The following is a 288,358-nucleotide window of genomic DNA, read 5'->3' as shown; positions in this document are numbered from 1 at the left end:
ATATATTTTTTGATATCCAATTTAATTCTGTGTGGTTATAAAATATATTTCCTATGATTGTAATCTTTATCTTTTATGGCTCAGAATATAATATCTTAGTGAATATATGTGTGCATTTAAAAAGAATATATAGAGGGGTGCCTGGGTGGCTCAGTCGTTGGGCGTCTGCCTTCGGCTCAGGTCATGATCCCAGGGTCCTGGGATTGAGCCCCACATTGGGCTCCCTCTTCAGCGGGAAGCCTGCTTCTCCCTCTCCCACTCCCCCTGCTTGTGTTCCCTCTCTCGCTGTGTCTCTCTCTCTGTCAAATAAATAAATAAAATCTTAAAAAAAAAAAAGAATATATAGAATGGTGAAAAGGCTATAGTAGTATATTGGGAAATAAACTAATAAGAAAATAAAAAAATAAAAATAAAAAGTAAATAAATAAAAAGAATATATATTGTACTCTTATTGGCTGGAGGGTTCTAAATTTTAAAATTTGGCCAATTTGATTGATAGTGTTGTTCACTGATAGTGTTCAAGTTTCCTATACCCTTCCTGATTTGTTTTAATCTATTTGTTCTATCAGTTGCTCAGACAGCGGTTTAAAATCTGCAACTATAGGGGCGCCTGGGTGGCTCAGTCATTAAGTGTCTGCCTTCGCCTCAGGTCATGATCCCAGGGTCCTCAGATTGAGTCCCATGTTGAGCCTCAGGTCAAGCCTCACTTCGAGCCCCATGTCAGCCCCATGTCAGGCTCCCTGCTCCCCCTGCTTGTGTTCCCTCTCTGCCTCTCTTTGTCAAATAAATAAATAAAATCTAAAATCTACAACTCTAACTGTTAATTAATTTATTTCCTCCTTTCTTCCATCAGTTTTTATCTCATGTATTTTGAAATTCTATTGTTAGGTTCACACACATTTAAATTTGTTATGTCTTCTTCATGAATCGGTGCTTTATTATTAGGTTACGTCCCTTTTACCATTGATAGTATCTCTTATTCCACTTTCTTTGATTCTAATTTAGCCATTCTAGCTACCCTATAATTGGTGTTGTGTTGTATATCTTCCCTTTATTTGTACTTTTAAACTATCTGTTTCTTTATATTTAAAGTCAATTTCTTGTAGACAGCATGTATTTAGGATTTGCTTTTGTTTTAGTCTGTTCAGGCTGCTATAATCGAGTACCACAGACAGATGGCTTCTAAACAAATGAGATTTATTTCTCACAGTTCTGGAGGTTGGGAAGTCCAAGATCATGGGGCTGGTATGGTCAGGTGAGGGCCTTTTTCCAGATTGTAGACTTTTCTCTGTGTTCTCACACTGTGAAAGGGGCTAGGGAGTTCTGAGGGATCTCTCATAAGATCACTTCTCCCATTTATGAAGGCTCCATCCCCATGACCTAATCACATCCCAAAGCCCCCTACCCCCAACAAAACGCCAAAATCATCACATTAGGCATAGAATTTCAACATATGGATTTTGTGGGGGACACAAACATTCAGACCATAGCAGCTTTCTTATCCAGTCTGAAAAGATCAAATATTGAATGTCATTATCAACATGCTTCAGTTTATATCTATTATCTTGTTATTTGATTTCTATTCGTCCTACTTGTTTCTGTTCATTTCTTTGCTTTTCCTGCTTTCTTTTGGATTTATTGAGCATTTTTATGATTACATTTTATCTTCATGATTTATTTATTAACTTTATCTGGTTTTTTTGTTTGTTTGCTTTTTAGTGGTTTCTCTACGGTTTGCAATCTGCATTTTTTACTAAGCACAGTCTATATAAAATAATATTATACCACTTCATCTATAACATAAGCACCTTCTATTGTCTTCTCCCATAATTTGTGCTATTGCTGCCATGAATTTTTTCCTACACATGTTACATACCCCATGATATATTATTCTTTTTTACTTTAAACAAGTATTCTTTAAAGAATTTTAAAAGTGACAAGGTGTTTTTTTATATATTTCCAATATATTTACCACTTCCTACATTCTTCATTCTTTTTTGTAAATTCAAATTTTCATCTGCCATGTTCCCTTTGCTTGAAGAATCTCCTTTAATATTTCTTATAGTCTGCTAGCCACAAATTCCATTAGCTTTAGTGTGTCTAAAAAATCCTATTTCACTTTATTTTTGGAAGATACTTTTACTGGGTATAGAATTCTAGGATGATAGTGTTATTTTTCTTTCAACATTTTCAATATATTATTCCATTGCCTCTGGTTTATATAATTTCCATGAAGTCTGAGATGATCCTTACCTTTATTCTTCTATACCTATTTGACTTTTTTCCTTGACTACTTTTAAGATTATTCTATACCTGCTTTAGAGCAATTCAATTATAATAAATTTGGGGCTGTCTTTTTTTTTCTTTTTCCTATATACTGTTACTTGGTTTTCTTGGAGCTATAGATTTATGATTTTTCTCAAATTTAGAAATTTTTTGGCCATTATTTCTTTAGGTATAATTTCTGTTCTTCCCACAAACCCTTTTTCTTGGACTTTAATCATAGATCACTCATTTTCTTTGAGGTTCTTGGGTTTTTTGATTTGTTTCATATTTGTCTTTTTACTCTATGTGCTTAATTTTGGGGTGGTTTCTATTATCATGTTTTCAAGTAAGTTTATTGATATTTTTGTAAGGTCTAATTGTTATAAATCCTGTCCAGTAAAATTTCATTTCATATATTTTTTCATTTTTAATTTCATTTGGTTTCTTTTTAATATTATCTATTTATATTATTGTCACATTTTCTTTTTCCTTAAAAATTTTGAGCATAGTGAGCATATTTAACATCCTTGTCTGTCAATCCTATCATCTCTGTCATGAATGGATCTGTTTACATTGACTGATGATTTTTTTCCTGTACAAGCTCATTTTCCTGCTTTCTTACATGTCTAACAGAAAATTTTTATTGAAAAATGGACATTATAAATTCTATAATGTTGAGTGCTGCTTTTTATTTTTATTTATTATTATTATTATTATTTTGCTCTTCCTTGGAAAGAGCGTCAGTAGGCTGTTAAGTTACTTGTGGATCATTTTGGTCCTTGTGAGGCTTGATTTTAAGCTTTTTTTTTTTTTTACACAGTAAGCATAGGGCTAGTTTAGTCCCACTTGTAAGCTGTGAGTGTTTTGAAGTGTCTACTGAATGCCCTGTGTATTCAATACGGTCTCTCCATATTGGCTGGTGTCTGGAAACATAAAAAGTTCTAGCCTCCTGTGAGCTCTGGGAACTTTAACTTATAACTCCCCAGAATCCTTTCCTTGAAAATTATTCTTTGCTGGATTTCATAGTTTCACTTACCTCATGGCAGATTGGTATTCAGCCAAAGGCTCAACCTGACCCCCATGTAGATTTCAGGAGCTTTCACTTGTGCCTCCATTTTTTCTGATATTCCCCCTTGAAAATGTCAGCTCCCTCAGCCTGTCCAGTGTAAGATCTCTGTTGCCTTGACTCTGAGAGACTGCAGGGCTCTGTTTAGGCTTAACCTCTCTGTGCATTGATACAGAAATTCCCTTTAGGAGAAAAGCCAGGGCAATCTTAGAACTCACCGTTGATGTTTTCCTTTATTGGGGATCATAGTCTTGTGCTGCCTGTGGTCCAATGTCTGAAAACAGTTGTTTACATATTTTGTCCAGTTTTCTAGTTATTTATAGTGGGAGAATGAGTCTGGATCCTGTTACTCTCTTGCGTCCAGACACAGAAGTTGTCTAATTTATTTTTTCAAGGATGTGCAAAGTAATCGAATACAATGTTTAGGGCAACAATTTATAGGACTATAGAGTGGAATTTTTCTGCTTTTTAATAACAGCTATTCGTTCTTGAGAAGCTATCAGTATAAGGCACTGGGCTAGATGCTTTATATGTCTTTCTTATTTTGTTCTCATAATAGCCTTTAAAGAGATGTATTAATGCCACTTAACAAGTGAGGAAACAGTGGCTGTAAGCAGTAGGGACTAGGGTTAAGATTCAGACCCGGGACTGTCTTAATGTCTGTGCTGGTTCATTCCCCTGTGTTCCTCTCCTCCATTTGAGCGGCATGAGGAAGGATAGTGTGGTAGTTTTTGAGGGATTCTCACAGTGGAAAGATTTTAGGGTTAAAGAAGGAACTAGAGATGGAAAAGCATGGCCCAGCAAAGTCACTATATACTGGCAGCCTCTCCCCCGCCTCTGCGACTCATAGGCTTCTCAGTTGCAGCCCCTGTCCTAATCTAAAATGGAATTTATGTTCCTCACTTTGAAAAGTTCAGTTTAGATTCATCTGCCCTCATTTTTTACAGGCTCTCCGCACCATTCCTAACTTTCAGAAAGTTTGCAAGTTTTCCTCCTGCTACTTGGAGTCTTTGGTTGGCAAGGGCTGTGTCTGGCCTCTTATTAATTTCCTCTAACTTCTTGTCACTCGGCTATGCCCCTGCTGGTTTTCTCTTTGGGATTTTTCCATCTCTTTCTGATCCTATTATGAAATAGATCTTTGGTCTCTGGGGTTCTTCCCATAGGGTTTTAAACATATTTTTGTGATTCCTATTATTTAAAAAAATCCTTCCTCAATCATCAACTTCTGCCTAAGCATGAACCAATTTCTGCACTTATATTTTTGGCTATTTCCTTGAGAATGGAACTCAACCCTCTTTTTCTGCAGATGCATACAATTGCAGCACCAACCCCCTCCCCCCATTCCTGAGCTAGTCATAGCACGCAAATAACATTCAGAGATTTGCTTGAAAGCCTCTTACTACTCAAATCAAATAACTTTTCATCAGCCCTGATTTTGTTTAATTTCATACTTGATTTCGGGACTCAACTGGTCATTAACACCCTTTATCAACTTCAGTTATCCTCATTCTGTTTTCCTGCTTAAGGTTTACCATGCACCCTGGCTAGACTTCACACAACTGGATATTACTTTACATTCTTCTCCTCTCTGGATAGTGTTAAATTTAGTTTGGAAATCAAGATGTTTCTTGCATCCAAACTTGTTACCTATATAGTGCAACTGGTTCCAGAGGTTTTGATCTCCCTTCTTATTAGGATAAAAAGTAAATTCATGATGGCAGATAGGTTGTATCATGCATGCCAACTCTAATGCTGAGCTGATGAGGACTCTGAGGATTTGTTAAGCTTAAAAGGGAAAAGTGTGGCTATCAATTAGCAATGGCGACCATATTTATGGACAAGGAGAATGGTGACACAGATTTCATATGTTTGACGATCCTAGAAATGTTTCCTTCTCTGCTAACAATGGCTATGGGCTGACCTGCCAATGACTAATTTAAGAAAAATAAAATCTTAAACTTTCAGACCTGAAATAAATCTTATGGTATAATTAACCTTTTATGAGTGCTTATTCTAGGCCAGAAACTGCTAAATTATTTTATAATTCATTTACTTAAACTCTGTGATGTATATATTACTATTATCCAATGTAGAGGCAAAGAATGAGACTCAAAATTATATGGAGATTGCCCAAAGCCATATAGCTAATAAGTGGGGGAACCTGGCTATCAATCCAGTTCTGTCTGATTGGAGACCTGACCACTGATGAGAAAAGTGAGACAAAAAAGTTTCAAGTGGTAGAGGTAAACCCATTTCATTTTCTGCCTTGACACGTAGGACGACCACATTTCCCAGCTTCCCTTGCAAATAGATGGGACCATACAGTTGAGTTCTGGCCGGTGGGATGTGGGCGGAAATAATACACGCAACTTCCGGGTTCCAGACCCATAAAGCTTCCCCTGCAAGCCCTCATGCTCTTTCTTTCTTCCTCTCCTGGCGGGAGATGGCCCAGAAGACTGGGAGGCCCTAGGAGTTGTGGATCTAATAGAAGGAAGTGCCTCAGGCCCCTGAATGCCTTGGTGATGTGGGGCCCAAGGCTAACCATATTGGTCTGTGATACGTGTGAGAAATAAACTTTTGTTATGCTAATTCACTCAAATCTGAATCGGAGGGTTATTTCTTACAGGAGTTAACCTACCATGGACAGTTTTGTTCCACTATCCAGCACAATGAGTCAAAATGTGTTCTCCAAAACACGCTTCTCAAGTTCTGATCACTTGATTTCCCACCAGTTCTATATTTTACTACAGATGCAAATGCCTCTGTTTTCTATGTGTTGCTACCTTAATGAGATCACTTCTTCTCCATTTTCATTTATTCTGATGCCTCTCAAGGTCTACCATAGTGGCGGCAGCAGGACCCATGTCTTCTAATGGAGGCCTGCCATTTCAGATTGACCTGATTTGGGTTCTATCTCTCCCTGTCCTCTAAATAATCTCTACCAGAACTTCTTTTCCCATCGAGTGTGCTTCCTTCTTACACAAAATTTCACTTTTTTTCACCTAAATAATATTGTCATTCTGACTCCATGCTGAGGATAAAAAACTCAATCTGTTCCCTTAAAATTGGAATTCAAGTTCATATTTTGTAGGGTTTCTTTCTCCTGGTGTATTGTTCCTTGTTTGGTTGTTTATCTGATATGAATCTTATGTTCCAGACTTCCTGGCATCCTCTGAAAGGAAAGGCACTGCTTAAAGAAGTTTTGTGCTATGCTTTGTCAAACACAAAAACATTTGTGCTTGTTAGCATTCTGTTGTTATTATGGTGTCTATCGGACGCTATCACATATGTTTAATACATGGTAATAATGTTTATGGAATCACTTCATTATAATTACAGTAGGGGCTCATGATCACAGCAGCAGGAAGGAAGCTATAGGCTTGTCAAATCAGATCATGATAAACCAACTGCCCCTTTCTCTATAAGTACATATGGGCAGGCTGGAAGCCTGCTGCCAATACCACCTTGCTGTTAGGCTGTGTGTTCATCTGGGGCTCAATTTGCATCCCTGGGGCACATTTCCACACCCCCACTGAGTTATCTCTGCTTAAAAACCCCATGTGATGGGAACGGAGCCCATGGGACTGCCATAGGGGTGCCAGAGATGGGAACAGGAGAAAGGAATTGAGCCAGTAATAATAATAACAACAATAAGATGTATGAATCTATGTGCATGTGGTAGATATATTTCATTTTATTTCAGCTTTCAATGTGAGACTTAATTCATGGAAATGCCACTCTACATGTTTCCTAGAGAAAAGCAAAGAACAAAGCAAATACTAGAGAGGGCAAGAAAAACATTAGCAGAGATGAAGCAGGTTTTCTTCTAAGATTTGTGAGACAAAACTATGAGAAGTGGAATATTCCAGAGAAGGAATTGTCTGTCCATCCAGGTCAGCATTTCCAAATGTTTACTATCTGGAATTCCAGTCCTTGAGAGGCTAATAGGTGCTAACATAAACAGAGTGTTTTGTGTTCAAATGAGTTTTTTAAAAGCTGGGTTAACCAAGTTAAATTGGTTTCTTCTTAGGCCTTTTAATAGAGTAATGGACAATTAGACTCTAGGAGAGGGCAAGAGCAGAGGCAACACAAGCCTGGTTTTGCAGGAACAACTAAACAAGATCTTTAATTACAGAGACAGGCTTATCAAAATAAAAGTTGCATCATCACCACCATTAACAGTGAACAGCGGGGAGGTGGTTCTCTGCAAAACATTTTGGCCTGCCAATTGGGATGCACAGAAAATCTAAGGGCTTTTAAAAGACACTTGATTTCATGTTTGCAAGGTATAGGCATAGGCTTTATGCCTTCCTTTGAGGCTGTTTTGAAGATAAATAACTGCTCATTCTGCACATTGAGTTTATGAGAGAGAAAATATAAATCCTAGATAATATTGACTTGATTTATTTCCAATTGACTTTCCACATCCATGAGGTTGGCAGAGAGGACATGGAGCCCTGCCTTGTCACTTTCCTTCTTAAATGAGGAAAAAGAGGTCACTCTTTACTGGCACTCTTTTACAAGACTCTTATTTCCAGCTATATCCTTCTATGTCCTTGTACCCACTCCCTTCTCGGGAATTACCACCATCCCACCCCGTCAATGATCCTGTCTTTGAATCTGCCACTTCTTGTGGTCTCCTTTTCTACCTTCTTCTGTGCTTCACTATCCCTCAGCTTTATAAAATACATCTTCCCTAGTTCCCACCTTCTCTTTACTACCTCATTTCTCAAAGACAAGTCTGCTGTCTGCCTCCTGCACTTCTTTATTTTGCCTCACTCCTTAACCTTTACTCATATGGTTTTTATTACAATGATCTCTCCAAACAGAAAATATTTGCAAATCATATATTCTGATAAAGATTTAATATCCATGGGCGCCTGGGTGGCTCAGTTGGTTAAGCGACTGCCTTCGGCTCAGGTCATGATCCTGGAGTCCTGGGATCGAGTCCCGCATCGGGTTCCCTGCTCAGCAGGGAGTCTGCTTCTCCCTCTGACCCTCCTCCCTCTCATGCTCTCTGTCTCTCATTCTCTCTCTCTCAAATAAATAAATAAAATCTTTAAAGAAAAAAAAAAGATTTAATATCCAGGACATAAAAAAACTCCTCACACTCAACAATGAGACAAGTAACAACTTAAAAATGGGTAAAGGACTTAATAGACATTTCTTCAAAGACGATATACAACTGGCCAATAAGCGCATGAAAGATACTCAACATCATTAGTCATTAGGAAAATGCAAATCAATTCCACAATGAGATGCTTCTTCGTGCCTACTAGGACAGCTGTAATTGGGGGGAAAACCCACAAAAGCAAAACAAGTGTTGACAAGGATGTGGAGAAGTTAGAACCCTTATACATTGCCAGTGGGAATGTAGAAGGTGCAGCCACTGTGGAAAATAGTTTGGTGTCTTTCTCAAAACACTAAACATGGAAAATCATATTATCAAGCAATTCTACTCCTAGGTATAATCCCAAGAGAATTGAAAACAGCCACTTGAACAGATACTTGTAAGCCAATAATCATCACAACCTTATTCACAATCACCAAAAGGTAGAAATAACTCAAGTGTCCATCAAAAGATTAATGGATAACAAAACATGGTATATGCATACAATGGCATATTATTCAGCCATTAAAAAGCAAGGAAATTCCGACACATGATACAACATATATGAACCTGGAACACACATTAAGTGAATAAGCCAGACATAAAAGGAGTAATATTGTACAATTCACTTATATGAAATTATCTAGGATAGGCAAATTCATAGATACAGAAAATGACTTAGAGGTTACCAAGAGTTCAGCGGGGAGGAGAAATAAGGGGTTATCCTTAATGGCCTAGTGGTTACAGAGTTTCTGTTTGGGATAATAAAAAAGTTTTGGAAATAGTGGTGATGGTTGCCCAACATTGTGAATGTAATTAATGCCACTGAATTATACATTTCAAATTGGTCAAAATGGTAAATTTTATGTTATATATATTTTAGCATCAAAAAAAAAAAGAAAAAGAAGACTTTCCAAAGAAATGCTTCTCTTGAAGTGAAACAGGGCTCTGTGTATTCATTGGAAGTCTGTTCTTCAGGATCTTTGCCACTTGCTCAGGTGCCACTCTTGGTAAGACCTTTCCTGACCATTTTATTTTAAATTGCCACCCTCCCCTACTTTAGCATGCCATGTTCCTTCCTTGCTTTATTTCTCTTAGTCTTTATCCAGCTGACATATTGCATATTTTAATTAATTATCTGTTTTTAGTCCACCTCTCCCAGCTAGAATATAAGATCTATGAAGACAGGAATTTTTTACTTATTTTTTCCCCCACTCTACTCTCTCCACAGGTCCTGGGACCGTGGTGAGTATAGCGTAGGCTCTCAATAAATATTTTTAAAATGACAAATCAGTGCATACATTCCTAGAAGAAGCTCAAAGTGTTCCTGAGAGGGACAAGAACTCTTATTTCATCTTCCTTAATGGTCCTTCTAATGACACAAGGATTCATTTCCCTGTCTTTTAAGGAAGTTGAGCCAAGGACTAAGAAGAACAGAAATCCATGTGAGGTATAATAAAATGTATTAGAAGATGGGAGAGCAGTGGATGGGGTTCGGGACACACCATCCCAAAATACGGCACCTTGGAATATTGAATATTTTAAGCTGAAGGAATTTGAGAAACAGCAGGCACCGGGAAGACTCTCTGACCTTCCCCTGAAGCAGATCACAAACCCTCATGAGAGAAATGCCCTACCCCCTCATCCCCCAGGAAAGGGGCGTCCTTAACTCAGCAGACAGAGGAATGCCAAGATGAATCCAAACAAACAGGCCTTGCTATGTTTCCTCAGTTTATTACCCTCTCAGTTCATACCCTTTGTCCTGACACATCTTTCCATGACTCTCCGCTCTTCATCAACCCTCACATAAAAACACTCAGGTTTAACCACTTCTTAGGGTCTTCATTTCTCATGAAGGCTCATGTCACATAAAACTTAGGTTAAATAAATTTGTATGCTATTCTCTTGTTAATCTGTCTTTTGTTACAGAGCCCCAGCTGAGAACTTAGAAGGGAAGATGGAAAAGATTTTTTCCCTCCCCTACACACTGAAATTAGATTTTTTAAAAAATGTAAAACTACCACAGCTGCATTTTTTAAAAAGATTTTATTTATTTATTTATTTATTTATTTGAGAGAGAGAGCACAAGCAGGGGGAGGGGCAGAAGGAGAGGGAGAAGCAGACTCCCCACTGAGCAGGGAGCTCAATGTGATGTGCGGCTCAATCCCAGGACCCTGAACTGATCATGAACTGAGCTGAAGGCAGACGCTTAACCAACTGAGCCACCCAGGTGCCCCCACAGTTGCATTTTTAAAATATTTGCTATTTCCTCTGCTGACCTAACCAACAGTCTAGGCTCTAAGGATCTCTTATCCCAGATGAGCATACCTACCTTTTCCAGGGATTAAGCAAAAACAAGAACAAACGAAAATAACCATTTTTATTTACAAAATGATAGCACTGAGAAAATGGGAGGAAGAGGCAAAGAAGGAAATCCTCAGCACCTAAGTTAATGGAGGTCCTCACTGCTCGGAACTGAGCCAGGTGTACCCTTATCTGGGTTCAGTTGCCAGTTCCTGCCCCTGATGCTTTGAACCCAGAAGAGGCCTCCCTCTCCGGTTTGTGCTCACCAACAATGAAAACATGTCTTGTCCCCTACATTCTAAGTGCCTGCCGGATGCAGACCATGCATGCTGATGCTTCCTTGTCTCCTTCAGTCCCTGCCTCAGAACAGATGCCTTGCATGTATTTATTGAGTGATTCCAATTGAAATAGGAGTTATAAACAATGACATTAGTCATGCTGCCAGCACAAATCCACAGGCATTCAGGAGGTCTAAAAATATTTAAGCCCTCGTGGCCTGTGGAAATTATTGTTATACTTCAGGCCCAACTCAAATATCTGCTCTGCTTGGAAGCCTTTCCTGAATGACCCCAATGTCTTCTCTGAACGCTGTGCGCACCCCTCTTTAGAGCTAAATGTTTGTGAGTTTGCTCCCTTTCTGTTCTGTGAACCTCTTCTGGACAAAAATAACATTTATGTACATCTGTGTGGCCTGTCCCTAACGTCATGCCTGGTGTAGAGGAAGTCATCAATAAGTAGTATTTATTGAACTTTTCTGATTGCCTCTGCTACCTACCTCTCCCTCCTTCCTCTGTTCCTTCCGCCCAGTTTTCCTTCCTTCTTTCCCCCCTTCTAGGATCTAAACCTAGAACTTTCAATGGACTCTTCAAGAAGCTGAGTCATGCAAGTAAATGCCTACTAGGATTTGGTCAACTTCCCAGGAATCCTTTTTCTATCTCCCTAAACATATTATCCCTTAGTCTATTTCCATCCCTTTACCCAAATTGATGGTTCTTGGAATATGGATTCTTTAACATCAAATACAAAATTGTGTGTGTGTGTGTGTGTGTGCATGTGTGTGTGGAAAGAGTCCAAGGAGTCTGTGAGCCTTGCCTCCCCAAGGAAGTTAAGAACCACAGGTCTAGATACTTTATTTTATTAAAACATAAAAGATGAATTCATTTTAATAAAATAAATACAAGGATGTGAGAAAAGATAAAAATCATTTAAAATGCTTTCACAGTTTTCAAAGCACTCATCTACCCAGAGGCGAGGCATCAAGGGGACTCTTTTGTAGTCAAATGTGGAATAGTGACTGGAGCTACTGTTCATCATATCAGCATATCAAATCTACTCTTGAAAACTGCACAGAGTTGTGATAAGCTGTGTCCTACATTCCAGGGAATGTGCAATACTCTCAACAAGATGACAGAATCAGGGTTTTATCCAGAAACAAATTATCTTTGTTTGCTGCTGATCTGCCGAAGTTCAAGTTTCTTGGGTTATGTGGACTTGGAAGGCATTTCTCTTTTGAAAAAGGAAGTGCACCACTGCTGCCTCAGACAGATGTGGGTTTTTGGTGGGTGTGTGCCTGATACATATGTGCCAAGTCCAAGAAATCATTTTGAGCAATTATGAATAATGATCTTGGATGCCTTGTATTCAATAGTCTGTGCAACCACTGGCATCTTACTTCATATGAACTTCCTAATACCCTACACTCCACCCAACACTCCTGGCAGGTTGGTTATTAGCCATTCAGAGCTTTAATTAAAAGGAGCCCAAGACATAAGATCACAGACTCTCTTTAGTGGACAGCCCTACTTCAGAGATAAGCAGAGGAAAGAAATTGCCCATGCCAAATGAAGGTTCCTTTCTCTTAGTTAAAGTGTACAGTTAAGGAAGGTCATGTAGATGAGAGTGCATTCATTTTCAAGAAACACCAGAGAAATGCTTTCTCACCCAGCAAAACCAGAGGATGGCGCTCTAACCACAAGAGTGTTGATAAAGTAGAAGGATCTAGGTCTGAAGGGCCAGGGCACTTGGATTGGGACCCCGTCTTCCTTAACCAATTAAGTGGTCTTGGTAATCATTTGACCTCTAGCAATAATGGCCACCATGAACTGAGTAAAAGTTTATCTATTGTTATCACATTTTATCCTCAAAAGAGGCTGAAGAAAAAAAAGTGTTGACTTCCATTCTATAAAGAAGGAAACTAGGATGATATGAAGTTAGGTAATTTGTCCAACATCCTAGCTAATATGTGGGGAGCATGGTTTCTATCTAACCTCAAAGTTTATATTCTAAGCTACTACCTTCTACTGCTTCTTCCCAAAGAGTAATCAACAAATATTTATGCTTCTGGAGTTTTCTTCATGTTTTTCTTCTAAGCAGATGGTCATAATAATAAGACCTACCTTTTTGTACATGAGTATATACTTATATTTGGTCAGGTTCTGTGCTAAATAAGATGTTTTCTCAGAGATACTAATGAAGAAGGCATTATTATCCTTGTATTGGTCAGTGTTCTCTAGAGAAATAGAACCAATAGGGTGTGTGTGTGTGTGTGTGTGTGTGTGTGTATATATATATATATATATGGAACTGGCTCACGTGATTACAGAGGCTAAGAAGCCCCAAGGTCTACAGTCAGCAAGGAGGGTTAATGAATGGTATACTTTCCAGTCTGAATCCAAGCCTGAAGGCAGGAGAAGACCAATGTGTTAGTTTGAAGACAATCAGGTGGTGGGGTGGAGGGCAGCAAATTCTCCTTTATTCAGCCTTTTTGTTCTATATAAGCCTTCAACAAATTGAATGAAGCCCACCCACATGAGGGAGAGCAATCTGCTTTATTCAGTCTACCAATTCAAATGTTAATCTCATCCAGAAACACCCTCACAGACATACTCAGAATAGTGTTCAACTAAATGTTTGGGCACCTGAGGACACAGTCAAGTTGATACATAAAATCACAATCACAGTCCCCCCAATTATCTGTTAACAAAAGAGGAAGATGAGGTTCTAAGGAAGTTGTCTGATGCCATCTAGCTGGTGGGAGGGACATGCAATATGCAAACATTGGTTGCTAAAACCTAGTTTCCTGTTGGCTCTTCCTTCCTCCTATCCATACCCGTTTGAGAAGGTTTTATCCTTCTTGATAGTGGCAAGAAATGGGGAAAGTAATCAGGGGAGACAGTTATGTAATTCCTAGTAACCCAAGTAAATTTCCAAAGCCATGGGGTATGGATTATGAGCTCTGTCATCTACCTGTCCTACAGTTTCCTTCCTTGAAGTGATGGCTCCAAGTGGAACAGGTAAGGTATTAAGGAATCACCAACATACACCTACTTCAATAATATCAGAATGAGATGAAACAAGAGATTAACCATGAGAGTCTCTGGCTCCCATTTATTTATAACCCCAGTCCATATCCTCATGATCTCATCCTTTATCTACTGCACATATATCTCAACTTTGTAAACTGTATTCTAATACTTCCTCCAATATGGAGTTAATTAGGTCATGTGGTAGTCTGCACCTAATTATTGTTTACTTCACTTGCATTTGTTTTCATAATATCATTAACATGAGGAGGGTGCTCATACCTGGGGCAACTAGGAGCGATACCAGCATTGCTCAGTCTTTTCAACTCAGTTGGAGCTATTAGTGTCCAACAATGTTCTTGGCTTACACTTGGAGTCACAAAAATTTAAACACTCCGTAGTGCTTTTTGTTTTTTAAAGATTTATTTATTTATTTGAGAGAGAGAGAGAGAGAGATTGCGAGCAGGGGGAGGGACAGAGGCAGAGGGAGAGGGAGAGGGAGAGAATCTCAAGCAGACACCCCGCTGAGCATGGAGCCCAATGCGGGGCTCCATCCCAGGACCCTGACATCATGACCTGAGCCAAAATCAAGAGTCAGCCACTGGCCACTTAACTGACTGAGCCACCCAGGCACCCCCTCTGTAGTGGTTTTTGTATTTGTGAGTTTCTACCAATACCTCTAATTAATTTACTAACAATTCTTTCTACTTTGTCCAATTAAACCCAATGTATTTTTCTTCTCCAATGCAATACCTTTCCTTCTATGTTATTCAGCTCCAGAATTTAACCTTTCAGCCTCTTCAAGTGGAAAACCATGATAGTAATACCTGTCCTGCTGACTCCATGGGGTCATGAAACATGCATGCAATACCTGGACTTCTACGTTTATTTTTTTCATAATTTAATTTTAATTTTGTCTAAATAATACATAGCAATGTTTTTTTGTTCTGTTTTGTTGTGTTTTTTTTTAAAGATTTTATTTATTTAAGACAGAGAGAGAGAGAGAGAACGCACAAGCTGGGGGGAGGGGCAGAGGGAGAGGATGAAGCAGACTCCCCACTGAGCAGGAAGCCTGATGCAGGGCTCGATCCCAGGACCCTGGGATCATGACCTGAGCTAAAGGCAGATGCTTAACCAACTGAGCCACCCAGGGGCCCCAATACATAGCAATGTTTTTAAAGCTCAAATAATTACTATGATACCTATAAAGAGAAAGAAACACTCTACAACTGATTCTCATTCCCCTTAGGCAAACAACTTTTAATTTTCCTTTAGTGTTTTTCCTTGTTTGCTTGTTATTTACCTCCATTTTTGCAAACAACCATGCTTTTTAGGCATCTGGCCAGGTAAAGTCTCTACGGGTCTCATGACTCAGTTTGCAGGCTTGTATGTATTTCTTCTATTTTCTGTATGGTTCTTCACTCTATATCCACACCCCAGCTCTGTCATATACCCAACTATGAAGCCTCTTTGTTCCAACCTTTCCGGAGAGTAAACTTCTTATCTTAAACAGGAAGAAATATGCAAGATAATGAAAGGTTCTAATGATCCAAACAAGGCTCATCAAACTGTAGCCCACAGGCCAAATCTGACCTGCCACCTGTGCTTTGTAAATAAAGTTCTGTTGGAACAGTCATGTCCATCATTTAAGTATCATCTGTGGCTGCTTTTGCATTGCAAGTACAATAGTTGTGACAGATACATGATGTACAAAACCTAAAATATTAACTATCTGACCCTTTACAGAAAAAAGTTTTCCAGCCCCTAAACCATACTTAAACACACTTTTCAGTCAGTCCACCTATTTCTAACCCATCTTGCACTACTAACTTCAAAATTACCCTGTGACTTCTATTCCTGAAACTTTCCAGGAATCTGTGGGACAGTATGAATCAACTTACTTCTTATCAGCATTTCACCATGACATGTACCTGATTTTGGTTTTCTCTTCTCCGATTTTTCAGTTATCATTTTCTTCATCTTCCAAAGAAATTGTTGATATCTCTGCTGCTATTTTACCTCACATTCTCCTTGTTCCTAAAGGTTAATGTTTGGGTTTTTTTTTTCTTCTCTTACTGCCATTTTTGTGGGGTTCAGGAGTTTATCAGTTGGTACTTTTCAGAAAAGTATAAGCCACTCAGGTATTTCAAGCAGAAAGAATTTAATTTGGAAATATCTATGTTTAGAACGCTGTGGTAAGGGATAGCATTTCAAAGATCAAGTGAAGCCTCTGCTTGTTCTCAGGTTCATCATTAGCTTTCAGAGGCAGGAAGTTGCAGGAAGCACTGGAAGCCATCTGCGTGATCGCTGATTTTACGACCCTGAGTTAGGTGTGACACTGCAAACCACCTAGAGACTGGAGACCCACTGAGGCTCCATCTCTGCACGTTCTTGCTAAAGGACCTATAAAATCATGTCTGTCTCTTTTCTACCTTCCACCTAGGCTCACAACACTCTCGCAAGGGATTCTGTTAACTGTGTTTGAGGGGGTGGGGGTGTGGGGAGGCTCAGAAGGGGAATGGTGCTGCATTACTAGCAGACAGCTAGCGGAGATGAGCGAGTGATTTCAATTTGCCATATTTAATTTTTCCACCCACCCCCACCTTTTCCTCTCCACCATCAAGGTTTCTGTAAAGCCATTGCTGTCCACTAAATGAACACTGCATTCTAGGTCTGCAGACACAGGTGGGATTCTTACTGTGGTGTGACCTTGGGCAGATCATTCAGCCTTGGCTTCCCCTGGTCAGATGGGGAGAAAAAAAAAAAAAAAGAACTACTTTACGAATGCTGTGAAGAGAAATAAGATAGTGCATGTTAAATGTTTAATAAACTGTAAAATGCCACGCAAAATGAAAGTAGAACTATGTAGACAAATTAATTCTGGCTTATGTTTCTGACTCCAAAGAATAGCAATGTACGTCTCCTGGGAATATGTCTACTTGTCAATCTCGTCTTGGACTTCTTTTTATCTATTCTTTTTTTTTTGTAAAAAAAAAAAAAGCTATCTCAAACCCTAAATGTAGCAAAATGTCACCACTATACTACATTTATTTCATTCTTCATCAGCCTATGGCAGATGTTCTGACAGATAATGAGAACCCTGAACAGCTCTAAGACTTGAGCAAAAGTTGCTCAGATTCTACTTTTTATTACAAAGCCTTGTTTCTATGCAGAGGCCTCAAGGTTACAAGGTATCATTATTTTTATAATTCCAACTGAGGTTTCTTACTGGCAATATCAATCTCAAGTCTTAAGTATATGTTACAGCCCAAAATAAAATCTGTTAATAATCTGTAGTGAAATAATAAAAACCAGCACTTTCACTAATTTGAAAATAGTTCCATTCTTCTCTTTTTAAAGCTAATTTTCTGCCTTGGTTAGAACTTCTAAGAAACTAGAGTGTATTAAAATATGTAGCAGGATGATGACCCAATGGAGATTAAATTTGTTTTATGTTCACTCTTCTTTAGATGGATGGGCCAGAAAACTATGTTGGAGTCATGGAAGGTGGATTCTCTTAGAAAGATGAAGATAGAAGTCTTTTAAATCACTGAAAATAACTTTATTCAGAAGTGTGAGCATAGGGTCATTAGTCTATTATCAAAAAGAAGGAAAGAAGGCATATTCAAAATGTGTATGCTTTCAGAATTTAAAAGGAAAAAAGTCCCAAACCATGAGAAGATCCTTGGAGGGGAAGAAAATAGGGTGGTAATTCTGCGTTCACATGAAGGCAGATGCATGAACAACTTCTTAGATCCTCTGGCAAGGCTTATGCCCCAGGACAGAGCTTCCCAAAGTATGGTTCATTGACCCTTGGGGACAGGCAGTCCATGAGATCAAAACTATATTCAGTAAGACATTATTTGCCCCCTCCCCTTATTTTTACATTTGCCCACATGGTGCAAACATCATGGTGGGACAAACTGCTTACTCCTAAGCATGAATCAGGGCTGTGCACCAGACTAGTGGTACTTAGGATAGTCTTCATAGCTACATGCTTACGTTATGAAAATGCCAGTTTTATTTAGTAATGCCTTGAATGAGCTTATAAATTAATATCTTTATTAAACATTGACCCTCAGGTACATGTCTTTTTAACATTCTGTATGACAAAATGGGAAATACTCACAAAACATATCTACTGCCTACTGAAGAGTGATGAATATCTGAGAGAAAAGCACTTTGTGATTCTTTGATTTGCTAGTTGAACTAGTTGCTTTTGTTTTGGAATACCATCTTTGCTGGAAAGAATGACTGACAAACAATAGTTACTTTGACTTGAGCAGTTAATGGATATTTTCTCAAAAATTAATGAACCTAGGGGGTGCCTAGGTGTCTCGGTTAAACATCCAACTCTTGATCTCAACTTAGGTCTTGATCTCAGGTTGTGAGTTCTTAAAAAAAAAAAAGAATGAGCCTAGGGTGACTCGTCCAGGTTTGCCAGGGACTTCCCTTGTTTTAGTGCTGGAACTCTAGAACTTTCCTGGGAGCCCCTCAATCTTGAGCAAAGTGGAATGGTTGGTCACCCTAAAGGAACCTGCCATTTCAAGGAAAATACTGACAATATTTTTTGTTGATGATAAAATTTTGAGCTTTCAAGCAAAAATTGCAATTTTGGAAAACTTGTATTGACCATTGTGAACCTGACAACTTTCCCAAACTTAAAGACTTAAAAAAAAAAAAAGACTTTTTTGACAAGATGAAAGTGATATTAATAAATGTGATATTTTATACTGTATAATGAAATACTGTAAACATTTGGAAAATCTGCATATCTCCGTGAACCAACACTTTCCAAGTGGCCAATGCATGATGTTATAAAGTTTCGCATGGATAAAACACCCATTTAAAGTCCAAGAGAAATCAATGAATTTTAATATAACAGAGTATAGTTATTGCAAATAGTAGGTATAATGGTGGAGGTGTCTGAGCTCCAGTGCTTCAAAAGTCTTAGTCATAACTCTAATGGGAATGTGTAAGGGACACCAAATTAACTTAGGGAAAGAGCCATCTTTCCCTCAAAATTGATAAACACATGCTTCTCTGTCTTCTTTGTCAAGTTACTTCTGTGATGACATTACTGAAGACTGTAGGCTTGCTACTTTAAGGATTGCACAATGTGAAGGAAGCTTAAAAACATTTTGTCTTGTCCTTTGGAAATAGAAAGAGTAAATTCATTTCCTCCCTTATCTTCTACTTCAACTGCCTTGCCAGTCTTCAATCCTGGATCAACCCAAACTTCTACTTTCTCTGCCCCTACTCTACAACTGCTGAGTATAGCCACAGATGATCTCATAACTATGCCAATTGGCATGATGAGCAATGGACAGTTTGGAAGACCAGCTGTGCTCACAGGCTCTTCAGCAATTCCTTACTTTGCTCCTTGTTAGAAACCTTTCTCATTCACATTTGGCTGTTTTAAATCAGTATCCTTCTATTTTATGACAGATTTTTTTTAAAGGTAAGTTCTACACCAGTGTTTCAAGCAGATACTATATTCAGCAGAACTCAGTTAACTAGGTTGGTGAAAAAGAATCCTAAGGACACCTATTTTTGGGAAACACTGGACCAAACAAAAGGAGGTAGATTTCTTTCTGCGGGAACTCTAAGTGGGACTTCACCAGGCTAACATGCATGAAGGCACTAAGGAGGGCAAAATGGCTTCCAAATTTCTGACTACATAATTCTTTGTTTGCAGAGCATCTAAGTGACTTGCGTTCTATAGTACACACCTGGGGAAGTATTTATTCCCTCTGGCCAACCCTACTTTTATTTCTCCTAATTATTTGCTTTCTAAATCAGTAATGGCTTTCTAATCACTTCCGGTTAAGTGTTTGTAGCCCTAATATTCAGTATAGCATAATGGTGAAGCACATGGATGGTAGAATCAGACATCCTAGGTTGGAATCCTGGCTTAGGCACTTACTAGTTGTGCGAGCTTGAGAAAATTACTTAACCCCTTTTTGTGTTATAATTCTCATTTTAAAATGGGAACAATGATTGTACTTATTTATATTGTAAAGATTAAATGAAACATATATAGAGTTTTTAGAACATGGTAAATACCGTAAAAGTGTTAACTATCATAATTATCTATTTGATATAGTTAGCTTTTGGAGAGGAGAGACCAGTCTTATTCATTTTTATATCCCTTTTCCATCGCACAGTTCCTGGTACAAAATAAGAACCAAAAAAAGATTTTTTTTAAGATCTTATTTATTTATTTGACATAAAGAGAAAGAGAGCACATGCAGGGGGAGTGGCAGGCAGAGGGAGAGGAAGAAGCAGGCTCCCCGCTGAGCAGAGAGCCTGATGCGGGGCTCGATCCCAGGACTCTGGGATCATGACCTGAGCCGAAGGCAGACGCTTAACCAACTGAGCCACCCAGGTGCCCCAGAACCCCCCAAAAATCTTAATCAATAATAATACCTACCATTCTTACAGAGTTTTACAATTTACAGTATACTTTTGCATATATTAACCCATAGATTATTACAAAATCTTACTAGAGAGCCAGAGTAAGAATTAATATCTCTGTTTTGCTCTAAGGATGAAAAAGAGAAGCAACAAAATGAAATAAAACAAAATGAAATTAGACAATTTCCCCAAGATTACACAGGTTAATAAGTGGCAGAATTAGAACTAAGACTCTGATTTTGGACAATTATCTAACACTCCATCTAGCACTCCCTGAAAAAAATATTATAGAAAGTATTGAGACATCCCAATGTGACAAAACAATGTTCTGTTTTAGACAAAATTATTGCCATTGAAAAAATAATCTGACTTTTAATTTCTTAAATGTGTATCGTTTACTTGAGATAGAAGAGTCATCTAGCATAAAAATTATTTTAAACAATAAGAATAAACAATTTCAAGATGGCATTTGGTTCTGAACAAAGAATGGCAATTTGAGTTTTATTTGGCATGTGAGGCAGAAAGGCATAAAAGATGAATTACAGTCTCATTCTCTGAGTATAAATGGAATGTCCCAAATCAAACTGCTCTTTTGAATTCTATGAAGAAATTTAGAAACAAATTAACCATGTGGAATATCAATAAATGCACTTCTGGTGAAGGGGCTGAATTTCTGGGCTGAGGGACATAGAGACGTGAGAAATCACTGCTTGTTAGAACGGGCAGGATGCTCTAGTATGTTGCCATTTTGTTTGTGAAGCATTATCCAGCCAATATCATATCTGTCAGCCCCTATCTGTCCATAGAGAAGGGTACTTAACATTCTATAGAACACTTGGTTATATGCTGTTTTCCCTTTGAACCAAATTAGCCCTTTCTCCTCCACCAGCTTGTTAAGTATTCATCTTGAGATTTCCCCTGGTCTCCATCCTCACCATTTTCTCTTGGCCTTTCTGGACTCTGACCGAAAAGTACTACCAGATGTGAGACACAGCGGCTGTTTGGGCCATCCTGCCAATCCTGATGCCTACATCCTGATTCTGGACTCTTCACCTTACCTACTGGTCGTCTGGGATGTGCTGAACATGGGCTTGGTTACTTTTATCTATCTATCATCTATCTATCTATCATCTATCTATCTATCTATCTATCTATCTATCTATCATCTATCTATCATCTATCTATTTTTAATGTTATTTATTTATGCATACATAAATACATACATATATAGCAGTTAAGATACTTTGTTCTATGCCAGGGGTTGGCAAACTATGGCCTATAGGCAAAATCTGACTTATAACCTATTTTTGTAAGATGAGTATTAGAATACAAACATCTTCATTTTTGTGCTGTCTGTGGCTACTTTCACACTATAATAAAAGGAGTTTCTTATTTGCAACACAGACTGTATGGCCCACAAACCTTAAAATATTTAATATGTAGACCTTTAAAGAAAAACTTTGCTGACCACTCTACTATACTAACAGAAACCCCGATGTGGTATTTTGTTCATATTGCTTCTGTCTTTCTTGACCTTCCAGCCAGGCCCAATACCACCCACAGCTGTCCTGGCCTGCCCTATCCAGAGATGACAACCCATTTGTTGGCTATCACTGATGACTAGGTAGCAGGGATCAATTAACTTTCTAATCTACCTCTGCTCAGTCCCATCAATCTTGATGGAATCTCTTCCATCAAGAGGAAACAGATTTCCTCTTTATGGAATAAGCTCTCCTGAGGTACCCAACTCAGGATATCTCCCTTGGGCAATACCCATGACTTCTAATTTTTTTTTTTTCCTCAGTCCTCTCCTGGTTTCTGAAAACTCTTGACCTTGGAGGAATTCTCAGAAAAAAAGCATTATAGTATCTCAAGTGCCACTATGGGTGTGAATGATTGAAGGCCAGTTTGATATGTTAGCTTTTCTAAGGTAGTCGTGCTTTAAGAGAGTTTATTGTCTATGAAAAGTAATGGTCCATTTCAAAGAGGATGTTCTTAGTTCAAGAGGGAACCTCCTTAGCATCCTTTGGATTTCATTAAAAAGCAACCACTTGCTATTTTATGTGTAATGACCTACCTATCACCAAGACTTCTACCAACATCCTCAGTGTGGCCATTAAATCAGCCTTGATTCTTTCCAAACTTCATCTCCTACCAAGGGAATACACTGTTCACTTCTACATCCTTTCCACTTAACAATCCTCTTTTCCTAGCAGGAACAAGCTACCCATTTCTGTCCATGAACTGATGCACCTCATCTTAAAGTTGTTTAGAACTTGCTTCTCCCAGATGACATACACTAGATGTAAGATTCTTATGGTTAGGAACCCTTTATTATTAAGCTTCGAATCTTCATGGGCAAATACAATGTCCAGGAATGAAAACAAATAATCCTCACCAATTCAATGTACTCTTCCATGTCCTTGAACATGTTCAAGCATACCAGTACATTCATTCTCAGCTCTCCCTGCTTCACCATCTCCATTCAGTGCCGTTCTTCGCAATTCAAAATTGGCAATGGAAGAACCACATCTCTTGTACTTGTAAGGTGAATTATTTCAGAAGTGCTTTTCATTCATTTTGAACATCTTGGTATTTTCTTTATGATAAGGTTATATATAAGTCTTCTCGAAGGAGATTTCCAAGCATTCTGTTTCCTTTTTATCACACTTCTCTGTTTAATACAATGCTTTAAACACAGTTCATGTTCTTCTAGCCTAAGATCTATCTTAAAATCACAAGTTTGACTGAAATGTTTCAAAGATGTCTCTTCTATCAAAAAATGACTCATTTCATGACACTTCTGGTGATATCACACACTCTTTGTAGAGCATTATTCTTTGTATTGTGTAAGGTTTGTCCTAGAACCAGGACAACTGCCTCCTAATACCTCTAGTTGCTTCCAACTTTAATACATTATCCACATGGCCACCAGAGCTATCCTACTAAAGCTGAAACAGGTTGGAATGCCATGACCCTTCATATCTACTTAACCAAATACCAGTTCTTCAAGAATCATCTCAAATCTCCATGAAGTCTTCCTAAACTTTCTTATCAAAATGAATTTCCTTGTTCCCTAAACTCCACAGCACCGCACATCTTCATGACAGCAGATTTGAAATTCTGAAGGAATATACATACATACATACATAGGGACCAATAGCCAAATAAAAAAGAAGGTGTCAATCATTAATTGAGCCCTATGCTCTAATTCAGAACTATGGTAGTACTTGGTTGGAGCTTGTAGACTAGTCTCTGGGCCTACGGAGGGCCTCTCTCAAGTAAGTCTCAATAGAACTTCTAAGTAGGTAATGAGGAGAAAGCATACTGGCAAGACAGTGGGGATCCCTTGTGGCAGGTCTTGGCTCAAAACCCTCTTCAACCTAACCCCCGGTCACAGAGAGAAATGAGAAAGTGGAAAAGGGTCTGAGGTATATGCATGACAGTTTAACACAAAATAAACCTACCATCTAGCAAATGAGATCTAATCGATATCTTGGCATCTCGGCATGACATCTCGTGATCCTACCAATACTATCAGTATTTTCTATCTTAGGATTAAAGAAGGAGTGGGCATATGACCTGACCAGAGGGGACAGAAATTTAACCCTTGCTCTTCTATTTTCCATCTTTCTATCCTGTTAACCCGTGGGAATTTATAGCCAAAGCAATTTTCCATGACAGGCCTGACTGCCTCCTTGGAGAAGAAAACAAGGTAATATCAGGAAAGTTGGGCTCCCATGACATTTACCTCAGTTTCTTTGTGCTCCAGGAACTAGAGCCAATGACATTTTACTTGTTGCTCTCACAAGTTGCTAAAAGTGAGAGAAACAGGACATTAATTAAGTTAGCTCCAAGATCATACTATATCCTGGGCAATATTTAACTGCCATTCTACTTCCCATCTCAAGTTATACCCACTATATATTGGGATAATATCATTTAAAGTTTATGAACCTTCTCTTCTCTAATATTTATTGAGCTTAATCCCAGTTTATATTCAGAAGTCGTCCTGAGCTTTGGCATTTAATCAGGTGTTCTGGAGGTTACACAATGATCATTGCATGACAGCAAGGCTCAAGCCATACCCTGTGAGAGGTATACCAGTATCTTAAGTTTGAGTCCCCTCCTATTCAACTTCCCCAGAAAAATTAAATACCATTGATAAAAAACACCTGTTCTGGTTGTCCCAAAGTTATCAGAGTCCCATAGAAAATAATTTCCCCAAACTTTTCTTTCTCTTAGTCATTTAATTAGACATAGCCAGAGATTACTTCACTCAGATGTTTGCTCCACCTTCATATTAGAATTGTTTATGGATATGTCTCTCTCTCTAATTACACTAGACATTCATAGAGGGCAGGGACTATTTTATTTATTTTGGTACTCCTCAGAGACCTGGCATGGTACCTTCATTTGGTGGGCACAAGGTACACAGCTGTCAAGGAGATAATGCAGGAGGTTTTCTTTTCTTCTTTTTTTTTTTTTTTGCAGGAGGTTTTCAATTGTTAAGTTGAACTCCCTAGATTTGGTCTAATGCTTTTACCACTGTGGAACTGCAGTCAAATTCTTGAGAACTTTGGAAATGAGATGCTTTCCCATCTGAGGTAAGGTTTCTTCATCATCACGAACCATGTGATCATTGGCTCTATCGGCCATCAAAAAGATCCAGAAGGTTCCAGGGATCAGATACAGCACCACAGGGATCAGAACCAGACCCCAACCCAGTGACGTGCTGGAGAGTGGCTAGAAAAAGAGGGAAAAGGGGTGCCCAGCCATAAACAAGATTGTTATTGTGTGCTTTTATGCTTTGAAAAGAACAATAGCAAGGCTTGAGTCATTCCAGAAATGATGCCTGATTTGATGGAAATTTCAGCTCTCCAATTTATTCCTTGTAGATACCTGTGGAAAAAAATTACCCCAAGACTTAGTGGCTTAGAACAACATGTATTATGTCACAGTGTCTGTGAGTCAGGAATCCAGGTGCAGCTTAGCTGGGGCCACTGGCTCAGGATGTCTCACAGGCAGTAATCAAAGTGTCAGCCTGAGTTGTACTCATCTCAAGGCTCTACTGGTGAAAGAGCTGCTTCCAAGCTCAGTCACATGGTTATTGGCAGGATTCAGTTCCTTGCTGGTTGTTGGACTGAGGGCTTCTGTTCCTCTGGCTGTTGGCTGGAGGCCACCCTCAGATCCTTGCCACTTGAGCCTCTCCATAGATTAGCTCCCAAGGTGGCAGCTGGCTTCATCAGAGCAAACAAGCAGGCAGTACCAGAGAGAGTACAAGTGGGACAGAAGTCACCATCTCTTTGTAAACTAATATTGGAAGTAACATCCCGTCCTTTCTGCCATATACTATTCATTAGAATTGAGTCACTGCACTCAAGGGGAGGAGATTACACAAGGGCAGAAAACCAGGAGGCAGAGATAATTAGGGGCCATTTCAGAAGCTGCCTACCATATCCACATTCAAGTGTAAATATGTGCCTACAGCATTTAGCCTACTTCAAGTGCCCTATCCCTTTCTTGCTCGTCTTATGCTATCAGGACCAAGATCAAATACCAGGCACTTTTAATAGCCATGCTGGAACCTCTTCTGCTTCCACAGCCACAGTAAGGCTAACATTTCATTCCATCAGCCAAACCATCATGCCAAGGAGCTGTCGTGCATTATTTCTTTTTAGATTTTGGAGAACTTTAAATGTTTAAATGTTTTAGTCTCCGGTTCAAAGCACGTTCATGGTTTCCATTGGAGAACAGAGTTGCAAACACTGCTAAAATAGAGGCTTTAACATCAATATTATTTTCATTAAGTTTTTCTTCACGAGCAAGAGTAGGTAGCAGTGGTCGCCTATGAGTTTCTTTTTGCATTTTTTGATTACATATGTTGTATTCCTTCTTATGCAGGGCAAAAACCCAAAAATCTCTATATGTGGAAATCCGTCTCCACCAAAACGAAGATTTTATTCCAAAGTGTTATATAGAAAGTAATGCTTCTGATAGAGGCCTTTGTGTTTGCTTGCTCTCTTCAGCACAATGAAATGAAGATTAATTTTACTGCAACCTAAGCCCAAAATAATACTAATATTCCTTCCATTGCATTGCTTCCCACAGAGCCACACAATGAAAGCCCCTCATGCTCACATCCTCCGTGCTATCTCACAACTGACTGAAAGGGACTGTCTGAGCTCATATTAATGCCAGTTTCCAATTCCTAGGCCACCCCTAATAATCTTCTTATGATATATTATGATATATTAGTCCTTTAGCAACAGCCCCCCAAAGAGCAGAGAAGTAAAGGAAGTCAGCGCTGGGATATAAGGAAGGACTTCCAAAATGTCTTTGACTCACCTACTGAAAGATTATTTGGAAAGGATGAATAATCATCACAATAAGCCAGTTCACTTCTTCACAGATCAGTCCCTCCATTGTCCCAACCTAATTAGAGTAATTTGTATTTAAGGCAATATTGATTTTGCATAATGGTTTTCCCTTGTTATTACACACATGACAACATTCTCCTTACTTAACCTGGACAACAATCTTGTTGACTGATGTGCAGAAACTCTTGCTCAGAAGTCTACTGCTGGCACTGAAGTCTCAAGAAGAGAAGAGTTCAAGTTGCTGTTCATGGTGTTATCGAATATGTAAATAAACCAAGGAAATAGCTGAGGGCCAAGAAAGGAAGGGCTGCATTTCTCTGACCTTGTTGGAAATGTGCTGTGGGACTCCAATGCTCAATTAAAATAAGTTTTGTCGGTTTTCCTCTTGGCTGGGGACCTCCTGTGCTCACTGAATGGTAATGCTGGCCCATCCCGGGGACAGGTAAAATTGAAAAGTCTCTTTATTTCCATAGGCTTAGGCCAAACCCCTCAGAACAGGCTATTCCAGAGCTGAGCTGGAGCAGGGCTAATGCCCCGGTTGGCAGCTCATGCGCAGCCCCTCCTTGACGAGCCAGCCGCCGCTCTTACCCACTTCAGCTGTCTTTTAAAAGCCTCGTTCTCACAAAAGACAGAGCTGGTCTCAAGGGCCTGGGAAAATAGAAAATTCTCACACTGTGATGGGAAACACTGTCAAGACCTGAAACTCTGTAGTGAAGCATCAGACACCAGTGTGTACTCACAGATAAAGTGAGGGGATGGGTCTGTGTGGGAGACACAAGAACCACAAAATTAAAATAGACCAGGAAGCTGGAATTTAAAATGTTGGAGAAGCAACCTGGACCGATTCACTCTTCAGAGAGTGTCCAGCCGATATTCTAGTCATTTATGAACTAGGGTGAACTTTTTCTTCTCTTCTCCTTGGCCTCAAGTAGAGTCTCAGGATGTGTGCGTGATCTCTAAGCCTGATCCCCCCGACATTTTTGCTAGGGGTCAGAAAGGAGATTGACTCCTTCGCGGGGGAAAGGAATATTAAATGTGAAATGTTAGAGTTCTTGCTCATTTCTGGTGTTCAGTTTTCTGGTTTGAGTGGGCGCTCCATCCGATCAAATCCAGAGCCCTGAGAAAGCGTACCACTTGAAATGGTTGTATCAGATTGTTTTAGGTATTCATATTTATATCCATCTTGAGAGACTGACAGTTTGCATCAATCCGCCTATGTATTTATGTAGTTCTTATCAGCAAAGCACTCTGAAACTCCAAGGATAAAGACAATGTATTCTACCCACACCAGGCGATTAGGATGAGTTGTCCCTGCTGATTGATGGAAAAGTGAGAAACGTCATAGACAATGCCTTACTTTTGGACAAATGCCCTTTAAATAGATTTTAAATTATATAAAAAGCAGGTTTCAAAATCATATTAATATACATGACAATGCATCACACAGCAAAGAGAGTGTTTGAGCTTTCAAATGTTCTAGGACTGCATCTTCCAACAGAAATTGTGATTTCATTAGCATTTACGACTAGCCTTCCAGAGACGTTTGCCAAAGGGCTGAAAGCAGCAAAAAAACCACAGCAGCCCTTCCACAGGCCAGCACAAAGGTGCTAATTAGTGATAGTTTTCCTCTATGGGCAATGGCCCAGGATGCAGGACTCGGGACTATACACCTATTTCCATTATGCCTAGGAAAACAACAAACACATTGAACGAAATGAAAATTTTACTTTGTGGAGGCTTTATGTCAACTAATGGCCTCCAAAGCTATGAGGAGCTATTCTGCGGAGCATTATGAGAAGTTATTTTCTACAGAGGAAATTAGCCCCTGCCTGAGTAAGGTGAGCCTGAATTTGCCAGCAGTGAGACTGTTTTAAAACAGAATTGATGAGCTGCAGAGGGAGGTAGGACCAACATCCTTGTGATAAAAATAAAGTTTGGGTTCTCTCTCTTTCTCTCTCTCTCCCATGAATCTATGCTATCTATTCAAAACTCCTAATTTTCCAGAATAGATTCTTCAGTGGATCAGTCAATACCAGCAGGGCCCATTTATTGAATATTCACCATGTGCCATGCTTTCTTATTTCCTTCTCATTATAACTCTGTGAGGGAGGCGTTATTATCCCCACTTTTCAGATGGGCAAGATAAGAGTCTGGGAGGTTGGATCACTTCCCTAAAGTCACACAAGTATAACGTGATAGAGCCAGATCGAAACCAAAGCCTTTGACTTACCCAAATGCAAGTTCTTTATCCATCTGAAAGGGGTGTGAAGATAAGACCGGGTCGTTGCCCCAGATGTTGCCTGGAGCCTAGGCAGATCGCATTGTTTGAAGGAATAAAACTCTATGCAATACTGCTGAGCAATTTATAAGTAGGTTAATTAAATAACTTATCTCTTCACTCCACCTGATACTATGAGACACACGGTCCCAAGGAATCTTTGAAGAACTGTTCATTCCATAATGATATACTGGACACCTACTGTGTGTCAAATACTGTGCCAGTTGCTGAACCTTGGAAAGAGAAGCTTCTTGGCTGGTTTGCTCTCCCCCTTTTGCCTACGGCAGTGCTTCTGGGCAGAAGGTAGAATGGTAGAATCCATGTTTATAGGTGAAAAGTGAAGGGAGAAACAAACAGAATTTGGAGAAGGAGGAAGGGTTGTTCTATTGAAGAAGACAGGAGTGGGGCTGGCTAAACCTTTGAAAAATATATGCATGACTAACTATCCTTTGAATTTTGAAAAGGGCACATTTAGAAAAGGGCACAAGGCATGTTGTGCACTGGGAATACACTTCTTTCTAAGTGATGATTTAGGATGGAATAGTAAAACATAGTCCCAGAAGTTTAGGTTATGTTCAGGAAGGCAGCACTAGAAAGGGTTATCAGGGCAAACCCATGATGTTCATTTGAAACAGCCATCAAGTATGAGATCCATGTACTTTGTCAAGCCAACTCCAAGGGTCAGCTCAGATATAGATCCCCTGGCCAGCCAGCAGCAGTCTGATCCTGAGTGACAAGGGTTTCATGTTCTTATTTATATTCATTAGGAAAAATAAGAGAAGGTTCACAGCTGGGATACCCATCACCATTGTAGGTTTCCCATTCAAATTAGTCTAGAGGTAAATCCCAAGGTTGATTCAAGTGTGAGGAGTTAGAAGGAGGGATATGGATCAGAGGGTGTTGAAATATGGGAAAGAGTCCTCCAGAAGGGCCTGAAACAAGGCATGGAAGAAGCCCATTTATTTTGTTGACACATGTGGGAAGTTGCAGGAATGCTTTGGGCCCAGTCAATATGTTTGTGTCCTGACCTACTTGTAGAGCGCCAAGCTAAAAAAGGTGGTCTGAATAGAATTTCCAGCCATCCTCATGTCTCTGGAAAATCATAAAGCAGACTGCTGTACATAACTCACGGAAGCTGTTATAAGTGACCTTAGTCACCACTTTTCCAATATCTTACAATTTCTGGGAATTTCTAACTCATTTCCTCCTCACACCATTTCATCTCCCTTTGCACCTCCATCCTACCCTACAAGGCACATGTGAATGCATGAACGTGCTCCCTACTCATCATACTCTTTTCTCCTTCACTCAACTCCCAGCCTCTGAGGAGAGCACTTTGATCAGGCCTATTTTGCTACCATAAACCACCTCCCTGATTAGGTGTTTTCTACTCTACCCTACCTTTCATATTCTGCAACATAGAAGTCCAAAGAATCACTCTGGGAATTTTTAGAATAAAGGAAGGAATAAAACTGATTCACAAAACCAGAATTCTTTTGGGGAAAAGAGTGGTAAAGCAACAGGCAGGAAACATCCACAAGTTAATAACTTCGTCCCTCTATGCAAGATACGCAAGTATGCAAGATAAATCCCCAAACAGAAAATGCAACATTTGAGACTACTCTTCTAGGCATCACTGACCCCAGTGAATCCTTGGACAATGTCGTGTATTAACTATTTCAGGAACTGCCTCCGGGGCCAACAGAACCAAGTGATTTCCACCTACTGGCCCTGTGAGAATGTAACTGACATCATGGAGGGCCCAAACCTGGGACCATCACCATTAGAACGGTCAGCTTTAGGACTTCGGGATGACCAGCACTGACATCCACACAGAGGTCTTCTGACTTCAAATGCTCCAAAACAAAAGCCCAATGCACATGGGTTCCCAGGGATCAGCAGTTCTGGAGTCAACATGGAAGTTTCCCTGTGATTAAACACTAAGTGAGGTCATCACAGAAAAATATGGTGAATTACCAAGGAACTGTATTCTGTTTGCATAGAGAAATGCTTTCCAGTGAAATGTTCATGACTTCCTATCAACAATCTATAAGCATATTAATTGAGATGCAGCTTGCTCTCATCCCTGATGAGAAGAGAAGGAATCAGTGTTCAGAGCTGTAACCTAACAACATTCTATGCTAACCTTCCTTCTGCTTATTCTCTAGCAATAATCTAGCCAAATAAGAAGCACTCATAGTATGGTTTGCTCACGGTTCTATGGGCTCTCGAAAACTCATGTCTATTTAATGAGTCTGTTTCCTCACGCATGGCGCCAGAGTGTGGTTGAGTAATATCGACCAGGGCACATCTCCTCAAAATGAAAGCATGGTTCTATGCTACAGCTCCAAAGGCAGACACTGAAATTCATTCACTCATTTGGCAAATATTTGGTAATGGCTTCTATAAATACTATGCCCTGTTCTCAACACATGAGATACACTGATGAGCAGATACACATGCCACTGAGCCTCATCAGACTTAGAGTCCCCTAGGAAGACAACCATCAAGTAGTTATGAGTGCTCTGATTACCGTCATGTAAAAGCCAAAGGTCAGGGTATACAGAATTAGTCTGGGAGCTTAGGAAGCCTCCTGTCCCCCAAAGGAATGACCATGTAAACTGAATTTAAATCGAAACCATGAAGTGTGGGGTTCTAGGTGGAAGGTCTAGCATGTTGCCCTTCTGTGAGGATTTACTCCTTTGCGGTGTTTCGTTTTGAGCAACACAGAAGTTTTATCAGCAAGGGGTAGGGTACAGGGGAGATGGAGAGCTCTATCTCAAGGCGACTGGGATGCGTATGTCAAATGAAATCCTTGTCAATAACTTTCCCTTTGTACCTTAATTAATGTGTATTGAACACTTTTCTATCTTCTGCTCAGATCTGTCTCCATGTCAACATTTCTGGGCAGCTTCCAAAATGGTGATAGGCAGACTTCTGACAAAAATAGTTGTTTTTGTTTTCTTTTTTTTTTTCCTTTCCTCTTCCATTAGCCATGGCCTCTTGCCATGTTGAGTCTCACAAATAGACACAAACCAATCAATCACCCTTATAAAAATGTCAAAATTCATCCTTCCCTACTGTGAAATGAATACACTGACCTTAACACAAATGTAGAAATAAATTAAAAAAAAAAAAAAAATCTATCCCCACAATGGACCCCTGGCTGCCACACACAGATTCCCACACATTTCAGTTTGACAAGGCTGACATTGCTGAGAAGAATTTCTTGCTTCCTTTTTTTTTTTAAGCTAGAAGCAGATAAATATGCCCCCAAGTTTACTAATAAGAACTTATTTACATAGAGGCTGTGCCTGTCAAGAAGTATGGATAGGAAGAGCCATTATCTGTCCAGAAGGAAGAAATGAGAAAAGGATGAATCTCACATAGTGAAGGCAGAAGGGACGTTCATTTCATATTGTCTTTAAAAACAACAAAACAGTGAGTTTTCTCAATCTAGAGACCATCCGATATTTAACTGTTCCACTCAGTGTCAACCTCTAGTTTATGCAGCATAGCTCTGGGTAAAAGTAGAAGCCCTGAACTTGGCAGATGCCAGCTCCAGTCCTGGCTCCGACATTGGCCAGCTCTGTGACCTTGAGCAAGTCAGTTAATCTCTTTAACACTCAAGTTCTTCATCTGTAAAACAATCCTACTTCCTAGAGTGTTGTAGTGAACATCTCTTATCTTCACCAGCCTGGGCATCCATTTCTATTCTTTTGGTAAAAGACCTTTAATATCTTTGGAGGAGCACTCATTCCACCCTCAAGACCTGTGGTTTTAGGGGATGTCCCCATCTCAGGGTCTCGGGAGGGAGTGTGGGATCTGCACCTGGTCTTTCAGAACATAGTGCAACCCTTGGCCATGGGAGCTGTTTCAAGGTCATGCATGTGACACAGGCTGGGACAATGAAACTCCTACTAAGTATATTTTAGGGAATTATTGGGGAAAGTGATCTCTGGGTGCTAGATTAACTGAGCTGATAGGAATTAGACCTGAAGCTGCTGGAAGCCTTGGAGAAAGCCTGCCTAACTAAGCATGAACCTGACAAAGACAGAGGAGGGAGATGGAGAAAGAGATTTAAATCCCTGGGTCCTGCTGTAACTCTACATATTTTGGTTCTTTTTTGCACTGAGTTGTTTGAATTGGATTTCTGAAAATTTTCATTGAAATAAGCCTAATTTATACAGGATTTTTGAGAATTAAATAATATACATAAGTACCTGGTATATAGGAAGAGCTCAATCAGTGGTGTCATACATTGTGTTGCATGCACACGTATATATGTATGTGCTTGTGTGTGTGTGTGTGTATTTGTATATGTTTCTCCCTGTAGCACCTGAAAGTTGACCAAAGAGACAAGCATCAGAAAAACAAGCAAGGCTTCCAGCCATGGCCCTGCCCACAGCTACTGTATCCAGTCACCCAGGGGTACTTTAATCCTGTGTTCAGCAAACAGATCACTTTTCTCAACTTCTCACTCACTTCTTTGTACAATCTGACAACCGTGATTTGCAACATTGAACTTTAAGAAGAGAGAGAAAGAAACAAAGGAAGGAAGGAGGAAGAGAGGGAGGGAGGACAGAAGGGAAGGAGAGAGAAAGGACATACCAGGCATCGTTAAGATTTTAAAGGAAGTATGATTGTCTTGGGGCTTCCGGTCTCATGACTCTGTAATTCTTACACACCCCAGAGTTGTGTTCTCTCCAGGATCCCATGGTTTACTCTGGATCTATCACATTCTATCTGTGTTCCATTTCCTTTCTAAAAGCCTGTTTTCAGAAAATAAATGAGCAACCTGAAATCTATTCAGGAGCCAATAACTGGTCATTGCTTACAGAGTTACCCTTTTCATGGGGATTTGCATTTTAAAGGAGCTCCAACCAAAAACAAAAGTAACATCTTCAGGTGTCAAGGAGAAAGGATCTACTGATTGTGGAGCACCTACTATGTGCTGGGCAATTTACATATCTTATGCAATCCTCAGAACTCTGAGGTGAGGGAGAGGTTTAAACCCATTTTACAGATGGGGAAATATGCCCAGAGAAGGTCAAAAACTTGCCCAAAGCCACAGAACTCAAGAGGGATGAATCTGGAATGCAATCGATGTTTCACTGACCCAGAGCCTGTGTTTTTGGTTACGGTTCTCCCTGGTGACCCTGGGATCCTGACTGTCACTAACGGAACATCACAGTCATTCTGGCCACGGGGGTAAGAGACAGGATTCAGAGAGACTGATCCAGCATCGGGATGACTTGGAGGCAGGGCAGAGGGCAGCCGAGTGACAAAGTGGATTTCATCTGAGAAGATGAATTTTTAAATCCAATCACAGAAACCACCACAGCACTTCTTTTTCTTTTTCTTTTTAACTTCAGTTAGACTAGTTTTCTAAACTGCATACCACCACCTAAGCAGTTTGGTCCCTTTCTTTCTCCCTCCCTTTAATTTTATTTTAGCTTAGCGTCTTGTGTGGTTGGCTGTGGGGATTGGGGGGGGGAGCAAATTCTCTGTACTCTGTGGTTTCCTCTCTGCCATTCTCTGCTTTCTCACATTGTAGTCTTAATTTGATCAGCAGTTATGAAAAGGGAACATTAATCCGGGGGAAAGGGACATTGTTCGTGGCCAGACAGTTTCGGTATTGCTTCCACAGTGAAGTGTTTTGTGCTTGGATATGAGTTTCACCCCTTGGGATGCTGTAACTCCTTGATGTGAGAATAGAAAGAGGGACAAAGTTGCTAAGAAGTGGACAGATGACACCTGATCTGGGGAAGGCCTGTCAGAGATCATAGCAAGTTCTAGGTCCCAGCTGAGCCGCTGGGTGAGAGGGGCCCAGAAGATGATGCTGTAGGAGTATGTGGTCATGGAGGCACTGGTGGGGAGGGGCACCTGGAGAGGGATGAGAGAAAGGAAGGTGAGGAAGCATGAGCTTCCTCCCCTCCCCCCATCCATTGTGACAGGTCAGTCTCCTATGCCAGAGAGTATAAGCCTAAGGAATTTATTAATTATGATTGTGGCTATCATTTATAGAGCACTTACGAGATCCTAGGTATCTTTTTAAGTGTTTCACATGACTATGTCATTTTTATCCTTACAGGAATCATAGAGGTAGGTGTTATTATAACAGATGAGGAAAATGAGGCTTAAGGCTTAAGCAACATGTGCAGGACTTGCCGTGCTCTTAATCACCGCCTGTACCATCTCCTGAGTGTCTATTATGTACCAGGCCTTGGGCTAAGCTCCAAGGATGTAGCCATGAATAAAAAAGGGTCAGAGAAGTCTCAGCCTAATGGAGGAAATAGGGGAATGAACTAACTATATAATGACAGTATATAGCACAGTGCCCAGCCCATGAAAGACATGAAGTAGATATTTATTGAAGGATGGATGGATGGACAGATGGGTGGATGGATGGATGGATGGATGGATGGAGTAAATGTAGTGTGATAGCTGCACAGGCAGAGATGAACACGGAGTGCTGTGGGAACACAGAGAAGAAGGAACCAACCCATATAAAATAGGGGATGCTTGAGCTAACTTTTGAGTTGGGGTAGAAGTTCACCAGATATTGATAACCACCATATGAGAGTGATACTATATTGTGATCTCACCAACACCTTGCTCCAGCAAAGCAGTCGTGAGCTTTTCCTATTATCTGAGAACCAGAGACTACAGAGTGAAGACTAGGTCCGAACCTGCCAAGTCCCCATTCGCTCTCCTTCCCAGGGCACTGCTAAGCCTTTCTCTGACTTTGGTTTTCTCCTTTCTCCTCAATACAGGTGGGCTAGCTACCAGAAGGGACATACATTGCTGATGAACCTGATAGCTGCATTTTTTGACTAACAGTCATTAACATTTTAAAAGCAGAATTTTAAGTTTCAGGTCCCCATAAATAGTCATTTCAAGAATCATAACCACGATTAACAAAACAACAATAGCAACATAAAATCTTGCTTATGTTACACAGTACTTCATAACGTATAGTGGTCTCTCAATGTGCATTATTTAATTACAGATCTTAGCCCTGGGAGAGACAAAACAAATCATCCTTCTACCATTTGACATAGATGGAATTCATGCTCAGAAGACATGAGATAAAGTATCTGTTGATCACTTCTATGTGCTGGTTCAATACTGGCTATCTCATTGAACTCATGGTAGCCTGGTAAGTAGGGGTTTGTGTTCCCATGTTCGCCACTAAATAAATTGAGGCTCAAGGAGGTTAAGCAACTTATCTGTGGGCCCCGAGGTAGTAAATGGGAAAGCTAGGACTGCAAGCCAATTTTTCTCCTCCTCGGTGCAGTGCTCTTTGCATTTTAATATCTTGCTTCCTCATTTCTGAAGAGATTCAGAGAGAGAGGACTAGTGACCAAGAATCCTAACTCCTTAGAGGGTTTTTGCAGAGGCTATGACACATGGTAGGCATCTTTGAAGTCACTGATCCACAGGTCACCCAAACCCAAAGGACTCCGGCTATAGCATAGGTACACCTGGGCCCAGGGGCAGCTTTGGACAAAACTGCGAAGTATTCAAAGTTTCAGTGTTGGTCTTGGTCTCTTCAATTACCTTTCAGGACTATTCTCTTCCATCTTTGTCTTTTGACACTCCCCCATCCCATTTAATATTCTCTTGTTTTCTATTACTATCCTAGGTGTTTTAAATAATAGTTTGGTTCTTAGGATTTGTGTGTGTGTGTGTGTGTGTGTGTGTGTGTGTTGGGTCCACCCAACAGAGGAGGACTGATTAATGCTTATTAATAAACTTATTAATTCTTCTTAGATTTATACCACATATGAAAGTAACACCCACTGCCACTTGCTAGTTATATCTTAAGAACAATCCACAGACAATCTGACGTCTTGCCCTGGGCGTGGAAACACCCTGAATGGTGAGAAGCCAGTTACAAGTACGCTAGCAGCAACTGGACTCTGGCTGCACCCACCATGCAGAAATGCTGCTCCCCAAGAGCTGGGGCAAATGGAAGCAGAGAGGGAACTCTGGGCTCAGAAATGCCCTGAGGGGCTGGAGTGTCTCCCTCAGTCCCTGTAATAAAAATGGTGTCACCCACTCCCAAAGGCAAGGGGAAGCTATGCACCTGCCAATCTAGGGGAAGAACAATGAGGAATATGGCCAGGGGACTTACGGGAAGTTGCAGATCTGGCCCAGGCAAAAGGAAGGCATGGAAAGCGTGGAGCAGGAGAGAAGCCCAATCAGATTTGTGCTCTTAAAGGGTCTCTGGCTATGGTATGACGTTGGAGTGGAGGGGACAAAGGGAGGAGGAAAGACCAGGTAGAAGCCAGCGCCACAGTAGCTCAGATAAAAGATTACGGGGAATATGAACCAAGGCAGCAGCAAGAGAGACTGAATGAATAGTAGCCTCAGAGATGGTAAGGAGAGGGTCTTTATCCCAGACATTGTCTTAGGGGTAAGACTGAATGAGGGCACTGAATCCTGGAGCAATGAAGGTGGAAACCATCATCCATCGGGAAGATGGGCCCCACAGCACACTTGAGTGACTTCACCAATCGCCTGGTGTTTGCAAGCAGGTCTATGAATGACAGAGTGAGGCAGGAAGGAGATCTCTGGCACTCAAACCGGTTTTCTTTGCTATACCGTCCTGACCATGTTAACACCTCTGGTCTCATAGGACAACCTAGGGCATTTTCATTGTCATATCTGGTCAGAGCTTCTGATTTATGTCCTGTCAGGCAGATCTATTTCCCCAGTAATAATCAGGTTTCCACCAGTGATTTCCTTCCCCTAGGGACCTGAGTTCGCAGCCAGCTCTGCAGCCTCCTGAGGCACATCACCTAAATGTTCCCTTGGAAATTGCTCCTGCAAATATTCTCAATCAAAACCCAATAAAGTGTCTGAGAGCTTGTACTACCCTGAAGGCTGGGAACTGTACACTAAAATCATATTCCAGAATATCAAGCAAAAGGCCAACTCCAGCCCCGTTCCAACAGTGCAGATCCTGGGAATTATAGCTGGGCCTTAATCAACTAAAGACACACTTGGTTGTTGAATGAAAAATATTTACCTATAATGTTGAGATGTTTGGAAACACAGCACATGTTAGATACACTAAAACTGTATTGAGAATAAGGGGGTGGTTTGTGAAAAACTATCATTCAGAGAATTTGTTCCTTTACTAGGATTTTGTAAAAATCCCATCTTACACTTTCTACAACAGAACTTCACAAAAGCAGATGTTTATAAAAAGCCAATGCTTCCAAAAGTAGTGTTTTTTTTTTGTTTTTGTTTTTACCTTCTAGTGGTATATTAATTAGAGAACAGTCTACACGGCTGTAACAAAGAATATCAAACAATCACTCAAGCAAAATAAAAGCTTCATTTCTTTCTTGGGGTATAACAAGCCTGAGCTGGTGGGTGATCCATGTATCAGTCAGAGAAGGGATTTATTTTTCTGCTTTGCTGATCTCTCATTCCCTCAGATACTGTTGACCAATGTGGCTGAAGCATTAGTTTTGTGTTTCAGCTCATGGCAAGGAAGAAAGAAGCAGAGGCAAGTAGACTTCTTCATGAAGATGGGACCTACAAGTTGTTCACATCACTTTTATTCACAGCCCTGTGGGCCAGAACCTAGTGACATGGCAATCCCTGGTTGCCAGGGAGCTGAGGAATGCAGCTGCTCCCTGGATAGCCAAGTGCCCCCACTCGAAAAGTAAGGGATATTGGGTAACTTTGGTAGCAGTTCAACTAAGTGCTTTATTCCTTAACATTACTGGTGAGTCTTTTCCCCTGTGCTCTGGCCACACTACATTTCTTGAGATTCTGGACACCTCCATGCCGTCTCATGTCTCTGTGCCAGGGTATGCAGCTTTTGTTCCCAGGAATACATCTCTCGGCCAGTTTAAATTGATGGCAGTTGGTACTTCCTACAGGAGAACTTCTCCTGTATGCTGTCAGTTCTCTCAGGGAGTAGGTGTCTAAGAGATAGCACACTTCACAGAGCAATAATGTGCAGTTTGATGTAATTTCTGCATCCGCCTTTAGACCAGGAGTTTCTCAAACCAGACCGTCCTTTACAATGGAGTCCTCTTGCAAACCAATGTAATTAGAATGTCTAGGGCCAGGACCCAGGCATCAGGCTCATAAAATATTTCCCCAGTTGATCTGATGTGCAGTTAAGATTGGAAACCACAGAACTAGCCTACAGGCAGAAATTTTATTTCTGGACTAGTCATACTTGAAGCAGCAGCTGGAGTTCTACTGACGTTCAATAAATGTCTAGCGTGCCAACAAATGAATGAATGAAGAATGACTTTCTGCAAAGCGGTGAGACTAGACCCCAAACAAGAATTAACAATTCATATCATTTTCTTGAACACAGAATATTAGCACCAGAAGGGACCTTCACGATGATAGAGATTCATCATGTCTGACAGATGAGGAAACTACAATGCTAGAAGATCTCTGGGTAAGCTCACAGCAGAGACAGGCCTCCGGGCCTCTGGATGCCAAGTTCGCCGGATGTCACACTGTAAGACGACTTGGTTTTATGAATCTACCCACAATTTTAAACCCAGAAGAATTCCTCTTGCTTCTAGGGCTGAGCTCTAGCCATCAGACCCCACTGAATCGAAATAGAAACATTTCCCATTCTCCAGGTTTGTGATCATTTTAGGACAGCTATTCGTTGTTTGGAACCTGCTCATTATACCATTTTACTACATAATGAAGACAAATGTCCACAGTTTAGCTACAGATTTGGTTAATGACAAGATGTATAATAATACAAGATAATAGGGCCAGGCCATTGCTTTCTAATCAAATATTTTTGTCAGATTCTTTCCCTCATTAATCTTCTTTTATTCGCTATGCTTTATGGCTATTTTGCCTTCCACCTTGAGTATATGTACACATGTAATTTTAAGAACAGAAATAGGCTCCAGGTTTTTATGGGAATTGGGCTTTCTCCTCTCTGCATCTGTTTATGTGCAGACGTGTCATTGAGTTTAGGAGGGAAGACATCACACGTAACCCAGACAAGGCCTCTAATTGGTATGCTAGCCCACGCAAAGCTATCTGATCACATTCAGTGACTGGCAGGGACAGAGAGCATTTCCAAGGGAAATAATATCTCACTGTGAATCTGGGAATATCTCTACAAGAACTGAACAGTAAACACCAGCCTTAATTTTAATGTCTCACATTATGCAAAATTCTCAAAAGACGAGGTCTCTGCTAGTCAAGCCCACCCCACAGGACAGGGGAGTTACATAAGACTGCTGTGGGAGTCAGTGTCAAATCTCCAAGACTTTTAGAGCAGAGACATTTCCAGATCATCATTTTCTCCCATAAGCAAAAGTATTTACCTACTAAGAACTGTCGAAGGCTGCGACTCCACTGGCTATCCGGCTGCCAGCAACCACCCCTTTGAGGTCGAGCTTTGATGGGGCAGTATTTAGGTTCTAATGGCCCTTAAAAGCTGCAAGGTGCAAATGTGAAATGATGAAATCCAGACTGCAATGGCCATTTGCAGAATGATCCTTGCCAAGCCGCCGCTAAGAGATTTGGCGGTTGATGAGGCATCTCCATCAAAATGTGCTCCCAGAAATGCGTTCTCCGTGATACCTGTTTCATTTAATGGTGATCATTCTCGCCCTCCGCCCCCCTTCCCACAACTAAAGATGATTACTCTGACAGCAAGCTGTGTCTCACCCATCATTTTCTGTCAATTTTCTTGCCTCTGGAAAGGATTCTGTTTGGGTTCTTAGATTAATTCTCTAGGCAAAACACTCGCCTCCTATTCTTGCTATTTCTGTTCAAAATAGGTATCCTGGGAGAGTTCACTGCGCAAACAAAACTTAGGCTATGATTTAAAGACAACACACCAATTACAAGTTTGGGGAGGGGGCAGGAGAAAAGGGTTCAAGGGTAACTGTCCTTCTGAAGCCCACACGAGACATGGGGCGTTGCATGAATTCAGCCATACTCCTCCAGTGGCTGAGCAGGAGAACTGCTGTCGATTATGCTCCCATAATCTAGATCGATCGCCCTTCAATATCTGAGGCATTGGCTGTATGCATCTGATGGACATCTATGCCTAAGAGTAAAAAGAAAATAATAATCACACAGCAGTCACATAACCATTAGCGAGTGGGTCTTACTAACCAATTGGTCGTCAGCCCACTCTGATGCCACGGAAGGAGCCCCAGTACACCATTCAAACTGTTTCTTAGGATGAATTCCTGGGATTAGAGGATTACACATACTGTTCTTTGTGGCTTTTCTTCCTAACACTGAGCACACCCAACATCTATAAAGATGATGAATTCTCATGCCCAAGACTTCATCCCTCCTAGGCTGAGCTGGGGAAACATCTTGACCTATGCAAAAGATATTGAGTGATGAGGGCAGATGTGATATTTAAAAGGACGATGGAGAGGGCCAAAGGCAAAGGAGGTGGAATTCAGCCTTACTTGAAAAAGGAGACTGGTTTCATGGCAAAGCCCTCATCTCTTAATTGGTGGGGCTCCTAGGAGGGTGCCTCGCTTTTACTCCTCCTCCCACAAAGGCAATATATTCTTTGCAGAAAATCCAGCTCTGAGAAACTAGGTGGAAGATTCTTGTTGGTGGTGGTGTCAGACAATGGGTTTAGACCTGGATGTAGACACATTAGTTAAATTTATTAGTACATTAAGTGCTTGTTAGGGTACATGCTGGGATGTAGAGGGTTACAAATAAAAATACAAATGTACTGGCAAGGAAAAGACTCAATGTGGATGGTGTATGGAAATGGCGAGGCTTCACATGCCAAAGTGGGAAGCTGGAGGAATGCCGGGCAGTAAGAGCCACTTTCAAATCATGTTTCAGTGTTCACAGTATTCCTGAAATCCAGTCTGGGAGTTTCAGAAGGATGTAGGATCTATTCTGCAGTCCTATGGTAATGCTATGATCAATGGTGGGACATTTTTCCAAGGGCCGAAAAGTAGGCAGGGCAAAATTTCATCTCAATAGTGTGTTTGATTCCTAAGTCTTCGTGAAATGAGAAGAATTTTGATTAAAAAAAAAAAAATGTTATGAGTTCCTCTCCCTCTTCCTTCCATCCCCACACCATTCCCTGGGAAATTATTTTGGTAAAAGGCTATGTTCCTTATTCTTCTACTCCTCTTTTAGATATTCCCTCAACAACCATAAAAAGGCTCCAAAAAAGCCCTGAATGAAGAATCCTATGCAACCCACATTCACTTAATCTGATTGTAGACCCTTCTTTTTTGCAGAACACCTACAAATACCTGTTGATCTTGTGTCCCAAAAGAATCTGTGGGAAATCCTGGACTAACTCAGAGATACTTTCACCTGTCCTTACACCACGGCCTGCTTGTGAAAGCTTTGTTTCCTCCCCACTCGCTCCCATCTTACTCTCTGCCCCACTTCCCTTGATCTTTGGATTCTCTCCATCTTCACTCCACTGACTACTCCATACTTTACCTTGAGGTCTTAACGTTCTTATTTATGTGGCCTTTTCTTTTTCTTTATGACTTTGTCATCCTTCAAACCTGGATTTCTTTTTTTCATTCCATTTAACCTCTTCTCTAGGTCAGAGTATTTCCTCCCAAGCAAGTTCAAGGGCCCCAATAAGGCAACTTGGTTCTTAGCTACTTAATTACATTTTACTGCCTCCACCAACCACATTTTATTCTTTCTCTAAGGACCTTCCTGCCTTTAGAAATATTGCTCTGTCTGTATATCGTTTTGTATTTGTTTTTTTTTTAAATCGAAGTTAACATGCAGTATGTCCTCATATTTTTCTTAATATTTTTCTACCACAAACCTTTTGCCTTTTTAGCATGTTTTATCTTTATTTTTTCCATTCGAAATATTGTACAGTGACTATTTTTGTCTCCTTCTACATTATATGCCTGCCTTTTAAAAACTGTATAGTACAATGTCACATACTTGTAAATAAATTATTGTCATAAAGCCCTCCACATATTTGTTTACTTGTGATATTTGATTTAGCTGGTATCATATCAAGAAGTCCTACCCATATTTCTCTAATCCTTTTAAATGAAATCTGAAATGGCTTCCCATATTTCTTTGTATTCATGTAAATTATTTGATGCCTTATAAATCGTAAAATCTTTATTGTTCTGCCCAAGTGCTCTCAATTTAAAAAAAAAACCCTCAGGGTGTATTGTTTTCTTTTGGAAGTCCACATTACACAACAATATATGCCACAGCACCTCCAGTTTCTGAAGTTCTTAGTAATCACACAATCTGTTGTACGAGTCATTCTTTATGACAGTGTTTTCTTTCCATGTGCACTTGGCATCTGTTTTTTGCACAATAGTAATCAGCTTTGAGGGGGACCAGAGAGGATTTTTTTTTTTATAGGTTGCCCTTAAGACGTATAAAAAGAAAATAATGTAATAGCTACCGTTTACGGAGCATTTGCTATGTATTACCAAGATCTCCATGCTTTATATATCCCATCTAATTCCTTACAGTGTGGACATTTTTATCCCCATTTATAGTCAAGGGAGCAGAGTTTCATGGAGAAAAGGCAATTTGCCTAAGGTTATATAGCTTCTGAATAGTCAAAGTGGGATTTGAACCCAGTTTTACCTGAGTCCAAAGGTTCTTACCTTTTAAGCAAGACCATACTGTAGCTTTAACTGCAAACCTTTAGTTTTCTTCACTAACGTGTCAAAACAGCAATGTCAGGACTCTGTTAGTGATGGAACAGTCCCACACATGGGGAACAAAGACCTGGAGACTACATACAACCACCAGTGTGAGGCACACACTGGTTAGAAGAGCTGTCTATATCCTGTAATGGGAGCAAGTTAGGTTAGATCCTTAAAGCATAGTACCCAACAAACATGGGGATGGACTACATGGCGGTCCAAGCTGGTGGTCAAATCTCTCTCTCTCTCTCTCACACACACACACACTCAGGAGGGGCTAGGTTTATTGAATTACATAACCAGAAGTCAATAACAGACTTGGCTCCAAGCATGGATGAACTCTTATATAGTATGTGACTTGTGTTGTTAAGGATGCCTCTTTCTTTTCATCCCCTGACACAACTCTTCCTAATTTGGCTTCATTCTCAGGCAGGTTTATTCTCTTGCAGTAGCAAGATGGCCATTAGCAGCTACATGCTTACATTGAACTAGCTTAGCATCCCTAGTGGAAAAGAACTCTTTCCTTATTGACTCAACACAAATCCCATGATTCACTGGGGAGTGTGTGGGGAGTGTGAATGATGTATTTTTCTATTAAGTAAGCAGTTATCCTGGCCAGAGAGTGGAGTATACTGATTATTCATACCCAGACCTTGTGTTCACTCTTAGGGCTAGAGAGAAGAAAGGAGTGTTGTTAACCTAATCAGTATCACATGAACTGAGAGTAGGGAGCAGGTATTTCTGAAAGAAGGTAAAATGGATTCTGGGTACTCATGAGCAACAAACTACTCTGACAAGACAGCAGAGACCTACAACAGTTGAGACACATGAATACCAAGGTTGACTCGATAACTGAGCTGCTGAACTAAGTTTCTTAGACTCCAAGTGGCTAAGGACAAGATTAGTCATTTAGTTCTACCAGCAAGTCATTTATCTCTACTAGGAAAGAACAAAGAATTATAAGGGCAAGGAGCCAGACATCCATTCACTTATACATTCATTTATCCTGCAAACATATGTCCATTCATTCTGCCATTGAACGTTCTGACAAGCACTGTGATAGGTGCTGGGGATGGAGATGAGTTCCAGTACCTTCCATAAGGAATTCACAGTCTAGAAGGAGCAAGACAGAAGAGCCAATCAATATCTGTAACACAAGGAGTTAGTACAATATTCCATTTTCTCCCAAAATGCCCCTTCTGGTAGCAATGCTCTTAGTCTGAAAAGCATTTTCTAAAGAGAAAGCAAGCATAGCCCATGCATTAGAAAAATGTCATAATCAATCATATGTCTGCTTCACTTATTAGGAGTCTATTTGTTCTCTCTGGGATTCTAACAAGATTCTTCCTTCTTCTTTAGGAATTCTAAATCTAACCATAGTTAATTTTCCCTACAAGTGAAATAGAAACAAGGCATAAATGACCCCCAAATCATTTTTGAATGAATAGCAAAAGAGAATTTGGCTTAGATCCAAATGCTGGCTTCCGCACTTATTTGATATGAAACCAGAGGTAAAGTACCTAACATCTCTGGGCCTCTGTTTCTGCATCTGTATAATGGGGATCTAATAGCACGGAGGACTGTTGTGACAATTACATGAGCTATTGTATATAAAGCTCTTAGCCAAGCACATGGCTTGGAGTGAGTGGACATCAACTGATAATAGTTGTAACCATTTTTTATATGCTATTATTATTATTATTAAATTAAAATTGAAGACCAGAGAAGGCTAGTGGCTTGCCAAAGTTCCCCCACCTTGTTAATGGCAGGGTCAAGGGTTCAGAATCAGTTTTCCTGACTGTTTGATGAGGGGTCTTACCCTGACATCACCAGGTTTCACCATCACACAATCTACAGTGCCAATTATGCTTGGCTCAGACTAGTCCTGAAATCATTTCTATTCCCTCAGGACATACCTGCTGGGAGGGCGAATATGGCATTGACAAGAATAATCACATTTGACATTTGTAGGATATTTTATACCTTTCAAAGCCCTTTTGCATATGTTACCTCATGTGGGATTAAACATTTGCCATGGGTACTCCACTCATGGATAATCAGAGTCGGAGTTTTATGCTAGTTATTAGATTTGACTTCAGCTTGCTTTCCTGGGAGACCCACAAATCGGTTTACTTAGTGTAAGATGCATTCATCGCCACCAGTTTTCAGGGAACTTAGGTCAGCCAAAATTGGGAGCTTGGTTTGTATGTCTTAGGGGAAAAGTGGGTTTTTACAGGGATTTGCTTTGTCGAGGTGGGGGAAGGGGCGGTGGCAGAGAAGAGAATAGGGATGTGATGTAGAATTTAAGCTGCTGCCGGTGCCTTGACAGGCACTTCCAGGAGGTAAGGATGCCTCCCCAGAAATCTGAGAGCTCAGGCTGAGTGAGGTGCATACACGGACCATCTCAGAAGGATGGTAATTGGCACGGCACCCACTGTCTGCACTCTTTACATGAGGCAATGGGTACAAAGCTCTCAGAATTGTACCTGTCACTTAACAAAATGGCAGTTTGAGGATAAAATCAAGAGCTTCTGAGTCAGACAAATTCGAGTTCCAATACCTACTCTGCCACCTACCAACAGTAACCTTAAGCAAGTCATTTAGCTTCTCTGGTCCTCAGTTTCCTTATGTCTTAAATGGGCATTGGGGTATATACCTCATAATATTGTGACAAAGATAAAATGTATTAATATAGTGACTGAATGTAGGAAGTTCATAAAAATGGCAACCACTGTTAATATTAATTTATTATCATTAGTAGCAGTAGTAGTAGTAGTCACTACTCAAGCAGGTCTGAAGGCTGAGTTGGAACTCTTTAAGAGAGTATACCTCACCACTGCTAGGACAGGGCTCTGCAGAGGCCCAGCTGGAAGCTGGTTTGGGGATGATGCTCAGGGTGGGCTCTAAGACCCAATAAAACCTCTGTTTGGAGGTCAGTGCCGGTGCCAGGAGAATGTTTCATGGCCACTAGTACGTGCCATCACTGAAGGCAGCAGTCCCACACTAAATGGGAGCTACCCAGGGGTGGGAATGGTATCATCCCTGAGATAATCCCATGCACAGTAGGTCCATGAACAGGGAGTAGCTCTTGGAAGACCTTGCTGTGGGGAGCCGCCACCATCGTCCCTGGGAGACCCACTGGAGCTGGCCTCTTTAGCATTTCCTCTTTAAGAAGCCATTGTAGAAAATCCTAAAGTCATAGAGGCCAGGAGTGAGCAAATTCCAGATCTGAGTGCTGTACCAAATATTACTGTTTAGGAGCTCCAGCCCACTCCACCCTGCCAAAGACACTCTTAGCCCCTAGATACACGGTGTGTGCACGTGTCTCTGTGTGTCTGGAATGTGGTTTGGTAGGAAGCTAGTGTTTCAGTGCCCCCATTACAAGACCCAAATTTGGAAGTGACCTACGCCTGCTAAAGTGATCTTAAATTATAACCTGACTGCAGGTTCTTGGTGTGATGAGTGGCCTGAGAATGGGAAGGTTCCAGTAACAAAGGAAATGAGAGCCTTGTATTCTACTTGATGGGAAATAACATTAGCATTCTGCAAAGAGATTTCAGAGAAAACAGCTCTGAACTGAATTATCCTGCTTCAAGAGCAGCCAAACTTATTGACCAACTGAGTTGTGTAGAATAACCTTTGCCAGGTCTGAAATAATAAGCCTCCCACCAACTTTACAGAGTGTTTAAAAAAATTTTTAAGTTCATAAAGAGCCTTTTGCTTCTCACATCTTCACCTTCTGTGGCTGCTGGGGATTGAGGGAATAGATTTCAAAGCCAGTCCCTTCTATGGCCAAGGATAAGTTTATTATCTGAGTCTTGATTTTCCAACAGGGAATTAAAAATATATATATTAATACTTATTTCAAAGTGTATGTGAACACTCAGTGAAAAACTGTAGCTAAAGCACTTTGTATAATGCTTGGCGATGACAATCATAACAGTAATAATAATAATATTTATTAAGTGCTTAATATGTCCTACATAGTGAGCTTATTGATTCAACCTCATACCTATCCTCAGTTTAGGTAGTATTATTATTATTATTATTATCATCATCCTAAAATTGACAGATGAAGACACTGAGACCTTGAGGTCAAGACATTTGCCCATAGAGTCCCTGCATGTGGCAGCGCCACGGGTCAAACTCAGACATCCTGCTATTAAAGAACACGCACTTAAACCACTTGGCTATCCTTTCTTGTTCTATTAAATAATTCTTGCACTCAGTATTTCCTGTGCACCTATTAGGTGAAGGCACAGCCAGTGTCCAATCCTGAAGCTCCAGTAACAGCTTTTCTCAGATGATAGGTTATTAGTTCAGAGTGCAGCACAGATGCAAGAAGATGCTAAAGAAACATGGCTTAGCTATTGTCTCTGCTGAGAACTGAAAATGAGAACATGGCATCACGAGAGAGGAAGCAAATGAAACCTGATGGAGTAAAAGCGTGGGAAACACAATGAGAAGCAGGTTGTACGACAAGCTCTGTTTGGGGATTTTTTCTCTCTCTGATGTCGTATATTTATATCATATCCTTGAAGATATTTTGGAGAATGGAAATCAAGTCTAATCCCCCTCTGGGCCTAGCACACCGCCAGGTCTTCGGAAGGCCTACAGATATTTGTTGTAGCAAATTGAACCGCGGGCATGTTTGGCATCAACCAGCTGCAGCCCCACTGGGGTGGCAACTTCCAAGAAGCCAGGGAGGGAACTTGGCAGGGATCACCATTTCCTGAATTAGGTACTGTGCTTGGGTGATAACAAAATCTACGTACAACCCAGAGCCTTCCTCAGCAGGTAGCTATTTCTTTAGGTGAACCGGCATCCAGCTGTGGCCCGCAAGGCCCGTGCGCTGTGTTCTGAGGCGCCACACTCAAGGTTCTGGCCAGTGGGGAGGATGTCGGAGAGAGTGCCCAGGACACTCCTCAGTGGGACACAGGTTTAGTGAGGAAGCCTGTGTCCTCTAGAACCCAGGTTCAAGGACAAATTCCTCCCAGTGCAAGACCGCAGATGTGAGCTCAGCTTGTCAAGCAGACAACACCTCCTAACTGAACTAAAGATTAACAGCAGGGTCACTGAACCCGAGACTGTGGACTCATGTGCCATGGGACTGTGAAACTGGCTTCATCTTTCCTGCCATTCAAAACCAGAATCCAGATGCTCTGTCATTAAGAACTCCTTTCCATAACACCAGAACGTAATGTCTTTTGAGTTCCTCTCTTTTGAATAGGAAATCACTCACAAGTATGGGCAATTTTCCCACTTTCCTGATATGTGTGAGAGAATAATCCATAGCTTTCCAGACAAACAAACCAGGCCCTGGTAAAAGTTCAGGTAGAAGGAGAAAGGCTTGCCTGCACCTCCCAAGTGGCAAAGCCAAGCTTTCCCCCTCTTACTTCCCGATCTCTGCTGCCAACTTGCTCTGTAGTACTGGGGTGGAAGGGAAGCCGCCATATTGAAATCTGATCAATCAGGGCCAACCTCTTGGATGTCACAGAGTCAATCTTACAGACAAGCTAGGCTACACAAATAGGAATTCATTATGACTAGAAGGGTGGGGGGAACGTTATTAGTTTCCAATTAGCAGCAAACAGCAAGAAGCTTATCAACCTTTTATAGTGGTGAGCCACTGTCTGGCATTAATAGCTCATAAAATATTTCAGAACATTCTAGATTGGGCAAAGGAAATTGAAGAAACAAGTCCTGATATAGCCCAGTATTTCTAACCGGCTACCCCACTGAGTCTTCTAAGCAATTATCTTCTCTTCATTTGATTCCCTAACTCAGTACCAAGGTTCCCTTGGGCCAATAAGTATGGCCAAAGCTCTCACCATGCTCTAAGACATTGTTTTGGCAACTGCTGTGTGTCCCTACACAAGGAGTTGTGAAGGAGACCAAAGGGACATAGCGAAAGCCCACGTTTAATGCTATACCTGCTACCCGGGAGTTACAGGACCTTAGACCAATGACTTAGGTTATTGAGCCTCACTTGTTATCACCTATGAATTGCAAGTTATAACATTTACCAAATAGGGTAATTAAGGGGATGAAATGAGCTAATTTGTGATGGTCTGGCCTATGATGAGCATGCAGCAAGTAGATTCTATGATGACAATGGCAGAGGTGATGTCCTATACCAGGGCATCACAGGGGACAAAGCAATGAGAACCCAAGACCCTCTGGTGACTCCTGAAGGCTGGAAGCCAGGGCCATTCAGCATTCCAAGGAAGGACGAAATCATCCCTTCTAATCAGGATGTTTTGGAAAAGCATCATGAAAGAGGTAACATTCAAAATGGACTCTAACAGGGGAATACCCGGAAGACTTGGATTTGCCCTGCCAGGTCAGAGTCTGCCCTCCGGACTGGGGAGCCAGCCAAAATCGGCACGGGGGAACCTGGAATTCTGGAGAAGGCCAGGAACACATGGTGTAGCCTGTCTAAAAAAGGTGCAGGTGGAGGAGTCTGGACTGCTTGGCAAAGACTTTTGGGTCTGCAGGAAGAGCCTTCACTAAGATACACCTGGGAGCCTTCATTACTGGCAGAGCATCGGAATCTGGAAGCCTTACAAGGGCTGGTTTCAGCTTGCTGATCAAGGGATCCTCAATGAGAAACACCTGGGAGTCTTGTTTGCTGCAGAGGCTCAGGACTTCAAAGAATAGAAAGTAGGACGCCCATGGAAGGAGTAGGGGGCTCGGTTTTAGGACAGCCCCAGCAGCAGGATGGACAGAACTGGGACACCTTTGCGGTACCAGCACCTGTAACACGCCTTCGCCTGCGTCTTCACCTGGGGAGCATCAGGGTATGGAGCGCACTTCACCGGGTGCACAGGTCCCTCGCACAAATGTGCTGCCCGTCACTCCTCCCGGTCCCAAGAGCACTGCCCTGCCCCAGGTGCATGTCGACCTGCCCGCTAACTTTGCAGCCCTCTGGTACCTACTACCACCAGAATTAGCAGGTCCTTGGACCGCCAGGCTTGCTCCAAAGCCTCGTGCCCTTCACTGTCCCTGCATGCTCAGACACCCTGTGTGGGCAGGGCCTTCGCATGGGCAGCCCCCCAGCGCTCCGGGCCTCCCCGGGCGCCCAGTGCGCAGCAGCTGCCAAAACTTAATCTGAGAACTGACAGGCTGGCCGACTGGTACCTGCGTGCAGTGACGCTCTGTACCCGCTGAACTTCTAGCTCCCAAGGATGTCTGTGTTGAGGAAGAAATCTCCCACACTGGGTCTCCTTGATGAAATTGAAGAAACGCTGTAATTCAGTGATGGCTACACTTAAGGAAAACTTCATGATTATGCAAGGAGTTGAATGATGTATACTTGGAGTATAGATTTTAAAAGGAAAACAAATAAATACGTTATTTACTGACCCTCGGGGGGGAAAAATGCACTTTAACAGATATGTAGGATTTTATCACACAGAGATGAGGCAAAAAGCATTCCAAGTAGTGAAATAGGGTAAGAGGAAAGGCGAGGAGGGGGGGAAAGCATTGCAATTTGAGAAAAATAGAGTAATCCACAGAGTCCAGAAAACCGTGTTTTTCAGTGAAAGAAAATGGATATAAAGCTGACAGGGTAGGCTAAATCCATATTGTGAAGGGCCTTGAATGTTGGGGTGAGAAGCTTGAGTATTATTTGGAAGGCAATAAGGAGCTGTTCATAGTCTTTTAACAGACGACTGATACCATTGCAGACATAAATGTTCAGTCCTAAATCCTTATCTTCATTAATATCCTAACTAGGCATACAGAAAGGATTTCTTACTGTGGGGCAGAAGCTAGAAGAATGTCAAGAACCACCAGAACCAATAAGATGGGGTTTTAATCAATTAATATTTGTGGCATCATAAACCACCCTAAAAATTCAATGTTTTAAAATGATAACCATTTCTTTAGCTCTGTGGTCAGTCATTTGGCCTGGACTTAGCTGTGTCTGGGAATCAGCTGCCAGGTCAGCTGGGGACCCGCTTATTATAAGCCAGGGCACAGTGTCTCTCCTCCAAGTCTTCTCATCTTCCAGAAGCTAGTCCGGGCTTGCTCACCTGGGGGAAGCAGGCTTCAGAGAAAGCGAGTAGAAGCAGGCACAGCTCTTGAAGCCCAGGCTCGGGACTGGCACCCCAGGATTTCTACCACATGCTGTTGATCAAAGCAAGTCACAGGGCCAGTTCACACTTAAGATGTAAAGAAAGAGACCCACTTCTTGGTGAAGTGAGCTGCAAAGTTCATATTGCCAAGTGGCCTGGATAAAGAAGGAAAACTAATTTGTGGCCCTTTTTGCAATCCGTAAGACTACTGCGATTTAATCAACATAAGTACGTCCTGTGTACTTACACCCCTTCCCGATTACATATTCAAGCAAATAACACTAAATCCCAACAGACCTTTCCATAATAACAGGATATGGTACTGAATATGGAAAAGCACCATAAATATGGGGCATTCAGGAATCCGAATGTGAGTCTGGTGCAGTAAGTTCTAAACCATAGTAAAGGGCTTATGGCCCACTGGCCATTTGTAACCAAATATGTTTGTGACTTCTTACTCGGGACAAAAAAAGCAAAATTTAATGGGCTATGAGGGAAGAATTGATCCATGAAGCAATTTGATAGCAATTGCCAACAGCTTACAGAGAATTAAAGTAATAACAGAAAACTGTCTGAAAGGGTTCAAGAGAATAACCTCCAACCCTGAAAGTGAGATCATTTAGCAAGGAATAAAGAGAAACAGCCAGCATGACAGGGCTGAGACTGCGAATTTTAAAGGAAATTTCAGGGTGTCTTGATTCCTGTCCTTTTTCTTTCTACTTCTTTTATTTTTTTAATGCACGAGGAAAATCAGACACATCATCACCAAACCCAGCATACAATTAAAAGGGCAGACAGGCTCACCCATAATTTTGTTAAATAAATGTTTCTCAATGATGTGTGCAACCCCTCCGAGGCTGGAAAGCGAAGTCTGCTCTTAGCGTATCCATTTCTTTTTTCTCACAAGCATGTGCACATCGAGAATGGTATTATCAGACTGTTCATGAATGCCAAGTGCCAAACATTGATTTCCATTGGGGGAAGGGAGTGGGAGGCAGCATTTAGTCAATGAGTTGGTGGTCTTTATCCAGTTCCTAGCATACTGGTGCCCATAGCCCCACTGTGCCATGACAATGGGACCCTTTGTTGGCAGTCTTGGCATGAGCACTAAGGATTAACTAACTGGGCACCGTGCCTCGGTGACTCTCAGCTGTACTCTGCTCAGTTCAGAACACAACTAAGGTACGGGGGCGGCCTGAGAAGGCTTTCTTCATCACTGCCCATGGCTCACCACTGCTGGGGACAATCTGTTGTTTAAGAGTTGTACACTGGATCTTTTATTTCATACATAAGCTACACATGGCTCTTCTCCCTTATGATGACGGCAGCTAGTTCCATTATTTTCTTGCCAAGAGGTGTTTCCAGTCCAGAACATATACAGGAACGCATTTTATTGAGTGACCCATAGCCAAGAAGTTAGTTTCATAGTAAAGTGTGCAGGATGGAAACAAAACAAGTTTTTGGAGCATGAGAGAAAAAGCATAAATAATCACAGAGTAAAACTTAGTCAATCTAGAAATGTTCTTGGCCAGGTTCATCTTAAGATATCAAACTCAATAAAAATAGGCTTGAAAGAGACTTTAAAAGGCAGAACATCTGTGCGGGGTGGGGTGTGTGTGGGGGGGTGTTGTTGTTGTTTGTCCTGCCTGTCCAGCATGTACTAAAAAAACTCCAGTGTCATTTTGGGAATCACTCATCACCAGCACATCATCATACTCAGGCCCTTAATTTAGGTGAGGCTGACCCAATCTCCCTGGCTCCAAGGTTGAGCATATGACTCAAGAATGACAAGTTAGGCTATTCAGACTTCTTACTCTTAGTAATTGGTTCATGGGTAAGCCCTTGACTCAAACCAAGATAATCAGAGTCAATTTTAGAATTTTGCTAGGACACCTGGGAAAAAGGTCATTATCATTATTTCACTGAGGCTATTAAAGAAGTAGGACATAAATATGAAACTGCTGTGTGGGGCAACATGATCAACAAAAAAGAAAGCCGAGGGGAGGGATGGAGTAAAATAGATTCCAGATGACATTTTGAGTCTCTGGATCCAGCCATGCCTAAAGCTACATCAATTCCTGGACTTCTTAATTATGTAAATCAATAAATTCCTCCCTCTTATTTGAACTAGTTGGAGATGCATCCCTGTCACTTGAAACTGAAAGCTTCCTCTAATCCCCCAGGTTTTCTATCTTGTCATATCTAGGGCAAGGAGAAGAAAGAAGCCAATGGAGATGATATGCTTTCTTGTAGGTTTCCAGAGATAGACCAGCCACACATTAAACAGATTATTCCTATATCTACCTCTCCTAGGAGAGAGTGTCTTTTTAATATTCAGACAGTTTTTCTCCTGATATAAATTAAGTTCATTTCCTCTCATAAAGCCATAGAGAAATTCCATGTCCTTCTCCCCCCAGATTGTCATATAGGGGAAGATAAAACTTAAGTTATCCCTCTAATCTCTCCTTTAAGGACTGACTTCTTTCCTCTGGCCATTTTGTTCCTCTTTGCTCTACAGACTTAGGTATTGTCTTTGTTAGTTTTTTTGGAGTTGAGTGACACTAATTTGATCCGGTTACTTCCCCATTTAAACCCCTCCCACTGAGCTTCAAATAAAGGCCAATGTTCTTTCCTTGGGATACAAGGCACTTCATTTTCTACCATTGAAATTACTTGCCCCAGTCCCATTGCGCTCCCTTGCACCCAGCCTCTGAACTTTTTGTTTCACTAACAGAAAGTGTGCTCCTTCCCCAGGTTTGCCTTGAAGGTAGGTGGGGTCCCAGGCAAATTCCCAAGGATTGCTGTCTGTATAAACAATATAAATCAGCACCATCCTAGAAACTCATCTGATCCTGTAAGGAATATCACACTGGTCAGCAAGAGAGATTCGCTTGCCAGGTCTCCCTCCTGGAATCAGGTGACAGCTCTGAGGCCCAGGCGAGGTCACAGGTTTAAGTCCCAGCACTCCTAGGGGCATCTGAGCAACTCTGCTGTTGGTTTGCAGAGCACCCCCTGAAGCAGAGAAATGCGTACCTGAGAAATTTTGAGCAAGGTATTTCTAGTGACTGGGACTCACACAGTGCAGATCATAGGGGGGAGTTTGGCACCTCAAAGTGTGGGGATAAAATTTTTCCTCATTGTATCATCAATGCCCAGCATAGAGCCTGGGATAGATAGAAGATGCATAGTAAAAAATTATGAATGAAACTAGATACTTCTTTTTTGTAAAGGTCTGACGAAGATTGCTAAAAGTATAAAGTCAGATTTCTTCTGCCCCATACTTATTTAACATGACCCAGAATAATGGCAGCTTTTTCACAATTGCAAACCAAGTTGTGGCCAGTGGCAATCCTTATTAAATTTCCAACTAACAAAACAGTTCAAGTTTTTCTCTTGAACTTTTGTCTTCAGGGCAAAAAAAAAAAAAATGTCCAGATTTCAAAGATATTAGGATGCCAATTGTTTTCTTCTCTTTTCTTTTCAATTACATGTGAACCCAGTTTTGCCTTAGCTGCTCTGCTGTCTTCCAGTTACACTGCTGGACAGATCTAAGTTATTTTTTAGTACCAATTCCAACCCGGTATGTCCTGTATGAATCATACCATTTCTCAAGACATAAGTGTGTCTTACAAATACACCTTCCAGAGAAAAATTTAAAGATCTTGGGTGTATGTGGTATCCGATCATTTTACTCTACTTTCTCTCTTGAACTTCATTAAAATTGACAAAAACAACAACAGCACAAAAAAAGTGGAAAAAGTCATATTCAAGTCAGAAAAGAAAAGAACACGACCCCAAAGTGAAAAAAAAAAAATCATGGGGCACCTGGGTGGCTCAGTCATTAAGCATCTGCCTTTGGCTCAGGTCATGATCCCAGGGTCTTGGGATCGAGCCCCACATCGGAGCCTGTTTCTCCCTCTCCTACTCCCCCCTGCTTGTGTTCCTTCTCTCACTGTGTCTCTCTCTGTCAAATAAAAAAAAAAAATCTTAAAAAAAATCATGAAGTATATCTGGTAAATGCTGCAAAATACAAAGAACAGATATGAGAAGGGAAGAGAAAGGCCAAAAATATAACCTCAGACCTCTGGCAGCAAAGGAAGATTTCCCGAAAAGTGATAGTTTTCTGAAGATTTACTGAATGATTAAAGAGAAGACAAAAAGATGTCAAAATTCTGAGGGAAAGAGAGTAAGATTTTTTAAACACTGAGATGTTCATGTGCACACCCATAAACCACCAGAACAACCAAGACCATAACAGACCCATCACCCCTAACTCCTTGGGTCCTGTGTCATCCTTTCCTCTCATCCCTCCCCCTACCCCACAGCTCATTTCCAGGCAGACATTGATTTGCTTTCTATCACTATATATTATGTTGCAATTTCTAGAATTCTAGGTTATAAGTGGAATCGTGCAGAATGTAGTCATTTTTGGTCTGGCTTCTTTCACTTAGCATAATTACTTTGAGAATCATGTAATCTGTTATGTGTATCGATAGTTTATTCCTTATTATTATTCCATGTTTGGATATACTACACTTGGCTTATCTAGTCACCTATTAGTGGACATTCAGGTTGTTTCCAAATCCCACTGCTATAAAAAAAAAACTGCTGTAAATATTTGAACATAAATCTGGATATGAACATATGCCTTCATTTCCCTCAGCTAAGAACATAGGAGTTGAATAGCTAGCTCATATGGTAGGTGTATGTTTAACTCCTTAAACTGTTTTCTAAAATGATTATACTATCTTAGATTTCCATCAACAGTCTGGTCCACATCCTTGCCAACATTTGGTAGGGTTAGTCTTTTAACTTTTAGCCATTTTAATAGGTATGCAGTGACATTACACTGTGGTTTTACTTTGCATTTCCCTAATGACTGCTTAGGTTGAACATAGTTCCATGTACTTCTTTCTCATCCATATACCATCGTAGGTGAAATGTCTGTTCAAATCTTTGATTCATTTTTAAATTGGGTTGTTCAGTTGCTTATTATTGAGTTTTGAGTATTCTTTATGTATTGTGGATACAAGCCTTCTGGCAGGTATGTAACTTGTGACATTCTTTCCCAGTCAATGGTTTGTCTTTCCATTCTCTTATGAATGTCTCATGAGAAGAAGTTCTTAATTTTGATGATATTTTACTTATCAATTTTTCTCTTTTTTGGATCATGCTTTTGGTATCAGATCTAAGAAATCTTTGCCTAATACAAGGGCACAAAGATGTGCTTCTATACTTTCCTCTGGGAGTTTTATAATTTTATGTTTTCAATTTAGGTCTATAATTCATTTTGAGTTAGTTTTTGCATTTGGTGGGAGGAATGGATTTAGGTTCAATTTTTACATAAGCATATCCAATTTTTCCAGAACTGTTTGTTGAAAAGATTATCCTTTCTCCACTGAATTATCTTTAACTCTTCTTTCAAAAAACAATTGACCATGTATTTGTCTCTTTTTCTGGACTCTCTAATCTGTTCCATTGATATATTTGACTATATTTATGCCAATACCTCATTGTCTTGATTTCTTGATTTCTGTAGCTTTATAATAAGCTTGAAATCAGGAAATAAAGTTCTCTAGAATTTTATTCTACTTTTTCAAACTTGTTTTAGCATCTCTTGGCCTTTGCATTTTCATATGTATTTTATTTTTTTTAGAGAAATTCTGCTTTTTTTTTTTTTAAGATTTTATTTATTTATTTGACAGAGAGAGAGAGAGACAGCGAGAGAGGGAACACAGCAGGGGGAGTGGGAAAGGGAGAAGCAGGCTTCCCACCGAGCAGGGAGCCCGATGCGGGGCTCGATCCCAGGACCCTGGGATCATGACCTGAGCCGAAGGCAGACGCTTAACGGACTGAGCCACCCAGGCGCCCTTTCATATGTATTTTAGAATTAACTTACTAATTTTTGTTTTTAGAAAGACCTTCTGGGATCTTTATTAGTATTGTGCTGAATCTATAGAACAACTTGGGAAGAATTGTCAATGTGTTAAGTTTTCCAATCCATGAATACAGTCTATTTCTTAATTTATGTAGGTATTTTTTACTTTCTCTTAGCAATATGTCTAGTCTTTATTGCATATGCCTTGTACATCTTTTAAGATTTTTCCCGAAGTATTTCAGAGTTTTGACATGAAAACAGTATATTTTTAAATTTTTAATTTCTGATTAGTAATATTATAAAGGGATACAATTGATTTGGTGTGTTGATCTCCTAACTTGCTAAACTTACTTATTAGATTTAGTAGCTTTTTTTTTTTTTTTAGATTCCATAGGGATTATAGGATTCCATAGAATGATCATGTTGCCTGAGAATAAAGGAAATTTTGTTCTTTATTTCCAAATTGGAAGCATTTTATTTCTTTTGCTTGCACTGGTTAGAATCTCAAGTACAATGTTGAATGGAAATGGTGAGAGCAGACATCCTTGTCTTCTTTCTGATCTTACGGGGAAAGCACGTGGTCTTTCGCTCTAATGTTTGGTGTTAGCTATAGTTTTTTATTAGACGCCCTTTACCAGACTGAGGAAGTTCCCTTCTCATCCTAGTTTGCTAGTTTGAAATTTTTATTAGGAATGGATATGGGATTTTATGTAATGCTTTTTCTGTATTAATTGATATGTCATATGGCTTGAGTTTTTGACTACTTAAAAATTAATGTTACATAATTCAATAAATTAATAATGTTACTAAGTTGCATTTATTGTTTAATGTTAAACCAGTCTTAAAATCCTGGTATAAGCCCCACTGGTTGGAATCAATGTGCTCAACTTTTCTTAAGAATTTTTTGTATCTCTCATCAGTGATAATGGCCTTTGGTTTTCTTTTCTTATAATGTGTCTGGTTTGGTGTCAAAGTAATGCTAGTCTCATAAAATGGATTTGGAAATATGCTCTCCTCTTCAGTTTTCTGGTAGAGTTTCTGGAAGAGATGTAGTATTGATAGCATTTATTCCTTAAATGTTTGGTAGAAATCACTAGTAAAACCCTCTAGACCTGGAGTTTTCTTTGTGATAAGTTTTTTTTTTTTTCCTTCAAATGCAATTGCTTTGAATTGAGTAGAGCTACTGAGGTCACCTATTGCTTTACAGTCTACTTTCAAGTGATATTTACTACTTCATGTGTATTACAGGAACTTTACATTAGTATACTTACTCCATTAGTATATGTATATACTCCATTAGTATATATAGCATTTCTCCACTGCTAGTCTTTGTGTTATTGCCATCAAAATTTTCCTTCTACATATGTGCTAAACCCCATAACACCCAGATATTATTTGTGTGTTAAGCAGTCAATTAATTTTTTTATTTAAATAATAAAGAGTCTGTTTACCTTTTTTTAAGTCCTTTTTCTGTGTGTTTAATTTTGGATTGTTTCTATTGCTATGTTTTCAAGTTCTCCCACTTTTTCTTCTGCAATGCCTATTATGCCATTAATCATATTTGGTGTATTTTTCATCTCAGATAATGCAGTTTTCATTTCTAGAATGTTGATGTGGGTCTTTTAAAAATGTCTTTCATACTTCCATGTAACATAGTAGTATATCACTCCTCTATCTTTTTGAATAAACCAAATACTGTTAACTGTTGTAATATCCTTGTTTCTTCATTCTATTACCTGTGTCATTTCTGGGTGTGTCAGTCAATTGATTTTTCCCCAGTCTGAAGTGAGAGAATAATATACTCCAAAAAATATGATACCAGTGGAAATAACTGTAATCCAGGAAACGGAAAAAAATTGAAAGAAAGAAAGAGAAAGAGACAGAAAAAATAGAGACTGGAGGGAAAAAATGAAGAAAGGAAGAGAAAAAAATAAAGAATATTCTTAATTATTTTCAGAGAAAGTCGAGAAGATCTTTTATCAATAATACAAATACTTCTAGTCTATAGATAGACTTCTACTTTTCCTCCCTAAATCCATTCCATCCTTCTTCTTGATGGCATCCACCTAGGTGTTGTATTTTCTATTTTCCCTTACAGCTAGCTGTGACATGTGATGAAGTTCCAGTCCACTTAATACAAGAAGTCATGTGTGCAGCTACGTCCTGTAGTTTCGTTTTCCTTCCCTGTGTGGATATGGCCAGGACCCAGTTTTGACTGAGCACGCAGATGAGAACAACATCCTAAAGGCTGGCACAGTGACAGATGGAGGGACTTAGGTTCCTGGATGTCTTCAAGTAACACAATCACCCCATCCACATCACATCAGTGACATGAGAACGAGATCCTGTTCTGTACTATTCAAGTCACTATATTTGGAGACCTATTTGACAACAACTCAGATTTTCATCAATAGCTTTCATAAGGGACGCCTGGGTGGCTCAGTCGGTTAAATGTCTGCCTTCGACTCAGGTCATGATCCCAGGGTCCTGGGATCAAGTCCCGCATCGGGCTCCTTGCTCGGCAAAGGAGCCGGCTTCTCCCTCTGCCTGCCCCTCCCCCTGCTTGTGCTCTCTTGCTCTCTCTCTGACAAATAAATAAATAAATCTTTAAAAAAAATAGCTTCCATAATATGAAAAAGTAACAGAGAACAACAACAAAAAAATGGTCCTACAATAAAATATTAGAAAAAAAGTTAAAAATATGTCCCAGGACAAAAAAAGAGGGGGTCAATATAAGAGAACAGATAATAGATACAAAATACAAAATCCAGAAGGTCCACCATCTGACTACTAGGGGTTCCAGAGAAAGGATGAAAAATGTGCACAGAAAGAAATTAGAAAAGAACTAATATATTGATTCCATTTATATAAAAGACAAAAACAGACAAAATGAGTCTTCCTTTTAGCCATCAGGGTAGTGGTTATGTTGGCAGCATGATTGGAAGAACACATGAGAAAGGCTTCTGGGCTGTTGGAATCATTCCATTTCTTGGTTTTGGGGCTAGTTACAAGGATATTTGCAGCTTGTGAAAAAATACTAAGTGTCCTCAACTTGTACATTTTTCTCTAAGTAGATTATACATAAATAAAATCTTTAAAATAAAGATAATGAATAAATATGGATAAACATTTCCAGCATTGAAGAGAGAAGCTTCACTTTAAAGAATTTTTCAGATGGCAAAAAACATCTACAAGGAGCATTGTATAATTTCTAAAATTTCCTAACACCAAAGATAGAGATCTAAAAAGTTACCAAAGAGAAAAAAAAAACATTAATCTACAAAAGAATAAGAAGCAGGTAATCATCAAACATTTCACCATCAATAATAAATGCTAGAAAACAATAAAACAGAGCCTTCAAAATTCTTAGAAAATTATTTTGATTCTAGAATTCTATAAGTAATCAAATTCTCTGAGTTGACTTGTGAATTCCTCTTAAGAAAAAAAAAATAATTCAGTGAAACAAGATGGTGCCTCCTAATCCCATGTTTTTCTTCAGTCTGATCACTGAGTTAAGAGACATACACTATTGTACTTCTGAGTGGGTAGGCATTCAGTGTTTACCTAGTTTTCCTTCCAGACAAATCCATTTTTCTTGACATCATTTTTGATCCTCCTTCTATCATTTGTGGGCATAAATTTTGATTATCCAATAACAAATCCTAGTTTGTTTCCCCGTGTTCATCTAATATCCCAAAGCTTTTTGCTAATTTAGCATTTGCAATTTAATTTTTCTCAAACCTCAGAGAATGCTTTATGTACAACCCACAAAACATTTCTGAAAATATTAGAACAATATTCTCTACATAACATCATATCTCTAGGAAGACACTTCTCTCTTCATTTATGACAAGAGCTAACTATTTTTTCAGACTCTCATTACTGACCCCTTTTATTCCATATAATGGGCTCTTATCAACCTGATTCCCAAGGATAAATTCTGCCAAGACACAGCCATTTCTTTGAAATTTTATTTTTAAAAATGTAAAATAAGAGAGCAACTGGTTTAAAATAATTAAGGGGTTAGGTTTTCTTCACAGTGACAATGTTTATCAGTGACAGAATTAGCTGTTACTTCTTTGCCTTCAATTAGATACTGAACTGTTTTAGCCAGAAGCCCTGGGATTCTATTCCTATTAGCTGGTTGGGGCTGGAGGAACTGGTGTAGAGTCTCTTGCTGTGTAAATTCTTTGTATTTTATGGCTATTACCTTGGATAATATTCATTAATCAGAGAGAGTAGAGTTAAGTAGACATTTGTGTGCTCTTGTCTTTTCCCCATTTGGATCCTATGGTCCAGCCTTTGGCAAACTGCTCGAGTTGCCATTTTTCAGGGATTTGTTTGTGGAGTGGCCAATTTACCTCAGGGCATGTGTGGCCAACACTGAGGGAAATAAATGACAGGCATATCATAGCCTGTCAGCTGCTGCAATTAAGTAATGTTAACTGCCACGGCTGCAGAAAAGGGTGGTTCAGAATCATAAAACGTTAGAGGTGCATGGGACCATCCAATGTCCTCATTTTATAGGTGAGAAAATTGAGTGCAGAGATTAACAGGTTTGCTCAAGGTCACACAGGTACTTTCCCAGGGCTTTGTGGAGCTGTGATTTCTTTATCCTCCACCTGCTCAGTCCACTCAGCTGCTAGAATGATCCTCTGCCAAGCCAGTTTCGTGACATTAGTCCCCTGCTTGCAAACCTGTTGTAGCCCTCTATTGTTTCTAGTGTCAGAGCTGTGAGGTGGTAGCAGTTGGCGGAAGCCCAGCGCTCTATCAGCGACCAGGCGCCTGCACTGAGAAATAAACGGTCAGCTCTTGCAGCAGCTGTAGAGGTCACATGACAGAGAGGCAGAAGATGTGGGTTCAACTCCCAACCACATCCCTATCACAAACTGTCTCGACTTTGGAATGAGAACCTCCAATAATCCAAACCTTGATTTTCTCATCTGCAAAATGAGCAAGTCAGGCTAGACAGATGCCAAGGGCCCCCTCCAACCCGAAGATCCCATCCACGTGGCTTCCTTCGAAGCTTCAAAGTGGAGGCTTAACATGTCCACACAGGCTTTCCTCTGAGCACTTTCTGGTCTCCCCTTGCTTCTAGATCCAGCATGAAGTGGTTACATTTTTCTAATCAGAACCTTGTAATTTTCCACTTGTGAAGGACATTGAATCAGGAAGCATTGAAATGGTTCATTCATTCACTTAATGCAACATTATCGGCTTCTGGATGAGCTTATTTCCCACAGCACTTGTCCACTCTAGCTGGTACTGACTTGACTTTCCAGCTTGGGTTCTCCCAATCTCTTCCTCTCTTTTCCACAACTTCCCTCCTTCTCATAGATTGGAGTATTACTGCTTCCATCTTTCCATTTCTCGTTTCTTCTCCTTCCATCTTCTTACTCTCTCTTTCTGTCCTTTTCTTTCAGTTTTCCAATTCTGGTGACAAACATCACCTGCCTCCCCATCAAAGACAGGGATTAGTTTGCCTTCTGGGCGAGGAATCAGTCAGTCAGAAGAGTTCTCTTCCAAGTTTAACCCAATCTAGATTGTTATGGAGCAGAAGAGGGACTTTTGAAAGAAGAGGGAAAGGCAACTTTTCCCCAGGGTGGAGACCTAAGATTGCTGGTAGGAAATGACCCTGGCTTCTGCTCTCTGATTTAACAGAATCCTTAACCAGACTGGTTTATTCAACCAGAAGGACTGACCGGTATAACTTTGTAGCAAAATATCCGACTGAAATACTCTGCAAACTTGCAGGAAATCCCATTTCTCTGGTTCCTTATGAGTCGATGCCTAACAAAGGAAAGGGCGGGGGGGAAACGCAACCAGTCTTGTTCCGCATTAAGAAAAGTTATCAACCAAAGCTTCAGGCAGGTCCGAAGGCTCTCAGCTGTGCATAGATTATCAATCACCGAAGGCTACAGCTTCAGGTTCTCCAAGCCTCTCCTCCTGCGTCCCTTTGACCCTTACAAAGTAGCCTTTCTCTGCAGAGAGATAAGAAACGAAAGGGGGTGGAGGGACGGTACACAAAGGCATAAGGTGGGGGGGGCACAGAAAACATGCCAACAGAGTGGGAGATAATGGAAGGTGGCAAAAACTGAAAGACTTTCAAAAAGGGAGCTATTATTCTGCTGGCTTTACGAAAGGTGTTCTCACCGTCTGCGTGTTGCAAGCACAGGATTGGTTGCATTCCAGTCAGGGCAATTCCCAAGGCTCCTCTTTCATTGAACGCAATCTCTTTTCCTCAAGCCCCGCATTTGCAGTGGTGCTGGTTAGGGTTTAGGATACTTCATCCATTTGTGACCTTTCTTTCCTGACACCATGCTTACAGGCAAGTGTTCGTGCCAGTTAACCTTCGCGGTTTTCCCCCAGTGACCTTATGAATTTCCAACAGGAAAAATACAAAATCGCCAATTTGTTTTTTCATTACCCAGAGGATAAACACAAAGTGGGGAAGCCTTTTATCTTGCTGCACCGGCAAACCTCCTCATTACTCAGCATCGAACAAACATTTGCTAAGAGTTAATAAATCCAGCATGTGGCTTTCTTTGTGCAGGGAATGGCCTACCATCCAAGGCAATCTCTCATTAAGGAAAAAGAAATAGAACATACTCATATTTTATTCATGGCCTCAGAATCCCAGGGAAAAAAAAATCCAAAAATTTATAGACACAGAGAAATCCAAAACAAAAAGGCTCACACATTCTTATTTCCAATGACACCTCCTGACTCTCGGCGCCTCGGAGGAGCTACTGATCCACATACACGATAGTCCCAACACCACTGCCATTCCGGCCTGCCAGTCTGACTGCTCAAATTGAGTCCAATGACCTTTCACCACAGCCTACAGTTAAAAGGGAGCAGGGTTTATTAAAGCACAGCCCTTGAAGAAGTCCAATGGGTAATGCATTTTGTAGTCGTCAATCACGAATATCCTCTCAAGACTGTTTAGACTTCCTGTTCCCGCTCTCCTCTGCAGAGCTGTCCGGGCAGACTCTACATCCGAGACATCAGCATAGCCATTGCAGCAAGTTTTAATTTCCCAATGATTCCTAGTCCTGCTAGCTTAGAAGGGCTCTGGTGATTTATTGGACTTGAGCAGAACTCTCATCCATTATAGTTTGTCTCAACTTAATCAAAGGTATCTTCTCCCTTCGGAGCGGCTAACCTACACACTCCGCGGTCACCATGATGAATGTGCCCGCTTGACTTCTTTTTCTGATTACTGTGAATGAAGCATCACAAACAACTTGATACGTTCTGTTAATGCTGTGGCTGCAGGATGGGGATGGCTGCAGTTATGTTATGTAGAGGCAGCTATGTAGGGGGGCGGGGGGTGGGCTGCAACGTGATTATTGCACTAAGGTTTTGATTGAGTGATCTAATTAATGACTGGGAGGAGAACAGAATTCACAGGGATTTCTCGGTTGCTTAAGAGATCAAGAAAACAAAGCCGTTTCCTTGTTTGTCCCGGTCCCTGTACCAACAGCAATATGCATTCCCCCACCCTCTACCACACACACACACACACACACTAAGATAACCACACCTTTTGCAGAAAGCATGGCTGATTTAGAACAGTGTTTAATCTGTTTCCTAAACTTAGTGGTTGATACGAAGAGATCAAGGATTGTAGCTGAACAAACAAGAACCTGAGGAAATAACAGATATATTTTAAGTTTTTGTGTAAGAAATTATAGCCAAAAGAAAACAGAATAATGAAGTAACCGGGCATTTTTCTGTATGATACCAGAGTCTCATTTTTTGCTTTTTAAGTGACTTATGTGGCAAGGGTTCAAGATGAATATCTAGACTTTACCTGCAATGTTCTCTTGGCAGACAATAGTTAGAAACTGATGATCATGAACTTAAAATGCTATTCTTTGACTAATTCAACTAAACTCTCTTCTTCAGAGATTCTGAGGTCCTCCGAGGAAGTACTATTATATTCATCTTCACAACCCTGGCAATTAGGCTGGTGCGTGATCTGCTCGTGGTATTCATGAAATGCAAATGTTAAACTGAATTGCTCACATTTAGGATAAGAACCCTATTCATTTTTGTAGCCTAGTACATATGAACATATTTCCAAGCATAACTGTGAACCAGTAGGGCCTCCAGTTGACTGCTTTGCTTTTAAATAACCTTGTTATAGAGGAAACTTTTCTGAATCCCACAGACCAGTAGCTGTCCCCAGCCCCATCATACTATAGCATTCGAGAGAGTCCAGAAAGACAATGTATATTCCTCTACTATTTGTCTATGGTAAACATATTTTATTCCGTTAAATACATCAGAGTAGAAGGTCTCTGCAGTACAGTACTAAGATGAAAGCCTGCAAAAAGAATAGAGTTTGTTGAATGACAAGTTCAGAGTTTAGATCAGGGCTCAGCATCTATGACCCAGGTAAATCTGCCTAGAGCTGATTTTTGTACAGGACAAGAGCTAAGAATGGTTTTGATATTTTAAAAGGGATTAAAAAAAAACAATAAAAAAGAATACACAACAGAGACTTCATGTGGTCCTCAAAGCCAAAAATATTCACAGAATATTTAAAATATTTACAGAAAAATTTTGCTGATTCCTGATTTAGATGACATTAGCCAATATGAGAGTTTTTGAGTAAAAGTAGTAGGAGCAAGGTTGTTTTTTTTTTTTTTAATTTTATTTATTTGAGAGAGAGAGCAGTGTGAGCAGGGGGAGGGGCAGAGGGAGAGAGAGAGAGAATCCTCAAGCACACTCCCTGCTGAACGCAGAGCCCAACACAGGGCTTGATTCCAGAACCCTGAGATCATGACCTGAGCAGAAACCAAGAGTTGGCCACTTAAGTGACTAAGCCACGCAGGTGCCCTGAGCAAGGTTGATTTTTAAGTGTGTTAGTCAGAGACAACAATGTGGAGAAAGAATTATAATAACAGAACTTGTATAAGATAGTAAATTAATGAAAAGTAATGAGAAAATGCATGCATTATTTTCTTTGGCAGTGTATAGCTTACTTACAGGGAAGGAATACATTTACAGATTCTTGATTTTTTGGGTGCAACCATGATTCCATGTAATTGTATTGTTTCCCAAATAGGTATTTAATTCACTCTCATTCTTGGAGGAGAATTTAGCAGGATATGGAATTTTAGGTTGTCAGTGTCAAGATGTTATGGAGGTAATCTCCATATTTGTCTTGTTCCATATCATATTTTCTAGGATCTACAGAAAAGTAGATTTATTTTTATTTTCTGCAATTTCTTTCTAATCAGTGTTTCATTAGCCTGTGCGTTTGTGTTCTTTTTTTTTTTTTTTTAAAGATTTTATTTATTTATTTATTTGAGAGAGAGAGAGAGACAGAGAGAAACAGCATGAGAGGGGATAGGGTCAGAGGGAGAAGCAGGCTCCCCGCCGAGCTGCGAGCCTGATGTGGGACTCCATCCCAGGACTCCGGGACCATGACCTGAGCCGAAGGCAGCCGCTTAACCAACTGAGCCACCCAGGCGCCCCTGTGCGTTTGTGTTCTTTAATTAAGAAAAATTGTCAGCCGTTATTTCTTTGAAATTAACTTCTCACCTCTCTCACTCTATAAAACCCTTCTGAGAGGTATTATTGGAATTTATCATTCTGGCTTTTGCATCTTTAAATGCTCTTTCAAAATTTCTACTTTTTCATCTCTCTGTTTTGCATGCTGGATGATTTCTCCAAATCCATCTTCTAGCTCATTGATTCTCTTTTCGGCATTTAATTTATGCTTTCATCTGTCTGTTTAGTTTTTCATTACAGAAACTCTATTTGGTTCTTTTTCAAATCTTCTGATCATATCTCATAAGGTCCTATTTTTCTGTTATTGATTCTGTTCCTTCTTTTATCTCTTCAAATATTTTAAGCATGTTTATTTTATTGTCTCAGATTGTACTCTTCTGTTTGTAGTGGTCTCCTGGTGCTCTCTGTGGGGAAGGTTATAAGGTTTAATGAGAAAAATTATGGGAGTGGGAAGAACATGGTGTGCAGCCGGCAACCAACTTGACATTCATGGAGTAAATCGTGATTAAAACAAAGAGATGAAAGACTTGAAAGACAAGTTGAGATATAATTTAAGAAGAATATTTCCTTAAGCTTAAAAATATTGGAGTTTAAAATGTAGGTAATGGGAGCCATGGAACATTAAGCAAGGAGGTGATCTGGTAAAAAGAGTGTTTTGGGAATCGATGAATAACAGAATTTTAAGAAACTTTGGCCTTTTATTCCTAACAGAAAGGCTTTGATTACAGGGAAGGAAACAATTTGTGAGATAAGTTACTTTTCTCAAAAGCATACAGCTAAGGGAGAGCACTGTATGGAAGAAAGATAATAAAAAGTGAAAGAGGCAAAATGGTTTGGAAGACCCAAAATAGCCAGTACAATATTGATGGAGAAGAACAAAGTTGGATGACTGACGCTACCCAAGTTTAAGATTTACTATAAAGCTATAGTAATCAAGACAGCATGGTATTGGTGACAGAATAGACAAATAGATCAATCCAACAGAACAGAGTGCCCAGAAATTAACTTCAAGTTTATTCTACTGATATTTGACAAAGGAACAAAAGCAATAGAATGAAGCAGAAATCGTGTCTTTGACAAATGATGCTGGGCCAACTGGACATCCGCATGTAAAAGAGTGAATCTAGACCTTACACCCTTCACAAAAATTGACTCAAAGTGGATCGTGGGCCTAAATGTAAAATGCAAAACTATAAAACTCCTAGAAGATAATATAGGAGAAAACCTAGATGACGCCAGGTATGGTGATGCCTTGTTAGATACAACACCAAAGACATCATCCATGAAAGAAATAATCGATAAGCCTCAGACTTCATAAAATTAAAAATTTCTACCTGTGAAGGGCAATGTCAAGAGAATGAGAACACAAGCCACAGACTGGGAGAAAATATTTGCAAAAGACACATCTGATAAACAGCTGTTATCCAAAATATACAAAGAGCTTCTAAAACTCAATAATAACCAAAAACCCTCTTTAAAAATGGGCCAAAGACCCTAACATACACCCACCAAAGAAGATGTACAGATGGCAAATAAGTATATGAAAAGATGCTCTACATCATATAGCATCAGAGAAATGCAAATTAAAACAATGAGCTACCACTGCGTGCATATTAGAATGGCCAAAGTCTGGAACGTTGACAGCACCAATTGTTGAAGAGGATGTGGGGCAAAAGGAGTTCTTACACATTGCTGGTGGGAATGAAAAATGGTACAGACACTCTGAAAGACAGTTTGGTGACTTATTACTTAACTAAACATACTCTTGCCATACGATCCAGCAGTCACATTCCTTGGTATTTAACCCAAGGGATTGAAAACTTATGTCCACAAAAAATTCTGCACCTGGATGTTTATAGCAGCTTTATTTATAACTGCCCCAAATTGTAAGAAACCAAGATGTCCTTCAGTAGGTGAATGGATAAATAAGCTGTGGTATATCCAGAAAATGGCATATTATTCAGTGTTAAAATGAAATGAGATATAAGGTCCCAAAAAGACAAATGCATATTACCAGGTGAAAGAACCCAATCTGAAAAGGCTAGATATTGTGTGATTCCAACCAAATGATATTTTGGAAAAGGCAAAACTATGGAGTCAGTAAAATGATCAGAGATTGCTTGGTGAGAGGGGGGTAGGAGAGATGAATAGGCAGAGCACAGAGGATTTTAGGGCAGTGAAAATATTCTGTTTGATGTTATAATGATAGATGTATGTCATTATACATTTGTCCAAACCCATAGAGCATATGATACCAAGAGTGAACCTTCAGGTAAACTATAGACTTTGGGTGATTATGATGTGTCAATGTGAGTTTGTTCTTGGTAAAAAAAAAATGTACCACTTTGCTGAGTGGTGTTTATAATGGGCAAGACTTTGCATGTGTAGGAACAGGGATTTTGTGGGAAATATCTGTACTGTCAACTCAATTTTGTTGTAAACCTACCACTGTTTTTTAAAAAATTACATCTTTAAAAAAAAGATTGACTAGAAAACCGTAATAACTCTGGTGTGAAATGCAGAGATCTGGTACTAAGTTAGTACTGTTTGGATATAGCCAGAAAAGTGTAAAGGAATGATTTCCAGGGCTCCTAAATGACCATGTGTACATATTTGGGACAGTGCATAATGGAAAAGTAATTCCAGATTGAAAGCAGAGACAGTTATGGGCCCACTGACATTACTATAGACATAAAAATGTTAATAAAATGTTCAGATTTTTTGTTTTTTGTTTTTTGAAATGTTAAGATTTTCCGACAGAATGATGGCAGAGAGAAGAAAAGCCTTTGGCACGTGATAGGCATTCAACACGTGTTTACATTATTTTATTATTATTATAATTATGTATTTTATTGCATGGGGGCAAAGTTCTTGGAAAGAACTTGGATTTTTCAGAAAAATATAAGATATGGGGTATATCACATCCTCTTTATGTCCTAGGTTCTTTACCTTCCCACCTCCTTAGAGAGCTTTTTGGATCTAATATGACAAAGTGACAAAGAACTTTGTAAATATAAAGCATCATTATTCAAATGAGATAGTATTTTTCCTGGCCATAGCATTGCACCAGAGTTAGATATCATAGTCTTCCAGGCATGCATTTTGGAGTAAAAACAGAGTTCAAGGCCCAGCTTAACCCCTATGAGCTTTGTGACACTGGGCAATTTCTTTTTTTTTTTTTTCCTGAACCTAAGTTTCTAAATCTATAAAACATGTATAATTAGAGTATGTATGGGGTTGCAGGATAGATGATATTGGGATAATGTGTGTAAAGCAAATGACTGGGCATGCTCTTGAGTTGGTACTCAATGTTAAGTATTAATCACTGTCCTGATACTGAAGAACACGGATGTAGCACATGACTGCAATTTCCTTCTTAAAGTTATGGAGTACTTGTGGCTCATGAAGACAAAATTCTGCCTAAATGCTAAGAACTAGAATATCTGAAGGCTTTCAAGTTAAAGCTGAAGGATAATTTGATGAAGGTTGAAGAAAATGAATATAAATATAAGTCTTTGTCCATCAGACACATATGAAGTGGTGGGAAAAAAAGTACATTACCATTTACTCAACTTTCACTTTGGAAGTGAAAAAAATCACATAGGGAGTGCCATTTCTTTTCTCTTCTATAATTTTGCACTGAGAACATATTTTTTCTCTTAAAAGATGTGTTTTCAGAAGATGCAGATTCAAGGAATCAGCTTCTACATATTCTTTGTCTAATGCTCAATATGTGTACTGAATTTTCCCAACCTCTGAAAGGTATGAAATGTAAGGACATCATCATAAAATATTAAAATAAACCACTATGGACACGTGTGCAACTGGGTAAAGATTTCAGGAGTTAACTGTGGCTTAAGAGAGTGGAAACTATTAATTTCTAATCATCCATATTAACCTGGCAATTGCATATACCTAGCAGGTGCTGCCCAGGAAGCTGTGTTTCCTTAGAATTAATAACATGCATAATTGTAGCCATTTTTCTAAGTCTCTAGAGTATCTGTAATTAAGAAATTTAACCGTACTTAAAATGATATAAAGTGTCATTAGTCCCATGCTAAATCATTTCAGATTACTGATTTATTTGCCAGTAAAATTATCCAGGTAATTTCCTCAACCTGACTAATGTAAAGTGTCACACATAAGTACTCCTACTGGGTAAAGCTTGGGGTCTTTTTTGCAGGGGAAAAAAAAAGTTTCATTTGAAGCTCCACAAAATTGTAATGTAAAACTTCTTTGTTCTCTTCTCTGAGGTAGTTTTCCTCACTGAGTGGGTTGGCCTAAACCAGTGACTGCCATTTAATTGGGAAAAATGAAAAAAAAAAAACAAAAAAACTGGGAAAAATGAAAAAAAAATTGGGAAAAGTATTTTTTCCCCCTTAATGTAATCAATAGAAAGATTCCTTCAAATAGAATCATAATTGAACTGGGATAGCTCTAGCTAAAGGAGGAAATCTAAAGAGCCCTATCAATCTCTTGCCCACCCCTACCTAGCCCCATCCCTCTCCCAAGCTTCCAGAACTCCCTGGACTCAATAACCTTTAGGTCCTTCCTGGTTGCATTATTCTACTCCTATGTAAGGCTTCCATCTCAAGTGTCAGATTCATTGTCAGTACTTTCATTCTCTATACCCTCCCTCTAAAGTAAAAGTTCAAAGAAGTGAGGTACTTCCGATTAATATGGAAAAGAGAAGTAGGATGTGGGATTCTTGAGTTAAGTATGTGGTCCAGTCTTTTGCCTTAAAACAAAATGGAGTTGAATAACATATTCAGAATTACCACATCCTTTTTATGTTAGCAGTTTCTGGTGTGGTAAACTGTTCAACAGAAAACAATTCTTTGTTTTTGCTTATGTTCTCTTCAACGCATTTAATTTTCTAACTGTGGCTATTGTCCTAATAAGATACTTAAGTTTCCAGGGGTAACCTGATAACCAATCTGGCATTGCACACAGATTTATGCCAGCTTCTACTTTATGGTAAGAGATGCAGTGTTTTGATTCATTTAGGCCAGGAACTGACATAGGTTATACAAAATGGAATTGCGTATGGTTGGTTTGAATGCAAGACCCTGAAATTTGTATGATCATAGCTCCCTGCTCCTTGACAATCAGACATTAAATTGTTTCATGTGGATCTTCCACATTTTATCCTTTCAAGTGATTTTTGTTCCTTCTGGCACTTTTATCTGGGATCATTTTCCTTTTGCCTAAAACTCTTCCCTTAGTATTTCTTCTGTGTTTGCGAGTCTGTTCTCTTCATTTTTGTTTGCGTGAAAACATCGTGATGTTGCCTACATTTAAACAGATATGTTCACTGAAGTATAGAATGTTAGGTTCTCAGGGTTTTTTTTTTCCAGTTCTTTAAAGATGCTTCATTGTTGTCCTGCTTCCATAATTTTCAACAAGAAGTCAGTTAAGTCTTAACTGTTGCTCCTTTGAAGGTAATGTTCCATGCTCTGACTGTTCTAAAGATCTTTTGTCTTTTCAATAGTTTTTCTCCAATGTACCCACGTGTAGTTTGCTTGCATTCATCTTACCTAGAATGCGTACAGTTTCTTGAATGTGGTTTGAGGACTTCCATTAGTTCTCAAAATTCTTATGTCTTGAATGATTATTTATATTCTTATATCTTGAAAGACTGTTCATATCCCATTCTCTCTCCTCTCCTTCTGGTACTTCAATTGCATGAATGCTAGACCTGTTTACTGTGTTTCATGTCTTATAGGGGCTTTTCTATTTTTTCCATTCTTTTTCCCCTGCACTTCAATACAGACATTTTCTAATGACCAATCTTCCAGTTTACTAATCTTCTCATCAGCTGTTTCTAATCTACAACCAAACCCATCTACTGAAATTTAAAATTTTCTGGTCTCAAATTTCCATTTATTTCTATTTTTCTAGTACCAGTTTTCTGCTGGAATTCCTATTTTTTCATTGTTATTAAAATATATTAATCATTGTTGATACATTTGGATCATCTATGGTTCTCTTAATTTTTTTCTCATTTTTTAGTCATTTATTCTTATATTCTGATACGCCTTCTATTTTTCAAAAGTAGACATGATGATGTATGAAAAATTATAGAGATAATTTGAGGCTCTGCATGATGTTATCTTCCTCCAGAGCTACACTGTCCAATGTGATGGCAACAGAGCACACGTGGTTATTTAAGCTTAAATTAATTACAATTAAAAAAATTATTTCCTCAGTCATACTAGTCAAATTGCAAGTGCTCAAGAGTCACATGTGGCTAGTTGCTGCCTCATTAGAACAGATCGAGAACATTTCCATCATCACATAAAGTTCTCTCAGACAGCTCTGCTCCAGAGAATTTATTTTTGCTTCTGGAAGACAGTTACTCTAGTCTGTGATTGAGGTGAGGAGAAGCTGGGTTTTACTCTTTGGGAAGGTTGGTCTATTTCTGGTTGCTCTTACTTAGGATAAAACCCATCAGGGCTCCCAAATGAAATCCCGAGTTATTCACAGTCCTGCCCCCTCTAATTTTTGGTCTCTACAGCTCCATTACACTGTCCATAGGTCTGGTGAGCTCTTAATTCCTTTGTTATCACTTCCTGCTTGGTTTCCTAGCTTCTATTTCTAGTACCATTTATGAATAGGTGAATTCCTTAAGTAGAAAAGAACCCCAGTATCAAATATTGAGCTTACCTCAATGTATTTCTTTTCTGCATCTTGGCTTCTCAAATACTTTGTCTCAGTATATCTCAGATATCTTCAAATAGATTTTTTAAATCCAGCTTTTCTAGTTATTTCAGCAGGTGGTTGGTTTGATATAAGCTCAGACATCACAGCCAGAAACAGAATCATCTCATTCTCTATCTCCCTATCTGCTATCTGGTGTCAGGCATTCATCCTCCCACTGAAATGTTGAGATATTAAAATATTGAAAATTCCTGTCCAAGGCACTAATAATCTGTTATCAAATTCAATGGCTAATTCTCAGTTCTTACCTCACATAGACTCACAGCAGCATTTGAACTCCAAATGTATATATTAAACTTCCTACTTGACTTTTCCAATTAAAAATTTAATAGGCATCTCAAATTTAATATGTCTGGTTATAAACTTTTGATATCCCCATTCTGTTTCTTCCTCAATATTCCCTCACCTCAGTAACTGACAGCTTTATACAGAATTCCAATTGCCTTGGCAAAATCTTTGCAGTCATTTCTTACTCTTCTCCAATGACTTTCCATTCTGCTCAGAATACCATCCAACCTCTTACCATGGCCACAAGGCCATCAATGATCGTCTTCTCTCTACATTCTGATTTCATCTTCTGGAACCCTTTTATCCCCCTCACTCTCATCCAGTGATGCTGGTTTCCTTGCTATTCCTTGAACATGCAAAGAAGCTTCCCTCACCAAGGCCTTGTATCTGCTTTTCCTCACTTTGGATACGCTTTGCCCATATATGTACAAAGTCTTTGCTGAAACATCACTCTTCACAAAGGCTTTATCTTTTTTTCCATAAAATTTTTTCTATAAAAATTGTACACTTCCATCACTCTATATCCTTTTACCTTGTATTGCTTTTCTTCTTTGCTCTTATCACCACTCAACAAATCATATGCTTGTTTGTTTTCTGTCTTCTTTGCTAGAATGTAAGCTCTATCAGAACAGGGATGTTATCTGTTTCATTACTGCTCTATCCTCAGTGCCAGCCACATAACTATAGAAATAACACATCCCTACTTTACAGGTTAAGAATGGAGGAAACATAGAGGTGAAACAATTTTGACCTAGGGCACATAGCTAGTGAGTGCTAGAGCTAGGACTGAACCTGGCAGCCTGACTCCAGGGTCTATGCTCCTACCACTACATTGTACTCTCTCCAATGGAGGTTTGAGTTAATAGCCTGAGCCATGTGTTTCCACAAAGCTTCTTTTGCTTCTAGGATTTGGGCCTAAAACAAGAAGAGAACACACAATGGCATCATCTGGAATGCTCCAAATCCTCCCAGAATCCTGCTTATTTTCTAAAAAGATGAAAGTTGAAGAAAAAGAATCTTGATGTCTTTTGGGAGAAAGACTGAGACCCCTTTATAACCACTAATATTTCCAATGTCAAGCCAAAATAAGAAAAAGATTCAAGAGAAGAGGAAGAAGAAGGAAAGGAGGGAGGGGGGAGAGAGAGACAGAGACAGAGACAGAGAGACAGAGAGGGAGGGAAGGAGGCCATGCACCTTCATGCAGGTTCAGATTTTACTTCTTTTCATATCATACAAAAATTATACCACAACTTAACCCTATAATTGACTAAATGTACTTTTTATTGATTCTGATTCAATCTAAGGAGAGGTAGGAGGAGAAAAGGGAATAATAGACTCTCCCTAGAAACCAAAACACATATGCCCTCTTAATAGTTACCATTGGTAGAATAGAAAGAAGAAAGCCAAAAGGAGATTGTTCCCTGGCTGGAAAACAGAGTAACCATGTGTTGAGAGAATACTCTCTGTCAGAAAGACTCAAGGAGCAAGCAGAAGAAGGATGAGTCCAGGGAGGCTCATAAAACCTGCCTGACCATGGTTAAACTACCAGTGGTATGGCATAAGCCCAGAAACCTATGAATAAGGGAGTTTCACAGAGGGTAACAGTCTACCTAGGTTGTATATCAAAGACTGGAGTTTAAATAAGCTCTTATAGAAATGATGCAAAGTCTAGTTAGAAAGGAAGAAAGGCATGTGATGTGAATTTACATGTGCTTTTATTTCTAAATGTTTGCTCTAAAAAGGACCCAAGGAATTTACTACCTTTTGAGGCCACATAGTCTATGTATGGACAATTATCTGAGTGTTAGATTACTTATATATGAAGCTAACCTCTGCCTCTCTATAACTTTCCTGACTAATGCTGTTTTTGCTTTGCAGAGTCACATTGGTGCCCATTTCCCCAGATATCAGTTCTTCAGATATTTAAAGAAAGCTTTCATATTGCCCTACAGAACTCCTCTGTTATGTTCTTCACTCTCTTCTTTGGTTTCACCCCTCACTCTTGGTAAACTCCAAGCCCACATTCCAATCATCACCAGCTAGACATTTGGATCAGAAAGTCATCTCAAATTCAACATGACTACAGTTGAACAAAATCATTCCTGTACCCCCTAGACGAATTCTTCCCTTTGACTTTCTGATCTGCCAAGGAGTCATCTTTGACTCTATTCTCTACTCTAATCCCAAATGAAATCAATCACCATGTCTTTGTGAACATTACCCTATTTATTCCTTTCTTTCTATTTCCCCTGCCTTGGCTGTAATCCACACCATAATTAGCTCTCCCTTGGACTTCTAATTGGCCTTCTCACCTCCAACTGGCCTTTCTTCCAATTCATCTAACATATTCCAGCTAAATTAATATTCTTATTAAAAATTGCCAGTCCTGGGGTGCCTGGGTGGCTCAGTCTTTAAGCGTCTGCCTTCGGCTCAGCTCATGATCCCAGGGTCCTGGGATGGAGTCCTGCATCAGGCTCCCTGCTCAGCAGGAAGCCTGCTTCTCCCTCTCCCACTCCCCCTGCTTGTGTTCCCTCTCTCGCTGTGTCTCTCTCTCTCTGTCAAAATAAATAAATAAAATCTTAAAAAAAAAAATTGCCAGTCCTTTCTCATGACCATTAAATAAAATTAGAATACCTTAACCCAGTATTTGATGTAATTCCCAATATGGTCTGAGATTTGTCTTGAACCAGATCTCTATGTCAGCAATAACTACAAAAACAATAATAATAGTTACAAAATATCCGCTACTTCTGAATCCCTTCCATGTCTTATATAAATCATACTTTCTAGAACTATGCCGTCCAACATGATAGCCACCAGCTGCATATAGCTATTGAGTTTTTGAAATGAGGCTAGTCTGAATTAAGATTTGTATTAAGTGTAAAGTACACACTGGATTTTGAATATTTAGTATGTAAAAAACCCCAAATTTTATCTCATTAATTTTATATTGATTATATGTTAGAATGATAATATTTGTATTATTAGGTTAAATGAAATACATTATTAAAATTACTTTTTTCTGTATCTTTTAAATTTTTATAATATAGATTTTGGGAAAATTAAAATTACATGTGTGGCTTAAATTTCAGGCTCACATTATATTTCTATTGAATAGTTCTAAGTATGACAAATATATATGCATATGGATAAAAGAAGGGAGAAAACTATACAAAATAAAAGAATGATGGATTTCAGTGTGGATTTTTTGCTTTTTTTTCAAAATAGTTTTCACCATTTTAAGTTTTTGTAATAAAAAACATGATTCTTAATTAAGTTTAAAAATTATCATACCATGCCCTCCAGATAACCCTTTCCATAAGCTTTCTTCAAGAATCTCGTCCAGAAGTGATTTCTTCTCATTGGATTTCTTATGTCTGTGGTCTGAAACCTGCTGCACATAGAACCATCCAGGATGTACTTAAAAAATACCAGATGCCAAATAGGTCAATTGAATCAAAGTTTCTAGGGGGAGAGCCTGGCATCAGTGTTTTATAAAAGCCACACTGAGGACCACTGACCTATAGCAACAGATCATATGTGTGGCACTTAGTAGATTCTCCCTTTCAGTACAATAATTTGTCTACTTGTTTTTTATCTCCTTCACTGGACTTACGGTGTAGATCTTTGCATCCTCCACGCTACAAGGCTTTACACATCACAGATCTCCAATAATTGTTATTAAACAGCTACTGAAAAGTTGAAAGGATTTACATAAAAGGAGTCATTGCATTTACATGTAACGAGTTCTGTGTGTCAATTACTGAGTTAGGTACTCAATACCTCATGTATTCCTCACCCTGATCCTATGATGTGGATACTACTGTTACCCTCATTTTACTGATGAGAAAATGGGTCCGTTAATCAGTGACAGACTCGGGATTTAAATACATCCTGAATTAATTGCAAAGTACCCATGGTTAATCACTATTATTCTGGAAACACAGCAGACATTATTACTCGCTTTATTGGGTATTACCATAGTGCAGCCTAACCAGATGGGTAAGAGATTGATAAAACAAGATAGGAAAAAAACTTGCCCCTTTGTGACTGGAGTTTGGTGGCGAAGAAAGTTGAGCCTGGACTGAATGTAGGAGCACACCAAGGCATAATCAGGGAATACTGGGGTGTCACCATTTGCACAACTGCTCACCTGTGGGCTAAAGCAATTCATACGGCCTCTCGAGGCAAGCTTCTCAAACCGTACCATGCACCCAGATTTCCTGGGGCCCTTACTACAACATAGGTTATGATTCAGTAAATGTGCACGTTGTGTGCGTGGGGCGGGGGGTGGGGTAGGGGATGGCACTGAGATCCTGTATTTCTAACAAGGTAATGCCAAAACTATTGGTCCTCAGACTACCTGAGTAGAAAGGCTAGTCTCAACAACCTGTCTGCATAGAACTCACACTCTGAGGCTTGTTCACATTAGAGTAAAAATCTTTGAAGAGTAGCCAACTAGATCATATGTTGGGCTGCATTCAATTCCTTAAGCATTCATTGAAGGTCTCCTATGTGCCGGGCACTATGCAAGGTCCTGAGCAGACAGTGAATTGGTGCCTGACACATAGTAGACACTATGAATGTTGAGTACACTGTGGAGTTCACAAATGTCTGAGTCATGATTCATAAGACACGGTCCCTGCTCAAAAGGTGCTCACAGTCTAGTAAGGAAAAGAGTTAAGTAAAGAGACAAGTGCAGCACAGTCTGCTATGTGTTATAAAAGAGAGAAGCCCACGGAGGAGAGTAGCATGAGAACATAAAAGGCCACGTATCAGAAGACTCCCTGTGGTGGAAAAGGCCACAGTCTCAAACCTCTTGCATAGAGAGGGAAGTTTCCAGCTAAGGAATACTATGGATCACTTCTGCTTAAAATCTCCAGAATCCAGGCGTGTGTCCAGCTATTTTTAATTAGCACTACCAATAGGAAGCATGCGGTATCTCACGGAATGTAATGCCATCCACGCAGGAGCCCAAGAAAGCCTAAGCATTGTCCTCAACTCTGTTCCTCCTCCTTCCCCGCCTGTGTTCCATGGTTGCAAACTCCTGCCTAATATTCCTTCTAAGTAGCTTTCTCATCTGTCCCCTGTTGTCTCCTCCTCCACTGCTACCACATAAACTCTCCTGCTTCAGCCTCTGAATGGGTTTCCCTGTCCCTCATCTTATCTTTTCCTTCCACCCTTGCCCTGGAGAGATCTTCCTGAGAAGCAAAGCCGATCATAGTCCTCCCTATCTCTGAATCTTAAATGGCTCTCGATTGCATACAAAGATAACACAGAGTTCCATATTTGACACACCCTTCATGTCTCTACTTGAATCACCTCTTTTGAAGCTACCTCTTCTACAGCCTGCGCTTGGGACGTACTGAAATGGAATTGATTGTCGATCTCGAATCTTGTCATAGTGGATGATGTTTCCACATTTAACATATGTTGCTACTTCATTCCGAATGCTGTACATTTGCCCTACACCCCTCTTCACTAGGCTTCCTCCTACTTGTCCTTCAAATCTCAGCTGAGTTGTTACTTCCTTAACAAGTCTTCCCTGCTTGCCAAGTCTGGGTAGGGAATGGTTAAATCCTCCAATATAGCAGTTATTACCCTACATCAGAACTGCTTTCCCCACTTGACTCTGAGTATCTTGTGTTAAAGACAAGTCAGTGTCTATTTCTAATACTAGTGCAGCTCCTATTACTTAGTAGGAACTCGATGAATGCTTGTTTGGGGTAGCCTTTCTAGGTCATCAGCCCCATAACAAATATGCTCTTTCCTGGAGAAGGCACGATAATCTAAGTAGAGAGGCTACCCTAGGGAAACTTACACAAGTCAGAAGTTGGGTGTAGGTTGTAAAGGAAGGTCTGTGGGTGTCCCAGTGAATAGGGACAATAATGCAATATTTATATAATCAGTACTAACTGAATAGACTAGAAAAAAATGAACTTGGAACAAAAAAGCCCTTCTCTGGCCAGTCTAGTCAATGTAAACACCGTCCAAACCATCATTTAACTGGCCACCTGGAAATACCTAGCTTCCCAAAGGATGCATTGGCAGCCACAACTGAAGAAATTTTCCATCATCAGTGGGTTGGTTTCTTTTTTTTTTTTTTAACTTCTCTGTAAATGACAAGAATATAAAAGTCTGAATGTGATATGAAGTTCATATCTCATTATGCATTACATTTTAATTAGAGAGAATGCTATCTAAGTTAATGATGTGAAATTTTTGTGTAGGAATTGCTACTATTATCAGCAAAACTACAACACTGAAATAAAATTATAGAAAAGGAAATATCACACCATTGTTTCTAAAGAATTTGCATTAAGCTCAGAGAGAGCAAATAATGAGGAATGAAAGGAGTCTTTGTTATTCAGCAATTTCTATGATCTGCCAACATGTCAAATAATCCATTTAATCAATCAGAAAATTAAAGAATGTGGCAAACCTCGAGGTCGTTTGAGATTACAGCTGTGCAAAGTATTTCAACTCTAGCATGAACCTACGTCACAATAGCAATTACTTAATGACTCGTTTTTCTATAACTTTATTGATGTAAAAATGCAATTTAGGTTTCAAATCAATTACAGCTGTGATCCTATTTGAATCCTGTATACTTGATTTGAGGATGTTTACACAAATTCTTTCAACTTCTGCTTTAATGAATCTCACGTTTATAGGAAAGCCACATCTATTAAAAAGGAATTCTTGCTATGTTTTAGCCAAAAATTCAGTTATAATCTTCAAGTCTTTCTTGAAATGTGGTAAGATCAAGCTCTGGAGAGGATTTGAGAGTTTTGAAAAGAAACATGAAATATTCTGATACTTTAAGCCAGGATGGGAAAATCATTCATTCAATTATTCAACAAATGTTGAGTTCCTTCTATGTAATAGGCCCTTCTATATAAGTGCTGGGGAAAAACAGGGGCAAGACTAGAAGCAGTCCTTTCTATCATGGGGCCTAAATTATCTTTAGGAATAAGAGCATTAATTAATCACCTAATAAATAATTACAATCAGAATCAAATCTCCTGAACACACACACACACACACACACACACACACACACTTGGCGGGAATATGTAACAGATGAAACTGATATAGACTGGGAAGCTGGGAGGGTGGCATATGGGAGGAGAAGAATCTGAAGGCTGAATAGAAGTCCCTCCCTGGAAATGGGGAGGTGGAGTGGCAAGCTTGGAGAACCTTCCAGATGGAAACAGCTGAGTGTAAAGAGGTGGGAAAGGAACTACCATGTTTGAAAGACAGAGGGACACGAAAATGAACAGTGAACAGAGTGCACAGAGCAATGGGGATAGAGAGGTGGGAGAGGTAGACGGGGTCCAGATCCCACAGTACCTTGGAAGGCATGGTGATGACTTTGGTCTTTATTCTAACAGCAAGTGGAAAACCCTTAGCAGGTTTTAAGCAGGAGAGCAAGTTGACACGTCAGACTTGAATTTTGAAGAACTATGTTTGGCTGCACTGAGGCTGGAGGCCCAGAGAAAGTGCAGAACAGACTGGAAATGCCAAGCTGTAGGCTACTGCAGTCATTCTATTGAATGACTATTGACCTTAAGTCGTGGCTGTGGGAACAAAGACAAGTGGAGAGATTCAAAAGATACATGCGAGATATAACTCAAAATTAGATTCAAAATGGGGTAAGAACTGAATGAAGGATTATTCCTGGATTCTACTTTATGCAATGGATATAATTTGCTGAGATAGGAAATTAGAGGAGTCCCAGATTTAGGGCAGGAGATAACTGACTTGTTCTGAACATATTGCAAGTGACATACCTTTGAAACATCTTAGTGGAGATGTCTAGAAGGTAGTTACAGATATGAATTGGAACTCAGAAAAGAGACCCGGGAAAAAGTTACTGAAGCCACAGCCTTGAAAAGACTTACTTAGGGGGGCGCCTGGGTGGCTCAGTTGGTTAAGCGACTGCCTTCGGCTCAGGTCATGATCCTGGAGTCCCTGGATCGAGTCCCGCATCGGGCTCCCTGCTCGGCAGGGAGCCTGCTTCTCCCTCTGACCCTCCCCCCTCTCATGTGCTCTCTCTCTCATTCTCTCTGTCTCAAATAAATAAATAAAATCTTTAAAAAAAAAAAAAAAAAAAAGAAAAGACTTACTTAGGGGGAGAGGAGAAAAGAGTCAAGGGTAAATCTTGAGTCACTTTATGTTAAGTGTGTGGGCAGAGATGGAAAAGCCAGCAAAGGAAATGGAGCCATAGCCAGAGATAGATGAGGAAAAATAGGAAATTGTCTCATAATGTCAACAGAAGAGAATATACATTTTTAAAAGGCACTGATCAACAGGGTAGATTGCTATGGAGAAGTCAGTAAAATGAGAACTGAAATAGTTCTTCAGATCCAGCTACATAGAACCTATTGGTGACCTTAACAAGAGCTGTTTATGGCTATGAGTCATGAGGTTTAAGCAAATTGGAGTAAACTGGGAGTAAGTAGGAGGTGAGGCAAAAGAAATGGTGATTGTAATCATAATAAATTAGCATCTACTTGTATAACATTTCCTGTGTTTCAGGCACTATTTTAAATCATAACCCATTTAGATCTTACAACAACCCTGTAAGAAGCACCCTGTGGCTTTACTCTTCCTCCATGGAGAGCCTTAATACCTTGTCTGATGTCACACACAAAGACACTTCTCTGAAAAAGTTTTGTGCACAGACAGGAGAGATTTATTTAGGAAAGTAGCTAGAGGGGTTGACTTGTTTTTAACCCTCACAGGGAATTTGTTTATGTGGTGATAGGAAAATGTACTTTTATCCCCTCAGAGAAGTGGAGATATGGCTCCCCTTTATACCTAGCAGGAGAAATGGAGGTGCATCTCCCAATCATAGTTCAGGAGACACTGAGCCCTGTTCAGCTGGCCAAGGAGGGTCAGAATGAGAAATGCTTTGTGTAAAGTTATCTTTAGCCCAAGAATTCCTTTTCATTTTATTTGTGTGTCTGTGTAAGAGTAAAAGGAATGACTTTGAATCTTTAGTTAAGGTGTGGAAATCGGGGTGGGAGACCATCAGCTTTGTGTACTCTAGTTTTATGATATTCAGGAAGTTGCGGCCTCCCACCTCTGAAACCAGGATTAAATGTCGCTTCTCTACGAGGCCTTCTTGGATTCTCCCAAGGAAACATCTATGTACCCATTGAACCCTGGGCAGTCCTTCTCATAACAGTCATCCTACTGACCACCTGTTCAGTTTGTCTCTCCCTCCCCCACCCCTGCCGTTAGGCCCCACAGAGGACTGTGCCTGTCTTGTTCTTGGCACCACGCCCAGCCCCTGGCACAGGGCTCGGCACGTGAACCAGTGAATGACCTTAAAATCTCCACATTAAGTTTCAAGTGAAATTATGTTTTTGTCATTTTTGTGTTAATTTCCAACTTAACGACCCTCTAGATGCAACATTTCTAAAGTAGGTAGTTCACCAAAGCATTTCTGCTCATGCATAGCTTGAGCTGAGCTTCAAAACAACTTGAAATGAGAAGGATGGAAATTATACCCAGGTTACAGATGAGGAATTTCAGCTTCAAGAGAGGAAGTCAACGTCTCATGGGCATCTAGCCAGGGGCAGCATTGGGCACTCTGACTATAATTCTACTGTCACTTTCACCAACTGTCATTGGACAGTGTGCTCTGTATTCTATTATCGAAAGCTTGTATAGATTGCAAAAGGATGGCTGAGTCACTTTGAAATACCTACTCCTTCCTTCTCCTTTATTCTTGATGTCACCTGCCCTAGTAGAATTAGGATATAGGCCTCCCACAACCACACTGTTTGTGCGAGGAAGTGGGGAAGGTCTAGAAAGTGTCCCCACAGGGGCCCAGTGACCCTCGACACTTTGTTTCCCTCATGGGAGGCAGGAAGCTTACCGCTCAGGTACTCAGAGGACATTTTGCCCTGATAGGGCCATCCCTGCTTTTTCTAGCATCATTCTGACCTTTAGCAAGAATTATGGGAAAATGTTGGCAACAGCGGACAGAAAAAAATCAGCTATGGGGGCAGTGATTGGGGGTCCCAAGTTCCTCTCTCTTGGGCAGGTTAAGCCATTAGAGGAAGCAAGGAAATGTGTGTGTGTGTGTGTGTGTGTGTGTGTGTGTGTGTGTAGAGGTGGTGTGGTGGTGGTGTTGGGCACTCACTCCAATCTCAAACCTCTGAGTAGTAGAAGTGAAAGAATCATATTGTATCACAGAAGGTGGGTTTGGAGCTGAGAGACGATATCTTTATAACTGGCACACCTAGGATGAGTCATGCCCTGGGTCTGAGGACTGCCATTGGTGGGGGAGAATGAGAATCCTGTGAAAAGCAGCCTGGTGAATCACAGTTTCTCGGTCCCTCAGTTTCCAAACCTGAAAAATAAAAATGAAGATAAAATTGTCCTGGTGAGGTTGTTGAGAGGATTAATCAAGATGATGTATGTAAAAGACATGGTCCGAAGACAGGTTGTTGGTGGATTATTGTTTTCTTAGCTCCTATGCACCTCGGAGGGGGAGAGGGTATATGGAAATGAAGTGAGAACGGAAGAGACTGTCAATGTCTTAAGAGAAGGTTATTTCGACTTGAGATGGTATAGCTGCTGACAGATGTTGGGGGTGTAGCTGGCTTTAAGGATTTGGATTTGATAAAACTGAGAAAAATATTTACTGAAATTATTTTCTACAATCTTGTAAGAAGGGGCCACAACCAAGAAATACATATTTAAGGTAAAAAAAAAAAAAATTGCAGAATCGTGTGTATTGTGTGTGCACGGCCTGGTTTCTTTTGGGTGAGCCTCACTATTTTTTGCCCTTTAACAAATCTGTTCTGAAACAAATGGATTCACTCCCATGTACACATTTGCCCCATACAACTATGGTGAACGACTATTAAATTCAGTCATTCTAGTTCCCTTGGGAGGTCTTCCTGTCAATTGAGTTATTTATTTCACCTGGGCTCTTACATTTTCTTTAGAGCCATTAATGCCTATCAGTAAATAATAGTGTATTCTCCATAAGTCGTTTGGAATTTCAGACTTCCTGAATTTAGAGTAGGCACCCAGGGTAAGGCATATATTTGTATACTAATGCTTTTTATCAGGTCACAGTGTCCTATTTAAGCTATCAATTGATTCATCCCTCAAGATCTGTCTGGAAATAAAGAGGGCTCTGTTCATTGCTCTTGTTTACCATGGATGTTAACCACTGTCTGATCTTTAGCTATGGCATTCTCATAACAATTCAATTTATGAATGAGGTATGAGCACCTTATCTGAAAACAAATCTTATGAAGGCATATATACATGAGAAAAAATATATGGGGCCAGTTTTGAGGATTTCAAAGGAAAGGCAATATATAATTCCAAATTTTTCAGTAGTGTACATTTCTCTACAGAGAAATGGGAGATTATGTGTTTATCCATGAAGATAGATGTCCTCAAAGGTGTATAGCTTTTTACAAATATATATGCTGATTTGAATAGTCATTTCCACAGAGTCTCCAAATGACCATTTTGTGTTAGCTCCAGAGAGGCACAAGATCTTATTCTTTGGTGAAAAGACCAACAATCTAATTGTTTTACTTGTATTCAAAGATATGCAATGAATGCTTCTAGTTTCTTGGTCGGCTTGTAATTTTATGAAATTTGGAAAGAAGATACACGTGAAGGAGCCAGATTGTGCAAGAGAGACTAAGATAAACAAAAGATTCTAGAACAAGTTAATACAGCAAGTGGAACAGGTAGTTCAACTTAAAAGTTATATCTTACGCACCATAAATATAGCTAATCTCTCAACATCAAGAGATACTCTTGTGGACATTCTGACATTTATTTTAATGAGGAACAGGTAGGCTCTGATAAGTAAGAGCGTGATGTACTCTGATTCCTATTAGTTGGCTCATGGTTTTTAAATATTTTCAGGTGCTGACTTGAGAGCAGTACGGAGTCCCTCACTCCTAGCCTTGCTTGCTACCAGTAGAATGATCTTGGAACTTCATGTCCTCATATGTAGAATAGGGGAGTTAAAGAATATGATTTTAGACTTCCATTTCTAAAATAATTTATTGCATCCTAGAAATCTAGAATCAAAGTTGAAAAAAGTAAATAAAGATAGCACATTGACACTCTCAGGAAGAAGGAAAAAGAATGAAGAGAGCACAAGAATCTGGTTAACTTGGTAGAAATAGCATAATACTGATTTTAAAAAGTCTAGCAGAAAGTTTCTGACATCTACTTTCTGCTACGAGTGTGGACTGGTACATCACACCGGGAAAGCAATTTGGGAATATATGCCCATAAACTTCTTTTTTTTTGCCCATAAACTTCTGATACAGTCATTCCACAGTGAAGAAATTTATCCTAAGCAAGAACTGGCATAAAAGTGATAGGCAAAAATGCACATCGCACTACTCTAAGAGGGGAAACTAGAAAAACAAAGCTATGTGTCTTACAAGATGATGCTTAAAGCAGGGTTAACTCAAATGGTGAGACATGGAAGTGATTATTTGTTGTTATGATATATAATGCCAGGGTCTTGACACGTAGATGCCAGAAAGTGCCAGATGGTATTACATCACTCAACAAATATTGGGGAGTCTACTCTGTGCGGATACAATTCTAGGCTCTGGGGATAAAGCAGTCCTGGCCTCCTGGAGCTTGTTTTCCTACTGAGGAAAGATAATCATCAATCACTATTTCAAAAGCAGGTAAATATGGAGTACATCAGATGACGAAAAGTGTCAGCTGTGGAGAAAGATGAGTAAGGGTAAGGTGGTGGGCGTCTGGAGGACGAGAGGACTTATTATTTTATAGAGGATGGTCATGGCAGGTCTCACTGATAAGGAAACTTGCGGCCAGAGACCTGAGGCGGTGAGAAGTAAGATATGTAAAAATCCAAGAAGAATGTTCTGGAGAGAGGGGACAGCAATTCAAAGGCTCTGAAGTAGAAGCACACTTGGTACATTCAGGAAATACCACAAAGTCAGTGGGGCTGGACTGGATGAGCTACAGATAGGAGATGAGATTGGAGAGTGGGGGGTGAACACAGGCCATGCGGGGCCTTGTGTGTGATTGCAAAGACTCTGAACTCAAGCAAGCAATTAAGTCATCAATATATTTTGAGCCTTTATTTTGGAACCTCATTTTAGGTGACCAGTAATTCACTTACATATTCTCTACTAAAACATACTCCCAGAATATTTATGAATCTCTTGGCTAGAAAGTGTTTTTTTCTTAGTGCCTAATTAAACACATGAAAGAGGGGAAAAAAAAAAACCTAATGGAATGAAAGAATGAAACGTGGCTAATTTTATTAGCTTAAACCAACCAATTTATTTTGTATTTTTGATACAGACTGAAGATGGAAAGAAAGGTAAGGGGGCCTGGCATCAGTGAGTGGCCTGTGTCTCTGGCTCATCATATGTCTTGGTGGCTGCTTCCAGTAAAATCGTGAGAGATTTTCTTAAATCCCATTCCACCCCACCCTTTGACCATCAGCATTTCAAATCCAAGGACAGTCTAATCTAGAAGAACATGGGTCTGGGGCAGCCCCTTTTGGCATAGCTACCCTTGGGGGATCTGATTCCAAGAATGTGTTTGAAGATGGGAAACCTGAAGCTCATGACCAAGAGGGTCATGTTATGTGGTGCTCACTGAGGTTTGGGGCTCTGTTCTCCTGTGTGGACCCCACTGTGACCCGGAGCGGCTGGTGGGACCTCCCCCTTAGTCAGGCCTTACATGTGCACGGGAGTGGCTCTGGTGATAAAGGTAGGCAAGTGAGGGTGTGGGCCTGCCTGAGCCCATTCCCACTCAGGCAAAGACACCTCAGAGGACATGCCTCCTTGGTGAGGTCCAAATTGTGACTAAAAAGATTAGGCTTTGCTATTTGAACCATGGATTCAGAGTAGCTGGGACCATCCAAGAAATGAGAGAAGAATTCTGATCTCTGTATTTCACCTTCTCAGAGGGCCTCACAGTTCCAACAACTGCAACATTTTGGGATTCAGATGTGTAAGACAATTTGGCTTTTCTTAAACTGCCCCATCCCAGATCCCACGAAAGTTAGCCTCTCTTGGCTAAGGTGATATTGTTGGGGAAAGCTCGGGTCTCCCGCTTGTGCTGTGACCACTGGCAAGACGGAGATGGACTCATTCACTCGTGGAGTGAGATCCCTTTTTACCGAGGCATTCTGTTCCACTGGCCAACATATTTATATGCACCTTACACCAGCGTACACTGAGATTTATTGCCAACCAATAACTCCGAAAAGGCCAGTGGCAGACTCACTCTCCAGAGCTGTTGGGGGATGCTGAGCCCTTCTCAAAGGCAACCACTATTGCACAAGTGGCCTCGTAGTTTCAGCAAGCATAAGAGTCTCAATACAACCACACAAAAATAAAGGAGGGGAGAAACTGAGCGAATATATACCTATCCTTGAAATCACGGGCATGCTGGCAACTTAGACTCATCCCATCCCACATGGGTGATAGCTAATTGCAGCCCACTGAGACTCAGCAGTGATTAATCTAAGCAAGTGTGTCCATTAAAATCTACTATCTGCTTTTAATGGTACTTGGGAAGATATTTAGAAATAAATATGTTCTCCCACGTAGAATACTTTGTAGGATGGAAAATTTTCCAAGAACCACTCACTTGAGCTTTTCATAAATTCCTTGATAAATATTTAAATCCTTGACTCTTGCCTGTGGAAATCTGGCTACTGTTTTCAGTCCTCACATTCTAGGGAACTTTCCCTGCTTGGATCCCTATAGTAATTTTGTATACACCATTCATTACATGTTATCTTGACCGACTTAGTAATGTTTAGCCACTACAGAATTAAACTCTCTTTCTTTTAGTTCACCTTTAACTATGTATGTGTGTTGGCTGTTTTCTTTTTCCCTATCCATACAATATATTTCTTAGGGTGATATGGCCTTCTACTTCTCTATTTTCTTCCATCTTCCTCCTTCTTTCCTTTCCCATTCATTTATTCACAACTATCTGAATACCTACCTAATGTCCCTAAGCATCAGGGTCATTACTAGGTTCTGGGATATATAGAGGTAAGCATGGGGTTTAAAGAACAAATTCAGGGCACCTGGGTGGCTTGGTTAAGCATGCGGCTGTTGATTTTGGCTCAGGTCATGATCTCGGGGTCGTAAGATCAAGCTCCGCATCAGGGTTTGTGCTGGGCATGGAGCCTGCTTAAGATTCTCTCTCTCCTTCTCCCTCTTCCCCTCCCCCCCTTTCTAAAAATAAATATATAAATAGGGGCGCTTGGGTAGCTCAATGGGTTAAGTTGCGGACTCTTGGTTTCAGCTCAGGTCATGATCACATGGGTCCTGAGACTGAGACCCATGTAGGGCTCCCCGCTCAGCGGGGAGTCTGCTTCAGATTCTCTCCCTTTGCCCCTCCTGCCACTTGCACACTCACTCTCTCTCTCTCTAAAATAAATAAATAAATCATAATAAATAAGTTAAATTATAATAAAATAACTCTGCATACAGATATGGTGTTGCTGATTTTCCCTATCTTCTATATTTTACACAGCAATACACTGACACCATTCTGTAATTTTTTTAAAGTTTCAGCATTTGTGTACTTGTGAAGTCCTTTTCTTTATTCACAAGTATTCTATAGACTTTAGTGATAAAGTCAAACGATAGCTTCTCTATGTTTAGAAGTTAACCCAGCACCACAGTTACAAGGGAACTGACAAATTTCCCCAAGCACATTGATATGCAAATGCGGGGAGGATACCACTCAGCCTTTTGCCAGTGGGCAGTTTCTGAGGAAAAGGCAGCATTTATCTTCCTGGGGCAGCCCATTTTCAGAGCACAAACTAAAATCCCATTGTGTGGAAGAAATGGAGAGGCAAAAGATAACAAAAATAATCTTTATTAGAATTCTCATTGAAAAAAATACAGAAAACCAGTAAAGAGGAGTATAGGTCAACAGTCAATATTAAAACAGTTCAAGGAAAAAATATATATACAGAAAAAAAGAACAGTGAAATAGGTCAATCATCAACATTAAAACAGTTCATTAAAAAAAAAAAAGAAGCTATGAATCCCACCGAGGCATTTAAGCCACGTATGGAAAGGAGGTACAGCTAGACATTCTAGAAGAACTGTTTTCTCTCTCAAAGGTACTGTTTTTAGACCAATGTCTGAAGGGAGGGGAGGACAGGAGATGGGGAGGGAGGGGAAGGGGAGAGGGAAGAGAAGGAGGAAAATCCGAAAACTAATAAATATCTCACGGGCTTTTTTCCCAACACGCTCAATCATTTGTTAGGTACTGTATGCATTACTTCATTTAATCCCTACAACAACCTTGCAAGGTGTATCACAAGAGGTTCACAGAGGTTAAATGACTTGCTCCAGGGCTCGAAGTTGAAGTGGTAGAGAGGGGAGAACCCGGCTCCACCCCAAAGCCCTCCTCTTTCCCTCTTACAGTAGGTGTTTCTCTCCCGCGCTACACCTGGAACCGGAAGGGGTTTAGTGGATTGATGGATCTGAGGAGGTGTCGATCTAGCCCACGCAACGTATACCTTTTTGGAGCTTGGGAGTAGAGCAATCTGGACCACATTTCCAAGAGGGCAAGTGTGATTTGACTATTTCTTCTTTGTTTCAGAATAGAGACCACCATAGGAGAAAGAAGCCGTAGGAGGACTGACCGCTGCCTACCAGACTGGTGGGCTCCTAACAGTTCTCCCAGAGCGCACTGGTTAATCGAAGACGGAGAAAAATGTATGATAAACAGAAATGTGCAAACCCGAATGTGCATGTAAATCGATGATCACGAAGATGAATCAACTCTCATAACCTAGATTCCTTAGCTGTCAGAAATCTAAGAATAAGGAAACTCAAACACCAAGCATGTAGCAGAGCTATCCGCTAAATCATTGCTCCGGCACGTTCACAGCCGCATAGGCAACGTTTTCTATCCTGATGGCCCCTTCTTAGTTGATGATTTTTCACAATGTATTTCATGGCTTCCATCCCTACATGAGACTTTATTACTATCACATAGGAATAAAAAGCCATAAAGCACTAGAGTGAATTTATCTTGGTCGGATGCAAAACTTATTTTCTTCACATGACTTCACAACCATTTCAAAGCTAACCAATCATTTCATGCTACATTAAGGAACATTTTAAACTACACATAAGTGACAGGAAGCACACTTAAATTGTGACATCACAAATTAACAAGATGTTATCCTTCAACGACATTCTTCGCTACAAGGACCAAGAAACAAGACCAGAGACACTCAGCAACACTCAACCATTGAATTCACCGAAAACAAAGGACACTGGGAAGAATTCCTGGAGAAAAGCTTATCACTTTGACACTGGACTTAGAAACACAGGAGGAAAGACGGAAGACAGACAAATCACTGACGCGAACTGAAACCAGGGGATTTCTTTCAAGCCTCTTGCTTCACCTTCTTCCCCAGGATGCTTTCCTATGGCCCACCGCCAGCTTTCAGACTTTGCATTCTGGAGCTGGTGGACAGGGTGGGCCTTAGCACCTGCTTACACTAAGTCAGCACTAAGCCTTCTACTCCTAAATAACAAAAAAGAAAAAAAAGAGAGAGAGAGAGAGAAACCCTAGAGCACGCTAAGAGACCACAAGTGCTAGCAGCTCATCTGCAGACCTCCGTGGAGGCAGACGCCATCCCCCCAGCCCCATCTGTAGAAGCCAATATCGATGCCAGAAATAATATGGTGCACTCAAGCTCTCAATGATCGAAATAACTCAGGCCCAGAGCCCAAGAATATTCTTTATGCTGCATTCAAGTGACATTGCTCGTGGAGTTATTAATGCACTTATAAGTGAGCACACTGAAACCAAGTCTCTTTGACCACTGATAACTCAATGCCCTAAGTCCCCGTGGGTTTTCTGGCCTTTCAAAAATAAACTTGGAATGCCTATTTACCAATTCCTAAAACAGTGCCCCAGACTAATAAGCACTGCCCTTTGCTTTTTAAAAAATACTGTATTCTTCAAAGTCAAATAAAAGAAACAAGAACTTGAGTTTCTCATGAGGAGTAAAGTCTAGGCAAGGTATTTCCACCTGGAGGTTACTCTAATGAAATCTTGGTTTATGTGAATCACAGGGAGGAGACTGGAAATAGTTAAATGAAAGGAAGTGCATACATAAATTCAATTATCATGCATGAAACATGCAAATGATTTAAGCACTGCATCTGAAACTCTACTTTATATTCATTAATCTCAGGTTGCACTTTTGAAGGAGAAAGACATGCTAATTGGGTCCAGATTAATGCACTCCCAAACCTCTCCAATTTGTTTTTAGGTGAGGGTTAAATGATATGTATTAAAATAAACACAGCTGCTCATCTGCCTCCACCTTCCACCTCCCCCACTCCACCTCTACCTCTGCCCCCAGCTGCCTCCCCTCCCCTACCTCACCCACCCAGCTGCCTCCCCCGCTCCCTGCCACAGCCCACTCCAGCTGCCTCCCCCCCCCCCCCCCCCCCCCACAGGCCATTCCCGGCAGGCTCCCCTCCCCTGCCACACCTCTCTTCCGGTAGGGAAGTGATTAAAAAGAAAAGATACTGGATGAACCAGCCTGTCTCTTAGCCTTTTCTATACCTTCCCTATCCCTGCAAGCCACCAAACTGCAGAAAGAACATCACATCCTGACGATGCCTAACTGCGGCATCGAGAATGGGCACAGATGGGCAAGCTGCCTAGCCTTTCCACAGACAGCGGGTTCTTTCTACGAGTTTGGGCCTGAGTCCTTGGACCAGTATGTATGTACTGAAGGGTAGTTTCGGAGTGTCCAGGCATGTCCTTGCTCGCGGCCAAAGCTCCTGCAGGCTGACATGGTGATCCTGTGACTCGGATATGTGGGAAACTAGAGAATGGAGAGCAGACTTGGGGTTTGGGGCTGCTGCTCTTCCCCTGTGGCTGCCTGGGCTAGCAGAAACTGCCGGAAAGCAGGGGGGCCTCAAAAGGTCTTCTGAAAAGATCCCCTGCTTTCCCTGGCAAAATTATCCTTAAAAGAAGAACATTACTTACATATTTACTTATTTACTTGTTTATTTTTATTTCTTGGAAACATTAGTTTGGGACACAAAGAAATAACATGTTTTGGGGGAAATCGTATCTTGTGAATAATGATGCTTTTAAAATAGTGAAACATCCAAAATTTTTTTTTCTTGTTTTTTTGGACCTGATCTTTAGAAAAATGAGACAAAAGAAGAGGAGCTATGGCCTCCTGGGAGCAAACGTGGGCACAGAAGGGTCCTCTTTGAAGGAGAAGGCACCAAGGGGTTAAACCAGGCATGGGGTGGGGGGGAGGGGAGGAGAAGACTTCAAACTAATTTCACACTGAAAGTGATGTTTAATTTGAATCATGCTCTTCCCAAAGGGAAAAGGTTAGTCTCATCACTGGGCTCCTATCCTCCTCCCCCTTCTCCTTTCATATGAATTGAAAATTCAGATTGACCATTAATCATGATGTGACACATTCTTTTTTCCTGGTCCAAAAATCTAATGAAAGCCTCTGACCACATCTGAGAACACATTGGCTGGCCTAACCCCCCAACCTACGAGCACAACGGAGAGATGACAAGAACAAGGGCACATACATACACAGAGACAGAAAGTACTAGACGGGCACTCACAGCGAGACACACAAACACGTACAGCGATTAATAGCCTTCGGCTCCGGAGAGCCCCTCCGCCTAAATTGACTTTTGCATATTTGCAAATGTAAAATTAGTCATAGTAAATAACAACAAGGATGAGGCCGATATTAAATCTGTCAATGTCCTGACAAATGCTGTGAGCACTCTTTAGTAAGGAAAGACGCACGATCGTCAATGCTCCTAAAAGAGAAAATGATTACACGCTAACCAAACCCTAAGTACAAGCTAAAGATATTCACTTCATGAAGCCATTCCTCAACTAGCCCCTTGGCACTTGCTGGAATTATTCGCAGCACGAGCTCTACTTTCTCATTTTCTGCTGACTCCATGTGGGTAATTTCTTTCTCATGATTAAAAGTGAGCTTGGCAGATCCTTCAAAGCATGGCTTTAGGTGTGGTGGAGCTCCAGTGCATCCTTTGTCTAGGGCAGGTTGCTAATAATTCATCAGTGGACGGGCAGGCCAGGGGAATATTCACGCACCTAAAATGATTTTTTTTAAAAAGGCAAACTTTATAGATATCTTTATATAAACATATTTTTATACAGAAACATGCAGCTGACAGATGAAATGAACTGTTTACCTTGGAAAAGAATAAATAGGCAGGCTTTTCTCTTCCAAATAATCACTCCGGCCTTTCTGAATGTCATCCAAAAGCGATTCTGCTTCCTTCGACTTATCCAGCATCTGAGGCTGTGAGATAACCCTCGTAGCACTGGCCTCCTTCCCCAGCCCTTCATTATTAGCCTCCTGGTGGGTGAGATAGAATACAGTGAATGTAATAACCGTACTTCACACAACAGGCTCGCTCTCTCTTTTAAATTGAAAATCCCCTTATTACAAAACAAGGGGTGTTCTTTTTCTTCTACCTTTAAGTAGGACTGCCACATTCATTGCTTTTTACAAAAACGCAGCTGCTTTTTAAGCTACAGATAAATAGAATCGGCTAGGCGGTAATTCGACTCAGTCTGAATGCATTATTTTCTAAGACACTTTGGCGAGGGGCTTTTTATTATAAACTGGAATGAACAAGGGAAGTCCTTTTCTCTTCTAATTATGAATGTGTTTTGTTCCCTACTATTAACCTACAATGTCAGATTGATCTTCCTCTTCTTCTTCTTCCTCTTCTTCTCTTTCTGCAGCCAGTTCAATAAATCAACATATTTCTTTTTTTCTGGAAAATTAGAGGGCTGATGATTAAGTCTTCATGAACTCCAGTGACAAAAATAAAAATAGCACAAGGGACAAGCAAATGCTGTAACCACAAATAAAGACAACAAAGGGGCCCTCTGATGTCCAAGGTGACGAATCCTGTTTTGACACTGAAAGTTAAGATAAAAGGGATTTACTTGTTCATTTCATTTAATTAATTTAATTTTAATAAAATTAAGCTTTCCAGTCATTTGCATAAAGCTGATCTTCTTATACTCATTCACTTAAAAAGAAGATGTAATAAGAGGGTAACATTTCCACACAGAGTGCCCAAACCTCTTGTGTTTCTTGTTTACTTGTTCATTATGTGTGATAGTTGGTAATTTTATCAGTCATCCCTTGCTTCTGGAAGCAACACGATGAAGAATTAAACAGAAGAGGAAACACTCTGATAAAGCGTATTCAATTTGAACTTCTCCTGACATTGCTTTAACTCCAAAGATAAACACTGAGAAAAATGGGGGAGTTCCTAATAATATTAAAGGCAGTCTAGAAACTCCATTAGCCTAGGTGTTGGTTTAGTTTTGATCCCCATGTTGGTATTTCTGACTACAATATTATCATAGACCACAGTGGCTATGCTCTGCGTCTATATGGATATATCGTCTAGCCAACGGGAAGAAATCCCACGGGGTATCAGTGGGGTTCCAATTAAGGAAAAATAAATACTTCTGCAACCTGGACAGTAAGTGGAGATCTCCAGTATATCACAGAAGCCCAGACAGGTGCCCACAACTAAATCTATAGATTTAAAGCCGATGCCATCAGCTTCCTTCCTTTAGCAGTACTGGAAAGCAAAGTGTTGGAGATGAACTGTGTGTGGCAGATAGTTTCGGAACAATTTCTCCTTGTTCAGATTATTCTGAGTTTATTTCCAGTAAGGATGATAGTGGGAATCGAAGGGGACCTGTGCAAACATAAAGGCTTTCATGGAAGAATTCTGTGCTGGGATCACATGCATATTTAAGAGACCTCAGAGAGAGAGAGAGAGAGGGAGAGAGGGAGGGAGGAGAGGGAGGAGAGGGAGGTACCTTGAAATCATCTTTCCATCTAAAACCGCGCGGCTTCCTGCATAGTTCTGTTTGAAATTTTTAAATGGGGATACTTATTACAAGTGAGATGCAGTCCAAATTTTCAGAGCACCCACTCTAGGAAGAGATATATTTGCAGTGAACGGTGCTGATGGAGCTTCTGAGAGTCTACCACCCTGCTGAAGATTTGAGTTCGTTTTCTGTCTTCTGATATGCCTGGGAACAAAGGAGCCCCCATCAGGATACCAGCCTCGGTCTCAGTGACTACTTGAGGCTGTGGCAACAGAAGCCGCCCAGTTTCCCTGGAATAAATAACCAAGCCCCTTCACTGAGAAACAAATTGGAGTATATTAGTTATCGCTGTAAGAGTGAAATTGAATCCTCGGGCATCAACATCTCCATTGAGCCAGGGCCACAACAGCAAGCCGGCTTCGGCAATCGGGGATGTTTGTTTTTGTAATATTGATATGTGAGGCAAATAGGAGAAGAGAAGAGACCTTAATTGAAGGAGTTCAGTCCTGATTTAGAAACATAATATTTGTAGAAATCAGTTGTGCTGGGTTACTCAGAAAAAATATCTTTGTCTCTCTGCTCCCCTCAATCCATTCTTTCTCCCTGGTAAGTCATTAACTCAGATGAGAGACAGATTAGGCCGGGCTGAACGTGAGCTTGTCAGGACAGCATAGAATCACCATCTTCTGCCGTCTGTATGATTGTTTTAGGGTAATAAAAATTATCTTGTGTGAAGATAATATAAGCCCCTGGAGGCAGAACTCTTGGCCCTTATTAAACTTCCAAAATCATGAAGTAAGTAGCTCTACCAAAAGCAACTCTATGACTAAGGAGAAAAGAATGTCTGTCCTGTTGCAGGAGACACAGTGGGACGGTGCTTTAACAATTTGGTCTCCTTTGGTTCTCTCTTTGAGAAGCCAAGTGAAAAAGGAGGAGGTGACAGGGGAGGGGGAAAGAGGAAGAGGAAACGTCAAAAGCCCATTGGGTACAAGTGAGTTATTTCCTTCCTTTTCACGTAAAAACAATTCTCGTCCCACCATGCCCCTGCCACTTGGAAGCAGACTCAGTTTCAACCATTTTAAGCATTTCTCTGTGCCCCAGTAAATTGGTAAATTGAGAATAGTTGGGCCCGTCTTACTGGGCTCCTCGGAAGATGAAGTGTGTGGTTTTGAGTCATCTAGGGCACACCCAGTAAATAGCACTTACCCAATAAGAAACAACCATTCCTATTCATGGCACTGCTAATCAGGCTTCTCATTCCCCTTGTGCCTCTCCACCTGGAAATTCCTCATTTGTCCTCCAGTCATGCCCCAAACTCTCAGAATACCCAGCAAGACAAAATAACCCATGACAAATGGACCCCTGCTCCACCTCATTCCTCTCTTCCACCAAATTCAAATCACTTTACACTTACAGGGGAAGGGCTGAACACTGATTTTGTTTTACCTCCAGGTCCTGCAGGGTAGGGAAGATCTGAGAAATGGGAAAGAGGACGTGCTCAACGTGTAAAAATCCAAACCCCTAGGCCAAGCCACCTCCTGTTCTGAGAGGGTTCATGGGTATGGCCAAGTCTGCAATTCACTAAGATAGGAGGTCCCCAGGGAGAACTTCAAATCCATTTGGTTTTGGAGTTGTTGTCTCCCAATCCCAAATTCAAGTTAGTGAGCATACCTTGCACGCCCCACCTATGGTTGAGCCCCATCCATGGTTGAGCACGTGTGCACAGGCGTATACACACCTGCATGAACAACCTATCAGGAGTACCACTTGTCAAGAATAGGAACAGACCTGCTCTAGTACCTCACCTGGAAGTCTTCATTCTGCCCCAGCTGGGGATAAAAACACTGCACCACATTGCAAATAGTGGGTAAATCTGATTTTGCAAAACTGCCCAAATACTTCGTCTTTACTAAACAAAATACCAGTTAACCACAACCGGGTGGTAGAAGGACAACATTAGGACTGTTGTCCCTTTCAAGGTCAACATCTATTATCAAGATGGGTTGAATTTCCTAAGACAAAATAGCAACTTCAAAAAACACTCATATCCTCTTTTTCTTTTCTTTTTTTTTTTTTTTTTTAAAGTAGGCTCCACACCAAGTGTGGATCCCAACACGGGGTTTGAACTCACGACCCAGAGATCAAGACTTGAGCTGAGATCGAGAGTCAGACGCTTAACCGACTGAGCCACCCAGGCGCCCCAAAGACACTCATATTCTTAAACATACTTTGCACAATTCCTTTTAACTTTCACCAATTCCATTTTTTTAAATGAAAAAAAAAATTAGGCTATTACGAAGATGAACTTCTGCGTAAGTATACTCACTTTCTTTTCAGAAAAAAATACATTGCTGCGAGTGAAAAAAATGCCTGCTCTTCATCCTCTTCCCTCTAAACCTATTTTCTGAATAGAGTTGTTTGAAATGATCTCATTTCTATAAAGCCAAATATCTTACGATGATCAAACTTGACAATTACTGTGCAAGCAAACACAGGCTCTTAGAAGGGCAACTTCAAAAAGATTTCTTCCTGCTGATGGCTATTTGCCCACGAACAGAGAGGCTCCAGAAAGAGGCTCCAAGCTCCACTGACCACAGGAACTTCCAGCCAAGATTCTAATCACCGCTGCACAAGGCAGTCTGAAGGCGATGGAGGGGAGCAACAAGACACAGTATGTGTTGAATTTGGTGTGTCCTACAAATGAGGAAACACTGATACTGCCCCAGAATCACATTCAGCATGGAGATGCTCTCAATATGAAAAAGAAGACAAGCTTTTTAACTCCTTGTCAAGGTTTCCTGACATCCAACACTTTCATGAGGTCAAGAAATGTGTCCCCAGCTTCTGTTTTCTGTTCTCCTTCAGGGAACACAGTGAAGAATGGGGCCGCCCAGCTGCCTTTTAGCACGTCACACTTGGATGACTCCCATCCTTACGGGGGCGGAGGTGGGGGGTGTTGGAGGAGAATGTGTCCATTGCATTTGGACTCACAGAATAAAAAAATCAAAATCAATTGAACACAAAAGAAATTCACATATTTTTGCCTCTTTAATATTCTACGGGGTGCCTGTGGTATAGTTAAGTTGAAAAAGTTTTACATAATGAAGATTACTGAGGCATAAATCACATAGGTAAAAACTGAAATGTAAGACAGAGATGAAATCTACAAGCTAATTAAATTCAACAGGGGCTTCTGAAAAGACAACATGCCCACTAACCTTTCCATGCCAATATTTTGTTTTTCAAGGGGCAATAAGTGCAGAATTGTCACGGTTGTAGATTCCACAGCGTGATCCTTTAGCAAAACCTGAGGGGGGGGGCGGTAGGAGAAAAGATTAGATGCATGGATTTCTGTGCTGAATGGATGCCAGAGCCAAGATGCAAAGAACAGATAAGTTAGAGATTCGGAGGAACTAAATTTGAAGCCAGCCAGTAAAACGGATTGAACCTTATTACCTCTAGTCACTGAGAAATTCCCGAGACAGTTGGATGCAATTTGAAAAGGTCAGAAAAATATTTCCTGCACAGCATTACTGCTTCATGGTTTAAGGGTGTACATTTGTGAGATGCCAGCTCGAATCATTTTTATTGACTTTGCTTTCCAGAGACAGACGGACAGTCTGGGAAGCAAGACCACTAGATAAGAGAAAGGCAATCTTATAAATGAAAATCTCTCTTATTTTGCTCTCTCACTTGTGACTGTGAACAATCCCCAATCTTGCCCATTTGAGGAGAAATCCCACCAACTTCACAGAAGAATGACAGAATGCAAAGAAAATCTAGGAAGGTATTGCTTTAATTTTAGTAAAGCGGTCTCACTCAATTGCTGTTTATTTAGCCTCTACTCTATGCTAAGCTTTGAAAGGGAAAGGATGATGCACTTTAATCCAAGTGTGAATGATTAAAATGAAACACCACAAAATACACCAGGGTGTGGATATTAATTTATTGTCGGCATTTCCTTTGAGGGATGGCTTCGTGAAAGAGGGAAATCCACAGGAAACAGTAAGAAGTAAATGAAACATATAAATATATACTCAAGATATTGTTTTAATGAAGGCTCTGTGGGGATTAGAACCGTTCCAAATACAAAGAAAAAAAGATTTGTCATTTTACTTTAAAAGACGCTTGTATGCAGTAAGAATCTTTGTTAGCAAATACATTTGCAGGTCTTTTTGGGGGCATGCAAGTAGAAGTCAAAACTGAGTTTCCAATACGTAATGGCATGATCCATTCTAACCCTGTGAAGGTTTAATTAACATCTGACTTTTCTGTCTGTGTGGAGCCATGTGTTTCAGAGGCAAACACAAGACTATTTACTCTTCTCTTGTTTGGCAGTGAGGCTGAAACTTTTTAATGGCCTACAGACCCAACTGCAGGCTTTCTTACGGTGTTCTGGCTCCGTGAAGATGACCTGGCAGCTCATGAGGGCTTTTCAACCAGCAAGACGGCTTTTCTTTTTTTTTTTTTTTAAGATTTTATTTATTTATTTGAGAGAGAGAGAATGAGAGAGAGCGAGTACATGAGAGGGGGGAGGGTCAGAGGGAGAAGCAGGCTCCCTGCCGAGCAGGGAGCCCGATGCGGGACTCGATCCAGGCACTCCAGGATCATGACCTGAGCTGAAGGCAGTCGCCTAACCAACTGAGCCACCCAGGCGCCCAGGACGGCTTTTCTTATAGAAAGCCTTCGTTCTGATCCATGCCACGCCTCATGAGATTCAGGAGTTTCAAACTGTACCCTGTAATCAACAAGCCACCACTACCAGCAACATAGGAAGCCAATCACAAAACAGCCTTTCATAATCTCGGGTACCCGAAAGACAAGGGGAAAAGCCAGCTCACGGGCGGGACGTCTGAATTCTTGGCAGGATCCAAGTGACTTTTTTTTTTTTTTTGTCCTATCTTACCTGAATATATCTGGTTAGATACAAGCAGTACAATTTGGTGGACTTAAAAAAAATTTTTTTTTCACCTTGTGCGACATCATAGATTTAACCACAGAACGTGTTATGGACACTTTGTGATGGTTCAGAGGCTTCCAGGGAATCACACTTAAAACTTGAGTTTTTCCACATCTTCATTTCCTAGGCCCTGTGTTACTAGCAGAAAAAGTATCTAATGTGTGCATCTTTTGATTTCCACTACCTAAGTTCTCCCTGAGGGAAAATTTTGAGCATTACTCCCAGCCACTAATATCATTAATCATGACAATAATAACAATCCTAAAAGTAGTATCACTAGTAAAAATAATGATAATAGAAGTAGTGACCATTAGTTGAGCATTTACTAGGTGTGGGCACCATGCAAATTTATTGTCTCATTTAATCGTCGCAGCTAAATAATTAAATAAAATGTGATTTTTTTTTTCCCTCCCATATTAGCCAAGAGGACAATGAGGCTCAAGGAGATCAAGAAACTCATCTGGGTCAGAAAACTAGAAGGTATTCATGTGGGCCTCAGCTCCAGGCTTATCTGATTTTAGTCCTTATTATTCAAAGCTGTGTGCTTTGAATCATGTCCCCTGAGCATTACAGGACCCAGGAGTCCCGCTCCTCACAGATCACAGCATTTCAGGAGCTGCGCTGAACCAAATTTCATTGCTAATATGGACTGAGTCATGCCCACCAAACATTGGCTGACAGTCCACACAATACAGCCACCTTCTAGAGCTACGGGCTAACAGGTGTTGATAACGATCTGTCCTGTCCTTAGGGAATTTAGTACATGAAGGGAAGAATACACTCAGAGCAGCCTCCCTCATCAGACGGCATGGTTCACCCACACCTGATAAATTTTGGAGCCGAATTGCACGCGACTTGCTTTTCTATTTGAATTGTCTTTGAATTACGTTCAGAGAAGAGCAAGAAGAGAAAGTTTCTTCTTAGCCGGGGCTGCATTAAGGTTGAATGTGTTAGTTCAATGAATCCTTCTTTGAACCCAATTTTAAAAGGGAAGATGAAGATGGGTAGCTAGTTGGTTATAGTCACAGGCAAATAAGTAGAATGAAAAGAAAAGAATGATGGGTCACAAAGGCTTAGCACACCAACTATGGCAGGTCTTCTATTGCAACAGCATGTACCAGGTTTCAACAAACTGTTAGCGTGCCTTTAACTGACAATCAGTTTTTCTAACCAATTTACCACACGTATCCCCAGCCGTGATTCTACCTATGTGTGGAGAGGTGACGACTTAAGTGTTGAAATGCTGGCTGGCAGTCCCAGCACACGTGGTCCGGGCACCTGTCTACACCTGCCTGTAGTAGGTGCCCTCTGAGCCCCCCCTGTCTGGAGGAGCGCCTCGGTTACTTGTCAGGCTCCCTTTCAGAGGAGACCTTTCTTCCCACCCTGAAAGGAAACTCTCCTCCTGACAAAGCGGCCTCGGAGGCTCGAGAGGCATTAACAGGAGCCAAGAGGAGAAACAGCTGCTGCCGGGCAGCACTTCTTACAGAATGAAGTCATCGTTGAGGTCCTCCAAGGGAAAGCATTTAGAAACTAGAACTGAAATTGGGCGCAGCTAGTGAGAGGTAGAGAGAAGAGCAGGTGAAGAGGAGGCTGCCACACACAACGAACTGAAGTCTGGAGGATGAATTCCCCAGTGCTTCTGATTCTTTGCTTTGCCCTAAGTGCAGAGCGGGGCAGAGAACAATACAGAGAAGGGTGAAATGGGGGCCTTTTCTTTGCACCCCTGAAGTGCTCGGGGACAAAAGGCATCTAATTCTGAACCAAGGGGGAAATGTAAAATACCCTCCAAAGTGATCTAAGTTTTAATATCTCATGTCGAGGAGTCACTTTTTAAGCCTCGGTTATCTTCCACAGAAGATGCCCGAAAAAATGTTTTTAAGACAGGTTAATTGGCTAAGGTCTTATGGTTTGTTTGTTTTTTAATTGCAACCTACTCTCAAAACAAAGTACAACAACAACAAAAATCTCTGTAAAGAAAAAGCTGGAAGAAAACATCAAGCTAGCTTATATGAAATTCCTCTTTTACCAGATTCTTCCTGTGAGCAGATACTCAGCTTCAGGCATTCATATCATTAGAATTAACTTTCTAGCAATGATGCTAAGAAATGATGACATATAATTAAAATATGGTATTTATAGCAGTAGAAGCAGTTACACCTCAGACGCCAAGAGAATGAAAACAGCCTTTCCTTTCTCATCTCTGGATCAAACATAATAATTTAGCAATTTCTAAAACCCCATTATTAGACTTTTATTTAAATTATTCTTCCAACACTTCAATGTCACAATGTTAAATGCTTTGTGTACCTGGCTGTCCTTCTCAAGAGGATTTTGGTAGCATGAGAACCCAAATGTTATCCCGGTCCATTTTCTTTGAATTACAGGAACCTCCAGAGTGTATTCTTTCCTACATTGGGAGATAGCATGGATTAAATTTTTCTGAATAATTTTCAAAATCAAATTTGAAAGTTTTCATGAGAGATGATCCTCCCCAGTGGGTGATATGAAGCATAACCTAAGGGGAAAACATGAAAATAATTAGCATAAGATATATTAGCATATAGATGCCTTTGAAATAATAAACAGCAGAAAACCAAAATGCTTATCCTCAAAAGAAAGTTATGAGAAAATATGAAATTAATATACACTTCTCGCATGACAACCTCAGCCTGAAAGCCAAAAAGAATATTCTCATTCAGTGAAGGGTGGGATGGCCAGGGAGATGGAGAAATAACCCCCAAACCACCTTTCCTACACTCTGTTTTCTTCATCATCGCTACACCAATATTCTCTCTTTACCCTTACTCCATGCTACCCCTTTTCCATTTTAGACAAAAAAAAAAGTAGGAAAACAAGTGTCTTCCTTTTACTTCTTCTAAGAGCAACCACCGAGTAGACAGATCCAATATTCTTTCTCTTGTTTTTTTTCCCTCCTTTGGCTAACCTTCTATCTTTCCCTAGATGGCATAAGAAATGCCAGGCTTGGCAATTCAATTATCAAGAGGACTGAGGAGTTTCAGATGAAAGGGGGACAGGACTTAGCGTTTGCTAACCGTGGACCATAAACACCACTGATTATTTTTAAATTTCGAGTTGGTACAGCCAACTTGGTAGTAAGCTTGGTAGTATGCTTGCATATGAGCTGTGAAAGGAAGAATATGGTCTTTGAAAGCAACCCTCACTTAAAAATCTGATCTGGGTAACCTTGGAAAAATTCATTAAGCACAATTAGCTTCAGGGGTGCCTGAGTGGCTCAGCTGGTTAAGCGTGTGAGTCTTGGTTTTGGCTCAGGTCATGATCTCAGGGTCCTGAGATTGAGCCCAGCATCGAGTTCCATGCTCAGCATGGAGTTTGCTTGTCCTTCTCCTTCTGCTCCTCCCCCTACTCTCTCTCTCTCTCTCACAAAAAAAAAAATCTTAAAAACATGTAAAAAAAAAAAAACCCAATTAACTTTATATTTCTCTTTCTACACAATAGCGATAGTGTTGTCTAATTTCCAGATAGTTGTGACAAGTAGAGGTTATATAAAAAAGACCTGGAATACAGTAGGGGCTCAATAAAGGAGCCCCATTCCTTCTTCAATGGTTTAGTGAAAACTCCATAAATTTTAAATTCTGGGATTTGGTAAGCCTTCTCTCACACCCCCACTTTGCATGTATATAGATGAATATATGGTCTAAAGACATTTATTAAGGAGAGAAGGAGAGATGCCATTAAACAATGATATTTTGTTCTGGGTCCATGGGATCCAACCACACTTTAAACTATCTGATACAGGTGAATTCCCTGAAGAAGCCCCTTCTGGGATGGTCAAAATACAGTCAGTGTCCCCATATCTGGACACCATCTACATTATTTCAGTTCTTTTAATATTTAGTTATTTTTAACGGCTGCCTATACAGCATTTAGAACATTACGAGCGGGTCCTTTGCCAATAATACCATTTGATTTTCTCAAGTTGTTTTCAACTTTGAACTTCTGAGTGATACTAATTACTTAAACATTGTGTGTGTTGGTCTCTTGGCATATAAAATGCAAAGGAAACCTTTACAAAATACGGAATTCTGTAGAGATTTGAAACGCCAACTTGGTTTAAGTCACTTCATTCTCTTTCTGTGGAGCACAGATTTTGAACTTACCCTTTATTATCGAATACCTGCTTCTATGTCAACAATTACAGGTCCAGCAAAAAATACCCATTGATTTCTTGAATGTTTATATTCCCTCAACAATATCTAGCACGCGGCTGACACACAGTAATGAGATTGGGATGGGGAAAAACCCTCATGTATGTTTGTTTGTTTGTTTGTTTGTTTTTCACAAATATGCTACCTAGTTGAGTTTGTGATAAGCATTTTGCTGAGAACATTTTGGTTGCTTTGCATGAACACAGACTGTCCTCTGTTCACATTTGCCTGATTAGACTTACCTGACTGGTCATCTTCAGGCAGACATCATTTGCAGGACATCCCTGCTGAACGTCCTTTAATCCTTATCTTTTTTCTCCACTAGGGCCTAACAGAGACCTAGCTTACTGCCCTTGAGGGCCAGTTTAAAAAAGAAAATGTTTAGAAAGACCCACGCCGGTAAATAAACCAAAAGCTAGTTTTCTTTGGCTTTTGGGATTTGAAAGTATTTTGATTGCCTGCATGCTTTCTGAGAATGACTCCGCTGTGACTCCGCTGGTTATGATGGAAAAAGGGCCTGTTTCACAAATCAAATCCATACATATGTATACAGAAGGTATTCTCCACGGGCTAGCAGTCAGATGCCAGCAAGGTAAAACATGTTCTCTTCTGCAATTTGGAAAGGATTTGAGACTCTACCAATTTGTTCCTGAAGGATACTTTGACTTCTTACGGGGCCTTGTTTTAATGCTAATGATGTGCAGATGTGTTTGTTCTATGTTGTTTTCAGAGTTTAGAACCATTCGAGGTGAGTAGCAGGGAACGGGCAAGCCAGTCTTCCTGCAAAATCTAAAACTTTTTCCGTTTTGTTGATATTCTCAAATCGTTCTTCCCAAAGTTTCTTTCAGAACTTTCAGAGTTCTGTTAGGGCTTGATAACACAAAAATAAACCTTCCAAGTCAACCTCCACTGGTTATTTTTTAAAGTCAGGTGGTAGATTTTTCATTTGTCTCATACATAGTCAAAATATTTTTTTCTTCACTTCCACCACAACAAAATAGTCAAAATCACAAAAATGTACTTTGATGCTAACATTTCCTTGACTAAAAACATAGGTGGGAAGATTAAATCTCCCGCCAACACACAAGCATATTCTTCAAATATTCTCAATGACTAGGAATATAAGTCGGCAGAAAGAGCACTGTTCATCTGCCTCGGATATAAGCCCTTCAAGGATGAAGATGTGGAGTATATGATGGAAAAACAACAATGATTAGCTGATAATAATAATGACTGAGGCATTATCTCCTTCAGCTCTACTGAAATCATCCTCTTCCATTTCCTACTTTCTCTTGCCCAGCAGTGACTAAGTGCTCACACTGCACCCACAGATAGTCCTTCCTGTTAACTGGAATGTTTTGTCACTGGCTGAACTGGTGTTTCAATAAGAAACTGGCATATTCCTGTTTCTCACCCCATCTGACCACACAAATAATTTATAAAAATCCATGCCTCATTTATCTCTTCTTCAGCTCTAAAGCTGTTAGACATATTTACGTGGAGTCATGGTAACACCGCAGTATTAGACACATTAATGAACAGACCCGTTCATCCCTAGAATTTTTTTCCTCATCAAATTCCATGACCCAAGCAACCAAGATGTCTTTAAGTAGGTAAATGGATAAATAAATGTGGTATATCCAGATAATGGAGTATTATTCAGTGCCAAAAAGAAATGAGCTCCCAAGCCATGAAAAGACATGGAGGGACCTCCAATGCAGATTATTAAGTGAAAGAAGCCAATCTCAAAGGCTATATACTGTTTGATTCCAACTGTATGATGGTGTCAAAAAGGCAAAACTACAGACACGGAAACGAAATCGGTGTCTGCCAAAGGTGGGGTGGGGAGGGGAAGAGGTGAATAGGCAGAGCACAGAGGATTTACAGTGCAATACAAATATTCTGTATGATATCAGAATGATGGATATATGTAATTATATGTTTGTCCAAACCCACAGAACGTACATCACCAAGAGCGAACCCTAAGGTAAAGTATGGACTTAGGGTGATTAGGATGTGTCAATGTAGGTTCATCCTTGGTAAAAAACAATGTACCCTTCTAGTGAGTGGTGTTGATAGTGAGGGAGGCTGTGCATGTGCAGAGCAGGAGGTATACGGGAAATCTCTGTACCTCCCTCTCAATTTTGTTGTAAACCTATCGGTGCTCTAAAAAAATTGTCTTTAAAAAAAAAAAAAGCCATGATCTGCTATATTTCTGGCCTTGTCATATTAGAGTCCCGATAAAAAAGCAAATATTCTCAGCTCTATACTCTGATTACCTGCTGGCTTTTCTGTCTCCTAGAAGAGCTTGGGGGCAGCTGGCAGCCAGTGTCCGAGAACCCTTTCCACAGTCACCAACCAGAGAGATACAGGAGAGAATGTCTACGTTCCTTAAGGTCAGGCTCAATCACGGATTAGTTCAAAAATATTTTTTTCCAAAATCTGTTCTCTGAAGGTGGGACAAGCCTGCAGGTGTTATTATGAATTCTTTGCAGGGGCGCCTGGGTGGCTCAGTCGTTAAGCGTCTGCCTTTGGCTCAGGTCATGATCTCAGGGTCCTGGGATCGAGCCCCACCTCGGGCTCCCTGCTCGGCGGGAAGCCTGCTTCTCCCTCTCCCACTCCCCCTGCTTGTGTTCCCTCTCTCGCTGTGCCTCTCTCTGTCAAATAAATAAATAAAATCTTTAAAAAAAAAAATTCTTTGCAGTACTAATAATTGCACAGATCTCACATTTATTACTGTGATGTGCAATCTGAGAATCGGACTCTGAATCTTAGATCTGTCCCACACTAGCAACATGATTTGTTTCCTCTGTACTGACAATGTCAACCATAGAGGGTTGTGGGAAGAAGAAAACATAAGGGGAGTTGCCTTATAAATGGGAAAGTACGCTGTAAATGTTGTGTTTTTTTGAGATATGGTTATCATGGTGATGATGATGATGATGATAATTGTTAGATGAGGACCAGCTGATTCCATAATATATGAAAAGGAAGGTATGAGGAAGCATACTAGAGAGAGTATGATGATAAAGTCCAAGAGTGTAATTTAATAGAAACATATGATTTTGTTTATCTGACCCAGAATGGGAAAAATCATGAGCTCATCCAAAAGTTCTTGTGTAAAATGAATTTCTCCAAGTTTCTTCCCATGTATTTGAATATGTTTACAGGGAATAGATGCCTAATAATAGATGCCATTTATTGGGGTTTGTTACCCTATGCTTATTATTGCTAAACATTTTGTGTGAATCATCTCATTCCATTAGCAGGGGCAGGAACTGATATTCTACCATATTAGGTAATACCAAGAATGTATAACATATAAATGCATATTCTATAAAAAGAATCAATATAGTTATGTAAGCCCCAAATAAGGTTATTTCATTTTTGAATGGGATTTCATGGAACTGATAAATTCAAGAGAAGGGAGGTAGGAAGACTGATTTGGGCATCTGGACTGACTGGCAGGAGTATCAGAAAAATGAAGTGGTAAAATAATATGGCTGTATGAATGGACAGTAGGAAAGGTTTCAGGGAAATGTACAGGTCATGAACAAAATTCCCAATTCTTGTGAGGATATGGTCCCTCTTGCTATGGAACACCGCTCCCCCACTACACAAATTATCCCTGAAAATTTGTGCCATTCTCCTGAAGATTTATTAGTCATTGCATTCTATACACTGTCCACTCCCCGACTACCTATGGGACTGGAAGTGATTTTCACCAATTTGTAGGGGATTTACAATTCTATTTTGGCTTCTCCATTTCTTCTGGCACTCACCCGGGAGAAAGCCTACACACCCTAGGAGGTCTGTGCTGAGGTACAGAAACTAATCTTCAGTATTAATTTAACCAACGCCAATTGTGCAGGCATCTTTGCTGCTGAAAGTTCTATAATATATTTCAACTTCAGATCTAAATTTGAGTATTCTGTCACCATGTGCATCAGTAAGAATGAAACTTGAGTGAGCATGAGTAAGCCAAGGTAGAATCCACAATACCAACTTTTCCATTTAGCTTGACAATATGCTTTGGGGCTTGTTAACACAATATTTTAACAAGCACAGAAATCCAAAGTATTTATTTACAGCATTTATTACCATTTGTTCCCTTTCCACAGAAGAGCAAGTAGGTGGGCAACCCAATGGAGAGAATAATACAAAGTACGAGAAGTGACTGCCTTTCCAGATTTCTACTTCTTAGAGTAAAATGGGAAAATTTCTCTTTGCACCCCTGGGTTGCACTGAACAGCGTATTTAAGAATAGCACAGAACTAATAGACTGTGGTTGTGGGATGATTTTTTGCTAATTGAAAGGATGGACAGATTCCTGAGAAGACTTATTTTCAAACCCTGAAAGTAGCCTTTGACGACACATGAGATGTAGAAGAACAGCCTAGTGGGTTTGAATCTTGGCTCCGTCACGTCAGAGTCTTTGTGCTTCAGACTCCCCTTCCAGAAAAGGGGGAGAGTAACAGCCTCCACACCAAAGGTCTTTGTGAGTGCTCAGACCAGTATCTGGCGCAGAGCAAACACTGTGTGAGTGACAGACGTGACCGTGACCATCAGCACCATTATTCACAATGATCCGTTCATCATTTCAGAGACAAAAGATAACCTCCATTCATGCTGGCTTTTAGCACAAGGGGAGATTAAATACCATTTCATTATCTCAGGGATAGCCGATTTATTCATTATCATATACAGAGTGCTTACTATGTGGCAAGCACTACAGTATTAAACAAGGCAGAAAAATTCCTCTCCTTATAGAGTTTCCATTTGGGGGGATGGTAGACAATAAAAAAAATTAATAATATACTGTACTGATGAGTACTATGGAGAAAACTAAAGGAAGGGAGAGAAACCAGGGTGACTTTTACTCTGTCCCCACGTTCACTGTGTTTGACACACAGCTCACTCCAGGCCCTGTTTTTCCTCGGAGAGGAATTCTCAGGCTGACATTCTAGGTAACTGCTTCACTGAAATCTCAACCATTTGGCTGCAACAAAAATAATCCAGCATATGAATGCATCCAGATAGACATATGTACACTGGTTTTCTGAAATGTAATGTGTATGTAATTTCCCGAATGGCTGGTTGTCACATCCATCTGGTCTTATTTCCATAGCACTTGAATGCACCACGAGGATATAAACCCTAAAAGCTAGAAAACAGAATTTAAATACCCAAACACATACGAGGTGTGTTTTCAAAAGCAGCAGACAAGCGAGCACTGTGGTATCTTCATTAACTTCTCTGCCACAGTTGAGAGTAGCTGAGACTCAGCACAAAGGCCACCGAACATAAAAGACATTCCACTGGCAGACCTCATTAAGTGGGCTTAAGACAAGCCTGACGAGCTAATGACAAAAATCTAATTTGGAATTTCTGGACATAAGAACCCTGAAAAAGTCCAAATACACCAACACTCTACCATGCCTGCCATCCGAAAAGGCAATAACCCAGCATCCATTAGGTCCACGTAGTTCATGAGTCAAAGCCCAGGGATGGATGTTGTCCTCTTCAACCACACTGAATAGGAAATCGTGTTCTCTATGTTTTTAGGTTTGGGCTCTGGTCCTATTTAAACTGCACAGATGTTGAAGGTTCCTAAATCAACAGTGGTCTCCAGGGGGATGCTCATCAGGCTGCACATACTGAACAAAGGCATGGCTAGAATCTAGACACCACACTGTTCAGAAAACACTTTTGCTACCATTTCCCCTTTCTCTAAAAGACCTTTCCTATTTGTACATTCTGTCAGCACCTGTGGAGTCTGGCCCATGTTAGATTGTACTTCCTTAAATTCCACGTAGAAATCTCCAGTTGCTCTTGGTGTGTGTCTGTCCACTCCAACTACTTCTACATCCCTTGAGTGAAGGAGCACTCCCTGTCATGAAATGACAGCACTTGTGTGTACCCCACACAGCAGGAAGTGCCTTACAAATATTGTTAACCCCCATAAGCATCTTATTATGATCAACTTGATTTTAAAGACAAGCTGAAGATTCAAATAGTTTGCCCCACCTCTAATTAGTGGAGAACCAATGATCTACACCCAGGCCATCTGATTTCAGAGACCGCATTTGTATTCCACCACCCATGCAGGGAGGGATAGATACTTGTTGGATGAATACATGAATGAATACATGTGTTACTTAACATCCTTAGAATTAAAGGAGGAAGAATCTGCCACTTAAACTATACCCTGTTGCAATAGTAGGTATATAATGACAGGATAGTTATTCGAAGTCCTTGAAGGCATTGAGTCTTACACTTTCTATATTCCTATAGTACCTTTTGGGATACCTCACAAGCATAAGGTATTTGTAAAATACTTGTGGAATTAGTGAAATATTTTAACCCAACATAACAAATAACACATGAATGAAATGATTTCCTTAGGTCACTTTCTGTTTCCTGTTACTAGCTCCTTATATGAAGGAAGAATAGATTTTTCTAAAATCTGGCTCCAGGTGCTAATTTCTTAAGAAATCCCTAGACATAGTTCTAGAGGGGAGGGGGGTGGGAGGATGGGTTAGCCCGGTGATGGGTATTAAGGAGGGCACGTTCTGCATGGAGCACTGGGTGTTATATGCAAACAATGAATCGTGGAACACTACATCAAAAACTAATGATGTAATGTATGGTGATTAACATAACATAATAAATTAAAAAAAAAAAAAAGAAAGAAAGAAACCCCTAGACATGCACCCGTGTTTCCACTTCTGGGCTTTTGGCCAGGCCCGAGGGAGACCTAAATTCCTGGTCCCAGCTTTTCAAAATATGGCTCACCTCATTTCTACAAAAGTTCTAGTAGTAACGGTAGAAATAGTAAACTTTAACTATTGTGAACAAAGCGATGAGTCAGAATATCTTAACACATGTTTATTGAGGGGAAACAAATTCCACTCCACCTGTCAAAACCTGGATAATGTCCTGGATTTCACAATATACGCATCCCCGGGCTCTATACTTAAATGCAGTAATATTTACATAGGACGTTACTCTGTTTATGTTGCACAGAGAAAGAGCATCATTAGCTTCTTTTTCCCAAACAGTCCAGAAAAAGTCTCTGAGTGTATTCTCCTACCTTCATTTCTTCCCTGTCCCTCACCATAGTAAGTGATACTGGGTAAGTCCCTTAATATCTCTGCATATCTCATTTATAAAGAAGAATGTAACGTCACTTGTCCTATCTTGTTACCATGAAGATTATGTATGATCATGTGTACAGAATTGTTTCTGAGCCATGAAATGTTACCTAGCTGTAAGACATTATTAGAAAAGAAGGAAGGTATGTTCCTGTATAACATGCCTTGAGAAGCCAGGTGTTTAATTTCATTTTTATGTAAATGATATGTGTATGTGTATAAATACACATGCATATATATATACACCTGGGACAAAATGGGCTTGTATATGTACTGGTGGGAAATTTGAATCACTTTACTGCATAAGACTTTAAGAGTTAATGAATGCCACATTAAGAAAATTTCTCTAATTATCTCTGTTGCTTTTTGATGCAGAGCTATTGTGTTTTATAAAATAATTATATCTACTATTTATTAAGTGCAAACTTGATGATAGGCATTGGGTTAAGGTGTTTATATACATTGTGTGGTTTATTCATTGTAACACCACTCTAAATAGGTATTATTATCTCTCTGTTGCATATGGGTAAACTAAGGCCCAAAAGAATTAAGAAATGCCCCCCCAGGTCACACTGCTGGCAAATGACAGAGGCAAAATCTGCATTCAGGTCTGCCTACTTACAAAGTTTTGCTTACCAAGTCAAATCTTATTCATCTGAAATTTGCATTAATTCAAGTGCAGCATATGTTATGCTTCTCTGAGAGAAAATTCAAATGAATTCTGTCCTTTGTAAAATGTTAGGGTTCCTCTGACCAAACATAAACTGATCAAAAATATGCAACTTTCTCAAAATAACCAGGAGCTTAAAAAAATTTTTTTTTGCATATCTTCAGAGGGTTTACAACAGCTGGGTCAGATAATACACAGTATCCTATAATTCAGGTTACTGAGTTATAAATGGGGTTAATGGCCATGATTTTGACTCATTGGTACCCACAGTTTACTCAAGGTGTCCCTTGAATGCTCCTGTGTGCGTACTACTTCTCATGTGATCGAGCTATGTAAGGTACAGGGGAAGGTTTAACAAAGAAGCAAAAGAGATCCCTCAGGGAGTCTACAGTCTACCCTTTTTTTTTTTTTTTTTTGGCGAGCCAGCCAGGAGTACAGTCTACCCTTTTGAAAAGAAACCAGCATACACGAAGCAGTCAAAGCGTCAAATTAATCTTAGAATACATTAGCAATACTTAGAAGTAATAAAACTAAATCAAAATTTCTTCAAAGGATTAAGTCTCTCAGCCTTTAACTCAGTCTGACCTGCTTCTCCCACATGCCAATTAGAGTTCAAAGAAAAGATTCATACACTTCATTTACAGATCTATTGAACCTTGGGCACAAGTGATAAATCCTTAATAAGTCAGAAAGATAGCTATATTTATTCTTAAAATTAACTAATTTGCACACTGAGGTTAAGTGATTTGCCTAAAGACAATTCATTGCAATGTCTGATAAAACTCCGTAACTCCATTTTACATTTCACATCACTGACCTGGTTTCCCATTTTAAGGTTACTGTGTAGAAATGCTAACATGGATCAACAAAGATTATAGAAAAGATTTTGACACAAAACAAGTTCACATCTGCACAAAGAGATACAAACAAACAAACAAACAAACAAAAACTTTTACTAAAATATCTAGGGAATCTCATGATGAGCAAAGAGTACCCCAAACATCACTGAGAATAGAAGAGATGGCTGAACTTTGCAGGGAGAATTTTTCCACTTTTTTCTCTGCTCTGAAAGTGGACTTAGGTTTATTCAGCAGTCGCTTTACTGAACAGAGCAGCACAAAAGTAAACACACCCAACAATCAAACTGGTTGGCGGACTCTAGTGTCTACGTTCAACTCTTCGTTTAGGTGATTTTATGAAAGTATGTATACACACACACACACACACGTTTTGGTTCTATAACAATGAACTCCCTGAAACTAATCCACAGAATACTCCCAAGTTTTCAAAAATAGAGATATTTCCAGAATAAAGGAATTTTACACTAAGCATTTTTGAAAAGGCGAATGCCAAAATGATAATTGAAGGCAAGACAATTCTGAAGGTGACTTTTTAAAGCATGCTATTAAATAGCCATAATTATAATACACATGAATTTTATTTTAAAAATACTGGGATGAGCTTCATTGATTAGACAGCAAATGACAATCCTATGCTACAATTGGTGTTGATACAGAAAATGGAAGACCAATGGTCCAAGCAGGACTTACGTCCCTTTTTCAACTTTGATTTAGGCTATTTCAAGGACTTCATGGTTTCTGGGGCCAGTTCCCTGTACTTTAACATTTTTGTAGCCAAAATGTAATGAGAGCAGAGTCATTTCCACAAATTCCTTATTTTTTAGTATTAGATTCCATTGTAATTTTGCTGGATCTAAACCTATCTTAGAGAACCCAAATGACACAAAACTTTGGGAATAGAAATTAGCGTAATTGAAATAATTCAATTTTTGGTAATTATAATTCTCACTTACACCTAAATTAAATATGCCAAACTATAATTATGTCCAAATTTGCATCATGAAAATTATCCCCATTTTGCTCATGGCATCTTAAAATACCTAATAAGGGATCTTAAACTCTTAAGTTTGAGTCAAGAGGCCTTATTTTCACAGCCTTTGGGAAGAAGAGACTTATTATGTATTAAGCAGAGTTATTCAGCCTCTTGGGAAAGGGAGGACGGGTCCATTATTCTTCACGATATGATGTAGAAGATTTGTATTATAATCTTTGGGTACCTCTAAGTTACCTTGCCATTAATGAGCGCTGAGTGCCACAGCAGACGGTAAAAGATTAATGCTTTCTTTGGAGAGAAGCTTTAAGCAAAGCAGGTCATGCTTTAGGACACAGGTAATGGGAATCAAAGACACAGTAAAAGCTGTAATACTTCAAAATAAGCACGACTTTGCTCCCCATTTTTAAATGATTGAAGATGAGAGACAACATGAAGGCATTGAGAACTTACCTTAAGCACTGCAGACTGCTCATTGATTCCTAAACATCCTATGATCAAAATATTATTATTATTATTATTATTATTATTATTATTATTGCTAGTTATTTGGGATGCAAAAAGAAAACACTCCTAAAATACTACTCACTGGAAGCTGTCTGTTTAACCTTTCTACTACTGGATTTCATTAAATTAACCAGTTGATGTGATTAAATTTGCCAGGTGGTTTATTTATCTTCATCTTTGGGACAGTGGGTGGATGTAATCTGGGAATATATTGGTCAAGAAATAGATGGGTCTGGATGTGCAGGCCTGGCACACTGTCAAAGCACACGATGAGTTTCATACAAAAAAACATATGAATATATCACTGGTTGACTAAAATATTCACATTAATACGGGAATAAGGCAGAAGAACCCTGGCTGACATCCCATCTGTTCTTATGAATTAAATTTAGAAATCATATGTAATATAGACATTTCTGTCTGAATATCATAAAACCCTGACACATCCAGGCTTTCATTAGAAAGCTCCACGATGTGACTTGAATAACAATCTGTCTTAGCTAATTAGTATTTTCAGTTTAGCATATTCACTTCCAGACATATTGCTGTTTGCACATGGTAATTTAGGTAAACAGATACCATCCACAGCTGCATCAATTAACACTGCTAATCAAAACTGAATTCAGGTAATTAGGCACATTTATGCAAAAAAATGTGTAATTTTGGAGAAAAGCTAGATTCTTCAGTAATATGTCAATAAGTAAAAAATCTCCTTTTGCTTATGAAGATGAAGAATGAGGGGAGAGAAATCATCATTAATATATACATCATGCAGACAGAGTCAAAATTCCTAAATTAAATCTCAAACTTTAATTGGCCTGTATTTTCAGAAATTGGATCATATTTTTCATAAACGTTTCTCTCAATGTTTCCACATAGTGAAGTTGATTCACATCTGCCTAAGGGTTTAATCATCATCAAGCAGGACTCAAATGGTTAATGAATTCTCAAGTATTTATATACTTAGAAGAGATGTTGGTCAAACTTGCTCTTCCATCTTGCTTAACATCTCTTAGGGAAGACGCTCTCGTTTTCTTACACACTTTACTGTTCTCTGCTGCAAAGGACTTTCATTTGCAGTTAGAATCACAATAGTAATTTCTAATTTTCCTGCAAATACCTTTACACCCCTCCCCCGATTCTACACAATGCCCTCTAGTTTCCTTTTCACTCATTTTCAAAATGAATATTGTGAATCATTTTTCTTATTTTCCTATAAACAACCCATCTGATAATTTTGATTAGATATTCTAGTTAGTTCAGAAAAACTAGTGTAGCTGTTGGTAAGTTATCGGTAACCAGTAACTAACAATTCAGGGTGGGAGGAAATTGCAAAGCTTTAAGAGTTAAAGCCGAAGTAAAGGAAAAAAATGGGTCATTTTCAAAAGAATTTTATAGTAGATTCGGGAATCTATCATCTATCTATCATCTATCTCAATTTCTCTTTTCTCTTTTCCAACTTTGAAGCTTAGATTTGTTTCTTAGTGCAAACCCCAACACTTTATAATGAAATATTGAGTTCAGTGTCCCTAAATTTATTTTGATGGTAATAATCACGATCCAGTTTCACAAACACTTCCTTGGTACCTACCATGTCTCAGGCACCCTCCTAGGCCCTTGTGAGCAGATACAGAGATGGCTTTAGACCTATCACACTCCTCTGAGCCAGGCTCTGAGGGTTCACAGATCAAAAGAATCAATTTTTAAAAAGGGGACCAAGTCTCCAGCTGAAAATTGATCTGTCAATTCCAAACTTTTGGAACCTCCTATGCTAATTTTGCAAAGGTTTACTTTTTGTCTAACCCATGCTAATTCTTTTGTTCTCATAATAAATCAGGAAATGAGAGCCATAATTGTTTTTGCCAAAGTAGCATGATGTCTTTCTTTCATATTATAGTAACCCCATACAACTTGTATTTTTTTATGGATGTATTTATCAACAAGATTTTTTCCCACATATTCCCTTAAACTCATTTGGCATAAGCAACTGGACAATTCCCAATGGAATAGAAATCTAACAGACTCAGTGCTCATATGCAGTTTCAGGAGCAGGGATCATAAAACGTGGAGGCACATTTATCAAGGGTTGTTAAACTGCTCAACCAATGAAAGCATGTGAAGCGAGCTGGGGAAACCTCTGACTTTGACTCTGTTAAACAGAATTATTTATGAATTTCAAATGAAAGATATGTTACGTACAAACATTTTAAAGACAATTTTTAAAAAAGAGCCTAATGGCTGACTTTCAATGAACTAAATGATTAATATTTGGGGAGGACAATTTTTATTCTCCATGAAATGAGCCAACTAAGTGAAGTTCATTGCATGGAGGTGCCAGTGAATCATCTCTGTCATTCTAAAGCACCTCTTGTCTTCCTTAGGAGCGAATCAGGGGAGAGTTCATTCTTTCCTTGTAGTCCCTGCAATTGAGCAAATTCCTTTGTCTGAGGCAAGAGTTTACATTCATCTGAAACCCCCATGCTCACAGTCACCAAGTTTTAGCAAAGAGGGATACTATGGATATGGTAACACTAGCTCTGGTGAAAAAGGCCTTGAAATATAGCACCAGCTTCCAATCCAGGCAAATCACTCTCCACCCTCAGTCTCAGGTTCTGGTCCAGAAAACATGGCTCATGGACCCACCTGCCTGTGTTGTAGGGAATACCTGGATATACGAGGTGCCCAAATAATTCTTGTTGACACCCCATACCGATTAGTCGATGATGGCTCCAGAAATTCTAATGCTAAAGGCATTTTAGTTAAAGTTACTTTATCAAGCAGTTCTCCATATTCCAAAGTCATATGCAGAGGTGGTGCTAATACAAGGAGCGTGGAAGGCATCAACAGGCCACCTGTCACTACCCTACACTAGGTCACCTTCCAATTCACCTGAAAATTCATGCTATGGAATTTTTACAATTAGCTGGAAAGTTAGCATCCGAGCATTTATGGTGTCCAGAGTATCTTTATGATTTTGTCAAACAAATTACAAGAAAAAATTCATTTGACCAACATTAACCAATAGTTTTATTCTAGAAGTACTGTCCGTTAAGGAGAATAACATCTTGAAAAATTCAGACAACTTCTTGACCATTAGGGATTTTAAAAACCTTGAAAATCCTTGCATTTGCCACTTGTTGGCTCTCTTTGGTCTGGCACCATCAAATTGCTCACATTAGGTCTACTCTAAATGTTTGTGGCATTAAATTGTTGACTCACAAACCATACAGTATGCAATGAATAAAATGACACCACTGGTCACTCTCTGAACAGTGTGGTTTTTAAACACAAGGACTCCAACTAAAATATGCAACCCAAGAAAATATCAAATGGATTAATTTTGCTTGTTAATGGTAAAGAATGTTCTCCCACAGCCATAAGAGAAAATGTCAGGTCTGGGACTGGGTGGATTAGAGGGGAACAGATTGCCAGAAACAAAGGCAACAAAGAAATAAAAATGTCTCCTAAATACACTGAAGCAAAACAAATGATTGGATTTGGGATTTAACAAAATATAATCTTATTTGCCTCTGCTCTTTCAGCACGTCTTTTCTCTACGCTAAGACAATATGAATCTCGCCTTCTCAAGCCATGATTTTCTTTTATGGGAAAGATTGCTGGTAACTGATAGCAATGCACAGAAGATATTATCAGTAGATTGGCATATTCATTTTTTATGCTTAGAGGATGTCGTGTTTACAATAAATTTTAATGCCCCCGATTATTTTCATTCAGTTCTGGTAAGAGGTAAAATGAGAATAATCAAATTAGAGGGGATTATTGAATTATAGCTGAAGAATGAATAGTGCTTATTTTAGAGATTTAGTTTAGAGTAGTGTTTTTTTGTTTGTTTGTTTTTTCAGTGAAAAGTGCCTCTAATAAGAAAACAAGTATTATCATGGAATGGCTGGATTTTTAAAAAGTTGGACAATTTAATGTACCCAAGCTAAAGCTGCTAATCTACACTTTATCAGGCAAGGTACAGAACAACATAGTTGTTTACAGTTTATGGTTGAATACTAGCCCCATGATTAAGAATTAGGAAATTATCTTTATAGCAAACAGATTTTAGCTGCACAGATTATTAATCTATGCTGCAAAGTATCATCTAGCTCTTTGGAGGACACCAGAGTCACTTTGCCAGCTGAATTCTCTCTCACTCTATCACAGGATTTTCATCTTTGACTTCCTTCACCTTTGACAACCTGGAGTAGAAGCCTATCTTTCAGGAAAAAATGTTCAAAAGGGTACATGAAAAGCTTGCGCAAAAATAAACCATAGCACCTCAGGCTTCTTAATTTTTACACTCTAATACTTGGAACTTTCGTCCCTTGACATGTTCAGAGTGAATGTTTTGATGAAAAGAGAGAGAAGTAAATTACATATAGAATGAAGAGAACCCATATTATCATTTTAGTAGTCCACAGACACATAAAAGGAAGATGTGTTCACTATGTGGTGGGACTTAAACAACTCACTGACTTTGGGATAAAAAAATTTAACATGATATGAAAAACGGAAACAGTTTTTTGAAGTGACACGAATATGCAACTTTTCACAAAGACATCTGAAAAATTTAACAAAGACAAATAAAACCCAACCATTAAGTGACTTTGTAAACAATGAGAGTTTGTTCCTCCTATAACATTTTTGGACTTAATGTAAGATACTGAATATATTTATAGACTCTCAGAGATCATAGGCAATGAAATTCTAGACGTTGGAAATAATCAACTTTTGCAAACAGCTTCATAAGCGACCGTACCACAAAGCCCCCATTTTCAGGAGACAACATACAGATTTAACACGGATATAATATGCAGTTTAGGTGGCTGGCAGTGGATCAGAATAAAGATGTCACTGTTACTTATTCCTAACCTCTTCAGGACATTTCTAGATTTGTTGTTCTATTGAGAGCACGCATTTTTCAGTGTGTGGAGATTGCCTTCAGGCTCCCTGCTTTTTTTTTGAGGTAGTGGTTTTGATGTTTGTATGGAGGGAGTGATGCCTGGGACTCCTCCCACGTGCTCCCAATTATCTATACATTATTCCATATTTTCTGCCACTGAGATGCTCTCGCCAGAGCTATGATCCTTCCAAAGCAGCATCCCATTCAGACGTGCAAAAATGAAAATTAAAATAGGAGGGTTTTTTATTATTATTATTTGAATGACATACGACCTTCTCAATGTTTGCATTTAAATTGGCCAGAATAATTCAGCTCTGGCTTTTAATTTCAGAAGGGTTAATCACCCTAACAAAGGTCAATCAAACTTTAATCTTCAATAAAATTGCTACAGCCCCAATCACCTGCAGGACATTTATTATATTCCTATTTCCATGCAAAAGAACACACTGCTTTCATTATGCATCACTAATCTTCTAACTCTTTACATTAGCACATTTTACCAAAAATATTAATTCCTTTGAAACTCTGACAAGAGTTCATTTCTACACATCTCAGGAGATAATCCTGTTTAAAAGAACGGGTGCATCAGCTGTGAACCACTTTCCTGGCTTTTTCTAATCCTCATAGACCTTCGCTACTCCAACCGAGTTCTTACAATAGGAAATCTCAATGACACAAAATGTTACGGAGGTTTAGGTTAAAACAACATTATATCATTTTAGGAACTTAATCCCCCCTATTGTCTGTGATTATGCCATTCATCTCATTGTTCCTATCCATAATGTTTACTGCGTTCAAAAGTTATTGATTTGGAGAAAGCAAATGTTAATCATATTTGAATAGCAGCAGAAAGACTTAAATTCATTAATTTGTTCACTTGATAAGTATGTATCGAGTGCCCATTACGTACCAGATACTAGGAGGGGAGAGATGCAAAGTCAAAGAAAAAAAGAGAGTCTCTCTCATGAGCATAACACTCTCTTCCGAAAATGATGTCCAGAATATAATAAAATAATATCTTAAACCTCCACTTTCAGCTTTTCTTATCAACGTCATTAAATTTTAGTGAAGATCAGAAATGTGTTGAGCCAAATTTTAACCAAAATTTCAACAATTTTTTTCTATTATTTGGACACGTAAAGGCTTTAAAATTCACAATCCCATTAAGTGGCTCATTTTTTAAATTTTGAGAATATGAAACTTGACTGTCATATTTTAAAATGAATATATTCAGAGTATCTAGTCTCCCATGACTAGGAATAAAGCCATGAGAAAGTTTAAACGGGCTTATTAAAAATATACATTGCTATGCATTCATTTGTTTCCAAAATGTTATTTCATTATGTTTAAAAACTGCTGTTAACACACACAACGAATGGCATTGGTTAAACAAGCAAACACAAATTTTTGCTTTATTTTTGCCATGGTACAGTGGTCTGGCTGACCACAGAGGGAAGTAAAGAACCTCAGTGTAAGTCCCAATTATACCGCAAATCGATGGCTTTGGTATTCTAGCGGTGGTGTGACGCAGCACAAACAGCCCAAACTTCACCTTCCGCATCATTTTTGAGAAACCTTCCTCTCTCTCTGTATTCCGAGGAAGCACACAGCCACGTACACAGAGGCACATGCTCCTCCTCATCAATATCCAAGTTCATTAATTAGCAATATGTGATGGCTATAATTTGGGAAACTCCCCAGAGCCTGAATATTCAATCAAGCAAAGTAAATCACAGTAAAAAGAAAACACAGGTATGACAGTCAATGGCCAGACTGGCACTGAGGAATAGCACATAATTTTAAGACATGCTGGTCATTCTAACTGTTGTAAAAAGCCCCAATTACTTTGACAAAAGCCAAGACCCGGCCTTCCTTCCCCCTGCTTTGAGCATTCTTGAAACTGAAATAACACCTCTACTTCTTCCATAACGATGCTTGCTTTTCTTCACTCCCATAACTAGGTTGTAGGTTGACACAATAGAATAAAGCAGAGCAATGGCTTTTATTGTTGAAGCAAAATAAATCCAATGCTACACGATATCAAATGTTCAATTGATATTTGTTAACAAACAGTTATTCTGAAAACTGAGAAAGATTAGGCACAATGACAGACAAAACATTGCTTTATATTCTATTCTCTGTATCAAAAGCCATTTCATTATATTTCTGAATTTCCAGATTTGGAAAAAACCCCCAAAGCGTTCAGAGAATATGCTGTAAATGCTCAAGATGCATATGGATCTTTTTAGGAATCATTTCGGTCACAAAGCAAAAAGGAACCCACAAGCCATCAAACAAAAATCTTACTAAGAAAGCCCAGGTGTGGAATTATGAAAAGACAAACAAACAAACATACCTTTGGCTGAACAAGTTCAGGATTTCTCATCTTGCCTACACAGCTTTGCCATTCCACCTTGAGTAAAAGTCAACTCCGTGTCCCTTGTGATCTTTGTGACAATGCCATCATATCACTGGCAAATTTTTCGATTAAACTTTGCAGATGTAGGAGCAACTTTGTTAATTATGATATTAGCCAGCTGGAGGGTACAATCAGTCAACCGCTGTAAGAAAGCCAGACAAAGAGACATCTAATCATTGCAACCAGAGCAGATAAATTTTGTTCCTTTCTCATACGTGTCACAGATTCTATCCCTTCTGACCCTCTCCTCAGCCATCGACTGTCAAATTTAGATTCTGCGAGCTCCCAGCTTCCCTTTATCCCTGCCTTAGATCTGAAACTCCTGGTTATCAGGAAGACACGCGTCACCAGCTGTCTCGGAGCAGGAAAGCAATCAGGTGAATACTACTTATTATCTTGCATTGCTTTCTGAGGAGTGACAAGATTGATTTGGGACCTAGAATACATTCAGATCTCAGACATGTAGTTCCTAGGGTTTTGAGTTCAAACAGTAGGCTATGTGTAAAGTTGCAACAGAGAGTACTTCAATCCCAGTGTCAAGGATATGGGATATTAGAAATTTAAGGAGAATTAAAAAAAAAATCCATCAGAGTTCCTTTTTCAGATGCCTTTGTATTTTCTTTTCCACATCTGTGCTACCTTGGTAATGTCTATGGACAGACCGTTACCCAGCAGAGCAAGCTTCATGGCTAAGTAGCCTTGAGTCAACCCGTGGAAACAGTATTCTGACATTATGAAGTTGTCTCCATCTATCCCCTTTTCATCAACAAGAGTACTCTATAAATTCCCATTCCTGCAACTTATCCTCACATAAAACTTCAAATCATACTTATAGAGAATAATGTGAGAAACTAATTTGGGCATCGCAGCTAAGAATAACTTACACAACTTTAGACAAAGAGACAGACATCTTTACAACCTAATACAAATTTTCCCTTCAAAAAAAAACCAATCTACTCAAATCATATAGAAGTGTGATTGATCAATTGATTGGTAGATATACACACACATACATTAATGAACTTACTGAAATTGAAATGTATATTCGTAACACGCATAATAACATTCCTATAAAATGACGTTACAATATTTTTTAAAGTGAAACGTTCAGCTGACCAGTAAAGGGTTTGATCTGCATCGTAAGCCATTAAACCAATGTAATATTTACTAAACGATTATTTTTCCCCATTGAAATGTTTCAACATCAGTGAAGTAAAAACGTTTACACAGCAGACTTTTAAAAAGAGTAATATGGGGCGCCTGGGTGGCTCAGTCGTTAAGCGTCTGCCTTCGGCTCAGGTCGTAATCTCAGGGTCCTGGGGTTGAGCCCCACATCGGGCTCCCTGCTTGGCGGGAAGCCTGCTTCTCCCTCTCCCACTCCCCCTGCTTGTGTTCCCTCTCTCGCTGTGCCTCTCTCTGTCAAATAAATAATAAAATCTTTTAAAAAGAGTAATATATAATACGATAATAAAATTATACTTATCAACAAATTAGGTCTTTCTGGGATGAAAGAATTTGGTGAAAAGTTAAAATGCAATTTTGAATTACATTTTAAATAGGAATTCTATATATTTGGTTCCCTAAAAGGAACAAAATGGTTCTCTACCTGTGAAAATTGCAGGTAGAGTGCACTGTATTAATAAATCACGGTATGTATCCTAAATTTACATTTTATTTCCACATGAGGATGTTCCTGTAATGGAAGATCCAAAGTCCCTGCACTTGGTTTATTTAACACGAAGTGCTGAAAAGATAAATGTATTTAGATGCAATCTAAGCTATATACAACAGGGATAAGATGACGTAGGGATCCCCAAAACTACAGAGCAAGATACTTTCATTCTAGGAAGATGAAAACATTTCTTAAATCCTACTAGAACAGAGATGGGAGGCGAAAGATATGGTTTCAGGAATTCTCAGAACTTATATCTATGTATATATCTTTCTGAAAGTAAAATATTCTTTATCCTTCGTGTCTGGGGCTGCATTTAAGAAATACGTCAGAGTCCATGAAAGCAAAAGAACAAAGGATTCAGAAATCTTAGAGGCTGAGGTGTGCTGCTGCAGAGTCTCAAGGACAAAAAAAAAAAAAACAACCCACAAAAACCCTTAGACGTGACCTTTAGTAATGCTCTGTTAGGAAATGAGCCGGCTGTCACCTTCACCCTCACAGGCTTGGTGACCATCATGGGGCCTGGCACACGGTAGTTTCTCAAGAAATGCATGTTGATGAAGAATGAATGCTTTTGTTGCACATACCATCCTTCCCAAAGCCCAATTTATCCATCTTAGAAATTAAGTCATGCCAAAAAACACTTCTTTAGGCCTTGTGTCAGTTACTATATATCAATGATCATATATTCATTCAAAATTGTATCTTTAAAAGTACCAAAAAAAAAAAAAAACAGTTCAGACCTACAAAGAGTCCGAGATACAATTTTTCTTAAGATTCCAAAATAAGTGTTTCAGTGTAGCTCACTATTTGCTCCTATGAAAATAATTCTAACTCAGAAAGTTCACGAGTCAAAAGTTTTTTATTCTTTGACTGAAAGACGTTTTCCTAGGAAATTCAGAGAGGATAAAATATACCACTTATACTGAGTTTTTCATTGCAGTAGTATCTATGAGAGAAAATGAAGACAATCTAATATTCCCAAAGAGGGAAATTACTAAATAAATTAGTTGTACAGTCATTATGTGAGAATGGGGATGATAGAGAAAATCAACTTCTTACGACTATAGTTAACGAAAAAAGCAGAGTACCGGACTGTACATATACTGATTACTGAGTACATCTGGACAAAGATCGGACGGAGAAATGCCCAAAGAGGAAATATTGTTCTGCGGGACAAGAAAGTGTTTTCTTCTTGCACAGCAGGTTGCTTTGACACCATTATAACTGTTCATCTCAAAAAGTCTGCATAGAAGCCCCCATCTGGAAAATGGGAAAAACAAGAATCATATCGTCCTGATAGAGCTCTGGTATTAAATCCGATAACGTGTAGAAAACCTGTTGCATCTTTCTTGACCTGCAGTAAACGCTTGTTACGTATCTTTGTTCTTATCTTTACTATAACCCCCATATAAATAATCCTGACACATCGATCTATACCACATCTTTTATTTTTTTCTATGAAACATCACCAAAGTGTCACTGAATTAAATGGTGCATTCTGAAACAAGGAAAACTCAACAGGCACAGAAATAGAGCCTAGGTGGTAAGACGGATTTATAAAATAATAATGACAAGAATAATTTCAGGTGTACAACATATGGATTCGTTAATTCTGTATGTTACTCCATTCTCACCAAGGGTGCAGTCACCATCTGTCACCACACAAACGAATATAACACTGTATGTCAAATATACATCAATAAAAAACTAATGGCAACAATAATAATAATAATGAATAGATAAATGTGACTTCAGTTACAAATTATACTTTGCATAAGACCTAAGACCTTTATTATTTTATAAGATCTACAGGTCTTAAGAAGCGGGCCCCTGTTCCGACTTAGGTCGTGCCAATAAAGAAGCAGGACTGCTGGAAAAACTGAAGTGGAAATAGGAGAATCTGACCTGGAGGAATCAACAACACCTGGAGGACTCTCAGTGCTCTTCCTTTTCTTTTCCAAAGTGGTGCCTGCTGATTTCTGCTCCCTGTGGGCACACATTCTGACGCAGAGCAGAATCACCCAAGCTGCTCTTTCTCTAGGGCCTACCAGTGTCACACCCTGCGATGGGTTGTTTATTATATAAATGCAATGCACAGGTGTGGACTTTTGCACAGACGGAAACAGTCCTCGAGAACAAGGCAATCTGGACTTGGAAACACACTGTCCGTGGAGAAGCTTGGACAGGCATCTGCTGTGCTCCACACAGACCACTAAATCCTACTTAGGCATTTATCCAAGTACCACGAACCAGCTTCTGCTGGCCCTTGCAACAGCCCTTCCTAGACCCTCTGGTCACTTGAATATGTTTAATTAAATCTCATACGTATATTTATTTCCTTTCTGCCTTCTGGCCCACTGGCTGTAGAAGCAAATGCCTCATCTCCCTTCTCTGTTGTGCCGTGGTCTCAGGAGTCAGACAGCCTGCTTCCATCCCATGCCTGGATCCTCACTTACCAGCTTCGGGACTTTGGGCGTTATCAAAACTCATTAAGACTCTGTTAAAAGAGTAACACCACCCTGTAATGCTATTGTGAAGGTTAAATTATACATGTCAGTTTCTTAGCATACAGTAGATATTCAATAAATGCTCTGTTATTGCTGAAGTAACAGTGGAATCACTGGGAAGCACCACAGCTCAGCAGTGGGAGCAAGAGATCCACAATCAAGCTTCTTGGGTGAATTTAGATCCTGTTTTCTCACTTCGATGATGAATAACAACAAACAGTAATAGTAACAATAGTAATAATAATAACTTCCTCATAGAGTTATGAGTTAAATGACTACTACAAAGTACTTACCACATAGTAAATAATGTTTGCAAGTATTATTATTCTGCCTACTATGCTAATTGGTTATTTCTTCCCCTTTATGTAACTAGTATATAATAAAAATATAAGGACTTTAAATGTGAAGACCTGAGGATACATATATTAATGTATGTCCATATTCATGTTTATTGCAGCACCATTTGCAACAGCAAAAGCCTGCGAATGATCCAAAAAGTCACCAAAGGTAACTGGTTAAAGAAAGTTATATCCGTACTGTGGAATGCCAGGCAGCCATTAAAATGAATGAAGAAGTACTGATATGAAATCATTTCTATGATCCATCTTAAGGGAAAGAAAAATGGTGCAGAACCGTGTATTGTATGTTATCATTTTGTTTAATAAAGATTTGTACATAATATTTAGAGACTCTGAAAGATCTACAAGAAATCGCTAACAGTGGTCGCTTCAGTAGGGAACATGGTGCTTGAGGGACAGGAATGGAAGAACTCTCTTCCTCGCTTTACAATGGAGTTATGTTTTGATAAACCCACTGAAAATTGAAAATATCATAAGTCGAAAATACATCTAATACACTTCATCTACCAAATATCATAGTTTAGCCTCGCCTACCTTAACCACACTCAAATCACTTGTATTAGTCTACCGTTGGGCAAAACCATCCAATACAAAGCCTACTTTATAATAAAGTGTTGAATATCTTCTGTAATTTACTGAATACTGTACAGAAAGTGAAAAACGGAATGGTTGTATAGATACAGAACGGCTAAGGGTCCTAAGTGTATGGGTTGTTCACCATCAGTGGCTGACTTGGAGCTGCTGTCCAGCATCAGGAGAGATGATTTTACCATATTTCTTTAGCCCAGGAAAAGATCAAAATTCAGAATTCAAATTACGGTTTCTACTGAATGTGTATCACTTTTGCACTACCATAAAACAAAAAAATTCTAAGTTGAACCATGGTAAGTCAGGGGCTGTCTGTATATTTTTTGCCACTGTATGAATTTATGTTCTATATATGTAGCTCTTTTAAAAACATTAAATTTAACAACTTAAAAAAAGTCATTATCTCAACTTGTCAATGAAGTCTGTTTCAGTTTCTTTATAAAAAAGTAGAGACACCCTCCACTTCCCATGCTAGTAGACATGATTCACTAGCTTGCCTGCCCAGTTGATCTGCAGGACACACGGTGCCGTGTTTCTTTTTGCTTTTTTAAGATTTGATTTTATTATTTATAAATTTTTTAGAGAGAGAGTGTGTGTGTTAGCGTGAGCAGGGTCGGGGGGTGCCGTGAGGCCGAGGGAGAGAGAATCTAAAGCAGGCTCCATACCCAGCATGGAGCCCGACATGAGGCTCGATCTCATGACCCTGAACTCATGACCTGAGCTGAAGTCAAGAGGTGGACACTGAACTGACTGAGCCACCCAAGCGCCCCTAAAGATTTTATTTTATTTTTAAATATTTTATTTATTTGTCAGAGAGAGAGCACAAGCAGGGGGAGTGTCAGCCAGAGCAGGCGAGGGAGAAGCAGGCTCCCCACTGAGCAAGGAGCCCGATGCAGGACTCGATCCCAGGACCCTGGGATCATGACCCGAGCTGAAGGCAGCTGCCTAACCGACTGAGCCACTGAGGCACCCCTAAAGATTTAATTTTTAAGTAATCTCTATACCCAACGTGGGGCTCGAACTTACAACCCAGAGGTCAAGAGTTGCAACTACGGACTGAGCTAGCCAGGCGCCCCCACAGTGTTGTTTGTTTGCATCATAACATGACCTTTTCCTTTCAACTCTCATTTCAATGCTATTTCAGTAGCATTTGTTGCATGAGTTAATTTTCCACACCCAGTAAATGCCAAAATTTCGATATTCCAGCAGCCTCTCCTTTCTCAAAGGATGTCTTCCTTATAAAACATTAACACAGCACATGGGAGACAAACTGTATTCCTACATTCTGGATGATTCTAGAATCATTTCAAGTAAGGAGTCCTCTTCCTGTTACAAATGGACAAATGTTTGTCTTCAGACAGGCAGTTGGCTCTCAAGGCTAGGTTCTCTAGTTGCCAGCAGAATGCCCAGAGCTAAGGGTGTCCAATGGGGCACAAGCTGTAACTCCCGGCACAGTGTAAACTCTACACTGATAACCTGAAAGTTTGGTATGGGCTTCAAACAAGACTGTTCTTGTCTTTTCAGATATGCAGATTTGAGAACTCATTGCTAATTATGAATGTTATTTAAACAGATATCAATTGATACTTTCATAGGAAGCTTTCATGTGTCGTGTTTCCTCCTTATATGGAATAGTCTCTCCTACTTTTAAAAGGCGCAACTACCAGTCGCAGATGTTCGCCATCAGGACGCTTGGATTTACAACAGGTTGACAGGCAACCTGTGGCCTCTGCCGCCTGTCTATACAACAGTACCGAACTCATAGGGAAAAGAGGATGGTTAAACGGGTTAGCTGATGTGCTAGACACAACGGCCAGCGCTTGGGAGCACTTAATAACGGGTGTTCTCAGCAGCAGCAGCATCACTGTCATCACCACTAATTTTAAACACCATCAGATGGTCAATTGCTGCACTAGGATATGAAAAACTGCTGGTTCTTTCCACTTGCTAACTTTTCTTTTCCAGAGTAAATGTTATCCATGAAATGAACACAAGTCCATACAGACAAAGTTGGTAATAAACACAATGAATATTAAACTACATATATGTAGTGCGCAACCAAGTAATATTTTTTTCTTCTCTCTTTCATGCTTATCTCTCTGCATTTACATTTTTCAGTCTTCAAATAAAATGCAGGTGTGCAATAAAAGTACAACTAGGTTCCTCTCTACGCTGACTCCTGCTGGATACAAGGCAAGGGGAAAAAAATCAATTATATCATTCATAAAGGAAGAGTCACATTTACAAAAAAAATTTTTTTTAAGGGAAAAGGTCAAAATTTAAACCTTGAGGTATTTTTTTTTTTAAGTAGGCTCCATACCCAGCATAGAGCCCGACGAGGGGCTTGAACTCATGACCCTAAGATCAAGACCTGAGGTGAGATCAAGAGTTGGACGCTTAATTAACTGAGCTACCCAGGTGCCCCTAACCTTGAGATATTTTAAAAGAGTAAGTGATAATTGTAATTTCCTTTCTTACCACAACCCAAGCCATTGTTTATATTTATTCTGTTTGACCCCAAAATAAAATATTAACAAAATCCTTTTTTTGAGATCTCTATGCTTCTCTTGTGTAACTAAACATTTACATCAGTTTCTTAAAACAACTACTTAAAGCTAAATGGTTTAATCAGTAAGAATATTGTGCCCTCAGTAAGCTGATATGACCTAACTCTTAACAATTCTAGAAATATTTGCTAAGTTTTCATTATCATTTCTATTGCTATGAGTTAGTTCTCTTGATTTGCTTGAGGATAACTGGTGAAAAAAAATATTAGAATTTGAATATGGTAAGACAATACTCTAAATTCTAAAACCCAGCATCCAGACAAATGCTAACAAGGGGTTATATGGTCCAACTCAGGTTTGTTTTTGTTTTTGGGGCTTTTTTTTTTCAAATTGAGATCCATGGTAAGAAAATATTAACAACAGAGCTAAGTAGCACACACACACTCAGAAAATTTTTGAAAAAATGTGTTCATGAAACAATATTGACTACATTCAGTGTGCTCTGATAATTCTATTCTTTTTATTTTAATATTATTAAAATTATTAAATTATTAATTTTTAATGCTGGCAATGACCTATTCCATTGATTTCACAGCCCACTGATGGGTCATTCAAACTTCCAACCTTGGAAAACTTCTGAGAGTTAAGGCTGATTCTCTGGAAGTTCATGGGTACAAGGGATATTCAAGAACTGAGGCCACGACCAAAGGCCTGGTCAGAGAGCCCGTACAAGGGCATTTTAGTGGCAGTTAATAGTGAGAAACCATATTTCCACCAATACATTCAATACAAATGTTTTCTCCCCTCCCTTGTCTGGAGGATAATGTAAGAAAATCACCTTCACGATTAGGAAGAATAATGGTGTTTAAGTGAATTACCCAATTACTGTTAGGAAGTAATAAGGAAGCAAGTGAAGGATGAATATGGGTCAGAATTGATGAATACAAGGGAATGTGCAGGGAGCAATTTAGCTTTTAAATACATTCGAATATAGTAAGCTGCCTTGACCTGGTAGTCACGTCAGTGGACCAAATGGACATTATTCTAACATTACACTGGAACTTTTTTAAAGGACTGGCAAATCACAAGAAGAGCATGGAAACAGAATGAAATTTTGGTTTGTGTTGATCTCTCTTATGTGGGAAAGGCCAAATTGTACCATTCAGAAGTTCAAGCAGCACTGAATTGTTATCAACTATGAATACAGGCATTTTCTCTTCAATTTTATAGAAGGAAGACAGCAATCAGGTGTGTGTGATAAGAAACTACAGTCAATGAAGTCATGGAACCTAACTGAAGTATATGAAGCCACATGTCAATGCCTGGGTACTGGCTAGATCTTTTCTTACCAATGGAAACACAAGCAAGCAAACAAAGAGAAAGAACACCCCAGTTGGTAGCAAGACAGACAAACTGGTTAGAGGGGAGCATTGCTATCTTTAGTGGGTCTCAGAGTAGTTCTGTGTGAAGAAGGACTGGGTAACCTTTCATATTTCCTCCTGCACAGTTATTCTCAGATTCCATATGGGGAGTACAAAAATAGTGAAGAAAAATCTCCCTAGTTCAGAGTTGGGTACCATGCAGAGGCTTAAGGATACTTTTCAGTGGAAGAGAGTTATTTTTAAAACAGCAAGATTGTAGAGAGATGATCAGAGATCATATTCCCTATATATTTTATCCCTAAATGTATCTAAGGTAGATGTTTATTCTGACAATTCACTAATAGTTATTAGTATGTTTAGTGTATATATGTTGGAATAAAGATATGTTTAACAAACTAGAAGGCCATATCACAATATTCTTCCTCTCAGAGAAAGACCTTTTCATAACTCTCTCAAGGGCCTCTGGCTCTTATTAAACATCAGCTTTTTGCTCTCAGCCGAAATTATTCTGACAGCTTTGACATTACATTATCATTACAAGATAGTGGTATACTTAAAGATAAATGAGGATTCATGGAGAATTAAAAATAAAAAGAACACATACAAGTCTCCAAAATACCAGGTTAGAATATCAAAGGTTACTCAGATAAAAATTTGATATTTTCTCGTTCAATTAATCATACCTTTCTATGGGTAAGCAAACAACCCATGCTGTTCCGTCAACAACCCTCCATTTCCATCTCACACAAAAACATACACCTCATTTCAAAGATTTGTTTAAAAGAAATGATGATATTTTAACATCCTAGAAAGATTGCTCAACGTGGATTAGTTCTAATTCCAACTGATTTTCTCTGTAACTCAGCCTCCCTCACTCTCATCAAAAAAAGAAATATTCCCAGCAGGATCCTTTAGTTACATAGTAGATTTTTCTAAGAAGATTGTACGCCTTTTGCTCTTATATAGTCTATTAATAAGATATTGCGCCACTATACAATTTACTAAATTGCAAGATCAGTCATTCTTACTTTCTATGCAAATCTGATCCTACAAAGCACTCGCACATTCATACACACATGGTTAAATACTCTCAAATCTGGTGGTCCCTTACAGAGTTACATAATTAAATCATTTTGGGGATTTTTTCAAGAAAGTTCAGTATGACCAAAAAAAAAAGTTCAAAATGAAAAGTGAAGTTTGTACCTGAGTTTTAAATGGTGATCTTTATTTGTTTATTTGTATAATTATCCATTTATTTTGAGAGTACCAACCAGCTAGAATGGGAGTTTGGAAGACTATGTATTAAGAGGAAAGATGAAACAGATGCAATACACAGTTAAGATCAAAGAGCCCCATCAATTCATTCGGAGAGTCAAAATCCAGCTGAGCCTCAGAGCCCTGTCTGCATAATAAGAAAGGTTGACTAAAACATAAGGATTAAACAGATGAGCTGTCTCCTGCAGAGGCGTGGGAGGGAAGCCCCACTGAGACACTTGTAAAGACACTTGGAAGTGCACACCTGCTCTTCCGCAGTCAAACATACAGAAGACCAGCCTGGCCAAAGACGTTCCACTAATGTACTAAATTGCTAGTTTTAAGAAAAAGGAATATATGTCCTAAGAATGTCTTTTTTTATTTGTCAAGATACTTTCAGTCCAGGAAAATGACAAATTAATAAATCGCCTCCATCTTTCCAAGGTGACGTATCAAGGGCTTGCTTTTCAAAATCGAGAAGAAATAGAGGGCGTATTTTCCTATGTCGTGAAACAGTATTAGGGAGATGCCTACCTCATGACCAATTTCTTTCCAATAAATGGTGCTTTTCTTGAGACCATCTTGAGTAACACTGGTAAATATACGCTAATTCTATTTTTCATTCTCAGGAAATTATCATTTTTAGTAGTATATCCCAATTTTTATGAATACCATGCCAGGTTATAATCAGAGCTATGTTAAATTACACAATTCAGTTCGATATAGCAAGAATACAGCACAGAAATCAAATGCACTTAAGGTTCTGGGCCCGTGACAAATGGTACATTTATTCTAATGACTTCACCACAATGTTATGTTGTAGCTACTGATAAGAAATTATTCTGAACATAAATACAATTTTCTTCTAAGAAAGCTAAGCTAAGTACGCTGGGCCTTTAGACCCTACTGGGAAAAGATCATATGGAGTTATAACATTAGACTTCAAATAAAATTTAAAAACTTTATCTTTGGTATGGATTAACTTTCTCAAGCACCCCAGCATGTACGGTGATTTAAACATGCAATTAATATATCCAAATATATGGTAAGCATCAGCTTTTGTTTAATTCACCAAAACAAGCAATCCAATTTGCAATGAGAGCAAGAGTCTCTCAGGAATAGAACGAGTCACAAAATGTCAGGAAGTGGTTCCGTGGGGTTGAAGCGCAGTCTTTGACCTGCTCCCTAGGAGTCTAATTACATGATCATTCACTCAACCAACCAACCAACCAACCAACCAAGGTTTTTACAGTGTTGATTACATGTAAGACGCTATGAGGGATACAGAGAATTACACGTGAACCATAAGTAACAATACTAAACCGTAAGTGTCAAATGTGTGACGTGAATAAATACTGTAGAAGCAGAACCTTGTGGGATTAAGAGCTGGAGGTCTTCATTTAAGAGGTGGGATTTGGCTTAGGACATGAGGGATGAGGTGAAAAGGAGGGAACTGGTTTCTGGGGGAAGTACAGAGAAGAATGTAGAATCTACTTGGAGAGAGAGAGAAAACATTCCATTTGGTTAGGAGATATAGAAACATATGTACGAGGTTAAAAAGGAAAGAAAGGTGGGTGCCTGGTGGCTCAGTGGGTTAAGCCTCCGACTCTTGGTTTCGTCTCAGGTCATAATCTCAGGGTTGTGAGATGGAGCCCCATGTAGGGCTCCCCACTCAGCGGGGAGTATGCTTGAGATTCTCTCTCCCTCTATCTCTGCCCCTCCCCTCTCTCTCTAAAATAAATAATCTTTAAAAAGTTAAAACAAAATAAAAGGGAAAGAAAGGTAATTATGTGGAGCCTTTGCTGGTACACAAACCACTTTCCCCCAGTCTTTCCCTATGTGTTCTCTACATGTAGTCCTAGAGAATCACATTGCATTTTTATTAAAAACTCATGATCTGACCCACTCCAGACATTGTGGATCAGAATCTTCAGAGATGAGAAGTGAGAAACTGGATTTTTGAACAAGCTCACAAATTATATTATTTTTAATCTCTTAGAGGCAACAGGGAACCTTTAAAGTTTTTGGGAAGAAGTGACCTGAAGAGTATGTTAGAAGGACTCTGGGAAGGGAGGATTGGAGGACAAGAAGAAACTCTGAGCAGGAAGTCCAAATCAGAAGTTTGGGTTTTTTTAAGATTCATTTTATTTATTTATTTTAGAGAGAGAGTGCACATGAGTGTGAGCAGAGTTGGGGGGGCAGAGGGAGAGGATCTCAAGCAGACTCTGCCTTGAGTGTGGAGCTGACCTGGGGACCCGGGGATGATCTCAGGACCCTGAGATCATGACCTTGAGCTGAAATCAAGAGTTGGACGCTTAACCAACTGAGACTCCCAGGCATCCCCAAATCAGAACTTCTTGTTTTAGTCTAGATGTGTGGTAAGAATAATCACCTTTGCTCCAAATAAACACCAACATTTCCATTTCTCTCAAAACCAGAAGCCTTTAATCCCAGATCTCATCAGAATTTCCTACATATTAATATTCCAATGTTTTTAAAAATGATTTTTTAAAAAAGATTTTATTTATTTATTTTAGAGACAGAGAGCGAGAGCATGGCGGGGGAGGGAGAGGGAGAGAGAATCTGAAGCCAGAGTCTGCACTGAGCACAGAACCTGATGTGGGGCTCGATCCCACAACCGAGAGATCATGACCTGAGCTGAAACCAAGAGTTGGACGCTTAACGCTGAGCCACCCAGGTGCCCCCAAAAATGACTTTGAAGTCCAAATTATTTCAGTAAGACATTACCGACACCTTTAAAAAAACCTTTTAAAAGTACACTAATCTACTGCTGATCACTCTACTTCAAGTACCCATTTTCAGAAGGTCTCACTCAAGTCTGACTCTTCAGATAAATCAGTATTTGTTTTGTTAATCCTTGGAGAAGTCAGCAAATCATCTATAAATACTACCATATTGGTCAAAAATTAAGACAATAAATAATATTCAGTGCTGGTGAAGGTTCTGAGAAAAGAGGACTATTAATATCTGTTTATGAGTGTTTAAATTTATACACCTATTCAAGGGGCAATTGGTAATGCCTAACAAAAATTTAAATGTCTACACTCTTTAACCACAACAAAAGTACTGCTAGAAGTCTAGCTTAGAAAAGTACCTACAAAAGTGTATAAGGATAGATAGTGCGTGTACACACACATGCTTATATAATCATTAATTTACAGAAAAAATGGGGAAATAATTTACAAGAACCGCAGAAAGGGAATAATTACATCAAGATACATATATATTACAGAAAATGGCACAGTTACAGTCACAAATTCTGAAAATCTATGTGTGGTTATGGAATAATGTTCAAGATAAATAACTTAAAAACCAAATTATAGAAAAATATGTATAGAATAATCCAATTTTTAATGAAAAAAGCAATGTGTGTTAATAAGTGCATTTATGTATGTTTCTTTGTTTATAGAAAAAGCTCATAAGGGTGCCTAGGTGGCTCAGTCAGCTAAGCATCTGCCTTTTGGCTCAGGTCATGATCCCCGGGGTCCTGGTATCGAGTGGCTCTTTCTGAAATAAATAAATAAAATCTTTAAAAAAAAATCTCATTAACAGTAGTGGGATGGAGGAATAGTACAAGAAATAAAGGCTAGGGTTTTCCCTCTTTAATTTATATATGTCTGTATCACTTATTTCCTTAAATAATAAGCAAAAATTTTTCTGTAACTTAGAAAAAATACCTTAAAATTTATCTTTGAAGTCGCCACAAAAATGAACATAGTGTTTGCAAAATCTATTAAATACTTGCCAAGGATTTTACATAACTTCTGAAAGTAAGTGACACTTCAGAAGTGTCACTTTTGAAGATGGTGTAGAGGGGGAACTGGCTTCCTTTCATTTTGATTAATTAATTCTCAAAATTTAATGGACTTCCAGCCTTTAAAAGTCATTCAGAAACGTTAACAATTTATGTATTGACTTCTACTTTATAAAAGCCTTTCCATTTTAATTATTCTATCAATCTTCCCATCTGATGGAGGAAAACTTTATATTTGCATTTTAAAAGAGGAGAGTCTGAAATAGATACACATAATTAGAGCTTATAGTCTAAATTATGTAATTATGCTACTTGATCATTCATTAGATACACCTCATGAGCACACCTTCACTCATTCTCTGCCTTAGCACTACTATTAGATACTTGGTTCCCACAAAATACATAACTTATAATATGTGGGAATGCTGAATATGAACACTAGTTTTCATTTAAGTTTAATAGCAATCTGTTTTCAAAATGCTTCCAAATGATGTTGTTTAATTTACCAACTTCATACTATATAAAAGATGGGTTTTTCCCTACACTAATATAGCAATTTTTAAAAATTAACATAAAGCTAATTTTATTTTTTAAAAGTCAGAAAATGTCTTTTCACTCTTAAACATTAGAGAAAATTCTTAAACACTATGGAAAAAAACATAACTTCATCATGAAATTCTCTACAGTTGAGTAAGATTTATGTATTTCCCAGATCTCATTTTTCAAGTTTTTAGCAATTGGTTTTAATTGGAATTCTAGCTCCTTCCAATTCTAAGAATATGAAAGGAAAAATAAAATATACAATAGTTGTGGAGTAAATTAAATTACATTTTCACGTATTTAATAGCACCAGTGGAACACATATATCCTTTGCTGACTGTGTATGTTACAGCAAAAGGAATGACTTTACCAAGCCTCTTCAGATAGGAAATAAGGAAAAGACTATTAACTGCAGAGTTTCCTAGAGTTCGATGGCAATTAGCAAGTCTTACAGCTGTTATGCTACTTAAATTACTTTTAAAGTCATGTTTTACAAATGGAGAGAATACTTCAGTAAACATTAAGTTCTTCAGCAAAAGTACCCTTTTCCATAAATGTAAAATTAGGAAGTTCAATAAGATGGCAAAAATAACATAAAATGTCCTCTCTAGATGTATGACCAAAGGACACAGTCAACCACTGTTGGAATAGTTTCTTCATCATTTAAGCATAAATACAACTGGAGGTTTCTCCACTGTCTGGATCAATGACCCAGGACTTTTAGAAACAGTTCAAATCCAAAATTATACTCAGGTTGATAGAGAACATCTAGGAAGGACCAAAAATAATTTACCAACAAGGAGCTCATAGAAGAGACAAAGCATATACCTGTGAAACAATTAGAAAATATTTTTCAAATGTTTGAGTGTAACTATGTGTAATACAGTCATAGAATAAGAGGTTGAGCTACAAAAACATCCATAATTTCTCTGGTACTTCTCAAATCCTCAGATATGGTCATTTTTCCTCCTACGTATAATAAACATGGAAGCACAGATCTCGGAATATGCATTTATTTTCAGCTTCCCCAATGTTAGTTTCCCTGCATCAACCTCACCCCAGGACTTATCACCTGGTAGCCATGTAAGAATTCCATAAATCAGAGGCAAAAATAGTCAAGTTCCATGACTTTTACTTCTTTCTGCTATCAAGAAAACTTGTTTATTCATTTAACAAATACGGTTGAGCTCTACTATGTGCCGGATACTATGTTTGGTACGATGCTGGGTGATGGGGGAAAGAAGATGAACAAATGGATAAGGTCCCTAAATAGACATGAACTGGTTTTCTTGTTTTTTAAAGCCCCCTCTCCCCCCAAAAGTAATCCAATTATCTTTCCTAGCAATGTCTCCCAGGCCCACCATAGCTTATTTCAACACCTTAAAATACTTACCCTTTGTTTCTTACTTCTGTTTGCTCTAAAAACCGTAGTAGGTAGCCTTCACATGTGCTAGGCTTAGGACATGAGTGCGTGGTTTTTGTCTGTTTCCAAAATACCTTTTAGGTCATAAGGTGAAAGCTACTGAACAGCAAGACAGAACAATACAAACATATTAACATTTGTTCTAGTTTAGGCCTAACTATAAAAAGCTTAGAATGAAAAGGAAACTGGCTCAATTTTAAATTTAGGCTACACAGGTCGTATCAGAAACATACACTGCTCCCCACAGACTTCTTAATATTTCCAGTTTAGGTGATCTTGATCAAGATTTACTTTTGTCCTGACTTAATTGAAAAGCGTCTTTCAATGTGAATACTATCAGGCAACACACCAGGTGTGCCAGGGGTTAATGTCATAGCTTTAGATTTGAAAATCATTACTATTAACTTTTCTAAAGGTTTCACAAACCAGCATCTCCAAAGTATTGAAATTCGTCTCAATTCTTCACAGTGACGGTGCAGCTATAGAACTTTTTCTTTTTCTCAAAATACTTCGACTTCATCAGCAACAGATGAATTCATTAACTTCATTATTAATTCAAATTATTTTTTCATTTTTGTAAGCTCCAAGGTTGTCTCACTAAGATCAGCTCTCTCTGTGTTCTATAAAATGTAATCAATCTCTATTATAGTCATGAAAATGGTATTTGTCACTTTGCTGAGAAAAAAAAAAATCAATATATCATCCAAGTCTGAACAGGCATTTAAGCAATGAATTGAAGACCGTTATAGAAATTTAGCTAGCCAGGAGTTTAGGACAAGATAATCGAAATCCAGAAAAGTCACAGAAGGTTGGCCAATGAAATATATAGATGTGCCATAGAAATAAATATTTGGGCAGTAGAATAACCTGTCATCTCCAATGCTGATAAGAAAATGGATTTAGACAGGCAAATCTCCAAGTGGTCACCATTTTAAAAAACAAAAGTGAAATCCAGGGGCGCCTGGGTGGCTCAGTTGGTTAAGCGACTGCCTTCGGCTCAGGTCATGATCCTGGAGTCCTGGGATCGAGTCCCGCATCGGGCTCCCTGCTCAGCAGGGAGTCTGCTTCTCCCTCTGACCCTCCTCCCTCTCATGCTCGCTCTATCTCATTCTCTCTCTCAAATAAATAAATAAAATCTCAAAAAAAAAAAAAAAAAAAGTGAAATCCATACACCAAGAAAACATTTCTTGAATATGGCTGGTAAATAGGATAGGCTTCATTCTCATTTCCTATAAAATGTACCAGGTAGAGGGATGCTTTTAGACCTGCATAAAGGTAAAAAACCTTCAAGGTCAGAAACCTGTAGGGATATTGCCATTGGACATATTTTGGCTCTGAGCTGTATGGGGCTATTCTCGGTTGCAGTGGTTAACTAGAGAGTGCAATGGTGTTACAGAATTAGAGAACCCAAAGAACATCTTGCCAGTCTCCTGCTCGGACAGGACCTGGGATCCTGTTCTTCCAGCTTCTCTTGTGTTACCTCCAGCAAAGAGGAAGCTTGCCCCTTGACGACCTCCTGTCTGTAAAATAAGTCTTCTAAACAGAAAATTCTCTGTCTTGAGCTGAAATCTGTTTCTTAAAAAACTGCCACTCTTTGGTTCTAGGCCTATATTTGGAACAACATAAGGTCAGTGTGTTGCCTTTCTTTTGCAGCAGTCCCTTAGATGCTTGAGGTCAGCTATCATTTCTTCTGGACTTTTTCTTTTCTGAACAGCCTATCTAGTTCCTTAACTCATTTCTCCTACTACAGCAACTTACTGTGTGCATGGTTATCAGAAAATTCATGGTGAATTCAGAAAATCCTTCCCAAGATACTCCAATTTATCAATATCCCTTTTAATTTGTGCCACCAAAAGTAAACATAAGAAAACAAGTATGTTCAATAAGCATAAAATCCATTAGAGCCCTGATTTACTATGGTTGCCAACTGTAATATAAAAGTGAATTCCTTCTTTCTTTCTCACAGTAGCTTCACTGGATCTGTTTTGGGTTGAATTTATGATCAATTAGAACAGAAGCTCTAGGGAGGTAGGAATTCTTGTCTGTTTTGTAAACTGTTCCACCTTCAGCACTGAGCACTTGTCTGCACTCAATAAATATTTGGTGAATAAATGTAGGAATAAAAGAGTCATTTAAAGCTGCTAGATCTTTGCTTATTGCACTGTTAACAAGCCATGTCCCTTCCATTCTATACTCATGAAACTGATTTAAAAAATCCAAATATAGGGCTTTGTATCAGCTGCATATTTTCTTGGATTAGATCAAGGGTTTGCAATATCTAAAACTATAACCAAGTGCATATGCATGAACAAAATGTGACTGTAAAACAATAGCTTTCATTAACTGGTCTATGAGACTTGATGGATTCAAAGTCATTTGGGCATTATCATAGCCTATAGTTTTCAACTACAAAGTAAACATCTCTGTATGTTAATTTCACTTTTAATCCTGCTATAAGTCATTATTTCATTATTCTTCAAATGATAGTCACCATGTCATACATGAGACAACTGAGGCATTGCAAAATTAATAACTTGCCTTGGTTCGTACCAGAGGTAAATTCCAAGATCAAGATTCATATTCAGATCTCTCAGGACCAAATCCTATGTTTTCTACCATTCCATGCTGCCTGTTTTATAAAATTGAAAGATGATATGAAAGGGAAAATAATGGCAAGGAATTTCTAAAAAGAGATACTCTGTAATAATCTTATCTTCCTGATAGGGAGGAGAAGTACCATTCCAAAGAGTTTATTATAAAAGTTCCCAGTGGAAAATTTTTTTTCTTAAGATATTTCCCCTTCTCTGCTCTATAGTCTTTAACAATTAGAGATTAAAATGCTAAAAGAAATTTTGAAATTTACATCAATTTTTGAATTTTCACTCCTACAACTGAAGAAACTGGTAGAGGTAGAAAACCATTAAAAAAAAAAATTTAGGAGAGGAGAAACAAGATCGTGGACTCCATGTGAATAAACTGTGTTTGCACAATGGCAAATCATCTACTAAATGCAACTTTAAAAAATTGTGCATGAAAAAGAAATTAGCACTTCTACTTGTTTGATGAAAATGAGCCAAAAGAAACTAGTGGTAAATTGAATTTAAAAAATGTTGACCATTTTGGTGGGTGTCACATATAGAGTGAACATACATGACAAATGTTTGTATCACCAGTTGTCCAGAAGTAACTCCCTGTGTGCTAAAAGATCAAGGCAATTTGACCAATGAATTAAAGCAACTGCCAATTTAACAGAAATATTCCCCTCAAATAGGCTAACTAACATTCTACTGAGACAAACTGGATAATCACTTGTTCGAATAATGGCATTATAACCATACAATGTACCAACCTTCTTAACTATATTGAAAATTCAATTTCTTATTAAATAAAAGCACATGATGGTTCATCTTCATTTGCAACAAATCTGTGGATGCTCAATTCATTTCATGACTTGCTCAATTACAAAGTAAATAAGCGACTCACAGAAATCACTTATTAGGTGGCAACAATGAAAACCAAAGATCTTCTTTTCTCTATGGGCTTAAACTGCCCCTCTCTGGTTTTCATGAATAGAATTTTTTAATGCCATCTATTGTTGGCATTTTCTATAAATGTTCCTTATAGAAGTTTAACCGTAACTTTCACCAAAATTACAAAGTTGCTCCATTTCTGAGGTCACTGAACAAAGCAAGTTAATTAAAATTATTTCTTTGTATCTAACATGGCAGATCGCAACATCTTAAGAGATAAATTACACTAAGTCTTCTGTAAATATGTCTCCTCCATTGTTAAGTCTCAGCGTATAAATGTGCTTAGGTTAACTGATCTAACTGTGCTAATTAACTTACTCAACAAACCTTTATTAACCACCCACTATGTGTCAAACACTATGCTACATCATGAGGATTTGAAGCAATAAGGCACAATTCCTTTTCTTCGGGTAGGTACAGTCTAGTGGGTAAGACATAAACGTGAGCATAAAATTTCACCGTGGTGGGGTAAAAATAGCATTACAGAGAATTCAGTTCATAGATGTCACCGGTACCCAGAAATGTGACTATCACACAGTAGGCACTCAACAGGTATTTGAGGACTAGATGAACAACTGAATGAATCTCAGTTGCACTAGAAATACAAAGGGGCACTACATCAAGCTAGGGCACGTGTGCTGCAGACTGGAGTGATGGATAAGGAGATGTTTGACTCTACTTTTATGTTTCCAGAATATTTTGACCTCATCTGGGGAGGAGAAAGGGAGAGGGATCGAGAGAAGATAGAGCCATCTTAACTGTCTCTCTAAGAGGATTTTATTATAAGGTGATTTCTCCTACATGGCAGGCTCTGAGTCTGAACCTTGGAGGAAAGCACAGTTATTTTCATGCTGATCATACTGAAGCCCTAAGTTATAAAGTGACATATTTGGATTTAAGTGGTTGAGAGCAGAACCGGGCCATCAAGTTCAATATATAGTTCACTATGTCACACCCCAGAGAACATATTAATGAAAAAAGCTTTTTATACTTGAAGGCAGACTTCAACACATTTCTGTGACAGTAAATTAAAGATCTGAATTAAGACACCAACAGAATAGAGTAACTCTAGTATCAGCTGTATGCCTACAATAGAGTCTTTACAAATAAATTTATAATTATCCCTTCTCAAAGGTCTATCTTTATTCTCTCCTACTAACTAGAATGTAAGTGAGAATTCAAGCAATTACAAAGATAGCTGTTGAGACAAAGTAATAATGGTCTCCTGGTTAAGATCCTATTCAAAGGATGAACTTTCTAAGAACTCATTTCACTTAAAAACTCAAGAAAATTAAGCCAAGGTTTCCTCCACTTATGCCACCTTACACAATGATGAATCTAGTGAAGAAGAGAAGCTGATTCCTGTCTAAATATTTGTCTTCTTTTAAAGCTGACTTAGAATACATTAAGTTTTTCTGCCTAAACTTCCAAGATTGTAGTAAAAAATAAAAGCAATGTTATGTCTCGATTATTTAGTGTCTGCCACCCTACATTATCTGCATTATCACTTTCAGACTTTTATATTTTGCTCCACCATCCTTCTGTCATATCCCTGGATTAATTTCTAACTCTGAGTAATTTAATTAATAGATTTTCCCTGTTCCTGCTCCAAAGCTATTCAGTGATGCTGAAAAACTTATACCACTGGGCAGATTGATGCCATTACAAGGGGATGCCTTCAGAAACTCCTTCATTTGCACCAATGCATCTCCCTGCCCTAGTCCTCAAGAAAGCTCTTACAAATCTTTGCTACTCTTCTCTTGTCCACCCTCAGCTGACTACCCTGCTTCCTACTTCCTAAAGAATAAAAGAGCCCAAGAGGTGCAAATATCTTCATTTTATCAATAGACAATCATCCTTAGCTTCTTTCCTCCTCTCTTGGAGGAGAGAGGTATACATTGTTCTTTCGAAGGTCTCTCCTCCAGGTGGATTAACTTCTTCTACCTCATGGAGTTGCTCCATGAGGTAACCAGCTTGGCTTCTGCTTCTCTCTTTCATTATAAACATCTTTCCCTACAAATGTGCTCAATTATTTTGCTTTTTCAAAACTTTCCTTTGATCCTACCACTGCTTGTAGCTACCATCCTATTCCCCTCCTTTCCTTCAACACCCAATGTGTAGAAAACGTAGGCTGCTGGCTATCACCTTACCCTTCTCAAGTCATATTCATTATTCCATCCATTGTAATATGGCTTACATTCCCACTAATTCAGTCTTTCTGAGATGACCATAAACTTATTTCCAACCAAAGGCTGGATCCTTAATATTCATACTGCTTGGCAGCTTAGTGAAATTCGGCAAAAATAAGACTCCCTTCTGCTCAAAATCCACTCTTTTTGTCTTTTTTTTTTTCTTTTTTTGCCTTGGCTCCCACGGTGTCACTCTTCCCCAAGGTTCCCTTGCTTCACCTGTCTCTTTTGATTGACTCTCCCACCCTATTCATCCTTTCAGTGTGAGCTAGTTTGCTAAGTTTGCCTTGGCAGCACTCTTCAATGCTTTCCCTCATTCTCCTGGATTAGAGGTTGAAGGGAAAGGTGCTCTATATAAATACTACCTCTTCTATTCAGCCAACATTCACCTGCCTCACAGGGTACTCAAAAGGGGTTTCATTCATACAAATGAAACCATCACAACTCTTTTTACTAACTCAGAAATGTTTATTGAATCTAGCCTCTTCATTCTCATCGCCATGCGTAAAATCAGCTCCTTATTGTTTGGAGGGCTAGAAAACTACAAAATCTTCCTTATCCTTCCCTTCTTGTTTCTCCTTATAGCCAGTATGTATATTTTTTCCATGACTGATAGAGTTAGCCATCTCCCAAAAATAATAATGGGGCATTTCAAATCAAATCAAAAAATAATAACGGGGCATTTCAAAGCCCATTTAAAAAACAAGAGTGCAATCATATACCCTGGTTGGTCATTTTTTACAAGATTAAAAATTCAGATTCCTTTCCTTTGTATTCAAAGCTCATCACAATCTGGCCTCATCATATCTTTCTAATTCATTGTTGACCTCTCCTCCTTCACATGTACATCTACCCAAAGCCTCACTGTATTGATTTTCCACCGTAATTGTGGGCCAACTTTGCAGGTGTTATATTCTCTGCCTAGAATGATTTCCCCCATATCTTCATTCTGCAGCCTTTAGCAATGAGCCTGAATATCATCTTTTTAGGTAAAACCTTTCCCAGTTACCCCACAGAGTTACTAATGAAATCTTCTTTAATTTTTTGTGTGGCAATTTATCCATTCTCCCATCACTCAGACTTCACAGTGAAGTCCTTAATGACAGAGAATTTATTTCACTCGTCTCTGTATCTCCAGAACCTGACACAGTGCCTAGGAAATAGGAAGTAGTCAGTACATATAAAATTGATACCTTTGATACATATATGTTTTACATTAATCACTGAAAATTAATGATGGGCATTCAGATAGGGAAAGAAACTCACCACTGTTTTCATTTCAACATGTCTATCGCGCTAGACACAAAGGCTACCTTTATAAATTAGCTACACAGGTCATGAAGTCGATTTTCAAGCCATTTTATAAAGCTATATTTATGGGATAAATTTGGACAGCTAATGAGATAGCCTGATAACTAATACATTCCTGTCAATTATAATATAAAATCTTACATGGTCATGTGTGTTTATATTTTCCAGTCTATCTGACATATATTAAGAATATAGTGTATCGGGCGCCTGGGTGGCTCAGTCGTTAAGCGGCTGCCTTCGGCTCAGGTCATGATCCCAGGGTCCTGGGATCAAGTCCCACATCGGGCTCCCTGCTCAGCGGGAAGCCTGCTTCTGCCTCTCCCACTTCCCCTGCTTGTGTTCCTGCTCTCGCTGTCTCTGTCAAATAAATAAATAAAATCTTTAAAAAAAAAAAAAGAATATAGTGTATCATTAAATGCACTTACTATAAATAGCTTAATGGCTACTTCTATTAAAATAAATGGTTTTTCAATAATAAAATGGCTTCATATATATTTATAGAAATCAATAAATATTTTAAATGACTCACACCTTCATGTCTTAAATATATTGTGTATTTATCCTCTTGGCAATGTATAAGAAAATAAACTGCTTTTCAGATATTTATACCTGAGCATTTTCTCTCCATCCTGTTTGAAAATTTACAGATCAAATTTTGAATTTTTTTTTTTTTTTTGCAATAAGAATGATACAAGTGGAAGTTTTCCTAAATTTGTTTTAAACACTCTGTCATGGCAGTGATACCAAAAATTAAATCCAGCTCCAAAAATTTTCTTTGGATTATATTGAAAACTCTGGAAGAATAAAAATAAAAGTGATTTTGGTAAAGCAGAAGCCACCCATGTATTATCCGCTCCATTATCAATATGCATCCACAACTACATACATCTTATTAGTTAATGAAGAAGAAGAATGAGAGAGTAGTGCAGGGCATTGTAACCACCTATATTTATGGTTTTCATGAAAGAAACCATTTGCAATTCACAGTAAAAAGCCTGAAGTATTCATTCCTGCAGAAGACAAGTGTTGCTCTCAGTGAGTTTTCACTGTAAACCTTTTCCGTCTTTGTTGTCATATCCGAGCATCTGCTACTCTACAGTAGGAGAAGTCTAAACACAGCCCCATGCAGCTGTCAAGTTCTGTTGAAACTTTTGTCAAAACCCGAATTCTTTGCAAGCATTCATTTGAGATTTTTATTCCTCACTGGTTACCAAGGCATTCCTAACGGTTTCTCTGCACACTTGTGGTCCTGTAGCATAATCATAGGAGTTAAGTATTAACATTTTTCTAATTGAGTACCTGAAGGGAAACCATCCCATTGATTTTTGCCTCAGAAACCTCTGAATAATTTGCACGCATCTGACAACTAAATTTCACCTGTTTCAAAGTATGAATCCCAGACAGAAATTAGACCTAGTATTTTCCAATCAAAATACTTTCATAGGCCATCAACAGCAAAGTGAAATAAAAGTGAACATACCATGAAGATTAAAATGAGAGGCTCTCAAATGGGGGTGACCAAGGTTTCCAGGAAGGTAATCCTTTTTATATTACTTCCTTTAACACTTCCTTCTCCAATCATAGAGAACAAGTCTAAGAGTCATTTATTCCATTTCCAAAGAGTAGAACTCAGGAGAACAAGAACTAAAAAGAAATCACTCATTTTCCTTATCCTCATATCCTGGATATAAAACAAATTGAAGTCTGAAACTCTATGTATTAGGATACCCAAGATATGGTGAAAATAAATATGGAAACAAATATAAGTGACCCCTTTTAATGCTTGTAATTTTCTCTAAGAACTTTTCTCTTCATGTTTCTAAAAAGGAATGCAATACTCAGAGTCCTCCTTTATTGGTAATACAAAAGCCAAAGATAAAAGCTGAGGTTTTATGATATCACACCCATTACATACGCAGGTTATTGTGCTAATAATACTTTTAGGATGATATTTTAATATTATGATGAAAATGCTGAGATAAAATAAGAAGTGTATTTTAGGAAACGCAGTCATTAAAGTTGGGATTAAACCTAGTCATTAAAGTGTGTGTCTTTGCATTCTTAATCAGGTATTTACATCTTTCAGTTGGCTTGAGATTTAATATAGTTTAATAAGACAGAGCCATAATAATAAATGATTAACAAGACCCACATTTCTTGCTCAGATTAAGAAAATTTCTGTAAGTCCGTGAAAAAAACCTGTAAACTCTGCAATTGTGTATTTGTGGTTTTAAAGAATGCTGAGAGTGGACAGCCAATAAAGTGGGTTCAGAAGGCTCAATGTGCACGCAAAAGAACACAGAGCTGGCTTTTAGTAAGATGTAGAGAATGAGGAGTAGAACAGAAAGAAGGAATTAGGTGGGATGAGTGAAGACAAAGGGAAGACAAAGCAAGAGAAGGTAGGCGAAGTTTCTATTTGCATTGGATGTATGTGACGGGAGCCACCACTTGAAGTTCTTGAGCAAGGGAGTGGCATATTCAGTACAGAAGTCAGCAAGTAGGGCTCTGCGGGCTGCAGTGGGTTTTATAGAAGGGGAAAAAAAGATGGAAGAATAAGCAAAACGTCTTAGCAGTCCAGTGATAAGGACCATGAAGACTGCCATGTACATCATGCAGTATTCTACCCTAGCATCCTGTCTTTGTGCACCAGAGAATGTGGCTCGCTTATATGACATTGATATTAATTTCAAATGATTAGCGATGTATTCACTCTCCGTTATTCATATGAACCCGACATCATAGTCCCTGGGTCAGAATTCACAGCTCTTTGGGGTGTGTGTGGAGGGGGACACTGTTTCACGTTGACCCACAAAGTGGGATTGTTGAATATTTGAACTAGTCACCAACTAGGTTCACATAAACATTTGAATTTCCAGATTTAAAATTAGAAGGTCTTTAAAAATTTAGAAGTTAAAATTAGAAGACCTGGCATGGCTAGATCGGTATTCTTATATAACAACACAGTATTTTGATTTTCCGATACAGTGTGCCTTCTCCAGTTTGCCAGAGTCCCCACTATTCTCTATCATTGCTCTGCTTGAGGCCCCTTCATTTTACTGTGTCCTTGCCTGGCTCATTTGAGTTTCCAGTCTTGGATCTAGATCTTCCAAAATGGATTTATATTTTGAGATATTTTCCTCCAAGGGTTTCCCTAGCCATGTAAACTAAATAATAAACAAAACCTATCTTCATATATGGTTTATTGCTCCCAAAGAACTTCCCTAATACAATCCACACGTCACCCTATGAGTGAGGCAAGGTATATATCCTTTCCACCATTTTACAGATGAAAGTAAGGAAACTGTAACAGATCAAGAGATACATGTAAGCTGACCCGTGGCAAGTGTCTGAGTTGGCACCGGGTCTCAGGTTTTTTGTCCCCTGGTAATTGGTCTTCCCACTCCTGTGAGCTCCCAGGGCTATAACTCAATTCTTGTATCTTGGGTTTTAGCCAACAGGTCCATGTTATAATGACATCCAACCCTCTCTCTCACATTTGCTCAACATTTTTTCCCACTCCATCCTATCCTTGGATTCCAACCTCTGCCCAATCTCAGCCTCTCTTCACTGCTGGCTAGCTTCAATGGATTCTCAGTTCCCACCTGAAACCTCACTCTCTGAGGAAACTTCCCCAAACATACCCCACGACCTGGCTACATCTCTCCTTGTTAGTTACACCCATTGTGCCCTCTAATTACCCTGTTGTCACATGCTTAACACTAGATGATTATCTGTGTCCCTGTATGAGCCATAAGTGCTATAGGATTGGGAATAAGTGTTTCCCATTTTCTGCAGTGTCTCCAATCCTTAGAAGAACCATGCTGGTACATGTGAAGGCATGGTGTCAAGGTTTTGGTTTTGGCTTTAAAAATAGTGTTTTAATTGTGTCAGTCTATCTTAAATGAATAGCAACTGGTATTTATTGAGCGCTTACTATCAACTTCTTCGGATGTTCAGATGTCTTTATTCATATCAGAGCTGCAGGATTCTGGATGGGGATAGAATGTATGTTTGTACAAAAATAAGATACTGGGATTGACTCTTGCCACTTTTTTGTAGTATATAGGGATATGCTACCTTCATCCTTTAGCTGACATTGACTATAGTGGGGCCACTCCTTGCCAATGACCCTTAAATTCTGTGTGGCCCCACCCAGTATCTAGTTTGCAACTAAACATGGTCAGGCAGCCTATCCTGCTCACGTGGGCAATTTTTTCCTGCTGTTCAGTGTTATCTTTTCTCTTTGTTGGCCATGTCTAGTTTGCCAGTTAGCATTGCATGGTTACAATCTTTAATCTTTCAAGTGTTTATTTTTTTTTTTATAAGTACCATTCTTTTTCCCTAGAATTCTAAAAAGAGGAGGAGGAGAAGGAAAAAGAGGTATTTAAAAACGTCTTCTAATCTCCCTACAGATTACTTACTTTCATTTTCTAAAACAAAAGCCCCCATTTTGTCGGGGGCTCCCATAGCTAAAATTGAGTAGGCATAGCTTATTTTTTTTAAAAAATTAAAAGCTATCTTAGATCCTTGAGGCAAGGATAGATCTTGTAGTCTCATAGATCCTTGAGGCAAGGCTAAAGTCTTGTTTAATAGATAGGAGCTCATTAACTACTGATGAATTTTATCATAGGGAAAAAAGGAAATAAAACGTCATCAGAAATGCTGAGTTCGTGAGACCAGAAGGCAGCTGCTGGTAGTCAGTATGGCAAAGACAGTAGGGAGATGTTGCAAGCATGAATAAAATTTTGCTTTTTTTTTTTTTAAAGATTTTGTTTATTTATTTTTGGGAGAGAGAGAGAGAGAGAATGAGCACGAATGGAAGAGGCAGAGGGAGAAGCAGGCTCCCCGCTGAGCAGAGAGCCCGATGCGGAACTTGATCCCAGGACCGTGGGATCATGACCTGAGCCGAAGGCAGATGCTTAACCGACTGAGCCACCCAGGCGCCCTAAAATTTTGCTTTTAACCACTCTAACTTTTAGCTATTGTCCAAACACAAGAAATGTGATGTGGAGAAGCAGAGAAATATATGAAATATTCCATAAAGATAGTAGTTCCATTGGGAGATCAAGTAAGAGTCCCCAGAAAACAGGTAATGGATGAAAAGAGTTCAAGGAAAACCACACTGTACAAAAATACTGCTGTATTTTCCATTACTATTTTTTTTTTTTTTAAGTAGTCTCCATGCCCAGTGCGGGGCTTGAACTCACAACCTTGAAATCAAGAGTCGCATGCTCTACCGACAGCCAGCCAGGTGCCCCACCATTACTAAATTTTAAACTCTTATTTATTTTTCCAGCTCTATATTGTACATCACTTATGTTGTGAAGCAGTTTTCTGATTCCATAACTTGAGTTCATCACTTCCTCTACATCGATAGGCCAATCAGTCCCTTCGTTTATTATGGCAAGTGCTGCAATGTTCTAAATCTATTTCTGTATCCTGTGCCTCCCCAACCAGGCTGGAAATTCTTTGAAGGTAGAACCAAGTTGCCACAATTGTTTCTCCAAGATCTAGCAATCTCAGGACCTGGCACTTAGTGGGTACTCCATCAATGAATGATCAACGTTTAAATGATTATATTAAGTTTGAATAATGGATTAGATGCCAAGGCAGGGCATTGCTTAAGAACAAGAATGGAGCTCCATTTGAATTTCAGGGGACTAGGTCGCCAGTGTAATGGTCAGCATTATAAGGGCTCCATTATAAGGGCAAACAAGAATCCTCTGTATTTTCTGCCATCGTTTTTACCTTCACTGAATGCAAAGAAAGTTCCATATTGACAAACTATTAACACTGGTAACACGATGATTGCTGCAAACAGGTCCTCTAAGGTAGCATCTCTTCCTTGAAGTTGAAGCCCAATTAAGATTAACCATAACCCACACTTATGCCATGTAGATGCAGCATTCCAAACAGTAGTGATGTGCTTGGAGCGCTGGGCCAGGAATCTGGCAAAAACAGTTTTGTCTTGAAATCTGAGACATGATGTTGCTAAATAGAAATCAAAAATAGCGACTCTGACATTTTCCGTTTATTAAGCCTTTTTCTCTCCTCTATTTCCTGCAGACACTTCTACAGATGGATATGGAGATAGGCACCTGCTATAGATCCTGTTCTCCCTTGGGAAACATGTATTTGCTGTTTTTCATGGCCATTCTATTTTAAAATTTGCTTTCAGGAATGCTGAAAAGGGGAAGCCACTCAGCTAACTTGCTCTGCCCAAAAGAGCACTAGCTACTGGGGGAACTAACTGGCTTGCTTTGCTGGCTTTGTGTTATCATGCTTCTTTTCATTTCTTTAACCCACTCGGATGCAGCGGGAGAGAATATTATTAATCAGCCCAACAATGAGCCTGTCCCCTGGAGAGAGAGTGATAGACCTGGAACACAGTGGTATCTCCATTATCAAATAAACTGACTTATAGTGGCCTACATTTCTTGGTTCTGTAGGTTGTGAGATGATAGGCCCTCCAATAACAGACATATCCCATACAAAACTAATTCAATCTATGAGGGCATATTTTTAAGACATACTATTGAACTTTGGTGAGATAAAAAACACACACAAAAAAACAGGGGATGTGGCTTTTTTTTTTTAGTTTCAACCTGGGTAATTTCATGTTTGTTGAATCTAATAATAAATGAGTTTGTGTTTTGTATGTTTTTTTTAATTTTATTTTTCCAGTAATTCGTTTTTATTATATTTTATGGAAGTATCAATCCACAACAGATTGTAATTTAAGAGGGGAGAAAAAAGGTCTTTTTTGAGAATGACAGCACTCAGTGTGGCATAGTGTGCAGGGTCAGGCTGGCCTGGATCATGTGCAAAATGCACCTACCGCATTTCAGGATCCTTGCAGAAATCCAGAAAACAATGGTTTGGTGTTAGAGAGCTCTGTTTCCTCAACTATAAAATGGACATATACCACTGTTGCAAAATTGTTGTAAGGATTAGATAATTGATAAGGTCTGCAACTCAGTGCCTATTTGGTGTCTAGCAAAAATCCAACGTTAGCAGTTATTATTATTGAAAGTATCTTGCACATAGTAGCTACTCAATAAATACTAGCTTTTATTTATTTCTCACTTATACAGAAGATTCTGAAATTGTTATTGCCTCCCATGGCCACAGTCCAAACTTCTGAATGACCGGGAGGCCTGGCAACCTGACCATGCCACATATAGATACTCTACAGAATGATCTGGATCCTCTGAGAAGCTGTTTGTGGATCTAGCCCATCAGTGTGGACCCCTTGTTTACCAGTGGACATTTCTCTTATATTTTCATTGAGAACACTCTTCTCTGGGCCGTCTCTGATTTGCTGACAGAAGGCAACAGACAGTGAGACAAGGCAAGAAGGAGCGATTTCAGGTAATGAGGGAAAATGTCAAAGAGAGGTCATTTGATCTCTTCTTTTACAAATTACTAAACATAATGTGTCTCTGCATGCCCTCTATTCAAAAAATTGCTTGAGGAGGTAGTTATAATGGGTAAAAAAGAAGACCAAAAAGCTTCTACGCTGCGTTTGACTTTAGAGAACACTTTGATTTGATTCCTCCAACCCTATGGCAGACCCTTTTATTCCCACTTCACTGACAAACTGAGGCTGAGAAATTAAATGTTTGTCCAAGCACATCTTGCTGGTGAAGACATACTCTAAACCTGAACCCAGCCCTTCAAACTCTTCAATAAGAGCATGGAGAGGATAGGTGAAGTAGAGTGTTATATATATATAAAGAATATTTTAGGAGAATGTCTCAGCATAATAGTTTGATGTGCAAACAACTTTACATCATGAATACAGGCCTTTGTGAAAGCAATACAATGGGCAACCGAGAATGTATATACGGATGGGGTGTACACAGAGAAAAATGGACGTACAGCCAAAAAGAAAGAAGAGTATTAGGAAAAAATGCTCAAAGGACTTAAGCTTGTGGTCTGAGGCATAACTAGATTCAAAACCCAGAGTCACAGTTGAAAGAAAAAAAAGGAAAAGCTGACAGACATTTTTAAGTGGCCCCAGGCTTAGAGAGACAGCCTTTGAGGATGTCAGAAAACCCCCAGGAGAGCCCCAGCAAGCACCTTCGGCAGCAGAACTAACCTCACCCCTTGGCCCAGTTAACCATTCCCACTCTGGGGAGAGCTCCAGAAGGCAAGGGAGAGATCACACTGTCAAATAAATTTCTCCAGCTGCAGCTGGCTGCCTGCAATCTCATCAGCTCAGTATTTGATCTTTGATAAGAGGTTAGTGACCTTTACAAGGGCAACACCCCAAATGTTCTCCGTCGTCTAGACCTTTGTGTGGATAAATTTCAGGTCCTTGCTCGAAAGAGGTTTTACCAGGAAAGGCAAGAAGTGAGGCAGGGTACTGGGCATTCAAAGGGAATAAGGACAGAATGCACCTTCTCCATAAAAGCTGGCAACGCTGCAGGCAGATACTGCCTTTTCACGATGTTGTCTAAGATTAGCCATCATTCTTTGACTAATGCAGCATACAGAAAAATTGTGTATATTGGGTATGTGTGTATCTGCACAGACATGCAATAAGTAAGAAGAATACTAAAGATCACTGCTAATGTTTATTGACCTCCTACCATATGCCAAGCACTGTGCTTTATACTCGTTATTCCATGTAATCTTTACAGCAACCCAGTGGGGGTGGGTCTGATTACTTTCCTCATTTTATAGCTGAAGAAACAGGATTAGAAACTGTTTATACAGCTAGTAAGCAGTACAGCAGGAATTCAAACCAGTCAATCCAATTGCAGTTTAACTGCTACGTTGATGCACTAAACTTAAGCTTCAATGTTTTCATGGTAGGACGCAGACACACACACGCATCAGTCAACACTGCAGACCTTACAGCAGAGAAGGGTCCTCATCCACTGAGTTTTTAATCTCCTGGTTTAACACCTACCAAGTACACAAAAATTAGATAAGGAAAAAAATATAGCAGTTTATCTTCAGAAAAGATGGGAAACAAGGAGATTAAGAGTGAACATGGGGGGTGGTCATGCTTTAGGTGGGGAAATGGGAAATGAAGAATTTTCTGTGTCTCTGAAAAACAGGAAGTAGAAAGGTAACCTTCTCAAGCATGAAGGAATTCCTTTAAGTTCAACAAAAATTTACAGATTTGATGGGGCGTTCTGCTAAATTCTGACAATGATCATCTAGAATATCTGGGTGGAAAAGTGTGCCTAGTATCAAGGAGTTACGGTAATTTACAATTCACATAGCTATTGCCAATTCATCTGTTTCACACCCCTGTGTATCTCTATTCTGTGCTTTTCAGACTTGACTAAGAGTGGCTGGGATATGTGACAGTGTCGGGGGAGGGGGAGAAAAAGTACCTGGCACATAGCAGAAGCTCAATAAATGTTCTTTGAAAGAATCATGAAGGTGCCTGGGTGGCTCAGTTGGTTAAGCGACTGCCTTCGGCTCAGGTCATGATCCTGGAGTCCCAGGATCGAGTCCCGCATCGGGCTCCCTGCTCGGCAGGGAGTCTGCTTCTCCCTCTGACCCTCCCCCCCTCATGCTCTCTCTCTCTCATTCTCTCTCTCAAATAAAAAGATAAAACCTTTGAAAGAATCATGAAAGGGCAAACATGGCTCACTCATCTCAAATATCAGATGTACCCAACAGTAAACAAATTATAACTTTTTCTTTAATGAAACTATCATGATATATAATGAAATGGAATGTAAAATGTGAGCGAATTTCTTCAAATTAAAAATGGACTTGCTTTGGTACCTGTTTAGAGTAACACCTACACCCCCAGACTCTTAGGGAGTCCTTGTGGTTTCCCCTCCACCATTTTTATCACTTGGCTGAAAAATGTGTACAAGAAGTATATGCATGCAAATATGTGTGTGCACGTATTTAACCCGGACCATGGACCAGTACCTTTCATACTTAAAAATGAATCCATTTAAAAGAACTGCTATCTTCTTGTCATGTTAGAGAGAAATGGTACATCATTCCTTTTAGCTTATTAAGATAGTGTAGTGGGCCCCTGAGAACCATAGTAGCTGAAGGGTAACTGCCTCCTTCCCTCACTCCTCACCACAACCATTATTCTATGATTCACATCTCATGTAATTATTTGAACGATAAACAAAAGAAGGGCATTTTATTCTCCAGCATTTTTCATTTAACAAATTAGAAAAGAAACACACATAAAAAAATCATCCCCCACCCTTTCCCCCCAACCATGACTATCCTGGGAAAGAGTTTTGAAACCAGAAAGCACCAAGTAAACAGAAGTGGGACCTCATGCTACTGGACATCCAGAAGGCCATTTCGTGCACCAAAGTGCAGTGGAGGTCAGCTGCGTCGAGTGCCTGGAAGGATATGGCCATATCCATGGCACCGTCACTTTAGTAAAGGAAGTACACGGTCACTTTGAAAGAGTTTGAACTTACTGGTCCTGAACACTTCTTTACAAAACAAATGAGTAGCTGAGATTCCTCATGGACCCCAGAGACACTTATAAATAGGAAATCTTTGTCAAGTTGAAGCCTAATTGGCTAAAGAATTTGTCTAACTGCTAAACTAGAAGGGACCTCATACTCTTGGAAAGATTCCAGGTACAGTCGTGGTGTGGGCATCCATGGCCTTTCATCATTCTTTTTGTTTGTTTGTTTTTGGGTTTTTTTTTTTTTTTGCTAAAACTTCAAAGACAAAGTTATTTAATTTTTCCACTGCACCTTCTATTAACTTCTGATAAGAAATATCCATAGGACAGTCATAGAACATAAAACAAACAAGAGTTCTACTCCATGGTAAGATGGTGCACGTACGGGCTCTAACTACAGTGAAAGAGGCTCTGCAAGATTTAGCTCAATATATGCACGTGGGCACCAGCTGGGGAGCACGCCGATTTATTCATAAAATGAGCTATGATATTATCACAATAATCTAACACATCTCAGAACTTTTTGTCTTCCTACTTTACATGTATATTACGTTCATCCCTCCTAGACAACTCTTGTATAGTGCTCTCAAGCTTCCTTAAGTATATATTCAGTATGAATGCAAACTGATATTATTCATCCCAATTTCACCACTCACAAGGAAACCCCTCCAATGAGACCACTCCACAGTCTGCTGCTCCCCAGACAGAAGGCGGACGCCTCTCCTCACTCTGTCAGTTCCCTAAGTTCTCATCTGAGAAAAAGGCATCCAGCATGGCAGAGCGACAGGTCAAAAGGTCAAGGATCACTACAGTGACGTGCTTTAGGATATTTGCTTGATTAAGTGAGCTTCATAAAAATATCTAAGGAGGTGTATACTTACCACTTAGGAAATAGTAATCAAATTAACAGAACAAAGTAAAATCAGTTCTCAAGTTCTTGTTCTTCTAGAAGCAAACAATGACATGCAACATGTACCCTTCGAGGAACTTCACATATACCTCGGTTTTACGGGAATTTTCACCCTGCCCATGTAGTTTTTGCTAACCCGGGAGGTACTATTAAAGCTATTTGAAATTCTCCCACTGCATCATATTTAGGCAGTAGTAGGAAGTAGCCCAATAACATGCTGGGTCGAGGGGGGACACCCATTTGGGCTGACAAAATCCACCACCGTTAATCCTCGAAAGTGAACTTTCTGCATCCTATAATTAGGAGTTGCTGGGCATTTGATTAAAGACTCCAGGCATTTGGTCCCCAACCTCCCTTTCGTCTCTCCCCCCAACTGGCAAACAAGAGAATTTAGAACAGAAGAACCTAAAGAAACAAAGTGTGTACTTTACTACGGAAATGCTTTTACCTGCCTTGCCTGCTGTGAATGAAATGGGCTGGGCTTTCAAAATGTTAGTCAGCTTAACTCCCAGTTGGTGGCACTGGAAAAATGTAGCCATACAGTCTTATTGCTCTGTTTCTGTTCTTTAACTGCCAACTGGAATACAACGGACGAGTTGAAGGGGAACAAAAGAGAGATGGATCCAGAAAGAACATGAAGAATGATAACAAAGCAAGCAAAGAAAATGATAATGAGTCAAAGACACTGTGCTCGCCAAAGTTAGCATCCCAGACTATTTTCACATTGAAGATAATTATGCTTCCATTAATTGCCACTTTTCCCCTGAAAAATTCATGATATTTTACAAACTACAAATTAGCTAGTGGAAATTCATCTTTGCAACATTTTAGGAAAAGTCATCCCATGTGCTTAACCCAAAGAGAGAATGTCTAGAGTCATGTTGCTCAGACATGGACAAGATATATTTTACATATTGAAGGGGATTTTGGTATAAACACAACGGGCAGTGATGTTGAAAACACTAATATTTTTGAACTACAAAGTGAGCACCTGGCCACTTTGATGGATTACAGGATAGGTACCAAATCAAGAGGAATAGATATTTCTGTATCCACAGGCACCTGGAACTTTCCATATGTCCAGTTCCTCCATCACTCTCCATGGTCTTTTGTACTTTTTTTCCTTCTCAGGCAGATGTTAAAGTATTACCACAGTAAACACAAGGCTGGCACTTACCACGAAATCTTTATTTCCCATTTTTGGCTCTAGAATACTTCCAAGTATGCCATTGTCTTTGGTTTGTGCACATTTAAGAATTCACACAACAAAAGTCAAACCCCCCCAAAGGTTAGAAAATAGTATGCCTTTCCCCCCCCAGAAGAATGATAATATTCATAATTTATTTTTATGTAAGTATGTCGTCTGATATACTGAGTTACAATTTTCCAAGCTGAGAAGGATAGAAAAACAGTCACAATAATGTAATTTATACATAAATAAAATACCTTATTAAATGGCTTAGCTTTCAATGCCTCAAATTGGTCACAGTTTAGAAAGTGTATATAAAGCTTTATATTACAGATTTCTGTGTCAAATTGATGAATGCAAACTTTCTTGAGGGCTGGGATAATGTTAAATAAAATCAAATGTAATCTTATTTTATGGGACATGATAAAATCTTACCTCCTCAGATGGGACATCGAGAATGTCACATTTTCCCTGCGATTTTATTAATAAAGCAGCAGTTTTCTAATAGTTCTTCCTACACAACCTTGTCTTTCTGGGTAGTCAGAGTCAGGGTATTAACTAGGTGATCCAAAGTTAGAATACAAATTACAAACAATTTTTTGTTGTTGTTTCAGCCAGTCTGAAAGTTCAGGAAAAGGAAAAAAAAATGAAGAATTTTCTACTGGACAGCAGAAAGAAATGCTAACGATTAAGATAATTCTGTACATTACCATGAACTTGCTAGCATTTTACATTTTAACTTTCTTATAATCAGTTTTTGATCCCACAAAGTATTAAAAGTTAAATTATATCTACCCCCCACCCCAGACATAGTCAAGTGGTAATTTGGCAATTTTCTCCTTTAAGACATGAATTATCTTCCTTGATCATCTACCCTGCTCAAATTCATTATAAAAATGACCAATTTACAACCCTACTTCACATGAGGAGAAGACAATACTACAGAAGGTGGGTCCCAGGATAGAGCAACCAAATGCTACCCGGGGACAGATGAGCATGACAGAGCGTGTATGAGTAACTTAAATTTTCCAATCATTCGTTAGTTTATAAAACAATTGCTAGACTTGCCATTATGAGTTCCAAAAACATACACTTGGAAGCATGAGCCATTAGCATATGTCATTTTCTACTGGCAGAAGCCAGCTCACAATAAATCTCTTACCTTGTAGAGAGATGGAACAGCACAGGGCTCATAATAGGATGAGTGATGCATGAAATGTTCTTCAGCTCACTTCCCCTGGGATTTATACTTCCAAACCTAGGAACACCATTTGCCTGAATGGATGGAATGCTAAGCAATGCGATAAAACAACCAATGTGTTATGGATAGCTTTTCAACTTTTCGAGATCTAGGAGAAACTGTGAAATCAGTAAGCAAGTAAGCAAGTACGTGTCTAAAAATTATGGCACAAATTAGCTGGAAAAACACACAGTTCAAATAAGGAAGATTAGCAGTGAGCCCCTATTTTTAAGTAAGACTGTGTAAATAATACGTTTTTTCTTAGAAGCTGAAGGACTACTGCATGCCTGGCTATGGGGTTTAAGAGCGAGGTTGTTTTATATTGTACAAGGAAATCACTGGATCTTAATTCACAGACAAAATGTTGGTTAAATAGTCAGATTGCTTTCAAAAGCACTTGAAGGAATAAAGAAAAAGGTGAAACTAAGAAAATTATATGAGCAAAATCTTATAGGCTCAAATTCTCATTCCGTTTCCTCATTTAATTTTTTTTTGAAAAAAAATTGTCACTAACTTTTTTAAAGGCATAGTTTCAGATCAGACTTGTTTCTAATCTAAATTTAGCCTCCGTTCCTTGTGTCATATTTCTTCAGGCATGAGAAGGAAAATCAATGCCCCTACTCACCTTTGGAAGAATTTCACTGCCAAGTCTCCATGGTTCTATGGGATCCAATAATCCGTGGCTCAGTATTGATTTTTCTATGACACCTGTAGAAACAGCCTCTCCTTCCTTTCTAACAAAATATAGCAACAAGAATCGTGTAGTTTCTGAATGAATTAAACAGAGGCTATTAAGCGCAACTTCATCCTGCAAGAAAACGTGGGTTGTATTTTCTAAAAAATGTTACATTTGCTTGATATTTCTGAGCCATTTAACAACTTTTTAAAGATAATGTGAACACATACTTTTAAAGAGAATTTGAACGTAATTTCCTCAGGTATGTTGTAGCTAATTTGTGGATTATAAATAGCACTTATTTTTCTAAGGCAATCGACAAATGGTAAAAGACAAATTGGTAAACTTCAATCCCCAGTTTTAAAATATCTCCAAAATCAAAACCCCTTTTGCCTATGAAAAACCACATCATGCCTTTAACACCTAAAGTTCTGATAAAATAGAGGATGACCCTTTCAAGCGGCAGAGTAGAGTGGATCAAACCCTAGGAGAGAGAGTACGTTAAACTTTGGGGTGTATTTTATGGCACGAAAAGAGTTGGAAGATCAGGCAAGGGCACCAACCTTCCCACTTTCCTTGAAAAACATAAATGCAAAAGCCAAACTAAACCAAACCCAAGTCTGAGAAGTCGTGTTTCCAGCATTCTTCACACACCTGATTTACACCTCAAAGGCATGTGTCTCCCCCTGGGCAGACTTCTTTGGGCAGGTCTGAATATATTCCCCACGGCCATGCCGCACGCCGAGTGGAGTCACTATGGTTGGCAACCCACTCCGTCACTCACTCCGTCAGCCTGAGAATCTGCAAAATAAAAATGCAGTGTTAAAAAAAAATTCCTCTTACACTTGTTTTTCCCAGTAAAATCCTAGAGAAGAAAACACAAAGCAGGTTGTTTCTCACAATATATGTGACATCTTGGTTAAAAGTGACACAGCCACGTTGCACTGTGACAGGCTGAGTGTTAAGATCTGACAGATATAAGCCCACAAGAACAACCTTCCTGCCACATGTATTTAAGCTCATGGTAAAACCGTGATTTGATAGTCCCTTGATTAGCTTGAGCAACAGTGCATGCTACTGCCTTTCAAGTTCATTATAAATTATGCTATTCCTCACATTACTGTCAATTTAAGCTCCTGTTTTACTAAAATGCAGGCATTTAAACTCATCAAACCTGTGCACATTTTTGAGTTAAGGAATTAGATCAATCCAAACTCCAGCTCAAGGGAGAAGTTCCATTGTTTATCAGGCCATGTCTACACTGGCTGAGCAAAGCGCTCTGTTCAGAAGGAGAAGCGCCTTTGGCAGCTAGAGTCTACATAGCTGACCCATGGACGCTCGGGTGGAGCTTCTTCACCTAATTACACAAGTGCAATGAAATTACTAAGCACATTTGATGACCCATGACGACAAAAAAGCATGGCATGATTGTTGTTCTGATTTATTTACATGGTAGTCATTTAGCATTTAACTCAAAGAACCTATTGAAAAATAAGAATGCTTCTACTTCTTAGGCATGATGAGGATGGGCATTGAAACAGTTGATGACTCAACATTTCGTGTGACCCAAGTTGTATTCTTCCCAAACAAGACAGTGGTGGCATGATTTTAAAATGCAACATATTTTCCTAAGTGGTCTAGGTTAAGCTTTCACCTCTGATTTTATATTTGTGGGAAAAACCTTCAGAATTCAAGTTATTAAAAAGTTGATTTAGATCTCCCAGAAAAATGGGTCAAAATGGTAATTGATATTTTGCAGGAAATAGTTTATACTCTTCCAACCTGCGCCACCAGGATTTAATAACAACTGTGGGTACATTCTATTCTGGGGACACTTCAGTGCCCTCAGATCATCTTGAATGTTGAGATCTTTTCAACAATTTTTAGAATAAAAAGAGATTTAGCAGAAATGTTCTATTAACAGCTATAAAATTATAGGTTTCCCCCTCCATCCACCCAAACACACTCCACCCTGTGTGATAATAGATACAACGCTAATCACCTTTGGAATTTTGCCAGGCTTCCCCCATGGGTGAACTAGCAGAGTGGGACCAAACTGCCTTGAAGGAATGAAGCCTCTCTCACCCCCATGGAAGCCTTCAAAGGCTGTCACAGACCATCCATTCCAACTCTTTGAAGAAAGCGGGGGGGGGGGGGGGAGGATTTAAATGTGTGCAAGCATATCCAAACTGTGATCCATGAATTATACTTCTACCAGTATCACCTCAGAATAAATTTTCTACGTCCAAGTCCATACCCCAGTTTCCCTAATCCCTGGTCTTTGCAGGCAGGATGATCTCCCATTTTTGCCATCCCCATTTTCTGATTTTCAAGATTGTGATCAGTCTGTTGCTGTTTGATCATCGTTTAATTTATATGCCAAAGCCTTTTTTGCTGGGAGTAAATTCCACCTTCAGATTGCATCATGGCAACACGTTAGTTGATCAACTTTATAAATTACCACTCAAATTCTAAAATTAAAATAAATCTAGGTGATCTAAGAATCGCTTTATTTAGCCAAGCCCGTCTAAAAGAAATCGAATCCAGTATCTCCTTTTCCTATATGAAAGCCCTAAGAATGTCTAAATATAAAACAACTGTCAATGTCTTGATCACACAATGTTTGAGCACCTCATGAGGAGGACATAAAGCAAACATCCTTATGGTGCTTACTATGTGCTAGGCATGGTTCTACAGGCCTTATGTACATGATCTCATTGAATCCCCATGACAACCCTATAAAGCAAGTACAGACAAGAAGAGTCCAGAGGCGCCTTGGCGGCTCAGTCGTTAAGCATCTGCCTTCGGCTCAGGTCATGGTCCCAGGGAGGAAAACAGAGTCCAAGAGGCAATGAGGAAGTTGCCCTGGGTCACGTGGGTAGGAAGTGGTGGAGCTAGGATTTGAATCCAGTTTGGCTCTGGAGTCCATGGTTTTACTTGCCCTCTCTCCTTGCCCTGCCATGCTAACCAAACTGCTCTCATTATGGACAGGGATTGATGTCCAAAGGTGATTCCTTTATATTGGTGCTTTCTTTCCTACAGGAGTGGAATTAATTTGCCTGGAACTAGAAGCTTTACTCTGTGAACTGTTCTGGCCCCTGGGCTCATTTTTCTGCTTCTTCCTCATAGGCATTTTCTTCCATATTGAGCCAACATCTCTTCCTCTCAGAATAAGCTGGATATCCTCAGAAGCAAAATTGCTTCTCGCTGATCATCACTTCAGGATACCATTTACTCCTTTAAAACTTAAATCCTGGAAGATGCTTACTGAATGTGGAAAATATCAAATAAGGAAGAAAACTGTTAATTAAAGAAGGCCTCTGAGTAGAGCATGAACCTAATTGTTGCCTCATGGAATCGGGCCTCCTGAGGTCAGCTCCTGATGCTCCCTTTTACAAGCTGGACAGGTTGTTTTTTCTCGCTAGGACTTAGTTTCCTCATCTATAAAATGGGAATAAAAATAGTACTATTGCTTAGGGTCGTGAGGATTAAATAAACTAATCCATGTAAAATAATTCAACCTAGCGCATGGCTCATAGCAAGCCCTCAATAAATACATGTTTTTGCTGTTATGACATTTAGTTTATTGCTGCAACTAAGCCTAGCTTTCAGCTGCCACTAAGCACTAACAGTTAAAAGCTTTTGTCATTTGGGTGTGAAAGTATTAATACGGATTTTAGGAAAATCGGTTGTAGTCACAGGAAATCCTTTCAGCCCAGGGACAATTTGGCTTTAAAAATTCACTATGACAGGTCTCCACAAATAATTTCATTCCCCTCTATTTTGCAAGAGCACAGGCCAATCGCAGAATATGACAGAACTACTTAAAAAGTCATCAGAGATTACAATGTTGTCAGACACCCACTTTAAGAGCCAGGAGTGGATTTTTCTAGTAAGGTTTTAAGTAACTTAAAAGAATTGCTTGCTTAATTGTTTGTTTTTTATACCACAATCCAGATTTCTGCCCAGAGTTAACGGACTTGAAATTGACCTGGACAGTGGGGATGTGATTTTAACAATTGTGCAATTCAACAGTAGTAAAACTGTCCAGGGTTCAGCTTGTCTCTTTCTTTCTTTGCTCCTTTCCCTTCTCTATATTCTAAAAGTTTAGGCTTATGCTTAAACCCCAACTCTTTGAGGCCACATGGGTGATTTAGAAATGGCTGCTTAGGAACCTGGGATAGAAGTTCCATTGCAGAGAGAGGGTAATGCAAGTACTAGAGGAAAAGAATTCACTGAGCGCATGCTTGCACTGAGCTATTCGGTAAGTGTTATACAAAGAGCAAGGAACAGATTGAAATCTTTCTTCCTTCTGGTTCTAAAATGGACACCATCACCAGAGAGAGAGAGAGAGTGAGAAGCCCAGAGGCCCGGAGAACCATGGAGAAGCTATTCTGGGTAAAACACACTTTTGCCTGGATATTCCCAGGATGCACAGGACTGCTTTTTTATGGTTCAGATGCCCTGGGACTTGCGAACCACTTTTTAGTCCCCAAGGGGCTAGTGGTGAGGAGAGGGTCTCATTTCCCAGTGCCTCAGAGATAGCATATTCCTTGGCAATTCAAAAGGGAAGGAAGTACAGATGTATGAAGCAGTACCCTAGTCAAGAATTAAATTTTGTAATAAAGAGGCCAATGTGCAGCGTCATCTGACATAAAGAAAGTAGACAGAAAACGGAATGGTGAAAAAAAGCACACACAATCTCAATTTTTAATCCTACATCTGTGCCCATGAAAGCTTACTGCCATCAACATTCAGAGGGCATGGACTCATAAACTACCCAGGCCAGCCGACTTTCATTCTGAAATGAGATTTTAGCAATAATTAACCTTTGGTTTTCTAGACAAGCGTGGTGTGTCCCAGAAATACTCACTGGCCTAAAGTATCATCAAGTGAGGGACAGTTCTAGGATTAGAACTCATGGAAGTAAGGTGGCTAAAAGTGTTAGAGAAGAAGTAAATTTCCTGATAGCAACTCAGTCATTAGAAGGAAAATGGAAAGGCCAGGAAACGCACAAGGACTTCTATTGGCAAGAGATGCCGCATCCTCCACTGGGAATGATCTACACAGACAACAGGGGCACAAAGAGGAGATCCTCTCCTCAGCACTCTACCACCAAGAGGATGTGGAGAACAGGGGACGATGAGAAGCCAAACAGCACAATCTGGTTTCTTACTTGAGATGATGAGCCATCCATAGCAAAGGAAATAGACCATTTCAGCAACTTTGTGAGAAAGGTATTCCATGCTCAGGCTTTCTATCTGCAAGCATCATTAAGTCAGATGCGCACAGTACCAGGCACAAAATTATCCTCAACAAGCAAAATTCTTATTTTGTGGCAGTCTTATTTTTTCTTATGGCCACATATTGCAGTCTTATTTAAGGCTGTTTAAATCCTTTAACCTGAGTGATTTTCAAAAGGATTCTACTTATTTTGTATCAAATACAAATGCCAACAAATGACATTGATTCCCCAACACCAAATAATCTCCAAATGCCAAATGGAAAATTAATAAAAGAAAAAGAAAACGATCAGATTTATGAGTGGTCCTCACTGGCCACTCTGCAGACCTGCTGTCATGTCTCATTATCTTTTTTGAGGTCCCCGCACAAATTCGACCCAGGTGATTTGGTTCTTAACAAAATGAATGTGAATTAATTCTGATCATAAACTTTAATGAGACAACACTTTAGATGCTGTCAGATATTCCAAATGCAAAACTTCTCTTTTTCTGTGGTAAAACTGGAAATTCTTTTCTTGGGAAACCTTGATTGTTTCACCTCTGCTGTTTTGACATAATGAACCACTTTGCGTATCAGTCAGGTCAGAGGGGACAGAACTGGAATCTCAAGCTTCCCGAATCTTTACCTCCATTGCACAGTTACATATTTCTCATTCCCTTTTGTTCACAAGTTTTATAATTTCACAGAATTACAAGCCATACAGCCTGACACCAAGCTTGATCTTGCCATTATGCTTGATTGTTTAAAATTACACTAGTCGCAGAATGTTGACAGAATTCCTTTCAATATTTTCTCTGCTGGTTTATTAAGTGGCAGTGTCAGACTTAAAGAAACGATCATTTCTGGGGCCACTTGTTCAGTTCTTTGAAGACTGACATCGCATTAAAAAATGTCCCCCCCCCCCCCCCATCTTCTACTATTCTCTCTATCCTCAATATATTTGACGTGTCAGAAATAATTATAGGTGGCTTACTAAATACGGGAGACATCTCTCTTGAATATTTCAGAATGGATGAGTGCAGGATGGCTTTGTTATCAGCTTCATTCTGGTGGGAAATATGCATCCAGCATCAGCAACATCTCATGAGAAAGCAGAGCCTGCCCTAATGTTTTAGATTTCTATTTCTGTGAATCCAGCCCAGGTACTGTTTGTTCCTTACAGATAATTATTAATGGCAAAGGCCTGTCTTCCTCAGAGGTGGCCCTCACCTTCTTGTGCCACTTTCCATATAAGCATGCTCAAGGCGGTGCCTTTGCTATATCACTTATTAATATCAGGACAGCTTGTTTAGAAACAGGTTTCTGATTAGAATGGGGGGGCAGGCACTTTATTTCAGAGCTCTCTCTTATTTCACCCTCTCTCCTTAGAATGGGGTACTGCCTGTTCTTTTCATCAAAGGCAAAAAACCTGTTTTGTGTCCAAGGTAAATGGAGAATGCCCACATCTATATTTCCTTTCAAAGCTTACTATTCTCCTCTATGGTAAAGAAAAAAAAAAAAAAAAAAAGCTAACAAAGGATCCTGCTCTATCAGTCTTGGTTGTATCGTAGGATAAATAAAGTCATCTCTCTACAAAATGATGCATCCTATGCACCTCTTCAGGTGGATGGAAGGCAATCTAATACTGGGGACATCATCCCTTTTCACTGATAATCAGGATTATAGCAAATTTCTTGAATCTCTGATTTGTTGGTTGATATTAGCTCCCCTGACAAGCTCTCGAAAGAAACTCCGCCAGAGGGGCTCATAAGTGGAGAGGCCCAGGGCCAGCTGAAACTTCCTGATGCAAATTCTGGGAGACGGGTTTCTGAGATGACCCTGGACTGAGGGACAAAGTTCTTGACTTGGACAGGTGGAACTGGGTTTCTTATCTACCACTTATTATTAGCCATGTGGCTTTGAGCAAACCGCCTAGGCTCCCTGAGGTTTATCTTATAAAACACCTTTTGAGGCTTATCTAATAAATTGGACAATGTATCTGACAGTGAAAGCATTGGTTCATAACAAAACATCATACAAATGCTTGGCATTATTTTGTCTCAAATAACGACCTAGGACTAATGAGGAAATAGGTCAAGATCATGGACATCAAACAGAAATCTAGGGGAAAACCCATATAGAACATAATCGTGTTTATTTGGCACTAAGAACAAGGCTTTCTTCTAAAGAAATATTACCATTACTTAAAATTTAATCTTATGTATATATCATATATACAGGTGACCAATTTTCAAGGAATGATAATGCAGTAAAATACTCGAACCCACATATAGAGTAGATATAAATGAACACTTCTTAATAATAAAGGAGGCATTTCATTGTCTTACTGCACCTAAGGGTCATAATTATGATTATCAGTGGCTAATTGACTAGAGAAATGGATGGAATCCAAATGACTCTATGATATAATGAGAATAAATTTTAGGCATTAATTCATGCTATCCATTTTGAAAACTATCATAGGTCTCTATTGCAAAATAGTAGCACTACCTCAGTAATTCTAAGCTATCTGCCCTGAGCTTATTAGTGATTTGTATTCTCTCTAGGAGGATGTTAACCACAACAGAAATTTCCACATTCTAACACATCACCAACCATGTTGCCCCAACATAATGACTTTTGGGTAGTGCTGAAGCCTGGGAGGTTTACTTCTCTGAATCTGATGCACCAGGTTTGGAAAGAACATCAGGAAGTCACTGCAGGGGTGGGAAATAGGGAGGAAACGATAAGCTCTGTCCTGACTCATGGATGGGACCGTCAAAAAGATGAAATGAGTTAAAATTTGAAGAAGACTTTGTAAGTTATATGGCACTGGACAAGTGTAAGATATAATTATTGCTCTTAATAGTCTTGCGCAGTTTACAACAGATGTTATATATAGCTTGAAAGGGAAGAGTTCTTTTTCAAATGATGGTATATTTATTCCTTCATCATCTAATTCTTGCTTTCTCAGCTCATCTCTCAGCCAACATGAGTGACATGTATAGTCTATTCTTGTTTTCTTCTGTTTTTGTCATAGTTTGACACAGTTGGAATAGATGGGAAGATCTTGCAGAGAACAGAGCTGCAAGTGAATTTGGAAATTTTAAAAATAGCCGTCTCTGAATAGTAAGGTATAAAGTTTTCTGTATGTAGAAGGTTAAAGATACTTCTTGTTAATACAGCTAAAAGCATGTAGCAATTATTGAAGGATGGTAGAAAATTCTGAAAGCTCAGCATTCACACACTGTCTGTTAGGATGCCATTGTCACAAAAGACAGATACATGTCATAATGATTTCCACTCTGAGCTTAGCGATCTGAATTGCATCCTTGAAATAAATAAATCTGCATATGTGCATGAGCATGCATGTGGAGGCATGGGTCCTTATGGTTGTATAATTATAAACACACACAGTCGTGCAAAAATATGCCACAGGAAGAACGCAGGACACATTTGGTAGAGTGCCATAAAACTCTACAAAGCTATTAACAGTCATCTGTAAATCAACTGAAAGTAAAACTAGATTAATCAAAGTAGGTATTCATTTCTTCACATGGAAAGGGCTGTTTTTGTCTCCTTAACTTCTAAAACAAGTATCTTTGGAATACTGCTTATAGAGCTTAAGGGGGGGGAAGGGAGAAAAGTATAAAGGGGTTCTATAATGGGCAGTTCTTTCCTAAATAGAATGAGGGAGATTTACATTGGCTAGCATGGAGTGATTACTAGGTAGGTAGGTAGGTAGGTAGGTAGATAGATAGATAGATACATAGATGATAGATAGGTAGATAATTAGATGATAGATAGGTAGATAGATAAATAGATGATAGATAGATAGGTAGATAGATAGATAGATAGATAAATAGATACAGTGAGAAAGGACTAGTAGAACAGTAACCATAACATGGTCCCGAGTAGGTTTCACACACACAGACAAGTGTATGTATAGAAAAAGTGTAAAAAAGATGAAGATCAATCTGTTACCAGAGGTTCTATCTGGGAATGGAAGTAGAATTGGGGAGGGAGGAGCAGGAAGAGGAGAGGGAGCTCCTTTTCCCTCTTTAAATTTCACTGTGATTACTATTGTTTTTATAATTAATTTTTAAAGAAACATAAGTTTAAAGAAATACCAGTCATGGCACCTATACTTGAGGAATCCTGAATATAATTACAGGTCTTTTGTAATTGAGCCTACCACTTTTCATGTTGCTCACCGAGTTCTGCAGAGTAGATATTCTTACTCGATGTAAATAGCATCTCTCTGGCAGAGGGCCACTTATCTGTTACGAGTACTTGCAAAGCTCCACCCAAGACACTACGGCCATGATAACCTCAAATGTAAGGAGCCGAAAATACTAGGAAATCCATCCTGCTCCTCAGCCCACCTTCACAGCTAAAAGGGTTTTCCTTCTTGCTTTTAATGGGACAGATATAAAGCACTAGAGAAAAAAAATCGTATCGTCCTTATTAAAGTCTTATCCATACATGCTGACCATATCATACTCCCCCAATCAGCCGTTTCAGAACATGGGCTCAGGTGGAAGCACACACACTTTGCTCACTGCCCGTGGCATTGTTCTTTACACCATTATCAGTGCATTTAAGCTGGGACCCTTTGAAACAGCAGAGCACAAGGAACTAAGAGTCTTCAAGATTGGGTCTGATACCTTGTCTGCGACAGGAGCAACCTGACTCATCGGGTGGCACACAGGGCCTTAACTGCTCGTTCATTTGTTTGAAAATATGCCTGTACCATGATGCAGGCACTTCGATCATGGTGAGAGCATGACATAAATGATCATCTCTTTATTCCCCTCAAGAAACTTGTAATGGTCCAAGAAATAACTTCAGATAGAAAAGATCTTAAAAGTGATCTATCTCTTCTAACCTTTGAAGAATTCATGTATTTGTCTTTGATTATAAAATTTTACTCATTAGAGAAGTCAGCATTAATTTTTATGTCCATGACTTCAAAAGTCAAAATAAAAGAGTTCCGAGTTACATGAGGAGTTGGGAAAGCACGCAGTGGGCCAAATCCAGCCTGCCACCTGTTTGTGTAAATAGTTTCTTTGGAACACAGGCACGCTCATCTGTTTATGTATTATCTGTGGCTGCTTTTGAGCTACAACAGTAGAGGTGAGCAGACACAAGAGAGAATGTATTCACTGAAATCGGAAGGTGTACTAAAAAAACATAAAGTACTTATTTGTCTTCCATTTTGGCATGTTTTTTTGGGAATCTGTGTCTGTAGATATTCTAGGAGTGATTTTTTTAAGCAATGTGTGTGTTCCCTCTCTGCTACTAGGAAGAACAAAAAGAGATAGTGAATAAACGGTATTGTAAAGCATCGGTAGAAGAAATATAAATTAGAAAATGGAAGCACTTTACAAGCCATGTTTTTAAATCTGAACTTTGCTACCACTTCATTCACGCCCAGCGGGGCCAAGTGCTGAAATCTGAATGTGTATGGTGGGGGTAGGAAGAAAGACCTGAATTAAGTGATTAGGAAAATAACGGAGCTTATTTAACCAGTCTTTGAAAATATTTATAATATTGTGAGAACTGCCCCCAATTCCTGAATGTCTCTTCCTGAAGAGAATCTGTCTAAAAAAAAATTGCTTAAGCTCAATTTTTGCAAAACATTTGCATGGCTGGAGCTACACAGTGTACCTGCCAAAGATGCTCCAATTTAATTACGCCCAGCAAGTTGGCTGGGCTTGTTTGGCACTTCATTAACAAAAAATAAACCTCACTCTTTTTCCTGAGAAAATAGCATTTTAGTATTTTGGGGGACGGCAAAGTTCAGTGCGCTACTTCTCGGTATGAAAAAAAAATGTATGTGGATAAATAAAGCTTTAAATTTTTTTCCTCTGGCATGGTAACTGACTACCCCGGAAAATCAATGTTTTAGACATGTGAGTGAAGACAGGTCATATAAAATTTACCTTTAAAAGTTTTTTTAAAAAAATCACAGAGACGCAATGCCACAAAGCAGCAAGAGAAAAGATCTGGAAATCGAGAAAATAGATTCTTGTGACACTTCTAAACTAGCGGGGGTGTTCTGTGCAAGCCAATAACTTAGTCTTTTTTAATTTCAGCTTCTTTTGGTGGTAAAATATAGGTAAAGTGTGGATGTTAAGAGAGAAAGTAAAATAAAGATAGTTGTATATTTGTGACTCAGTTACCGCTCAGAAGGAAGGAAAGGTACAATTAAATTAAAGGTAAATTACATACATATAACGCCTTACATGAAGAGCTTCCTGACTCAATTATCAGCAGTGGGACAGAGATCTCTCCAGTCCTGTACCAAGTTCTTATCCAGAGAATTCAGTCTGAATTTAGTTGAAAGGAATAAGTTGCTAACAAGTTGCTAACAGCTGTCAATGGACTTCAGACTCACACCACAAACTAAAGAATGACACAGCTCATGCGGTGAGTGGAACATGCACAGGGCATTGGTAAGGCTAAGGAGTTGGGGTGGAGGGTGACACGGCACACAAAAGAAGGATTCTTAGAGGAGGTGACACATTTGTGTTCAGCAAAGGAGGCCTCGGATTGGGCCATGACAGAGGACACAGAAGTGACTTAGAGGCCAAGGAGACAGTCAAAGCCAAGAAATGACAGGGTTCCTAAGCAGAATTCCCAGCTGTTGTCTGTGTCTGGAAAGCAAAGTTTAAAACAGGAAATTGTTAGAGATAAGATGAGCAAGGCAGGATGCAGTGTATTTAAGGTTAGAACTCAAGTTGGGACTATTTTGGACTTTATCCAGCAGGGCAGGAACACACGGGTGTGTTTTAGGCCTGCGCAAGGCAGTCGTGGCAATGGGTTCGACATGGGAGAAAACAGAAGTGGAAAAAGGAAACTGAAAATGAGTCTCTGGTGTCTAGTCCAGGTAGATGCGAGGATGTGGATCCACGGCATGCTACAGAAGAACACAGAACGAGAAACCAGGTTAAGGGGGATGGTGATGAGGTCCTTTTGTGCATGTTGGGTTGGAGGGTGCCTCGTGGACATAGCAGGCAGTTGGATATCTGAGGAAAGGGATCTGAGCTACAAATAAAATTTGTGCGTCATTGTAAATCCTGACAGTGGATGAGAGTATGGGAGGGGAGCAATGGGCTGAGGATGAACCTCGTGGAAGAAGGAGGAAGAGAAGGCCATGATAGAGATAGGGAAGGAACAACCAGAGGAACTTCAAGAAGGAGAGACTGATCGATGTGGCCACATGTGCAGAGAGATCCAGGAGAGACTGAGAACATCCCTTAGGGTTTAGCAGTTTAGGAACCATTAGTTCCGTTGTGAGCTGAGAGCAGGTGTCAGATGCTGGGGACTGGGAAGTGGAGACAAGGAAATGCACAAAATACACACACAGCAAATTTTCAAGAGGTCTGAATGAGATGGTGAGTGGAGATACTGGCCTGAAGATGGACTGGAACCAGGACACAGGGGAGGAAATTTAAGACACAAGAAACATGGGGATCCACTTGAACGGATGACTGTCTCTGGACTGAAGTGCCAGCCCCGACCACAGCAAACTCGGCTGTGGCTCCATCCGTGACGGTTCCACACGCCTCTCCTCTTCCTCCGTCCTTTCTGTTCCACCACATTCACATTTGAGAAACTTTCTGGGCAATGTGCCCTGGTCCCAGGATGGCAGGCTCTTTAGCAAGCAAAACCTGAACTAAGATGGAGTCAGATTCATAACTTTTGTACGAAATCTCCTAGGAAATCAGAGAAAAGGTGATTGTTTTCTTAAATAACCACTATTTTTTAAAAAAAATCTCTTTAATTCCGACTTCAGTCCTGTCATTGCCAGAGTGCTTATCTAGTACTTTATCATAATGCTTTTGAGATAGATGTGCAAGTACATCATGAGACATCACACATGAGATCTGATTTGTTGGTAGATGGCAATTTCAGGTGCAGTTAGTTTTCAACAGCACAGAAATTCCCACACTGGAAAAGGGACAGCACAGCAGCGTTAAGAGAGGGTCATCTGGATATGAACAGGTTTGAGCTTTCCCTAGCTGTCGCTACCTAGCTTTGTGACCTCACCAAAGCTCCTTCTCGAAGTTCAGCCTCTACTATAATGATGGAATGAGGGGCTTCCATTTAATGGTTTCCTCTTCCAGAATTTCCAACTAGACGAAAACTGTGACTGACACTCCTGTTATATTTTCTAAGATTTAAGAAATTAAATCAAAATATATTTTGTGGCTACTGAAGCAAATACTGAGCAGGACCAAGGTCATAAAATTAAGGCATCTATCTTGGGAGAGAAACACCTACTGGTAATAATTAGGAAAGAGAGCTAGACACATAGCCTCTTCTTTTACCAAATGAAAAGCTCATTTGAATCTCACAATATTTTCCTTCCCTTTCAAAGTCCAGTAGCAAGTGTTTGATGACAAATCAAAGCAGGATTGTTCCAGTCACAGTATACATGCCAGTGTCTCCAAAAGCAAAGGCAGAATGACAATTTCTGGAGACAAATGATTCATTTCTGCTTCTGCTCTATTCACTAGGAGAACGTAACTGCAGTCAAGATTCAATCTGAGGTTCAGTAATACCAAGTCTATGCCTTTGGTTACCACACAGACAGCAGTTTCTCTGGAGTATCTCCCTAGATGGTGTCGAGGGACCTCAAAGAACTCTAGAGGGCGGGGATGAGGAAATTAAAAAGTGCTTTTAGTTTCACAGAAATTCAACTAATGCATATTTTGTGATCCTGGAGATAAAATGGAATAAAGGTAGGGCAAAGAAATAATTTTCTCTTTCTTCTTCATTCCAGAGACAGAAGAAAAAACATGCAGTAAGTATGTTTGGTCCTTTTTCTAGGATTTGCTGGGACCCTGTTTATCCTTGGGCTTGCTCTTAGCTGTAATTTCAGCATCAGAGAAGCAAGACCTTCCAACACTTAACTCCTTCCTACCCTCTCCTGTTTCCGAGCCCTCCTTCACTGACCGTTGGGTTTTGTTGATGTACTTGGTATTTTATTGATTTCCTTCACCACTTCATTTACCCCCTTTTCACATCCTATCTTCAGTCTCAGTCTAGGGCTTGGTGAGCGCCCACCTGGATTACTGTGGCCCCTTTTATCTGGTGCTCTGTTTTCTGAACTTAAGACTCTTCATCTGCCTTTGTGTGGCTTCCAGACATCATACATAAGCTGACGGTCAATACACAGCAGAACCACTAGGGTTGTTTCCCAGACTTTTCCAAGGACCTCATCACTTCCTCTTCTTCCTTAGGTTTCCATGCTGACATTTTCCCTGGTAGGTTTTCCTAGCTTCACAGTCCCCTGTGGGCACCCCACCCTGCCCTATCTGCTTTGTCTCCTAACCCTCTCTGGTCTGCCATATCCTTCTCAGGCAAGTCATCTCGATGCCCACATCATTCAGCCACTCCTCTTTCATTTCTGAGCCTTCTCCCAAAGTGTGCCCTAAGTGTGTGATGAGGTCTTCTCCATCCCGCCTTCAGCAATGACTGGCTCTGGCCTTCTGTCAGAACTCTACCTTTGCTGGCAATATCTGGAAAGCAAACGGGCCTTAGCTGGAATTTCTCAAGCACACACTATTCTTCAGGCCCTTCCTTTTTTAATACCTAGAATTACCGTATTTGCATATTTCATGCCTTCATGACTTTAGTAGTATTTTCTCGTGCCAAACTTATTATATTTATATTTCCTTTATTAGACTGTAAACTCCCCAACTATAGGAATTATATAGCTATAAATCAACCTCTTCAGGGTTGTCCAGTCACCATTTTAAAAATGACTTTAATAGTGACAATAAAATAGAAAGTACTATCCGAATGTACCTGTTTTTCCATGAGGACATAAATGAACAAATCATCTTGGTAACTACATAGCTTGGCTCTATCAGCTCCCCAGTGGGCCTTGAAAGCACTAAGCCTGTTTCTTACCTTGCTTTCTGTCCTGTGGAGCTAATCCAACCACAGACTTGCCTTTGAAGTCAACTGGAACATCATGCATGGGTGAGCTCCAGAGAGCACACAAAAGCAAGAAAAGAAAACTGACATGTTATTCTTAACCAAAGGGACTGTGCTATTTCCGTGTTTCCACACACACTTGGGCATCCCACAGACTTCAAGAGCCTGCAGATGAAGTAGAAGAAGCTGAAGTTAGCGGTGCCTTGTGAATGGGGAACGGGGCAGCAAATGAAGCACAGCAGAATAAAAGTCTTAAATTCCTAGTAAATAATTCCTCTTTTTTCTTTATCAAGAGCCATACAAATCACAAATATAAAACTCTTCAAGGTTATAAAACTCCTCCCTGAGAATGTCAAACTCTTCTGGAAATGGCAACTTGCCACTCTTCATCTGAGGCATCACAATCGCCTTGTAGGCTAGTATTAAATCCCATGCAACAGCCATTTACCCGGAATCTTTGCTGAAAAGGAGTTGTGCTCATCAAGATGAGAGCCTCATCACTATCTTCAAGAAGAAAGTATAAAGCAGCTCTCAGAGCATATAGCTCTCCACGACCACTTACAGAGAACACTCTCAAAGAGCAATGGTCTGCAATGCAGCAACACAGTGAAACCTAAATTACAGCTTTAATACTGCTTCTTGTAGTCAAGGGCTTAAAACCAAACAATGTTTGGAAACTAACTAAATTTATTATGTACATGCCTTTTGACCCTGCAAGTCCTTTCCTAAAAAGAAATTCTGCAGAAATAAAAGAACCAACAAGAGGCCCCACTACTTAACAACTATGCATATTTTGGGGTGGGTTTTCCTGACCTCTCTAAGTCTCAGTGTGGTAATTTGTAAATCGTGGCTAATGATAGTTCTTGCCTTATAGCCCATGTGGGTATGATGCCTGGCATGCAGGAAATGGTCAAGAAATGTTAGTAAGGTGGGTATTATAGTCCTTACTTGGCAGAGGAAAAGAACTGTGTTTCAAAGATGCTAAACAATTGGTCCAAGATAATGGCATGTCTTGAATTTGCATTGAATTTGTTTTGATTCCAAACACTATCATCTTCCTGCCTCAAAGGCTGCTACTTAACTTAGGGCCCTAAAGTGAACAAGAACAGGAGACATCAACTGAGGAGATGCTCCAAATGCCATCTGAATGATCACGCAAGGAGGTCTGAGTTCTCATAACCCTCTCTTCAATGTGTGTGCTCAAATATTAGAATATTAGACTTGCGAAAAACATCCAAGGCCCTCAAATCACAGGGGGCTGAGCTCAAACATAAAAATGACATAACCAGGTGATGTAGCCTGAAAAATGAACACAAACCTGAAAAGCTAACAGTCAATTACTGACAAGATAGGGATTCACCATAGGTGCAAGAAAAAAGCTCTGTGCTCCTGGACATTGTCACAGTACTCTAATACTGATTTCACATTTAAATATTTTAAGAGGAAGCATAAGAATTTGTATTTGCCATCATAAGCACTATTAATCAAAATACTCTGGCTGCTTTTCTGGGGTAAAGACCTGGATGACAATGAGCAAGTTATGCCAAGGTTAAGTTGTCATGAATCAGCACTTGGAGGGGAGCTAGAGAGGTGTAATCCCCAGAAACAGTGGACAAGGTGAGGATGCTATGCTGAAAAAGACTTACTCTTAGAGGTATGGCACTAAAATTAAATTTTAAGAAGACAATGGACATCGTGATCTAGCAAGTGAAACTGAGAATAGATGAACCCATAATTCAACAAAAACTTGATCTTTTTGTTTCTACTTATTGTCTTTGATCTCTTTTGATTCACAACTTTAGCCATATATCATATTCCCCACTGTAGAATGCTTTCACCTTCTTGAGTTTTTTGTTTCATTTTTCTTCAAATGGTGTGAGTCTAAATGTGTAGTTTTCTTTTTAATGTATAGTTTTAAAGGTAGAGATAGATAAAATGTATTTAAGTCTCTGAACTTCATGTTCCAAATCATCTACTGGGGGTGGGGGTAGGGAGAAATCCCACTGAAGAATTTCTCAACCATACCTTTTGAATTCCATGGAGTCTGAAAGTGCCTTCTGCAAATGGCTATCAAAAATGAAATGCAGCCTAGAGTAGACAGCAGGGAGAGGAGATCCTTATTTGGGGATACCAAAGACATTCACAAGTCACAGAGAGAAGGTGTGTAGTGTCTTTGCACTCTTTATCTGTTTAGACAGGTGGATGGTGAACCCTGCTTCCCAAAGACGCTGAGAACCAAGAGCCGCCACATCCTTAGAGAGGAATCTGCTCTCCATTCTCTGAGAGGGTCTTATTAAGTATCTTTCTGTCTGATTCTCCCTCTGATGAATCTAGTATAAGTCTATTCACATACCAGGATACTCAGGAGAATTTGTCCTTTGCTGCACCCTCCCCCTATTCCCTTAATATTAGGGCATCTGTCCTCCTTGCTTATTGAATGCCACACACTGTCCATAGGAGATATCTGGTGGGAATGGGGCACTCATTTGTCTCCAATTCTTCCCTTCCCTGAGTAGAGAAGGTAGAAATGGTCAAGGCTGTTCTCTCTAGGTCTACAAAATACAAACACCACAAGATAAAAGTAAGAATAATTAAACTATTTCTGGGCTTTTCAATACTGAGATCTTAACCTAACTAGGGGCAAAAACGTCAAGGTTTTTTGATTACAGCTTTAAATTTTTTTGGCTAGCTAATCTTTGCCTTACCTTGCATAAATGACAAGTACATAAATACAAAGTTGTTTCTACTTAAAATCCTAAAAGTTTATAATCGTGATAAGAACGAAGATTGAACTAATCCCAAAGCTCTTTGCCTAATGTTAGGTGTTGTTTGGGATAGTGTTTTTAGCTATGTGGGTGAATGGTGTAATATTTCCCTGAGAGAACAAAGCTCTGGGCAGGGCTTGACACACCTAAGGATGCTGTTAAAGGCAGCTTTGAAAAGTTTTCCATTGCACAAAATATGTTTGTCTGTCTTCTCAAGACAGCAAGGAAGTTGAAGCATTTCAAAAAACTTTTCAATTTTCATTTGTGTCCAAATTTTAGAAGAATATCATGAAGTACAATTAGGGCAATGGTAAACTCCACGCCCCCCCCCCCCACATACATAGTTTATTATAAACCTTCAATAAAGTATTTGTAAATTTTGGACACTTAATTATTAACTATGTAACACAGTTAATTTTTTTTAAGTCTTCATGAAATGAAAATCTTTTTGCTGATGAAATAAATTGAAAATTGTAACAACCATTTTCAGGAACTAGTCTTTATTCTGAATGTTCTCATTACTGTTCTCACAACAAATAGTCTGAAATAATATTCTGAGCCAGAAAGCTATATATTTGATTGTTTATGCTGCTTTCTACCTGTGAGGGAACAGCTTCTCCCTTCACAGAACTGAAGTATGATTGCTAAAGTAATTTTATTATATTATCCAATTAATTCTTTAAAGTTCTTTTTCTCTCTCCAATTATACAATAGTTGATGAGGGAAACATCATATTTTTACCTTTTATAAAATCCTCCTCAGTGCCTTTATTTATTTATTTTCTTTTTTAAGATTTTATTTACTTATTTATTTTTTTTATTATGTTATGTTAGTCACCATACAGTATATCATTAGTTTTTGATGTAGTACTCCATGATTCATTGTTTGTGTATAATACCCAGTGCTCCTCAGTGCCTTTAGCAACACTGGTCAGACAAGATAATCAAGGGGGAAAAAGCCAATTGGATAATTGAGTTAATAAATGATTTGAAGTCTTCCCAAATTTATGACAATAATCATGATTATTAAGCAAAGAAGATACGGTTTTCATTAGAAAGGTCATATACTGTACCAATTTTAACTGAACTTAGAATGGAAAAAATAAAGCCCCCAAACTACATAGAAATTCTGAACTCTTTAAAATATTCTAGATCAGAACTTCTTTGCCCTATGTACTGACATTTCCTATTGTATTTATCTAACCAAAAAATAAATACTACCAAAGAGATAACTGACTGAAGGAGGTTAAGGTATTCATAACTATTGAAGTGGGTTAGACTGGATCGCATTGCACCACACTGAATTAGCAGGATTAAAATAAAATGAGGACTAAGCTCTGGATTCAAATCCTGCCAGCACTTTGAAAGCACCAGGCTTAAAAAATAGATCTCAATCTTGAAGATGATATGCTGCCTGTTTATAGAGATAATCCTATTCTTATACCATTTGCCTACTTGTCAAAACTATTTCTCTGGACTGATGAGAAGCACAAAATCTGAAGGGAAGCAACGTGAATTTCCTGTTTCCATTATGTAAGTACATACTTCCTAGGTGACTACTTGAAAGTTAGACCATTCTCCTATTTACTTAAAAATTAAAATTAAAAGCTGCTAATGTGAAACTATTCTTGTAAATGTCACCAAATGGAATTTATTTTAAAGATCAACAGCCCCGTCATACAACATGCCTAAAAATGGAATGCTATTATTTGTGCGTCACGTATAGCCTTTTACATGTCATATCCATAGTGAGCCAACAAAACAGAGGACTCAAGAAACTTTAAAAAAAAATCTTTTGACCGAAACGAGTTATTAATTTAGCATGTTTTGAAATACCTTCTTTTTGTTTGTACATTCAAGTTGATATGCCATGTCCCCAATTTGCATGATATGAATTTGAGAAGGAGCAAAGGTTTTATTTTTGCAATGACAAAACACACAGTTAATTCAGAGAACACAGAATCTTCAACCAACTCAACTGATTGGGACTGCATGGAGAAAACTGGCTGATTAAATATTTCCCTTTCCAACTGCATGTGGTGTGTTCTTATGGCAAATCACAGGGGCTAAATATTGTTCGCCATTGTGCACCCAGGTGGCAGCGAGATACCAACAATTACACACTCTAGCTAAGTGCCAAGGTTCATGCCTGAAATCAGTGTCAAAATGAAGGGACCATAGAAAGTTAGGGTTAAAGGGGAGAAAAGCTCATCCTCAGCATTTTACTGACATCAGTGCAGGATGCAATAAGCACTTGGAGCACATTTTCATTTTTGGAACTCTCATGGACTGTTCAACTGCTACTATTACAACACAGACTGCAGAAATATTCCTTGTTTCCTAAAAGCAGGAGGTAGCTCGAAGTCTCATGGCCAACACTCCATCATCACTCATCTCAACTAGCAAGTAGGGATTCCCAAAGAATGGGGCTGCTTCAGCTGAGTATTCCCATAGGAATTAGAGGGTACACATGGGCTACCATGATCATGGGTTCAAGGTACAAACTTTCTAGCTTGCTTTACCCAGGGAAATTAATACATATTACACATATATTATGTATTAGTAATACCTCCTTGAAGTAAGCCTATAGTCATAGCTATGTGTACAGGTCATGGCTCTTACAGTCAGTAAAACAGCTCCATAGCAGAGCTCAGGTATAGTAGTTGCTTTAAGAAATACCTATCTGAATTTTCCTATGAAATAAAATTTCTACCTTAAGCACCTGATTTGAGAACCCACACAAAATACAGACATATATATTTTTCTTGAGGAGTCAAGGCTACATTTTTTTTAACATGATTGAGTAAAAACATAAATAAAATTAACCGCAAGAGCTGCTTGTTGGTAGAAGAGAAGTTGCATTAGGATTTTGAAGCTGAATTTACCTTATATTGAAAAAAAATCTGACATAAAGTATTAACCAATAAAACTTTATGATGGTTAAGAGGATGTCTCTTTTGTGGGGGGGGGGCTATCAGCAACTTCTGTGATACTAAGTAATATCCCAAGGGAGAGAGAAATAATCATACACAGCATAAAAAACAATACAACCAGCTTAGAGTCACCCTGGGCCTGAATAGTGTTGATAAACATAGACAAAGATAACACAATTGCCCTTTCTCTTAGAAACACCAGAAAGTTCACTCCATATTTAATGAATTAATGTTGATAAGAGTGGCAGTTTATTTATCTCAGAAAAGGCAAAAACATATACGAAAATAAAAATTATTATGTATATCTATACATTCCTTAATGGGATCTCTGACACTGATGAAATATTTAAAGATCTTTGAAGGCCTGGGGCTATAAATTTATATAAATTTATAAATCTCTTTCCCTGCTAATTTTCCTCCTGTTGTCAGTCTCTCCTTTCTTTGCGCCTCTCTTCTCCTCTTCCCAGCCTCAAATGTGTATTAACTGCATATTCTATGCCAGGCTCTGTGCTAGGCTGTGGGGCTCTTGTTTCCATGCTTTCCAGTCCTTTTCCTCTTCTACTTTCTTCTCTTACTTTACTACTGGTTCCCTGAACTCTTTGCCAACATATCACCTTGACACATGTCCAAACACTTAAACAGCCAGGAAGCCAGGACACAGGAAATATGTGAAATGTTACCTAGCCTCAAGTCCCTTTAGTTGTTGCAAACGTCATGTGTCGAATGATCAATGCAGATAAAAGAACTTTTGGATTTCATTTCTAAGACAGACTTTGTTGGCACCATGGGCTTTGACCCAGACACAGAAGGACGGGAAGTGTTGAGAAAGAAGTGGCAAAAGTGTTTCGGGGCAGGAATGATCAGAGGAGACACAAGGCAAACTTCATGGGGGCAATGAACAGATCAGTCTTCTCATTTAGCAGATTCTTATTTTGAAATAGGTAATAATGCAGCTGGAAAGAAAGATTGAAGCCAAATAGTGAGAGGTCTAAAGAAGGTTTGAAATTAAATGTTTTATCCTACTGGCTCTGGGGAATCCATAGATGCAAAGGGAAATGGCAGAACGGACTGTAAGGTGGCTGCATGCTCCTATTCTAAGGGCAGAGGCTTGCCTGTTACATCCACGGCTTTATTCTAAACACTTTGAGGAGGCCTAGGACCTCATAAAAGCTCCATAATACTTGTTGAATGACTGGAAGCATGAATAGAGCCTGAAACACTTGGGTTTTAAGTCATCTCAGCTGCCTGCTAGCTCTGTGACCTTGAGGGAGTTAACTTCTCAAAACCTCCATTTCCTCTTCTACAAGCAGGGATAGTAACACTACCTTTCTCAGAATGTAATTGAAAGGATTAAATAAGAAAACAAAGGTAGAGGGTTTAGTACATTGGCATATAGAAAATAAATGTGAACCATTAATAATTAGAATAAGAGGTCCCTTAAAATAGCATAAGCAGCATCAGAAGGAAGCACATGTAATAAAACCAGTGTGGTATTTGCTGCATCATGGGCCTAAATAGTGAGGGGAAAAGGATGAATTTAGACCCCCGTTCTAAATACACATCAATAAGATAACTTCTTAAAACACATTCTGACGGCTTTGCCAATATAGTCTTCTAAATTGGCATATATGCCTAGAATATATTTTAAGCCCTTGAAAGGAGAGGCAAGTGAAGTATGAGTTCCAAAATGATATGGATTGTGATGTGATTAGCTGATCCATGTATGACTAACTGGCGAGACTCCTATAATCTGCAAAATCAGGCAAATCATGAACATTGAATTAATGGTGAATATTAAATAAAGAGCCACAAGAATAGTGTCTGGAACAGGGTAGGCACTGAACAAAGGTCTGTGGAATGAATGAATGAAAATTTTCTAAATCCTTATGGGAGAACATTTTAAAAATCATTTATTTGATTTCCACATTTCAAATTTCTAGCAAATCAAATTCTTCTTCAAACATATCCTGAAGATCCAATATTTTCAAAGATGCCGGCAGTAAACTATGTTAAAACCCTTGAGATTGTGATAATTAACGGTACACCATATGTTCCTGACCATGGCGTGCTTGCTACCTTATCTTTCTTTCTCTAAGGAAATTCCTAGCCTGATGGTATATTTCAGGCTTTGCATTTGGACTGTGAATTTGATCGTCAGAAAAATACAGGAATTTCAAAGATTTATAAATCACAATATGTTGTGCTTAAATAATGCCAAGCGACATTAAGAACATAAATTATGGCTCAGAGATGTTATTAAAAATGCAAAACAGTTCTGTTCACTATAGGGTGTAGGATCATAAAGTCTAGCAACTTTACAAAGACTCAGGCCCATTATGATTCTATACGAGCCATCTCTTGATTAAAAAAAAAAAAAAAGATTATAAAGACCATTGAGCAAACTACAATTTTCACATTTTAAAAATCTGACAAATTTTTCAATGCTTCAATTAATTATTAGTGAGTGACAGAGTGTGTAATTAAGGTTTTTAGCATAACTTTTCTTTTCTGAAATCATTCTGGGATCCTTTAAACAAAAGTATCTGACTGATGGTAATGCAAATTAAAATCTGCTCTTGGATCACAGAGGTGATTAAACACAAAACTCCAGTTGATAAAACTTTACAATGTATCCTTGCCAACATACTAGAAGAGTAACCTGGAGTGACACCTTCGCCAGCTATCCAAGAGGGTCCCTCCCCTGCCCGTTTTTCTTGTAACAAGTTTCCTAGCTGATGCTCAGTATAACTCTGAGGTTTGCCACTTGGTGGAAAATAAAGTAACGTAGCTTGAAGGAAAGATTTTATTGGATTATGCAAGTAACTTGCTACCACTGGGAAATACTATATCCCAATATCAAGCCCTTGCACAAAATCCCAAAGGCAACTCAAATCTTTCAGCACTTTATACACAATTTCTAATGAAATAAGTTTTCCACCCCCCAAACACAGACAGGTCACACAAACAGCTTCAAAGTCAATATAACTGTCTAGATGACAGATAAGAAGAATGGCACACCAAAAAGACAAAAACCGAAATTATAGTAGGCAGAAAGAAACTAAGAGTAACCAATTACTCAGCAATACTGCTATTTGGAAGGGAGTATTAATGACAAAAAGAAAGTAAACTTGGGGAAATTTAGTAAACACATTAGGGGAGGAGAATAAGCAGATACCAGCTAAAAAAAATTGCACCGATGGCATGTTAATTCAGCAATAATATAATACTCTGACTGGAAATATTCACAACAATCAAGTTCAATTGCATACAAATTTTTCTAATTAGTGTTTAGAACAATGCAGTTTGGAAGCTAATGGCTTTGTGTAACTTGCGCAGAAAAACTGATTTAAGATTTTCATTCTGACTTACATGAAAATTGATCTAATATGTCACAACTCCAGTTCCCAAAGGATTTGATTCTTTAAAAGCTACGTGATTAACTTCACTTGTGTCTACATCTCCCGAAAGAATTGAGGTGCAAAGATGTTCCTGGTAACATTCGCTGCAATTACATTAAGTTTCTATACATGCCTTTACCTATTCAGTACAGAAAGATAAAACAACTGCATATTTACATACATATGATTTGATTTCTTAGTCCATTATTAAATTTAAAGGTACATGACATCTCAAAGCGAAGTAAAGTCAATTTTGTGATAGTGCATAGTATTGATTCTTTCTGTTTTCTCAGCCTGCCCCTGATTTGCCTCTTTGTTTTCCCTCTTTACACCACAAACTATCATTTGTAATATTCCTCCCTTTTATATACACCTAATTCCTGTAAGGGAGTACCGAATTAAAATGGGAGGAATCTGGAAATACTCACTGGTTTATCTCAAGAGTTCAATCAATGCAGTTGCTTTAGCTGAGATAAATGCAGGAAGACTTTTCTGAAATAACTTTTACATAAGGATAAAATGACTTCTATGTCAGAAACAATTACCAGCCAACATTATTATCACCAGAAAATTGTAAGCTAGAATGAGCAATAAAAACATTGTATTTGGAATGAGATATTAGAGAATAGCTATTAAAGTATTTTACTCAATTTCTATTATTCCTTAAAATGAAAGTCATCAAAATGTCATTATAGGCCTTTCCCCCAGATTCTTCAGAGACTGAATTTAATCATTTCAGGAAATTGGGCACTATCCAACATTCGCTTAAATCCTCTGAAATAATAGCAAAGCAAAACACAATGTAAAATTTATAAAACATTTTATATTGAGATATGTTCACATACACACAAAGATACATACCACAGACTGGGAAATATTTGCCTTCGGATACCTGGAATTAAACATTTCTTGTGAAATTAGCCACTTACATGAAGTATTACCTTCAAGAAGACCTGAAGTAAGAAACCCAAGTGAAGGAGCCACAATTTAGCCTTGCAAAACCCCAGTCTTCATCAAGCGCTAAGGTAGCAGTTAAAAAAATACCTTCAAAAATCAGTTTTTGGAAAATGACTTCCAGCCACAATTATTACCTGTACCATAGAGCATAGAACTTTTAACTGCTGCCCCACTAAAAAGAGCTAAACAGTTGAAGAAGTGCAATTAACACCAATAAAGGCATCCTTATGCCTTCTTTCGGAAAACTAGTGCTCTTTGAGGAATTGTCAAGCTGAAAGAAGACTTGCGACATCACCCAATCCCCGTTCTTATTTACCAGTTCTGGGAATAAAATCTACATGAAATAAAGGTTGCTTTTATTGATCCCCCAAATGATAAAGTCCTCTAAAAAGACAGACAAACAAACAAACATCTGCTCATTTTCAAGGCTGGAAGGAAACATATGAAGCACCTGATTGTATTTTGTTAACAAAGGCTAGACAATCTTTAGAAAATGACTAACAATAAAATTCCCTACGATAGTCTCTTCTTTAAACCTTTTATGGCTAGAGAGAATGGCTTAAATTTTAGTTGTATTTAGAGAGCAGTTTTCCAATGTTACTGGCAAGAAATACATGGAATGGTTTGACAATTGCACTTTTAAAAAATGTTTAATTTTTACCTTTCCATTTGAGGACGATGCCACTTCTCGTGGAGCCCATTTTTCTTGAAGATACTCAGTTCTGGCCGACTTAGAATAAAAACCATTAGCATATCACTATTAAAAGAAAAAAAAAAAAACTACACTACAAAGCTGCAATCTCTCGGAAAGAAGCTGACGGCGCTTATAAGCAATAAATGCCTTTCCCGATACCTACTTTGCCAGCAGCATCTGATTAGCAGACTGTATGCTGCCTGCAGCATCAATTAAGCACTTTTTAAGGGAATGGGAAATGTATGAGGGCTCATCTGCTAAGCACGGCTGTATACTCCGCAGCCTCTTAATCAGCGCGGCGCCTTTCTTAACAAGGTTCTAGAATGCAAGGTCGTCCAGGGACCATTAAGTAGCAACAAGCAGAACATCTCTGGGAGTCGCCAATATTGGATACAACTTAACCTCAAAGAACCAGCATGAGAGCCAAGGTGACAGAGCCGCCTGTTTGTGCCTCAGCACTGGGCACTTGCGAAGCAGAGGCCAACCCGGGCGGAGAAACTCCTCCTGACTCCCTGATGCCCCCAGCAGCAGCCAGGCATCCGGAGAGGGCCTGTTTCTCCTGCAGCCCCAACTAGAGAGAAAGTAAGGGAAGGAAAGGTTTACCCTCTCATCCTCCAGCCACCTAAAGCCGCGTCACCCGAATCACAAGTGAAATGCTAATGCACAAGAAAATACATGCCGATTTCCTCCACTTTGCTCCAAGTTTCAGAGGCCCCTCCGCAATAAAAGATAGCTGTTTGTGGAGGCTGCCTTGTTCCATACCATTAACTCAGAACAAAACATATTTTTAGTGGGACAGCGGTGTTTACTTGTAAGAGCTGATGAATTGTTCAGCACCATTTATCACTTGCAGACAAAGACGTTCAGCCACAATTTTGGACATAAATCAAGGTACATGCTCCTCAATAAAAAAAAAAAAAAAAAGACTGCTTAAGTCCCCAAAACCACAGAGATTGAGGTCAGACTGGCCATAGCAACCAAGAACAGGACTTGGGTCTCCAGAAGGACCTAGCAACCGATAAATGAGTTCAGATCTCTTTTCATCTCCACTGGTGTGAAAGCCAAAATTAAAAAGATTAGATCACCCTGCACCCATTACAAAAGGCGCCACAATGAAAAAGTCATTTCCAGCCTTTGAATCACATCAAATAAATAACATTCATCCCTGCTATAATGAACAACTTTCAAAGTAAATTGAATCTCCATAGTACTGCTTTCCCTGGCTGCACAGTATTTACATAACAATATATCACAGGAAGCTCAGAATGGGTCTTGTAAATGGGGAACTCCGGATAAAAAGCATCTTTAGCCCCGATTACTGTATACTCAGACTGCTTTTCAATCCCCTTCATTTAAACAATGTGTTGTATCAAGAACATAAACAATGTTTTTAAATTGTGGGAAATGAAAGTTTTCAGGACATTTTTAAATGTCTGGACTCACCCCTTCTGTGGGGCACTGAGAATGTAGAAATCACTTAACCTCCTAAATCCATGCCCCGGGTTCATTTTTGTGACAAAGAATTCTCATCTGTGGGTACACTTGCTTCTTTGTTCATGCCAGCAGTTTTTCATCCTAAATATCTCCTTAATTTTTATATATTATTTACGAGGAAAGCACACTTGCAGATCTTTTTTAGCATGTGGCTCATTCATTATTTGCCATTTCCTCGAAAGTATAAGGTATTCTCCGTTGCCAGAACAATTATGCCTCTGAAGTTTTAGCAGTATCTCCATACAATATATTCATTTCCTACAGGCTGGTTCTGACAAGATTTCTCCAGGTCATTAAAAAAAATTTTTTAGGACTAATAGCCCCACTACTTAGGTTTCCATAAACTATTGTACAATTCATGCATTTCAAGTGGAGTATGTTCAATTAAGACAGTTAAGTCCATGTTAAAAATATACCAGCTCTATCTTATCTTTTTGTGTCAGCTCACGTAGACATTACTATTCGAACTCCACAGGGAATCTCATTAATTTTTAAAACTCTCTGACCTCGGTACAGTTGAGCATAAAAATAATTTCAAATTAAGAATGAAAGAGCATCACTTGAATTCTACCCGGCCATATGCTCTACGTTGCACAAAACATTGCTAACTATCATCAAACAGAATTTTTTTCCAGATACGAATTTAAACAGCATGATAAATGTCACCAGACAGACATAAAAAGCAGCTCACCCTTCCGCCCAGCCCTGCTCACACCTCACCTCCGATGATTCTCGTAACACAAAGCCCCGAGAACACAGGTTTGCAGGCAAGTGACAGCACAGATGATACCCTCACGCAAATATTTTCCTACTGAGACTCTCTCTCTATCTCCGCGTCTCTCTCAGCCACAAGGATGCAAAAAATGCAAGAATCGGGGCATACACGTTTTCTTACCTAAAACTTGTCAGAAGGATGGTCCTTAGGTCCTTGTCATTGTTGTCACCTCCAGTGCCCCCTCTCGCCATCGTGGAAATTGGCTGCACTATGTTTATCGGTCTGTGCCTCAGGTCCAGCTGTGACACTCATCTGCTTGCATAGAACCTATGAGGGGAAATAGGGAGGGAGAGAGAGAGGGAGTAAGGGAGAGGGAGGGAGTGGATGTGTGTGTGTGGATGTGTGTGTGCTTGTGTGTGTGTGTGTGTGTGTGAGAGAGAGAGAGAGAGAGAGAGAGAGACTGCTGACTTGAGACTAAGAACCTAAAACCTCCGGCCAAGACAAGCCTGAATAAAAATGATCAAAGCTCTGTCCTTCATCAAGAGAGTAGACAGATATTTTTTTTCTCCTCCACTGAAAAGTGGAACTGTCATTGGGGATTCTCACCAGGAAAGCGCAGAGAGGCAGACCTTCTCCAGAGTGTCAGTGCTGCCCAGCAGTCCGTGCAGAATACAGGTACCTATTGTTCCAGAGACAGATATGTAGCCAGCCAGTCAGACTCTGACAGATCTCAGCAAACCAGTGAGCCTGCCTTCATTTTAACTCCTTATTTACTAGTGCTTTTTGGTCAAATGCAAAGGTCTTCTCATCACTCAGGAGAAATAAATGGAGATGATGCAGATGAACTCCAGGCAGGAACTAATCCTGTATCTTTTACAAAGAGGGACTTTTCACTACTGTTATTGAAATGCTGAATTTAATGCAAAGATCTTATTTTTCTGGGAGGAAATGAAACATTAGATTAAACGGGGAAAGACTTAGCGAGTAAAAGAAAATCTTGACATCCAAGATGAATAGCACAGCCCATTTTAAAAGGAAGGCAGAAATTGGGGTTATTCAAAGCACCCTGAATATAAATATATACACTTTGGAACATGAATGGGGTTGCCTTAGCCAAAGGGGTTCCAGTCTTTTGCATAGAGGTGTGGCACATAGAACATATTCTGCTCAAAAAGCTACCCTGGTAGACCTCTGTTTTCCTAGGGGCTGGAATCTTTTGAACTCTCTCTAGACCTCATTGCTTTCTCAAGCAGCCCCTTTCCCCCCCAAGAAAAACTGCCTTCCCCAAAACCGCACAGTCTTTAAATTATCAGTATTTAAATTATGTCTAAGGCAGTAACACAAAATTAAAGGAGTTCAGAGAAAAATAACTTGTTCTATATTTTCCCTGATGGATTCTGAGATCCAGAGGGTATATCTGATTGTTTAAATTCTTGGACCTTTCTGGATTACAGTGGGTTTCTAACTTTCATCTTTGTATATTAATTAATTTTCTTCTAAGGAATGGAAGAAGGCAAAATGCCTTGCATTTGATTGTTTGGCACTGTTAGAAGGCAGAACATAGAAAAACAAGAGAAAAAGAAAAAAAAAAAAGAAAAAGTAGCTTCTCACTGAGTTAAAATAAGAGATGGACTTCTACTCCCCAAAAGACTTAATATACAAACAGTTCAGACTTTTTCCCAGAATGAACACCAATTTCATTAATTGTTACCATATACCTAAGAAACACTGTGTATATTCTGATTTCCTAGGTGTGCTGCAGAGTCTATAAAATGGTTGTGAAATTCCTTTGTAAAACCCACACTCAAGCATCACTTTACAAAGCCAAAGGGTAAATACTCAGCGCACTAGGGGGAGGTTTAACCATGCATGGCTGTTAATAGAAATGAGATATGAAGTATATATCTATGCACTGCTCAGCTGCTTCTTCTAAATATCTAGGGTTTATTTTATTTATTTAAAAAAATCGTAATAAGGGATTTCTTCACGATGTTTCAAAACTCCACTTAAAACAAGAAAGAGAAAAGACTTAGGAAAGACAGTTCCCTCCTTTTTCTCGTCCTAAATTCCAGAATTTTGAAAGCAATTCAAGTCATGCTAATTTAACAAAAACTCTGTGCAATTAATAAAGGTTTTAGAAACTCTTGTAGAAGTTAAAATGGCTGGATTCGGTGACTTCTGAGAGTCCACCTTGTGTTTTGGACTTAGGGAGAGCTTCTATTATGCTCAGAAGGGAAAGGATGTCAAAGACTAAACAGGGAGAGAAGTATACAAGGTTTCTTACTAAGCTCACCTTCACCTACGGGCAGCAACAAAACAAGACAATCTTGTAGCTTGTTTTTCCTAAGTGGGATAGACTGATTTTTTTTTCAAACCTGTCTTAAAGAACATGCATATCTTTGTAAGCTTCAGGGATAACCTAATTTATCATGACTATCTTAATAGCAAAATAGCAGAAGCCCATTCAGTGAAAGAAAGGAGGATAGATTATAGGTCCACGTATAGAACGAGCTGGATCAGAGCAAAGGTGACAGCTCCCATGCAAGGCTCCCATGACTGCCTCTAACACTGCAGTTTAAAAGGAGCATCTAAGCTCTCCCTCCTGAGCATGTGATAAGACTTAGGTGTAAGTACATTTAATTAGAGCATTACCCAGGCCCCATCCAGATGTCATTATCTTTTACGGTGTTTTTTTTCCCCTTTGATCCTTCTGTCCAACTTCTGTTGTCTTCAGAAAACCAAGCTTAGTGTGCCAAACAGATTTTAAATATTCAGCTCTTAACATGTCTGAATATAGACAGTTCTCACAGTCGGGGTCCATTATTTTCTGGAGACATGTGCAGAGGGTTATCAACATTAATGAGACTCATGCGCACATGTAAATAAAAAACAGAGGATACACTCCTGCAAAGTGTGTGTGTGTGTGTGTGTGTGTTATAAATAGATACCAGTATTTGTGCAAGGTATATATTTTTTGTTGTTGTTTCATGAGTAGAAGAAAAGATGACCTTTTTTTCTCAATAACTTTTTTTTTTTTTGGTGACATCCCTAGATGTTTTTGTCCCTAGAACACCCCTGAAGCCTATTACACAGTCCCGAGTTTATAATTCACACTTCAGTCCCCAATTTGCCAAATAATTCATGTCAAGCAGAAGTCCAACATAAAGTGCCAACTATTTCTTGAAAGGAAAAAAAAAACTGTTTCATGTGCTGGGTTTTTAAGAAATAAACACATGAGGGTAGGGGCACCACTCATTAATAAGTAACAAGGGGTAGGCTAATTCCCCTGGTACTCTGCTGGACATTTATCTCTTTTCATCCACATAGCTTGAACTGAGAGACGTGAAGTCAGATTTTCCAGAAGGAATGTGGAAGGAAAACAGATTACTTTCTTTGTATTAAAGAATATTCCAATTTTTATAATTCCACCCCCCCAGGACTTGGTATAGACACCTTCAGTTACTCACTCACACAATAAACCTCACACTGATAAAACTTCTAAGAGACTCTCTGGGAACATTGCAGGTAACCCGACTCTAGCAAAGTTAAAAATAGTCTGTGCACCAAATTAAACATTACCTAAGTTCTCCACACAGTTATTAAATACATAGAAGATCACCTGGGTGCATGACCTATAAATGGCTTGGATTACATATTAAAATTCTAATTAAAAGTTTTTGTCTTATCTCAGTTGGCCGATTCGAGATTAGAGAGTAAATGCTGGTTCAGAATGAAAGCTCCTAAGGAATCGAGATTTCTGATGGTTGCCAGTTGGAAATGAATGGCAGTGTTACAAAGTATTTCTAATAGAAAGAAAAGAATACAAAACTATGAACAACTTCCAAGACCCCCTTTAGATGATGGGTATTTAATGCCATGAAGACATTGAACTTGACTTTCTTGAGAATTGGAGAGAAACATGAGAGGTGAGGTTGCTGTGGGGTGCGTGGAACGTATTAGCATGATTACATTCCAACCTGAAAGCTTAAAAATCTGATCATGAAACCTGGTTAATTAGAGAATTCATCACAAAATATAAAAGCTAAAGCTTTCAATATTTAAAAGCCAGGATGGGGTAAATGCTACTTACATTTCCATTTAATCCACTGAATGAAACACTACTTCTGAGAGCCTTTCTCCAAAAAGTCAGTGAAAATCTAATGGAAACTACATCACCCAAACACCTGCAATGTTTAATATTTGGCCATTTGATGATGAATAGAAGGAAAAGTAGGCACCGACCTCTAACAACCCCCTCCCTGTGATGCTATAATGTATACTTCAGAGAGTCTACCTAATTAACTTCCTGACATACAGTTTAAACTAGTTAAAGATTTGGTTTCAGAAAAACTCAATGACATCTTTCACTCACCCCTTGGTGAGCCAGCAGATATTCTGAGGTAACAGTGGACTATTCTGCCTACCTTGTTCTATACTAGCTGCTGGAAGGCAACTCTGAGAACCCACAAAGGGAGAACAGAATGTTAATATTCTGAATAGTCACAAAGGGCAAGAATTTGCATTGTTGCATGTGTAAATGAAACAATATGTTTTCCATGTTTCCATAAATGTCCTCTTGAGTGGTCTCAGACTTACAGCAAAATGAAAAAAAAAAAAAAGTAACATGGAGCTGATTGATGAGAGTTGGTATTCAACACAAAAGCATTTCACAGAAGTTGGGAAACTCCCAGAAGGGAATTAGGCAGAAAAGTTGGTAAAGATTTCCCTGGACAGCACTTAAAAAAACAATCACAGACTCTTCCAGAACATGAATATTTCCTTCAAGAATTACAATTTGGAAGTCTTTGTTAACAGACATATGTTATTCTGTATCCCATTCTTTGAGTGAACTAGGACCTACCTGACTTCTCCAACAGCTGTTTCCAGAGCTTCACAGGGATTGGGAGAGTGGCCCGATCCATGCCAAGCTTCCACTGCAAGTGCTCTTCTCTCTGCCTTCTGTCATGTGCAGTCTTCCCCATCCAAATCTTTTGATAAAAGTCAGGATAAAACATGATTTATTAATGTAGCAAAGTCATTACAATCCTGAGCTAAAATGTTATTGGAGCTTTCCCTAGCTACTGCTGTTTAAGAAAGTCTTTAAAAACCAATTTAATTTCCTTCCACCCAGTCAAGTTTTCTCCACAGATAATTGGTTTTCATTATATGCACAAAAACCATCAGTGTAGTCAATATGTATGAGGCATTTAAATATTTTCAAATGAAAGTATGCATGTATTTATGTTGGGGTGCCCAAACACACACTTCCATTTGATTCTGTATCACTGGCCATTAACACTCTTCCAACACGAGAGAAAGCACCGTGGAAATCGGAATGGCTGCACAAACAGCCGAGTTAGTCATTAGTGGGAGTAGAAGTTCAATAAAGTTAGTAGGGTGGAGGTCCTCTTCCCTCATTTTAAACAAGTAGATCACAATAAAGCAATGTATTCTCCCTGCTAATTGTGCTGAATTGGTGCACGCTCACAAGCAGAATACTTGTGTTTTTATTTTCAAAGCCTTCATCATTTCGCTGGGAAAAACAAACAACAAAAACAAAAACCTCTAATTTTTTTTTTTTCTAATCGTCATTTCCACAACAGCACTTTTAGGGTTTATAGAACTTCTCTCAGTGTATTATTATCATCAAAAGTGTGTTTGAGATGCTAGTGCAGAATCACTAATTGTTCATAAGTACCTTGAAACATTAGATTAGCCATGTTTATAATTGTCTAAATACAGCATGACGATAGGAAATCAATTACCATGCACATCAATCTTTGACATTTCAATGCATTATAACTGTAGTAAAGTTGCCATAAACTTAAAAAAAAAAAAAAAAAAGCCACGGTTTCTCTTGCCTGAAAAATCTAACTAATGAAGTAGCATTCAGTTGTAACACTGGCGAAATCAGCGTAGTAGCATATGCAGTGCTGAAACTGGTCTACTTACTTGAATATTCCTCTTCCTCTCAATCAAGACTATTATTGAATTTGCAGACTTCCACGTTTGAGAATTTTTCAGTGTCCTCTTGGTCCCACAGTCCCTCCTCCACAGGTGAAGCATTATCAGATTAAAAGCTCCCTATCTCAACCACCACACAACTATCTTTTAAGAGTCACTGAACTTCTGAGAACTGACGAGATGCTCTCTGCAACTTCCCCGGTGACACAGGTGTCTGTTGCTGCCCGTGGTCAGATCGGATTCATCAGTTGCCTGGGTAGCCACGATTTCCCGCAGTTTTTTTCCTCCTGGGGGTCCAGGGTGCTGAAGTGAGAATGGCTTCTCCCTGATATTTATTTGCTTTTGCACTGGAAGGAGAAGGTTAGCTTTTTGTTTTGTTTTGTTTTGTATCAATTCAAAATCAAAGACAGAGTTTTCTAAGTTGAATTCGGGTTTGAGATTTGCTCCCTTTCTGAATGAGAAACAAATCAAAATAAAACACAGAGTAGAACAATTCAGTTTGCCTGATTCCATCAAATCACTGTGATTTAAAAGAAAAAGACAATCAAGTAAGAAAAGGAAACATTCTAAGCAAATTAGTTTCTTCGCTCAGTCCCACACTATCCCCTTAAACCCCTGACCTCTCCGCAGACCACGTCTTCCTCCTGTTGAATAGTAACTATTTCTGAATAGCCAGCACTTAATGAAGCTAAGGTCAGGCGGCTTCGAGGTGGCATTTGCAGTGATAACAAATCAGAAATGATAGCATCATACAGATTTATGAATTTTTTACCCCTGCAGTCACAAACATCAGACGTTTACTTTATAAAGAGAGCTTTTAGATCCTTCCTGCAGTTTCCATAGTGATTTCATTTTTTTCCTTTTATCACAGATTGGCTGAAGAGCTGCTACCCTTTGTGCGTTAAAAGGCTTGTGCTACCAACTGTCGATATAAAAGGTAGCTGAGGCAGAGACGCAATATATACTGCCAAAAATAATTGAAACAGAGACATGTTGGTGAAAGGTTCCAGAAGAATTTTTTTTTCTTCTGTATCAATGTGAAAGGACAGGGGAAAATAATTTTGCCTGAATTCTCGTAATTACTTTGAGTTAAATGTAGTAGTATTTTACGCCGTGTACCATACTTATATTAAAACACTCATCATACAAAACATAATCCTCTCATAAAAGGGTTTAATATAGCTTACACTGTTCCAAGTGTCTGGGCTTGTTAAACACCAAAGTTCATTTACGGAAACATTTTCACTTTAGTTACTTTACTTTCGGCTGCAATGTTTATGTCAGTGTTCAGTCTTCTCTTATCTCTCAGCTGATTCAATTTTTTTTTTTTTCTGTTAGGAAAAAGTACACTGCATTTTTCAATTAATCCACACTGTCCCTAGCAAAACAGTCAAAATGTGTGGAAGAAACCCATGCCTGTCTACCTAGCACTTCATAAATTGAGGGTTCCTTCTGTAAGTTAGTTCTCCCTTGTTTTATGTACTTCTTCTCCCTATGAACGCGGAGCATTTAAATGAATGTTAACTATTATCCTGATTTTTCTTCCAACTCTCATGTTAGTTAATAATGTTGGCACCTGAATAATCCCAGTCATAGGTTGCTATAATCCTAGGAGAAATGTCTGTGTTCTAACTACTTATTAAATATATTGAATTCTTGTCACGATGCTGTAGATGTTTTACAAGTAAACTTTTAGCTCTGAATGTGTTTTTTAAGATTGTGACAAAAATAACACCATTGCCAATTACCACTAAAGTTCATGTTCTATTTATATATAATAAGCTATTAAAATGGCACTAAATGTAAAAATAATTGTCATTTTCAAAAAAGACATTTCTATGAAAGTACTTAAGATATATTTTTATATATTTCATAATAAAATCTTTGAATTTCTAGAAGATATATAGATTTATGGGTTCTACCGTATGGTTATTACAACACATATTTTATTCCGTCCTCATGCATTTTTTTTTAATTTCCAAAGAACATATAGCCTAAATAGCTAGCTATTTCTGAATTTTTATTCAGTGTGAACAAAATTATGTACCATAATAAGATTTCTTCCTCTCCTTTTCATCTCACTTTCATCAGAGAAAATAAGCTATAAAGTGGATTTTGAAAGAGAAAAATATAAGTTGATATATATGGTAAAAACTCCAAGAGATGGTGGGGTTGGTAGACATGGTAAACAAACACTATTTTAGTTAAACTCTTTGAGGGTCAAGGAGCAGAAATTCTCTTGACTTACCTTGGTTAAGGTCATAGTTAAGTTTAAGAAGACACAAAGTAATAATTAACATAGAACTGGCATACCAATCTTCAGACTCATACTTCTGAACTTCACAGAGACTAAAATGAGAGTCAGAGAAGCTCCAGAGACCTTGTCAACTAGAATTTACAATGACATTCAGTCATTGAACAAATTCTTTTTTTTTTTAAAGTGTAGTTGACACACAATGTTACGCAAGTTTCAGGTGTACAACATAGAGATTCAACATCTCTATAGGTTCTGCTATGCTCACAAGTATAGCTGTCATCTGTCACCATATAACACTGTTACAGTATCATCGACTACATTCCCTATGCTATGTGTCTCTTATTCCCGTGACTTACTCATTCCATAACTGGAAGCCTGTATCTCCTGCTCCCCTTCACCCATTTGGCCATCCCCCCACCTCCCTCCCTTCTGGCAACCATCAGTTTGTTCTCTGTATTTATGGGTCTGTTTCTGCCTTTTGTTTGTTTGTTAAACAACTTCTTATTAAACACATCACATGCCAGACACTTCGATAGATATTGGGTGTATCTCTACTTGTGAACAAGAGACATTTCCCTTGCCTTCGTGGAGCTTCTAGTCTGGGGAGGAGTTAGGGAGACAAAAAAGAAGTAGAGAGCAAACAGAATATAAAATTGTATTAAAGAAAATGATAGTTCCTCTGAGAAAGACACCTCTGTAATCTAAAACCTGAAGAATGAAGCTGCCACACACAGGCTATGTGAGGGAGTGTTCCAGACACAGCAAGATCATTCCATGTTTGAAAAGTAAAAGAAGCCCACTGAGAATGCAGCAAGGTGAGCGAAGTTGGTGGTGGCTCACCAGTTGTTTAGATAGGGCACAGCCTGTGGTTGGAAGTTCATTTCGTTCTAAGCATAAAGGAGTACCACTCAAGGGTTTTTACCAAATGAGTGACATTATCAGATTTTATTTTTTAAGATCATTCTGATTGCCACATGGAAAACAGCCTGGAACAACATAAATGTAGAAACGAGGAAATAAATTACTATAGAGACCCACTAAAGAGATGCTGATGGTCTGGACTAGGGAGTGGTGTCAAGATGAGCAGATGAAGATAGATTTGAGTAAGGAGTGGAGGTACAATTGTCAGCATGTGATGACAGATAAGCTGTGGGTGGTGAGTCAGAGGAGGAGCCAACAATTCCCAGGCTGTTGTGACTGGGAAATACAAAGGAAGAGAAATATACGATGGGGTGAGAAGAGCGAAAGTTCAGTTCTAGACATGTGAGATTTTAGACATCTATTAAGATACGGTCTGGGTTGGGAACATAAATTTGAGTTTTCGAATAATAGATAGTATTTAAAGACATTTCCTTCTTTTCCAGGAGGGGAAAAAAGATCACCTAGGAAAAGGTGTACATAAAGAAGAAAATGAGTCCTAAGCTAGATCTAAGACATGTCAGCATATAAAGGCATGACAAAAGGAGGAACTGAGAAACAACCAAAGAGGTTGGGGGAAAACCAAAGAGACTGTTGTGCCTCAGAAGCTAAGAAAAGAGGCTATTTCAGAAAGAAGAGTATGGTCAACTGTGCAGAATATTGCTAAGAGGTTAAGTGAGTCAAGAATATAAAAGAGTATTTTGGATCAAGTGTTCACTGGTGACATTATGGATTGTTCAGGCAGAAGCTATGCTGAAATGGATTGAGGGATGACTGGGAGGTAAGAAAGTGGAGATCTCATGTTTAGACAAATCTCTGAGAAGTTGGGTCATAAAAGAAAGTATATGGTACAGTAGCTGTTAGGGAAGAATGAAGTCAAGGGGGATTTCCTTCTTTTTTTCAATATGTAAGATTCTGGAGCATATTAACAGTGATGAGATTAACGCATTCAATAAAGAAGTGTTTATCTATTTTTTTAAGATTTTATTTATTTATTTGACAGAGAGAGACACAGTGAGAGAGGGAACACAAACAAGGGGAGTGGGAGAGGGAGAAGCAGGCTTCCAGCTGATCAGGGAGCCCAATGCTGGGCTCGATACCAGGGCCCTGGGATCATGACCTGAGCAGAAGGCAGACGCTTAACAACTGAGCCACCCAGGCACCACTAAAGAAGTGTTTATTGATTGAGGAGAAAGAGAATGAGGGAACAACTTAAGTCTTTGACACAGCAAGAAGGGATGGGATCTAGAGCACCAATGGAAGGACTGCCCTTTTCTAGGAAAAGGGACATTTCCACCCTTTCAACAGGAGAGAAGAAAGAGAAGATGGGTGAAGAAGCAGATAGGTGTGTAGATTTGGTGGTAAGGAGGGGAGGGAGCTCTTGACTGACCAAGAGCTTCTCTATTCTAAGTGAAGTATGAATCAAGGTTATCAGCTAAGAGCAAAGGGAGAAGAGACGATGTGGAAATTTAAAAAGAAAGTAAAAATATGTCATCTTATGTTAAAAATTTATTTATAACACTTGTTAAAGACAGTAAGGAAGACTTTCTTTGGGAGGGACTACTATAATGAGTTTTTGCAGTAGGGGAGAGAGATCAGCTCACCTCAGAATACAATAAGGACAAGTGGGGATTTATAGCCAAGGAGCAAGGGGTGGTCAGTGGATGGAAAATTACTAAGAGGAAAGATCAAGGGTAAGGAGAATTCTGGCTAAACCAACTTGACAGGATTTTTGCTGAATGGAGGCCAAGGTGATAAGATATCAAGAGTGGCTAGGTAGGTTGAGGGATTTGATCAGATATCGAGGATGATCAAATACCAAGAGTGGTAGATTTTCACTGAATGACTCAGTAGGATTCTTGCTAAAATGGACTAAGTGAGCGAAGGACAAAGTCCAAGGTTGGGGCCTAGTCACAAAAGGGCTCAGAGGAGCCTGCTCAAAGTTTGGTCATAGAGACAGTCTTTGTCATTAATGGGGTAAAAAGATGAGCTTACCCAATAAATATAGAAGGGTTGTCAGGCAGGTCTGAGGTTTATGATCTTGAATTTAAAAATGAAGCAAAATTCTGAATGCATATTTGATTTTTATATAACTTATATTTTTATATAAGTTCACCCAGTGAACTTGATGTGCTTGATTTGAGAAGGTACCAGCCTGGGTCTTTGCCAAGAAAAAACACCCAAGAGAATTAGATAAGGTGAACTGGGAGCATTTGCTAGGCCATGGTTATATTAATGGCCTATGGAATACTATTTTGGAAAGTAGGGAGGAGAAGCCTTCTCTCTTTTCTCAGGAATGAAGATGGTTAGGGTACATGAATTATAGGTCTTGAAAAGGTTAAAGATTGAATGAAGAACTGAGATGAAAGGATGTGAGGCAGAAGTGTGAAAATGAGATATTTGAAGTTGAGATAACACAGGTAGTATAGTTTCCATTGAGGTCAAGGGTTATGACCATAAGAGTAGATAAGTGAAACCAAGTGGACAAATAGGCCACTGGCAACAAGGAAGTTAAGAACCTGGGAGGTATACAGAGTCAAGGACTGGGTTGCTTTTCTGGAACATGGCAAACATTTCCTGAATAAAGGACTCTTGGTAGAGAATAATGTGTTCTAGAAAGAATGTTCTTAGCAGAGACCTTGCAACCAGATCATCAGGTTGATAAAATGGCACTTAGGACGAAAGAAAAAGGCCCCAAAATGTAGAGAAAAGCTATGTAGGCTTAATAGTAAATGGTACGAAAGAGGCACTTGAATTCTTAAGGAACAGGAAATGTGTCACAAACAATAAATGTACCTTCCAATACACAGATATCAATGAGCAATATCTGGATAATAAATCGAAATGGAACATTCAACAAAAAAAGCAAGTGTGATTCTGAAGTATTCCTGATGATTGACATGATAGCAATCATGAGTAGACTATGAGGATGAAAAGGTATACTTTGCTCAAAATAAATACATTTAATGAAAGAGGTGGTAGTAAAATACAGTATGTCAAGACAGAGGACACCAGTAGAGAACTGCATGAACCTGCAAGTAGAAAGGACCTGGATAGAAATGGAAGAGGAAAGGAACAGGAGGAATAATGCCATTGGGTGTAGATTTCCCTCCTGGAAAAGACAATTTGTAAAATAAATAACTACAGAGGAAAGACATGATGATGATGAGTAACTCCGATGATCTGAACTTGTTTGGAAAGTCCCCTTCTATTCCAAGAAGAACAATCTGATAACTCCTACTCAGTCTTCACAACAATTTCACTTCTCAGATGATACAATAAGCAGTGATTGGGACAGGTTCCCTAAGCTTCATTCTGACCCATAAGGAAACATCAAAATTCTTTAAAAACAAATTGTATTGAGATGTTATTATTATGTGCTTTGCTGGAAAGCGAAAATGAACCCTAAGTACCAAAGATAATGTTTTGGGGGTTAAAATGATGGGATCCTAGGAAGACCATTCCTATTTCTTTTGGTTGGTAATAGCCACAGAAGAGAAATGTGTACTCTGCTTGCAGATTTCAGAAACCTCCAAGGAAATACAGAGGGGACTCTGTGCTCTGGGAGAAACACCAGAGGGAAGATGTCTCCAGGATGATGAGGAATTCTTAGAACTTCAATTTTGAAGAAGAAAGAAGAGGAGGAGGAGGAGAGGATGGGGAGAAGAGGAAGAAGAGGAAGAGGGAGAAGGACAAGAAGGAAGAGAAGGAGAAGAAGAAGAAGGAGAAGGGGAAGAGGAGGAGGAAGAAGCAAAAAGAAGAGGGAAGGGGAGGGAAATCAAGGAAAATTTGAAGAAAGAGAATATTGCTTGACTGTATACATTTTAAAAGTACATGATTGGGATGCCTGGGTGGCTCAGTTAGGCGTCTGATTTGATCTCAGCTCAGGTCTCGAGCTCATGGTCTTGAGTTCAAGCCCCATATTGGGCTCCACACTGGATGTGGAGCCTGCTTAAAAAAAAAATGTATGTGATTGAATAAAGGTATATATAAAAGATAGGAAAGCATATACCCAAGTATGGAAGGAATGGCAAGGCAAAGAGCTATGAGACACTGTCAGGAAGAAAAAGGCCAGATTGAGTCAAGGTGTGTGAAAAGTATGAAAAATGAAACAGGCTTTTAAACCTGTTTAACCTGTTTTTCTGAGGAAAAACAAGAAAGGGATCAACTCACTACTTGGGGCAAAGGGAGTCATTCATTCATGCAGTTCCCCACCAAGATCTGATGGAGTCCCCACTGTGCACAAGGTCAAGGATAAAGATGGGAAGCACACACCTGGCCCTCAAATAAAAACAACAAGAAAAAATTTAAAATAATAGTTACCAATAAATGAGTGCTTACCAGGAGACAGACACTGTTGTAAGCCATTTCTGTGCATTTGTTATGGAGTCCTGTTAGCTACTCTGTGGGTAGATGCAGACATTAAACCATTTTATAGATGAGGATTCTGAATTAAAGAGAGGTTGACTAAACTGATCAATGTCACACAATATACATAGCATGGATAGGGTTTAAATCCAAGGTATCAGCTTGAGAACTCATAAACCTCTTATCAGAAAATCTTGGAGCCAGATATGTTTTAGAATTCAGAATTTTTTTTGGACTTCAGAAATATCAGACAATGTATACAATTTTATTTCATAATATCCCCAATATCGCCTGAGGCAGTGCTTATGATAAATTTATTAATAGTTTTATAGCAAAACATATTAGTGTAATACTAAATGGGATAACAAAGATTGCAAACTCCATACATCAGTTCAGGTTAAGATTTATGGTCAGATGAGTTTTAGTATAAGTTTATTGAAAGAAAGGAAGGAAGGGAGGGAGGGAAGAAAAGAAAAAAGAAAGAAAAACTTGGTTTTCAGTTCTTGTCTAATTTTGGAATCATGGATAAAGGACTGTGAACCTATATTCTATATAAATTGCAGAGGGAAAAAACAGGGGTGAAATTCAAAATATTTAAGAGCTGGGGCACTGGCCAATCAGAACGAGAGACTGGAAACTAGTTTTGGGGTGGGATTCTAAAGACTCTGTGCTGTGTCAAGAATTAACCTTTTAGTTGCTATATTTAGGGAAGTCCAAAGAATACTGGAGATAGAGTTTGGGGCTGCCAAGAAGACAGTGAGTGAGAACACTAGGTAAAAATATGACCTTGAAAAACAGCTTTTTAGAACAAAGAGGAAAGATTTCAATTTATTATCAGGCAGTACCTTGGAGAGAGACCATGACATTATATCCTTTCATCACTGGCTGTTAGAAATATATACGCAGACTAGTATAACAAACAAAGGAATATCTAATACATGGGAGTGGTTATAGGGGACAGAAAGGGGGTCAGAGAAGTTTTTCTTACTACACTTACGCTATAATAATAATAATAAATGATAGCAAACACCAATTGAGATTTTATAGGTCCCAGGTACTATTTTAAATATTTTATATGCATTAACTCATTTGATCCTCACAGCAATTCTATAAGGGGGACTACTATTATCCTCAGTTCTCAGATGAGGAAACTGAGGCACACAGCAGTTAAAAAACTTTTGGCAGGCTAAATGGTCACTAGGTATTGGGGCCAGGATTTGAACCTAGGCAGTGTGACTCCTGAGACCACTTGCAAAACCACTACAGTACCCACCATGTTGTAAGTACAGCCTTTCCACATCACCTCCTCACTCTGCACCACGGGTTTGAGCCTGGGGCCAGGTCTCATCCATTTTCATATCCCCTGCACAGTGCCTATGTCATAGTAGGTACATGATAAATAGTTGCTGTTATTATGGCTATCATAGGAGATCAAGCTGGAAAGATTCTGACCACTTAGAAGTGAAGAGGATTCTAGACAGAAAGCACAGTGTGAGCAAAGGTAGGGAAATCTTTGGCAACAACTCCTTTGGTGCTTTCTTCTTTACTACTAAGGAAAATAATCTTCAAGTTGAAAGAGGTAGAACTCACAGGGGTTGCAGCTGCCAAAAACTTCATGGACCAGCCTCCTAGCATAAATGTATAAAAATGCTAGGTTAGCAAAACAGAATGCTTGGCAAGGACTGGGTGGGCCGGAGAGTGGACACCCTACCCAAAGGCATTCTCATTCATACTTACCAAGTACTAGTTCTGCAGCTTCTGGTTTAGAGGGATTGAGAGGTGAGATGATGAAAAATGGGCATTTAGGGACTTTGAAAAAAAGTCAAGAAAATGATGAACACATAGGACCATTTTAGGTCCTCTCAGTGTAAATAGGAAAATGGGAAATAATCCAGGATATGGAACATGGGTAAATGTATTCCTACCTATGAAAAAGGAGAAATGTTAGACTCCCAAGCCTACAAATCAATGAGTTTGACACCCATTTCTGAGGAAAATTGAGTAGAGATGATTGAATAGATAGATTATGAGCAATTAGCAAAGGAAATGGAAATAATTGGAAACCCTTCTGGATTCTTTAAAAAAAAATGAGTTATCCTGAATGAAATATATATTTTTCTTTGGTAAGAGCTTTCCAGGCTAACAGGTCATTGTCTTAAGACCTCTCATGGACAAGATGGAGAATGTGGAGATAGATTTTTAGCTAAGGAGCTGTGGTCTGTCCTCTGCCCTGGGAAGTTCTATAATGAGCACTATGTTGAAGTCAAGGAATCTAGCCTACAAGGGGACCATGAGTGCTGGGAGCTTGTTCAGAGGACACGACCAGGTCCATAAAATATCTTGAAAGCCCATCAGCATGTAGAGTAATAAAGATATTTGGCCTAGGAAAGAAAGGAGTGGGGAACGGGGAGAAAATACTGTCTTTAAAAGCTTTAAGCACGTTATGTGGAAGAAGAATAAGGTGGAAACAAACATATTATAGACTACCTTATAGGATGATGAGATGCCAGGTGCTGGGCTCCGATGGCTTTTGGAAAGATATCTTTCTAGTAAGTGAGGCAGACTCAGAATTTTATTCCTTTAGTGAGAGTCTACTCCAGGCCTATGACTTTACTAATAAGAAAACTGAGAACTGAAAGAGGTAGGTAATTTTGTCCAGTGCCACATAGTGCTAGGAGAAAACCCAAGATTCTGGCTTTCTACTTCAATGGTTTTTCAACACTATGACACCTGGAAGCTAATTTAGCTCCTTCTTCACGGTTCTGGGAACTAGAGAAAGATAGTGTTAATTATCCCACTAAATTCTATTGCCTTACCCCAAGGCTATAGGGGTCTAAGCAGAAAAAGCCAGAATCCGCAGGTTTGAACCAATATTTCAGCCTGAAGTGGTATATTCTTCAAGTGTCATATAGAAATTGCCTCCTTCCGAAGAATTTAATCTGCTTCATGAGGCCGACTGAGTTTGACTTGCTGGTTTATACTAAAAATCTGTTATTTTCTGGTTGATAGTCAAATCGATTAAACTGACAGAACTTTAAGCCGAGTATGCAAATACTCTCCATCAATACATTAACAGAAGTTTGGTGTGCCCGTAAGCAGCAATTTTCAATCACAAAGGCATGCACATTTTCCCGTCATTTACAGCAGCAACCACCATAGGGGTCATTTTATAAACCACTTAAATACTCAGTAGGAAAAAAAAAAATTCTCTGTACACGTTCCATGTCAGGTAACACTGACATGAAATATTTCCAATGGGGCCTTTCCCAGGAGATCTCAAATAGCCTGCCTCGGAAGGATGAAAAGCCAAACTTTGCCCAAGCTGACTTGAGTGGCTCCACTTGTCTTAGAAAAGGAAGGAAATTAAGACTTTTTATATGACAGGCACCAGCATATCGTCTATTCCTTGTACCCACCTGTGAAGTTTTTTATTTATTAAATACATATTTATCTGCGTGTTGACTGATCAAAAAATATTTTAGGCAGTCTAGGAAACAGGTATTCCTCTTTCAATTTTGCAGATAAAGACACCAAGTTTCTAAGAGTAAGTACTTAGCCCAACGTTCAGCCAGTAGGTGGAAGAGCCGGAAACTGAACGTAGATACGTTTATGCCGAAGCTCTGCTGTACAGGGAGCATATGGATCGAAGTGGTATTTTCTATATGATAGAAAAAATCACATTTAAGGAAATTAGACTTGAAAGTTAAAATGCTTTTATGTTATTATTATAGTGTCTATATAAATTCCATGTATTTTCCAGAGGTGATTTTTTTTTCATCATTCTATCATTAAGCCTTCGGCTCGGGTTGTGATCCCAGGGTCCTGGGATCGAGCCCCGCATCGGGCTCCCTGCTCAGTGGGAAGCCTGCTTCTCCCTCTCCCGCTCCCCCTGCTGTATTCCCTCTCTTGCTGTGTCTCCCTCTGTCAAATAAATAAATAAAATCTTTAAAAAAAAAAAAGCCAAGTTAATAAGAAACAAGTTTCGATATACAAGGTTCAACATGGGGTCTAATCCTTGTCTTCTCTATGACTAACTGTGGTTGGCAATGGACTTTGGGAAGGAGGCTGGAAACCAGAGTTCTCACCACTGTTCTGGCACATATGCTCCCTGGGTAGCAGTTTCTTCATCTGCAAAATGAGAGGCATTGAACAGATAATTTCTACAGCCCCTTCTGGCTCTAACCTTCTACTATAATTTTTAATGTCTGTACTTTCTTCTCTCAAAATTCGAAGTAGCTCTACGTGGGGCCATCTCCAGCAGGCACTGCAAAGTGGAATAAACATTAGAAATTAAAAATCAAAACCCAGAGCGAACTTCTCATTAGGTTCTAGAAGACAAAGGCCCAGATTACAATACATTAAAAAAAAATGTATTTCCCCCTTGCTACCTCAGGCTTTCTGATTTAGTATAGGATCAAGGGTAGAAATAAGAAATGTATGGGAAATTTTGATCCGCTTGTAATTCTAATCCAATTATAAGCAGAAAGTGCCAAATATATCTTCTAAAATCCATCATTAGATTCTCTGCTCATTTTTATAAGTTTGAGAGTTTATATAGTTTTGATGCAAATTCTAGACTCCTGGGTACCTTTCATATTCAACCAATGTAAGAAGTAAATATGCAGAACTTTATAAGATCAAAAATTCTTCCTCAAGGACATTTAATTAGATTCCTTTTTTTCCTTTGCTTTACTTCCTCTTTTCTAAAAGGAAGATCGGCTTTTCCTCTGGTAAGATAACACAGATACCCGACACAAATTTAGCACTTGATAGATGCTAAGTGTCATTATTACTTCTTTCAAGAGATAATTATAAAGTGCCCACTATGTAACCGGCCCCGTGATAAGCACTGGGACTAGAACACTCTACCAAAACAGCCATGCTCGTGGACCAGACGTGAAAACGACCCTTGGGCCAGTGGAGGAGACATGAAAATGCAAAGGAAAGGTATAGATTCTGTGGGAAAATATAACAGGGAAGCTAGTAGAGGAGGCCAGGGAAAGGTTCCTTGAAGAGGAAACACTTCAATTGAGATCTGACAGATGAGTATTAGTTAAACAAGCAAAAATAAGGAGCAAGTTTCTGCAGACAGAGGGAAAAACAGGTGCTAAGGCCCTAAGGTGAGAAAGCCCATGCCAAGAATGAGGGAAGGAAAGATTTTCTGCTCCAAAAAAAGCAATGTAGAGGCATGATGTAAGATAGAACTAGAGACGTAGGTAATAGCCAAACCACAGAAAGCATGGTTGGCTATGTTAAGAAGTTTTGATTTTTATTCTAAGAGGAATGGAGAACAATTCAAGAGTTTTAAGAAATAAGGTGGGTGGAAGAAGGAATGTGATAGATTCTCCTTTCTGAATTTATTATTATAATTTTGATATTATTCCTGAAAATCCCATTAAAGATTTTTTCCTCTTATTTCCAATTCACATAATTTAGGGCAAGTTTTCTATTAGTTTGTCCAATTAGACATGAAAATTAGACAATTAGACATTGCCCAATTTCCAAATAAAATTAATCATATGGTGGGCTTGGATTTAATTCCATACATTGATGGTGCTAATTGAACCATATGATATATATATATAATCATTTATATATATATATATATATATATATATATAAATATAATATATATATATTATTATATATATGTATATTATTATTATAATATATATATATTATATATATAAATATATATAAACATTTTTAAGTAACAGACTCAGAAACCAGGTAGGGTTATCAAACACTGATATTTTAAGGTACTCTATTTCTAGTTGTGTTATTACTTTTACTAAGAAAAGAAAAACACAATGTTTAATCGTCTGGATCTTAGGGACAATTAGTTCTTATTTTTCTTTTAAAATAAAGGCTGAGGGACACTTGGGTGGGTCAGTCGGTTAAACACCTGCTTTCAGCTCAGGTCATGATCCCAGGGTCCTGGAATTGAGTCCTGCATCAGGCTCCTTGCTCAGCGAGGAGTCTCTTCTCCCTCTGCCTGCCACTCCCCCTGCTTGTGTGCTCTCTATCTCTTTCTCTGACAAATAAATAAAATCTTAAAATAAAATAAAATAAAGGCGAAAATGTGAATCTTATAAAATAAAAACTAGCTTTATTTATTTAATCATTTTTGAAAAGAATTGCTAGTAATATATTGATCATTAAAATTGGCTGAGGGGCTCCTGGGTGGCTCAGTCGTTAAGTGTCTGCCTTTGCTCAGGTCATGGTCCCAGGGTCTTGGGATCGAGCCCCTCATCAGGCTCCGTGCTCCGTGGGAAGCCTGCTTCTCCCTCTCCCACTCCCCCTGCTGGTGTTCCCTCTCTCATTGTGTCTCTCTCTCTCTCTGTCAAATAAATAAATAAAATCTTTAAAAAAAAAAGTAAAAAAAATAAAATTGGCTGAAAGAAAAGAGATCAGAATAAGTGATCATTTATCATATGTATTATATTGATATATTAATTAATGTAATATGTAATATAACATATTAATAATTATAATAATCTATTACTAATAAATATGTTCATTATTAATAATATGTTCTATATATTATACATTATATTATATTACAATATATTATGACAAATTATTATTCATTTTGTTAAATGAAAACAGTGTTGTCAACTTGGGTTATGTGAGATGTGGTTATTTCTGATCAAAACAAAAAAGCATGGCTGAAATACTTTAAACAAGTGTTTGGGTTAAAACTACTGAAACATATATTTCTAGTTCTAATATGGTGGTATACAGTTAGTATTTTCATTTTATCCTGTTGGAAATTCCCCTCCCTCAAAGAAATTGGGTGAATGTGAATAAACAATTTAAGCTCTATTTCTTATAAAATTAGGAGACAAGGGACCTTAAGTCAGAAAATGGATGTGGTGGCTGCCAACAGCTGTATAGATCATATGGAGGTACTTCCAAGAGGATGAAGAAGGGAGCTCCTTCAGCTGCAGGCATCAGGAGGAACTTTTTTTTTAAAGATTTTACTCATTTATTTGGGGGGGGAGCACAGAGGGAGAGTGAGAAGGAGAAGCAGACTCCCCACTGAGCAGGGAGCCCCACGTGGGGCTTAATCTCAGGACCCTGAGATCATGACCTGGGCTGAGGGCAGATGCTTAACCAACTAAGCCACCCAAGTGCCCATCAGAAGGAACTCTTAAATTATTCTTTCCTGAACATAAGGTTAAAATCTAAATACTTGCTCTACTACCACAGAGTGATATGTATCAGCTGGAGGCAGGAGTTTCCCTGGATCTGATTTGGTTCCAAAAAGCAAAGGAAGAATAACAGAAAAGCCAACTTTTGTAAGAAGCAGCCTCTGACAATGGTAAGAAAAAAGAGTTTACACCATGAACCACCTCCAGGGTTGGCTTTCTCTATTAGCTGGGGAGACTTAAACGCTAAACAAAGTCCTATACAATCACCTGGGTCCAAAAAAAAAAAAAAAATTCTTAGTCAACTAAAGCATGGTCTTGGGTCTTCCCTGCCCACACAGAGAAACCTCTTACAAATTATGGATTCAGAAAAAAATTTTATACAATCAAAAAAAAACAGATAAGGATATTACACAGAGATACTACAGTCAAGAAAATAAGAAAGGGAGTCACAACACAATGATAGGTGAACACTCACCAGAAACCATACTGAAAATTTCAATGGAACAGATGAAAACTTTGACTAATATTTGACTCTGACTCAAGTACTATCACCACCACCACTACTACTAATATGGCAATTGCTTCTATGAAGCAAGAACACAACCTGGAATACACGACCCCAGGGAAGAAAAGGTTAGGAAACAGGAGACAGAACATGAGCTCACAGAGATGTGCAAAAAAAAAAAAAAAAAGGTGAAAGAAAAATAAAACCAAGAAATGAAAGTGAAGTTAGAAGGAACATTAGAGAGTAAAGACACTGCTGAAACATAGTAAGAGACACTAAGAGCAGAAATAAGAAAAGTGAACAAAATAAAATGGAACGAAGTGAAGGAAAAGGAAAGGTGCAAAGGAGGAGAGGGGAGAGAGGAAAGGGAAAAAGGGAAGGAGGGAAGGGAGCAGAGAAGGAACACATGAGTAGTTATGAACAGGCAAAAAACATCCAACATACACATAATTGGAGTCTCAGAAAAAGAAAACCAAAGTAATGAAATAGAACAAACATTAAAATACATAAAGACAAGGGTGCCTGGGTGTCTCAGTAGGTTAAATGCCTGACTCCTGATTTAGGCTCAGGTCATGATCTCAGGGTCGTGAGATTGAGCCCCCTATTGGGTTCTGTGCTGGGTGTGGAGCCTGCTTAAGATTCTCTCTCTCCCTCTCCCTCTGCCCACCCCCATGCTCTCTCTAATAAACAAAAAACGAAAAACCATAAAGATAAATTTCCAAAAATAACAAAAGAATTTAACCTTCCTACTGGGAGGGTACACTATTCCCAGAAAAAAAATAACTCCATATGCTTAATACTAACAAATTATTAGGCTACAAAGATGAACACTTTGGTTCTCCAGTCAAAATAGTAAAGTGAGTTACAATAAAATTAAGAAATCTGGTTGCCTTGAATTTCTCTAAAGCAACACACAATCTACAAAATCTTAAATAGACAATGTCACCCTATAACCTAAAACTAGACAAAATACCATTCAAGTATAAAGAAAACAACAGATTAAAATGTTAAAGAATCCAGAGAATATTTCACGTGAGAACATTGTGAAGAATCTACTAGAAAATAAACTTAAGGAAACTCATAAATAAATGGAAAAAAACTGGCAGAAGACCACTGGTGAAAACTGAATCTATTTATTTGCAGGATTCAGATGAACACAAGCATGTTTATATAAGGGAATATAATGACACAAACATGGGAAACTGGAAATGTTATAACTAACAGAAGTTTGGAGAAGATAGGATAGAACATAAAAAGTTTAAGCATAGTGATTTTCTCATATTTAATAGATGGAGGTCAAAAAAAATCAGTTAAAGTTGACCCATTCTGGAAAAGAAGAAAAGTTTAATGTTACAAAAGTAGTCATAAAAAGATCTAAATGATGATCAAAAAGTGGGTAGTGAGAGAGAAGGAGGGAAAAAAGAGGATGAAGAAGTACTAAAATATTTCACTGTTACTCATGGTAGGAAATTCATAGAAAGTGCCAAAAAATTATGAAAAGTTGTTATAATGATAAGCAAGTACAAAAAATATATAAACCTTTCAAAACTATCAGAAGAAACATACACACACATAAAACAATCAAAATAAGTATATAAAAGTAATCAAGTATTTAAAAGTAATAAAGAAAGATGTTAAACATAAAGTAACAAACCTAAGTCCAAACATATCTATCATATTATTAAATGCAAATGGTCTAGTTTCACCTATTAAAAGCAAAAAAGATGTGTAGATAGTACCACAGAGAAAACTTCACTGTGTGCTGTATAAAAGACAGAGGTAGAGCAAAGTGACTCAGAATGGTAAAAATAAAAAGATGGGCACATGCATAGCAAATAAGTCTGAACAAAAAGAAATCAGAGATGTGATCTTAATCTCAGACAAAGTTTAGTTAAGCACAAAGTATTAATTAGACAAAAAGCATACTTTAAAGACTAAAAGGAACAATCCACAAAGAAGTTCTCAGTATCTATTTACCAAGTAATATACTAACATGCCTGAAGCAACAACTACAAGGGACACAATTAAAAATAGAGCCATGTTAGCAGATGGAGACTTACTTCACTTTAGTCCATAATATATCAAAAGTACAAAAAATATATATAAGGATATAGAAGACCTAAAAAACAAATGAGTATGATGGCTCTAATGGATACAGATTAAGATATAGAGAATAACTCTATTTTCAGGTATCCAATTAATAGTCATCAAAAAAGACAAACTTAGGCCACAAAGAAACATTAAAAAAAAAACAAACCACCCAAAAGTAGAAATAGCACTAAAAATCTTACCTGATCCCCGTGGAGCATAACAAAGCCAGAAAACAAAATCATCCACAACCCCAGAAAATCAGAAGCTCTCTGTCAAACACTTGTTGGGTCAAAGAGGATATTCATAAATAAAAATTGTAGAATACCTAAAAACTGACAAAAAAAGAGCCCTACATAAAAGAACCTGTATGATTCAGTTAAAATAGCAATCATCAGTGAAATCATAAATACTTGTTAATAAAAATAAAATAAAATAAATGAATTGACATGAAAATAGAAACAGATTAATAGAATAAACATGAGGAATCAGAAGATGCCTAATATTAAAGCAAAAGTTAGTAAATTAGAATACAGAAAATATGGAGATCTAACAAATAAATACAAAAGATGGTCTTAAAAATGCAATAAAACACATTCACATACAATAATACAAACTATCAACTAATACAATCAAGAAAAGGACATAAACACAAAAAACAATTACAAAGAGAGAGGAAATTTAAGTAATTATATCAGATGACTCTGATCAACAACTTTGCAAATTAATTTGAAAATCTGGTTGAGGTGAATAACTTCCTACGAAAGTATAACTTGCCAAAACTGTCTTCAGAAGAGAGAGAAAAATCTAAACTATTGATAACTGTAGAATACATAAAAACATTTGTTAATTAGCTTCATGTCCCTACTTCAAGAAAAGCCCAAGGCTCACTTGGTTCACAAGAGAAGTTCTAACAAACCTTTAAAGAATAGCTAATTCCCATACTATTTCAGATTGTTCCAGACCACAGAAGACAGAAGAAAGCTTCCAATTTTTTTATGCAGTCATGAAAACACTGATGCAGAACTGCACAAAAGTTTGCACAGAAAGAAAACTACAAACCAGTAAGATGAATATAAATTAAGAAATCCCATATAAAATACTTTTATAGAAAATCATGAGCATATTAAAAACAATTTACTGAGACCAAGTGGGGTTTATTTTAGGAATGCAGGATTGATTCTTTCTTTGGAAATCCATTGCTATAATTCACCTTATTAGTAAGATCTAAGGATAAAAATAATAATCATTACCAAACGTGCTAAAATAAGTGGATGGTAAAATTTAACATCCGTTCTTGAGATACTCAATAAAATGGAAACACTTGGAAAAATATATTAATATAGTCTCCATGTCCATCTTTGCCCCTCCCTATTGATAGTCTATTCTTCATAAGTTGACCACAGTGATGGTTTTTAAATGGAAGTAAAATCACATTATTCCTCTGCCGAGGACCCTCTCCTGTTTCTTCATCTCACGGAGAGGAAAAGCCAAGTCGCCACACTTGCACACAGGCTGTGCATGACTGGCCCACTGCCTCTCCAGCATCATTTCCTGTCACTCTCTTGCTCACTGTTCAGTACATACTGGCCTCTATTCTTTCTTGGACATACCAGGTACGTCTCTGCTTCAGGCCCTTTGTACCTGCCACTTCCTCTCCCTGGCAAATTCTTAGCCCACATAACTAGGATTCTCTCCCTGTCTTCAACTTCTTTTTCTCTTTTTTCTCAAATGTCATTTTAGTGAGGCCTTTCCTGATCTAAACATTTGACTTCTCACATTATATCCCTCTTGCTTGCTTTGTTTTTCTCCATAGCATTTATCATATTCCATCAACCCTACGTAACTGGCTTATTTTCTTTCTTTTTTATTGTCTGCTCCCATTAGAATGTTCTAGAAATATCCATTAGTTATTTTTGCCCATTCCATTTTCTGTTTTGTTCACTAAGGCCTGGCATATAATAAGCACCTAATGTATATCCGTCAAACCAATAAATTAGTAGTATGTAGGGGCGCCTGGGTGGCTCAGTCGTTAGGCGTCTGCCTTCGGCTCAGGTCATGACCCCAGGGTCCTGGGATCGAGCCCCGTATCTGGCTCCCTGCTCGGCGGGAAGCCTGAATCTCCCTCTCCCACTCCCCCTGCTTGTGTTCACTCTCTTGATGTATCTCTCTCTCTGTCAAATAAATAAATAAAATCTTTAAAAAAAATTAGTGGTATGTAATATGAAAGTACAAAGATGTCCTTTAGACATATTTATGGATAAATTTCTAAGGATATATTTTAAGTGAAAAATGTAAGATGAAGTAGAGTATGTAAAATATGCTACGATTTTGTGTAGCAGCAGAAGTAAGAGTGGGAGAGAAGAAGGAGGGGGGCACTGAGGAGGAGAGGGGGAGATAAAACAGGTCCCTATTTGTATAGGCAAAAACTATTTCTAGTAGGGTATACAAGACACTGGTAAGACGATGCCTTTGGCAAGGACAACAGGTGGGCAAGGAACAGAGATGGGGGTGCTATTCATAATAGAACTTTTTGTTTCTTTTGAATATAATGTATGAGATGTATTTCAAAAAGAAATAAAGATGTATTTCAAAAAGAAATAATTTAAATGACCAAATATTATAGAGTTTAATGCCCATTAAACACACACACACACGGTATACAAAGATATATTAAAATGAGTGAAATAACATCTTGCCTTTTGAAGAAACTACTCCAGCAGAAAAGTATCTGTATATTATATAGTTTAATATATATTCTAATATTTCAAGGTAGCTTTAGGAGACTTATAAGTTTTAGTTATTTTGTTCTATTTTTATTTTATTTATTTTTGTTTTATTTTGTCTTATTTCTCTGCTCAGCATCCAGTCGCTTTCTTATGGTAAACCCTTGATTTTAACTTTGAGAAACCGCCCTTCACCATGTGTCTCAGGCTAAGCGATGAGCATGGGAGGCAGGCTAAGCCAATTAGTGTATTCCAATCCTCTCACCACAGTAACTGGTTCAGATGTGGACTCTTAACCAACTGGGGATAATCAATGACAGCAAGACTCAAGCCTAGAACTTTTGGTTGATCTATTTAGGAAGTTGACTCTTTTTCACACTGGGCAGGTGTTGGAAGTCTGAAGTGGACAGCGGTTACTAAATGGACCTGAGAATATACTGAACCAGAGAAAGCACAGTGAGACCTAGATCAAACCTTGCCTAAAGGGAGATAGCTCAACTCATGGACCTTTCAGCTCCTATTATCTAACAAATTTCCCTTTTCCTTATGCCAGCTTGAGTAAGGTTATATGTCACTCCTAACTGAGGAGTCTTGACCAATAGAATAGCCATTATTCTCCTGACCCCGAAGCTCTAGAATACTGAAATACTAAGAAGCGACAGATCTTGCTCAATGTCACTCTGCTAAAATTGTTAAAACCAAGATCTGAACTCAGGATTACCTGGCTCCAAAGCCTTCCTTCTTCCTATAACACTTTGATGGTGAGGTCTTAGGTACCAGGGAGAGAGAGAGAGAAAGACAAAGTGTGAGAGAGGCAGAGAAACAGGAAGACAGAGGCAGAAGGAGACACTTGAGAGAGAAGAGACAATATTGTAGGAAAACAATATCACATATGAGAAAAAAAATCATTAAATCAAGGGGCAAAAAAATATCTCTGAACGAAGCTGACACAAGCATGAAATGGAACAGCCACACAAGGTTAAAGACCTACGGGTTATTTCATGCCTGCAGTAACACTCTAACTGCTGAATTTATTTAAAGCACCTTTTAGGTTTTCCCTTATAGCATATAACCAAAGACTTTTGATTATTGGGGAAAAGGGGGATTTCACTGACTGCTTCCTTCATGCGTTTTGCTGAGCCCCTGCAGAATAAGAACGTAAGAGATAAACTAATGAAATACAGTTAATAATTTAAGTTATGACTTGTTCTTTACAGCCAGTATTTCTTTTGACATTTTCTAAAAAGGAAAAAAAAGTGAACAAAAAACTTGCCCCAGGAGTCCAAGCTGCAGGTGGCATCAAAGGAACTAAAACCAAGAGGAAAGTTCCATCCATCAGCTTCCTGCTGGCCAACAATTTCAGCTGATAAGAACTTGTGGAAGATCGCTGTAAGACATGGTCATCCACTTTTTCATACTGCTTTCCCTGGTGGCAATAAAATTGATTTTCAGAAAGCTTTGTATGCTCTGACGTGCTGGACAAACAAAGGTGTAATACTAATAATTGTTCTCGTTACTAGAAAAATGTGGTTCAGAGCAATGATTCTCTACCAGGGGTGATTTTTGCCCTCCGGAACACATTTGGCAATGTCTGGAGACCTTTTTGGTCGTCCCGGTTGGGGGTGGTGCTGGTGGCGTTACTGGCATCTAGCGGCTAGAGGCCAAGGAGGTTGCCGAACATCTTACAAACGCATAGGATAGTCTCTCACAACAAAGAATTTCCGGCTCAAAATGTCAATGGTGCTGAGGTTGAGAAACTGATTTAGAAGCAGTGCAGCATTAGTTTTGTGCAGCCACAGCGACTGTCACTCTATGTGTGTGTGTATTGGGGGAGGGGGACTTGTAGACTCAATGTCTTCTCTTCCACCCCCCAGGCACCTACTGAGCACCCAGCTTGTCCTCATCGGTGCATGTGACGTCAGCATTTTGCCAATCATGTCATCATCCCCCAATGGCAATTTCAGGCTGCCCTTATGGAAAGCACAGCAGATGTTTATGTAGAAAAGATGGTTTCAGTAGTATATATAAAATTCGCCTCAAATCTGAGTCATTAAAATATTTCCAGGTCGGCTTTTTGGTTGCTGCAGTTTGGGGCAACCTCTTGTCATCACTTTGGAAGTATTTGTCACATCTCCAGGATATGTTTTTGTCCGATCCCCAATTTCATCACCTGTTCATCTGACAAGGATGGAAATGACTCTCTCTTTAAGCTTACATTGCTATATACTAATTTCCTAAGCCTTTCTGTCTCTGCATGCATTATGTCTCCACTCATCACCCCTAATAGATAAATAATCTTCCCAACCACCTGTGGCCATACTTCAACACACCTTGAGAGGCTCTTAGAAAATGCATTTTAAATAAACTCATTAGCAAAATACATATAATCAAATAGCATGCTTCAAGGAAACAGAAATCCCACATAAAGAGTGAGTCTCCTGGCAAGACTTTCACCCTCTCTCACAAACCTGAATGTGGGGGGTGGGGGGTTGATGGCGTGGAAACTGCTCCTCACTGTTGCTGTCCCCACTAAAATTCCATGAGGGGAGATGGTCACGGAAAAGATAAATTAGAAAATAGTAATTCCTTCCTAGTCAAATCTAAATGTTTTGGCATAGTTCTATATTCTAGTGATGAACATGATTCAGAGTTACTATTTTGAAAAATCAACTATTCAGAAGATGGAGTAAAAAATAAAAACTCCTTTTACCCAGTTCCTGTAGGTTCTCCTCTCTTCAGAAGAAACCACCCTTAACAATTTATTGTGAATCCTTCCATATCAACTTTATATTCCTTCAGCAAATTTTTATTGAGTACCTCCCATGTACTCATAGTATGTATGGCTGCTAGGGTTATAGAAGAGATATGGTTCCTGCCTTTTAATGTCTTATATTTTAGCAAAGGAAGGAAACAGAAAAGAAACAACTTCAGATTAACATATAAATAAAAGAATTATTAATTGTGATCAGCTCAAGGAAGGAAACAGACATGGGGCTGGAATAGGGGACCTGTACTAGGTAGAGGAATTAGAAAACACTGTAAGAGAAATTAAAACCTGAAAGAAAGGCAAGTGAAGAATGAGGAAGAAAGTTCTGTAACTTGCTTTTTTCACTAAATATATAGTGGGTATTTGTCCATGTTATTTCATAAAGATTTATTCTTTCTTTTAATTAATAATCACTGAGCGCCTATCTATGTATGCTAGTCTTGTTCCCTAAGGAGAAAATAATGAACAAGATCTTTGTCTTCATTGACCTTATAATCTAATGGTAGGGTTTTGATACATCTGATTAATTTTAATGGCTACACAATATTCCATAGTGCACTAATATTTTAGTGCATTTTTAGCCATAATGCACTGATAATTTTTTTTAGTTATGTTCCTATGGATGGACATTTTGGTTGTTTCCAGTTTTTCACTATTAAAATCAATGCTCCTAGAAACATCTTCTTTCATATACGGCTGTGCATATTTTTGTAGGATATTTTCTAACACTGCATTTGCTATGTGACAGCACAATTATTAATGTGTCATTCATAGACTCCTCACCATCACACTTGAAAGTATGTGAGGTTCTCATCCCCATTCTATAAACATGGAGATCACAGATATGTTGAGAAACCTATCAAAGATTACAAGATGATAAGTGGCAGAGTCTAGACATAAAGCCAGAATCTGACTCCAGGATCTGCTCTAAGTCCTTCCCAAGGGGTAGTGTCGATGATTTTGTTTTGTGGTTACAAAATAATTAATATGAGTTTATTATTTAGGGTTTGAGAAATACACATATTTTAAAATATTTTTTTAGCTTTGCCACTAATTTATAATCAAAATATCATTTGTCACTGTATCCATTCAGGAAGTTAAAAGCAATGTCATTGTGAAAGAGTCTGATGAGCAGACTCTACAAAAAGAAGGTCCTATAAAATTTTCCTAAAGAATTTAAATATTCCTGTCCTTCACCGTCTTGACCATTTCCTGGGAAGACTGGTTTAACATGGAACCCCATAAGCTCCCTGCCATGAGTGAGTAGTCAGGGTTTCTGTTCTCACTACAACTGATTTCTTAGCTGCTCCATTCCAAGACTGCAAGCTTGCTTAATACTCTGCAGGAAGCAAAATAAGCCAAAAGATGGTGCAACGAATGCTTCTAGGATATAGGTCAGTATCCTAAATCCTCAGATTCCAGGGCATCCCCTGGAAGTTCTGGTGACTTAATCTGTCTCTGTGTTGGTTTCCTCATGTAAAATGGGGATAATATTAGAACTGACTCCATAAGTTATTAGCAGTAATTGTGCATAGTTTATTTAATATCTTCAAAGCACTTAAGATAATATCATCAAAATTAGCACTTAATAACTGTTGTTGTATTATGGAGTCATCCCTTGGTCTCTCTATGATTTCTTTGTTCAAGAACTTACTACTACCAGGCACCTGGGTGGCTCAGTCAGCTAAGCGTCTGCCTTCGGCTCAGGTCACGATCCCAGGGTCCCGGGATCAAGTCCGACATTGGGCTCCCCGCTCAGCGGGGAGTCTGCTTCTCCCTCTGCCCCTCCCCTGCACTTGGTGCTCAAAAATAAATAAATAAAATCTTAAAAAAAAAAACTTACTACCAAAAGATACACATATGTGAACATAGGGAAAAAAACATGAAGGGCCAAGTACTACTGGTTTTCTATATCTAGCAGAAGTAGAGGGATACTTTTCCTCTTGCTTTTGCTTCCCTGTGTTCTCTAAGTTGTCTTTACTGAATATGTGTTACTTTCAAAACACTAGAAAAACCAATAATTTATTTTTCAACAATTTTCACCAATTCTATTAGATGAGAGAAAATGGAACGATTAAGCCCAGTTTTTGAAAACAGATAACTACAAATGTTATTCATGGTGACATCATTCTTAGTTAACCTCTCTTGACTGTTAGGTATCACCATCGTGATTGTCATCATAACCATCATTATCCTCATCACCAAATGCTTTAACTAGTGGTGATGCCTTAAATAAAAAAGCAGAGTGATTCTACTGTTAGTCATATCATTTTCACACTCAGTTCCCTCATCTGTCATATGGGGTTAATAATATCTGTTTTATCCATCCCAAAGCCTCACAAAAAGATAAAATAATGCAAAATGTTATAATGCAATAATGATATTTACATTTAGATATATATTAGGAAATCATTTCATTATAACCCCCATAGTCATGTCTCGCATTATTTTATTCTGCCAAGGTAGAGAAGAACCCTTACCCCACTCGAGGAATAAGCAAATGGAGGCACAGTGCACTTGCAGTGATTTCTCAACTCACATACTGGATAGTGGCAGAGACTAAACTAAAACCTAGTGTTCTGATGCCCAATCAGTCTTCAGTGGTCTCCTAGGTCAGCATTTATCTGCCGTCATCCAAAGAAGCCCTCTTCTAGCAACTCATAGCTTCTGTACCTCTACTGATTGCAACCCTACTCCACAGTAAGCCCTGGGACCTCGGGTGAATTTTTAGAACCATTTAGAGATGAAGTCAAGTCTCAGTGACCTTTTCAGCCCAATAATGCTAAAAGACAAACTGAAAAGGCTTAGGAAGCGTGATGAGAAACAGGGCATCACCTATAACTGTTTACTATCTCCTCAATAATTCTACTCTTCAACTACCTTTGAAAAGTCAAGGTTCTAAATGTTAAGGGGAAAGGCTTCCAATAGGGTTAGGTTGAAATGTAAAACAGGATATAAAACTGAAGATAGATAGATAAAATAGATAGACTGGCAGACACAGATATAAGTGCAATCTTAATACTGCACCTTTTAAAAAGATTAGAAGATACACCAAATGTTCATGGTTAGTTAGTAATTTCTAAAAGTGAGATTATGAGTGATTTTTAAATTTTTTTATTACTCTTGATGGCAGTTTTCAAATTTTCTACAATGAGCATAAATTACTTCTATGCTTACTAAAAGTCAAAGATTCATCTATAGTAGTAGAAGCTGTGGTTGTTTGCCATGTAAATACGGGGCAGTGGTGAGGGCTGGGGGAGCTGGCACAGGTCTTCCTCCAACTCAAGGCATACATGTTTCATCCACAGTTAAGCCTCTGGTTTTACCCATCTCCCTGGCTACTTGTCAAATAAACCCAGCCCTAAGAAATTCAACCTGTGGTGTGATTCTGGCCAGAGGTATTGGTCCAATTTAAACACGAGGGGTAGTTTTCTTGGGGCTTCTGGGAAACAAGATTCAACTGAGATTTTCTCTTTCGATCTGGTTGGTATGATATGTAGATATAAAGCTTAAAACTGCCAAGGCATTCTGCCACCCTGGGAAAAGTCAGCCTCAGGATGAAGCTTGACAATAAGGAAGGATGGGAAAGAAACAAGGATCTCTAGGGCATCGGTGAACCGCTGAATCAAACCAGCCCGAAACCCAGCATGTGTTCAGACCTTAGTTACAGAAGCCAATAGATCTTCTTCAATGTTAAAGCCAGTTTCCATTTTCTGTTACTTGTACTATAGAGTCAGATATGTGGGTATATGCCATATATATGTGTATATATAGATATACATTTATATGGAGGGGCTCCTTCATTAGTACCCTGGATTTTTAAGTAAATGTTTTATTAAGAGCAACTTCCCAATTGAATTTTTTGGTCAATATTGTTTTTGAAAAAATAAATAGGGATTGAATTAGATAATCTCTTTATCTGCACCCCAGATCTAAAAACCTATGCTTTTTTGAAAATTGAAACTATAATCACAGGAAATTTTTGAATTTTAGATGTTTCAAACTTAGGTTTCAGGTGTTTTAGGAAGCTATTGCTTTATGACAAATGCTCCCAATTTAGAGAAAATCCTGCCAGTTGTTATTTTATGCATATTTATGATCTTTAAAAGTGGAGCAAATAAACTATAATTCTAGTAAGAGGGATGGAAAAATGTAGACAAAAATCATTAGCCTTGTCAGACATTTGATAAATAATTATAAACCAACTGTAGTAAGAGGTATGCATAAAGCCACTTTTGATCTCTTTGAAAACAACTGTTCCCTCAACAATTTAAAACTTTAATCACATGTAATGTATCTCCAAGTATAGAACACATAAATGTTCCTTCAATTCTGCCCGAGTCTGGATCATTTTCTACATGATCGTTAGTTAAGAAGCAGATTCTACTCTATACCACATTTAAATAATGGGCTAAATAGTTAGCATATAATTTGGGGACTAATCAGCAAAATGTTTATCATACACTAAATGTAATCTTTCCCACATTAACACCGTTGTTAGGCTGCGGAAAAGATTAACTACACCAAAGAAATATACTCATTAGCTTTTAATGATCGTAACAGACAGATACCATAGCTTTAAATTGCTTTTCAAAGTCTGGTTTCTATTTTTATAATCAATGTTCTAACTAAACATTCATCATTATGAAGACAAATCCTGTAGTCATACACATATTTTCTGTCTCCCTATGACAGACATTGATTTAGAAAGGAGAGACTAGATCCAACCTCCAGGAAACAGCTGGTCTCCTCAGATAAGGAAATCATTGAATTGGCTTTTAATATTGTAAGAAAAAAGGAGAGAGAAAGAAAAAAAGGAGAGACCAAAGGAACAGACAACAAAAATCTGAATTACCTAGATGAGACAACACAATTTGTAATTCACAGGACATAGCTGAATTATATTTCTTGATAGTCTACTTTAAACTATAGGTTATGTCTTCTCCTAAATCAAAACTGTCAGCTCTGCTACTGATAGCAGAATGAAACGTTCTGAGAAAATCAAGCAGCAGGAAAAGGGTTAAAAGAGGACACCTGAAATTCTGGGGAAATAAAGCTGCAAAACAAGCCACTCCGGAAAGTGCAAATTGCAGTGAAAGCTTGAAGAAAGTTAAATGCCCAGGAAAATGCTTTATTGTCCTCTTACACAAACAGGTCCCTGTGGCACGATTTAATAAATACAGATACATGATGTTATCAGAATATCTGCAAATTTCCCCAGGTAATTGATGATGGAGTGCTATTTGTCCAAACTTCAAAAGTTTTAGAAACGAAGTTGCCAGGCACGTTCCTCTTTTAAGAAATGAACATAAATCAGATTCACCTTTTCCTGGTTTTCTCTACTGGAAAAGTCTCTACTGGAAAAGTCTCTACTGGAATCTTCATAATGTCAACGTTAAAAGAAAAATCATATTATCTCTGCTCTATTTGGGACTAAATGTCACCTGAAGAAATGAAAATGTACATTAATGAAAGACCATTTCATTTCATTTCATTTCAAGTCAGTTGGCTCTGTTTAAGCAGTAGTTTTCCTTGGTCAACATTTTTTATTTAAAGAACTGGAGAACTTGGAAGGGACTTCTCTTTCCCAAATTTGTAAAATAGTCTGAAGGCTCCGAGAAGCGCAGTGTCTACTGAGCCTATGAAAGAAGTTACTTAGAAACTTTTTTTTTTTTTAATTTTTATTGTTATGTCAATCCCCATACATTACATCATTAGTTTTAGATATAGTGTTCCATGATTCATTGTTTGTGCATAACACCCAGTGCTCCATGCAGAACGTGCCCTCCTCAATACCCATCACCAGGCTAACCCATCCTCCCAACCCCCTCCCCTCTAGAACCCTCAGTTTGTTTTTCAGAGTCCATCGTCTCTCATGGTTCTTCTCCCCTCCGATTTCCCCCCCTTCATTCTTCCCCTCCTGCTACATTCTTCTTCTTCTTTTTTTCTTTAACATATATTGCATTATTTGTTTCAGAGGTACAGATCTGAGATTCAACAGTCTTGCACAATTCACAGCGCTTACCAGAGCACATACCCTCCCCAGTGTCCATCACCCAGTCACCCCATCCCTCCCACCCCACCCCCCACTCCAGCAACCCTCAGTTTGTTTCCTGAGATTAAGAATTCCTCATATCAGTGAGGTCATATGATACATGTCTTTCTACTTAGAAACTTCTGATTGGCCCACCATTGGGTCCTCTGTCTGTACCAGTAATGAAGAGAGCCGTTGCCCACACTACATGTCATCATGTTCATTCTCAGGATACTTTTTGTTTTCTTATAGCTAAAAGAGATATTAGAGGATGTACTTCTGGAATTACGTGAGCCAATTGCTAATTTTCGATTAATACAACCCCTGCATGGAGGAGTTCACTGGCATAATACAAACCTGCTGACAATCCCCTAATCCTTGTTTTGGGGATTAAAATGTATTACATGATTTTAAAAATATATTTAATTTTCTAATTATATTTACCCTGCCCTAACACTAAAACGGGTTTGCTTTTCCGGGCCACAACAAAGGTAACCTCTGAATATTTCAATGATGAGGGAAATAACCCTGGTTAAAAATAAATAAAATAAAAATTTTATATATTAAAATAAATATATATTTTAATCAAATAAAAATTATATGTCAAATATAATAAATATATATTAAAACAAATATATGTTTTAGTAAGTTATATATTTTACTATGTTGTAAAATAAAAAATATAGGGGTGCCTGGGTGTCTCAGTCAGCTGAGCATCTGACTCTTGGTTTTGGCTCAGGTCATGATCTCATCTCGTGGGATTGAGCCCCTCATCGAGCTCTGTGTTCAGCACAGAGTCTGCTTGAGATTCTTTCCCTTCTTCTCCCTCCCCCTCTGCTCCTCCTGCTCATGCTCTCTCTCTCTCTAAAAATAAATAAAATCTTAAAATTATATATATACAATTTTTAAAGATTTTATATATATTTATATATATTTTATATAATATAAATATTTATAAATATAAATTAAAAATATATATAAAGACCTCTCTTGGACATTAAAGAAATTTCTTTAAAAAAAGTCTGGAGGTAAATAGACCAAAATTGGAATGGGGGCTTTTATCTTTAAATTCCACCATCCCAGCACATGGTTCCAACTTCAAGGTCATGCTATCATGTAATTACTCCAACTTTCACATCCAGGTTGCAAGCCTGAAAGAGGACAAAGCAGAAGGACACAGAGAAGATGCCTCTCAGATGAAGGGGGGGAAATCGGAGGGGGAGAAGAACTATGAGAGACAATGGACTCTGAAAAACAAACTGAGGGTTCTAGAGGGGAGGGGGTTGGGAGGATGGGTTAGCCTGGTGATGGGTATTGAGGAGGGCACGTTCTGCATGGAGCACTGGGTGTTATGCACAAACAATGAATCATGGAACACTATATCTAAAACTAATGATGTAATGTATGGGGATTAATATAACAATAAAAAAATTTAAAAAAAAGAAAAAAAAAAAAGAAGATGCCTCTCAGTTGGCTCATCTCCCTTTTAAACCGTCTTCCTGGGATTCCCATGTAACACTTTCTCTTGCATCCCACTGGCTACCACATGGTCATAAGGCCAAATGTAGCTGCAAAGCAGCCTGGGGCGTGGAATCTAAACTCCAGCGACAATGTGAACAGCTGATATTGGGGTGGTGTTACACATAGAAGGTGGAAAATGGAACAGCAGCTCTGCTGTACTGCAAATTTTTCAGTTGGCATAGTATCATCTACGCTAGACAGTAGCAATCTGGACCCAGATTGACGAAATTCTGGCTCAGGCTCTATGAGCCATATGACCTTGTGCAAGATTCTATGTTCAATTGTTAAGAGGACTAAGTGAATTAATACATGTAAAGCACTTGGAACTCTGCCTGTCACAAAATAAATACTCAAGATATGCTAATTAATAATAGTTTATTTTGAAGTGTTAGTTTATTCTAAAAACAATGGATTATTGCTTCCTGGAATTCTGTGCATCTTAAATATGTTGGTCTACTTGGTAAGAATCCTCTAAAAGTCCCTTGACATTCAAAATTTGTCAGGTTTTTAAATTCCTTGTAGCAGTAACATTTTGCAATTCTTTGATTGCTTTATCTTTGCTATTTGAGAGATTAGGTAGGGCTGCATCATTCCTTAATGCCCGAAGGTTACATAACATTTGAAAATTGCATTTATCTCATGATGCTGATACTTTTTTTTTTAATGTCAAATATGCTTTTTTTTGTAATTGAATTTGGGTCTAGTGGGAATAATGCTCATGGAGGCCAGAGAGAGAGAGAGAGAGAGAGAGAGAGTGCGCGCACCAAGGAAAAATCCTTCAGAAATAAAAAGGTTAACCGTTATCAACTTCCAAACTATTCTTAAGAATTTGTGAGCCACTGTCTCAGGTAATGATAGGTGGGGGTCATCAGCTTCTTAACCTGGTTGGTCACTCCCCTCCTTATCTAAGGAAGCAGAGAAAGTGCTATGGATTTGCTTAGCACAGTTATATAGGTTGCCTCCCTTTATCTGCCCTCAGCTTCATGAGGTCATGTGTTATTCCCATTTCCACCAGAAGAAAGCAAAGGGTTCAGGAAGACGAGACAACTAGACTGAAAATTCAAAGTGGAGAGTGGCTAACTCCATGCAGCCCCTTCAAATACATCCTGCCCCTCCTAGAACTTTATTAATGTAACTAAACTCCAAAAATGGATTTGAAAGGGACCGAGCAGCCTCAGAAAGGCACACAGCCCATGGAAGGCAACCTCATCTTTGACTAAAGGATGTGAGATCTGTCTTTTCTGAGAGCCTGGAGAGAACATGTTGAAGGGACAGATTAATCTTTCTGTTAGCAGAACCAGTTTTCCAATCATTCAAGGATACTTTAACACAGACAAGGATACTTTAACACATGGTTAATGCAAGTTAAGTAACATGTCTAAGGCCAAACAACTAGTAAAGGAGGAGTAGGGTTTGAACCAACTGCAAACAGAACTGGGTTAAATCATAGTCCACATGGGATGGGAGAGCCTCATCCCTACTTATCACTCCAAGAATTTTAGAAACAGGGTGGCAGCTTACAGTTTTCCTCATCACGTCTGGCTCTAATTTCATGCTTTTGCTGAATTATTGCAGTACATGGATTGCCTTACCATCCTCCACATATTGTCTTGTTCTCTACTATAGATTTGATACAAAACTCCTTTTTCTTAATTTTCATTGAATGTATGCATATTCATATATATTCATTCACATATATTCACAGAAGATACATATATATATATACACACACATAAGACCATCATATGAGTCACAGAATTGATTGGACAAATTTTAAGGAATTATAAAACAAAAATTAGATTTATGAGCAGAATCAGCATTTTAATGCCATTAGCTTGAGATCAGGAATCACAGCTACAAAACAGCATTCCCCAAATGCTAATATCTGTGTGTTATGTTTGGTTAGCATAACTTTTCAAAATGTGAATTTGAATACCTTCAGATGAGGCAAGTGCTCTCCAACTCACCCACCCCAGGCCTCACCTGTCCCTGTTGCTTTAGGCAGGTCAGCTTCATTAGCTCGCATTACCATTCTGGACCAGGAAAGCATTTCCATGTGCCATCCTAGTCACAGCTTCTTTGCATTAAGCAAGTTTAATGCTTGGGTTGTTAGCTCTCAGCTTCTGAAGTGGAAAACCAGAAGGCGGAATGTAGGGTTATGTGGGACCGAGAGTCCAGTATACATTTCATCCATATTTCTAGAGCAGGAAAAAAAGATGACTGTTAAATGATGTTTATTATTATTTTATTATTAATCATTTGTTGGTGAGTAGAAAAAAGCTATCGCTTAAATAACGTGGCAGAATCTAAAAAACCATATTCCGTTCTCCTCAGAAAACAAAACAGTATACAATATGGTCTATGCCTCTCAACTAAGGTCAGAGGCCAATAATTTATACAGGTAAAAGCCAGGCTACTGGAAAGAGAAAACTGGGAAAAGAAGGGACTGTTAGAACTTCAAAGTAACTGAAACCTTCATTTGATACCAACCGGTCAACTGATATAAGGTCACCTTAGGTGGGCCAGCACAACTCCTCTGGATCTCCTCCAATTTTTCTGAAAGCCTTAAGGGTAGCCATGGCTCTCATTTAATCATTTATTCATTCATTCAAAAATATGTATCAGCATCCACTCTGAGTCACACACTGCTCTAGGTCCTCAGACGACGGCAGGCAACAAAACAGACGAAATCCCCCATCTAGTAGAAAAAGCCATACCAGAAGCAAATGCACGGTTTATATCATAGTTTCAGAAAGTGATTAAGACCTCTAAAACAAAACAAAAAGCAAACATTTAAAAAGCAAAGAAGCAGGGGCCTAGGGCCTAAAGCTCATGTTAGAGATAAACACTCAGAATGCAGTATTCTGCTTCCCGTTCCTAAAATGACCATCATTCCCGCTGCGCAGAGCCTAACTCCTCGCCAGCTACCTCAGCCTTCCTTTACTCCTATTCCCCTCCTTATCTATCCCCTCCCACACACCCCTATTCAATTTATTATGGATTTAAATTAGCTGAGTCCGCTTTTGTTTTCACTCTACCAACCTAGGTGCTCAGGTTCTCACCCTGCTCCCCGGATTGTATTTATCAAGTTATTTTTCCTTACCTAGCAGAGAAATGTTTAGCAAATTGCCAAACCATCCCGAATCTACAATTCATCTCTATTTTCTTTCTATTGTTCCTCTTTCCGACTTGGTTCTGAGATGTCTGTGCTGAGCCATTGTGTTCCAGCCAGAAAGCAAACTGGAATAAGGCCATTACTTTGTATATTAGTTGCACAGTGACTTCTTTCACTCAAGCAGCAAGAACTTTGCTTAATGATATTTTATTCGAAATGTAAGAAAGATTTCCACATTCCGTTTTTGCTAAGGACATAAAATGTATTCTAGAACAAGATATATGTGCAGTTAGCTGAGGGGGGGAAATGAATTTCTTTGACAAAAAATTTGATTTTCAGAAGAACTATTAGCCAATAGAGCCGTTCAGTTAAGAGTTGCAGCAAGTAATTTCAGTTGTGTGGGTGCTAAAGATAATGAACCGCTTCTCTTTCGCTTATCACTGGAAATGGCCAGATCATTATGGATCTCAGTAGTAACTAATGGTCTAAGACAACAGGGTTGAGCAAATGACTATTTTATAGCTCAGTGACTCTTCGAATGCAGGCTAGACCATTCAGGTATTTAAGTGTTATCCACGGCCTCTTAAATTGAACAAATGGGTCTATAATAATTAAAATACGGTAAACACCGGTAACACAGTTCCTGAGTTTTCAAAGAGATTCTCTATTCCTAAGGGAGCAAAATGGGGTGTTGCCTTGTTAGGAAGGCACTGTTTATATCCAGAAGCATTCTGACAAGTTGGCAAAGAGGCTCATTTGTGAACCCACAGACCCTCAGCGGCCCTCCCTCTTCATTCCCCAGAAGTTTCCACGAAGTGGGCAGGGAAAGGCGACAGCAGCTGAGCTCACTTAATGCTCCTTTCTAGGGCTTTCCATCTCAATGAGCAGACCCCTCACTTCCTGAGTCAGGCTTCACCAACATGTCACACTCTACAAGATCTCAATGCATCAGGGAAATAAAAAGCAGTTTCTATTTTTAAAATGATTGGAGACACTCTACATGTAGGAATGTCTTCCTTCTCCTCACCTTTGGGTGGATATCCCATTTTCACAAGAGGAGATATTATTAGTCTCTTCTGGAGAAAGGAAGTTCAGATGAAGCTATCTTGATACACAACTATATTAACTCTGGGCACAAACAGCGATGGAGGGGAAATTTCTATTGCTTTCAAAACACTTAAAGAACAAAAATTATATTATTAATTATAGCTCTGAAATATTTTGTTAACCTTCTGCTAAAAGCATAGGAGAACACTGAACCAAAGTCTAACGAAATGGCACTGAAAGGAGGTCGGGTAGTGAGGTCAGGTGCTACCTTGTTGAAGTTTAATTAGTTGCACCTCTGAGGTCTGAGAGAAACTACGTGAGTCACCTGAGTAACAATAAATTGGCTTCCAGGAAATAGGGAAAACATATCCTTACAGGGACACTTTCAAGAAGATATGACCTAAAAAAAGAATGTGGTTGATTTTTTGACTGACCGTTTGGGGAAAGCGGTCTCCTAAAGGACAGGATTTGTGTCTTTTTTCACAATTCTGGAGTGTATCTAGCCCAGGGCACTTACCAGATAAAGGTTCCAGCCATTCATAGAATCACGGACGGAAGGAAGCTCGAGAGACCATAGCCAACAGTCCCCTGACTATGGGAAGCACCCAACTCAAAACATTATTTTTTTAAAGGTAAATTCTTTTCTTTTTTTTTCTCAGAAAAAATACAGATATTCCAAACATTTTCTTAAAGGCAAGAAGATCTTCTGATATTTCGCTAGAATCCCTCTTAACCTGTCAAATGTGGAAGCAGAGAACATCTGCTTAAAATCGTTCACACAGCCTGGTTGCTTCGTTGCCGTGAAGATGGTGATTAAGATCTTTCTCTCCCCAGGGTTCCCAGCCTGGGGAGAGAAACCTAGTTCTTTAACATTCTTTCACGAGACTGGTCCCCAAACCACTAATAACATTTGAGAACTGGTCCCTTCAAGGTTTCCAAGTTCTCCTCAGCAGACTCCCATTGTAAGACTCACGCTTCCGAAAGCAGTGACTTGTACTAACCTTCTCCTCTTGTTTTAAGCAGAACCGTTTCTCCTCCAGAACCACTTTTCTTGTCCACTATACTAGGGGGTGATCAACTGGCCTGGTTTGCCTCCGAGGGAGGTCCTGAGATGTGGGACTTACGGAGTTAAAGCCAGGCAAGTCCCAAGCAAACCCGGATGAGCTCGTCCTCCTACAACTAAAGTCCAGCCTGCTCTGACAGGTGGGCGAGTGGAGGAGGACTAGGGCCCCGTGGCTCTGCCCCGACCCTTGCCTCTTGAACCACTTTGACGGAGCTCCCAAGGCTTCAAGGAACTCAGCCTGAAAATCTTGCTTTCGAGAATATTTAGAATAGTGCTAAGTACAGAGCAGCTTCTCAGCATCGGCACTACTAACATTTTGGGCGTGGTGATTCTTTGCTGTGGGGAGCTGTCCTGTGCACTGTAGCATATTTTGCAACATCCATGGCCTCTATCCACTAGATGCCAGTAGTACCCTCCCAACTGAGACAACCTAAAACCTCTTTGGATATCATCAAATACCTCCCAACCCCACCCTATTGAGAACCGCTAGTATGGTGATAATCCTCTCATCCTGTCCAGGTTGTAACCCACTATGTGGGTCTTAAAAATCGATGTAGTGGTTCACACTAGCATTAAAATCATAATTTAAAAATGAAGACACATAGAAAAGGGTAGGATAGGATAGAATAGGATAGACTAGAATGGAATGGAATGGAATATAGAGTCCCACGTGTAGTAAGGGTATTACTTTGTGGAACATCTGTTTCAGATTTATATATATGTATACGTACATATACTAGGTCACAATGTAAAATTATTTTTTACCATGAGTCACTCTCAAAAAAGTCTGAAAACCCCTATGCTAGGATCTGTCCATCCCATTTGCACATGTCCATGTTAGGACACCTCCTTCACGCTCTACCGTCACCTGCCCATCCCACCTAGCCTCTGAAACTTAGTTGCCACTCTCTTGCAAAATCAATCCCATCAGTGGCTTATATTTCTGACGACCGAATTATCCCACATGAATTACCTGTGAAACCTCTTGCTGTTTGCATGTATCCACTTCTCCAAGTTGTCAAGGTCACCTTGAACAACTTGATTTAAGTTCACAAAAGCAGGTGTCACTGGCAGATTTAATATGAACACATTTTATTCTACTATTTGAGTCACTTCCTGTTATTGTATAGGTTCTCAAAGAAATACTTGTGGGGTGCAGGTTTCTCCTACCTGGTAGCATGATTTCTTTATGTCCCCTCATGTTTTGTAAATACTAAAGTTTCTCAAATCTGAGCCATTTCTCACTCTAGGCTTCATCCTACTATTTGGGCTATACCAGCCATGGCATTTTTGCTTTAAATCAAGGCTGTCCGGCATGCGGCTGACTGTCTCGGATTATGCACAGACCACACCTCATGGATACAGCAATAATAAAACCAGGACCCGGGGGACCCTGGCGCAGTGCCTAGTAAAGAAAATCACTGACATTTTTGTCTTCCTGAAGCTGTGAGGACTGAGGGCCTTGTAGATTTGTAGGCCTTACTCGGAGATCCGTTGGGCCATTAGAAACAAATTATGGTGGGTTTGATTTTTAGTGGAAATAAACCTTTCCAGTAGTCCATCAAAGATCATTTGTCTTGGTCCCCCATTCACTTATGGTCAAGAAGTGAAAGTCAGCAAAGCTGAAGGATTTGTGTTTTTCGAATGACGCCTAGCATAATCAGCCTGGGCTGGTGTGACCTCAAGGCCAGGAAAGAGGAATTCTCAGGAGCGATTGTTCCACAATAGTTCAGAGGACAGTGAGGGATTCAGGGAGCTCACATCCTTCTTCTCATTAGCAGTTGACTCTTGTAGATGTCATGGGTTGAATCATGTCCCCCCACCCCCATTCACATGTTAAAGTCCTAGTCCTCCCTTCTCCAGAACGTAACCTTTTTTGGAGATAGGGTCTTTCCAAGAAGTAATCAAGTTAAAATGAAGTCATTAGAGTGGCTCCTAATTCAGTATGACTGGTGTCTGTATAAAAGGGAGAAATTTGGAGACAGACACGCACAGATGTAAAGATTGGAGCTATGCTGTCACAAACCAAAGAACTACAAGAAGCATGGAGAGAAGCCTAGCACGTCCCCTTTGCTCACAGCCTCGGAAGGGACCAAGCCTGCCGACCCCGTGATTCAGACTTCTGGCCTCTGGAACTGTGAGACAGTAAGGTTGTGTTGTTTAGGGCACCCAATTTGTGGTACTTTGTTATAGCAATCCTAGCAAACTCATACGCTGGGGGATGGCACTGCTGCTTTCTCATCACCAGCACAAAAATATACACAACACCTACACACACACACACACACACACACTGAACATACCACACTCACATATATATCCTGATACATCCTGGTGTTTTCATTTCTATTATCTTTCTGTTCAGTTTTGCTGATAAAAGATCTCTTTAAAACTACTTAGAATCCTATAAATCCTATAAATAAGACATCATTTAAACCAACTCTCTTTCTGTCTGTCTCTTTTTCTACACCTTCCCTGCTCTTTCTTATGAAGAAATGAGCAGAGAAAATTTAAAGCACCATTGAGATTTGCTGCTTCAGAGTCAGAGTTCTTCCCAGAAGAACTTCTCAAACTTTCATGTGCTAAAGCATGGAGGTCTGGTTAAAATGTTGAGTCTGACTGATTGATGTAAGAGGTCTAGAGTAAGGCCTGAGATTCTGCATTTCTAACCAGCCCCCAGGTGAGGCCAGTGCTGCTGGTCTGTAGATCACATGCTGAGTAGCAAGGCTTACAGGAAAGCAGTGTTTCCCAAATCTGGTCCATCATCAAAATTCATCTCAGACCTACAAAAATCTGAATTTCCAGAGAAGGGGCCCAGGGACTTCTTTTTTAAAAAGAAAGATCGCTTAAGATAATTTAATTTATATCATCATCAAGGTGTGGGAACCACCACTCTATATCCCATTGCCCCTTGGCTGGATTTTCACGCTATAGAACAAGGAGGAAAAAATGAATTTCCAGAACTAAGCAGCCCAGACCCAGACATCATGGCAACAAGTCCTAAGGAGGATTCCTGATCTACATGGGTGTGAGAGTTAATAACCATAAAGGCAAAGATGGGTAAGCATTTAGAGCTCTGTTTTGGGAGGGGGTGGCAACAGAAATGAATAAAAGAAAGAAAAGGAGGAGGAGGAGATGTGGAGACACTAAATCCAACTAGAAATCTATCATGTCTCTGACACACTGAGTTTCCAGGGGCACAACTAAGACCACTAATAGAGTGAGATTTCCAATTGATGTTGGGAATTGAAGAACTTAAAGATGATAATACGATAGTCACACCAGGACAGGACATGGTACAGATGTAGGCTTCCTAGGATATGGATGAATTTCGGTACCAACCTTGTCAATGTGACCACATCAACAATGGCTTGATATCAGATTTAATGCCAGCTTCTGGATTAAGGATAAATAACGCAGTGTTTGCCAGTATGAAGTTCTTAACCATACTTAAATCTCCTACCCACAGAGCTGAGTTGTGAGAGGTTATGGTTTATGCCTGGGGTGCGGTTCAAAGTTATGCACCCTGCGGATGCTTGCTAAATACTTGTTGACTATCTGACCGAACCCCACCACGAATGCCTAGTTCCTCTGTGTTTTCTATAATCTTGTCCGATGCACTGGAACCAGAGAAGCACCAGGGTGGGAGATTTCTCCCAATTCTCTTTCTCTGCAAGAACTCCCTGAGCTGCTTATAAACATGCTGATCAAAACCTGCATCAAAGAGAAAATGCATTTCCATATTCCCAGTTTCCTTTATGATCAGAGAATGGATCAAAGAGAAAACACATCTCCCCATTCCCGTTTTTCTTTTCATTCCTGATTTAGAGGTCAGAAATGATTCACATGTGGGACTAGAACAAGCAATGTGAAGTCCATTTAAGGGCAGGAGTCCATATGAGCTCAAGGTACAAGAATTTTCAAATTCTTTCCCCAGATGTACTTACGGGGATAGAAAAATGTCTTAATTCTTTTACTTAATATATTCTATTTTACTAAAAGGCGATAATAACCATCTTTACATTTTGATACTTGAAAGAAAAGAAAAAGGAGAAGTATTGTAAGCCTTAATATAGTACATGATGATCTATTTAATTTTAGCCATAATGCCTAATTCAAAAATAATATTTTAGGATTTCAATTGCACTTTAGATATAGCTAAGAGATGAAAATGAATTTGCTCCTTTTAATTGAAAGTGTTCCAAGATCCATCTCAAAACTGACTCACTTCCTTGGTTGTTTAATTGATGATGACTAGGTTAAGTTTGAAAATTTTAATTGTTGACTTTTCTCTCAATATTTTCATGTCATTTCTCCTTGTTTTAATTTTACAGACCCAGAAATAAGAACCTATGCTATGAACATGAGTAATTTTCCTAACAACTTAGTGTGAATTAAAGAAATTAAAGTAGGCTGCTGTGTGTGTTTGAACAGCTTACCTAGGATTATAATATTAATGTTTCTGCTTTCCTTTTGTGAGGGTGCTATTGACCTGAAAACAATTTTGTTACATATTTTAGAGAAAGTGCCTACACAGAAAACAAATAAGCTATTTTACTTCATAGTTCCAATTAGATAAAGAACTTGGTATAAATTTCAATATATTAAACTATGTGATTCCAATAGCAATTTATTGACTATAGTGAACTAAAATAAATACAATTTCTTAATATCTAAAAAGTAATTATTCATCCTGTTGTTAAAGGGATTGCTAAACATGCATCCCTAATTTGAAAAAGAAAGGAGGAAGGAAGGAGGGAAGGGGGGAGGGAGGGAAGGGAGGGAGGTGGGGAGGGAGGGAAGGGAGGAAGGCAGCAAGACAGGAAGGCAGCAAGGAAGGAAGGAGGGAGGAAGGAGGGAAGAGAGGGCAGACAGGCAGGAAGTCCTAAGAAGCAATTTACCATGTAGATCTAAGTTCTCTCTAGCTTTAAATGAACCAAATGTGTTGTTAAGGCTACACCACACCTACCTGAAGATGAGCTTCTAGAAAATGAGGCTAACTGAATCAGATGGCATCTGAGATCTTTTCAGTTCTGCCATTCTATGAGTATCAGCCTCGCAGTGTTCATAAAGGTTACCTTATAGATATTTGGAGTTCTGTATTTTACTTCTGAAAGTCAGAATTTCTAGAGCTCTCCTACATTCCTCTGTGGTGTTAAAAAATATCTCCAGCGTTCACAGGAGATTTTTACAACTCTCATCATGGACTCAGAGCAGAAATTTCCCCGGGTCGGCTGCATTCTCAGTTCTTTTCACTTTAAAGGGAATGCTCTTCCTTGAAGCTGCTTCAAGTGTACCACGTGGACACTGGGCACTGACGGACCCCAGTGAACCTCCCTGAGGCCCCCCCGCTTCCCATCACCGCCCACCAAGCTTCTCCTTCCAGGGCCTCAGCACAAACAGCAGCACCACCATCCTTCTGGGTTTCAAGTACAAATTCTCTGTGCACTGGTCACGATAAATTTCTTGCTTAAAGCCCTCCTTACGTGTTTGTGTAGCCATCCACATCATCATCGGGAAGGATGTTGTCACTGCTCAGCAAGTTTCCTCGGGATTCCACACCCGCGCGCAGGTACACACACAGAGACGTAATTTTACTTTGTCACTGAAGTACAGCTTCCATACGGTAAAATACACAGCTTCCTGAATTTTCACTAACATACTACCAGCTGTGCAGCTTCATGAATTACTGGTGTGTATGCAGCAATCTAACCACCAGCCAGATCAAGACAAAGAATGTTTCCAGTATTCCAGAAGGCTCCCTGACTCCGCTTCCCAGCCTGTGCCTTGATGTTCACAGTTCCCATCATCCACGAGGAAAGACTCTTCCCCCACCCAGTACCTGGTCATGTTATGACCTCCTAAGATTGTCTTGGTTTTCCACATCTCCTCCTTCATCTTGCTCTCTTCCACGTGGCTCCATGGTTTCTAGCCTATTCCAACACTCTCATTTCGTTGTGTGCAGAGCAGGTACGGTGCTTCAGCACGATAAGAACAGCAAGTAGTCCTCCACGGGGTATCAAGCCCCTACTGCAGGCAAGCCCTGTGCTAACACTTAATAACCATCATCTCATTCAAGCCCCAAACGTAACTGATTTGATTCTGTAGACTCTGCTAATGTCTCTTTCAAATCTCTATCTGCTCAAAACCTACTCCTCCAGAAAGCCTTTCTGATTTTAATGGCTGTCACTTAGCAAGCCCCACGTGAAGAAGAATGAGAGAGATGACTAGTCCTGTTTCTAGGATTCAGGAAGAGGCAGCACCTACGAGAACAATTCTAGACATGCTTGAGGGGGGATAGGCTTCATTTTACAGATGAGCTGAACTGGTATACCCGGGATTACCCAGAAAGTCAGTGCTGAAAACAGGGTCTGTAACTCTGAAGTGAGCTTGCCTACTTTCTCCTTTTCTTCTATGCAGTGCTTTCATTCATTCATCCAACAAATATTTATTGAGCTCCTACAATGTATCAGGTGTACACGCTGGAGACACAGCAGTGAGAAAACAGATGACGGTCTTTGCTCTCAGGGAGCTCACATTTTAGTGAGGGGAGGTGGTAAAAAATGATAAAAAGAAAAAGTAAGATATATAGCATTATTAGATACTATAAAATGCACTGGAGAATAAAAGGGAGATGGATCTTAGACAGCAAGATTGGCTGACGTTAGAATTTTAAACAGTGTGGCCCAAGTAGGCCCCACTGAGAAGGTGACAGTCAAATCTTGAAAGTTATGAGCCAGTTATGTGGTTATCTGGGGCAACAGCATGTCAGGGGGGGACACCAGCAAGTGCAAATGTTCTGAGGTCAACCAGTGTGAGGTGAAACAGGGAAAGAGCAGAAGGTGAGGTCAGAAAAGAGGGGCTGGTATCCAGATTGTGAGGGTCTTGCCAGTCAACTGGGATCATTCTTTCTCATCTTTATAATTATGCCTATGGGAGAAGGCTGTGTGTGTGTGTGTGTGTGTGTGTGTGTGTGTGTGTGTGTTTTACCATATTGTTAGAACTACAGATTTATGTTTGTATGGGCCAGTTCCCAACCAAACTATGAACTTCTTAAAGAACATTTCTTATATTTTGGGGGGACTTCTCTGAGATTCCAAAATACTATACCAAAGAGGGCAAATATACCATGACTTCCTACTTCTGAAGCCCACAGGGGCTGTGACATTAAGCCTTGCCTGCCACATATTGACACGGCTTCAGAATCCCAAAGAACTAATTATAGTTTTTCTTCACATCTATTACCATTTTCTTTTCAGCTGCAAACACAGCGGTTATCATTCAGTACATCAAAAATCATTAAAGCCTAACATTCTTCTCCATAGAAAATTTCTGGCTACATTACATCAACGACTGTGTGCATTATATTATCAACAATACACATCAACAAGGACAGCAGTATTATAATTGTGTGATGTGATTTACAAAACCTACCACCAGAAATAAGAGAGCAATACAATGTTTCAGTTTTCAACAGTCATTAATGGTATCACCATATAGATTGTGAGACCACATCACATTAATTGCCAACACACTGTGCCAGTGCAAACATGAAACAGAATGCTTCTTGGATGCAAGCATATCTAAGTCAGAAATTCTTAAGGGTAATCCAAGGAACACAAGCTATTTGTTCACTTATTTAATAAATATTTATCGAGACGGTACTATGTACCACAATTGGAAACACAATGATGAGTGAAAGCAGTTGATGCCATGATTGAGCTTTCATTAATCAAATTGTCATAACAGGTGTCAACATGACAAGTGTTATAAACAAAAGGTACATGTGTTATGAGAGCCTTTAGGAAGGGAATTTGATTAGTCAGGTGAAGACTTAATCTGAGGAAGGAAAGCTGGAGCTGTAATCTGAAGGACAAATGGGTAATTAACTAGGCAACATGGGAAGAAACAATATTCCAGAGACAGGGAACAGCCTGCACAAAGGCCCTGTGGTAGGAGGAGGAGCATGGCAAGGCCATAAAGATCACTGGTGAAATCACCACATTCCTCTCATGGAAAACGGGTATAAAGAAATGGAGAACTAAAGTACAGATATCCCATGGGAGATCCAGAAAGTAGCTGCTGGAGAGATACCTGATGAAACTAGGAGCAGGGCTGTCTTTTGACTACAGTGTTTCCACTATCACACTCCCAATTTGTGCCTTCATTGTCTACTACCCCAGAGGCTGAATTTTATTTAACACTTGGAGTGCTAGAGTATCTGCCTCATTTCTTCAGAGACTGATGCAATAGGTTTAAAGAAATGGACAAACAAGACACATCTTAAGAAGAAAGTGAATTATTAAGATGGGTGGAAGAGAGAAAAGGTGGGATGTGAAAGGTGGACCCATTAACAGCAGAGAGCTCTAACAAAAAGATCTCCTTCCTAATACTGTCTGAATATCAAGATACTACAGTGTATATCACACTCTTAAGAGTTGGCAAACTATTATTTCTTTTGGAAAAACATATAATCAGGTCTATTATTATGATTATTTCTTACAGCTAAAATTAATATTTTGAGGAAAATGGCAGTGATTTAAATCAAAAGGCTATACTGAAGGAGTTTGATTATTCCTTTTCAATTTCTCCTGTTTACTTTTTTCTGGAGTCTTTTCCAGTTTTATTGAAAAATAATTGACATACATCATTGTATAAGTTTAAGGTGTACAGCCTGTTACCTGATTTACATATATTGTGAAATGGTTACCACAACAGGTTAACATCCATCTTCTCGAATAGATACAATACAAAGAAAGAAAAAAAAAGGAAAAATATTTTCTCCTTGTGGTGAGAAGTCATAGGATTTACTTTCTTAACAACCTTCCTATATATCATACAGTGTTAGCTACAGTCATCATCTTGTACATTACATCCCTAGTATTTATTTATAACTGGAAGTTTGTATCTTTTGAGCACTTTCCTCCAATTTCCCTTCCCCCCCATGCTCTTCCTCAGGTAACAAGAAGTCTGATCTCTTTTCTACACATTTGGGTTTTTTGTTGCGTTGTATTTTTCTTTTTTAGATTCCACATATAAGTGAGATCATATAGTAATTATCTTTCTCTTTCTAACTTAATTCACTTACCAAAATGCCTTCAAGTTTTATTCATGTTATTGCAAATGGTAGGATTTCCTCATTTTTAACAGCTGAATAATACACACATAGTGTGTGTGTGTGTGTGTGTGTGTGTGTGTGTGTGTATATATGGTCTTAGGTTGTTTCCATGTCTTGGCTGTTGTAAATAATTTTGCCATGAACATAAGATCTTTTGGAGTTAGTGTTTTCATTTCCTTTGGATATATTCCCATAAGTGAAATTGCTGGATCATATGGAAGTTTTATATTTACTTTTTTTGAGGATCCTCCATATTGCTTTCCACAGTGGCTGCACCAATTTGCAATCCCAGCAACAGTGCACAATGGTTCCCTTTCCTCTACATCCATGCCAGCATTTATTATCTCTTGTCTTTTTGGTGATGGCTATTCTTATACGTATAAGATGAAATCTCCTCGTGGTTATAATTTGCATTTTCCTAATGATGGTAATGTTGGGCATCTTTTCATGTACTTGTTGGCGTTTCATGTATCTTCTTTTCCTTTGTCCAGTTATTTTGCTATTGAGTTGTATAAGTTCTTTATATATTTTGGAAGTTAACTCCTTATCAGATATATGGTTTGAAAATATTTTTTTCCATTCCACAGATTGCCTTTTCACTTTGTTGATGGTTTCTTTTGTTGTGCAGAAGCTTTTGAGTTTGTTGTAGTCCCACTTGCTTATTTTTTCTTTTGCTGCTTGTGCTTTAGTTGTCATACCCAAAAAATCATTCTCAAGACCCATGTCAAGGAGCTTTATTCCTATGTTTTCTTCTAGAAGTTTCATGGTTTCAGGTCTTACCTTTAAGTCTTTAATCCATCTTGAGTTAATTTTTGTGAATAGCGTAAGATATGGGTTCAGGTTGGTTCTTATACATGTAAATAACCAATTATCCCAGCATCATTTATTGAAGAGACTTTTTTCCATTAAGCATTCTTGGTTTCTTTGTCAAATATTATTTGACCACACATACTTGGGTGTACTTCTGGTCTCTTAATTCTGTTTCATCAGTCTATTTGTCTGTTTTTTTATGCCAATACATATTGTTTTGATGACTGCAGTTTAAAGTATGGTTTGAAATCAGAAGTGTGCTCTCTTCTGCTTTGTTCTTTCTCAGGATTTCTCTGGCTATTCAGGGTCTTTGTGGTTCCACATACCCTTTAGGAGTGATTTTTTTTTTATTTCTGTAAAAAATGCCATTGGAATCTTGATAGGGTTCACACTGAATCTAGAGATGGCTTTTGGTAACACTGACATTTTAACAATATTAATTCTTCCAATTTATGAACATACATCTTCTTTTATTTCTGTCTTCAATGTCTTATAGTATCTCTAAAAACTATAAGACATTGAAGAAAGAAACTCTTTTGAAAGAAGAGAGAAACTCTTTTGAAACTCTCTACAGAACTCTACTGGATTCTTCAGTTCAGTTATCATATTTTTCAACTATTTAAATAGTTAAATTTATTCCTAAGTATTTTATTGTTTTTGATGTTATTGTAAATTGGATTCTTTAGAAAAATAATTGTTAGTGCATAGAAATGCTACTGATTTTTGTACGTTAATTTTCTATCCTGCAACTTTACTAAACTCATTGGTTATATCTTGAAGTTTTTTGGTTGAGTCTTTAGGATTCTCTATATATAAAATCATATCATGTGCAAAGAGAGACAATTTTACTTCTTCCTTTCCAATTCTGGTACTTTCTTCTTTCTTTCTTTCTTGCTTTCTTTCTTTCTTTTCTTTTCTTTCTTTCTTTCTCTTTCTTTCTTCCTTCCTCTCTTTCTTTCTTTCTCTCCTTTTCTTTTTTTCTCCTTTTTTTTTTTTTTTTTTTTTTGCCTGATTGTTCTAGCTAGGACTTCTAGTACTATGTTGAATAGGAATGGTGAGAGTGGGCATCTTGTATTTTTCTTGATCTTAGAGGAAAAACCTTTAATCTTTTATCATTGATATGATGTTAGCTGTGGGCTCGTCATATATGGCCTTTATTATGTTGAGATATGTTTATTATGTTGAGATATGTTTTTTTATCATGGATGCTGAATTTTGTCAAATGCTTTTTCTGTGTCCACTGAGATGATCATATGATTCTTTCATTCTGTAATGTGATATACCACATTATGTTGAACCATCCTTACATCGCAGGGATAAATCTCCCTTGGTTATGGTGTATGTTCCTTTTAATGTGCTGCTGAATTGGTGTCATAGTATTTTATTGAGAATTGTTGCATCTACATTCATCAGGGATGTCGGTCAGTAGTTTTCTAGTAGTGTCCTTTTCTGATTTTTGTCCCAGGATAATGCTGGACTCCTAAAATGAGTTTGGGACCCTTCCCTCTTCAATTTTTTGGAAGAGTTAGGTTATTGCTCTTAAAATTTACATGTTTATTATATTGCATAACTAATAACAGATTATTATAGTTATGGCTATTTTTACTACATTTGGTTTTTGTTTTTAACTTTTAAACTAGAGTTGTAAAAGTGAATTATGCACCACTATTACCATATTGTGGAATCTAACATAACTATAAGGTTATCATTATCAGTTAGATTGACACTACCTTTCTGTTTTTATGATGTTAATTAGTGTTCCTTTACTTGCACTCCAAGAATTCCTTTTAGCTTTTCTTGTAAGGCAGTTCTGGTGTAATGAACTCCCTCAGCTTTTGTTAGTTTGGGAAAGTCTTTATCCCTCCTTCATTTCTGAAGGATGGCTTTGCCAGGTATTGAGTTCTTGGTTGACAGTTTTCTTTCAATATTTTGAATATGTCACCCCAGTCTCTCCTGGCCTGAAAAGTTTCTGTTCAGAAATCCACCAATAATCTTACAGGGGTTCCCTTGTACTTATATGGGTTCTCTTTTCTCTTGCTACTCTTAGAATTCTTTCTCTTTGACTTTTGACAATTTAATTATAGGGCTAATGTAGCCCTATTTGGGGTCCTTTGGATCTCATGGATCTCATGGATCTGGATGTCCATTTCTCTACCCAGGTTCAAGAAGTTCTCAGCCATTACTGCTTTCAATATACCTTCTGTCCCTTTCTCTTTCTGTTCTTCTTCTGGAATTCCCATTATGTGAATATTGTTTCCTTTTTTGGGGTCTTATAATTACTTTACTCTTTTTCATTCTCTTTTTCTTTTTGCTCCTCTGACTGGGTACTTTCCAATGTCCTTCCTTCAGGTGACTGATTCTTTCTTATGCATGGTTGAGTCTGCTTTTGAAACTCTCTACAGAACTCTACTGGATTCTTCAGTTCAGTTACATTTTTCAACTATAAAATTTGTTTTGTTTTGTTTTGGTGTTTGCTATTTCCTTGTCAACTTCTTGTTTTGTTCACTCATTGTTTTCCCAATTTTATTTAGTTGTCTGTGTTTTCTTGTAGTTCACTGAACTTCCTTAAGAGGATTATTCTGAATTCTTTGTCCGACAGTTCATAGGTCTCCATTTCTTCAGGATCAGTTATTGGAGATTTATCAGTTGCCTTTAGTGGTGTCACATTTACTTGATTTTTTGTGATCCCTGTACCTTACATTAGTATCTGCACATCTGAGCAATCAGTTTCCTCTTCCAGACTTCGCAGGTTTGCTATGGCGAAGATAGTTCCTCACCAGTCATCTCAGTGTGCGTTTCTGGATGTGTCTGTTGGTAATGTCCATGGGCAGGTAGAACTGGCTATTATGGTCCATTTTGGGGCAAGGCAATTGTTGGAGCTCTGAGGACAGGGATGGGGGCATGTGTCACTGGATGACAACAGTTGGATGGGACTGCTGGCTTGGTTCCCTCCCCAAGTGAGGCTGTAGGATACTTTCCACAGTTGCTTGGATTCTCTGGTCAGGCTTAACAGGTGGTCAGGACTGGGTACTATATTCAGTAGTAAGTGGGGCTATGATTAATTTCCTTGCCCTGGCAGGGCAGCAGGACAGGACCCAGGTCTATATAACTCATTGTCTGGGGACCCCAATTAGGCCAGAGTGTGCACTGAATTCCCCGACGTCAGCTGAAACCACTTGTTTTGTTCTGCAGATGCGGAAGCCATGGGATGTACTCTCTGTATGTAAGGCTGATGAATGGGCTGAGCACCTTCCCATGGACTCTGGTTAGGTTTCTTGCTCAGACAGGCTAAAGGCTGTATCTGAAGGCTGTATTCATTGTTGTGTGGGGCTAGGAATTAATTTCCCTGCCTGGGAGCAGTGGGAGAAGCAGCTCTAATCTGGCAAAGCTCTTTGTTGTCTTAACTCAGCCAGCTCACACCCCAACTTCCCTGACCAAACAGGGCCATTGGCTTTGTTCTGCAAACTATAAGCTCTACCCATCCCCTGTTGGCTCAAGTGCTACCGGGCTGCACAGCTTCCAGGAGTTATCTCCAGACCTTCTGGTCAGCTGGGGCCAAAGACACTCTCCACGGTGATACTGAAAGAGTCTCGGATTACCTGAATATTATTGCTACTTTTTCGCTAATGGGCAATCACTCTGATTTAGCTTACAAAACATTGAGCAAGCAGCATGAGAACTACTTGGTTATCCTAGCCTTGAAGTTTTTCTGTGCAGTGAATCTGAGACCCTGATGATATTTATTCATTATATTTTTAATGATATATCAGGTTACCATAGCAATTCCTGTTCCCTGGAAACTTCTTTCTTGCAACACACATTTATTGTATGCCACATTAACAGCCTGATCCTATTGTTCGAGCTGTCTCATTAGCTCAAGTAATCTGAAGCTATTTCAAAATGTTAACCAGTAACAATATATAGAAAATATGGTTATTTAGAAATAACATTTATTTAGAAATAGCATTTATTTAAGGAAAGAGCCCACCTTCAAATCACTCTTTTCCATGAAGTTCACCTTGACCCTGCAAATAATCATTTTTAGTAAATCTTAGAATACTTAGGGGTTTATGTCATTCATGAAATCATCATTTATGATTAAATATACATTCCTTCATAATGTTCATCAATTATTTTTATGTGGTCTTGTATCCCCACCTATATTAGAGCTTCTATAAATCAGAAGCTATTATGGGTTGAATTGTGCACCCCCAAAGGATACTGAAGTCCAATTCCCCACCATCTGTGAATGTGACCTTATTTGGAGATAGGGTGTAGGCAGATGATCACGTTATGATGAGGTTATTAGAGCAGGCCCTAACCCAATATGACCATGTCATTACAGAAAAGGGAGGAGTGGGACAAGACAGACATGTGCAGAGGGAAGATGATGGGGAGACACAAGAAGAATGTCATGTGATGATGAACGTGGAGATTAGATAATGTTTCTACAAGCCAAAACCACCAAAGATTGCCAGCAAACCACCAGAGGCCTGGAGCAGATCCTTTCCTCATGGCTCTCAGAAGGAATCAACCTTGTCAAATACCTTGATCTAAGGCTTCTTGCCTCTATAATTGTGACAATAAATTGCTGTTGTTTAAGCCATCCAGTCTGTAGTACTTTGTTACAGCAGCCAAAGGGAAACTAATACCAAAGGCAAGACTAATAACTTGATTTGTACCTGCTCAGTGTCTAATACAATGGTTTTCATGTTTATTAAGAAGTGAAATAATTCATGAGCAGGAAGTGTTGTTTTTCAATCATTCCCCCATTCACTTGTTCACATATCTATTCAATAAATATTAACCATCATATCCATTGAGCAAGGCACTAAGCATGGGGGTGAAGATCAGTAAAAGTCCTTCCTTCTAGTTTCTAGTAATAATAACTTCCTTGTAGTTTCGGATTATTGTCTAACAAAAATTATGTTAGGTGAAGGGGTGCCTGGGTGGCTCAGTTGGGTAAACATCTGACTCTTGATTTCAGCTCAGATCACGATCTCATGGGTTGTGAGATGGAGTCCCACATCAGGCTCAGTGCTCAGTACTCAGTGGGGGTCTGCTTGAGACTCTCTCTTTCTCAAATAAATCTTTAAAAAAATTATGTTAGATGCTTAACATGCACTTTTCCATTTAGCCCTCAAAACCAACCTGTAAATATAGGTATTACTGCTCCCAATTTTCAGGAAAACACCAAAATCACTGAGGCTTAAAAAGTTAGATTATCAAAGATCACAAAGCCAGTAAGCAGCAGAGTTATTGGCATGTGAAGTCAGACCAGTCTGACTCTTTTTCTTCTACTTCATTCTACCTTTGATAAGGTACTGGGGATAGAGGAACAAGAGTGACTCTAACATAAGGTACATATGTAGTAAGAGAGAAGCAAAGCACTATGGGTGTTCAGAGAAAGAAGACATGACAATTGCTTGGATGAATCAGAAAAAAAAAAAAAACTTCTTGGAGGTAGAGAAAAGGTCTGGGTGAGTAGCAAAAAAGAGGGAATGCTAGTAGATGGAGCAAGGGCCAGATTAAGGCAGGTCATCAGAGCTGGAAATGAGCAATGCTAGGATGCTAGAAGCCATTAACACAGATGTTGCTGTCAACGAGGCCCTTGCATGAAGTTGGTTAAAGAAGAAACTTAGGTACTGAAGTCTCTGGGTAAGATTGGTGTGTTGTAGGTGGATGGGATTTCTCCAAAAGATTGTATCCATTTGTAAGAGGAAGGTTTTTTTGCTGAATAATAGTGGCAAAACAAAGATCTGGGAATACTAGTGGGGAATAATAGTTGACTGATTCTTCTTCCTAAAAACCTGACTCAAAATAGAGAAAAGGATACCCTTGACTGGAGGCAGTTTATAAGGAAAAGATGTTGTCACAGAAAAGACACATTTTAATTAGGGGTAGGTGAAAGAAGCATTTGAGGCAAAGGTGGGGGTAGAATTTATCTTTAAATGGATAAGGATTCTATATGCTATAATGGAAGAGGTTGGCTGAGGGGCAGAAGATTCGGAGTGGACTTGGGAAGGACCTCTACCACATTCCTGTAAAGACCATTTGCTACAGAATTATAAATCCAATAGTGAAATCTTCGATCCTGAGACTTAACATATGGTCAGTGGACAGTGATGAATGCCACATGCTGAGCCTTGGTAAATCACAACAACATAAGAATAATATTATTTTTCCTCTACGGTTCCAAGCTGTGGTCTTCTTTATAAAGTCCTACATTTTGTTTTTTTAATTCATTGCTGAAGTCCTGGTGATGATCTTCTTAGTACCTAATGAATCCAACTAAATAGAACTTTGCTTTGATTAATATAATTAGGATCTGAGGTACATTATACATTGGCCTCCCTTCCCTCTGTCTTTTCCCCTGAATATGGGCATGATGAAAAGATGTGGAAGAAAACAAATGTTTCTGAAACAAACATGTGATGATGTTTGATGACACTTGATGAGAAGAAGAAAAATATTGGTCCTACTTTCTGATCTGACATCAGAAGAGATAAAATATGAAAGCTCAAGCCTATGAAATTACTGGGAGGAAGAAAATAATAAGAGAGCTAATAATTACAGAATAATAAGAGAATATAAACCCAAATATGATGCCCACATAGGAAAGATCTTGGGAGGGTATTAAAAAACAAACACTGGGGCGCCTGGGTGGCTCAGTCGGTTAAGCATCTGCCTTTGGCTCAGGTCATGATCCCAGAGTCCTGGGATGGAGCCCCACATTGGGCTCCCTGTTCAGCATGGGGGGGGGCCTGCTTCTCCCTCTGCTGCTCCCCCTGCTTGCGCTCTCTCTCTCTGTCACATAAATAAATAAAATCTTTAAAAAGAGGATTACCTTTGAAAAAAAACAAAAACAAAAAATCAAAAAAACAAACACTGACTGTAAGTCCTGAGAGCAAAACAAAACTCTCCAGCATCCACTTTCTAGAATACAGTTGAGTTGGCCCATCCCTGGGACACAGAAGGAAGGGTAGGATATATGCTTCCAGGGAAGCACAGAAAGAAAGATTATTCCTCAACAGTTTTGAAATTAGAGCATATTTAATATCAAAGAATCTAAAGATTGATGTCTGAGATAAGAAAATATCCTACACTCTGCTAGAGTTTTGAACAAATTAAGAGACAGAAGAGATGGAGACATCAAGGCAGATGGAGACCAAAGTGTGAGCTTTACTGGCCTGTGGAAAATACAGATTCGGTATGCAGCAACAATGGGCTTCCTGATTTGAAGCCAGGAAGCTGGATTACTATCTTAAAATGTTGGATTACTATCTTCTGCTAAAACATTGGGTAGTCTGGCACCCCTAAGCCCCTATTCTAGCAAGACAACATCCACCTGGGCAGGTTGTTTTCAGCCTCTCACTTCAGCCTCTGAGCCACTTGCTTGATGCATTACTGTGTGCATCTGGCCCTTGGAGGAATTTCGGTTAACAATCTTTCTCCAGGTTGTAAATAGATTGTTTTCCTTTGGATTCCTGCAGAAATGTATGAGACAAGAGAACTCAAGAAGAGGGGCACCTGGCTGGCTCCATTGGTAGACATGTGAGTCTTGATCCCGGGGTTGTGAGTTCGAGCTCCATGTTGGGTGTGGAGTCTTCTTAAAAAACAAACAAACTCAAGAAGCAGCAAAATGAGATGGGAAAAATGGGTGAAAGAAAAAACTGCAATATGCAAATTAGAAACCGGCACACTTAGAGGGACCAGGAAAAAAGTAGCAATGAAAAAGAAAGGGTAAATGGTAGCCGAGCAGTCAAGACTTGGTTCTAGGGCAAGAAAATTAAGGATGTGGGACTGCTAGACAAGTGACAAAAAGCAGCCAGGAAGAGTAATACTGAGAAAACCAAAACGCTGTGTTCAGCCAAGAATAATACTACTTTGAAAATCACTAATCTTCTGGCCAGCTAGTCTCGCAAATACAATGTTCTCTATAAACAACCGCAGTTTAAAAGTATTACTATGATCAAAGACATCTCAGACTGGTAAAGTGCAAGGCAGAGGGAAAAGTGGGGACAGACTGCGACAGAAATTTGCCTCAAATGTGAGACGGATGTGTGTGGCCATTAACTCCGCCTTTTGCTGTTAGTGAGAAACTGAACCAATAGGAGTAAATTATAGCCACATCTCAGGCTCTGATTTAGCTACTCCATGTTTGTTCAACAGCAAAATGGAAGAGAAGAGCGTCACTATGGCTTCTATATCTCTCTGAAGCCTGGTCAAAATGGCCAAGTATATTGTTCAAAAGTTATTTATCCAAGACCATGGGTCTACATTTCAGTGACTTTCCACCAGATGGTGGTGGACTGTACAACAGTGCTCCCACTTGGCCGTAAGACACAGGGGTTGGAGTGTGAGCAAGAGTTGAAAAGGAGAAATTCTGGGGTCCGCCTGCAAACATACTGACACAGGCTTGACCTCAAAGACCCCATAACCCACAAGAGAGGTGAGCACCATATTCGCTGACATTGAAGTTATGCAGAGTTAAGACACATGCTTACTTTACAAAGAAATATTTTGGGGGGAAAATGTAAGTATTTTTATCAGATATATTTTGATAATGATTTTTAGGTAGTTTTGTATGGAAAATACATTTTTGAACTTATAAAGTAGGTTGCATATTAAAATCTAGTAAGAAAATAATTCATTATTCATTAGTAGGCTACTAAGTGGGAAAAAAAATCCCACAGCTAAAATAGAAAAATACTGGTATCAGCAAACACTGGCGCCTAGCAAGTGTTGCCATTATAATACATTTAAATCTCTAATGATAGGAGAATGACACAAAATCTGATCAGCACTCTCATTTGTGCCTTATTATCTTTGTTCAAAAACATGACCAGCAGGAAGTGTTCTGTTAGATGTTTTGTTTTGGTTCGTTTTCCCACAATGTACATTTTCTCTATGTAGGTCATGTTCATCGGCTATATTCATATTTGGAGATTCTGTTTTGGGAGGTGGAGAGGGACATCAACATACACCAGCAGAAATAGTTAGGAAACTATTATAATATAGTTAAAAAGTGTCATCATTAACAGCCACAGGCTTTATGAAACTAGATAAAGGATGTACAATTGTCAGTAAGAAAGATGCAAAGAACTTGGGGCAAAAAATACAGATTTGGGAGTTAGCGTGTAGGAAAAAAGTCGAAGTGGAAGGGAGTGCCCAGGGAGAAAAGGTAGAATGAGAAGGAAATAAACGGAATGGGAACTCAGAGTCTCTGTTTTTCTCTTTTTCTTTTATCAGAATTCACAGTGTTGGCCTCATGGCTCTTTTGGCTTTGTGAGACCTGGAGTTTATGCTTGATGATAAATGTATATATGAGAACTATTGATCAAACCAATGAACTGCTGCAAAACTCCTGCAATATTCTACTGAAGGCTCTGATAAAGTCTGCAGGACTCAGAATGAGGGTAGAATTAGTAGAGACCTTATTACACAATGCAATTTGCAAAATTCAATTGAAAAAGTGAATTGATGCAGGGGATCATAAAAATGATATATATTCAACTCCCAAGTTTTATTTTAACCAAATTTTTATGTAAAGTCAAGCCGTTTTTTTCAAGTGTGGGTCTGCTGAATGGAATTTCTTTTATTACTTTTTCCCACAATTTTACCTTTTTTTCATCTGCTCCCAATTTAATAGCAATTCTTTAGTGACTCACCACCTTTCTTTAGCCTTTCTAAAGCAGTTTAATTTTTATAAAAATAACAACTCCTGTCTTCTCTCTCTTGCTCTCGTATTTCATCAGTTTTAGATAATGTTTAAATAAATCATACCCCGTTTGGGAACAAATACAAGTGTCTCTTAGTAAACGTACAAAGTAGTTGGTAGGAGTGGAAGTACCCAGGCAAAACTGGCGAGTCGGCTAGAAGGGTTTCATTTGGCCAGAACTGCTAACTCACATCAGATATTTTATTTTTTTTTAAAGATTTTATTTATTTATTTGAGAGAGAAAGAGAGAGGGAGGGAGAGGAAGCACGAACAGGAGGGGGAGCAGAGCGAGAAGCAGGCTCCCCACTGAGCAGAGAGCCTGATGCGGGGCTCAATCCCAGGACCCTGGGATCATGACCTGAGCCGAAGGCAGACGCTTAATTGACTGAGCCACCCAGGTGTCCCACATCAGATATTTTAAACACATTTAAGCAGAAATAGAAAGGTACCATTCCCAAAGGAGAAATATGAAATAATTTTACTCCACATTGAGAATTTCACTTAGAAAGTCAATAGTTACAAGACACCCAAAATTTAATTGAAATTTCTCAGCCATGTTGAAAATCTGTCTGAAATGTCAGCTTCTCCATCAAGCCTTTCCTGATGCTCTAAATTGGTAGTGCTTTCTCCATCTTAGGAACCCCTTCAGCGGTGTTTTTAGACCTTACTGATGACACATATCTCATTTTACTTTACAGTGCAGTTATAAACCGATCTTCTCTCCCTTTACGTGATATCAACTACTTGATAGAATAAACTACACCTCTCTCACTATGTACTTTTGAAATCAAAGCCCTCTGTACATCATGGGCCCTTGTATATTTTAAGTGGCACTGCAATGTGTGTGTGCATTTGTGTGTTTGCGTGTAGTGAGGCAGAGGCAGGGGAAATGAAGGGCAAAAAAAGTTCATAAATGCCCAACCTCCCATAAGAAAAGGGTATGCTCCAGAAGTGCACATTCACTTCTTTTCACATCTCTACATATGTTGCTCTAGTACAGTGTTTACCTGGCTACCTCTTCTAGTAGATGTCTCAGCAGTAGAAACAATACTTTATCTATCTTTATGACCTATGTCTGCTACAGAGACTCTGACACCCAGCACGTGCTAAGTAAATGATTGATGAATAAACAAATAAATGAAAGACTGAATTGGAAAGTCTCTTAAAGATTCAAGGAGAGTAGTGCATGAAGAAGATACAAAACTACCACTAAGGAAAGTGAATTTGACCCTACCTTGACTATCTAAGGTATATTCAAATGACCAGTATATTTTTTTCCCAAAAGGTATAGAATATTATTAAATTTTAGGGTCAAGGGGTGCCTGGGTGACTCAGTTGGTTAAGCAAGCATCTGCTTTCAGCTCAGGTCATGATCCCAGGGTCCTGGGATCGAGTCCCCACTTCGGGCTCCCTGCTCAGCAGAGAGCCTGCTTCTCCCTCTCCCTCTGCCTGCCACTCTGCCTACTTGTGCTCTCTCTCTCTCTCTCTCTCTGCCAAATAAATAAATAAAAATCTTTAAAAAAAATTTTTAAGGTCAGAGATGTCTTTAGAGATAAGCTTATTCCATTTTAAAGATGAGTTGACAGACTGGCCCACTGTCACACCAGCTAGTCATTAGAATAACAGCAAAGCAATAGTAAGATTTCTGGCTCTACCAATTCCAACTGTCTTCTGAAAAAGATGGATTCTCTAAGTGAAAAGTCTTTGGCAATCAGAATCACTGATAGGGGTTGGAGTAGACTATGGAACAAAAAGGTGGGGAACAGGAGAGAAAGCAGAATGGTGTTTCCAAAGTGATGCCCACATTGCCAACTCTGACAATGGTGATGTGCTCTTCTGTCTTGCTAGAAAGTGGCCAAGTTAGGGCTTAAAGTCAAGTCTTCTCACCTTTAAACCAGAGTTCAGGTATCTTTAAAAAGAAAACCACTATTCATAAATATATCTTTAGAAAGTTCTGGAAATCAGTTAAATTAAAAACAAAACCAAAATGGAGCCTCCATGGGACAATCAACACCACTTTCCTTTGTCAATAAATCTTCTTGCAACAAAATTATAAAGATTAAAAGTCACATAAAAGATAAAATATCAAAAATATTTAATATGGGGGCGCCTGGGTGGCTCAGTTGGTTAAGCGACTGCCTTCGGCTCAGGTCATGATCCTGGAGTCCCGGGATCGAGTCCCGCATCGGGCTCCCTGCTCGGCAGGGAGTCTGCTTCTCCCTCTGACCCTCCCCCCTCTCATGTGCTCTCTCTCTCTCAAATAAATAAATAAAATCTTTAAAAAAAAAAAAAAAATATTTAATATGAATAAGAAATTCTTACCAAAGCCCAGAAACTTGAATATTTAAATGGGAGTGGGGAATAGAACAGACTGTTTTCTGAAAACTACAGCTTAACAATAAGAATGGGGAAATTATGATGAACCCATAAAAAGCTAGTTTCTGCTTTTTAACTTTTTAAATCATCCTCTGGGACAGAAAAAGGAATGAATCTCTTTGGAGGATGGGAGGTATCTGGTTGTTGAAGAAGTCATAACATTTTGATTTTAGTTTTCAACACCAAGAAGCCATCTTAAAATGGTAAAATGTTAGGACTCCCCAAGATGGGGATTTTAAGCTCCTTTTGTAATATTTTCCTGCAATGCAGATATCAATTCAACTGGCTGCCTACTTCTAATGAACCCGCTGGTTTCTAGGCCATTAGATCTGAAAGGCTCTGGCACATAGTAGGCCTAAATATATGTCAACTAAACAAACAAGTATGCACGCCAAGAAAGGCTTGCGATTTGGAGGTGAATGTTGCTTTTTTGGGGGGATAGTTTGTCTGCTGCTCTTATCAGAAGAAATCCTCATAAGAGGGAGAGCTTGTGAGCTCCAGGAACCCTTCCCTAGCTGGATGTTTACAGCTAATGCTGGAGGTTTAACTCTTTCTTTTTTTTTTTTTTTTTAAAGATTTTATTTATTTATCTGAGAGAGAGAGAATGGGAGACAGAGAGCATGAGGGGGGAGGATCAGAGGGAGAAGCAGACTCCCCGCTGAGCAGGGAGCCCGATGTGGGACTCGATCCCGGGACTCCAGGATCATGACCTGAGCCAAAGGCAGTTGCTTAACCAACTGAGCCACCCAGGCGCCCCGGTTTAACTCTTTCTTAAACAGACTGGTCACCTGACCTCATTTTCTATCCCAAGCCCCCACTGACATCCATTCTCCAAAGCAAACAGCAAGTACACAGCTGATCTGCAGCCCAAAGACCCACTGTAGAAGTTGAAGAATAAGCGTAGGAATGCCCCCCATGGGGAGGGGAGGGAGAAATAAAACTGAGAATAAGTTCAGTTTAACAATGCTACCAAGAACTGGGAAAACAAGAATGAGTACACCCTAGAACCAAAGGAGTCTACAATTTAGGGAGGGAGGCAAACTCACACTCAGATTTAATGTTTTATGATGGAAATATATCTAGGATTTTTGTGTACCAAGAGCAGAGGAATTTAGCTAGGTTCAGGGGCATTTCTGGAGCAGTTAGAAGCCACATAAAAATGTATGTGAGCAATGAAGTGAAAGGCAATGTCTTTGGAGGGTGATAGCAAGTTTACATTTTTAGATTGGGCAAAAACATCTATTGGACTAAAGACTAGTACAAAAGTAATGTTTGCTATAGTTAAATATCTATAGCCTAACATAGTGTAGAATTGTATCATAATAGCACAGACCCATTTCATGAAAAGAGTAAATTTTGCATGACGAAAGATTAAGTGTCCCAATCTCATATAGATTTTCTTGAATATTTACTTCATTCTCCAGAGGAATCCATCCTACTGAGTTTGTTTAAAACTATCTTATGTTGTTAGAGACAAAAGGCATTTCAAATTCATCCATGCATTCATCAAATACTTATTAAAGACTTCCTATGTCCAAAATTTTAGCTTCTTTAAAAAACAAACAAACAGGTTTAATGGGGCACCTGGGGGTGGGGGGACTCAGTCAGTCAAGCTTCTGACTCTTGATGTCGGCTCAGGTCATGATCTCAGGGTGGTGAGACTGAGCCCTGCATCGGGCTCTGGGCTCAGCGAGGAGTCTGCTTGAGAGTCTCTCCTTCTCCTTCTGCCCCTCCCCCTCTCCCTCTCTCTCTCTAAAATAAATAAATAACTCTTCTAATAAATAAATGAAACAGGTTTCATCAGCCACAGAAGACAGACTGAAGTTGTGCTAAAATGGACACAAAGTGGAGGAATCAGAACAAGCAGAATCCCTATTCAATATTAATGAAGGCCGGGTGGCCATAGTAACTGGGGCGGCCTCTGAGCCGCCGGGGGGAAGGGTGTACCCCAGAGTTGGGCCAGATCTTGCAGATTAGCACATAAGAGTTGGCTCTACTTTTCTCTCCCTCCCCCACCCCCAACCCTTCTATCTTGGAAAAAGGAAAAGCGGAAGGCTCAGGGAGAGAGGTGCTTTTGACAGGCTTGAAGGTAGTCCCACAAAAGGGTGTTTGCTAGGTGTTAGGATAAGCATCTAATTGAAGGTCTGATGCCTCGAGGGCTCATGCAGCAGCACCGGAGTTTGGCAGCACTGAAGCCACAAACCCAGAGGTGCCGGGCTTCAGAGGCTCAAAGCGTCAAAACTGCCTGAGGCCATTTAGCGCCAAAGCTGCTAGTGGCTTCAGGCTGTTTGAGTCCGGGAGTCCGGAGTGAATACAGCGCCAGGGGCTCCCGGCACTGACCTGACAGGAAGGGAACAGAGCCCTGTCCTAACGAGGCGGGAGTTCTTGAGGCTGAAGCGGCTTTTTGAACCCAGGGGCAAGAACAACTCTGGGTTTCCAACTCTGAAGTGGAAGAAGATGCGGGCAAGCCAGTGACAAGGCTCACACTCCAGAGCTTTCCTTCCAACGTAGAGACTGGGGATGATTTTCCTAGACCTCTGCATTCAAATTCAACAAGCAACTACCGAACACCTAACAATTCCACGGGGCCGTGTTATGTTGCTTCACACGCAAACGTCCATCTACTCTTCTGTTGCTGGTGCAAACTGGATCTTCTTTTTCGCTAACTTATAATGATAATGTATACGTACGTTATCAAGTTATATTCTGCCAATAAAACTTTTAATTTGCTTAAGGAGGTAGCTTCCATTCTGGAGCTCTCCAGAGACCCATTCACTGGAAGAGAAACAGGCTGCTCTGGGGTTTAGCTTCCCTGCACGCCAGCAAAGGCCATCTCGTGATCAAGTACAAAGTACACGCACTTAGCAAAGCAAGAGGAAAGGAAAGGGGGCTGGGGAGCGACGCACCTGCTGGAACATTCTTACGGAAGAAAATGATTGTAAGAGTGGAAAGGAACTTAGAATAACCCACTTTAACTCACTTATTTTCCAGAAGAGGATTTTGAGACTCTGAGAAGCTGGGCAATTGCCCCAAATTATCCATGTAGGCGTCCCTTCCTTAACAAATCTTGCATTACATATTTGGGGTTATTTTCCCAGAATAGTGCCATAGGAAAATATATGCCCCATTCTCTTTTTTCACAATAACAAAGAAAAAAAAAAACAACAAAACCTCCACTTTGAATCTCGGCCTCATGGCTCAGCATTCCACCGCTTGCCTCAGCACCAATGCTCGGCATCATCTGTGGAATAAATCCTTTCCCACTTTGTGTAAGCTTGGCTGCTATCGCAGTCAGCTCAGGCTACTGTAACGGAATATCATAGGCTGGGTGGCTTAAACAACAAACATTTATTTCTCCACAGTTCTGGAGGCTGGGAGGTGCCAAGATCAAGGCCTTGGCAGTTCCAGTGTGTGGTGGAGGCCCCCTTCCTGGTCTGCAGATGACTGCCTTCTTATTGTATCCTCATGTTACAGGGGTGGGGTGGGGGGACATGCACTTTCGGGTCTCTTTTTATCAGGGCATTAATCCCACCATGAGAGCTTCACCCTGATGACTACCTCCCAAAGGCCCCATCTCCGAATACCAATACACCAGAGATTACAGTGTCAGCCTATGAATTCTGGGAGAACACAAGCATTCACTCCACACCAGACACACAGGCCAGGTCTTTTCTGTTCAGATGTCACATACAGATATTGGCCAAAGTGCACTCCCCTGTAGAGCTGAGTGGTAGCCCCCCGAAAGACACATTTGTGTCCTACTCCCCAGAATCTGTGAATGTTACCTTATTTGGACAAAGGGTCTTTGCAGGTGTAATTACGTTCAGGATCTTGAAATGAGGAAACCATCCTGGAACATCTGGGTGGGCCCTAAATCCAATGACAAGTGTCATTATAAGAGACAACCAGAGGGGAAGACAGGGTCAGAGGTGAAGGCGACATGAAGACGCAGGCAGAATTGGAAGTAATGTGGCCACAAGTCAGAGAATGTCAACAGCCACCAGAAGCTGGAAGAGGCAAGGAGCAGCTTCTCCCCCAGAGCCTTTGGAAGGAACGCAGCCCTGTCAACACCTTGATTTCAGACTTCTGGCCTCCAGGACTGCGAGAGAATCAATGTCTGTTGTTCTAAGCAACCAGGTGGTGGAAATTTGTGACGGCAGCCCTCAGAAAAAAAGTCAGCCTCCACCTGAGTATCCTGATCCTTCTAGCCCAGCCATGTCTCCTGCTCCAAAATGCCTCTGAATCTGGTCATTTAAACACTGGAGGGGAACTCAGTAGCAATATTTTTAACATACGTTTTTTGAGATTTCTTTTTCTAAAACAAATTAAGTGCCTTAGGATGAGAAGAGACACCCCAGCTTTGTTGCAAAGGGAAGACTGAAGTCAGAAGTTCCCTGACTTCAAATGTAGAGGCTCCTTCCAACTTTCCTCCCTCACTTAGGGTCCTGCAAAATTCAACACAGGAATAGATACGATAAGGCAGAAAATGAACCCAACCTAGTTCCTTGCTGCGTAAGCAGCTGCCTTGTCCAGGCCTTCATTATTAATTCGATTGCAGATGTCTTGCTGTCTTGCTGTCTCGACTTCTCCAACCTCCAATCCGATGTTTCTTAAATGCTTTCCTAAACAGTTGTGTCCATGACACTGTACAAAATACATTGTGGAGCAGTGTACAAATATCCAAGAACAGAGCAAGGCATGCTGATTTTTCCATTCTCTCTCTCTCTCTCTGTCACCACATATTTTCTCCCTCTTTAAGCGGGGGCCATAACCCCAACTCCTCTAATCCGTGCTCGAAAGCCGCAAAGCCACACCTCACACTGCCTCCAGGGTCACCTTTCTAAGATACGGATTTCATCATTTCATCCCCTTAATTCAAATCCTCCAATGGTTCCCATCAGCTGTATTCATTCCAACAATACTTTTTTTCATTGAGAATCTACAAAGACCACTCAACAAGAATTGAGGGTTAAATGGTATAAACACCTAGTCCATAATATATATAAATATATAAACCTAAAATATATCTATAAATCACCAAAGCTTTAAAACTGTGTCTCCTGCCTTCCCCTCTGAAGCAGCTGACCTCTCCTACCCAATATGGTACTCTCCTGCACTTGGCTATTAACTCACTTATGTGTCAAGATGAAAACGGTCTCACTTAATTCTTCCTTCTTTCTTTCTCCACTCATTCCTTCATCCATCTTTCCATCATCACCCAATACTTAATGTCCTTCAGTGTCTACTAGCTACTGTGAGCCCCGGGGAGCTCCTAGTCTAGCTCAGAAGCCCAGACTCTCTTGGTCATTCTCTCCCCAGAGCACAGGGAGAGAGCACTTACCACCTGTCCCACAATGGATGATGCACATCTCTAACTCCTACAAGCCCGAGCCCCTGAGGTTTCTTTTTTTCTCTGCCAATTACTGAAAAAGGTGTGTTGAAGTCTCCATCTATAGTGGTGGGTTTGAGTGTTTCTCCTTACAGTCCCATTGTCTTTTGGCTCTGTCTCCCTACTATCAACACTGCCTAGCCCAGAGAAAGGCTGGAGGAGGCAATGAAGGAGGGAAGGATGGAGGAGGGGAAAAATAAAAAGGAGGTCTGAACAGGACAACAGAACTGGCTTCTTTTATATGAAAAAAAAAATTGGAAAGAAGATTGCAATGCCAATAGAGAGAGATTTAAGAAAAAAAAAGGCAGCGGGAGGGGGGAGACAGATGTCCCAACCCTTTCAAACCTAGACTAGAGGTAAACCCAGAAAGAATTTCAATTTATATGAAGCAATAGACCATTCAAATCCCTACCCCACAAACCAAAGCCCTGAGCAGGCACCATGAAATGTGCTTTCTCTTTTCTGGAAGCCATGCTCATAAATTCACCATTTCTCTGTCGCATTGATTGAAACAATTGCTGCCCCCACCTGATGGAGTGAAGGACCTGAATCATGTTGAAACTCAGCTGAAAGTAAATTTTGGAGCTTCAGAGTGTATAACGATATCTACAGTTCCTGCTCTGACTACCAGAAGGGCCACATTAGCACTTCAGGAAAGAAAACATCCACGCTCTGCTTAAATCTTCCTGGTGTCATAAAGAATGCTTAATGCCCTATAATACAGACGACTACTGTTTCACAGAGGAATTTCTCATCTGTTTTGCACTGGAAAACCGCAAATGGATTCCCTTCATCACACAGTTGGGGGGGTGGGGAGATCACTTGAGAGCAGGAAGATGGCTTTATTGAGACCTACCATGGGGACCTGATTCCAGAGGTCACTCCATAGAAGGAAGAGAGATCTCTGCATTCTGCCAACAGGTCTGTTAGCAAGCTGACCCTGGGGAGTTAATGAAACAGTACCTGAGTCTATGGCTTCTAGACAGACTCCCCATAAATTACCTGAATATACCTTCATATGGTATTACCTCTTTTTTGCTTCCACCTCTAAATTAACAAGTCACCATCAATTTTGTGCCTTCATAGCTGTGATTCCCATTAAAGACCGGATCTTTTTTCATGTAAAAAAGGCACATCAGTAGACTACTCCACTGGTGGTGAGGTCTAGCAGCCTGGTCTTCTCCACAGTTTTGACTGTTAGATTCATTTTACTCTGCAGATGGGAATTTTCAATGCCTTTGAAAAATACTTGGGAGGAACTCTGGTCAAATTCAAGGTCAGGCACAGGGGCTTAAAACATGAATCTTTGTGAGGTACAAAACCCTCCATTGTTACTGGCAGAGCAGGAAGAGGACCCTTTTTACAAAAATTATGTAATCCATTTTGTCTGCCCAGTGGAAAGAAAGAAAGAAAAACATCCATTTGTGTAACTATGTGGGTACTCCTTGTCAGGTGAAATAATGTTTGAGTTAACTTTCCATTTTCAACTTGAAACATCTTTGCTCCATCATGGTTATAGTGACCTCCCTGTGGCCAGACGTTTGCTTGAATTAGCTCTCATCAGTTAATATTTTTCTATTTTTTTAATCCCTATTACTTATTTCTGAATCTAGTTTTTCCTTTCAATTTAGTCTCTTTCTCCTAAAACATGACTCTCTTTGCAAACCTAATTTTTTGTGTAACATTCAACAAAATAGTCAAAAAGCATTGCAGGCAGGTGCTATGGGGCTGAGGAAAAGGACAAACAAAATCCAGGCCCTGTTCCTTACCCTTGAAAAACAGTGCTGGAGACATGAAACACAACGTATGGTAGCAATGAGAAAATATTTTGATCCAAGTCACAAAAGCAATCGCAAATTAAAGGAAAAAAAACACTACAAATTGTGCCTCTTCAAGGGTCCAAATACAATAATAGATGGGACATATGTAAGAATTTTCAGGGACTGCTTCCTGGAAGAAACAAGAATTGCTGAATATTGTGTGTGTGTGTGTGTGTGTGTGTGTGTGTGTAGGAGCATCATTTCATCTCTCTTGGGTAGTGGCTTCCTTTATTTGCCAAAAGCACATTAATTTTATTTATCTTGACATTTATTCCCCTCCATTTGCAATCGGAACTCTTAATCCTAAAAGAGAAATAGAAAATGCCTTACTTTCCATCTGCTCTGTCTTTTTTATTTCCTATTATAGTCATATCATTTCTTAACTATTTAATCTGATGATCTTACATTACTGTTGAATATTCATATTTTAGTCTCACTATGTTATTCATTACTACTCACACTTCATCCTTTCAGAATCATTCTGTTTCTTTCCTTCATCCAGGCACCTCAAGTTTATTCATTACCTCCCATCTTGATGTCTGAGATTCACCCATGTTGGTCTTCCCACATCCTGTCTCAAAACACGATTGAAACCCTCTTTAAAAGCTTGAATCTCGAATAATTTATCCCCCCACTCCATCAACTCCACTGATTTCTGGTTCATCTCTGCCTCACATTTAAATGGTTGACTCATTTCCCCCGACCGCTTTATAAACCTTTAACTAACATTATCTACTTCTTGCACAAAATTACATGTATTTTCATCTCTCCACGAAGCCTGTTTTCTAATTGGTTTCATTTATTTAGCTTATCTCTCCAATTTTCTTCTTTTATAGTCATTTTTCATAACTCTCCTTATTGTGCCACTTTTAATCACAGAAATGCACCTTGGTTTAAATGGCCTGAAGATAAATATTGAAAATGCATATGTGAATAGTCTAAACTTGATTACCTAATGGTTTGGGTGAGGATAAAAGGAACATGAAAATAAATAGTCACTACCCAGATTTAAATACATGACAGGATTTGGTATTTATACTCCCTTATCCAGCACCTCCTATGGCCCCTCATCCCTGATCTTGCTCAAGGCTAGACACAGGAAAGTAATCAGAGATACATTTTTCTCCCTGGCCCAAAGGCTGCTTTTTGTTTGTCCATTTATAAATCAGAAGTTGGGTTTTGAGCAAAGACAAGGGCGGTTTAAGTGTTCTCCATCAATGCCTTTTCAGGTAGTACAGTTTTCCAATCACTCCCATGATTATCGCTTTATTTCATCCACTAGTACTTATAAACAGTGTCGAGATAACAATGAGGTCAAAAAGAAAAAAATAAAATTGCCTGATGCAATTGTGAACGTGATTTGTTAACATCATTTCTTAAACCCCTAAACCACCTTTTGCTACCATGGAGCAGATCTCAATCAGGAATATGCAATATGATCCTCTTCAGAATGTAGAGCCATCTGTAAGGTTGACGTCTTCGTAATTCATAATCTGGCTTACACCAAAGCAGGCAAGATGAAAGTAAAAGGCCCATTTTTCTTCATTTAAACGGTTGGCAGATCTTCTCTTTATTTCTTCAGAGAAAGAGATTCTCATAAGCAGGATACATCATATTCATGGAAAACGGATATTCCTACATCTGGTTCTGGGTTGTTTATAAATCAGACATTAAGTGCCCACTGCTTCGAAACCAAAGATGTTCCAGTCCAGCCCCTAGGGCTTCCTCTTCATGTTAGTCCCTATTAACATTTATACCATTTGTTCTTTCAAGGCTCAGAGAACCCCGACTCAATCCAGCGCTCAATTACACACATTCCCTACCTGTGGGCTTCACCAGGATTTTACTGATGGCCACTGTTGTGCATCTGAACTAGGAGGATCATTAGGAATTTGCATAAATTGTATTAAAACCTGCATGCATTTGCTTAAATTATGATATCTAACCCAGTGCAGTTTTAGAATTAAAATTAAATTCTAAATTCTGGCTATCTTCTGGGGATGAGTCTGCCTAAAAGTAGTTATCAACTCAAATGGCTAGGAAGAGGGTGCAGATAGATAACACAAATGAGTGGAGGAGGTCAGGAGCTAAGTACAAAAAAAAGACAGGTGAAGACTTTAGTGGACAAAGGGCAGGGCCTCAGCCATCATCACTGAGCCAAAGAAAACACATCTCTGAGCCACAGGCAGCCAGAGGGTTCAGGCCTACAATTCTTCTTACTATATGGGTAGAAATTGCTCCTGAACTCCTACCACAAACACATTGGCTCTTTTGTATAAGGAGGGTTTCTCTACGATTACCTATTCCTCCCCCATGCTCAGTCACCTATACTCCCTCTAAGTCCCTGAGGCATTTTAGATTTCAGTGGTTTGGAGAAGCAAGTAGCGTTGGGTAGGAGCTTGAGAGTGCATGGTAAGTGGGAAAGAGGAATTCAGGTCCTCTTTTTGGGATCCCAGATTGGCCAAGATTTATGGAATGGATCCTCTCTTCAACCCCCATGTCTCCCAGGGAAAGGGTTGTACAATAAAATAGAGGACACCCACTTCAATTTGATTTTCAGATTAATAATAATATTCTAGTATATTCCAAATATTGCATGAGACATACTTAGACTAAAATATTAATTGTTGTTTGGCTGAAACTCAAATGGAACTGGGCATCCTGTATTTGACCTGCAAAGTCTGCCAACCCTACCCAGGACCAGCACTTCTTTCTGGGTGGTGCCTTCACTCCCAGGTCTTCCTCGTCTTATGTGATGGTACTGGGTAGATGGGGCCGTCACTGGTAGAGCAGTAGAGAGGTTATGCGGACTCTAGAATCAACTGTACTGCTTGGGTTCAAATCCTAGGCCCACATGGAAATTTATTTAACTCCTGTACATCTACGTTAGTTTCCCAGTGTATAAAGTGGGGATGATGGTAAACACCCTCTTTTATACATCTGTTTTGGGGAGGAAATGAGACAACCCACACAGAAGTTTGGCACGCAGCAGGCACTCAGTCAGTGCTGGCCACAGTACCCGCCCCAGGTTGCCTCACCCTGTACAGATGCTAATCTACCTGCTAATTAAGGCTGCATTCTAGCTAACATTTAAAATTATTTTACTGGTGCGATAAACATGCATTTAGCTTCTCCTGTAGGTCCCCTATGCTGGGGGAAAATATTATTTTAAATTTAAATTTGGAAGAATACAGTTTTAAGTTTTAATACAAGGCTCCAGAAAATTCTTAAGGAAGGTTATATTAAGCTTACAGGATAGACTCTCAATTCTTCATTTGTCCCCCCGTCCTATTTATCTCTTTTTTCTCCCTATCGCTCTTCTTCAGCTTATCAGAAGGAAATGTAAGAGCAGCAAATAGTCACTTGTTTTATCCACTAGACAGAGCAGGATGCTTTCTCCATCACAAATGATTTACTTGCCCTCCAGACACTTCCCCCCACCCCCCTGCAACAGACACATACATACATCCACCTGTCCCACCTCTACCCCCCACCCTGGAACTCTGTGTCTTGGGGCATTATTGTTCTTTTCTCAACTTAATAAGCTGGAAACGCAGACAGAGCAGTTAAGAATCTGCTCAAGGGGGCACGCAGGGAGCCAGCTGGGGAGCTGAAATGAGACCATCCCACTTCTTGGCTCCCCGCCCAGTGCTCTGTCCAACAGACCATAGTGGACACCTGGGTCTGCTGAATAGGAGCCCTGCAGTTGCTAGGGCAAAGGATGAAGCCAAAGTTGGAAAACTCTTATGATGCTCCCCATGGCGATTAATCTGTTTGAAGGTCTGGGCTCTGAACCTTAGATTCCAGGTCTGCATTCCTTCATAAAACCTCGTGTTTTGAAAGCCACAGTCAATGACCCTGTGAATTTAACTAGACACATTCTTACAAAGCAGTGTCATAAAGGAAAGCTCCTAAGTGATTGGAATCTGCCAACATGCTGTCTTGTGCTCCTGGCTCCCAGTATGGGGGCCCGGGAGAGGAGAATCCCACGCCAAGTCAATTTTCACTGCTTGGGCTACCAGTATGGAATGCTGGGCTTCCTTAGAGGCATGGCTGTCATTTTGGATGCTCTTCTTAATGAAGGCTGAGGCACTAATCTAAAAGGTCAGTGCTTGCTCACACCACTGTACTGGTAGCCACGCTTAGATTGCACATCCATGGTCGGTGGGGCAGGGTCTGTTTCAGGCCTGATGAAATCCACATCTCTTTAACCTGATAAAATGAAATCTATATGCTCGTTGCTTTTAAAAGCTTCAAAGTCTTTATCCACTTCAGCGAATGAGCTAAAGGAAAGGTAAGATCAAGTGCCACAGCCTCTTAGAAAGGAAATTATGACCTTTCTCTCTCTCTCTCTCATTACTGTTTTCATGAACACTAAAGACAAACCAGAATCAGGACAAATGATTCTGGTTGGGAAAGGACAATAGTCGTCATCCCACTGAAAAATCTTCAGAAAGGTATCTCCCCCCAAATTTCGTTACACTTATTTGAATTACATTAAGTTCTCTTCGGTCACTCAACCTTACTTACTGATCTGCCTCATACCAGGGATATGGCTGCTGGAGGGACATCAGAGTCTGAACTGTATGTGTCAGATACTGTCCACCTAGTTCAGGGATCTGCACTGAAGCAGCCATGGGATAAATCGGACCTCTTTGAAGGCAAGTCCAGCTGGTAGACTCGTGGTTTTTATTTGCCTAGCCTTCACTTTACTACCCTCTGATACAACATTCTGATTTCCTTTGAGGAACTATGCTTCCTCCCCTATTTTCCATCTGTGGGGTTGAGATGGGGCCAATCCCACCTGCAGTGTGGCCCACAACCTAGGCTGCGGAAGTCAGCATTTTCCCTCCCCCTGGCCAGAATAATCGGTTCTGTATTGTGCCTGAGACTCAGTTCAGGTCAACTAAAAATCAGCCCTGGGGCTTTGCTAGAACTGTGGGGAAAGTGGCACGTCCTTCCCACTGGGCTTGTGAGGCTGGCAGATCAAAGGGGCACCACCCCAAAGCGAAAGTTGGCCCGAGTGAGAATGAAGAAAAGCATAGACACGCAGTGCCAAACAGTGAGAGACTGATTTCTATTGACGCTGCACGCACACCTAGGGCCTACTTTGCAGCAAGTCAGGAATACCCCTGGTGTTTTCAGTTATAAGAGCCAAGGCATCCTTCTTTTTGCTTGAGCCAATTTGGATTGGGTTTTCCTTACTTGCAATAAAAAGACTGTTGAAATGGTACAAAAAAGGGTTTTGTTGAGAATGCTAGGTTCAAACTCTTATCATGAGAATTATGTCTCAGGTATGATGCATATTCATACGTATACGTAGCTACAAAGATGGACGTGGATTCTGTTATTAATCTCCACTTCCTTCTCACCAAAGTACAGTAACAGCCTCCATCCCCATATCCCGAACCAAAACAGCTAAGCAAATAATTCTTGCCTATTCTGTGCCCTCTTCACGGTCCCCTGCATTGTCGTTGTCCCACATAACTCTGCTAGGTGGCCAAAATATTTTTGTTTTTGTTTGTTTGTTTGTTTTGGGAGAGGAGGTTGGTTTTATTTGGTGGGGGGGGGGGCGGATTTTTTGCTGATTACTGGCCTAGATCAGAAATCCAAAAACTATAGCCTGCAGGCCAAATCTGGCCCACTGCCTATTTTTGGTAAATAAAGTTTTATTGGAACATAGTTATTCATTCATTTACTTATTATTCGTGGCTGCTTTAGCACTATGAGAGCAGAGCTGAGTAGTTGTGACAGAGACCATACAGCTCACAAAGCCTAAATATTTACTATCTGGCCCTTTACAGAAAAAGTTTCTTGGCCTCCGATCTAGAGTATTAACTTGGGAATGACTGCAGCCCTTACAGAGTTTGTCTTCTGTGTTTGCAGTGTCTTTTGTAGCTTTATTCTCTTTGCAGCCGGTGTTCTTTTGCAGGCTATGGAGATGAGAGGAGGAAGTTTAAACTCCTTTTGATAAGAAAAGTCACTGCCAACCTAGAATAAAAATAGAAGCTAAAAAAGGATTTTCTTCTTCCTCTCCCATGGCAATATGAAGAAATATGGATACCATCTGTGCCAGATTGTTGGCAATTTGCCACCATTCCCTCCTCTATATCATCCCCTGTATCTCATAGTCTAAAAGCCTGGAAACTACATTTCCCAGAATGCCTTGCTATAAGGTTTCCAGGCTAGATTGCACCAATAAAAAGAGCCTCCAGCATATAGAGAAGGCAGAGAAAAAAATGGAGTGATATTAGTGCTCTTCCAGCAGAGGCAAGCAAACACATGGACTTCAGTTGGTGGGCAAAAGATTTTGCTGTGGTCTCTGAAAATCACCTAATTTAGTGTTTCAGGTGGTGGTGACCATTCTGTGGGTCCTGCAACTTTAGCAGGAAACTGACAGCTAGCAGAGCTATTTTCTGACTTTTCAACTTCCAGTTGTTCCAATGGTTTTGCATGCATCCAATCTCCTACATGAAGATCCTTCCTACTTGAAATACCTAGACCAGTTTCTGTTTTCCTATCTGAGCCTGAACTGATACACCATGATATTCCCTGGATAACACAATGAAATATTCCCTTTAGCCCCAGAAGCAAGAGGTAACAGTGCTGTGGCTTCTTAATACCCCTGTAGAGTTAGTCAGTGTGCCAGTGTTCCTAGTCACTAGGGTAATTGATCCTAATCTGCCAATCAATCACTGCTGCTAAGGCATCGTGTGCAACCGATAAATGCTGATCATTGCCACTGTTGTCCTGGTTTTTCAGGCAGAGGTGTGGCAAGTGCAAGGATGCAAAAGTGGGATAGATGTGTGCAAGGGACAGAGAGTGGATTAGGGTATTGAAGCATGAGCCCTGGGAGACCTGGATGATGACAATGGAGAACGTTTCACGCTAAACTAAGGTATTGAAAGGTAATATGACTGCCTGTGTTCCTCAGGCTCCTGGAACAGTGAAAGAAAAGTAAATCAATGCATAAGCCAACATGTATTTTCAGGAAAGCTCAAAGTGACATCAAACTAGAGCAAATGGGAATGGTGAGCCGTTAGCAGAGACTTTGCATACGGCCGTGGCAAAGGCCCTGACCTGATTTCAAGGAATGTGGATTTGAGTGCAGCTGCAGACACAGCTGGCTGAGTGACCTTGGCTGAGTCACCCCTCACAAAGCTCTCGTCCTTTTCGCTACAAAATGAACTGACAACCTTGAAGCCTTTTTTCTGAGGCTGTGATTTTATTATCTATGGCTTAGAGGGAATTTGTCAACGGAGGGCCTCAGGAGCTACAAGCAGATTAAGACCACAGATGTAAAAAATCTCATCCAAAAGCACAAAGTTCTTTCTACCCTTGGTAAGTTATCACAGGTTCAATCTCTCCCGATGGACACTAGCAAAAAAGCCAAGGTCATCATCGAGATTTCTCTCCCTCCTCCCCTTTGTTCCTGCTGTTCCATCTTCTACAGATGTGTCTCTGGCTCCCTCACTCCCTCCCTTCCTCTCTCTTTCCCTCCCTCACTTCCTCCCTTCCTCTCTCTTTCCCTCCCCCCTCCCCCTTCCTTCTTTCTTGCACACAGATCCATAAGAAGGCCCAACTTTGGGGGGAGGCGCAGAGAAAGCCAAGGGTAGGGAGGAATTGCTGAAAGGAAAACAAACCAGCTTTCAGTAGCTTTGGGTTTTCTTTCTGCCAGGTATGCACAAACACCACTGTCACTGTCGAGACTGCTTTTCTGTAGAGAAGAGGAATAGGAGGGACAAGAAGAAAGATGGTAAGGATGCTAATATGCTTTGTCAGGAAAAATTTTTAACCAATCTGGAACACAGTCTACCGGAGTAAGAATATCCTTTACAGAAGAACTACACCCTCAGATGTTTTAAAATTGTGACATAAAAATCCAGCCATATAAGATGCTTTATTTTCTACTCATTAACAATTGATTTATTCAAAGCACTGACCCTCTTTTGAAGGAGTGTGTGAAGCTAAGAACACTATGTATTTGAGATTTTAAGCTGCTGTGTAATTATCAGAGGGGGAGTTAATGCTTGCTAGCAAGTATCCCTCCTCTACAAAGGCAAAAGATCCTTTGGTATTTTAAGTCAGCCAACTCCTTTTAATTAAGGGGCAAAAGTATTATCCATTCTCAATTCTGCACTTCTTTGTATGACTTAATAATTTATTTACAAACGTTACTTGCAACCATGTGTTCTGCCCCATTTGGGAAGGCTGCATGGCTGTCGTGCGTTTACTGTCTCTCCGGAACTCATTGTTTTGATAAAATAGGACATTCTGCACTTACGAGTGTCAAAAAGGGACTTCAGCAAGGACTGAGATAGACTTGCCAGCTGTGTGCTCCGGGCAATGGGAACCTATGGGCCTGTCTCCCTGTCCCTCGACTCTGACAAACAGACCTCGCCTGAGCCAGACAAGGAATTTCAATGCCCGAGTCCCTTGTTGAAATGTTTGGAAAGCAGCCCTTGTGGTCATCCAGAGCAGCCAACAGTTCTAAATGGAGTCCACACTTAAGCCAAGTCAAGAAGAAATCCTGAGACAAAGAATGTGTCTTATTTTTAGAGGAAATACCAGGTTGTAGATGAGAAGGATGTTGTATAACATCCTCATCCTGGCTACCTTCTCCTACATGGCTGCTGTGGGCCAGACACCAAGCCAGCCCGGCATTTCATCCGTGTGAATGCATCTGATCTAAGTCTCACAACCAGGTACATCTGTCCCATTTTACAGATGAAGGAAACTGGCTTCCTAGCAATAGATGACCTTGTCTGTGGTTATACAGCTACTGAGAAGCTGGGTCAGAATTAGAAGCTAAGTGTAAGACCAAAGCTTGCTTATTCTAAGGCTTTGTGCAATTACAAAAATGTGCCCAAGGGCACACGGCTTAGTGCGTAGACTGTACCTACATACTAATTAGTACACTGTGTCCTTCCTGCTAGTAGATGCAGTCCTAGCCCAGGATACATGGCTGGTGAGGAGTACACTGACTGTAGTCCAGTGCCCACTCACTTCCCCAGCACAGTGACTTTGTGAAGGATGTGGACTGAACAAATTCTTTGTGGCAAGACCTCACACCAGGCTGGGTATGTCTAACTCTAGTGTGACTCTTAACTTTATGTATCATCTTGGCAGGGCCACAGTGCCCAGATTTTGGTCAGACATTATTCTGAGTGTTTCTGTGAAGGTGTTTTTGGATGAGATTAACATCTAAATCAGTGAACTTTGAGTAAAGCGGATTACTTGCTTTAATGTGGGTGGGCCTCGTCCAATCAGTTGAAGGCACGTGCGTGTATAAATATTTATGTGTGTGTGTAAACATATTTCTGTTTCTCTGTGGAGAATTCTGACTAATACAACCAGAATTTAGAATCTAGGTTTTTCTCACAATTCCAAGGAAGTTTTTCTTGAGAAGATGACAGTAGAAAATTCTTAGCTGGTTGAAATACCTAACCGAAAGAGTGCCAATTAGTAAAACTATGCCAATGTAGAAGGGAGTCTTTAGGACATGCTTCAGGGCTCCACATTGGTTCTGTCCCATTCAACACTTCTGTCAGTGGCTTGTGATGAAGGATCATGCAAATCCAATTTGAGGATGAAATGAAGCCGGGAGGGATAACTAACATGACAGATGATAGGATCAAGATTTTGACAGGTTGGGTTACTATGCTGAAACTAACAAGAAGGATAATGGTGTAACTATACATTTTAGATTTAAAAAAATCAATAGTTCTAGCACAGCTATAGATTTAGATTCAGAAAGGTAGAATTTAAATTTTGTTCTTCTAAGGCTCAATATAAGCCAACAATGTGACACAGCTCCTTTAAAATGTTAATAGTATTGAAATTAAAAGATAAAAATATTAATGCATCCTATGGATCAGTCCTTGTGTAAGCTGCATAGGTCTGAAAACATCAGAAATATCACAACCCATTCAAAGAGGTTCCCAGAGAGTGATGGTACAATAAAGCACTGAAGAGAAGGACAATTGGGCATGTTTAGAATTTTTTAAACTGAAAGAGTAGTGGGAAGAACTGAGGATTAATATAACAGGGAGAAAATACCTGAAGGAAGACATAAGAGGGGTCTTCATGTAGTGGAAAGAAGAAGAACCAGTCTTCTTTTCGTGCACTTCCAAACAGAACTAAGATGCAAATATGGACATTTCAGGTCAATAAAAGAAAAGGCTTTCTTAAAAATTGGACATAGCTGAGAAATCTAGGATGTTCTGTGAAAAGGGAGGCCACCTGGCTGAAACTATCCAAGTCTGCCTATATAATAGCTTTGTAGCCTTCCCAAAAGGACAGACCATGTTCATAACACTTCCCTTCTCCTTCCATCTCATAAAACTAATAAGGGGCTAGGAAGTTAATGTGGCATGATCTGCACTTGGTGAGCCATGGCTAACTTTTAGGAATCAACTCCTTCTTTTCTAAGTCATTGCAATTTGGCTAGTAATTTTTCTCAGACTTTCTAGAGAATTGGCATCAATTAGACCAATAATTCATTTGGAATTAAATAACTGTGTCTTTCCACATTCTTTTCCATTAACCACAAACACAAATAAAGACCACTGTTAGTGGTTAGGAACTATGCCAGTTACTATGATGTTTTAGATACTTTGTCTCATTTAAACCTTGATACAATTATCTGAAGCTCAGAGACCATGGGTCTCTATCCCAGGACACAAGCCCACAAACAGCAATGCTAAGATTTAAGCCCAAATCCAAGTGATTTGGAAGTCTCTGCTGGGAACTTCTATATTCTGTGGGCCAGTCTCCACAAATGCCACACCTGTCCTTATTTTCCATGGTGCTTCCTCTAACGGTCACCTACAGTGCTTTCCTCCCTCTTCTTGTGCTCAAGGCTCAAGCTCCCTCTCACCCCTGAAATAAAGCCTGCCTACACCGAGCAGCTCAGCCCGTGATGATTTTTGCTTTATGTATTATTTTAGTTCCAGTAAAAAAAAAATCAAATGGAACTAGTTTAGGCAAAATGAAGAAGTATTAGCTCACAAGAGCCAAGAGCAGGGAAGAAAGGGGCTAGATCCACTCTTGGAAATAAAAGAAACCAGGGACCAGAACCTGGAAACGCTCCCTCTCTCTGCCTCTCTTCACCCCTGCCTGCGTCAGCTTCCTCCTCGCAGGCTGGCCTTCGCCACCAGGCTGGAAGTAAGGCCTCATGCAGTTTATACTCTTAAGCTCAGTCCCAGAGAACAAGTTTGCTTTGTTTTAATTTCCCATATTGAGATATATTTTACATACAATCAACACACCCATTTTTAGGGTACATTTTGAGGAGTATTGACAAAGTTATACACCCATACATAACTCCCATTGTAACCTCAATATAGAATATTTCCAGCATCACAGCTCAAGTTTTAAAAGAACTGAAGGAAGGCAGTTCCTTCCTCTGTAAGAAGTACCTGTCTCTGTAAACCAGTCACTTGGAGGCTGAGAACCAACCAAGGTGGATAGCCCCCACTGAAACCAAACACTAGGAGTGGAGGAAGAGCAAAGGGGTGCAGTTTGTTGCTCACAGAGAGCACCCGGAAAAATCATTATGAGTTTGAAGCAGGAAAAACATACCAGGAGACCAAAATTACAGAGTAATTTTAACAGGGAATTTTTAATATAAGAACGTATTAGCTATAAAAAGGGGTTACAGTAACAAGGGACCAGCACCCAGGGGAGAGGCTCTTGGACTGAAATCTGTAGCTCACTGAATGGCAGGTGGCATTATGCTGGTGGAACCTGATGGAAAGCTTCCCTCTGGAACTTTCCAGAAATCCATTGTTTAGAGCACCAGGGAAAGCTGTTCATACAGATGTTTCACTGGAGCTGAGGATGGAGAAGCCAGGCCCTGGGGAGCAGGGGAGGGGGCCTGCTGAGCTAGCACACCAGAACCAGGAAGCAAAACCCTTTCCTTCTATAACGACACAGCTTAACATCATGCCGGCAAGGCAAAAATAAGAAAAGGCCCAGATCCATTTTCACAGATTAAGCAAAAGGTATGTGGAACTGAGAGGCAATACATCAATTATCAGCCCACACCCCAATTTGTTTCTACTAATCATCTTCTGAATTCCTAGAGTTTATACCACCCAATCCACCATTGATTACATGCCTCCCTAGCTATTTCTTATATATATATCTGTGCATATATATATATATACATATATATATATATACATACATATATTGGTCTTCCCAACTGAGTTAGGAATTCCCAGAAGGTAAGAAATGTGCCCTAGATTACTGGAGGTTTCCCTTCTCCCCATCCCCATAGTGTTTCCTACAGGAATTTCTTAGTGAATATCATATTGACAGAGATTGCAAAATAATCCCAAACCTCCACATCAGAGTTGCAAAGAGGAAGCCTTGGGCCAAATCCACCCTACAGACATGTTTGTTCATTTTTTTTAAAAATCTTACTTGTACAGTTTGAAATTCTAAATTAGTGGCCAATGCACAACACTGAAGACTTCATATAGAAATCCAATGTTCTGGAAAGCTGTAAGATGGGGCCACAGTGAGCTGGCACAGGCTGGCTGAAGCTGACTCTCAGACCCTGCCTCTCATTAACACATGCACGCTCTGCATGGCCATAGTCCTCCTATGGCCCTTTCAGTTTTACCAAGGCTTTGAATCCTGGGACTGAGTCCTCAAATCCTGCTCAATAGGACAGATCCCTTTAACTTCTTTTGTAGGGAAAAAAGTGCTAAATAGATATAACTATGTTGCCAATGCTGATGATTTCTTAGTTCCTTCTTTTCACCCGCATATCAGAACTGTTGAGTGTCTTTAAAACGAATGATCCAAATGAATTCATAAGAAAACTAACAGGTCATGAACTTAGGATCATGGATAGGGTATTAGAAGAAAAACTCAGAAGGAGTCTTGTTCAAGAACCACCATTGCTCTTATCTAACGAGTAACCTGGTGCAATCTTAGAGTCTCCATGACCCTCAGTTTCCTGCTCTGAAATTCACAGGCATAGTCCTGACCTTCTGTGAGTCTTAGAGGTTGTTACAGACAGAAGCTCTATTCATTAGGAATGACATGAGGACCCGGCCTGGCTAAAGAACACTTAATTAAGCAAGAGTTTTAATTAATTATTCCTTTTTAAAGACTTCTCTCTTTGCTGGTTTAAGAAATCCGTTTACTATCACCTGCCTCTTTTGCAGTATGACTACTTTACGTTAACGTTCTTATATGGCCAGGAAAACAATTAGGACAGCCTCTAAGAGAGGCATCTATATTGTGATCTCATCCATGACAACAAGAATCTCCTGGAAAAAAATAAACTTTAAAAATGTCACAGGATTTATTTAATTAACAAATATTTACTGAATGCCCAGGACTGTCTTATCACTCTCCTGTATATTGTATATACATTTGGGCCACCTCTGCATTATTATAAATTATGCATCTCATCTACAATCAACATACACATTAAACTTGGATCCATACTGTTAATTATACTCTTAAAAATAAAAATTATATTTAATCAAGTGCATTAAAAATAGACCCTTCAGAGTGTGACTATTTATTAATGAAGTAAGGTCATCTAATTACTTATCACACATTCAGATGTGTAAAGAAAACGCAGCTTCATTTACTTATTTATTTGATACCTCATCTTCCCTCTGAGCTTCTTCCTGCTGGGCGGAACCTTTGAGTCCAACAGGGAAAGTTAATCCAATGAAATGATTTCAATAGTCCCTTTAACTAAATGTTGTCTTGGTATTTTGGATCCGCTCAGCCAGCCATGCTCCTTCCAAGGGGTGAATGGGTAAGTGGAGTTCAGAGGGGGGGTTTATGTGACCCGTGGAGAGATGACAAGAGTCATGGATGCACACAGTGTCCTCTGGATCCTTGTTAGTCTTTGTTCCAAAGTGGCAGGACGGTGCTGATCTCTGTTCCCTAGACCATCAGCAACATTTGACATAACTGATTACTCTCTTCTCCTTCGAACACTCTTCCTTTGGCTTCTGGCCACCTTTCTTAGCTCTGGCTCTATAACAGAATACCCTGAAACCACCCCAGCCCACCCTAGACCATCCAGCCACAGCCAAACCAGCTCGGACCTAAAGAACCACCTAGCCAACCCACAGAATACAGAGAAATAATAAATGTTTGTTGTGTTAAGCCACCATGCTTGGGTTTTTTTAATGGAACAAAAATTACACAAAAATAATAAAACCTGTATTGACAGTTTAAAATGCATATTAATATATTAATATTAAATATAGTAACATTCTAAAATAAGCAACTTAATTAACAGGAAAAAAAATCTTTGTTTACCCCAAATAACAGGTGTGTTTGTTTCTTAGAGATCATTTGTCTTATGGAATTGATCCCGTTTGAATATGTAAGCAATAAAATGATTGTTTTAGGTAGATTGGAGGATTACTAGTGTGTGACTTTTTTTGTCACTGATTTATTTATTCACTTATTCAATCTATATGAGTACAATCTAAGCTATCCTGATGCTGACCCAGTGTCTTAGTTGATTCAGCTGCTATAAGAAAATATCATGGACCGGGTGGCTAAAACAACATTTATTTTTCACAGTTCTGGTGGTTGGAAGTCTGAGATGAGGGTGCCAGCAGGGTTGGGTTCTGGTGAGGACCCTTTCCCTTGGGACACATGAAAATTTCTGCCATGACAAGAACATCACAGTCAAAGCATGAGGCTCCAGGAACACTCTGCTGGACTCATCAATCTACCACTCTCTGCTGCCACCCCAACACCCATGTGGGAATGGCTGTGCATGTAGCTTCACTAGGGACCTGCAATCTTCCCACAGTAGCCAGGGGAAGGACACTTAGACTGGGTGCTCCCTGTACCTAACTGGGCACTTTGGAAGATCTATTTTTTTTAAGATTTTATTTATTTATTTATAAATAAATCCTTGAGAGACAGAGAGCAAGAGAGAGTGAGCATGAGCTGCGGGAGAGGCAGATGGAGAGGGAGAGGCAGACTCCCGGCTGAGCTGGGAGCCTGATGCGGGACTTGATCCCAGGAATCTGGGATCATGACCTGAGCTGAAGGTAGACACTTGAGCCACCCAGGTGCCTGAAAGATTTATTTTATAAATAAATGAAACTTTTAAACACCCAGCAGAGCTGAGAGAATTTTACAGGGACTATCTTTTTACTCACCACCTAGTTTCTATCACTAACATTTAAATATACTTTCTTTTTATCACCTATCTATTCATCTATCTATCTGCATACTTATTAACTAGCTATACTTGTTTATATTTTTTTCTTGTAAATGTAAATGTAAAATGTACATGCAATGAATTATACAAATCTGAAGTGTACATTTGCAGATGTTGACAAATGCATACATATACTTATCTCTTATTCCAAACTTTTTTTTTAAATTTTATTTATTTTTTTGACACAGAGAGAGAGAGCGCACAAGCAGGCAGAGAAGCAGGCTTCCCACTGAGCAAGGAGCCCGATGTGGGACTCGATCCCAGGACACTGGGATCATGACCTGAGCTGAAGGCAGACGCTTAATGACGGAGCCCCCCAGGCGCCCCTTATTCCAAACTTCTATCAGGATATCAGAACATGACAACCACCCTGAGAAATTCCTTCAGGCCCTTCCCACTCTATCCCACCTCTACCTCCCCAGAGGCAGCCAGCATTCCTTTAGCTACCATAGATAAGATTTTCCTCTTTTAGAACTTCACATGGAAAAATACTATATGTGTTCTTTTTCATATGGTTGCTTTTACCTAATTGTGAGCAAACAGAACTACTTAATCATAAACATGCTGAAATATTTAGCAGGAAGTGTACAGATAACTACAATTTACTTTTAAATACATCAAAAGATAAGATGAAGGGATGAATGGATGTCTGGAAGATTCACCCATGTTGTTGTATGTATTAACAGTCATCTCTTTTTTTATTACTAAATAGTATTTCACTGTATAAATATACCATTTTATTAATTTTCCTATTGAGGGATACTTGACTTATTTCCAGTTTAGGTCTATTATGAGAAAAGCTGAACATTCCTGTGTAAATATCTTGTAGACATATGTTTTCATCTCTCTTGGGTAGATTCCTAGAATTGAAAGCTCTGGGTCAGAGGATATTCATATTTTTAGTTTCACTTAAAAAAAAAAAAATAACAGCGCCAGACATTTGTCTAAGAGTTTATGCCATTATACACGCTCATCAGCAATGCATGAGAATTCCAGTTCCTCTGCATTGACTAGGCACCTTAATGCCCAAAACACACATCCCTAGCTCCCGCCCTGGGGGCAAAGAAGAGAAACAATGAGCTCCTTTTACCTCCATTTCCCTTCTTCCCACCATCTTTTTTCCTTTTCTTGCCCCTCCCATCTCCCTGACTTGTGCATTTGTTTGCCAAGATCAGGGAGGGCAGTCTTCAGTGCTCCCATTGGCTCTCCATCACACTTGTAGTCATCTGGTTCCAATGAAGAGAAAGAAACCACATGGTAGGTTAAACAGGGGTAATTTAATGTCAGAGTTAAAAAGCAACTATAAGATAAAGGTAAACTCTATATGGTACCCTAGGGTAGATAGAGAATAACCAAGGAAGAACAAACTTGGGAGGGATTCAGGCCTCACTGGAGAAAAGGTGGTTTGGCCACTGGAACAGCTGCCTGGCTTAGCACAGACGGAGCTGGGATGGAACAGATAATCGGCAACCCATGGCATGGGTGTGCAGCGGGAGTCTGGGTGCTGGACAGGGGCAGAGCCATCAGAGCGTCCAGGCTGCACAGGGAGGAGAAGCTGGTGCTTGCAGAGGAAGGAACAGCTGAATGTGTGACTCTCCAAGCTGTAGGCAGTTGCCTGCAGGTTGTACATGGTTCTGGTTTCCATATGGAATGGAATACAGAAAGGTTATCTAACACCAGGCCAAGGCTGCAAAGTCACAGAGGGACCCTGGGCCTGTGGCTGGGCCAGGCTCTATGGGGTATCCTCACATCCACGCTGCTGACCTCTGGGCCCATCAGAAACAGCAGGAAGCCTCTTCCTTTTACAACATCCCTCCAGTGCCCTCTACTGAGAAAGCTTACTACAGTGCTCCCTTTAAGGAGAAAAGTGTAAAGGAATTCCATTGGTTATCACAGAGCGTGTGTGTGTGTGTGTGTGTGTATATATATATATATATATATATATATATATATATATATATATTCTGAGCTGAGAAGCAACAAGTTGATAGCAGACACAATATCATTCTTTTCTACTCCAGGCTTGATTAAGCCTAAATGATCAATGGGGAGTAGTAAAGAGAAGCATGGCTTCCCAATTGTGGTAGATTGTTTGCAAAAAAAGCCACAAGAATTCCTCTTATCTACATTCAGACCCCTTTGCAATGGGCCTTTGCAGCTCGCCCTCAAGAGGGACAGTCTCTTTCTCTATTCCTTGAAATCTGGGTTGGCCATATGACTTGTTTTGGCTAATAGAAGGTTAGCAAACTTGATATAAACAGATTTGATAAAGTACTTGCTCACTGGAGCTTCCTCTCTCTTTCTACTGGGAACTTTTCTGCCACCATATGAACAACCTGATTAGCCTTCTGGAAGATGAGGGAGCATGAAGAGATAGAACTCAGCCATCTCTGAATTCCTAGCTCAGACCACCCTACATTATCCTAGACCATCCAGCCACACCCAAACCAGCTCAGACCCAAAGAACCACCTCACCAACCCACAGAATACAGAGAAATAATAGAAGTTTGTTGTTTTAAACTACCATGCTTGGGTTTTGTTAACAAGCAAATATGACACAAAAATAATAAAAATCATTTCAAAAAATATACTAATATGTTAATGTTCATAAAGTAACATGCTAATATAAGTAACCTAATTACCAGAAAAAAAACCTTTGTTTACCCTGAGGAACAGATATGTTTGTTCCTTCTATATCATTTGTCTTACAGAATTGATCCTGTTTCCCTTTTCATTTGGATACCAAGAAACACAGAGCCAATTCATGGCGCATCTTTAGCATCTCCTTTATGTTCACACTCTTCCCCAAGTTTTGACTTTCTATTCTGTCTATAGTTCTCTGTTCCTGATTTATAATTCATTTATAATTTGCCCATTTTGGTTTATGCATTTGTATAAGCTGTCTCAAATGATTTTTTGAAATGAGATTAGATATAAGCATATAAAACTAATGTAACCATTTATGGATATAATGCTTGAACCATAAAATGCATAGTATTTTTCTCTGTAATAAAACCAGTGTGCTTCATTGGATGAAGCTCACTTTTTGCAAAAGATCAAATTAAAATTGATAAGTGCTGGATTAGAGGCAATAATTATCTTAAACTGAAAAGCAAACAAACAAGAAATTTCCATTTTTATAAAATTTCAAATTTTTATGAAATTAAGAAGGATGGCTCTGGGTTGTGTAATTAGCATAAATTAGAATGTAAGTCCAAAATAAAACAAAATTAAGTTTTATGAAGTCTTTAGACACAAAGTAAAACAAGCCTCCAGTCTAGCTTTCAAATATTTTGGTGCTCCTATTACTGTTAAACCTAAGTTTTAAAGAACTTAGCTGTTTCTGCTTTTATATATATATATATATATATATATATATATATATATATATATATATAACATTTTTAACCAGACATTTGGTTAGTGTTAAACCATTTTGCTGTGTTGATCCATTCCTCTCCCAAACTGTTCTTGAAAGAAATATGAAAAAGTTAATAGACCAAACAAGTTACAGATCTTGAATTAACCAGAAGTGATCTTTTTAAAATGACAAGATTGCCCTTTTATGATAATAAATGTGGATCTCCTATTTGAAAGTGGACCAGAATCCCAGATTGGGAGGGGGAGGCCAGTCAACTGTGAAATAGGTTGTCAAAAATATAAGTCTAAAATATGATTCAACCAGGAAAAAAAAAATATCCCAATTGTGCTGAAAGGTCTAGGATGTTCATTTACTTAGCAGAACAAAATCAGCTGAGGCTCACTGCAGATAAAGTTGGAATTCCACAGATAAAAAAGTTTGCTGCAGTGACAAATCTCTCTGTAATTGGAATACTTCAAAATATTAAACATGGAATCCAAGAGTAATTGGAAGGCAGTGCATGTTTCCATAATTAGTCCATCACTTTTATTTACCTCACGTATAATACATGGCAGCCCACATCGTAAAATAAATTAACAGCTAACTGTCAAATCTCCCCTTTTATTTAGGCCATCTGCTTAGGTGTTCAGACTGACACCCACTGGCATGAGAAATTGTAAAGACCGGGGAATCCAACTATCAGAAAAGAGCTATTGGAAAATGCATCAAACATCAGGACTTGTTCTTTCTGACTTCCCCCTCCAACTGCCATCCCCACCACCAACTTTCAAAGTCTAAAGATTCTGTGATCTAAATTACTATTGGTGCAAGTCTTGAGCACATTTCAGGACACAGGAAACTGAATCAGATACTCTACAAGAATGTGATGCTCCCAGACTTTCAATTAAAGTCACTGAAGAGAGAAAGCCTGTGGGCTCAGGGCCCATCACTGCCTGAAGTCCATCCATAAACTTTCCAGAATGGAGAAACCTGGAGAATCCCGACCAAGATCCCTTTCTTCCTAAAAACAAATTTTACTAGTATTCTCTCTTTTCTGAAATCAATGTTGGAAACTCTGATTGGTACTCCAGGATGAGAGGGAAGTTGGGAAAATCCCATCAGCTCTGAGGAGGCACAGAGGACAAGAGCAAACTCCATGGCCACTGCTCCTGGGTCATCTTCCCCCCTGCCCTCTCTCTGCACCCCCGGATCCCTAAAAGTAAAGCTCATGAAAGCCAAGCCAAGACAAGCCAAGGAAGAGGTTTTTACCTCACTACTTCCCCATCTGCCCAAGCAGGAGTGGTATCATCATTTTACCAATTAGAACGACTCTTAGATTTCAAAAGCAAATTACAATCCAACCATATTTGCCCGATATGGAGTGTTGCCTCCTGCTGCTGCCCATCCTTCTCTCTCATAAACTTGGAGGCCCTTCTGAAATATTTTCAAACTTCTCATCAGGTTCATTTCAGTAAGTGCCATCATTCAAAACAGAAAGAAGGGAAGAAAGTGACTTCGAGTGCCAATAACGCTGCTCCCCAGGCAGAGTGGAAAGGGGAGCTGGCTGGTTGGTTTCACTCCCATTAACGCTATCTTTGGGAGCAAGCCAGATCAGAACCAGTAACATATCCTGTAATACAACTAACTCTGTCAGATTAGACCTCAACTATAGGTTTCAACTGTAATGCAAATGTCTTCTGTGGTTTGGGACAAATTACATAACCACCTCTTCCTCCTCCAAAGAATAATAAAAAATAATTTATTGTACTCATAACACACCTTTCATCGCCATGGCACAAATGCTTAGATTAGCTCCCTACCTACCTATCATGCTGTGATGTGAAAATTAATTAGCTAATGTCTGTAAAGTGCTTTCAAGATGAAAAGTGCCACATGAATGCTAAATACCACTTAGGAGTACCAATAAAGACAACCTCATAGAGAACATAATAGAGCGACAGGGCAACGAGTAAATAGCCAGTTTGAAAAAGCAAGGTGACAAAAAATAAATAAATACAGTAACCATACAAAACAGACTTCCCAAGTCGTACACTTCATTGTTCAAGGAAAGAAAAAGGCACGCAAATATGGAAACACGCTTTGGGATCAGGGCTAGAGCCATTGGTATACTCAGTGAAGTGCCATTAAATCCATAGTGTGCTCTTGAGGGATACGAGGACAATTGAATGTACTCAGAAGGGGTGTAATGAAATGGGGGATATTATGGACTATGTTCCTGAAGACCACTGCCCTTGTCTGCGCAGAAGGGATAAATGAATGCCTTATATTTATTCATAACTTCATAATTTTCAAAGTTCTTGGCCCATGGCCCACCTCCTTTCACCTGCATAATAACCCTTATATAAGAGGCACAGAGGAATATTATTTCCATTTTACAGATGAGAACATTGAAGTTTAGAAATATTGATTTGCTAAAAACGATAAAGCTAGCAAGCAATGAAAGCTAGCAAGCAATGAAAGCTAGCAAGCAATGAAAGCCAACCTTTCTATTATAAAGTCTACCACAAAAATGGAAAAAAAATGTTTTTTTTTCCATTACACTTTATTAGTTAGTGGGCATTTTACAATTAGAAGACATTGTCAATACATTTCAAAATATTTCCATATGTGTATATGCTCTATCCAAATAATTTCACTTTGAGCAACTTATTCCAAGTAATTAAGAAAATGCTCAAAGGTCTAGCTACATAGATGCTTACTGAGTCATTAGTCATAAAAATGACTGAAAAATGGAAACAACCTAAATGTTTAGCAGAAGTGATAAATAAATACTGGCATACCCACATGATGAAATATTAAAAGGCAGACATTTAAAATATCTTAGAAATATCTTTATTGACATAAAAATGTTCACTATATATCATTAAATGTTCTACAACATCCTTTAAAAACTGTGTGCACATATCACAGAATAATATCTAGAAGGATATACAAAACAATATTCATGGTGGTTACCCCTGGATGACAGGATTATGGTAATTTTCATTCTCATCTATTGGATCATCTGTACTTTCAGATTTTATTCCACTTACTTGTATTATAAAAATCATTATAAAAAGCATTGCCATAACCACCTAAGTCACTTGAAATCACCACAAAGGGGCTGGACTGAAGAAAGTTCAACTTCATTTTATTTTTTTTATTTATTATTTTTTATTATGTTATGTTAGTCACCATACAGTACATCATTAGTTTTTGATGTAGTGCTACATGATTCATTGTTTGCATATAACACCCAGTGCTCCATGGAATACATGCCCTCCTTAATACCCATCACCAGGCTAACCCATCCCCCCGCCCCTCTCCCCTCTAAAACCCTCAGTTTGTTTCTTGGAGTCCATAGTCTCTCATGGTTCGTCTCCCCCTCTTCATTTTTCCTTCAGATTTCCCCCTCTTGATTTTTCCCTTCCTTCTCCTAATGTCCTTCATGCTATTCCTTATGTTCCACAAATAACTGAAACCATATGAAAATTGACTTTCTCTGTTTGACTTATTTCACTTAGCATAATCTCCTCCAGTCCCATCCATGTTGATGCAAAAGTTGGGTATTCATCCTTTCTGATGGCTGAGTAATATTCCATTCTATATATGGACCACATCTTCTTTATCCATTCGTCTATTAAAGGGCATCTCGGCTCTTTCCACAGTTTGGCTATACCACCTTACACCAGTTAGAATGGCAAAAATTGACAAGGCAAGAAACAACAAATGTTGGAGGGGTTGTGGAGAAAGGGGAACTCTCTTAAACTATTGGTGGGAATGCAAGTTGGTACAGCCACTTTGGAAAACAGTGTGGAGGTTCTTCAAAAAATTAAAAATAGAGCTATCCTATGACCCAACAATTGCCCTACTGGGTATCTACCCCAAAGATACAGATGTAGTGAAAAGAAGGGCCATATGCACCCCAATGTTCATAGCAACAATGTCAACTTCATGTTAAATGGCTCTTTTACAAATGCCCCAAAACCGAAATTGCTAGTAGGGCATAAAAGCAGGATTGCTCTATCCCTCTGCTCTCCCCTCCTCATCAGTGATAAGTGTGTAAGAAGGTGTCACTATCCTTTCTTAAACAGCAATCCATCCCAGCATCTGTTAGGGTTGGTAGAATCACAGCTCTCCATTCCCCCACATCAGCCTCTTCTGTTTACATTGCTGAGAAAATGCTAGTACTGCACTGAGAAGAGCAACAGGTTCTAGAAATATCTCATTGTCTCCTGGCACGGAGATGAAACCTGATTTTAGGAGAATACAGACAGAACTGAAAGTAATGAGTTTAAATTGCATCAAGAGAAACTAACATTAGATACCAGGAAAGGATTGCCAGAGGAAGAGGGAGAAGCCAAGAACTTGAGAGAAAGGTATTCCTGTTGGCTTCAAAGACAGAGAATCAAAGATTTTTAGAGTTAGTATGGTAGGCAGGGTTACAAAGTAGTTCCCTAAAATATTCCTAATTCCTTCAACTGTGAATATGAGGAGTTATTATGTCCCTGATTATGTTACATGGCAAAACGTATTTTGAAGATGTTCTTAAGATTACTAATCAGTTGATTTGGGGTTTATCAAAAGGGGAAGTATCTTGGTGGCCCAATCTAATCAATTGAGTGTTTTAAAAGCAGAGAGTTTTCTCAGGCTGGTAACAGGAGGAGAAGTCAGAGAAATTAGAAGCATGAGAAGGATCTGAGCCGCTGTTGAAGATGAAGTTGGTCATGTGATGAGGAATGTGGGTGGCCTCTAGAAGCTAATAGTGACCCCTGACTGACTGATAGCCAGTAAGCAAAAAAAAAAAAGGACCTGAAACGTAACCATAAGGAACCTAATCCCACCAACACCCTGAATGAACTTGGAAGTAGAGTCTTCAAATAAGAGCCCAGCTCAGCCAATACTTTGATTTTCACCTTGTAGGACCTTAGAAGAGAACCAGGTGAACTCTCCAGGACTTGTGACCTACAGAATTGTGAAATAATTAATGGGTATTGATGTTTGGGTTTTTTAAATTTATTTTTTATTAAGATATAATTGACATATAACACTGCATAAGTTTAAGGTGTATAACATATTGGTTTGATATATGTATATATTGTAATATAATTACCACGATAGAATTAGCTAACACCTCTATCACATCACATGATTATCATTTTTTTTGTGTGTTGGGGGGAATAATTAAGATCTATTCTCTTGGCAACTTTGAAGTTTATAATACAATATGGTTGTCTATAATCACTATGCTATGCATTAGCTCTCCAGAACCTATTTATCTAATAGTTGCAAGTTTGCACCCTTAAACAATACCTCTCCAATTCTCCCACTCCTTCCCCACTAATCCCCAGTAACCACCATTCTACCCACTGTTTTTATGGATTAGGCTTTTTTAGGTTCCACACATAGGTGAGCTCATACAGTATTTGTCTTTCTCTATCCAACTTGTTTCACTGAGCATAATGCCCTCAAGGTCCACTCTACATTTTTGCAAATAGCAAGATTTTCTTCTTTCTCATGGCTGGATAATATTCCATTCTATATGTGTAGATGCCACATCTTCTTTATCCATTCATCTGTTGATGGACACTTAGGTTGTTTCCATATTTTGGCTATTGTGAATAATGCTGCAATAAACTTGAGTGTGCAGATATCTCTTCAAGATACTGATTTCAATTCCTTCAGATATATACCCAGGAGCAGGATTACTGGGTCAATTTTTTAATTTTTTAAAATTCTCCATACAGCTACACCAATTTACATTGCAACCAGGATTCCCTTTCCTTCATAACTGTGCCACTGTGTTATCTCTTACCTTTTTTCTAAAGCCATCCTAACAGGTATGATGGGATATCTTGTTGTACTTTTGATTTGCATTTCCCTGATGATTAGTAATGTTGAGTACCTTTGCATATACCTGTTGATCATTTGGATGTCTTCTTTGGAAAAAAAAGTCTGTTCAGGTCCTTTGCCCTAAATGGGCATTGTTTTAAAGCACTGTTTGTGGTAATTTGTAATGCAGCAATAGGAAACCAATATAGTTAGAAAGTACTACAGAAATGAATTTTGTCCATTTCCCTTATTTTATCAATAAGGAAACTGAGACCCAGGGAAACCGCAGGATTTGAGGGAAAACTGTGGCAAAGCTGGGACCAGAGTACAGGTTACACATAGTCCAGTGCTCCTTCCATCTTCCCATTCCCGTGCTCCCACCAAGCTTCTGAAAACCACTTTTATTTTATTTTATTTTTTTAAAGATTTTATTTATTTATTTGACAGAGAGAGACACAGCGAAAGAGGGAACACAAGCAGAGGGAGTGGGAGTGGGAGAAACAGGCTTCCCGCGGAGCAGGGAGCCGATGCAGGGCTCGATCCCAGGACCCTGGGATCATGACCTGAGCCGAAGGCAGTCGCTTAACGACTGAGCCACTCAGGCGCCCCTAAAAACCACTTTTATCCAGCCTGGCTTAGAGTCCACAAGAAAAGATAAGATTGTTGGTTGAGATCCCTGCCAGCATTATGATCCTAATGTATTTCTTGATTTCTAAGAAGTGAACTAAAATTGATATTGAACACACAGACACTTCTCTAATTTAAAAACAATCAATAATATTTATAACTTTCACCCAAGATTTAATATGCTGACAGTACCATCCAACCCACTGCATTCTCCAATAAGTGACAATTTCAGTTTTCAATTCAGTGAAGTTCAGCAAAATTTATTGTATTCAAATTCCCTAGGAGGTTACACGTGGTGAAATCTTTCAAGGCAGAGTTCTGCAATTTTCCCTAACTGAAATGACTTACATTGTTGAAAAAATAGGAAGAAAGTTAGGAAACTTTTATGGAGAAAAATCTACAACCCTTTAAAAGGCATTTATATGTTTATGTTGTTTCTGTGACATTAATGTCTGCATACTATCACACGTATTTAATTCTAGTCATTTTTTCTGAAGGCAATGCCATTGGTTGCATTTCTAGTAATTGTCAAGAGTAAGACAGACATTAGCTCCTGCTTCTCTTGGGATTAATTGAGTATCATTAGTAAACGTAGCAAAGTTCCTGATGATATGATGGATAACTGAGAACTTAAATAAGAATGAGTAACTAGCACTGACTCTGCTCACTGTCTAAGCATGATAAATTCAGGTATATTAAAGAAATCACCAGATCACACTGTGTTTGAAAAGGCTACCTTTAACATGACCCATATGGTTCCAGATTCAAATTATTTTTCTCTTGGATAATCCCATTTGGGGTTTTGGTTTAGTCTTAGTTTTCCTCCCATTGCAGCTCCTTAGTACTCATGGCTCCCTCCATGGGATCCTGAGAGGTGATGCTGAATGGTTATTGACGATGCTCTCTCTTCACCTGCACATTTCCACCAGCCATGTGAGAGTCACTCAAGAGAAGCTAAGGCCTTTAAACTGCATCTGTATGGTGCAATCTGTTCTTCTTCAATTCCTGGTTAATTGATTTCCACAAACAGGTCTGGCGCTCACTTGATTGCACAGGTTTTTTTTTTCCCCTGGTGTTTTGCAGACCTGAGGTTATAAATCCCAGGTTCTTTACAGAATTTACCCTAGAGCAGTGGTGCCTAATACAACCCATGGTGGTGATGATGAAAACGTTCTCTGTGATGTCCAATATGGTAACCCCTAGCCACATGTGGCTACTGAGCACTTGGAATGCTCAGTGGCTCATATAACCGGGGAACAGAACTTTTTATTTTATTGAATTTTAATTAACTTAAGTTTAAATAACCACATACAGCTAGTGGCTACTGACACAACCACAGAGATTTAAGTCAAGATTGATGTGAGCTATTTAAGAGCCAAGCCAGAAAGCTCTGGGAGGACTGTGCTGACTCCTTAGGTATGTGTTTCTTTAGCAATTCTCATTTACTCTAGTTGTCTTGCTTTGGTCTCAATTATCTGGCCATTCAACACATAAATGTACATGTAACTATATTCTCTTTTTTGCTTATAATATCAATAACTAATAGTAATAATAATAATGGCTCCTACTTATAGAATGCCTATTGCATGCCAGGTATTGTATCAAACACAATTGTATGAAATCTTCTAAGAAAGGGTTTCTGTATACATTGCTTCATTCATTTTACAAGTGTAACAGTCGAAACTAAATAAATGAATCCATTGTGGTTTAGATCTGTCATCTGCAGCATTTAATGTTTCCCTTATATCCATATATTTTACCTTGCAATATACCCTAATAATCAAAATCAGATAAACTATCAGCATTACATTTCTTTCCATAAAGGTAGAACATGTTACATGTGATATTTTATCATAAAAAAGATATCTCACTGCTTTCCTGCCAAGATTTGGCTCTATGGCTCTGTCAATTTCTCCTGGTTTCTTTATAGCAAAGCACCAAAAGCAATTGTGGGTACAAGAAAAAATTTCAGTCTAAAAGAAAGGGGTGCCAAATAAATTCCCCTAGATATTTTGGATGCAACATGCATCCAGAAACAAACAGCTTAGTAGCTGTGAGAGAGGACACATTTCTTGGCAGAAGCACGTAGGGCTGGAGGGTTTGACAATTAGGTGATACGGTGGCTAGGTCTAGAAGATCGGGAGTTACAGGATGGAGACAACATCCAAGTTTTACATGAGGAGTCTCCTGCCAACCCTGGTCCTTCACTTTGAGAGGACCCAGAACGGAAACTTTCGAGTAGGACACCATTTTCTCTGTAGTGATGAAGAGCAACACTTCCCACCAGCAATCCACCAGTACTCACTACAGAGCTGCTTTCCTAGTTTGCTCTTTTATACCCAATAAAACATTAAGGTGTTTATGATCAAGTGTAATTCAACCACATTGGTAAAGTACTTCTTCAAACTGAAGACTTAATAACAACTCGGGTTAGAGACTGGCTGTCACTAGCAGGCAGAGAGCTATGGTACACAAAAACACCAGTTTGTGTGATAAAAGCTTGACAGCCTTGCCTACATATAAACCAAAGAAAATAACATGCCTGTGACAGCTACAACAGCAGCAATTTTAAACTTCTCACTGATGAAATGCACTTTGAAGTCATAACTCTTGCATAAATCTGGATGTCACTTTTTTCATGTTATAATTTTGCGATCCAATGGATCATTGTGTAGACCCTCTACCTGCAAATGAGCTAGATAATGCAGCATGTGCACAAATCATTGAGCTATCAGTGACATCAGGGGCTTGGCTGCTGGGGTTATTAACAGATATTTTTTCACCTAGAAGCACAGACTAAAATCAATCATTCTGATAACTAGGCATGGCATGAGCTGTCTGCACTTTCATTTCAATCTGATTAATCACATATACACAGACCTTTAACTTAAAGGAGCAATTGTTCACATTTAATCACAAAGAAACCTTCAAGCATACCATCAGACATTACTAAATTTAACTACAATTTATGCTTCCTGTTTTAGCAAATATGTTTATGATAATATGGGTTTCTGGATATAAATACATTGTTTCATTCATTTGACAAATATTAAAATCGAAGCTAAGTAAAATAATCCACTGTGGTTTTTATCATTTGTCATCTATTTGATGCTTTTGAAGTTTCCATATGCCCATACATTTTATTGCACAATTTATGCTGATAATCACAGTTCAGGTAAATTATTAGCATTATGTATTTTTCAGTAAAGTAGAACAGGCTAGATATCAAATTTCATCATGTTACATGTCCTACTTCTTGCCAAGATTGGTTCTATTACCCTGTCAATTTCTCCTGGCTTCTATATTGCAAGAAAACAAATACAGTTGTGGGTACAGAGCTCTTTTTTGGGTCTTTTTTTTTTTTTTTTTTGGTCTGATATAGAGTTGGGACCAAGAAAATCCCTCTTATGATCCTCACAACAATGTTCCCGGGAAACACGACATTCCAGAAGGCACATCTGCTGTTACTATAACAACAGAAAGGCAGTGGTCTAAAGAGAATCATTTGCACTAGAGGGCAGTCCACAAACCAGGAGGATTCTTGGGTTCCCCTCCAAGAAGCCGAAGGTGACTTTTCATTTAAAAGCAGAACTTGAAGAGAGTTTTGATGTCAAAGAAGGGCATGGGGTGGTCAGAATTTGGGAAAGGTAGAAGGGTAGCTCAGGATTTATGACCAAAGGGGCAAAACTGCTCTCAGAGAAGTCAGCTATCAGAGCAGTAGGAAAACATCCCATGGCTGGGATGTGTGCACAGAGTTAAGAACTGCTCCAAGGTGATACCAGATAGAAGAAAGAATCACTCTTCAGTAATCTGACCCAAGGACAAATAGCATCACCTTGAGAGGAAGGTGAAGTCACTGGCTCCCCTCAATCATCCAGGCCCTTAGAGATATTGAGAAGGGTCTTGGACTGGCTGTCCAGGGAAGCGTTGACATGTTCTGTTGAAGAGCTGGACATGGCAGTGAGTCTCAATCAGTCCATTTAAGACTTTGCCTCTTTCTCTGCCTTAGCTTTCTACTTTATTGGCTTCTTCTCTAGTCCTTGACATTTTCGGTCTTCTTGTCCAACTTCCCATGTGAGACTGACCTCCATTTTCAAGCACACC

At 39.3% G+C, this 288,358-nt stretch overlaps 1 long non-coding RNA gene across 8 annotated transcripts; it reads right to left on the bottom strand.

The window, feature by feature from the left end:
* Positions 1-93,657: 93,657 nt before the first annotated feature.
* Positions 93,658-195,177, bottom strand: LOC116640130. Of its 8 annotated transcripts, none has more exons than XR_004300967.1 (10): positions 194,403-195,177; positions 193,312-193,438; positions 185,532-188,777; positions 159,568-161,122; positions 157,665-159,024; positions 122,790-122,994; positions 103,463-103,562; positions 99,414-99,502; positions 94,524-94,690; positions 93,658-94,422 (listed from the first exon to the last, which is right to left on the bottom strand). It is a non-coding gene; the product is annotated as an uncharacterized LOC116640130 (long non-coding RNA). The 8 variants fall into 8 exon arrangements; XR_004300970.1 differs by lacking the exons at positions 193,312-193,438; positions 194,403-195,177 and adding an exon at positions 189,057-189,402 and having other exon boundaries at positions 159,568-160,453; positions 160,976-161,122; XR_004300968.1 differs by lacking the exons at positions 193,312-193,438; positions 194,403-195,177 and adding an exon at positions 189,057-189,401 and having other exon boundaries at positions 159,568-159,663; positions 160,271-161,122.
* Positions 195,178-288,358: the final 93,181 nt, after the last annotated feature.

This window comes from Phoca vitulina, unplaced genomic scaffold, assembly GCF_004348235.1.
Source record: "Phoca vitulina isolate PV1807 unplaced genomic scaffold, GSC_HSeal_1.0 scaffold19, whole genome shotgun sequence".
Taxonomy (NCBI): domain Eukaryota; kingdom Metazoa; phylum Chordata; class Mammalia; order Carnivora; family Phocidae; genus Phoca; species Phoca vitulina.
The sequence above is the reverse complement of the archived record's forward strand: the minus strand, read 5'-3'. Positions and strand labels throughout refer to the sequence as shown.